This window comes from Podarcis liolepis (genome assembly GCF_965112155.1).
Source record: "Podarcis liolepis genome assembly, chromosome: 1".
NCBI lineage: Eukaryota > Metazoa > Chordata > Lepidosauria > Squamata > Lacertidae > Podarcis > Podarcis liolepis.
In genome coordinates, this window is record NC_139554.1 from 135323873 (window position 1) to 135606914 (window position 283042).

The 283042-nt window shown below is 43.4% G+C and overlaps 5 protein-coding genes and 4 long non-coding RNA genes across 22 annotated transcripts; 4 read left to right on the top strand and 5 right to left on the bottom strand.

The window, feature by feature from the left end:
- Positions 1–7936: 7936 nt before the first annotated feature.
- Positions 7937–11691, bottom strand: LOC310693549. Its single transcript, XR_014519232.1, has 2 exons — positions 11550–11691; positions 7937–10685 (listed from the first exon to the last, which is right to left on the bottom strand). It is a non-coding gene; the product is annotated as an uncharacterized lncRNA (long non-coding RNA).
- Positions 11692–15041: 3350 nt separating this feature from the next.
- On the bottom strand, positions 15042–50697 carry LOC310692680 (UDP-glucuronosyltransferase 1A6-like). 5 transcript variants are annotated; one of them, XM_083473809.1, is made up of 6 exons: positions 50587–50697; positions 48605–49707; positions 24296–24427; positions 20954–21041; positions 19195–19414; positions 15042–17649 (listed from the first exon to the last, which is right to left on the bottom strand). In XM_083473809.1, the coding sequence occupies exons 2-6, from the start codon at positions 49460–49462 to the stop codon at positions 17352–17354; spliced, it is 1596 nt and encodes a 531-aa protein (XP_083329935.1). In that variant the 5' UTR covers positions 49463–49707; positions 50587–50697; the 3' UTR covers positions 15042–17351. The 5 variants fall into 5 exon arrangements, with proteins under 5 accessions (XP_083329935.1, XP_083329932.1, XP_083329934.1 ...); XM_083473806.1 differs by lacking the exons at positions 48605–49707; positions 50587–50697 and adding an exon at positions 42157–43067; XM_083473808.1 differs by lacking the exons at positions 48605–49707; positions 50587–50697 and adding an exon at positions 32564–33662.
- Positions 50698–51790: 1093 nt separating this feature from the next.
- Positions 51791–55060, bottom strand: LOC310693125 (UDP-glucuronosyltransferase 1A6-like). 3 transcript variants are annotated; one of them, XM_083474855.1, is made up of 2 exons: positions 53555–55060; positions 51791–52089 (listed from the first exon to the last, which is right to left on the bottom strand). In XM_083474855.1, exons 1-2 carry the CDS (start codon positions 54410–54412, stop codon positions 51925–51927), a joined length of 1023 nt encoding a protein of 340 aa, XP_083330981.1. In that variant the 5' UTR covers positions 54413–55060; the 3' UTR covers positions 51791–51924. The 3 variants fall into 3 exon arrangements, with proteins under 3 accessions (XP_083330981.1, XP_083330983.1, XP_083330982.1); XM_083474857.1 differs by having other exon boundaries at positions 51983–52113; XM_083474856.1 differs by having other exon boundaries at positions 51985–52107.
- A 6353-nt stretch (positions 55061–61413) lies between these two features.
- Positions 61414–106136, top strand: USP40 (ubiquitin specific peptidase 40). 6 transcript variants are annotated; one of them, XR_014518578.1, is made up of 33 exons: positions 61414–61542; positions 63570–63785; positions 64667–64734; positions 65936–66049; positions 67289–67453; positions 68135–68281; positions 69553–69696; positions 70638–70766; positions 71408–71509; positions 72069–72176; positions 73670–73976; positions 74425–74506; positions 75118–75289; positions 75572–75656; positions 78296–78366; positions 79321–79640; positions 82869–82995; positions 84146–84203; positions 85593–85646; positions 88015–88103; positions 89783–89869; positions 91630–91666; positions 92515–92579; positions 94314–94388; positions 94766–94892; positions 95934–96028; positions 96122–96162; positions 97696–97814; positions 98332–98397; positions 98598–98808; positions 101308–101403; positions 102114–102205; positions 103427–106136. XR_014518578.1 is itself a non-coding variant. In XM_083472064.1 (33 exons), exons 3-33 carry the CDS (start codon positions 63590–63592, stop codon positions 103533–103535), a joined length of 3717 nt encoding a protein of 1238 aa, XP_083328190.1. In that variant the 5' UTR covers positions 61433–62271; positions 62489–63080; positions 63570–63589; the 3' UTR covers positions 103536–106136. The 6 variants fall into 6 exon arrangements, 5 of the variants coding, with proteins under 5 accessions (XP_083328188.1, XP_083328192.1, XP_083328191.1 ...); XM_083472064.1 differs by lacking the exon at positions 96122–96162 and adding an exon at positions 62489–63080 and having other exon boundaries at positions 61433–62271; XM_083472062.1 differs by lacking the exon at positions 96122–96162.
- On the bottom strand, positions 99385–101301 carry LOC310693665. Its single transcript, XR_014519292.1, has 2 exons — positions 100740–101301; positions 99385–100698 (listed from the first exon to the last, which is right to left on the bottom strand). It is a non-coding gene; the product is annotated as an uncharacterized lncRNA (long non-coding RNA).
- Positions 106137–113284: 7148 nt separating the features above from the next.
- LOC310693557 lies at positions 113285–122929 on the top strand. The gene is made up of 3 exons (XR_014519234.1): positions 113285–113869; positions 114118–115048; positions 122366–122929. It is a non-coding gene; the product is annotated as an uncharacterized lncRNA (long non-coding RNA).
- Positions 122930–134428: 11499 nt separating this feature from the next.
- TRAF3IP1 (TRAF3 interacting protein 1) lies at positions 134429–157475 on the top strand. Of its 3 annotated transcripts, XM_083473056.1 has the most exons (17): positions 134429–134758; positions 137094–137162; positions 137300–137461; positions 138587–138703; positions 138813–139295; positions 140258–140335; positions 141805–141880; positions 143266–143367; positions 144610–144684; positions 145311–145331; positions 145718–145811; positions 148107–148190; positions 150237–150354; positions 150955–150991; positions 151481–151554; positions 154025–154248; positions 157196–157475. In XM_083473056.1, the coding sequence occupies exons 1-17, from the start codon at positions 134444–134446 to the stop codon at positions 157353–157355; spliced, it is 2289 nt and encodes a 762-aa protein (XP_083329182.1). In that variant the 5' UTR covers positions 134429–134443; the 3' UTR covers positions 157356–157475. The 3 variants fall into 3 exon arrangements, with proteins under 3 accessions (XP_083329182.1, XP_083329183.1, XP_083329184.1); XM_083473057.1 differs by lacking the exon at positions 143266–143367; XM_083473058.1 differs by lacking the exons at positions 143266–143367; positions 145311–145331.
- A 7230-nt stretch (positions 157476–164705) lies between these two features.
- On the top strand, positions 164706–180383 carry ASB1 (ankyrin repeat and SOCS box containing 1). Its single transcript, XM_083474360.1, is given in 6 exon segments — positions 164706–164748; positions 164751–164879; positions 168611–168752; positions 169685–169987; positions 177195–177580; positions 179536–180383. Coding segments are annotated over 6 exon segments (1119 nt in total). The 5' UTR covers positions 164706–164720; the 3' UTR covers positions 179667–180383.
- On the bottom strand, positions 179965–184723 carry LOC310693573. The gene is made up of 2 exons (XR_014519245.1): positions 182109–184723; positions 179965–181998 (listed from the first exon to the last, which is right to left on the bottom strand). It is a non-coding gene; the product is annotated as an uncharacterized lncRNA (long non-coding RNA).
- Positions 184724–283042: the final 98319 nt, after the last annotated feature.

Below are 283042 nucleotides of genomic sequence, written 5' to 3' on the forward strand. Positions count from 1 at the left end.
TGAGAGGAGACTCATTCCATCTGCAGATGACACCAAACTGGGAGGGGTAGCCAGTGCCGCTGAAGACAGAATCTGAATTCAAGATGACCATGAGAGATTAGAGAACTGGGTCAAATCTAACAAAATGAATTTCAATATGGATAAATGTAAGGCAGATGGGGGACACCTGGCTTACTAGTACTACATATGAAAATGATCTATGGGTCTTAGTGGACCTGAAACTGAACATGAGTCAACAGTGTGATGCAGCAGCAAAAAAAGCTAATGCTTTCTAGGCTGCATCAACAGAAATCTAGCATCCAAATCAAGGGAAATAATAGTACCACTCTTTTCTGCCTTTGTCAGATCACACTTGGAGTACTGTATCCAGTTCTGGGTGCCTCAGTTTAAGGAGGATATTGACAACTGGAGCATGTGCAGAGGAAAGTGATCAAGATGATCAAGGGTCTGGAAACCAAGTCTTATGAGGAATGAAGGAGCTGGGTAAATTTAGCCTGGAAAAGGGGACTGAGAGGAGATATGATAGCCATCTTTAAATATCTTAAGGGCTGTCGCATGCTTGTTTTCACCTCCTCTGGAGGGTAGGACTTGAACCCATGGCTTCAAGTTACAAGAAAGGAGAGTCAGACTAAATATCAGGAAGAACTTTCTGACAGAGAGAGCTGATGGACAGTGGAACGATCACCCTTGAGAGGTGGTTGGAGGCTTTTAAGCAGAGGTTGAATAACTCTGTCATGAATGCTTCAGTTGAGATCCCTGAATTTCAGGAGGCTGTACTAGATGGCTGTTGGTGGACTGGGTGCCCTGTGGTTCACTCTAGGAGCAAAGAGACCTGGATTCAAATACCCACTCAGCCATGAAGGTTGTTGGTGATCTTTGATGAGTCACTCTATCTCCTCCCACAAGCTTGTTTTGAGGATAAAGTGGGCAAAGGGCACACTGGTCGGAATCTGCAGAAGTAGAAAATTAATTGAAAGCAGTTGTCATCTGTAGTGCACCAGGTGGCTCTCTGCTACAACCTACCTGCCACTTACAATGAGGATGGGCAACCTGTGGCCCTTCAGCAGAAGTGGGGCTCCCAAATCCCTTTAGCCCAGCCCACATGACCAGCAGTCAGCGATGATAAAAACTAGCCAACAACATAGGGAGGCACAAAACTTCCCATTCCCTAGCGGACTCACACAGTTCAATAAAACTGGTGTGTCTGTCCTATAGATGGTCTTGAACTCTGGCATGTTCATAATGCAGTTCCACAGGTGGGTATCTGTGTTGTGATGTGCCCAAGGGAACGGGGGCAATTGGCAGGCCCATCTGGTTCCAGCCCACCGGCTGGTTGCTGGTTAACTCCAGTCCTTGGTTCTGCATCAAAACTGCGACTCAGAGCTTCACAAGCCTTTCAGAAGCTGAGCATGCAAGTGAGCAGAGATAACAATCTCTTCCCGACGGAAGGGCTGACAGAGGCATATGTAAAGCATATTTACAAGCAGTTTATTCAGCATAGATCAAGACAAAGAAAACATGGCCGCTCTCCTTCATGTCGAAGAGCAAGAAGCATAAGGCAAAAGCTATACACAAACGGAAGTTCCCAGCAAGCTGTGCTGGAATGTAAACAGACATGTGACATACAACAACTCCACACATCTGTTTAGGTGAAACGGAACATCGATATCCTAGCAACCTGTACCTGTCTTTGTCTTGGGTTCAGCATTTCGCTTACAACTAACACCACCTCTGCTTCTGTTTCCCAACAAGGGAGCAGTCCTGACAGCAAGATAGCAGGTACAGGCAACTTCTGTAAGCAGAAAATAACATTCTACAGTCATGATCTTTTTTTTTAACGCCTGCCTTTTCTTGTTAGAATATAAGACCTGGACAATGCTTCAGGGGGCAGTATTAAACTACTGTGTCCGGTCATTGCAAGGAGGCTCTCTGCGCCCCATGTGTGCCCTGTGCCCCCTCCAAAACCACTCCAGAGTTTAGAGGGGACTTTGGGGAAACTGTGGGATGAGAGGGAGGAAGTCCTGTTGTGCAAATGAAAATCCTTGCAATGAAGGGTGCTATATTGTGCTACATTGGGTACCACCCACCATATTTTAGTTCCCAGGAAATCTCAAGGATAGTTATGGGGCTATCCAGTCCACATTATCATATGTGTAGACCTTTGTATTCTGAGCTGTTTGTTAGTGTACGTGCTGGAGATGTGTGTGAAAGCTGTCAGGGCTTTGTGGCTTATTTTCTGTATGCGGATAGCTTACTTATGAAAAATGATTAATTAGGGTTAGGAACTGAGTCCTGGATTACAACAAGAATCCATAAGCTTCTTTTGTAATGCATTGTATTGCATTGCAATCCTTTAATCCATAATTAAAATTAACAATTGGATATGTTGGACATAAACCACGAATCAAAATTAAGCCACATTATCCGTATTGCTCTAAAGATTTGCTCTTGGGGCTTTTATGCTGAAAGAATTATATTATTACCCTTTTCTGCTGGTATAGTCACTATGGCTTTTTCTCTTGCTCCACATGGACTTGAGCTGCTGCTTTCTGGAGGCGGCAGGAGGGGGAGGAGTTGTGAATGTGACCGTGTCACAGTGGCAAGTACCCAATCTGACTTGACAAGGCAATGCCCCCGGAAGGGGCAAGGGTAGCCAGTCCCTGCATTGCGCTGCCCTCACTCTGGGTGGGGAGGAACGGAAATGCAGCTACTCTTGTGCTGCTGTCACCTTCTAACTAAAACGGGTAAAACTTCACAGCTCTGTTTGAAGCCTTCCCTCAATGCTCGTTTCTTTAGCTGCCTGCAGCTCTGAGGGCCTGGCCTTGCTGACTGCAAATCATGGGTTCATCACATTTTCTTTAACCAAAATAACCGACTCCTTATTTGCTTTTAAGTCCAGCCAGTACACGTAGTTGTAGCATAAATGAAATGAGCATGCAAGAGTATTCCTTGGTTTGATGAGGGCTGGGTGTTTGTCCTTGGCATGAAAGCATGTGGCGTTCCATGGGAGCACCCACATTTTTAATCTGACACGCCAGAAGACTTAAGAGAGGCTGAGTTTGCATATAATGGAGCATTCCACTTGCCCCTGCTGTCTACAAGGAGGGTGGCAAATGTACTGGAAGGATGCAGCAAGGGGATGTAAATAGTTATGCATGTACACACTGAGAAACACACTGAAAAGGATGATGGAATAGAAGTTTCTATATTCATGGATTCTGTTAACAAAGAGAAATCAAATGAGCATGAGAAACTGAAAAACATGCTTTTTATGCTCTTGAGTTTTAATGTGCTCTCACTGTGTAGCCAATGGGACTGTAAACCTTTTCTCTGCACTTTCATGCTTGGCTGATTATTATGTTTTGCCCTTTGCTGGCATACAGTGTACCTTCCGTGGTCTTTAAAAATGCTATTATTTCCAATGAATCATCATACGTATTTCAGCCAAACTTCAAGGACCATTTAAAGCCATTTGATTTTATTGTATATTCAGAGCAGTAACTGAAGGGAAAATGCTGCAGTTAAGCTCACCTTGGAAGTACATATCCTCACTTTCCTCCTGTATTTTGAAACTAAAGTGTTCTTGTACTGTAATACTTCTATTTACCTTTTTTACTGAAAAAACCTGCATCTCGTTAAATGTTTCTTCCCCCACCAGAAAAGCAGATGATGAGCATTGAGCTCAGGACTTCCCTCCTATATCGCGCTGAAATCACCCTTATTAATTAATTAATTAATTTTGTATACCACCCTGTACCTGCCGGTCTCAGGGCAGCTCACAGGATAAAATCACAACATAAAAACACAAAATACACAATGAAAACAAAAACAACTCAATAACACCCCTCGACACATTTTAAAAGGGCATTGGATTTACCAGTCTGGTATTAGAAATGACAATGTAGAAAAGCCAGTAAGGGCACATTTCATCTCCCAGGACAATCTCTAATGAACCTTACGGTTGCTTTCATTGAACAAAGAATCAACTGAATTACAATGAATTGCATTCAAGAGGTTCAATGCTATCACTTGGGGACTAAATTCATATAACTGATTTCTATTGTGCTGCACTCAATTATTTACAATCCAAAAGGCCTTCTTTGAGGGCCTTTTGGGACCAATTCTGCTTCAGAACTCTTGCAGTGCATTTCCATGATTCACAGGAATCAACTGATGCTAGAATTGGAATATTAGGAGCAAGCTTTTAAAATCCATTGGATGTTATAGGTGCTGACGGAGCAAATTAACTTTGGATGTTTTCACAAAGGAAGCATTTGACCTGGATTTCTGAGGCCAGATAAAGTCAATGAACCAAGGCAAGCAAGGAAACTGAAGCAAATTCTTTTTGCATACCAGATGTCAGGACCTTATCAAGGTTGCTTAAAAGTCTGATAAGGGGTTTGAGAAGGATTTGGAAGGTACAGAAACAGGCTTAATGACTGCTCTTTACCTTCTGTCTGCAGTTTCATCTGTGTTTCTTGCTTTCTTGATAAGATCCTGGAGCTTATGAGAACCACGATAGTGTGCAGGTGGTTAGAGTCTGAAGACTTTCATCTGGGATAGTAAAATTCATTTATCTACCCAATGAGGTGATTTCAGGCAAATACTGCTTTTATAGATTCTGTTCTCTGTGGCTTCCAGCACAATGGTATTGTTATGCTGCTGCAGATTCATTGTGTTGGTGTATTGTTTCGTTCCTCCATTGGCACATGGGAAGTTGGCAGAGGTGACCCTATTTTGCCCATCCAGCACAAACACGAAGATAGACTTGTTCTTTAAGAACATCGAGGGAATCTGTGGTTGAGTGCCATTTGAACCCCACTTTTCAAACTCCAACATGATATTTACAGTAACTTGGAGGGGCAATACGCAACCTGATAGCTGCTCCAGTCACCAGTCATAAGCCCTTCTCCTTAGCAGTGGAGGAGCTCCATGCTCCAGCACCAGGGGTGGTGGTGGTGGAGAACAGGTGTGGGCTGGGCTGGCGCGCCACTTGCAGGGGCGTGGTGTGCGTCCTGGGGGTGTGGCATGCCGCCTGCAGGGGTGTGGTGTGTGTCCTGGTGCAGGGCATGCCACCTGCAGTGGCGTGGCGCCCAGCATGGGAGGGGGGGGCAGCCACGATGGCACCCCACCGGGATCGCGCTGCTGGGGGCGGTGTGCTACTCCCACACTCCTCTTCCTCCGCCAGTGCTCCTTAGTTCATAAGAACATCTAGTATCTTGGTTCTCAAACTCAATCTGTTCTGGAAGTCTGTTTGACTTCCAAAACGTTTGCAAACCAAGGCGCAGCTTCTGATTGGCTCATTGGCCCTGGAAACAATGCCGACAGCCGAAACGGACGTTCGGCTTCCAAAAATCGTTCACAAACCGGAACACTTACTTCCAGGTTTGTGGCATTCAGGAGCCAATTTGTTTGGGAGCCAAGTTGTTCGGGAACCAAGGTGTTCGGGAACCAACCACTAAGTGGAAATATTAAGTAGGTCCCTTAGAGTGGAAGGAGGGGCACAAGTGATTTGCTCAGCTAAAACAGTTTTTGATGCCTAGGGTGGGCAAGGTTAAGAAAGAATGAAAAGAGAGGAGAAATAGGGAAGGGCATAAACAAGGCACATAAACACACAAAACATTGCATCATGTTCAGTCACTTTCCAAGAAGAAGATTCACCTTTTAGAAGCAGGAGTCTCACAGGTTTCTGCCATGTTAACTCTTGAAAATATTCAGGAACCAGGAACCAGGACAGAAGTCTAGAGCAGGAGCCATGGGCAGCTGCCCAATCCCTGTGGATGAACCATAATCTCCTGATCCCCAGATTTAATTTTAATTATTTTTAGGAGTATTTCTAGCATTTCTAGAACCTGAGATATGAGGTGTCATTCTTCTCATTCCTTTGGGAGAAACTAGTCGGCTCCCACCTTCTTTTGTCACCCCCATGGGACAGTGGAGGGCAGAGGGGGGGTGGCTTCCTGGGACCTCCTGAGCAGGATGGAGGAGTCAAGGACCAGCTCTCTTTTCCTCCCCAATTGCTCCAGGGTGTGCCAAAGAACCGCCTGACGGGAAGCTGCTCTAACCAGGGATCAGTTGCAAGACAGGCAGGTTTGCTCAAGCAGAAAGCAGCTTCACAATCTTCCACAGTCTTTAGCATTTAATTGGCCTAGGAATCGTACCCCATATTCAGTATCTCTTTGCTGATAGTTAATTATGCATTTCCTGTAATTTTGTCCTGACCGTCCCTGCATACCAGCTGAGTCTCTGGGCAAAATAAATGAACCACAGAAGGTTGCTAGGCAACAGAACCTCAGGCTGAACCAGTGGATGTTAGTAGGTTTCTGCGTGCTCCGTCTCTGGCACCGAGGGAAATGTGAGAGGAAAACCACCATGCTGGCCACAGGCTTGGTCTAGTCCATCCCAGACCTTTTGCAGGACCACCCTGGCGCTCCTTTCTTTCCCCCACCCTCCATGAAGGATACGTTGTCATTTGCAGGACCTTTTTCACAGCCACCCCACCCACTTCAATCCCAGAAAGCTAGAAGGCAACAAAAGACCATCTCCCTGCTGCAAATGAGGCCCTCTGCCCCAATTACCAGATTTTTTTCAAGGAATCTGGGGACACTCTTCCCCCCTTTTAATTTCACGCTTTATTATTTTAGGAAAGGGTTGCTCAGAGTTCTTGACCTTTTTTAGGGGCGGGCCCCCAAAGTTGTTGGGCGCGCACCTCGACACAAGGCCATCTACAAACACACAAACACAAAAAGAGGTTGTTGGTGGTGGGGAGAGAGGTTGAGTAAAGGCCCTCGCTGGTCTTGGGAAACTGCGCATGAGAACACACATACAAGGCACCGGCTCCCGTAACCGGGAGACCGCTGGAGGGCGAGTGCAGTCTCTATGGAGATTTAACTGGTGGTGGTGGTGTCTCGTTACCAGAGGTGGACAAACAGCGGACTCGCACACAGCCCTCCTGAAATATACTCGGAGTCGAGAGTGGATTTCATGCTCTTTATTCAGCTCATAGTAGTGAGGAGGAATGGAAGTTTCCCCAGAACATCTGCTTTATATACATTATTTAGACAATGGGCCCCACGTGATTGGCTAATTCCGGGATTCTCCTGTAGGCCAATCAGGTTGCGGATTCACTTCCACCTGGAGCTGGATTGGGTGGCTCCTGTGGACCAATCAGACTGCTGCATTATGTATCCTATTGTTCTAGGGCCAATCAGACTGCTGCATTTGGATCCTATTCAACTCAGTACATAACACCTCCCCCCAAGAGAGGCTGCTGGTGCCGGAGGAGGAAGGCAGCGCAGCACCACCGGGGACAAGGGGCGCTGCAGCTCATTTCTATGCTTCTCCTCCTCCTCTTCTTCACCGCCTCAGAGCCTCCCTCGCCCCTCCCCCAACTCAGGCCCGCAGAGCCCGCAGCAGAAGTTCAGGGTGAGCCAGAAGGAAGCTCCCTGGCTTGCGCCTCGGTTTAAATAGCCCCCCCACCAGTGGACTGGTTGGCTGGAACTTTGACATGGCCAGGACCTCCGGTGCTGCTCTCTGCCATGGTGCCCACCATGTTGCCTCGCCAGAAGTCCCCAGGCATAAATCCGGGGACATTAATTAAAATCCAGGGACAGATATTGTCCGGGGACAGATTGGTGAATCCGGGGACTTATGGGGAAGGGTCTGCCACTCTGTGGTGGCACCTCTGCTTTACATGCAAAATGTTCAAGTTTCAAGCCTTGACCTCTCCGGCCAGGGCTGAGAAAAATTCCTTTACTCCTCTCTTCTTTAGTGACGGGTGAGGAGACCCGTGCTAAAACAGCAGGTCAAGGGGGCAGATTTTCTGAGCAAAATTCTCTCCCTGCTTTGTAATCTTATCACAGGTGTGTGGGGGGGGCTTCCTCTGCCACTGAGGGGGGTTGGTAGAAGATAAGCAAGAGATTCTCAGCATGCAGAATCCTTTCACAAACTTGCTGTTTATTCTAAATTACCAACACTTTCTTCATATTTTTTTTACAGGCTGCTATCTACATGATGAAATAATTTACCTGTGGCTATGTATTTATTTTTGTACACATACACTATTACATTTTTTTTTGTTTGTGCCATTTTAGCAGCATGGTTTTTTATAATCAGTCTTTAATTTGCACTAAAGTGTGTGTGAGTTTCTGCAATTGAAAAGGGGTTTCAGTGCAAGACTGTTGCTTTTTAAGCCATTTTTCCAGTCAACCTTTTAGTTAGTAACAAAAACAAAACAGTTTTAACCATACCTTTATTTTTTAAAGTATTAATTACACAAGAGTGCCTAAAAATGCTTTAGCACTAATTAAATTAGTGAGCTTTTAAAAATTGATCAAAAATGGATTTTTAAATTGGCATGTTCAGAATTGGGTATTTCCTTCCAACTCAACAAGAGTGATATGCCACAATCACCAGTGTGGACAGAATATGGAATGTGTGGAAGGTCAACTGCAGTGCCAGATGCAGTTTAGAGCAACAGAGCTGATTTGGGATACCAAGAGCCACCAGTCTGCACGTTCAGATAGTGAAAGCCTCCTCAGTGACATCCCACCTGGCAGCTCCTGAAGTTCCCACTTAGCTAGCTCAGTTCTGCTGCCTGCTGGGTCTAGGAATAGTGACTATGGGCCTCCCAATGCAGGCAGAGCTATGCCAACACACATCATTCTCACCCTGCTGAGGTTATTCTAGCATGTGCTAGAATAGAGAAAATTAGGTTTGCAGGTAGACACAGAAGGAAAACATTGGAAGACCCTCTTGTATCCTTCTGCTTCCCAATTCAAACATCTCACCTAAGAAAGTTGGGGCTCTCTGTGTTGCATTTCAGATCTGTAAGCATAAAATATGGTGGGAATCTGGAGAAAGTTGGCATTATTGATTATCCCAACCACTCTTTCAACCTAGGGCATTTCCAGACAACCTGTTTATTGAATATCCATCCTGATTTGTTTGCAGGGAGGCTAGATTATTTTTGTGTGGCTGGGATAGCCCAGTTAAATGGGCAGCATATAAACGTATTATTATTATTATTATTATTATTATTATTATTATTATTATTATTATTATTATTATTTTGTGAGGAGGTTCGGTGGTGCTAGATCAAGGCAAGTCATCCCAATCCTAGGTGTTCTCTAAGAGTACACCCTGATTACTCCATGGAGAAGGAGATGTCCTGAGTTCACACATGTCTAAAGGGGCACCTTATTATTTGCTATTACCACTCATGTTCCACTGCCAAATCTTGTCAGGTAAGTTTGGGGACTGAATGTCAGCCTTCAGGAGTATTAATAAAAAATTGATAAAGGAAGAATCAAGGATGTATGGTTCCAACACAGATAAGATGTATCTAAGGTATTCACCATCAAATGATACCCAGGGGTGGCCCATTCTGATTCGCCATCACAGGCACACACACACCTGCCCAAACCTTGCTTATTGTGGTTGCACCACTGCCGTGGCTTCCACAGAGCTCACAAGATCTTGGCAGAAACCACCATGCAGATCAGTGGTGGCCAGGCAGGCTGACCGTGGGATTCTGCCACTCCAGGGGGCTGCTTCAGTCTGCCTCCTGGGGGGGGGGCAGCCCTGGTGATACCAACATGTAGAAAGGTGCTACTTTGTGCACACAGAAAAACAGCCAATTTTTCTATCTTTATGAAAGGTTAAGGCTATGTGCAACTCTCTATTTTCTATCTCCATAAAGAGTAAATTCTGCTAAGGGGACATGAAGAATGGCCTACTCCTTGCCGGTTTCAAAAGAATGCCAGAAATGTTCCTATCTCCTGAGGAATGCTGGCGCTGGATGGAAGTCAAGATGTGTACATAGAATATGCTTTGATCTAAGTACAAAATATCTCCAGAGGTGCCCAAGGTCATTTTGCCAGTTCCCAAATCCAAAACTTATAACTATTTCCAACTTGCTCTTAACCGGTTTTCTACCCCTTCCGTCACGAGTGCTGTGCTCTAGGGAAAGATGTAGCGTATCAGTATTTTGACAAAGTCCACAGTCCCTGACCAGCCCTCGAGAACCAGAGAGCTTCTTGCCTTCACAAAGATAAAAGCTACCATGCAGAAACCGACTGACATCTGTGGCAGGTCTGGTTTAGATCTCAGAAGCAGCACTGTGACCTAGAAAAAGAGAAAAGTGATCTTTAAATACCTCTGCTGACTCACCAATCAGCACTGCACAACACAGATGTCACTGAGACAGAGGGCGGGTGTGAAAAATGCAAGCTATAATTCTTAGGGAAAGACTTCAAATGAAATGCCAATATTAATTTATTAGGACCAATTATCTTTACTCACTCCCCTCCAATTTATATAATGTGCATCTATGATATTGGCTGAATACAGTTGTAATGAATGTTTGGAGCAAATGTATCTTTCCCACTCACAATTTTTGTATTTTCAGTTGAGTATAACATTTGCAAATTCATTGCTAGGTTGCAGAGACCTTCCTGACAAATACTTCAAATCAAGCAGATAAGATCTATGAATTGCACCTGAGTTGAAGGTTGCTATTATATCACTTTTAGATGAAATCTGTGGGTGGGAAGACAGGAATATTTATCTTTTTTCTTCTTCATATTCTTCTCAAGACCGGATATCAGGGACTTCTGTTGTTGTGGAACTAGAAGCTGCTGCTGCTGCAATGCCAGCAATGTGTCAGATGTTTATCTGTGTCTCAGCTGTTACCAGGAAACAAAATGTTGACCAGAGAGTTTGGCAGGGATGAGAGAGAAAAGAAATCAAGTGACAACTGTTTGCTTTAAGGAAACTGGAATGTTCTCTGCAAAAAACCAAACCAAACAAAAGCCCTGGCAAAGTGAGGCAGGATCTGTTTCAGGTAAGAAGAAAGTAGTGGTGTGACTGGTGTTATTAACTCTTCTTATGCTGTAGATATACTTCTAGGATGACCAATTAGCCAGCAGCAGCTGGGTTAAAAGTTGGCAACCCTAGGCTATGTGCCACATAGCATCGTGTTTTTAATATTCAGTTGGGAGCCGCTCAGAGTGGCTGGGGAAACGTAGCCAGATGAGCGGGGTATGTATGTATAAATAAATAAAATTATTATTATTATTATTATTATTATTATTATTATTATTATTATTATTATTATTATTATTGGTTGAGTGGCCAACTCCCCACCCCTCGCTGACAGAATTCCTGTGTCTCTAACAGCAACATATTAGGCATCTTTTCAATGGGCACAACTGTTTATACAAAAAGAAATTCCTCAAAGCAACTTAATAATAAAGTAAAGTACAAAGAGGTAAGATAAGTTAAATTTAAATTTAAATTTAAAAAAAAGAAAAGAGCAACATACAAAGAAACCTCCTAAAAGATGGACTTAGTAGTGGTTGTGATCCTGGTCACTTCACTTGCCAAGCTCATTTACCCACCAACCCTCATCTTATCAACCCCCTTGCCCCTCCCTTTACACTTCACACCCCCAACACCCCCGACTTTGCCTACCTCTGCAGTTTGCTTGGACTGCTTGCCTACTAACCTGTCCACACCTCCCTCCTCAGCTTCCCCCCTCCTTGCCTCACCTGGGCCACCCACTTGCTGACCTGCCCATCTCCATCCTCTGGCTCTCTTCGCTCCTCGTCTCTCATGGTCCTGCATCTCCACCCTTTGGATCCCTCCTCCTAGCTTGACCCAGCTGACTGCTCAACAGCCCCGCTGCTCTTTCCACTGCAGGTCACAGTGCCCCCCTCTCTGCAGTTGCTGTCCCTGCTCACATTGCTCACCACACCCACTCTCCACCCCCTTGACAAACACTCTCCTCCCCCAACTCCTTCCAACCCCAGCCATCCCAGCCTATCTGCCACTCCCATCCCATCCCCAATTCCCATCTTCACATAGTTTGTCCCAAACTCCCCTCTCCCCATCCCCCCTCAGCTTGCTCTAATCCAGGGATCAGCAACCTTTTTCAGCCGTGGGCCGGTCCAGCGTCCCTCAGACCATGTGGCGGGCTGGACTATATTTTGGGGAAAAAATATGAACGAATTCCTATGCCCCACAAATAACCCAGAGATGCATTTTAAATAAAAGGACACATTCGACTCATGTAAAAACACGCTGATTCCTGGGCCATCTGCGGGCCGGATTGAGAAGGCGATTGTGCCGGATCCGGCCCTGGGCCTTAGTATGCCTACCCATGGCCTAGATGAACTCAATTGTGTTTTTACTATTGTGAACAAAAGCCGATTGCCATCCGTGACTTCTTTTCCTGACCTGTGGATGAAGCTGCATTCCTGAAAGTCCCTGGATGCTATGAATGCCAAAATTTGGGATTCCCTCCAAACCCGTGCCAATGTTTTGCAGCCATTTTGCAGCCCCCCGAAACAGAAATTGATCCACAAACCAGGGTTCGTAGTTAACACCCCAAAACCCAACAGCATCCAAATCACTTCAAACCAGGGCCAAAGTTTGGGAACAGTTTTGCCACAAAAACTCCACAATTTTCAGCCCCCCCAAGTGAGTAATTTAAACTGAAACTGAAGGTCATAGGTATCACCCCCAAACCCAATGTTGTCTGATTCACTCCAAGCTATTAGCCAGTAGTCCAATAGCAGTGTTTTTCAGCAAATACCCTAAGTTTGCAGAGCCCCACCAATTTTAGTAATTGATACTCAGACTTGAGGGTCATCAGTATCAAGCCAAAGCCCAACACTGTCTGGTTCTTGTAAAAACATGCTGACTCCCGGACCGCTTGTGGACCGGATTGGGAAGGCGATTGGGCCGTATCCGGACCATGGGCCTTAGGTTGCCTACCCCTGCGCCTAATCCCACGATCCACCGCTGCTCACTCTGCCTACTGATGCTGCCAGGCTGCCTGCTTTGCACAGTTGCTCTGCCTGCTATTGTCATGTTGCAGTTTGCATAGTCACCCATGGGAACGGCAACATGGTGACACCTTACATTTCTATGTATATAGAAAGTTGTAATTACACACACACACACACACACACACACACACACACACACACACACACACCTATATTTCTTAGTTCCCTATATATATATAAGGTACATGGAGACTAATAATAATAACTCTGGGCTGCTTCCAACAAAAGATTAAAAATACATTAAAGCAGTGGTGTGTAGAAGGTGACTGTGTTGCAATATGTTCCACAGGGCTCACACATATTTAACTTGAAAGGGAAATTTATTGCTGCAGCTTGCGAAGTTGCAGCCTATTGGTTACAAAATGTAGTCGTATGCTAGGCTTACGAAGGGCTCACATAGGTATGAATTTTGGTTTTTATTTTCTAAGCAAACATGAGAAGGGCCCTGATCCTCTCCCAGTCATTGCAAACAAATATTTTGAGTGAGTGGGGCAGGGTGATGGGGGGAACTCATACAAGTAACAAAACTCTGTGCCCTTCATAACTGATGCATGAGTCCAGGAAAGCTTTTGCAACAATAACACTCCATTGTGTTATCTTTCTTACTATTGAGATCTCAGAACAATTTTCTATGTCTATGTAGTCTGAACCACTGCAGAGTGAACTGGAAATTGAAAAGATTCTTTGACCTTTCCTAGGGTAGCAGAAGGCATTGTTTCACTGCTTCAGCTGGAAGTCAAATGGGATACTGAACCTGCACCAATTGTGCATAGATTAGCAATGTACGAGTTGGTTTACTTTGATGTGCTCTGTTTGGGAGATTTGATGTGCCCTGTTTGGGAGCTAGCCTAGACAGCTCAGTTGTGACATGCTGTGCAATTTTTAGCACATTTATCCACAGCAATCCTAACTGAGGTCAGTTTCAGACAGTCTGTTGACTGAGCATTCATCCTGATATGTTGTCTAACCTCCCTGCAAACACATCAAGCAATTGTCTCAAACTTTACAGTGCATTTTCCTGTCACTTTCCTTGCTACAAAAGTCTGGGGTTTTGTTTTGTTTTTTGTTAGAAGGTGGTTTGTAGCTCAAGAGCTCCAAATTCAATTGAACTGTGCAACCTCAATTTGCCAGTGTGATTGAATCCCACCCACAAAATAGGAACAGTCTCGAAGTACCATGGGTTACAGGGAGCTTACTCCCAAAGTAAAAACACAATTTACCAAAGCTGTTTTTAACCGAAAAGAAAACTAAGGGCCGTGTCAAACATGAAAATAATTTCACTACTTGGAAAGCAGGAAAAGGTGGGCAAACCACATGTAGTTCAGCACCTGTGATGATCAAGGCACATCAGTTTTGCTGTGTGTACACATGATATACATGTGCAGCTTGTATGCAGGCAGAGAAGAGACATATACCAATATTATGCATGGTGCATGGTATGTTCATGCTTTTCCCTACACCTAAGTATTTTGAGGAAGCACGGTTTGTTTTTAAAGCCACATTTTGCACAACTGGGAAAAGAAGTGTGCAACTGCATAGCTGAATTTTTTTTAAAAAATTACCTCTACCACCACCTACTGGACATAGTAAATAGTGTAGCATTATTCTTAACGAACGACAAATGCATCCACCAGAGCAACTTTTTCATTTTCCACATCTCTCTCTCTCTCTCTCTCTCTCTCTCTCTCTCTCACACACACACACACACACACACACAGAGTCTTGGTCCGTGGGAGTGATCCGGCCCATGGCCAGTAAACCTTGCTGACCCCTGGTCTAGCTCCTACAATTGAAGGGCAATCAATACCTTGTCCTTTTCAAGGGACTAGTAGTTAACTGCAGGAAATGGAGAATGACTGCTCATACTGGGGGAAGGGGCTATAATAATGGATTGGGGTGCATAGTATATAACCAAATAAAGAAAGGAAAAGGTAAACTTAGTAAATGTTCTTTTCCTGCAACAGATGAATTAGTGGAAGTAATAGCATTTGTGCTCCCTGCAACAACTGAAAAAGATACACATGCATTATAGAAGCTGTTCCTTTGGCAATCTGTGCTTCTATTTTGTTCTGACTGGATATCAGATCTGTCACTACCTATCCATACATGTTCCCAGTCACCATATTTCAAGCATTCAACATGAATGATCTGTCATGCACGCTTCAACTTAAGGAAAGAAGAACTACACAATATTATTTGAGATTTATTTGCAGAACAGCAGTCACAGAGATCAGCAGAGTTTAATTAATTAGCATGGCACAGTGATTTCAAATGGGGGAGAAACTCTCACTTTGAAGGTATGTTAAATACATACAGTTAGGAGACTGATTTATCTGAATAATACTTGCATTTGGTCATTTTTCTTCCAGCTGACCTAGCCAAGGTGCAACTGCTGGCCTAATTAGAGCTTCACCTGGCTTGCCAGTAGTATATATGAAAAGGATCTTGGGGTCTCAGTGGACCAGAAGCTGAACATGAGTCAACAGTGTGATACAGCAGGGAAAAAAGCTAGTGCCATTCAAGGCTGCATCAACAGAAGTATAGTGTTCAAATCAAGGGAAGTAAGAGTACCACTCTATTCTGCCTTGGTCAGACCACACCTGCGCCACAATTTAAGAAGGATGTTGACAAGCTGGAACATGTGCAGAGGAGGGGAACCAAGATGATCAAGGGTCTGGAAACCAAGCCTTATGAGAAATGGTTGAAGGATCTGGGTATGTTCAGCTTAGTAAAGAGGAGACTGAGAGGAGATATGATAGCCATCTTCAAATATCAAGAGCTGTCACATGGAAGATGGAGCAAGCTTGTTTTCTCCTGATCCAGAGAGTAGGACTCAAACCAATGGCTTCAGGACACAATAAAGGAGATTCCAACTAAACATCACAGATTCTTAGAGTTGGAAGGGACCCCAAGGGTAATCTAATCTAACCTCCTGCAATGCAAGAATCTCACAAAATTATTGTTCCAAGTTTCTGAATATCTGTCTCTGTCTCATAAGACTAGACATAATGGACACCTAATGAAGCCAAATATTGGAAGATTCAGGGCAGATAAAGTATTTGTTCACACAGCTCATAGTTAAACTATGGAATCCCCTCCCCCAAGAAGCAGTGCGGCCACCAACCTGGATGGCTTTAGAAGAGGATCAAACATGTTCATGGAGGAGGAGGAGGAGGAGGAGACTCCCAATGGGAGCCATAATGGCCCTGCTCTGTCTCCATGGGTGGAAGCTGTAATAATTCTGAATACCAGTTGCTGGAACCCACAGGAGGGGAGAGGGCTCTTGGGCTTGGGTCCTGGCTTGCCAGTTTCCCACAGGTATCCAAAGTGACCACCATGGAAACAGGGTGCTGGATTAAACGGACCACTGGCCTTCTGTTTCTGTGTACAGGAGGTTTCTGAAAAGGGCCCCTTATAGACAGCCAAACCGGCAGTATTAGTAAGGTGCTCACAAGGAGGTTCACTGTCTTCTTAATATTACAGGAGATGCTGTCACAACAACATTTCTGAAGTAGGAGGGGAAACAGGAGTTTGTTCTAATGTTCTAATTAACACTTGCAGCCAGCAAACATGGCTGCGCTGCCATTCCAAAGGGAGAGGGTCATCTGTGAAGGCATTTATGTTTTGAGAGTGCTTGGACTTGGATTGACTTTAGACACCAGTAACCCACTCAACTAACACGGGAACGGCTCATGTATGCCATTACTAGCCAACCTTCTCAGGTCCCCCAGCAAAGCAGGTTCCACCTTAAATATATTGCATATGCCTGTCCTCCTTCTCCTTATATTTAGTGGCATTATAAGGCCATACCTTGTTCTTCTCTTTCCAGGATGAGGGGGCAGGGGGTTCCTATGGAAGGCGGCATTCCCATAAGCAGCTTTTATCAACCCTGTGCAATGCGCTCCACTTGTCAGAGTCCACTCTCTCACTCAATTGTTAAAGGTAGCCCAGCTTCCTTTCTCTGCTATCTGAACATTTCCATTGTGTTTTCCATCTCTCTCTTCCTGTTAAAATAAACCTCCCTCAGAAACACTGGTGGCACCACTGACCCCATTTGTGGGCCTCGACCCATCAGTTCAAGATAAGTTATGCAAGCAATTGATTCCCCAACAGATCTATTGACTACAGAACTGTGGGATCTGTATGGAAGTTCACAGGTCCCCTGGCTATCAGATTGCTTGTTCATTGACTAAAATAGTTTGAATTCATATATAGGCATGGAAGTGACCTTGCAAATCATCATGTTTGTGTTTTTAAGAGCTCCTGCAAATTGGGAATGAGACTGAGGAAAGATGCTTTAAGACAGGGGTAGACAACATAGTGCCCACCAGATATTTTGTACCACAGCTCCTGTCATCTCTGACCATGCTAGCTAGGTCTGATGGGAGTTGTAATCCAAAACCTCTGGGGGGCATCATGTTGGTTACCTCTGCCTTCTGAACCCCAAGAGCAGGACCCAGTTTCTTCTGTTCCTCTTCATCTTACATGCTCCACCCCATTTCAGTGTGACTTTGATTTGCTTTTCTTGCTCATCCTTCCACTTTTACAGCAACACTTTCTGCAGCAAAACAGGCAGCACTTCAGTGAGATAAATAGGGCAAGGAGTACAACAGCCAGGAGGAAGGCAATGACGTCAAAAGAGTGATACTGGATCCAGTTGAGGTCATGTGCTGCCGGCCTCAAGTGGGGCGCCCCCTTGTGCTTCATCACAAACTCCACCCAATGCACCGCAAGGTCAAGAGGTTCAATGGGCCTGTCCAGGTGGAGAGCTGAGAGACGCTGGATGTTCTCTTTATACCTAAAAGAAAAGAACCTCTTTAGGAAATAAATATTACAGGGAAATAAAACACACAGCATAGAAGCAGATTTCCAAAGCATTTGAAATCCAAGTAGAGTTGATACTGTTCTGAGAGACTGGGGACATGGGATGCAAACCCCTCCCCTGTTCCTGTGTGTGCTGATGCACACACTTCGGGATACTCTCTATACAGCTTATGCAGGGTGACTGAGGCCAGAGTTCCAATGCTTTTAGTAGCTGAACCCTAATTTTTCTCTGGTGGATCTTTCACACAGCTGATCTGTCTCCTACGTGACAGCTGCTGCTAATCACAGGTCCTTGGAGATAAAAATGGAGAATGATGCAGTGTCCAGGAACTTCTGTGGGGCAACTGATGATGCTGGTGACCACCAGCAGGTGGCAGTTGGAGGAGGGATGATCTCAGTCAGTGTCTCTTAAACACAGAATGTGGCCGGCTGAGGGAAGCAGGAGCTGGTAGGTAGTCAAGAACAGGGCCACTTCCCAACGTGGAGGGAGATGCCCCCTGCCTTCACTGCTACTTCCTGACAGTTCCTGCAAGGCCGTCCTTTTCCATTCCCTTCAGTTGCCCCACAGTGACTGCGTAAACCACCCTACTGGAAGTAGGATTGTATGAATCAGCAGAGGGTATAATAGCAAACGGCAGATTTGCTGGCTACCCTTGGCAGAAACAGCATTGCCAAGGAGCAGAGATGGAATATTGTGCAGGACAGTGTTTTGTGACAGATGTGGAATGCGGAATGCTTTCCAGATCAACCTGTCTGTGAAGGAACCCCTGGAAACTCCTGTGCATTATGGAGGATTTTGGAGAATACTCCAGGGCACACTGGCGCGGCTTCTTGGCCCTCCCCCTGCCCCCACTTATTGTCCCCTTGGGGGAGCTAGCACTACGCATTAGAAGATACTCCAAACTCCCTTGCAGCTGCTCATTGTAGGGAAAGCTTTCTTTTACGGAACCTTGCCGTTACTTAACTTTTCTTTGATAATGCTCTGATTAGCTTCTGAAAATGCCATGGTCTGACAGAATACATTTTTGATACCACTACTGTAGAGGACCCAGAGTCCTGATAAAGAATCAAAGCAGTAAAAACAGAGGGGTTGTTAAGAAGAGACTTTCTTCTTCACCTGTCACCAGCAGCTGTGGAGCGACCCCCGCTGATTTCAATGACAAGCAGTGGCTCTGCCCCCTTGCAGGGCCCGAATCACCAAGCAACCACCGTGCTGCCCTCAAGCTCCCATCCCACCAGGAAGTCCACCCCCAGCAGCCACCCTTTAGACCCCCGTGGCATCCTACAACCCCCCCCACGCCCGGTGCAGAACGCTCCCCCCGTCCCTGCCTAGCTACACTCCTGGTCACCAGACATTATTTTATTTCCTCTGAATAACCAACAACTGCCAGTGAGAAAGACAACAATGCACTGAAGCAAAGAAGAAAGTAAATTTCCATGGTATACTTCCTTGAATATTCTGATTTTAAATGTACTTTGGGCCAACCCTAAAATGAGTTTTGTACCACTCATTACTCACTTTTTATCATAAATAACAGCCTTCAGTGCATCAGATAAATCCTTGGAAGTCATGTCCACTACATTCAGAGTCACTCCTGCTCCTCGAGATTCCATTCGCTTTGCATTGTCCATCTGATCTCCAAAAAGCGGCATCAGCACCATTGGTACTGCATTGCAGATTCCCTCATAGACCCCATGGGAGCCAGCATGAGTGATAAAGGCTCTGGCTTTTGGATGAGCTGTTGAGGAAAGAGCAGGAGGTGGAGAAATAACAACAGGTTTATCATTCTGCTAATGACAACGTATCTAGGCCAAGTTTTAAAATTACATTTTTATGGAAGCAGCCAATTGAAGTTCAAATTAAACAGCCATATGATTAAGCTGATCTCCTTGGACTGTTATGTACAGTCTAGCAAAATGTCTTTCAGAAGGATGGTACAGAACTGTGGGAGGAGAGAAGTGGCCCCCTTCTAGGCCATCTAGGCCAGGGGTGGGGACCCTCTGTCAGCCAAAGGGTCACATTCTTTCATGGACAGCCTTCTAGGACTCCAGACCAGTGATGGGTCCTGCCACTCTCCACCCAGGCAAGGAAGAGGTGCTATCACAGTTCAAGGGCACAGTCCAGGCAGGTAGGGTGCAGAGTAGGGCCAGTGAAGGATGTGGCCTGGGGGCATGGCCGGTGTTGAGTCCTGAAGGCCAGATAAAGAGACTTGGGTTCTCCATCCCTGATCCCTCAATTCAATACAAAGGGTGGAGACCCTTTGGCCTGAGAGCCAGAATTGACCCACCAGATTTGGCCTGTGAGGCTGTTTTCTTCAAACCACACCCACCTGCCCCATATTTGACACCACATGTAATGTTAGATGTGGGACACTGAACATCAAGTCCTGGGTTGTACCAGGAGTCCTGCAGGGAGTCCTGTCCTCTTGGGACCAAGCGTGCACCTGTAGAAAGCAGGATATCAGCTGCCTCCAGTATCCTGTCTAGTTTGGTGCTAAATTCCATTAAAGCCAATGGTACTTTGGTCAGTCATTGTTTTCCACAGAACTGAATGCAATTTTCACTCCAGCAAGTGGTTATGGGTAAGGATGAGCAAATCAGTCAGTTTTGGTTTCTCCCAGTTTCTCATCTTACCAGTCTTATGTTCAGTTCTCCATACTTCTACGCCAGTTTGCAATTATTATTATTATTATTATTATTAGTTACCACGAAAACTTGCCAGTTTTAGTGTGAATTTTTCCTAATATAATGGATTCCTGTAGGTTATTTTTACTACTTTCAGCATTTTTATGCATGCCTCACCATAGTATATACATTTTGTACATTACCTGCATTGCGGAATACAGAGCCGTGTGAATTTTGAAGGACGCCTGTGATTCAGTTCACAGATTGTTTTGGATAGTGCGAATGAAGTAAGCTTGCCTTTAAATGCGAACTGAATGAAATTTCCCCCTCACCCCTATTTCATGGCTCACATTTTGGCATCTGTGCCCACTGTCCTTTCAACTATTTCCTTAGTTTTTTATGCACACTATGAGCATAAAGCACCCGGCAGGGTTTTCTTTTCCTAGCCCAGCTTTTGCAGCCACAGGGCTTTGCTATGAGTGTACATGACCAAGAGCAATGTGGGAGCATGTCCGTCCAACATCACATTACTTTACACTTTGCTAAACAGTATTTAGATACACTCTCTCATGGTATTGCTAAGAGGCTAATGGCATTGAAGCAGCACTAAGGGCTGGTTATAGACAACAACAAAATTCCTGTCCCAGACATACCAAGCAGATCATTTTGTGGTAGCCACTTCACGAGCTTTGTGTTCTTTGCAAGATTTGGGGGTGTTTCTCCTGTATATCTCCATAGCACCTTCACAAGGAAGCAAACACATAGATTAGGAAATGTATCTTTTCACTTCACTTACAAAAACTTCAAATTGCACTTGAACAAGCACTCTCTCATATCTCTTACGTAGGGATTCTCTCATATCTCATATCTTCTCTTCAAAGAGCCCCATTAGTTGGAAAGGTGGGATATTGGTTAACAACAAATAAATAAGGTACTGCCTGTATATAAAAGAATGAAAGTGCACTTCTAGTTTTTACCCATACATAAGTTTAACTGAAGAATGAAATATCAATACTTCTTATTTTCCCCAGGGGTTGTGAATGCATATTTGTATCTTTTTATTTTGTGTGTGTTTAATTTTTATTTTTATGCAATTGTATTATGTCCTATTTATTTCTTTTTAAACATGTTATTGAATAATATGATTTCAATTAAATAAATAATAAATATTTTTAAAAGAATGGACTAAAATTAATACATTTTTAAAAGGTTATAGTCCTATTCTTTATCCAAAACTGAATAACATATATCAACTATCCTTAGAGCAGTACTATTCCCAATTTACTGATGGAGAATTCAGGTCTACTTAACACCCAGTGGCTTCACAGGCTGAGATACTAACAAGCCTTTTGCCCCTGCATGCAACCCCTTTGCTACTCCCTTCTTAGCACAAGAAATCAAGCCAAGATTAACCATGGTACCTTATTTCATCCAAACCAGGAAACTATGTGGACAGACCTTGGCTACAGAATGTAGTTAAGGAACAGAGACCTTAGCTACAATTCTCAGTTCAGATGACATTCTATGCCAAACCTTGGCTTAGCTGCCATGCCAAGCTCAGGTTAAAAAACCAAGGAGGAGAAAAGCATGTGTGAGTTCCTCTTTGAGAGCCATCACATAGTTTGCCTTGCCGTGACGTGTGAACCAGGCCAAAGAGTTAGCTAGGATTTCAATCCAGGTCTTGTGTCTAAATCCAACACATTTCAGTAGATAACAGAGGGAAGATAATTCATTGCGAATGCTTCGCCCTAAGTTAGGCAATTATAAACAGAAACAAAGAATATTGCGTACTCTCTGTGACTTTAAAAAAATGTAAAAGCTTACAAAAAACCAAAACACAAACCACTCTCAATAATTTATCTCATAAAATAGCATGTAATCATGACCATAAGTCTACAATGGTCTGAGTCTGCACGGGATCTCAGGCTAGGATAAAGTAATATGGAATTAGTGTCATGATTATCCAGACACTGAAAAATAATAAGAATTATTTCTTCACAATATTCAAAGGGAATACTTTCAAATATTTAAAAGCTTTCCTCACCAGACACCAAACAGGTTTAAGAATGTCCTGGAAGACAAACAGGTTTAAGAATGTCCTGGAAGACAGATTTAGAATGTGACATAACTGAATATACTTGGTTTACCATGGGGAAAAAGCTCCTTTTCATAATATATCAGCTGAATGTACTAGAAGACTCTTGTATATAAATTCATCAGCTTACCCAAGGTACAGGAGGGGATGTTCAGAAATTGGGTCATACATCCACCCATGGCGGGGTTGTGTTAGAGTGCAAGAATTTTCAGCAACAGCATTCAGAGAAATGGATAAGATCTTAAGCTGCCACATTATCCTAACATCTCAATTAATCCTTTTATTTTTACGCTTATATTTGAGGGTAATCAAAATTTGCACCATTTGCACAAAGTGCTGATAGTACAGCTGCTTATTGCCGCTAGAATGACCATCACAGTTTGGGGGGGAAATAGATGGGGCCAATCTTACCGTGTGATATTGCCCTGCTAGAAAAACTAACTAATAAGCTGAGAGTCCTTAGGGGCCAAAGAAAGAAGGAAGATTTTGTATTTGTTTAGTTTGACTTCATTTCAGTTGTAAGCAAAGAGAAACATGGCCAAGGACGCCCTCAGCCTAGAAATGAATATGGCTCAGTGACTCAGGGCATTTGAATACTTTAATCACTTTCCCTTGGTATAACAGGGTCTACGTTTTGTAACTTTCTCTTGTTTAACCATTATGTCTGTGCTATAAATAGCTCCAGTCACTACCTCCCACACATTCACTTACCTGTAGTTTATTTATTTTGGTTTTATTTTATGTCCGTTTTTGTCCAACAGTGATCTATGATTTTATAAAGAATTTATATATTTTCATCAGATCCTGTTTGGTAACACTGTATTTTGTAGAATTTTGTAAACCATTTCTTTCCTTTTCTTTTGAAACTTAACAAAAAATTATTTAAAAAATAAATAAATAATAATCCAGGCACTGACAGAGCCTATTTTTATATTACCACGGCAACATGGTTTCTTCCACACCACCGCGATGCCCTCCAGTTGTTCTGAACTACAGCTCCCATCTTCCCTGACCACTGGCCAGGCTGGCTGGGGCAGATGGGAGCTGTAGTCAAAGGCATCTGGAAGGCACCAGATTTAGGAAGTCTGAGAAAGGGCAACATGATGGAGGCCGCTAAAGCAGCGATTTCTTACTTCCAAGAAGGATGAGGCAAGTTTGGGAAATCCATTTATTATTGACTCCTTTCACTTCTTAGCAGGGAAGGAGCTGTATTCTCAGAGGAATGAGGAAAGAAGTCTCATGTTATGGTAGCAAAAAATGCAGAGGAGGCAAAATTTCACCAGTTTCTGGACTGGTAATTGATTAGCTGACATGGCTATACTACAATCTATCATCACTAAAACTTTTTCCAACAGATGTCTCTAGCCTCTGGATTTGAGGTGGTGTGCATGGATAATCTTTTAGCCCACCCTCCCCAACTTAAAGAAACAAGACCTAGTCCCTATGATCTGAAATTTAGTTGCAGAATGTTGGTTATGAAGATCAGCAGGGTTTTCTGCATTGTTCCACTTGCGGTTGCTGTACAATTAGGGGAACCTGCCGAGGGCTCAACTCTGGCAGCCTTATCTGGAATGCAGCCAAACGTGACAACTGTCAGGGAACTATTCACATCTTGTTCCCCTGTTGTCTTCTTGCAGCAATATCAGCTGTAGCTTTTGAGGAGGGTCTGAGCCAGCAGCTGGCATCTAAATTACCATGGCAATATTTCTAAAGAGCTGTATGTGAACAGCTTCCCGGTTCATGCTGTGTCAAGCTGCAAGATTGCTTGTTGGAGTGAGGCAAAGGGTTGTGTGTCAACTTCAGCTTGGGAGACACTTTTAAAGCAGACAGCAACACATGCAAAATGAACAAAAATATTTAACATCCTACGTGAATAGAGGTTACCATTTTTCCTTCTTACCGTCTGAGGTATTGTTCCAAACGCTTCAGCAATTTCCATAGCCTTTTTCATTGGAATTTCAGAAACCATTGAACCCAAGGAAAACACCACAATGCCATGTTCGCCAGAACTGTTTACTATGGCTTCAAATTCCTAGGCAAAACAAACAAAGAAACTTTTGGTCAGAATTCTGCGTCACGTGGGAATATTTTCATCTCTCCCCAAAAGCTAAATGAAAAAGTAACCTTTGCAGGGTAAGAGTGTGTGTGTGTGTGTGTGTGTGTGTGTGTGAGAGAGAGAGAGAGAGAGAGAGAGAGAGAGAGAGAGAGAGAACATTAGACCATTTCTAGGACCAGATCCGTCTGGGGTGGGGCAGCGTGGGGTCCAGAACAAATCCTTCTGTGTAGGCCCTCCTGTTGCCCCCATCTCTCCTCTGCCCCTCCCCAGCAGGGACTCTTCCTCTCCCCCCACTTACTTTTGCTGTTGTTGTTTTGCCACTACTGTAATAGTGGCAGCCTCTCCTCTTCCTCCTCCTCCTCCTCCTCTCTCCTCTGCCCTGGCTTACATTTTTCTTTTGCCCCTGAGAAGAATTGTCCTAGACCAGCCTAATGGTCTACCTGCCCTCACATTCAGTCTTAGACATTGGTCAGGATATTGAATTTCAGGAATCTCTGTAACAACATATCATATGCGTTCATTCATTTAGGATATTTCTAAATAGCTCTTCATCCCAGAAGTCATCACAGAGCAGGTTACAACAGAAAACACAAATGCAATAAGTACAGCAACCAATAAAAATAATAAATAATAAAGTTTTCCACATCAGCAAAGCAAGTTAGCAGGCTGACATAAATATGATATAATAAGGCGGTTCGCTAAGCTCAGCTAAGGTATTAGGCATTAGGATTTATAAGCCCAGGGCCTCTGTGCATATTATTTTAAATCTGCTGCTTGGTAATTGCATTGTGCCTCTTGATTCCAATATTAAGTCTCCCTTCCAAGTACTAACCAGGCCTGACCCTGCTTAGCTTCCGAGACCAGACAAGATCGGGCGTGTTCAGGGTAGTATGGCCGCAGACGTTCTGATATTATGTCAAAAGGGAGATGGCACCATGCTATTAACTTTTCCAGTCTACTGAAATATCTCAATCCTAATCCCTTTCTCATCCTCCATTTTTAAACTGAAGTTTTGAACCGTCTCAGTGAGGGGGAGTTGAGAGGTGGATTCCGACCTGAGTTAGTGGATTTTCCTTTGCACAGTTTATACCCCCAATGAAGACCATGTTGGGCATGATAGGCCTGGGATATTCAAAAACAAAGTCATAGCGCAGAAGCCAAATTGATGCTTGACTATAAAGGTCTGCTACTGTCACATCTTGGTGCAGGAATTCCTTGTTCAGTGTTCCATAGGGTGAATAAAGAAAATGGCATATCATGAATTCCAGCGAGCCGATTAAAAAATTCTTCACTCTCTGTTTAAAGTTCATGTGATCTGTATTGCCCGAGAAAAATTTTGGGACATAAGAATGTGGGTTTGGACACTGTGTTGCCGCAAAGTCTAAACCACATGGAATTCCCCGCAAGTAGTAAATAGAAGGAAGGGATAAATACTCAGCCAAGATCTGCCCACATGGAAACACTGGATCCATAACTACAATGTTGAATTTGGTTTCTTTAAGGTAAGAAATCAGCTCTTTGTTGTATAAAAGCTGCTTGCAATTATTATACAGAAGCATTGTAATATTTCTTATTCTTGAAAATGTCCCAGTCATTCTTTCCAGGAAAGGCTGACGTGCAAAAATCCTGTGACCAAGCTTTTGGAATTCTGCCTTCAAGTATTCCTTTGAGTAGGGCACGGCAAATGTTTTCAATGTATAATGTACAGATGACTTTATCCATAAATTCGTCTCAGGAGCAACGACAACTACTTGGTGTCCTCTCTGCTGAAGATGTTCCATAACTGGATGGATACTGAGCCAGTGACTGCCATCATGGGGTATTACCAACACCTTTCCTCCATCCGTAGGGCTCCAGAAAAAGAGAGTAAGCAAAACACAAATGCCTTGACGCATAGAAATCTTCTTGCTGGTTGCATTGTGGCATAATTCCAACCCAAAATGAAATGAATGTAAAAAAACCATTGCGAACAGCAGAGGAAACAAAGCCTCTTGTGAGCCTTTAGCCCTATCTTCTTCTGCAAATATTTATTTGCTGTGACACATTTATTAAGGCAGTGTGGAATGTCGAAATCTTGGTCAAAGGTCGGTTCTACAAACCAACCTGGATTGGGTGATAAGGAGTCTGCAGGCTAGCCTGTTGCATAAGCGTCTCTACTACCACATCTGTACTCAGCCAGTGACTTCCATCCTGTGGCATCACCAACAGCTTCCCACTTCCAGCACAACGCCACAAACAGAACCAAAAGGCAAGGCCAGCAGCTGCTGGATGAGACCTTGAATTCATCCTTCCTGTCATGGAATCAAGGAGCCCTGAACTTGCTATACGCTTTGTGAGCCTAATGTATGAAGGCAGATGTTGCAGAATAAAACACTGGAGCAGCCCACAGGATCACAGATTCTAAGCATCAAGTAAATGTTTAATTTGTTGCCTCTGCTGAACCTCTTGTCAGGACAAATAGCCCATACAGTGGTACCTCGGGTTAAGTACTTACATATTTTTTGCACCATAACACTCACTTTTTTCCTCCTAGAAAGTAAAGGGAAATGTCTGTGCGTGTTATGGAGCGAATGCCTGCGGGTGGCAGGGGGGATCTGCTGCAGTCGTGAGCAGAGGATCCATGGTTCCCCTTCCTTCCCTCCTCCGTGGTTACAAAGCATGGATCCACATGGATCCTCAGGATTTTTGCATTGAGCTACTCCAAATTCACTGTCAGATCACATGTCTGTGGCCACAGCATGAACCACAAAAATCATATATCCACTATTTCGTTTAGAATATTTTTTTTCTTGTTTTCCTCCTCTAAAAACTATGTGCGTGTTATGGTCTGGTGCGTGTTATAGAGCGAAAAATATGGTAATTTGTTCCGGAGGTCCGTTCTTAACCTGAAACTGTTCTTAACCTGAAGCACCACTGTAGCTAATGGGGCCTCTATTGAAGCACTATTTCTGGGTGAGTGGAGTCTGTAACCTGAAGCGTGTGTAACCCGAGGTACTACTGTATATCCAATTATAAGAGCAATGTCAACTGAGTTGATGTTTTAAATGGTTAAATGGCTCAGGACCACAGTACCTCAAGGACTGTCTATCTCAGTATGAACCGACTCAGATCCTGCAACCATCCTCTGAGGTCCTTCTTCGTGTGCCTCCTCCATGAGAGACCAGGAGGGTGGCAACATGAGAATGGGCCTTTTCTATAGTGGTTCCCTGTTTGTGGAATGTCATCTGGTGCCTTCATTATACATTTTTAGGTGCCAGGCAAAAACATTCTTTATCAACGAGGACTTGGGCTAATTAACAGTCTACGTCCTTTTGTGGAATCAGGGTTATTGGTTTGTTTGGGTTTTGTTCTTGTTTTGTTATGTATTTTGTGGTATTGTTCTGTATTTTTATGCTGTGAACCCCCATGAAGTCTTTAGAAGAAGGGTGGTATACACATTGAATAAATAAAATAAAACAAAATAAAATAAAATAAACCCCCAAAACTCTTTAGTCAGCAAATAAAACTATTATTTTTAAAAATCAAATACAGTACAGTGGTACCTCGGGTTACATACGCTTCAGGTTACATACACTTCAGGTTACAGACTCCACTAACCCAGAAATAGTGCTTCAGGTTAAGAACTTTGCTTCAGGATGAGAACAGAAATCACACAATGGCGGCGTGGCGGCAGCAGGAGGCCCCATTAGCTAAAGTGGTGCTTCAGGTTAAGAACAGTTTCAGGTTAAGAATGGACCTCTGGAACGAATTAAATACTTAACCCGAGGTACCACTGTACTCAAACTAAAAAAATACTAAGAATAAGCAGTACAATCCAGAGATCACTTGGGAAATACTCAAACAAAGGACTGCTCCACACAGGAGTTTATTGTCAATTTTCTGTTAGTCATGTGTATTAGTAGAGTTTTTTGCAATCTCCATTTGACATCATTCTGAGCAAAAAGCCAGCACCATCCCCCCAATTTCCATTTAATCTAGATTTCCCACTTCCTAAATAATTGGATAAGTAAAAATGACCAAGTACAAAACCACAGTTGCTGACGGCTTGGAAGCTCCTTACTGCACTTTGGGGGGGGGGGGTCACATGGGTGGTTTCCTTATCACTGCTCACCTGAACAATTCTTGGGTTTCAAATAATGATGACTACAGTTCTTGATTAGCAAAGATACAGTACCATACATACGTTTCTCCTCTTGCAGATTGGATGACCTTCCTCACTATCTGTTCAGTTGTATACAGTAAGCCCACAGTTTACGCAGGGGTTATGACTCTCAGAAAGAAAGAAAGAAAGAAAGAAAGAAAGAAAGAACCTGCATCACTGTAAGCAATGCTAGGCTAGCATTTCTGCTTCTACCTTTGCATCTAAGCAACAGCTCAAAACTCCTTCTAGCTATGTGGGGGACTGTTTCTCCTATCCAAACTCACTTTCTGTTTTTCTCACAACAGATTTCACAAACCCTCAGATTGCTGAAAGGCATTTTCAGCAGTTAGGTAGGTGATCAGTACAGCAAAGGACAGTACCATAGCTCAGGGGCAGAACAGATACCTGATGGTGAACATGTCTCCGGCTCAGTCCATGGCAGTTAGGGGGTAGAACTCACCTGTAAAAGTACCAGCCTAACCAGTTTCTTCCTTGGGCCTTTCAGGCGAATTCCCTTCCCCTGCAGGTCTGAAGCAACATGGACACTCAAGAAAGCACTAAAGCTAACAGGCTTTTCAGTTCTGAACAATTAATTGGAACAACAGAGTTTTTGGTGCATGAATGAACCGGAAACTGCCTTAGCTCTTCTCTAAAATTATTATTGCTGGAATCTACCACTTCATTTGCACTAAAGAGTTGGTGGTAATGGAAAAAAAGGCTTTGTTCCATCAATGGAGCAACTAGGATGTCTATGTCCTAACACTTAAGTAGATGCACAATAGGAAATATCATTCATGAAGGATAAGGCAAGTGCCAGAAGGTCACGAAAGGCGGCAAATAAACAACAATTTCACCATAAAGAATTGCAAACCTTGGATAATGGCTTCTTCTGGGCACAGTTAATCCCTCCAATGAAGACCATGTTGGGCATCACCGGTCTGGGGTAATCAACTGCAAAGTCTTGTCTAATTAGCCAAATGGATGCCTTACCAAAAAGTTCTAATAGTGTAATTTTCCTTTGCAGAAATTCAGTTGCCAGATGTTCATATTTTCCATAATATGAGTAACAATATAAAGAAGCTAACATCGACATTAAAACATTCTTCACACGCTCAGTAAACGTCATATGATCCGAGTTATTTGTATAAGCTTCTGGGATGTAAGAAATGGGGCTTGGGCACTGAGCAGCATGGAAGTGCAAGCTACATGGAAGTCCACGTAAGAAGTAGACTGTAGGCAAGGAAAGATATTCAGCAAGGATTGGAGCGCAAGGCAGCACAGGATCAGAAAACACAGCATCAAAGTCGCTCTGCTGGAGGAACTGGATGAGTTCTCTGTCGTATAAAAGATGCTGACAAGCAGTAACAAACATGGTAGTAACTTGAGATATGTTTATATACAACTGTACCATGTTCTCTAGGAAATTCAGATTCTTAAGAGCATTCTCAGTCATCAAACTCAGAAGTTCACTCATCTTCTCCTGGGTGTAAGGCATGGAATGTGTTCTTACAGTGAAATGCTCAGAAGACGTTTGCATGACCAAAGTGTTTTCTGGCATCACAACCACAACCTCATGTCCTTTTTGCGCAAGCATCTCAACTACCACTTGCATGCTCAGCCAGTGACTTCCATCTTGAGGCAACACCAACAGCTTCCCACTTTCGGCACAATGCCACAAAGAGAACCAAAAGGCAAGGCCAGCAACCAGTTGAGACCTTGAATTCAGCCTGGCCATCGTGGTATCAAGAAGTCCTGACTTCCTTACACGCTTTGTGCCTAATATATGAAAGCAGATGTTGCAAGTATAATGTTGGTGCAGCCAATGGACTCACTCATACTAAGCATCAAGTAAATGTTTAATGTGTGCCCTTCACTGATGCTACTTTTATCAGGACCAAAGGCTGTGCATGAAATAATATTGAACAGATAAGAACAGGGCCAACCAAGTTCATGTCATACGTTAACAACAACAAAAAAGAAAACTATTCAGCCGCAAGAGTTGTAGAAGATGATTTAGCACAATTATGTGGTGTGCTTCTGTAACCCTCAGATTTTAAAATGTTAACTAGAATAAGCAATGATGATCTACCAATCAATAGTTGGAACATGTCCAGACAAATAAAGGGCTTCTCCCCATGTCCGTTTACTGTGCCTTTGCTCTTAGTTATGTGAGCAAGGTTTTTCAATGTGTGCACATCATCCTTAACAAAATGGCAGCCCCAAATTCCTACACATTTAATCCAGATTTTCCCAATCCATGGATAATCCACCGAGGAAAAATGGCCCAGTACAAAAATGTAGTCACTGCTGACAGGGAAGCTTCTTTGATGGAATCTACACGCATATAAAAACTGTTCTGAAAATGCTTTTTGAAAAGTGTTTTTAAAAATATGTTGAATTTTCCATAAGGCTCACTATTGCCATCTAGTGTCACATTGTATATTACACTTAAAACACACGTAAATATTTTATTTGCAGCTGTATAGCTGAGTCTTTGGTGCACTTTATTTTTTGGGGAAAGTAGTTTGTCATGTACCCCTCTGGGTAGGAGGGGCTTTTATTTTCATACCCCTTACCTGTATATGCTGCTCAGCTGACTACAAACTAGCCATTTCGTTTCCAGTGACCAAAATGCTGCTGCACACTGAAGGCACAACAAAAACACACCTGAAGGCTATAACTACTGTAACAATATTCCACAACAACAACAAGAGCACGGAGGTCTTGTGCAGGCCTGCCCTGGCACAGGAAGCCAGTGTTAATTCTGTTTAAAAATATACACCATGTCTCTGCAAAAAGACAAGAAAAACACCCCACAAGCCTCTATTTTGCCCATCAGCAATTGGCTTGAACTGGTATTTATCTGCCCCCCCCCCCCAGTTTAGCCATCTGTCCCCACCCCCCTTTTGCAGCCACCACAAATCAAGAGCTCTGGGACTTTGCTGCCGCCACTCTCTGTTCCATCTCCATTCCGCTGAGCAGCAGCACTGCCACTGCTGGGAAGGCACTTCTCCCCCCCCCCCCAACACAACACACACTGCAAAATAAAAAAATTCCTTCCAGTAGCACCTCAGAGACCAACTAAGTTTGTTATTCGCATTCTGAACCAGGTAACTACAATATCACTAATTTCAAAAGTTATAGCAACCAGTTAGTAGACATGTTTGTTGAAAAAAGTTGGATTTTCAGATTGTCAATTTGATGTAATTGTTTAAGCTGGTCCTCTCTGTGATTTTTTTTTTAAATTGCTTTGATTTAAACCAGTCCCCTCTGCATTCAGGTCGGTAGTTCAAGTTTGTGAATAGCTATGTGAGAAGGAAGCAATCCTCCCCATCAAAAATATCCACCTATAAGCAATTGTCCTGAAGCAGAATATTTGGTTGATGAGTTCAAATAAATCTTTAATGCATGTCTTCCTGAGACTCCTGCCCAATTCTGTGGGTTTCCTGCAACATTTCCCTTTTGTATTCAAAAGGGATGCTTAATCCTCCACTGATTCAGCCTCCTAGAGCTCCTGCTCCCTGGCTTCAGGAGCGCCCCCTTGCCTCCCACATGGAGGGGGCCCAGTGTTTTGTGATGTCACGTCATGCCCCCCTCTGCGTGTCCCACAAGTGCTCGCCTGGAGGTGAAGAATAGAGGGCGCAGAGGGCAATCTTCACCCTCTGTGCGACCCACCCCCACCCAGCACTGTTTTGTCTAGAAAAAAAGAACTGCATAGGAATCTCGATTTACTGAGTCAGACCTCTGTTCTGTGTAGCTCAGTATATTCTGCATGGATTGGAAGCTGCTCTCCTGGGCTTCAGAAAGGGGTCTTTTCCTGCCCTACCTGGAAATGCCCCAGGGGACCTGGAATCTTCTGATGGAAAGCTCTACCACTGAGCTACAATAAATTGCTGTAGTTGACATACAGAAAGACAGAGGGCGTAACACCAATAAAATAACTACAAATGTCATGATAAAGTGTTACAAACCTTGGATAATGGCTTCTTCTGGGCACAATTAATCCCTCCAATAAAGACCATGTTGGGCATCACAGGTCTGGGGTAATCAAATGCAAAGTCATACCTCAACAACCAAAGGGACGCTTTACTAAAAAGTTCCAAGGTTGTAATCTTCCTCTGCAGAAACTCAGTAGCAAGCTGTTCATATTTTTCATAAAATAAGTAGCAAACTAAAGAATTGAACTGAGTCATTAAAAGATTCTTCACACGCTCAGTAAATGTCATATGATCCGAGTAAGTTGTAAAACCCTGTGGGATGTAAGAAATGGGGCTTGGGCACTGAGCAGCTTGGAAGTCCAAATGACATGGAAGTCCACGTAAGAAGTCGACTCTAGGCAAGGAAAGATATTCAGCAAGGATTGGAGCGCAAGGCAGCACAGGATCAGAAAACACAGCATCAAAGTTGCTCTGCCGGAGGAACTGGATGAGTTCTTTGTCGTATAAAAGATGCCGACAAGCAGAAACAAACATGGAAACACTATGAGATATATTTCTATAGAATTGAACAACCTTCTCCAGGAGGTGATCATTATTAAAAATATTCTCACCTATAGCCCTGTAAAATTCGTCCAACTGCTCCTGGGTGTAAGGCACGGAATGTGTTCTTACAGTGAAATGCTCAGAAGACGTTTGCATGACCAAAGTGTTTTCTGGCATCACAACCACAACCTCATGTCCTTTTTGCGCAAGCATCTCAACTACCACTTGCATGCTCAGCCAGTGACTTCCATCTTGAGGCAACACCAACAGCTTCCCACTTTCGGCACAATGCCACAAGGAGAACCAAAAGGCAAGGCCGGCAACCAGTTGAGACCTTGAATTCAGCCTGGCCATCGTGGTATCAAGGAGTCCTGACTTCCTTATACGCTTTGTGCCTAATATATGAAAGCAGATGTTGCAAGTATAACGTTGGTGCAGCCAATGGACTCACTCATACTAAGCATCAAGTAAATGTTTAATGTGTGCCCTTCACTGATGCTACTTTTATCAGGACCAAAGGCTGTGCATGAAATAACATTGAACAGATAAGAACAGGGCCAACCAAGTTCATGTCGTACGTTAACAGCAAGAGGTGCTGAAGATGATTTAGCACAATTATGTGGTGTGCTTCTGTAACCCTCAGATTTTAAAATGTTAACTAGAACAAGCAACACAGAACAAAAAGGGAAGGCCAGTGCCTCGTTGAGACCTTGAATTCATCGTTCCTGTCATGGTAACAAGAAGCCCTGACTTTGATATACTGTATGCCTAATGCACAAAATCAGATGTTGCTGAGTATAATATTGATGTAGCCCACAGCATCACTGATTCCAAGCATCAGGTAAATGTTTAATTAATGTCCTCCGCTGATCTTATGACCGGGGCTACATTCAAACTTACTAAATAGATAAGAATAGGGCCAAATGAGTTTATGTTGTACATTAACGAAACAAATCTCTTCAGTAGCAATATTTGCCTGCAGATGATTCAGCATAAGTTTGTAGTTTTATCCTGTAGCTCGCAGAGGTGAGGCAGTATAGTTACCATAATGTCATATATTGTACTCTTTTTTGTGAGCTTCCTATGGAGTATCAACTTTATTGGTGCTAGAAAGGGGACCTCCCTAAACCCGATAAATTAATAAATGGTAGAATTCTGATTATTTGGGATATGAAGGCAAAATACAAGCTGCAGAAGTATTCCTGGGCTAGCGTATGCAAAATAACCTGGCAATGTAGGGCCATTAAAAACAACACGGGGCCATTGGCAAGGCAAGAGTCCTTTCCCCTGCCCTGAGATGTGAACAGATATGGGGAGTTGGGGTTGGAAGGTTGACAGGGTAACTGGACGTCCAAGGAGCCAGCCTCTGCAGAGGATTGGGGGGCAATGTGACATTGTGCAATGTGCTGATGTCCCATGTGCAACACCATCGGAATATTGAGGGGGGCTGCCCCTCAAAAAAAAATTAAAAAATTCAGGGGGCCGAAACTGCCTTGGCCCCTAGAAGTTGGTGCCTGTGCTGGGTGTGATATCACAGAAGAGTTTGGGGCCTTTGGCACAAGGCTTGGAATAGCTGAGAACAAAGGACAGAACCATTTGGGCAGGCTGGCTGAAGGGAGGCTGGGAGAGAGGCCTTGGACTCCAGGGCTGCACTGCTGTGGGGAACAAGCCTCTTTTGACACAGCCATACGGTAAGATCTGGACTCCCTCCAGGCAGACTGAAGGTGTAAATAGGTGAATAAACCATATTTCTTAAAGCTACGACAGCCTGCGGTGTGTCTTCAATTCCCCAAAGGAGCACAGACCCTGGTTTAGGGCCAAGACCTCTGGAATCCTGTGCACGGCTCAGCTGGAATTGGGGTGGCCGGTAACAATATTAAAGAAAACATAATCTCTTGTACATATTTCTATGTAAAAGAGAGGACAAGTGGAGCCGGAATATCTTATTTCTGATATCAAGCATTACAGCTAGCAACTCATTATTGTGAGTTTCCTCATAGAGAGGAAAGGCAGAAATTAAAGGTATTATACCGCCTACCGCCATGACCACCCAGAGCGAGGCAGATTGCAGAGGCAGCAGCAGATAGACCCAGCATCAGCACCAGGAGTAGCCACTGCCAATTGCTGCATCATCCTCTCTTGTTACTTAAAAAAAATTCTTAGTCAGATGGCAGCAAGCCAGTGTAGCATATGGTAACAGACATTCATTTTAATATTTTTATTTTAAATATATATTGAGATGTATTCAATTCTCCCTCTGTTTGCTTCGTGCAATGAGTGTTTCCTCTGCTTCCCACATCCATCTCCAGAATATGCAACGGAGGGACTTCCAACCATCTGGAGTTTATTTTGAGGTTTTTTGGGGCGGGGGTGGGCTGGAAGGGAATAGGAAAGGACAGAGTTCCACTGCCTGCACAAAGTCCATTGCACTGGTGAAGCTTCAGCACTGGGTATCACCCACTATCCTTTTTTTACATGAAAATAGTGCTTAGCTCCAGACAAACATGTTTGGCATCAGTGGAGCAGAAACAAAAGCAAATCAGTTTGTCAAGGATCCCAACATATTGAGTAGAGTTGCTAGCTCCTTAATAACACTAGTCAAGGCACAGATCATATCATAATGCAGGTGACGGAGGTCCTGTAAAATTGCAGATATATAGTAATTTCATGAGAAAGTGTTTCAAACGTTGGATAATGCCTTCTATGTCCAGACTTTATCTCTCCAATTAAAACCATGTCTGAGGTAATCAAATGCAAATTCATACTTCAGCGACCAAAGAGATGTTTTACTTTAAAAAAATTCCAAGATTGTAATCTTCCTCTGCAGAGATTCAGAAGCAAGATACTCATATTTTACAAAAAAGTGCAAAATAAAGAATTTAACACCATCATTAAAATGTTTGTCACACGCTCAGTAAATGTCATATGATCTGAATAAGCTGTATAAGTTCCTTGATAAACTAACGGGAAGGATCCGAAACCGGCGGGACCAGAAGTTTACCAAGGACTGGAGTAAATTTACGGATTATTTGAGAAGTATTTGTGACGACCAGATGATGTTTGTAGGTTTGCAAGAAGTTCTGTGAGGAATAATATTAGAAATATTGCAAAAATGGAGAAGGAGACGTGATATGTTAAGAGATGTAAAGACAATAGTAAGTTAGGAAATGCATAAGAAGTGATTAAGACAGAGGATTATCAGAGGTGCTGATGGAAGTCCAATAAGAATGTATTTGTGATAAATTGTGTGGTATGTTTTATAATTTTGTATGTTAAAAACCAATAAAAATATTTTAAAAAATAAAATAAATAAAAAAGAATAAGCTGTGTAAGTTCCTGAGATATAAGGCAAGGGGCTTGGATTCTGGGCTGCTTCAGAATTCAAACCATATGGAAGTCTATGCAAGAAGTAGACTATAATCAAGGAAAGATATTCAGCCCAAGAAGCGTGGGATCCTAAGATATGGCATCAAAGTTGCTCTGCTAGCTCTCTGTCTTACAAGTAGAAGCAAACATGGAAATAATCTGAGATATGTTTTTAAATACTTGAACAACCTTTTCCAGAAGTGAGAATTATTTAAAACATTCTCACCTACTGCACAGTAAAATTCACCTAAGCAGGCAGAGGCAAGGTGTGTGCCCTGGGGGCATGACACGTTGCCCCCAGGGGCATGGTGCGCATCCCGGAGGTCTGGTATGCTGCCCGCGAGGGCATGGTGCACTGCTCGCAGGGGCGTGGCACATGTTCTGGGGGTGTGACACGCCACCTGGGGGGCGTGGCACCTGGTACACATGTGGGGATGTACGGCGCGTGTCCAGGGGGCGCTGCGATGGCACCCTACCGGAATAGTGGTGCCGGGGGCAGTCTGCTCCCTTTGCACTCCCGTTCCTCTGCCAGTGGCCCTGAACTCATCAAGTAAATGTTTAACGTGTTGACTCTGCTGAACCTATAGCCACCAGCATTAGACCATTATCTAATCATAAGAATTCCAGTTGAGTTATTTACATTAACGAAATCTTAAGTTACTACAGTTATAGAAGATGATTCATCACAGTTAAACACTTTGGTTTTGTAACAAGCGGAGGTCATAAAAGTTCATAACTACTTGCTGAAGATGTTAAAGGTTACTACATTCCAGCAAGATGAATATTTTGTTCTTTTTTTCTTTAAAGTTTATTAAATTTTCGCTCCTAAATTTTTCGTCATGTACATGGTGATGTCTAGGTGGTGCTTTTTATCACCACACACCTTCTGTGTGCTGCTCACCTAAATACAATCCAGCAACAACTCAACTCAAATGGTCTTAATTCGTCTATTGCAGGGGTCAGTAACCATTTTCAGCCATGGGCCACTCCACCATCCCTCAGACCATGTGGTGTGCCAGACTATAATGAACGAATAAAATAATGAACGAATTCCTATGCCCCACAAATAACCCAGATATGCATTTTAAATAAAAGCACACATTCTACTCATGTAAAAACATGTTGATTCTATATAGACCCCTATCTTTCCACAAGTGGAATTGCTCATACCTCTTCCAGTTTGAAGGCTGGATGATTCCAATATGGAAAGAGCAGAGAGGTGCCCTGGGCCAGAGAAGCTCTACACTTCCTCCACATTATCAATGCTCTCTTCAAAAAAAGATGAGATACATCCCTTAATTTAGGTCTAGATATACTAAGAAACAGCAGCACACATATTGAAGGACTAGAGGGAATTAATTCATAGGGTCTCTTTGACTATTCTAATTAGCTTCTTTAGATGAAAAGCCTCATGATAGTACTTCAGATCAGGCATTCTCAGTCCTTCCTTCATCCAAGGTCTATAGAGGGTCTTATTGGTCACATGACCACGCTTCCCCGGGCATGAAGTGATTTAATATCTCATCCGGGAGTACTCCCAAGATGGCGACGAAGTAAGACGCGCTTGCCAGAGCTCCCCCCCTTTCCAAGTTCCTGCTGTAAGTTACTCAGCTCCTATTTTTCTCTGGAAGTTGGCACAATAATGTTTTGATGATAATGCCGGGAATTCACCCTGTGGAAGCTTGCAAAGCCAGCGCCATAAATCTCCTTAATGAGCTTCACTAACAACCTGATTAGCTGTAACTTGGGCAGCCACCGGCTGTGCTTCCCTGGCCTTCCACCAGCTCTTGCTTAACCTTTGAAGGACTCTTAGGTAACCGAGCCGCTCAAGGGGTTTAGCATGACGAATCTAAAACGTGGCCGTACCTCTTCTGTGGAAGACCGTTCCTTTAATGCCTCAGAACCTATGTCTAAGGTCTCGAAGCCTACTGGGCCGGATTCACCACCTAAGATCTTAGAGCCTTCTATCTCATCATTGGAGGAGTTTTTCTGCAACCTTGTGCCTCCTTCACCTGTTACTTCCAAGCAGTTAGATTGCCTACATGATCCTGCAATGACTCCAAACAACCTTTTAAACACCTCCAAGCAGGTAGACTGTCCATATGATCCCACAACGACTTCTAATACTCCCTTGCCAGGAGACAAATCGCTGTTGGATATGACCTCCAGCCCAGATGGCCTCTCTCCCTACTCCGACCCTCATCGTAAATCTTTATGTGATATAGTGCGATCAGCGGAGCTGAGGACTTTGCAGAAATATTGCCTGCACTTGGCTGACGAAATAAAGGTGCTATCAGCTTCCATCAATATGTTAGAGGGAAAACTAAATGCCTTCACCAAAACCCCTGTTTCGATTTTGAATCCGCCATTAAAGCATCAGGGACCTGATAATCATGAGGCACAGAGCCTAAGTAGGGGGCAGCAGCTAGTAAACCTCCAACTCACCCCTAACAATATATGCTTGAACATCGCTCACTCCTGCTTCCCCTATTATGCCTGGAGAAATTGTAAAGCTGCTGTGATCTCATTGCGAAGGTTGACCAGGTCCTACTTGGCCCAGGGTGGTCTCCTATCATTAGAATGGCTGCCAGAGACTCCAAAATTTAAGCGCTTGTTGCTCAAGTTCGACTCGCCCAGGCTTCCTGCACTTTTGAGCAAACTTCGAAATCGTCTCAACTGGTTTGGAATCTTTCCACAAAGATGCTTCTTTAACAACTGTAGGGGCATTATTGGGAAAATCCCAAACTCAGCAAACTTGGTTAGCAGGCCTACAAGGAGGACTGAGGATCATGACCGGAATTCGCAGCAACGGACCCTTCCTATGAACCCCTCCCCACGATTTACTAGCCGACCATCCCACCGGCAAGAAGGGACTGCCTTAAGGGGTAGAGTTTTGATGGGTCCAGCGTTGGCCATTATAGATGCTTCTAAAGATAGGCAGACACAAGCCTATGTGGACCCCCCTGCAGCGATAACGATCTCCAATCCTCAACGCTCTGCGTTGATTGTATTAATACATAAGAAAGGTCCACGTACAGAGCCGAGCAACTTTAGGCCAATCAGCTTGCTAAATGTCATTGGGAAGATTTACTCGGGGTACCTGCTAAACAAACTATCGAAATGGATGGAGGACGACAATATCATTGCCGATGAACAGGCGGGTTTTCGCCCTGGAAGATCTACCACAAACCAAATATTAACCTTGAATCACCTGGCAGAAAAGTATGCTGGCAAAGCCCCAAAGGTTCTTCATGTGGCTTTTATTGATCTTAAGCAGGCATTTGATCGAATCTCTAGAAAGCAGCTATGGACAAAACTGGCTGCTACAAAGTTCGATCGTCGTCTCCTTCATCTGATTATCAGCCTCCATACAAACACCTTTCTGAGAATCAGGTTAGACAATAAAGGCCTAGTCTCCAACCCTGTTACCACCACTAGAGGGGTAAGACAGGATTGTCTATTGGCCCCAGCATTGTTTAATTTTTACATTAACTCACTGGTGACTCACATGGCCAATGATGCTTTCCACCCCCCCAAATTAGCAGGCCGATCTCTGAATGTTCTTCTGTATGCAGATGACGCCGCACTTCTTGCCAGATCCCCTATTGGACTGAGGAGAATGCTGCAAGCTCTACATGAATACTGTGATCAGCATGAGCTCCAACCCAACTATGCTAAGATCAAGATCATGGTCTTCTCTGCCTGACCGAGACTCCGTCGATGGTCGATGAACAGGATCCCCTTAGAGCAGGTTAACTGCTTTAAATATTTGGGACAAGTAATACGGTCAAATAGGTCTTTTCTGGCCCATAGAGACAATATAACAACTAAAGCATCTAAAGCAGCCATCCAGATTAGATCCCTATATGCTAAGAATCAGGCTCAATCAGAGAAGATAGCTTTGAGACTCTTTCAAATGAAAGTCCTCCCCCTTCTTTTGGTGGGCATCTCTTTAGGCTCCAGTAGGGTTTTTTTGAAATTGGATTCTATCCAAACGCGATTCCTTAGAGCCATCCTTAGGATTCCCCCCTCGGTAGCGGGTGCGGTTATGAGATTAGAGGTCGGCTGTCAAGCTATACGGCATGTGGCCTTGAAGACGAAGCTCTGGCTATGGCTCAAGCTTTGTTTTAAACCAGTGGGTATTGCCCCCTTGATATTGAGGGACGATTTCCAATCATCGTGGGAAAGGGAGGTCACTAACGAGGTTCAATCCAGCGGATTGTCTCACCTTTACTTTGAGTCTATGATGTACAATCAAGCTAGAGCTGTGATCTCCCGGAGACTGAGTGACATTGCCAGACAAGAGGACATAGCTCAGGTAAAACCAGGGATGTTCCTAGGGGACCAGATTTATCGGACCATACCAGCCCCCTACCTTGCAGAAATTCACTATGTGGAATACCGTAGACTTCTTACAGCGGCTAGATTAAATGTCCTTGACTCTGCGATATTGTGGGGAAGGTACAGGGGAGTACCATACGCCCAGAGAACCTGTCATTGTGCCATGGGTGTGGTTGAGTCCACCGAACACATTCTCTTGACTTGCCCTTCTTATGCAGAGCTTAGACAAAATTTTATAGACCCATGCCTATGTCAGTCTAGCTTCCTATCTGGAGAAAACCAGGTTTTACACTTGCTGAATAACGTCACTAGAGCTATACCTTCCTTGGTGGCCAAATTTCTTTTTTTAGCTTTTAAGCGTCGCAAGACTTTAATTGATTGTATTGATATGGGGCTATCTGTTTAGCCCATTTTAGTGTTGGCTAAGTTGTAAAATCTTCCTGGAGCTTTTAACTGTGTATTGACAAATGTACTTTTTTTCTGACTGACGGTCGAATAAAAGGTTGATGACCACGCTTCCCCAAGCGATAAATCCATTAAGCAACAGTTGCCATTTAACAAAGATATTTGAGGGGATAGTTACAGGGAGGGTTGGAAACAAAAATGGGAATCTTGGTAAAACAGAGGTCTTAATTGCTGCAATCCAGTCCAGGCAACTAAGCCTTAGGTGTTTCCAAGACTTCAGCTCGGCATCAATTGAATTATGCCATTTCCCCAAATTCCTTGGCCAAAGTTGCTTGAGATCGTTCATGATAATCATTGTTGCAATCTGGCTCATGAAGAAAATTGGAACATAATTTTTGAGCCATTCGTGACTTGATTGAGAATGAGAATACCGATATTGCTCGTGTTCCTGAAACCTGGGTGGATGAGCTGGGATGAGCTGTTCTGACTCAGCTGTGGCTGCCCGGAAACTAGACACAACATCAGCGCACGCTGCAGGCATGGATGGGGAAAGGGGGCTTGCTCTTGGCCTGGTGCCATTGTTCTCCTTTAGGCACCAGGGGAAATCTCATTCAGGCAGGCATTTTCAGTTCAGTTAATGAGGTGTTATTAGGAGAGTTCTTACCACTTATAGATATTTTGTATATTTTATAGACTATTTATAGATTATTTAGTGAACTCATTGCATGTTTTCTATTGAGTTTTTTGGGTTTTTTTGCTGGGATGGTGGTGGTTGGAATTAATATCAAACTGTACCACAAAAGAAAAAATAGCACTGGTTGCACCAAACTGGTGATTGACTAGAAAGTCTAAAAATCATGCTTCTACTCATAAAAGAAATTCTACAGAATTCAGAATCCTGTCATAATAAATTTAACAACAACAAAAATAAAATAATAATAAGAAGAAGAAGAAGAAGAAGCATTACCAACCTGAGATAACGGCTTCTTCCAAGCACAGTTTACCCCTCCAATTATAATCATATTTGGCATTAGTGGCCTTGGATATTCAGCCACAAAGTCCATTCTCATCAGCCAAACGGATCCATGGCTTAGAAGTTCTGTGAGACTCAGATCTCTCTGCAGAAACTCTGAAGCAAGACTTGCATAAGGAGAGTAGACAAAACTGCAGAGGAAGTATTCTGCCAGGTGGAACAGCATATTTTTCACCCGCTGGGCAAACGTCATATGATCTGAGTTTCCTGTCATACCTCTTGGGACATAAGAAGGAGGTCTCGGACACTGTGCAGCTTCAGAGTCAAAACCACATGGTATTCCTCGTAAGAAAAAGACAGAAGGGATGCCAAAGTAGTCAGCAACTATCTGGCCACAAGGCATCATAGGATCTGTAAAGAGAGCATCAAATTTGCTCTCATTGATATAGCTCATCAGTTCTTGGTTGTATAGTAAATGTGTGCAAGCAGCTAAGAACATAGCATTTGTCTGTTTCATTCTCTCAATTGCTCTAAAAAACCTGACCAAAAAAGGAAGCTCTTGAAAATTGTCATTTCCAAATTCTTTAATAGAGATATCCATTTCTTCTTGGGTGAAGGGCACGGGATAACTTTTCAAAGTATAAACATCATCTGACGCTTTTATGTGCATATTGATTTCAGGTGCAACGACGACTATCTCATGCCCATTCTTCTTGAGTTGGTTCAGGATGGACTGCATGCTGAGCCAGTGGCTTCCATCCATGGGTACCACCAGGAGTTTCCCACCAGAAACAAAACTCGAAGAATATAGAAGCAGCATGAGGATGGAAACGTATGCCTGGGAGCAGGCCATAGGAGCCATTTTTTGGTCTGTCTGCTTGCTGCTCTCTCAGAAAGTATCAGCTGTATGCTCCAAGCCAGCCCCTTATATACTGGAGTGCAAAGTCTGACCTTGTGTGCTCTCTTGAAGTAAACATTTAACTAAAAGCCAAGGCTTCTAGTTAAACATTTACTTTGGGAGGTGCTAAAGCTCATAAAAGGTACTACTGGAATTACACAAAATGTTTAGCCATCCTTCATTTTCTTGTTATTGCTTGCATTGTTACAGAGAATACTTTTGCAGTTGTTATGTTTGAAAACAATAAAAACTTCCCATTGTAATTATAATAAAAGAACTGAGCGAATGAGTAGTGGTTAGAGCCACTAAAGCTAAAGAACAGGCACAGAGTCAATGCATTATTTAATCCCATTCTTGCATCCATCAGATGCCATTGTCATAAATGATGTCAGCTGATGGGCAAGTACAGCTGGTGGGCGGCTGAGAGATTCAGGAAGGGGTTGCACTGAAATCCATGCTAAAATGAAGGGGGAATACCTGTTCTACCAGCTTCTGCAAGGTGTTTTAAGTCTCAACTTCAGGACTCAAAGCACCTTGCCCCTGGTGTCATATGATTTGGCCCACAGAGTCAACCCTGAGAAGGATCAGGCCAGTGGAAGCAAGATATTTCTCCAACCCTGCTAGGAATTTATCAGTGTGGTCTTGATAGTTCTTGTTCTTACATAATGAATCCTATTTATTCTTCAACTGAAAACATCATTGCTCTATAGGATTGTATTTGTGTGACACATTATTTAATTTAAATGTTCATATTAAATAAACTTTTTGCACAGTTTCATCACCACCTAATATAACACTGTGCTCTGCAGGAGTCTTTCAGCTGCTGAGCTGACTCATCATTATCTGAGCAGTGATAATGTGAGATTTTATCACCAACAGCCTCAGATTTACCCATAATTCCCCTTCCTACTCCTCACAAAGTCTGATACATTTCTTTTAATTGTGTGGTGCCAGGGGAGCATGCTTGGGATGCAGTTATGACAGCGACACCGCCATTGCCAGCCTTTTCACGAGCCATGCTGAGCTACATCTCTCTTCTCCCCATTTGCGCCTATCACTCCCCACTCGTGCTTTCCTGGCCAGCTGGCGGCCTGAGACCAGGGATGTGGGAGCTCCTGCTTTCACCCTGAGGAAGGGAATGCTGGACTTTTTTAAAGAACCCATTTATCTTAGCCAAATGGAGCTGTAACACAAACATCGGAGATATGTTAGTTGTGAGTTTGTGTGCTAGTAAGGAAAACAAGTAATAATTCAGGTTCTGTTGAATCAAAGTCAGGCAACACAGAGGTCAGATAAGGCCAAATTCAAAGAAAACATAGTATCAGCATCAAATTTTATTTCGGCCACAGACCAGCAAAGACAGCACCTTGGATAGCTCCATGGGACTCTCAGGGTGAGAGAGCGGCAAGATCCACAGGGGCAGCAGATTCAGTCTCCAGGAAATGCGTGGCTGGCTACTACTTGGAGGCAGGTACTTGGAGGCTGCCTCCTTGGCAGCCCACCCCCAGGCCACCTCCACAGAGGCCTCTCTGCAAAAAGGAGGCACTGCTCGTCTCCCACCCATAGCAAGAAAATGGTGAGGGTTGCCCTCTGGGGTCTCCTGGGTTCTGCACCCACCCAATGTGATGCAGAACAGCCCCCCCAACACAAAATAGTCTTTGATTCCCACTTCAACCATTGGGTAAGGTTGATTTGATTCCCCCCATCCCACTCTTGATGTAGATCTTTACTTCCTCCTTGTTCTCTACGAGGATCTTTATTACCCCTCTGTTCTTGATTTTCACTGGTGGATTGGGGGGGGGAGCCATTTTGTGGCTCACCTCAGGTGACAAAATGTCTTGGGCCAGCCCTGGCTCTAACTTACTTCAGGAGCAGCTGAGTGATGGCGCTGGGAAGACCACTGTTCGGCTGGGGCTTCCAGACTGGAGTCCAAGGATGGCAAAGTGGTCTGCTGGGGTTTCAAAGGTACTGGTAAAAAGGCTTCTCCTATACTGGAGTCTTCAGGACACAGGAAGGGCTTGCAGCCAGTTCAGATCCTCAAGCAGTGAGAGTGATGTTCTCACCTGATGAGGTTTTGCCTTTCCACCCCTCCCAATGAGACAAGAGGATCTGAAACCAAGCTTATTGTACAAAACACCAAAGAGAAATGTGCATGTAATTGCAAATGCAAACAGCCAATACTGTAACTTCGAGCCTTGGCAATGTTAACATAAATATGGGGCATATTGTAAATAAATGTATAGATTCTGAGGGAGGATGAGAATGGCTAAGACCAACATTTGTTCCACAGAGACCACTGACACTGAAGTGGAAGAGTTTTCTCAAGCAAAAGCTCCACTTTAACAAAAAGCGGATACTACACAAATATGCCTCCACAAGAACGGAACAATGGGAAGCCATATATATTTACAAAAGCACTGCCAAGATCTGTAGCCAGACTCTGCTGCCAGAATCTAGAGCATGGGCAGAGAACATTTTTTAAGTCACAGGTCACAATCCTTTCACAGGCAACTGCCGCATGCCAGTGGTGGGCAAGGCCAAAATCAAAATAAGTTCCAATTAACACATATTTATCCACACATACATGCTACTTTCAGAAAACCTTTACCCATCAGCATCCTCCCTGCCTCCCTTCCAATCACAGCAATTTAAAACTCCCTTCCACCTCACTTCTTCTTTGTTTATTTCTCTTTTCTTTCCCTTTCTCCCCCTGCAGTTAGTCTTTAAAAAAGGTCACATTTCCCCATTAGTCTAATTGTTCTGCAGGAAGGGTGTGATTTTGGAGGTAGCTGCCGCTGTCTCATAATCCTGTGCCTCATCCTGGCCCAGCAATTTGGGGGAAGTTCCCATGTACTGAGACTAATTGCCAAGTGGGGTGCAGTTAGGGGGAGATGGCAACAAATGAGGAGAAAGTTAAGGCTTTTCTCCCCAGCTGCAGAAAACGTGGCCAGTAGACTAGGAGAAAATGTCCCACCCACACTTCTTTGGCTTTCATGCTTCACTTTGCACTTGCTTACATTGAATGCCATCTCTTTTTGTTTTCATCACACTGAAGATTTTGTATCATCAGCAAACTTGCCTATTTCACGGCTCCTTCAATGACCCTCAAAGCACATGTTCTCGCACCTTGTGAGCTCTAAGTATGCACAGCATAAGCCAAGGGATATAGCCCCATTTGATTCTCCTGTATAGTAAGCCCACAACTTACTCACATTTAACTTGTGCGCATTCAGCTTTATGCACTTGGCAATGAATGAATGAATGAATGAATGAATGAATGAATGAATAGGGGGCAGAAAGGGGAGGCGTGTTCAGGAAAAAGTACTTTGGCAATACCACCTGCCATTGTATATTGACTATTCTTGGTTTTAGCTTTAGGCACTGTCAGGGAACTGACATCGGAGCGAGAGGTGAAGGGGAGGCTCCCAGATGATGCTGGCGAAGGACCCAGCAGCAGGGGGAGAAACAGCTCAGTGGAGGGGGAAGCCAATCAGCGCAACACCAGGGATAAAGGGGGGCAGACGGGGGAATTGGAGAGAGGGCTCCAGGACTCTTCACTGGACATCAGTGAGGAGAGCCCAGGTCCTCTGCTACCCACTCCTTCCCTGCGCAGAAGACTCCCGCGCAGTGAGAGAAGGCGGAGACTGGGTGTCAAACAACTTTTATGTTGGAAGAGGTTCAAGAAACGCCCACTGACGGATTCTGCCAGTGACTGAGGCAGCCACAATGAGAGGGGGCTGTGCAGTCAGAAAGGTTTAACAAGGCAAATTAACCGAGAAAGGCACCAGTTTACGCACGAGTAACTCATACCTATTACAGGCACAATCCCTGAAATGTACCCCTGTGTAAGCTGCAGGCCTACTGTATACTGATGTGCTGTGACTGGGTGCCAAGTTGCACAATATCCTATCATCCATCATAGTAACACATGCAGGAATGTACTGGCCGGTAGTGTGGGCTGTCACTCCTTATCAGGGCATTAAGTACTTGCTACCACAACTCTTTAGACCACAGCTTTCCTTATCCAGTATTGTGACGCGTTAGAGTCCACCTGATTCCTGAGTGATGTAACACGATTGGCCGGTCCATATTGGGAGCTGCAGGTCTGCAGTTAGGCTGCCAAAGTCTAAAATAAAAATGTGCCCCCATTTTCTGTTCCTTCTCACACTATCCCCTTGGTTCACAATTCTCTGTTTTATCTGGAAATGATCCCCGGCAAGAGCTAACAAGTTAGGACAGGCTGCATTTCTCAGTTCCAGTCAACACCCCCTACTGAAATGCAGAGGAGAAGGCCCCAGACCTTTTCTGCTGACTTGACAGCTGAACTTGGAAGAGCTAAAGTCATGTGTTCCCTGTTTGATAATTCAATCAAAACCACACTGTATCACTTATCAGTTGGCTACTGAAACCTCTGTGACCTCCCAATAAGGCTGCAAACACAATTAAAGCTCCCCTCACAAAGAATCCTGGGAACTGTAGTTTGTTAATCACAGAGCTACAGCTCCCAGCACACTTAATCAATCACAGTTTCAAGTTTTATTTTTCCAGGGGGGGTGGTGGTGGTGCTTGAAATGTACGCATCCATCTAGAGTCAAGCATTCCCTGTTGTCAAGGACATCTCATTAATTCTTTCCTTTTCTGCACCTTGATACTTCATTGCAAATGCATTTAGTTCGTTTGTTTTTTCTTTCTAAGACTATAACTGAGCTTAGACTTCTGAAACCAGTGTAATTTTAGGGGAGCAGTTAGTGGCGTAAACCCAGGCAGGCTGACGCTCTTGAGTCTCCTTGCTTTGAGCCCCATCCCTGTAGCTGCTCATCGTGTGATCCTTGCCCAGTAAAACATTGTGCTCAAGGAATGCCTTCCTTTTTAGATTCACCCAGGCACTCTTGTTCCCCCTCCATTTTGACATGTTTCTCATATAGTTTGTAAAGAAGGCCAGGAATATAACTGCACACATACCCATTTCTTCTATTTCTCTCTCCTCCTTCTCCCCAGCTTCTACTACACTGCTCTTTTTAATCTGATCCAGTTCTCTGTGGGGGTGTTGGTTTGTATCATACTCAAATAACACCTTTTTCATTCCCCGCACCCACCCTTAACCATCCATCCTGAATAACAGTGTAGCTTGCATGGGGCCTATTAAAGAGGTTGCAACTAACTTGTGACATAAAAATATAATAACAGTTAAAAGTCACAAATGAAATGGAAAACAGTAGATATAGTTTATACACTATCCCTCAATATCAACAAGCCCCAGAAATGCAATTTTGACAAACCCCTGCTGTAACAAGTCAATACGGCCATGTTTCTCAGATCAAATAATCACAGGACCAGGCAGTTTTCTTTAAGCAAAGGTTTATCTCCACAACTGCTGAGCTACAGCCACAAATGTCCCATCTCATGCCCCTACCAAACTTGTTTTCAAACAGGAGTACAGAAATCAACATCTCACTATGATAATTCATTCAAGTGTGGCTGTGTTCGTAGCAAAGAGCATGGTAGCAACACAGATCTAAGCTCAAAACCATTGATACATAGCACCTACCTGTGGCAGGATTTTGCCTTCTTCACAGTTGATTCCTCCAATGAAGACCATATTTGGCATCACAGGTCTGGGGTACTCAAATACAAAGTCATATCGTAAAAGCCAGACAGAGCCATTTCTGTAAAGTGTTGGTAAGTGAACGTCTCTCTGAAGGAGTTCTGAAGCAAGCTCTTGGTAAGAAATATACAGTCTCTTAAAAAGTGGCGTCTCTAAGAAGCTAATGAGCAGGTTCAACACTCGCTGGGCAAATGTCATGTGATCAGTGTGGCTGCTATAGCATCTTGGGACATAAGAAACTGGGTCAGGACATTTGCTGATAGCATTCTCTAAATTGCATGGGAATCCACGAAAGAAGTACACAGAAGGGATGGAGAGATGTTCAGCGAGGATGACTCCACATGGCAAAGCTGGATCTGTGAAAAGTGCATCAAACTGAGTCTCTTCCAGGTACTTCATGACTTCTCTGTTCCTCAGAAGGCTTTTGCAATTAATGAAAAACATCTCAACGAGATGCATTAAGCTCCTATATGCTCCCAAAATCATGGCAGGAAAAGAGACTTCATCAAAGGGCTGGTTGCCAAACGAACGGAAACGCTGGGAAAGATCATCTGCTGTATACGGCACAGCAAATATTTTCCTTGTGTAATACTTTGATTCTTTCATGAGCAGATTAACTTCTGGAGCCACCACCACTATCTCATGCCCTCTTTCACTGAGCTTCTCCACCACAGCACGCATGCTGAGCCAGTGGCTTCCATCCTGAGGTATCACTAGCAGCCTCTTTGCCTCTCCAAAGCAGATGAGAACAAAGACAAAACAGACAGCACTGCCATGAAAGCGAGGCACGGCGGAATCCATCTTCAATGACAGCCAACATTTGTTATGTAACGCTACCTTTTAAATCCTGAGCAGCGCCGTTAACCTTGGATTTACCTGCCCATAATGTTAATGATTGGTATAAAGCACAAGGTTGCTGATTAATGAGAGTCACTTCCCCCAGTGACACTGGTGAAATACTTGCACTGGATCAGTTAGAAATTTGGCCTGATTTTGTAGCTTGCACAAAATCCTCTTCAAACATGGGTGCCCAAGCATGTAATGCCCTAAGTGAGAATATTATGAAAATGATGTACAGGTGGTACATGACTCCAGTCAAGCTTGCAAAAATATATCACTTGCCCGATAATAAATGTTGGAAATGTAAAGAAATTGAAGGTACATTATTTCACCTTTGGTGGACGTGCCCAAGGATTAAGGCCTTCTGGGAAATGATATATAATGAACTGAAAAAGGTATTTAAATATACTTTCCCGAAGAAACCAGAGGCTTTCCTCCTGGGCATAGTTGGCCAATCAGTGTTAAAGAAGGATAGAACATTTTTTATGTATGCTACAGCAGCAGCAAGAATTCTCATCGCAAAGCATTGGAAGACACAAGACCTACCCACCTTGGAAGAATGGCAGATGCAACTAATAGACTATATGGAGATGGCGGAAATGACTGGCAGAATCTGAGACCAGGGAGAAGAGTTGGTGGAAGAAGATTGGAGGAAATTTAAAACTTATTTGCAGAAATGTTGTAAAAAATTTGAATGCTGATGACATTGAAATGAATTGAAGAGGTTCTAGCAACAAGGTAAAATGTAAGATGGGATTAATAAAAGATAAACTAATAGGACATGAATTTGCTGAACCAATTTCTAAAAGGGATACAAAAACGGGAGACGTGAGGAAGTCAGGAAAATAAGTTAATGAAAGATGAGAAACTAAGAAAGAGGGATTTTTGGTTTTTTTGTATATGTGGTTTTTTTCCCCTTTCTATTTTTGTGTTTAATGTCTGTATCTTTGTATTTTGTAACTTGTATTTTTTTTTTGTTCTATGTATTTTTCTAATTTTTTTTAAACTTTTCTATTGATAAAACTTAATAAAATATTATAAAAAAAAACCAAGCATGGGTGCCCAAAAGTGCTAAAATAATGTACCAGACATAGCTGGCTTCTTGTCTGGAAGTGACCTCCTTAATACAGGATGCACTTCTTCACATGTTTGTGGCGTGATCTGCTTGCTGTTGCAAATCAATCCCTGAGGGTCAAACTGCAGGCAGCACTACTCATACATATGCTTGCATCAGCTTGCTTTGTTTACCAAGTGATATTTGACAAGCGATATGCCACATGATGTCAGTTACGTGAATGATCAAACAGGAGTAATATGAACCAACTTTATTCAAACAAACTTGCTTTCAACTCCCCAACTTTCTCTATCCCGGGTCTGTTTCTGCTAACTCACTTCCTGGTAGCTGTTCCCCTATGTTTATCTCCCTGACTGCTGCCCTAAACCCTCATTACTTAGTTCCATTATGCACTTGGAAGCTTCAAATCTGGAGCAGAAAGCTGCTTTCTCCATGGAGTGAGAGGCAAGCTGTGGGTCATTTTGACTGGGAAAATGGCATGTTAGTATGGCCATGTTTTAACTCCAAGTAGCTGCATATGTATGGCTGCTTTGCACAAAAATCAAAAACCATTATGGAATTCTAACTGTCAGGTAATTTAACCTTAAGGCTGTACATTTCACTGTACTGGGCAGGGGTGGGAGAAAAGTGAGAATGAAATTTTGCCATCAGGACCTTGGAGCCTTTGCAAAGGAGCAGATGCCAGAGGAACTGGCCATTCAAAACAGTTTCTTGCCCCCCCCCCCACTTGATTTCATCTAATTCTGGGGAAAAAAGTCATAGCCTTAAAAAAAAAAAAAGAAGAAGGCCATAGTAAAGAGGAAAGTGAGATGCTTCAGTTTTCCCAAATCAAGAATCAGAATCTGACCCAAGCTGAACAACAGAACTTCTGAATTGGGTCAGTTCAAATTGGGTTATTTCAGAAGTACTGAATCAATCAGGGTCAAACTGAATAATAAACTCCTAATTTATTTATAAATTCAACAAAACTGGTTTAGGATATACCAACAATCCTCTATTATTTTTTAATTTATTAAATTTGTATACTGCTCTCAATCAGGGCGGTTCACAGCATTTACAAATGCAACAGTCATCTTTTGATGTCAGACCATGGATTACACTGGTTTTTAACCTGAATGTGAAATACAGTGGTACCTCGGGTTACATACACTTCAGGTTACATACGCTTCAGGTTACATACTCCACTAACCTAGAAATAGTGCTTCAGGTTAAGAACTTTGCTTCAGGATGAGAACAGAAATTGTGCAGCAGCAGTGTGGCAGCAGCAGGAGGCCCCATTAGCTAAAGTAGTGCTTCAGGTTAAGAACAGTTTCAGGTTAAGAACAGACCTCCGGAACGAATTAAGTACTTAACCCGAGGTACCACTGTAAAGGTTGTCTTCCTCAGTTAAAAATGCTGAAGTATGTGGTTTTCTTTTTTGTGCCCACAACTCCAGCCTAGGTAGAATAAGAAATCCATGTAGAATGAGAACGAAGCCCACCGAGTCATCAAGTCCAACTGCTGAACGCCTGACCTACAGTAGGAATCCAACCTATACCTTATCAAAGGAATAAGTACCACAAAGGAATACAGGGCATACAACTGGAATCATTTTAGCATTTTTAAGTCAATCGTATTTATTCATTTCACGTTTATTAGTTCAGAATGTCACTGCTGTTTAGATAGGCTGTATTTCCCCTGGGGCCAAAAACCCAGTTTGCACCCCCACCCACCCACCCAAGCATTTGTGTACACACACACACACACAGGCTGGGAGCCTCTGTGGTGCCCCTCTGGAGGCTTCACCTGGGGCAAAACACCTGTCTAACCCTGCTGCCCCCCCTCTAGCTATGGCACTGCTTTAGGTACCTTTAGCATTACCATGCTTATCACAAGAGATCAGGATAGGTGTGCTCCACCTACAAAAGCCTCAAGCCCCATTACCTAATTTAATTAAGACATTTATATTTGAGCACTTTGACTGTCATTGGAGAAAGGGAGCCAGAGGTAACTGCAAAGTGGATAGATCAAGTATTATATCCTCTGTCCGTAACAAAGGAAACTGGTCATTTAAAATGTGTGTTTGCAATGGAATTTGTATGTCATTATAATTTGTATCTTCTTCATGGGAACTCTGTAGACATATCTAACGGACATTAGACTTGCAGTTTATTAGGAATTCCAGATGTTTACCATTGCCAGAAACAGACTGGTAGCCAGTGGAGCTGCTGTAACAAGGGTCATATGCTCCTTACTACCAGCCCGTCAACAGTTTGTCTGCACCTCTTAGGGCCAGTTGAAGTTTCTGACTACATTTCAAAGGCAACCCCGCAGTAATCCACACAGGATGTAACTAAGATGTGTCATTGTGGCCAGATCAGACTACAGGAATGGGCACAGACTGTGCACAAATTTTAACTGTGCAAATTTCTGGCCACCACATGCTCAAGTCCAACCGGCTGCAACACATCCAACAAAACATACTCCAACAGCACAATACGTCTATTCAGAATAAGTCCCATTGACCTCTCCCAGCAATTACGCAGAAGACCCTAGCAACTCTGATATAGTTTCTATGCAGCCAGTCATCCATGCAACTATAAACCAGACTTTTACCTAGTTCACAAAGTGTAATCAGAACATTCTTTTATAATATACCCCTAGCATCCTATGTGTGTTTACCTGGAAGTAAGTTTCACTGAATTAAATGTAACTTGCTCTTGAGTCGGTGTGCATAAGACTGCAACATTAGTTTTGGAGCCATGTCTTAAATTCTATCACTTGGTGTATTCTGAACGATTTGATTTCATTTGCAATGTTATCTGGATGATGTTCCATTCATTATGGAAATAACGCAAATGTAACCCTCATGACTGACGTTCACAATGTGCAATTTATTATTCATATCCTTTATGTGTACTATTACATGCACAAGCACTTCTTACTTAAATGCAATTTTTATCCTTAAAGAATTTGTGAATAAAAAGTAATGGACGTACCTGTGGCAGGATTTTGCCTTCTTCACAATTTATCCCTCCAATGAAGACCATACCTGGCATCACAGGTCTGGGATACTCAAATACAAAGTCGTACCGTAAAAGCCAGATAGAGCTATTTCTGTAAAGTGTTGGTAAGTGAACATCTCTTTGTAGAAATTCTGAAGCTATATCTTCATACTTATTATACAGAGTTTTAAAAAGTGATGTTTCTACAGAATTGACAAACAGATTAATCACACGTTGGATGAAAGTCATTTGGTCCGTGTACCTGGTATAGCATCTTGGGATATAGGAAGTAGGGTTTGGAGATTTACAAATCGCATGCTCTAAACTGCATGGGAATCCACGAAAGAAGTATATGGAAGGGATGGAAAGATGTTCAGCGAGGATGACTCCACATGGCAAAGCTGGGTCTGTGAAAAGCGCATCAAACTGAGTCTCTTCCAGGTACTTGATGATTTCTTTGTTCCTCAGAAGGCTGTCACAGTTGTCGAAAAACATATTTATTATATACATGTTGTTCTGATATTCTTGAAGGATTGTGTAAGGAAAAGAAACCTTACGGAAAAGGTTGGAAGCAAACTTTCGAAATCCAGCATCAAGATCTGCCTTTTTGTACGGCACTGGGTAGGTTTTCTGTTTATAATGCTTCGATTCCTTTAAGAGCAAATTAATTTCTGGTGCCACCACTGTTACCTCATGACCCTTTTCACTGAGCTTCTTGACAACAGCATTCATGCTGAGCCAGTGGCTTCCATCTTGAGGTATCACCAGCAGCTTCCCAGCTTCAGTAAAGTTAATGATAGCAATCAGAAGCCATGCAGTCAAGTGGATAGGCCGATGGAAAAGATAAGCCATCTCTTCATCCAGAAAAAGTCTGTCAATAAGAGGAAACCCTTGTGTATTTCTGTATTGTGTACTTGTTTAGCGCAGGAATAAAAAACGAATCTTGCTTTAGTCTATAAGCCAGATATTCTACCCGTCTGCATTAATCATTAGTCCAACATGATCTGCTGAAAGTTCATGGCCATGAAAGCCCTCCTGTTTGCCCTGAAAATGAAGCACCATAAGCAATGGTGCAATGCTACAGCTCATTGATGAACTAACAAAAGGCCCTGACTAGGAAGGATCAGGAAAGGAAGCGATAGGCTAATCTGAAGCGCAAAGTAGTAAAAACAGGTTTTGTAACAGCTAGGGAAAGCTGCTGATAAGAGACATGACAGTTCAGAGACCAGATCAAAATGTGATTATAAACTGTGGTTTTGTGATAAGTCTGTAAAGGAAGGGGGGCTGGATGAGAGCCAACAACCTGAAGCTCAGTCTGGATAAGACTGAGGCACTGTTAGTGGGTGATTCCCTAAACCAGATGGATAGGAGGCTGCCTGCTATAGATGGGGTGCCTTCCATCAGCTTCAGCTGGTAGCCCAGCTGGGCCCCTATCTGGACAGAGACAGCCTAACTCCTGTCGTCTGTACTCTAGTTGGTGTCTTCTTCATTAGATTATTACATGTTCAGAAACTTCAGAATTTGGCAGCTAGGTTGCTCACCAGGGCAAGATGGCTTTAGCATATTACGCCAGTCCTGGTCCGGCTGCACTGGCTGCCAATTAGTTTCCAGGCATAATTCAAAGCACAGCTTTTGGCCTATAAAGCCTTAAACGGCTCAGGACTGCATTTCCTCAAGGACCACGTCTCCCCATATGAACCAACCCAGACCCTGAAATCCTCATTTGAGGCCCATTTTTGTGTGCCCCCTCCATGAGATTTGTGGAATCTTTAGGCACCAGGCGAAAACGCTACTCCTTAACCAGGCCTTTGGCTGCTTGACATTCTAGGCCCTTTTAAGTGTGGGGTGGGAGTTATTGGTTTGTTTTTCTTATGTATTTTATGCTCTCATTTTGTATTTCTATGTTCTGAATCGCCCTGTGATTGATAAAGGACGGTATACAAATTGAATAAATAATAATTAAAACATAGCTTATGATCACCAGTAGCAGAAACTGTGATTTTGAATGCGGGTTTAAACCATGTTTTGTGCTTACTTTGGTCGGGGGAAATATCAGAGTCATAGCTGTCAACTTTCAGATTTGAAAATAAGGGATCAGCAGCCTCACCTGTCCCGGAGACAGTCTACGGGATTTCTAACAATCCGGGATAGCAGCAGAAAACGGCGCTGAAATAAGGGAATTTCCCACAAAAAAGGGGAAGGTTGACAGCTATGATCAGAGTTGATAAGCCATAGTTCCGTCTGTTGGTCTGCCTCTGTGCTAAGAAACTGGAGTGTTGCACAGACAAAAAGCTGTTAACTATGGACATGCTCAGAGGTTAGCTTAAACTAACCTAAGTTCTGCTGTGAAATCAGCTCAGCCCAAGGGCCAAACTACACATGACAATGGGAGATTTGACACACTGGAGATGAGATGTGTGTGTGTAAAACCTAAGCTATACTTCTCAAAGTCTGGTAATCTAAACTGGATTTTGAGGGCTCAAGCCTCACTTCAGAGTACAGTGGTGCCCCGTAAGACAAATGCATCGCAAGACGGAAAACCCGCTAGACGAAAGGGTTTTCCGTTTTTGAGCTGCTTCGCAAGACGATTTTCCCTATGGGCTTGCTTTGCAAGACGAAAACGTCTTGCGAGTGTTCCGATTTTTTTCCGCTCCCCCCCTTTTTCTAAGCCGCTAAGCCGCTAATAGCCTTTTAGCCGCTAATCCGCTAAGCCTTTAATAGCCGCTAAGCCTTTAATAGCCGCTAAACCGCTAATAGCGCTAATCCGCTAAGCCGCTAATAGGGTTGCTTCGCAAGACGAAAAAACCGCTAGACGAAGAGACTCGCGGAACGGATTAATTTCGTCTTGCGAGGCACCACTGTAGTTGATTGGGCTTGGTGTGCTTATGTAAAAGGAAGTAGCTCCCCAGAATAAATTAGATTGCCAGTATGGAGCACCTACAGCTAACTTGTCACTGAATGTGTATGTGTTATATGAACAATGGAGGCAGCAGGGCACATAACCTCACGGGCTATATCTTTTTTCATGTGTAGTAAATACATGGAAGCAAAGCTTTAAAAGATCTATATAAAAGACTTTTAGTTAAGCAGTCTTCAATTTGAGTTAGTTAATGAAATTTCATGGAGTCTAGTGTGTTTTGTGTGCCATGAAAGTAGAGAGATTTCTGACTCCTGCCTTTTCGCTCTTAAAGTGGATCTTCTGCATGATATTAGAGGGGAACTACCTACCAATTATACTAGCTAATAGGGCTGTGCATAAATAATAAAATAAAGATATTCACCTTCGAACTCACTTTTGTTTGCTCAGATAACAGGTTGCCTCAGCATGATTTGACATTATGCGGTTTGCATCTGAGGTGAAATGTCACCTCATTTTCTGAAGCTCCTGATTACTTCCTCCTGGACTATAATTGGAAAATTAATAAATATTTATAAACTTACAACATTTCTGATAGAATTGGATGAAATTTGGAGCATAGTACCCATTCAGACAGAATGAAGCCTGTCAAATTTCATATTAATAGGTGGGTTTTTGTTGCTGTACAGGCCATCTTTAACATTTGTGTGTTACTTAAAGGGAAAAAGCAATTAATTTCTGTAACATTTTTATTTCTTGACAAAATTATTAGAAATAAATAGAAGTTTTTGTGCTGGGTTAGGTGCCTTTAACATTTTTAAAGGGAAGTGACTTTCCCCCCTGTCGTCAATATTATGTGACTGCTACATCAACATACAGTGTTTTAGGGTACACAATAAAAATTAAAAATAACCCTCCTCACTTCTAAGCCTGAAAGCTCCATCTACCTACTCTTCATGATAAAGGTGTGTTGGTCTAGATTTCTTAGCCAAGATGGCTGGCTCATCACTTTGGCTTTATTTCAAAGCAGGTTATTTTTGAGCTATTTCTAGTACGCTAGCAGGTGTCTTTCTCTCTTATGATCCCACTCTCTGCCCTTACCTGCCTGATAGGTCCAGAGGTACTGAACACAGGATTAATGCATTCATGCTTACCTCTGCATCAATTACTACAGGACAGTATTTTGTTTTTCCCATTACCATCATCTACTCCCTCTTTTCTGCATTTACTGTCCATGCACACAAGTAGTACAAGTGATACTTCCCAGTATATAAATGCAATCCTAGTCATTGCTTTCCAATGTCTTCTTTCCAAGTAAATATGCACAGGATTGGGCTGCCATGTTTTAAATACTGCCAAGGAGATAAAGAACAATACAACTTTCAGAAGACATCTGAAGGCAGCCCTGTGTTGGGAAGTTTTTAATGTTGGATGTTTTATTTTGTTTTATACATTCTGTAAGCCTCCCAGAGTGGGGAAACCACTCTTGGGCAGGATATTGTTGTTGTTGTTGTCTTTCTAATCCTGTCTGTCTTCTGTTGGCCAGCAATGATGAAGAGGACATGTCTTAAAAAGAAAGCAACTTAAAACAAACGGTGCATTAGGTAAGACTAAATTCTTGAAGTGACTATTTTGCAAAAGAAGCCAGCAGTTTTTGTATCTGATTAATTAATATCAATTGTTCGTACAAATGGGAGCACATGACTGGTCCGGAACGTTTTGCTGCCTGAATTGAAGGGCAAAATGGCACTCTCTTCATTCATGCTGCAGAATAGGCACAAAAGTTATAGTTCTTTTAAGGTGAGCATATTTCAAAGGAACGGTATAGATAAAAGGTCCAAGAGTCCTGTCCTCTATTTACCTCTGGCTGTACTAATATCTGACTAGCAATTAAACTTTGGTTAGATATCACATTGCTGCCTTGCATCAGGACTTTAGTATATATCTCCCTGAAATTGGATCAAATGTTAAAACAACAGACTTTGAACTGATTACCTCCCTATGGATAGGAAGAAATGCATTTAAAATTCAAGCTGATTGTGTTGATTCATGCTAGGTTAATCTGTTAACTCAATTTTATAGTGGCTGTTCTCAAGCTATATTAACTAGAACTTGTTCATTCATCATCCTGTTCTTTATTGTTTTAAACAGCTTTTGTAAAATGTGCTAAGGTACCTTCACCTCTAAACTGGGTAAACAAGCTAGCTCCAGAGCTATCTTTTATATACAACACCCCCCCAACTGGAGATTGTTAATCAGTAAGAAATTGTACCAGAGTTCTGAGAAAAATAAAAATAAAAAGTTGCTGAATATTTTATATACTGTATAGAAAAAGAGATGCCCAAGTCTCAATGCTATCTAGAAACAACGTGTTCTGATCTGAAAGTCCTGGATGACTTCACTGCCATGCAATAAGTACAGCCAAGAGCACCAAGTAGGGTGCCCCCCATCATATTTCCAATGAAGGGGCTAGGCCCTTTCAAATTTATGCGGTGAGAGAACAAGGCAGCATGCATGGGTACAGCCAGGGCTTTTGGGGGGGGGCCATAACTTGCCAGATCTCAGTTCCAGCACTTCTCAGCTGAGTGCCATTGCCATTATAATTACTTTACAGTAATTACTTTTTACATTTTTTTTATATTAAAGATGTCTCTTTTTTCAAGTTACATTTAGAACAAGGGTGAGTTCATGGTGAGTTCTGGCACCTCTTTTTCTAGAAAAATTGTTATGTACTGAAGTTCTCACCCTGGGCCAGCAGGGGGATACTGTAGATAGTTTTCACTCAGGTCCACATATGCAAATAAGGGATTGAAAGTGGCGTTCAGTGATTGGATAGTTACAGAAAGTGGTTACTGTTGCGTTGTAGTGGAGCTCTATATAAGCAGGCTGGCTGAACCCTTTAGTTCAGTTCTGTTCTGGCCTGTGAATAAACAAGAGCTGTTTGAAGAATCGCTGTGTCGTCTGATATGTTCACCCACAACTTAACAAAAATAGCATTGGATACAGCTATATGATCTAGTGTGTGTCTGAACAGCTTCACATGGAGTCTTTCACTTGTGCTCTAGCTTTATATCAAACATCACTCAAGCAGAATGTAAAATGCTGGTTTTAATTTGAAAGGGAAGAAACCGTATCCTACTATGACAACCTTGTAATGTAATCCACTACTAATACTGCGGGTAGGAGGTGGTCTGGGGTTAAGAGGGAGAGGTTTTCATCTACCCTGTAATGTGTTTCAGGGTTATTTTGTACCTTCAAACACACAGCTACACTTTCCCACAACAGAGTTGTCCTCCATTTACCCACTCATGGGAAACATGTGTGTGAGGTGTGGAGTAAGGTAACATGCAGTCTTGTACTGGCCAGTTCAAGGTAGCCTCTTCATGGATATTGAAGTGTCAGCCCCAGACCCATCTCCAACCTGCAGTATTTACATTACAAGGTAGTCAGAGTCTCTTTCAAAATAAAAGTACATTTTTTCATGTGCAAAAAGACATTAATTAGAAACAGCATTTTAAATACTGCTTCTTAGTCGAAACACTACCCCAAACTCTTTCTATAATGTTATGAGTTTGTGGGTTCTAGACTCCCCAAAATTCCTGGGTCCAAAAAATGTTAGAAGTTAATCAATGCTTGGAGTGTTAAAGACTGGCTGCTAGACACTGGATTTAGCAGTGTTCAAAGACAGCCCAAAACAGCTTCCCATGTGCAGAAAATCTCCTGAGGTGATGGGCCATTAAATAGAAGACAAAGAGAAGGTGAGGAGCCCTTAGGAAAGACAAAAAGAAGGGACTCTGGGCCAGATGACAAATGGGAACTAACTCAGAGTTAGTCTGAAAGACCAAGAACAGAGTTTGAAGCAGAATTAAGTTTAGGATTGGAGTTTGCAGGGTGTGACCTAGGGAAAAAATGCCACAAACTGGAGAGAGGGTCAGAGTCCTATTTTTGGAGCATGTTTGATTTCTGTTTGAACCCAGGGCTGCAGCTATGGGAGAATCAAGATCCTCTTGGAGTTGTCATGCTGTGAACCTCTCCATCATAGGCTCAGGTTGCATATATGTGTAAATAAACCATGAATCATGAAGACAACACATTTACCACTGTTTCATTCCCCCCAAAGAAACCTGGACTCTGGGTAAGCATGCCTGGAATCTTGCACGGCTTGGAAATTTGGGCTCTGTATAACAAGATGATATGGCATCTCTTTATTATTTACACAAGCAACCTCAACATTCTCAAGAATAATGTGTGTGTGTGTTTGTACACACACACACACACACATTTATTTTTCTGAATCTGGACTCTGACACTCAATCCATGGACAAATGTACTTATTTTAAATGCCTAGATATTTGTTTTGTTTTTCTGTTCTGTTTTTGATACTCTGTTCCAGCTGTTTTTCTAATTTTTAGATCCACTAATTTTTACAAACCAATAACATGCAAGTCTTGATAACCAATGCAGTAACTAAAGTTGTTCAGTAATAAAAGTAAAATATATCAGAGACAGCTAGTATCAATATAACATCCTTTGTCAGGTGAACATCATACATCCATTACAAATCTGTTCTCCCCCGCCCCCCACTTTATTTGCACCTCTACATACAAACACACACCATGTTTAGCTATACCTGGAATAGCTGGAGAAAAGAAAAATAACGAGCGAAACTGGGGGGGGGGGGGGCATTCTCACCCCACCAGAAGCCTGAACTAGCTTCGTGCCACATACTAATTTTTTTGCTTCTAGAAATTTATACACCGCTTGATTGTAAAAATAAAAAGCCTCAAAGCGGCTTGCAAAAAAGCAAAGCAAGGAAATCGAGAAAAATTCACAGCCATTCTTTGAAACACACAAAAGTTAAAATACTGAAACAGATGGAATTACGTGAACCGGCTAAGCACTTGGAAGAACTACAACTCCCACAAGCCATTGCGGCCAGCCGGCTGGGCGGCGCTCGGGCGAGAAGCCGGGGGGAGACTACAGTTCCCAGCAACCTCTGCAGGTCAGAGGAAGCCCAGCGGCCTTGGGGCGGCTTTCGGGCTTCTTCCTCGAGGCGCCGTCGGCTCCGCAGGCGAGAGGGAAGCGGCCGGGCTGGGCCGGTGGCGCTGCTGCTGCTGCTGCTGAGGTGCGCGACTGCTGCCCCCCCCTCAAGCGCCCCGTGGCTGCGGGCAGGGGGGAGCAGTGAAACGGCCTTTCGGAGGCTGGCGTTGCAGGCCTCGTCACGGGCCTAGTCCTCAGTGAGGTGCTTGCGCCGGGGGCCTGGGCGGTGTGTTGTTTGCCTGTCGCTTTTCACGTGACCGAGCATTCGCACGGAGAGGAAACGCGTCAGGGAGAAGAGTCCCGGCCGGATCCTTCCCGGCCCCTTTGACAACGGGGACTTGTTTGCTCCCACAGGCAGCCGCGAATCGGGGCCCTCGCGTCGCCTCTTGCGCTGCCCGGGGAGAGGAGGCCGCCTTCCTGGACCGTTTCTCCGTGGGAAGGCGCAGGGCGGAATGGTGGCAGCCCCCGCAGGGCAGGAGCGCGAGGGGGACCAGAGGCAGGTTTCTTCCCCAGTCTTTCTGGGCCTGATACTTGCACGGGGGCGCATGTTGCCCCTCTGAGTAACCCACCTGCTTTCCCCTCCACGCCGCAGAGGGCAGCTGGGCTGGGCCTTAGGCGGGTCCCGATGTGGGGCGTGGAGTGTTTTCACAGGCAGGTGCTGCCCTGGCTTCTCCTTTCCTTCTACCTAGTTGCCTCCCCCCTGCTTCTGTTTCCTGATGGAAATCTCCAAAACATGTCTTCTCCCACTTGGAGCTGCTTGAGTTGCTTCACAGTGTGGGTATAAAGGACTTTCCAGGTACAATGGACCAGAGGCGTAGTGTGGGTTGTCAGCACCCGGGGCAAGGCAAGTAATTTGCTCCCTCTAGAGTGAGTGAGCCAGGTAGGGGCAGAGAGCTGCAAGTGCGAGTGCCCCCCCCAGATGTTGCACCCAGTGCGGCCGGCCCCCCCCTGCACCCCCCACGCTACGTCACTGCAGTGGACGCTCGGGTTGCGACCGTGATCCAGGCGGGAGGCATGTTCGCAACCCACAGTGTTCACAACCCGCAGCGCCGCGTCTGTGCACATGCGGGTCGCAATTCAGTGCTTCTGCGCATAGCACAATTTTGCACATCTGCACATGTGTGCGCACCGGAAGTAACCCGTTTTGGTACTTCTGGGTTTGGCACGGTGTGCGACCCAAAAACGCGCAACCTGAAGCGTCTGTAACCCGAGGTATGACTGTACTTGATAACTCTGTCCTAAGTGGCATATGTAATGTCCTGACAATATATATGCTAGAGGAACCACAGCCGGCTCCCATAGTGGTTCCTCTCTCCTCCCCACAACTGCCACCAAGGGGGCAAATCTAAATAGCCACCATGTCCTGAGGGGGAATGAAAAAGATGCAGTAACAGCTTTTTCTAAACAAGTCAATCCCACCCTGCCATTTCTGTTATAACCTTTTTAAATCAATGCTTATCGTTGTAATCACTTTTTGAGGTCTGCCTGAAAAGAATATGAAATAAGTAAATAAAATAAATGGATTAGGATAAATCTGCACTTTAAGTAAAAATAGGTTGGTTAGTGGAGCAGTAAACTTCCTCTTGCCATATGTCAAGATATTACAGATCATCAGTTTACCAGGTATTTCCATATATGCCTTGATAAGTTACTGCTTAGTAAAAATACCAATACAGTGGTGCCCCGCAAGACGAATGCCTCGCAAGACGGAAAACCCGCTAGACGAAAGGGTTTTCCGTTTTGGAGGTGCTTCGCAAAATGAATTTCCTATGGGATTGCTTCGCAAGACGACAATGCCTTGCGAGTTCCTGCGGGGTTTTTTTCCTCCCCCCCCTTTTTCTAAGCCGCTAAGCCGCTTATCAGCTGATCCAATCAGCAGATAAGCCGCTAAAAGCAGCTAAAAGCCGCTAATAGCGCTAATCCGTCAATGGGCTTGCTTCGCAAGACGAAAAAACCGCTAGACGAAGAGAATCACAGAACGGATTCTTTTCGTCTTGCGAGGCACCACTGTACTTTAAAATATGGATATTTTTTCAGATAACACCAGTGTAACATAATTGATGAAAATAGAAAGTTCTGTAGTAAAAGATTATTTTATCTTCTTCTTTAAAGGTCTGTGTTATAATTTCACAATGTTTGGAAATTTATTTGATGAAGACTTCTCCTTTTTGTCAAACAATCAATGTGGGAAGCAAAAATCAAAACACAAAGATGCTGAGCAGCTTGTTCCTAGAGAAAGCACCAATTTAAGTGGAATAAAAAATCAGGGTGGAACCTGTTACCTTAATTCACTTCTTCAGACTCTACTATTCACACCAGAATTTAGAGGTACTGTACAGTATTTTAACATTTTAAAATAGCTTTTTCTGAAAGCCAGATTTTGTGTTATTTCACACAAAGTAGTTTACTTTACTTTTCTTACTATATAACCTAGGAATGAATGGGAAAAAAACTTCAAAAATGTATTTCTAAATGTTGTATTGGATTATAGACCAGAGTATCTAAGGATTGAGTAAAATGCACAATGAAAGATACAAAGGTTGAAAGTAACAAAAAGGCTTGTGTGGCATAATGAAAGTTAACAAATGTATACTCTGAAAAGTATATTTGGGTAAGAGTGTTGATATTTTTCCGGCATCAATTATTAGGCTAGTTGGCTAACTGTTGATCCAGAGCTGTAGCATAGACTTGTTTTATTCAGAATTGATTTGAGGTTTTGCCTGTTAATGTAAGTTGGTCATCACCACAGTGCCTGATTCTGAATCCGAATAATATTTCTGTTTCATGTCTGTTGTCTGTGTGCCTCAGACTTAGCTTTTCCTTATTAGATCATCTCATCTTTCTGTGGATGAATGGGCAGAGCTCGCTTGCTTCCCACTGTATTAAAATGGTCCTTTTTGTCTGCTTTCTTTGAACAGACATTAAACTCTGCAATCTCACTATTTTTTAAAAAAGCCAAATTGTGCAAGGACCAACACTGACAACTTCCTCAGAATAAATAAACCTTTTGTCCCATGGGGAATGGACAAAAGCAAAATGATCATGCTAGCTCGTGCCTATGGAAATTGTGATACAAACCCATTTGGAGGGCAAAGGAGAAAAATAAAGACTGATTTAGAAAGTTAACATTTCTATTTGCACACTTCTTTATAATTGTGGTGTTGGTAGGAGATTTGTTCTCATACTGGTATTTTTCATTTTTGTTGTAGAAGCACTGTTTTCTATAGGCCCTGAAGAACTTGGTTCTTTGGAAGACAACAGTAAGCCTGAATCAAAGGTATTCAATTCTATACTTCAATCAGCTCAGAGCCAGTGTGGTGTAGTGGCTAAGAGCGGTGGACTCGTAATCTGGGGAACTGGGTTCGCGTCTCCGCTCCTCCACATGCAGATGCTGTTAGTTATACCGTAGCCTGCAGAGGTTCATCTTGAAGCAACTTGGAGGAGGGCCTTCTTTGTTGTGGCTTCCAGGCTGTGGAGTGAGCTCCCCTCTGAAATAGTGCAGGTACCGTATTTTTCGCCCCATAGGACGCACTTTTTCCCCTCCAAAAATGAAGGGGAAATGTGTGTGCGTCCTATGGGGCGAATGCAGGCTTTCGCTGAAGCCTGGAGAGCGAGAGGCATTGGTGCACACTGACCCCTCTCGTTCTCCAGGCTTCAGGAAGCTATCCGCAAGCCTTGCAAGCCCGGTGGGAGTTCCCGCGGGCTCACAAGGCTTGTGGGCAGCAGCCTGCAGCCCCCGCGAGTGTCCGCAAGCCTTGCACGCCCGGCAGGAGGTCCCGCCGGGTGCGCGAGGCTTGGGGCGGCAGCCTGTCGCCCGAAGCACGGGGAGCCCTCCGGAGGGTGCCCCGTGCTTCGGGCAGGTGAGTGCAAGGCTTGGGGCGGCAGCCAGGGCGGGGGGGGGGGAATATATATATTTTTAATTCATTTCCCCCCAAAAAACCGAGGTGCGTCCTATGGGCCGGTGCACCCTATAGGACGAAAAATACGGTATCTACTGTGGTGAACTTCTAATGGGCTGCTTAAAATATATCCATTTACTCAATTTTTGCCTCATCTTTGATTACAGCTGGAAGATTTCTAGCTACTGTAAATGTGATGTTTTGTTTTTATTAGATTTTTTTATTGTACATTGAATTGTTTGGATTGAATTGTGTTTTTGTATACTGACTTGGTATTTAATGAAAGGCAGTACAGTAGTACCTTGGGTTACAAACACTTCGGGTTACAGACTCCGCTAACCCAGAAGTTGTACCTCAGGTTAAGAACTTTGCTTCAGGATGAGAACAAAAATCGCGCGCTGGCGGCAGCGGGAGGCCCCATTAGCCAAAATGGTACCTCAGGTTAAGAACGGACCTCCAGAATAAATTAAGTTCGTAACCAGAGGTACCACTGTATGTAATTTTTTTAATTTAATAAATATGTTCCTTGAAGGTTAATGGAAAGTCAGCTTCTTAAAGTTTATGATCATTTCTGTTTAGGTTCGAATAATCCCATTACAGCTCCAACGGTTGTTTGCCCAACTTCTGCTCCTAGATCAACATGCTGCATCTACAACAGACCTCACTGACAGCTTTGGATGGAATAGTAATGAGGTACAATATAGTATTCATTGATAGCATCGCTCGCCCTGAAGGTGGTTTTCCCTGTGTTTCCTTTTCCTCCAGAAAAAAAGGAAATAAAAACAGTATATTTTGTCAAACTACTTTTGTTCAGAGCTTCACTGAAGGTAAATATCCGTTTCCTTCATAAAGGAAGGGAATATGAATATTTATATGGTATCACTACATTTGCCAAATAATTTATTAATAATGTTGACAATTTTTAAAACCTTTAACATTTGTATGAAATTCCTCCGAAGTATTTTACTAGCCTGGCTGCCTATATTGTCAGCCATATATTAGCCTAGGGGAGGGATGGTCCACAGCTCTGCTTCTCGACCCACACCCCTATAATCCACCCCATTCATCATAGTCTCCTGACCCTCAGGAGAGGCTTGGGGTGGCAAGATACTGGGAAGGATCCAACCCTTTGAGGTGGTTCCTCCCTCCTTCCTGGTTAATATTTCATAGGTCTTCAAACTTTAATTTCATTGGTAGTTTATTAATTTTAATTGGTAGGCATACATGTTAAGGGCATAATTATTTTTGAAGATTCTTTCGTTTCAGGTATGTTTTTGTAATAGGAAATGAAAGGCAAAATATTAAAATTGTATAATTTCCCAACAATTAGGGGTAGTTCATGACATGTTTGCGCTCTTAAAATGCTTTCATATGTTGCTTTCAATATAGCTTCATCTCGCCTTTGGAACACATGAAAGATGCTCAGACAGTTAAAATGGGAATTGTGCTTTAGGCCACAGTTCCATTGCAGACCATACTCTAGCACAGGAATGGCTAATGTGATGTTCTCCAAATGTTACTAGATTTCACCTCTCATCAGCCCCAACCAGCAAGGCTAATGGCCAAAAGCCAGTGGGAATTGTAGTCTAGCAACACCTGCAAGTCACCACATTGGCTGTCCCTCCTCTAGTAGATATGAGGACATCCCATAATGGGAGTTCATGTTATATAGCTATCAGTTGGAAAGGCCACAAAGATTCCAATTTAGTGGGTGTCCCTGACACCAGAAGAACAAACTAAAATGACAGATAAGCAACCACAAAAAAGACACTGCTGGGTTAACATGACATCTGTTGAGCACTGCTGTGGCAAGAGCTTTAGGGACGTTGTAAATTAGGTTAATTTGCATAATTGGATCTTAATTGAAATGAAGAGGAAAACTCTTTTCAAGCAATGTCAGTTCTTTTTTTAAAATAATCTCTTATCTTGCAGGAAATGAGACAACATGATGTGCAGGAGTTAAATCGGATTCTATTCAGTGCTTTAGAAACCTCCCTTGTTGGGACCTCTGGTCATAATCTAATAAACCAGTTATACCATGGGACTGTTGTTAATCACATTGTCTGTAAAGAGTGCAAGAATGTCAGTGAGAGACAGGTAATTCCATGGGAAAGTTTCAGAACAGTATTCTGTGCGCTCTCTTGTGTTTCCAGTGACAAATTTTTAACCGGGAGTCCTCTGCAGCTTCACATTTAGCAATGCAGTCCCGCTAGAAATGTGCAGATCAAATTTTAGTCAAGTTAAAATTTCTCAATACAGCTATCTGTTGTTCAGAACTCGATGTGATTATTAGAATTAGTAATGTTTTAAAATAAACATTATGGTACAAATGTAATCTTAGAAACTAGTCCAGTTCTGAACCTTTGCCCAAAATTTCAAAGATCTTTGGGATTGCAATGCAAATCGCAATTGTATATTTTTAACTTTTGCTATGCATAATTGACACAGCTTTTGAGTCAAAATAACCATACAATAAGCCAAGGTATGAACAAGTCTTTCACCCCACACAGCCCTAGCAAGCAGAAAAACAGGAAAATTTCCATTTAACAGTAGTTTCCCATTTTATCGACACCAGGAAACTGGTTGCCATATTCAGAACAGGCCAGGATAGTAAATCAAGGTTTGAAGTTAGCTTGACTTGTTCTGAACCTGTTAACCATTGTTTCCTGGCATTGGTGGACTCGGGTTGTAGTTTTCTTATGAGCTATATAAATAAGTCCATAATGTCTTTAAAATACATTTTTAAAGGAGGGCTTTCCTCTCTGCTCGGCTTTGTAGGAGGATTTCTTGGACCTAACAGTTGCTGTCAAAGATGTATCTGGCTTGGAGGAAGCCTTGTGGAATATGTATGTGGAAGAAGAACATTTTGAGAAAGATAACTTGTATCGGTGTGGAGCATGCAATAAATTAGTTGAAGCCACAAAGGTAGTATTTTACAAGTATTGTTTACTCAGATGTTGAGTATATAACATCCTAAAATAAGGCTAATTATCTTCTGCGCAAAATTCATTTAATCCATTCATTGTGTCATGTGCTTGGATGGTTGCACTCTAGATGATGGAAACTTATTCTTGTTGTAATTGGGAGAAATGGCCAGTGAAATGTTTTGTAATCATATGCAGAGCTGTGGGAATTCTTCCAAGATGCTCAGGTCCCCCCTCTTCAAAATGGTGCCCTGGATGAATGTTAAGAGTTTTGCGTGACTTGGAAAATTTTGCTTCAGCAATAAGATTCGGTATATGGGAAATTAAGTTATAATTATGAAAAGACTAATGTTTAAAGTAATATTATATTTATTTTAAGGCAAAGTAATCTAACAACAAGTATCTTAAACATAAAATATAACTATTTGAAAGTACAAAGGAATGCATGAAACAAGGTAATAATTTGCTGATATCTTTATTGTAAAGAATGCAGGGTGAGGGAGATGTGGGGAAGTCCGGTTGGTTATGAAAAAATGTCTTGGAAAAATGGATCTCTTTCTTTTCTTTTCTTCTTACTGTTATCTCTTCATATATCTGACTTTATATTTGTATCTGAAAAAAGCAATAAAAATATTTATAAAAACAAAACAAAAAACAAAAAAAACAAAATGGTGCCCTGGATATGTTTTGGAGGGCTTCAGCTTGGGGAAGGCTGACATAGATCGTGGGAAGGGCAAGTATTCTATTGCATTTCTGAAAGTCCTACTTCCCTTGAAATTTAAAGGAGCTTCATGAAATAAATATATTGCAGAACTATGATCCTCCTGCAAATGTAGGGACTTGGTGCAGACCTGCTTTCAGTTCTTATTGTCGAATATGGATTACTAGAGTGTGAAAATATGAGATGATTTTAACTTTTCCAGAATGTTTAAAATATATTCTCTTGTTAAGTACTTTTAATGATTATGAATAAAATCTGTATGTTTTAATTTATATATATTTGCTTGTATAATCTTACCTTGCAAAATTAGGCTAAGCTGTCTTCTCTTTGGATCTCCCCCCCCCCCCCGTGTATTTTGTCTTATTCATGGACTATCATTATATTTGTAAAATTTACATTCCACCTTTCCACCCAATTGTACTAGTAGCAATAAGATACAAATAAAATAAAATGCATTAAAATGGGAATAAAATAAAATAAAAAATAGAAAAACATAGCTTTGGTCACCAAAATATGATCACTTTCCTAAAAACGTTTTACTTATTTTACAGTCTGCTAAACTACGCAAGTTGCCTCCGTTTCTCACAATCTCCCTCTTGAGATTTAACTTCAATTTCGAGAAGTGTGAACGATACAAGGAAATAAGCAGCTATGCATTTCCAATCCGGATAAACCTCAAGCCTTTTTGTGAGCAGGTTGAACTATTTTTATGTGTCTAAATTTTCATCACTTTGAATCATTAATGTTTTCTGCTGGGTGATTTGGGGGTAATTGCAGAAGCTGTGCTCTTGTTTACTGGTACAATCTTCACTTAATTCTATGTCCAGTTTCTTACTGTAAAGGTTAGAAGAGGTACATATCTTACTATAGTATCCCTTAAGGCTGCTTAGTCAAACATTTATTTATTGCACTTACACCCCACTCTTTTCTTTAAGGAGCTCAGGGTCTCATACATGGTTCACCGCATTTAATCCCTACCACAACTGTCTGAGGTAAAGGTAAAGGGATCCCTGACCATTAGGTCCAGTTGCGGACGACTCTGGGGTTGCAGCGCTCACCTCGCTTTATTGGCCGAGGGAGCTGGCGTCATGTGGCCAGCATGACTAAGCCGCTTCTGGCGAACCAGAGCAGCGCACGGAAACGCCGTTTACCTTCCCGCCAGAGTGGTACCTATTTATCTACTTGCACTTCGTGCTTATGAACTGCTAGGTGGGCAGGAGCTGGGACTGAGGAACGAGAGCTCATCCTGTCTCGGGGATCCGAACCGCCAACTTTCTGATCGGCAAGCCCTAGGCTCTGTGGTTTAACTCACAGTGCCACCCGCATCCCTGTCTGAGATATGTTAGGCAAAAAGACAGTGACTGTGCACAACCGTGCAGGAGTCTAACCTGGAGCAAGTAGGTTGTCCACACCATGGAGGAATGGATGAGAAGAGTTCCTGATGGTGGCTATTTATATTATAAATGTTCAAGTGCCCCAAAACACTCAGCTGTATCTCTCACATTGGAATATCCATGTAATGGCCTGTACTTTGATATTTCCAGTTCAATGCATTCTGTTTTTCTTGCTCTGTCTTTGATTGTTTTTACCTCAGTTGTGGAAATAGCTTTTGATTATTGTTGTCTTTTTTTTTAAGACTGAAGTGGATGATTTCAAATACATGTATGAGCTCTTTTCTGTTATAATACACAAAGGTGGCTGTTATGGAGGACATTATCATGTTTACATCAGAGATATTGATGAACTAGGAAATTGGCAGGTGCTAGTAAGTTGATTTCTATATGTGTATACTTTGCAAATAAAGAATTAAGGCATTTTTATATGAACACACACTGGAGTAAAGCATAAATCATCATTCCTCCAAGGAGCTGATGACCACATATATGGGAGTTATCCCATTGTATCTTCATGCCTAAGACTGTTAAATGCAGTTCCTGTCGCAGTGTATAGATGAGTTTCCCCTTTTTTATTTTCTCAGTTACTCTATATAAAGAGACGAGATCATATAAGTTTAGATTTGATTATTTACTTCCCTCCTAAAGCATCTTATGTGATTATTTAGATAAGTATAAATGATTTCTAGTATTTAAAGGTTCTGAGTTCTCTGTATCAGATTTTACATGATTTCAGGACCAAAACTTCATCTCTGAGGCAAGGAATCTCATATATGTTGCATTGTAGAGCACAATTTTACATGAAGGTTCAATAGTGAGAATTGGTATTGATATACATTAATAATACATTTAATAAAAAGCATGAAATATTGACAGTTGAGTACTACATGATAATCAGTGGAAGGCAGATAGACTTTTAAAAAATGCTAGCCTTCCTTTGGCATAACAGAATGCACAGCTCTGTCTTTCTAGTTCTTTTTTCTTTTTTGAAGTTATTTTTGATCTCTTGGAGGAGGAAAGCAACATGAATGATGAAGATAAGGATTTGAAAGATATTGAAAATGCAAAAGAGAAGGAAAATCCATTACGAATTTTAAGAAACATCTTATTGGAGGTAGGGTACGCCAGAATACCTTTCATGCTCCTTAATTATATTTAAGCTGATATGTATTTAAACTGTACATTTCAACACTGCTGTTTTAAGTTCAGCTCTGAGACTGAACATTTCAGATTTTTCTTTTTAAATATTGAAGTTCAAGATCTGCTGGAACTTTATGTGCGTTAAAATAATTTTCTTTTTGTGTGTAAAAAAAATATTCTGTGTTACACAAGTTAGCAAAACTGAGAAGCAAACACAAGATTTGTCTTTGAAACAATTTCCCACTTGTGTCCTTCAGCTGTTGACTCTTATACATGAACCAAGACAGTCATGGAGTCAGTAGTTGGTACATAAAGAGGAACTTTTTTAAAAGCCACTTTGGTGCTCACAGTTCAGAGGGTGTGTTAAAGGATCTGTTTGTGTTTGGGAGTGATTAGGTGAGCTGTATTATAATGGGGGAAGGGACCATGTTTGGAACCCGATTTGGCCCCTCTGTTAGCACTTGCCTGTCCCATTTTGAGTAATAATTAATTTTAGAGTCTGCAGATCAGTCAATAGTTATCTAATATTGTAGGAAGAGTCTAAGGAAATTGCTGTGGATCGGTTGGCACAGAAACTTTTGGAGAAAAAAAGTGTGTCCTGGAACAAGAAATACCGTAAACAGCATGGACCAATACGGAAGGTATTTGAAGATAATTCTGTTTTATCTCTGTTGGCTTTAATCCTTTTGCACTTTACATCTTACACAGTTCAACATAGAAAGTGATACTACCTGAGTTAGTGGTGATTTTCCTGTGGCATGAGTGGCCATCCTGTTGTTTTACACTTCCCAGCAGGTCTTGCTCCTACGGAGCAGTTGCCAGGACTGAAGGTCCCTGCCTTCCATCCTTTCTCAGGCTCCTCCTCTCCCAGATGTTTCCCAAGCACACTCAAATTGTGTCTGCACACCTCTGGTTTCTGTTCTGCTCTCCTCATTATTCTCTGTTCTTGAAGATCAGGGGGGAGGGGAGTTTGTTGCAGCGGGAAAGTCCCTGGATTCTTCAGCAGCCTCTTGACCCCGCAGCCTCGGTGTCAGCCTCAGTGTCTGGACTGCTCCCTGTCGCCGGCTCTTCCTGCTCACTGAACCCTGTTGCTCCTTCAGCATCCAGCCCCTCCTCCCAATCCTCTCCCTCTGACCTCTTCTCTGTGTCCCACTACCAATCCTCTGGCTCTGAGCTTTTGTACTTTGGGTTTTCCCTTGGTTCCCCAGCTGGTGCTTCCCACCACCCCTCTGTCTAGCCATTCCCTGACAAATAGTATGCCAGAAGCATTGATTTAGCTAAACACAGAGCTAAAATATTTGATTTTTATATAGGGTGGTGTGATTTTTACGTTGTGGTCAAACCAGGAGCATATGCTGCAACACTGAACAAAGATTGTTAGCTCTTAACTTTGTTACCTTTGTTCCTGTGAAGCTGTGATCTATTTTTATATTTTGTTTTTTCTTTAATGGTTGGTTGACCATATTGAGTATTTGATTGACTGATTCTATCAAAGCCTTTCCTCAGATTATGGAAAAGAGACCAAGTACAAACTAATATAACAATGAAGGGTACAGAAAATCTCCAAGTTTCCAATGGATCTTACATATGCTTCCCTACATATAAAGAGAAAAAATATATTAAACACATTTTCTTCCATTAGTAATGATAGGTAAATAAAAGTTGGGGAAGGCCAATATATGTTGAACAGCCCTTTTCTTTGCAGCTCATAAATCTTAGGAATTGTTGGGAAATGGAAATTTTGCCTTTGGTTTTGACTAACCAAAAGTTAGCATTAACATCCAAACATGAACAAACTAGTTAGGCATAACTATGATTTTTATTTTTATTTTTAAGCCAGCTTCAAATTTGGCTTATGATACTGACTTGTTTTAGTTACTTTAATCTGCAGCTAATTTTAGATATGGTTAAGGGTGTAACACCAAATACAGTAGCAGAAAACAGAAGAGTGAACTTCTGAAGATACAATGTGAGAGAATAGGTGGGAGCAGCTCAGGCAGCCAAATTCAGAAAAATACAGTTCATATCTGAAGGAAGTTAATTGATAGTAAGTATAATTAATTGATAGTTGTAACATTTTAAACTGGATTTTAATAAGACCTTTTTGTCACCCCCTTTCTCTTTTACCCTTTAGTTTTTGCAGAGTCATTATCCAACATTTCTTCTAAGTTCTGATGAAAGCAAAGTTAAGCTGAATGATCGTCATAAACTCCATTTTGGATCAACATCCCAAAGCATCCCTCAGAACCATGAGGTAAAGATGTCATCAGAAAAAGCAACAACAGGTTTACGGGAATATTCATCCGAATCCCATTGGTTTGATTTGAATGACTCCAAAGTCCAGCCAATCAGAGAGCAAGAGATTGAGAAACAGTTTCAGGGGAATGAGAGTGCCTACATGTTGTTCTATCGACAATCCCAAATGACAAGACCATCTGAAGGTACAAAAAGTATAGTGTGTGCTTTGTGTCTTCATATTGCTTTTGGTTATTTCCTCTTTATTAAACAGTCATGAAGTACCAGTTTGTATAAGGTTTAAAAAGACAAAATTTTAGAGACAAATGTTGAAATAACATAGATCAGAATGTTCCACTGACTTCAGTAGCAAAACTTGTTATTAAGTGTTGTGAGGATTGTAGTCTTACCAAAACAGTTGTTGTGTTCTGAGCAGTTAGCGTTGGGGATTTCCATGATCCTTCAGCATCTTTTTTGAGGAATGGAAGTTTTTGAGTGACATTCTCTTAGTTTGTAGTTTAATAAACTGTAAGCCAGAGGAAGAGTACCCTAGTGATGTAAAAAGGATATGCATGAAAATCCGAATTTCAGCACTTCCTAGCCCTTTTAATATGTGTTTTCAGTTATTCAATTAATTAGTTTATTTTGACACAGCTCGAGGAAATCCAAGATACCGGGTCCCCATCCATCTCTTGAATGAAATGGATGCCGCTAATATCAAACTGCAGAAGAAGAGGTACGTCAGCTCTGATGACAAACGTGTGGTGTGTAGTGCATGCAGGGCTTCTGATCAGGATTGCAAAGATCATACAATCATCTTGCAGTCTTGGAAGCTTTTTGTTCCGGTGCAGGCTTCTATGAACGGGAAGGCAAGGGAGGGGAGGGGAGGGGATAGTTGCAAAAACAAGCCACCCACAGCTTTCTTCTGCAAGCCCCCCACATCCCTTGCCACTTTCCATGTTGTTCCAGAATCTCCGCCAATGTTCTTGAGCAATTGGATATCTGTGCAGGGGCGCAGAAGGAATGGGGAATCAACCAAATTACCTTTCTCCATTGTAATCACAGAAGTCTTCACTGGATCAGAGAGCCTTCTCTGATCAGAGAATCAATTACACTTTTTGAAAATATTAAATTCCTTATAAAATTCCAGCACAGTGCAACATGCATAATTAGTAAAAAATAAATAAGACTTTTAGAATGATATTTTATGAAGTAAGATACAAATCAAACAACTTGTCTTTACTGTGGGAAGTTTCTGAAGGTATGATTTGTAAGAAAATTAAGATTTTTGTTCAATTGTGCTCAGATTTTCCACTGAACATGCTTTTCTGTTAATACTTTTTAAAGGGCAGAATATGACTTGGCAAACAACAATATTGATTTACATCTCCATATATTTTCTCACTATAAATTTTACAATGGAGCTCTGCACCCAGCAGTTTCTCAGAAGGAAAGTGTTCTAGATCTTACGATTGATAAGAGAAAAACACTGGGAGAACTTCAGCAATTGGTATTTCAGGTATTTGCTGTTATTCTATTTCCCCAAACTTTCACTGAGTTTAAGTTTCTTTAGTAATAATAGGCTTGTAGAACAAGCAAGATTGTTTGCCTACATACTTTGATATGTACTTTAGTAACTTGTAGAGTGGATTACTATAAAATGACCCTTATGTATTATAAATTATTTAGTACTATGGCATCCTTCAGGAGAGCCACAGCTACTTGTGTGAATTGTTTATAAACAACATGATTTACGTAGCCATATCTGCATTTCTGAAATATATTCACTTTTTGTGAATAGTTGTTGGAATTTTGGGAAGGAAACCTTGTTCTCAGCCTTGCAAAGCTTCTTCCAGCTGGACTGCATATATACCAAACACTTGAAGGTAAGATATCTTTAAAATTACATACATGTAATTGTAAAAACAATCCCCCACTCCAAATACTTTTAAGGAGATTATATGTATTTATTGGATTATGCTGGAGTGACCAGTTAATCCTTTCTTCAAAGATACGTATGCATCAAAAAGCATCTTGATTGCTATGGTAGACATCTTCGCTAATATCAGTTACCATAGAATTAAAATTTTATGTATGCCACATTTCTAATATGCACGATTACCTTCCTCTTTTAAACATGTCAGTGGGACACAGCATTGAGTCAATGAGGCATAGCAATAGTGGGGAACCTTTTTCAGCCCAGGTGTCAGTAGTGGGTATTTGTGCAAGAAGCCAAAAGTGGGTGGTGCAATGGACACGACTTACCTTTGATATAGTAGATTACATCCAAAAGTCAGAAGGTTTCTACACACACACAATCTCTGTTCCCCATCTGCAGAACAAGGATGCATTCCAGCTGTGGAAAAACAGCTTGAGGAAGGCAGTGTTGATGAGTGGTTTGGCCTGCCCTGGGGAGAGAGGGGGTGACCTATGAAGAGTCCCAAGGGCTGGAAAGAAAACTGAAGGGCAATAGCAGCTGGTCCATCAGGGCAAATGGGGCACTACTCAGCCAAACTCAGCCTGCCCTTAGTCAGCCCCCTCTCGCCTCCCCCCCATAACTGTCAACGTTTCCCTTTTTTAAAGGGAAATTCCCTTATTCCAAATAGGATTCCTTGCAAGAAAAGGGAAAAGTTGACAACTATGCTTCCTCCTTACTTACAACCAGCCCAAAGGATGGCACTGGCTCCTCCTTAGCCTCAGTGCTGCCTTCATAGAATTCAGCAGGGTATAAGAGGGGGACAAAGCCAGAAGTGGTTGGCTCTGGCTTAGCCTACTGTCTTCCTCCTTGCCTTCCACCTTACCCTGTTGCATCATGCTCCACAAAAGGCTGCATCTGGCCCCTGGGCTTGAGGCATAGGTATGTTGCCTTGTGTACATAAATAGCTGTTCCTGACCACGTGGTTGGATGTTTTTCTTTAAAATTATTTTGTGTTCCAAACGTCGTATCATAATGGGAGGGAGGGTGAGCTAAACTTACTCTCTCTGACTATTTTTCTATGTGCAATTATTAATCTGGAGGAACATTCAATCATGCGATTCCCTCACTTGGCAGTCTAAAATTTGCTTAGAATGGGGTTGGGAGAACTGAGTGACGGAAAAAGAGTCCCCAAAGGGAGATGCACTCATTTCATTGCATGGAGCCACGTGATCTACAGAAGGCTAAATTCATCCTGCTGCATCTAGCAATCGAGTTTGTGCAAAGATACAATGTGAGGGTACCCTTGTGATGTAGCTTTGCACCTATATGGTACAAGTAGATAAATGCTCACAAAGCTGTTTCTTCAAACTTCTTATGCCTGGCAGATTGGGGCTCCTATCTGCAGTGATTTCTGTGGGCATCCAGACTTAAAGAATATTCACATGAAGTAGAAGTCTCTGGAGAGGGGAAATTAGCTGATGAGCAAAGATCTGTTAGTAGAGAGGTGGTAGCTTTTATTAGTTTGTTGAGCCATGGGAGAAAGGTGGCATTCCTACTATTCAGACTGGTAAAATAATAAATTTTAACACAGACATTTCAGAAGCAAATTTAAATAATTTTTATATCACTGTACTTCACATTGGCAAAGACTTCTGGGCATAATGTTTCCTGGGCAGGTTAAGTGGTTACACTTGATGTAAGTGTTGCCACAAAGCTCTCTTACCCCAGTGCTGCATCTGTTGGACTGGACGAGGATCAGCTACATAGTTGCAGCTGGAAAGGCATACAAGCAATAGGTTTTTTTATATATGTGATCCTGTTGCAACCATCCAACAGTTTGACTTCATCCCCAAAGGCGCAGTTCTCCATACTGTCTCCTGAGACAGACGTATGTCAACAACAACATAAACATACATGAAACACATCAAGGAAATACATTTTTAAAGATTCTTGTGTGGTGCTAATGAAAAATACCGTAGATTTGTCCTTTGTCTTGTTTACTAATTTTGGATGGTCCTACTATTTCTTTCCTATGTGGCAGAAGTATTAGACTGGCAAAAAGATCCAAATTCTTTCACAATACAGTGGTGCCCCGCAAGACGAATGCCTCGCAAGACGAAAAACTCGCTAGACGAAAAAGTTTTCCGTTTTTTGAGTCGTTCCGCAAGACGAATTTCCCTATGGGCTTGCTTTGCAAGACGAAACGTCTTGCGAGTTTGTTTCCTTTTTCTTAAAGCCGCTAAGCCGCTAATAGCCGCTAAGCCACTAATAGCCGTGCTTCGCAAGACGAAAAAACCGCATGACGAAGAGACTCGCGGAACGGATTAATTTCGTCTTGAGAGGCACCACTGTAAATCAGAACAAGCCTAACTAAAGAATACAGATTAATTAACTTGATGCTGTAAATTGGCTTTTGGGCTGCATAGTTTGGGGGTTTCCTCCGTTTCAGAAGGAGAAAGCATTTAGCTAATAAAGTTACACTTTACAGTGAAATGAAGTCAAATGTTGTTGGAGATTCTTTAGACATAATTGGCTTATATAATTTTAAAGGGCCTTTTTACTTTTCAGTGTGTCTTTTTGGAGTTAAAAAACTATTTTGTTTGTCAGGGGATGATTCTACGTTGAGTGGCATTGGACTTTCTGATGGAGCCAATATATTCGTGTGGAATGGAAAAGAGGTACAAAACTATCTATTGTGAATGGGACAAACACATTTTGTTGTTTTTAAAGTTTATTTTCACTTTAAAGCTTATTATTTGTTGAATTGCATACCATATCTTAATTAATGGCTAGAGTCTGTTTATGCCTAGAAGAAACATTGGTTTCATTTCCTTGTGGCAGTATCTTGTTGTTCTGCTATCATTCTTGTGTCATTTGCTTTTCTTGTTAGGAGTTTGCATACCTGTGCCAACTGTGTGCATATTATTTCAATTTTCACAAAGCTTAAAAATTAAATGATCGCCACAATAGTTCTCTCCCCCCCCCCCACAATTTTACTATTGTATAGCTCACATTTTTTCTCAACTAGTGGCTAAATGGATTTTTTATGAACGTTCTGTGTTTTATTTTGATTTGTGGTTGAAAATGGACTTTGTTGTTGGGTGTTCATGCTATGCATTTTAAACATTTGTGGTGTGGTAATGTATTATGTTTTTACCTGCAAGTTACCTAGAGGCATTTCACCCCCTTCTGAATAGTTGCATATGAATGGATACTAACATCTATTTGAATGCTTTAGTTAAGATTCCTGCTTTGCAGGGGGTTGGACTAAATGACTCTTGGGGTCCTTTCCAACTCTACAATTTAATGATTCTAAGATCGGACTTGAATGATTTACTGCTTTGTATGTTTATGAACATTTAGTGATTTAATAAGAATACAGTAAAATTACCTGCCTTTGAAATCAATTAAATATTTCAACACAGAGGCTTGCCAACTCCCTGATTAAAGCCTTCCCATTTTATTACACCTTAACAAATTTTTGAATATTAATTCAGGATATTGCTCATAGTATACTGCTTGTGGCATACAAGGAAGATCATGGTTTTACAGAAACCTGCACTTGAAGCATTAACTAAATGTTCTCTCAGCTCATTATCTGTGCTCAAATAATTTCTACTTGGTTTCTATAGGTTGATGGAGTGGAAGTTCTGACTGGCATTGACCATGAACCTGTTCTTATAAACGTTCTTCGTTTAGCTGGACATAACGAAGGACGAGTGGGACAGCAATTTATGGAATCCCAGCATGTATTTCCATGTAGTTCGAACCTGAGAGCTATTTGTGATGCTTTAATGTCACCCGAAGGGATTGTCTTAAAGAACCATTCAGGGCCTGAGAAAGACTCTGAAAACTGGAAAGTCATTCCTGAAGAAGATATGAAACAGACGCTCAGAAATATTGGGCTCAGGAATGGAAGCTCAATCCTAGTTTTAGACAGCCATGACCAAAGGTAAATCTTGTGAATTGAATTGAGATTAAGTATTTATTCTCCTTTGATTTTTCATTGTGTAATTCAGTGGTGGAAAGCTATATGGCAAGCCAGTTAGGTGTTTGGTGATTTAAAAAAAACCCTCTAGGACCCATTCAATATTGAGGGCAGTTTATGAGGAAAGAATGGGAAATGGCCATCGCAGTGCCCACTCACACAGGTGGCTCTTGACTGTGATCCAAGTGAGACTCTGCAGAGGTCCTAATTTTCCCGTGAGGCAGTTTTCCCTAAGCCACACCCACCTGCCCTATATTTTACCTAATATGTAACATTAAGTGTGGGACAGGTGTTGATGTGACGGCAAAGAAACTTCCTATAGTTTCTTGGCAAACTGGGTTTGTTCTTGGTGCGTTTTAAATTTGGCCCCAAATGCAAGCCGTACTGGGACTGGTTCCACTTGGGAGCTCCTGATCAGAATTCCCAAGTGCAGCCAATCCCTGCCGGAAGGAAGGTTTGTAGGGATTTGTTGGTGAGACCTGCAATCCCTATTTTGATAGGGGATTGCAGCCTGTCTGGAGTTTAAGCCAGACTGCAAAGGAAGAAAGGAAAAAATTAGAGCGCACTTAAAGTGCCGTCCCAATACTTTCCTTTGAAGATTGGCCACCTGAAGCCATGGTGGCACCAGGTGATTGACAGGTAGGCACCCCACCCACCTGTCAAAGTGGCCCACAAGGGGTGGAGGAGCCTTACTTAATCCCGTTTAACCCTGAAGAGGCTATTAGGGTTGGGGGCTGTGCCTTGCATTGTACCCTGCATTGCATAAGAAGGCTTCAGCAGTGGGAGAGGACACTTTTTTCCTTTCTTGTTCTCTAGAAATGTCTTGCTCCATCCTGCTAAGGCTTTCAGGTTCAAGCTGACAGTGACAGGTTGTTTCAGGAGAGTGAGAAATGAAATATTTCAACCCTTTCTCCTCCCGCTCCCAGTTTTTTCTCACCTCCCCCTCCCCCTGTGTGCCCTGAAGAGTGCTGCAAGGCACCTATTCCAGGTAACCTGGGACCATGAACAGGAATTCTCCTACTAGTGGCTGTGACCGTAATGCTTTTCTTTTTTTTTTGCATATGCCACCACTTTATAAACATCTTTGATATAATTCAAGTGGGATTCTGTTGTCCTACTTCTACCACCACCTCTTTCCACTATCTCAAGGACTCACAGCTGGTAACAATGTTTTTACAACCAGAAGCATAAATATATTGAGCAAGGTCCATCAGTCTGTAGCTGCAGCCTGGTGTAAAGCTCAGTGGAGCCCCTTTTCTTTCCCTCCTCTCTTACACGATTTAGGGCAAAGAACATGTAGGCAAGAGATTTGTTCTCTATTTAAGAGTATTTGCTAAAAGTCATGCCAGCTGAGAAGTTTTATATGAAAAGGACTTATCACAGTAAATAATTCTGAATGTGACTGGGATGTGTATTTCAGAATCTGCTTTCCTTTTCAACATTTCCTTCTAATCCTTTTGTGCTGGAGCTCTTTTTCAAGATGCCTAAATTACACTGCTGCCTTTTCTGTCTCTTTCCAGAGATCCACTTCTGTGAGAGAACCTAAATTTAGTTTCATTCCCACATTTTATTACCTAAACCCACCAATATTGAGAGTTCTTGTATCATTTTGTATAGTTTCATTTCTTTTGATGTGGGAATGCATATTTCCAGTGTACTTTGTTAGAGATTCTGTGCTGGCCCCATCACATTAGTACCCATATACATGATGTCAGCAGGCTTTGACTGGATCTGGGTCCTGGATTATGTGCAGTCAAACTGGAATTTTAAGGCACCTGAAGGGTTTCTGTGGGAATAGGATTCATAGGACATACTTTAAGAAATATATGGGTGGATGTTCCAGTATAGGAAATTAACATATAGACAACGTTGAAGTGTTTTATCAGCTGTGGTCTGAGCTGGCCATAAAAATGCCAGCATTGCATCCTGAGGTATAGCGGTCCATCAGATTATCCAAAACTAGTGTTGTTAGTTACGCAGTTGGCTCAATCAGCAGCAAATATGGCTAAAAATCGCCACCAGAAGATTTAAACCATAGCTACCATGGATGGGTTCCAAAGCTTCTGCGGGTTCCCTCAAGGACTCTATGCCATATCAAAAACTGCTTTTGAAAGTCTCACTGATTTCAAAAGGTGATTGCTCTGCACCACACTTTTCAAGCAGTCAGAAGCCCCCAAACCCTTTGGACCCAGAATTCTAAGGGATCTGTAGCCCATGGGTTGAAAGGTTTGAACGGATTTGCACTAAATATATGTACCGTATTTTTCACCCTATAGGACGCACCGTCCCATAAGACGCACCTAGTTTTTTTGGGGGGAAATAAAGGGGAAAAAATTATTTCCCCCCAGGCGCGGGGCTGGGGCAGCCTGAGCTTCCCCCGATCCCAGCCCCCAAACAGGCAGCTCTCTGCAAGCCGTGGGAGCCCAGCGGTGGCTCCCGCTGCTTGCCGAGAGGTCCGCGAAGCCTGCACGCGCTGAGATCAGCGTGCGCAGGCTTCGGGATGCCGGCAACTCTCCCCAAGCAGCGGGAGCGTTCCCGCTGCTTGAGGAGAGATCCGCGAAGCCTGGAGAGCGAGAGGGGTCGGTGCGCACCTACCGCTCTCGCTCTCCAGGCTTCAGCGAAAGCCTGCATTCGCCCCATAGGACGCACCCACATTTCCCTTTCATTTTTGGAGGGGAAAAAGTGCGTCCTATAGGGCGAAAAATACGGTATGTGCAACTGCATTCATCTTGATATGCAGCTGGTTATCTTTTTCCTTTGGACTAAAATCTAGGTTGAAATCTGCTTGGAGCAGACATTAAGGCACTAAGATTATTTAACTTAGAAGTGTGCCATACATATTCATTGCAGTGTTTGAGTAATTAATAAATAACCAAAAGGGGAGAAGGATAAAGAACAAGAAATCTAGTAGGCACATGATACTGACTAAAATCAAATTTACCACCTGGTGTTGTGACTTCTGACACTTGCATGTCTAGTACTGCCCACTACAGTGTCTCCTTAATGACAATGGGGGACTGGGGTTGTGCTGTGACTGATATTTGCAATATTAGTTTATTACATAAGAATGAGACCCTACCTTGCTGGGTCATTTAGTTGCTTAGATTAGTACCATTGTTTAGAATTCATTTCCCTGCATTTTGTCTTACATGTGGTGCACAATTATGCATTCTAAGCATGTGTTGTTTGCAGCATGGTGAATGTGGCAGGCGGCAATTTGACTGCTTTTACGCATGATATCAGCTGGTTACAAGTAAAAAATTTCTGTAGATTGGAGGCTGAAGAGATACAAGTTAAAATTACTGCAACTATTGAAACAGTAAGTAAAGCAACTGTGATTGCACGGCTCTGAGAGATTTCATCTCCACTGATTCATTTCCTTCCATTCAATTCAGCTCATCTACTTTGTTTTGCTTTCCAAATTGTCCAAGTCCAGAAAGCTGTTTACCTTGTTACTTTTGCCTGCTTGTGTTTTAGATGCTTATAGGAAAGTAGGAAGATGTGCATATATTTGTAACACCCCTAGTGTCAGCTGTGAACGTGAGGACTGATTCACACATTGCTTTTTAAACTAGGGCACAGAAACACACGTTTAAAGTGCTAAACACATATGGTAGATATACATTTAAATAGCTTTGCTTGTCTTCAATAAATGGGTTGTACTCAGTACGGTGTTAAACAGATGGTACATCAGCACAAGAATTTCTCCTTGCACGGCAGGGCAGCCACCCCCTCTCCTCCCTGTGCACCCCCTAAATCTGCTGTGGGGTTTCCTCCACCCTCTGGAGCAGTTCAGGGGATGAGGCAGGGGCACACGCAAGGGAAGGAGGGGGAAACCACATTGTGCTGGCACTTTGTGCTGTTTAGTTTCATACAACCTGGTGTATTTATATATTTACTGTTTGTACTTGGGCACATATGTTTGGTATTTGCAGCTGACTCCTTGCATAATTCCAATACACGTGTTACTGGACATCTTGTCCTTTACCTGCATGCATCTTAAGAACACAAGTTGGGAAGTGTGATGTAGTCTATTACAAAAAAGGACTGAAATGCAATTAAAATACGTAAACAAGTTCCATATTACACACTTTTTGTGTCAAGGAAGTTAAAAATGTTTTAGTAATAGCTCACTAGGTTATGGAGAAACATAATTGATGCAAGTTGGGGAGATTCTTTTGCAAATAGCTGCATTTTTTGGCTCAATAATACATTTAAGTCTATATTCATAGTCAACATACCTGATTGACTTTTCTATATAAGGTTTTTCCTGTTCAGCTTATTCATCTGAAAATATACCAGGTTTTATAGGAGTAAAAGAAATGCAGTAAAATGAATTTTTTGGCTGCTAATAAAAATGTTTCAGCCATCAGCTGTTAAGGGGGTTAAGTACTAAAACATAAACATTTATGAAATCTGCATTCCTTTGCTGAATGACATTTGCATTTAATTAATGGTTTTTATTTTAGGTGATGGCAGACATCAGGATTAAAGCAATAGAAGAAATGCAGCTGGACAAGGAGCTAGGTAAAATAGTTTTGCAAAATTTAATTTTGTTCAGTTGGTTATTTCAGAGTAGGTGTTGAAGATATCAAGTGGTATCAGATCCAACAAAAGCTGCTACTGGAGGAATTTTCCTCCATTTCTTCCTTACCTCTGTGGCAGCTTTTAAGAGGCTATAGGCGGCTGCAGGAGGAAGGATGAGTAGGTGAAAACAGCTTCCATTCACCCTGAAGTGCATTTCCTCCAGCAGGAGCAACCTTGGGAGCAGAATTATATGCATGGGACATGTTAATCCAACCCATTTATTCTTTTGTTTAAATCGTAGATAAAAAAATAGGCATGTGGGTTTCTATCCGTTCTAACAGAAACTGCTAACAAAATGTATTTGTGTACATACAAAAGCTATCAAGGGAAGATGTTTGGTATGGACAGAAGAAATGGTAATTGCATATTATTATACAGGCATGAGAGCACCTGTGTGATTAAGGCAGAGGGATCAAGCACTTTCTACTACAGTAAGTCTACAACATACACAGGGGTTACATTCTGAAGATCACACCTAAAGCCAAAATCACATAGAGACAAAACTCATTAGATTCAGTGGCAGGTGGGATTGCCAAAGTCATCTTTCCCAGAACCCTGCCCCCTTTCCATTTATATTTTTGCCACAAACATAAAGCTGAATGTGCATGAGTTAAATGCACATAAGTTGTGAGCTTACTGTGTTTCAAAGACTGAACATTATAATCGTTCTAAAAATAAGACAATTTGCCCCAACCACACAGTTCATTTTCTGGAAATGTTTACACATGCCCTTGAACATCACATGTATCTATTTTTGTAAATGTTTCTAATCTCAAATTAATTTAATTTCATTGTTTGAAATTTGTTTCTCTATTTTGAAACACATATACTCTGGCTTGGAAGGGATAGCTCAGTCAGTAGAGCATGAGATTCTTAATCTGAAGGTTGTGGGTTTGAGCCCCACACTGGGCAAAAAGATTCCTACATTGCAAGTGGTTGGACTAGATAACCCTTGTGGTCCTTTCCAACTCTACAATTCTGTGATACTAAGACCCTGATGTTGGGAAAGATGGAGGGCACAAGGAGAAGGGGACGACAGGGGACGAGATGGTTGGGACAGTGTTCTCGAAGCTACCAGCATGCGTTTGACCAAACTGCAGGAGGCAGCGGAAGACAGGAGTGCCTGGCGTGCTCTGGTCCAGGGGGTCACAAAGAGGCTGACACGACTAAACAACAACAACAACATTTTGTTCTGCATTCGAACCTGGAGGAGCAATTGGCCATTCAATTAAATTGTCTTTCTATTAATGAGGTGAAGAAAAATTCAGGCAAATGAAACTTCATAGATTTGTATTGATTCCATCTTTATTCTCTTTTTTCATGCTGCAGTTAACAATAGCTGTCTCAGGCCCATTAGCAGAAATGGAAAACTTCTTTGTCCAGGTAAGCTCACATATCAGTCCTCCAAATACAGCTTAATGCAGCTGTATGTTTATGGTTGTGCTATCGTTTTTTTAAACAGAAGAAGTAGGGTTTGTGATCAGGCAACCATTTGTTTTGTCTATGTTATTTGCAGCTTTTTTTAATTAGACATCAGATTCAGCTATACAGCAGCAGATAAAAAGTTTAAAGCAGGGGCCAGCAAACTTTTTCATCCGGGGGCCGGTCCACTGCCCTTCAGACCTTGGGGGGGGGGCAGACTATATTTTGAAAAAAAATAATGAACGAATTCCTATGCCCCACAAATAACCCAGAGATGCATTTTAAATAAAAGGACACATTCTACTCATGTAAAAACATGCTGATTCCCAGACTGTCCGCGGGCCGGATTTAGAAGGTGATTGGGCCGGATCCGGCCTCCAGGCCTTAGTTTGCCTACCCATGGTTTAAAGTGTGTTTTGGGTGCAATATACAGTGTGACACTAGATGATGGTGGTAAGCCTTATGGAAAATTCAATGTACTTTTAAAAATGCTGTAAAAAAAGCATTTTCAGAACGGTTTATATGCAGGGACGCGGACTTATAAAAAATATTGGGGGGGCCCGGGAAAGCTCATGAATAATAAATAAGCTCATGAATATGCAAATAAAGTGGCGCCGCCTCCTCGTGAGCGAATAGGGGAGAGCGTGTTGCGCCTATTAATCAGCTCCGAAGGAAATTGGGTGGAGCTTTTGCTCGGGAGGGAGGGCAGGAGGCATGCAGCCCGACCCTGTGCATTTTGGGCTGGGGGAGGGGCGGCGATGGCGCTCTGCTGGAGGGGCGCCGGAGATTATTGGGGGGGCGGAGCCCCCCAAACGAATTTTTGAGGGGGCTTGGGCCCCCTCAAGCCCCATGGAGTCGGCGCCTATGTTTATATGTGTGTAGATTACACCTTATGGTTGCATTGCATATTATATCATAGAAATGTAAAGTTGGAAGGGACTCCAGGGGCCATCTAGGCCAACCCCTTTCACTTCCCTTCACTTTGCTAAGCTACATAGGCATTAGTTTATTCTTGTTGGTAAATAGGGGAAAAGGGTGTTTTGATTTTTAAACTTTTAACATTTGCAAGGGAATAAAGACTACCCACCCCCACATGGCACTGGGTAAGAAAGAGGGGATTAGTGTTGTTTTTTACTGAAGCCAGGAGGCTAAGCATGAGAACAGAAGCTGGGGGGTGGGGGGGAGAGAAGCAAGAATTGCAGAAGGTTTTAGCTGGAGGATCAGCATAAAGGGAATCTTTGAACTGTTGTGAATTGCTTTCACAGAAAGAGGAAATGAATTAAATCTGGAGAAAAGGATCAAAGGATTTGCCAACAACAATAAAACAATTGGAACTTTGCATTTGCATGTTACCAGGGGATTAAGTTATTTGAAAGAATAATTATTTTAAACTAACATCTATGTAGGTTGGCAAAGTGAAGAGTAGTTATATTGGATTTATCAAAAATACCTTATAGTCAAATAACAGTACAAGCACTAACTGAAATATGAACAGCCAATGGAAAAGAATGAAGGAAAAAATAATTAATGATAAAATGTTAAAGTATTTCGAGTAAAGGACTGGGAAGCAGAGGTTCCTGGGCGTATCAGTGCCAACTTTCATGGTGTTATTAGGTATCGTCAATAGCAGGCATGTCCAACAGGTAGATCGTGATCTACTGGTAGATCACTGGACATCTGCAATAGGTCACTGGTAGATCATTGGCTCCCCCCAAAGAAGCTGAACAATTGTGACTCCCCTAAAAACAGCTCAACATTTTACCTCCTCCCTGAACAAACTCAATAACTTTGACCCAACCCCTCCCCCATGGACCTTCTGACTGCCAGTTTTTAATTCTGTGAGTAGATCACAGTCTCTTGGGAAGTTGGCCCCTCCTGATCTATAGATAAGTTTCAAGGTGAGTTCCCTTCTTTTGTCTGAGATGGATTTAAAGGGAGGTTTAGACTACAGTTTGGTCCATTGGGTGGGGTCGTGCTAAACTCAGCGCCCTGCACCCCTGCCTCCGGTGAAGTTTTCCACTTCCATTGACCGCAGAAGCTGGCTGCAGAAGGCATCCACGGGCTCACATCGTCCCTCCCCTCCAAATTCGGGGGGGGGGGTTAGGAGGGGGGCCGGATAAGCCTCCTCTAGCCCCCCTCCCTCCCTCCCTCAGGCTTTGGAGAGCCTCAGGGAAACTACTTCCACGCTTGTGGCCAGAAACAGAAGTCTAAACCCAGACTTTCTAATTTGTATGAGGTGCAGTGCATTTTGGAGTTTCCTGATTAATTTGTACATTACTGCTTTAAAAAACAAAGCATTATTCTGTGTTCCTCTTTTGGGCTACTTAAGTGCCTGAGGATTATACTGTTAAAGAAGCAGAGCTGAAAATGGGGAGCCTTCTAGGACTGTGCTCTGGGAAAGCTCCAACAGCCACTGAGGTAAGGCAAACTGTATAAGAAGGTTTTACAAGGGCTTCTGGAAACATTTGTCACTATTTTTATTCTTGTCATTTTGTTGTTGGCACTGTTAGTGGCAGAATGAGATAAATGTACCTTTGGGTGAAGCCCACGCCTCGCTGAAGTTTAATCCGATGGTTTGTTCCCATGGATTCCTCCACTAAAATAAGCTGAGTGGAGGCAATTTTCTTTCATTTGCCCCTCCCAGATTCAGTTTCTCCACCACCTCCCATGCTGTTGTAGAGGGTCTCCAGCTCTCGGGAGCAGTTTTGCAGAGGGCTGCAGTGGGTAGGGAGAAAATCGCCTATCTTCCTCTTACATAAGCTTCTGTTGGATGAAAAGCAGTCATGCAAGCAGAATGGTAGTATTAGATTCCACCCACAGTGTGTTTAAGGCATGTCACTGCATTGTTCACAGCTAGTGTACTGAATATTAGTAGTTTCCTTTGAAATTCCACATAACAGTGTCTTGTTTATAAATTGTTTCCTTAAATCCCAGTGCTGGGTCAATCTTTTCTTAGCAATCAACAGAACCTTTGGTTTGTTTAGGTTCAGAAAAACTGTGATCTTATAAGGGGTAACAGTAATGTATTCAACCATTGCTCCCTAGTTATTGAACATAGAACTAAATGAAACTTACACTGTCAGGGTTCAAAATAGTAGCCTGAATGACTAGCATCAGCTCCCAATAGTGTCTGGAGGGGGAAAGTAACTCTTAACCTTCTGTTTAGATCCTTTAACTGAAGATACCAGAGAATGAACCTTAAATCTTGTATATGTGCTCTGCCATTAACTTATGCCCCTCCCAAACTAAAAATACAGTTGAAAAAAAGGAATTTACAGAGCAATCCTATTGAGTTGGGGAGAGGGAGGATCAGTGGTGGATGAGCAGTCATACACTAAGCTTTGGTGGGCTCAGGCTGGCAGGGTGGAAGGTAAGGGGAAGGCATATTTTCTTTTTGGTCCAGTGGGAGTGAAAACAAATGTACTTCTTCCAGCAGTGTGTTTGGCGTATGTGAGAGCTTTGGATCTAGTGGATTTGATCTAACCCTTGGGAATGCCTCCATTGTGCCCTCTGTGCTATTGGAGCATTAGTGACAGGGAAATACAGATGGTGGTCCGTCCCCCCCATACTGTCCGAGAGGGGGCTTACAAGGGCAGATCATCCAGTCTGGAGGTGGATCTCCTCTCCTCCCCTCCTCCACCACCTGTGGAGAGAGAGAGATCCACTAAATTCTGTAGCCCTTGGAACGCCATCCCAAAGAACATAGGATTGTGCACTTACACTTGTTTTCAGCCACATGCTTTCATTTTAAATTCAAAACACATTATGGATGCATACATTCAAATATTCATATTTCAGACATAGAAATATTTCCCCTCCCCCCAATCACCTATGATAAGCAACATTCTTCCCCAGAGGATTAAACAGGGGAGCTTTTGTTAATTGAAAGACTTGTTTTCTTACCGTTTTAGGTCATTGATATATCACTAAATGCCAAACTTTACAAAAATTACAAACTGATTTGATGACTTATTTTCATGGCTGCCATATTCCGTATTGGATTATGTGTCCATAAAATGCCTTAATCTTAAAATGTGAAGTATGCTAAGGTTAACTGTATATGGAGTAAGAAACCTGATTAATCATCTTTCTTCTAGCTTTTTCTGTATTATATTGTGGGCCATGAGCTTCAGTCTAGTCCAGAGATGGAGATAGTGGTGGAGGAGACTACAACTGTAAGAGAGGTAAATACAGGAGCTATAAATTCTGTGTAAACACATTGCTGCAAAGATATTTCAAAATTCTGGCTTGGCCACTTTGTACTCTAGTACTACCACTATAGCACTGTAGTGCTGTTGTAGACAGTGGCTCAGAATTGAATGTTCCTCTGGAGAAACCAATCTTAAAATGCAAAAATGAATTGGCTCTTTAGGTTTACATAATTTGATCAGTCTAATCAAAGATTAGCAAACAATGAGGCTATGAGCAAATGACATATCTATTTTGTTCTGTGTGGTGTAATAGGGAATGAAAAACAAAATCTTAAACATGGCCTTTTTAAGGTTGAAGTGGTAGTTTTTAATTTAAATTGTATGTTTGCTGTTAGACTTATGCAGACAATTAAGAATACATCTTCCCACAATACTGACCTAATTCCTGGTTTTAACATTTTATGTGTGTGTGTTTTTGTATGGTTCTATGTTCTGTTTCCTAGTTCTGCTGGATCTCTCAGTGGCCTTTGACACCATTGACCCTGACTTCCTTCTGGACTGTTTAAAGGGGCTCGGAGCTGGGGGCACTGTTATACAATTGTTCCGCTTCTTCCTCCTGTGCAGTGTCCAGAAAGTGGTGTTGGGGGATGAGTGTTCGGACCTCTGGGCTCTCACTTGTGGGGTGCCTCGGGGTTCCATCCTCTCCCCCATGCTTTTTAATATCTATATGAAGCCGCTGGGAGAGATCATCAGGGGGTTTGGGCTGGGTGTTCATCAGTATGCAGATAACACCCAGCTCTACCTCTCTTTTAAATGAGAACCAGTGAAGGTGGTGAATGTCCTGTGTGAGTGTCTGGAGGCGGTTGGAGGATGGATGACGGCTAACAGATTGAGGTTGAATCCTGACAAGACAAGTACTGTTTTTGGGCGATGGGGCGGGCAAGTGTGGAGGACTCCCTGGTCCTAAATGGGGTAACTGTGCCCCTGATGGGCCAGGTATGCAGCCTGAGAGTCATTTTGGACTCACAGCTGTCCATGTCAATTCTTTGTCCAGGGCAGCTGTCTACCCTCTCCATCTAGTACATAGGCTGAGACCCTACCTGCCCACGGACTGTCTTGCTTGGACTACTGCAATGCGCTCTACGTGGGGCTACCTTTGAAGGTGACCCGGAAACTACAATTAATGCAGAATGCGGCAACTAGACTGGTGACTGGGAGTGGCCGCTGAGACCATTTAACACTGGTCCTGAAAGACCTACATTGGCTCCCAGTACATTTCCGAGCACAATTCAAAGTGTTGGTGCTGGCCTTTAAACACCCTAAACGGCCTCAGCCCAGTATACCTGAAGGAGCGCCTCCACCCCCATCGTTCTGCCCAGACACTGAGGGCCAGCTCCAAGGGTCTTCTGGCAGTTCCCTCACTGTGAGAAGTAAGGTTACAGGGAACCAGGCAGAGGGCCTTCTCGGTAGTGGGACCTGCCCTGTGGAACAGCCTCCCATCAGATGTCAAGGAAATAGATAACTCTCTGACGTCAAACATTACAAACTTCCCTAAACAGGGCTGCCTTCAGATGTCTTCTAAATCTGAAGGCAGCCCTGTTTAGGGAAGTTTTTAATGTTTGATGTTTTATCAGGGGTTTTTAATAGTTGGGAGCTGCCCAGAGTGGCTGGGGAAATACTTAGTTTAGAAATATTTTTATAAATAAAATAAATGGTCATGATGTACCACAGTGAGTGCTGTTCATCAGTGTTTAAATTTTACTAACTTTGGTTATGGTGTATTTTTCTTTCAGTGTTTAAATTTAATGTTGAAGAAGTCTGGCTTAGCTGGTTAGTATAAATTTATTATAAATGTTATTATCTTTATTTTAGTTCTTTATTGTTATTAAATATTACTGTTGTGAAAATTTTGAAGCTGAAACAAGAATTGCACCATAAAGCGGTCTTTACAGTGGCAAAATATTGTTCGTGATTTTGGTGCGCTTTGGCAGGAATCTAAAAGTCACCTAGTCTAAGGAAAAATCCCCCACATCTAATTATTTGCTAAGTTGGTATAATTGAAATACAATATTCTCAAAATGGCATCTCTCTTGCTACACCACCTCAGACCTCTATATTGAGTGATAACCCCACGTTAGTCATACTCTGAGTAGATCAATTACATTCAATAGACTTAAGTACCTTAAGTGTTGATTATCAGCAGATGCTCTCTGAGTGTGGCTTATGAGGCAGTGCAAGCCCCAACTGGTGGGGTTTCACATAGCAGTAGCAGGGCCACCCCTACACCTGCAGTGCTGCTCTGTACAGCAACCAGGGATGAGAGGGGGGGGCAGGATTATCCAAGCTGGAATAGTGATGAGGTCTGCAGATGGCAGCTCAGACCTTCCCTGCCTCTGGGACACTGTTTTTATTCAGTGGGCAGAAGGGGAAGCTCTGCACATGACTCTGGAGCTACTCTGGTGGTGGCAGCCTGCAAGATGCCAGCCGAACAGAGCGAAAGGACATCTGCTCAATCTCAGTGCCCCCCAGCTCAGCCCAAGGAGGATTTGGAATGCTCTGCCCATTGTATGTGGCCCGCTGTATTTAATAAAATGGTAAATATGCAGGAACAATATTCGTGATGTGACTCTTGTTATTTTTAATGTTTCACTTTGAGGATTTCCTGGTTTCTTTTGCAGGGGACAGCTGGCACTTGAGAAAGATTGACTGGTGCTATGAAGCTGGGGATGCGTTAAGTGAGGAAGTAAAAAAGCTAATTTTTTACATTCATTTTTTACATTCATTTACATAAGTATTCCTTTTGATATTACTTCTATAGGACTTTGTAAATACTGTATAAAGGTTATAGCTCCTGTGAACATACTTGTTAGTCCAAAATACATGTGCAACTGTAGCCCCATTATTTAACCCATTACTACTTCAATACTTTTAGTGCCCTTTACAAATTGGAAATCAGTTATTTAAAAATGGCATCGATATTCTGCTCTAGGCAGATAGGGTATACTGCTTACATTCCCCTCCCTTCTTTTTCTTTATTTTTTCTTGTGTGAGCTTTGGTTAGGTGCACTCCTTTCTTTTGTACACAGGTGGGTAATACCGTTACTGGGACAACCAAAGGGTCACCAAAAACGTGGCAAACTTTCAGGCTTTCTAGAACTCTTTGTCAGGCAAAATATTACATAGAGCAGGATGTAGTGCAAGAAGGAAAACTGAAATGAAAAGAAAAGTAGGAAATGTAAGTTATATTTTGTAACCATGAAATCAGCAATTAGACTTGATTCCAAGATGGAAATTGCAGGTTAAGTTAGCCCCTCTCAAAAGTAATGAGTAGTATTAACCATTAAGTGATACTACCATATATGACTTCAATTGACTATTTTACCTAATACAGCAGGCTTCCTCAACCTCAGCCCTCCAGATGTTTTTGGCCTACAACTCCCATGATCCCTAGCTAGCAGGACCAGTGGTCAGGGATGATGGGAATTGTAGTCTCACAACATCTGGAGGGCCGAGGTTGAGGAAGCCTGTGATACGGCATCCAAAATCAATCCCTGGCTTTCCCAAGACAAAGGCTACAATGTTTCTCATTACTTCTGCCATCTTCTTACCCAGGAATCTGTGTATTTTCTTTAAGATGTGGGTCGGATCTGGAATACAAGTCAGACTGTGATTTCTCAGACCATGGGAAAGGGTTTATTCCCGAGCCATAGGACGGCTGTGTGGGACCTAGCCTGCAATTTCCATCATGGAACTGAGTACATGTTGACCTCACAGCAAGAGCATCTAGTCAGTGGGTGGGGAACAGAACCTGGCAGTGACCTGGATGCTCAGCTTTCTTACCTCCAGCAGGCCCACCTGTTAAGATACCAGACACCACCCTGAGTCAGGTGGCCCAGTCTACCTTTGCAATGCAGCTTGAGTTGTAGCCACTCTGTAAAGAGAAATCCTAGCCAATCCAAGCAGGACTTGAAGTCCCTGACAATCAGCTGATTGGCACTGACTTTGAAACCTCACTTTTGACAAGAATCAGCTCCACTCAGGATCTCGGATTGGAATTTCCTGAGAGGAACTAATCCCAGAGGGGTTTGCATTTGGTGCCCTTTTTTCTCATAGGTGTATTGTTCTAACCAAAGACTTGTAGCGATAGTATTAATAAAATAATACAGAAATTACACCTGTGATATAAGCCAACATCTATTTTGTAAGAGAGAGAAGATACCAGACACCCCAACAAGCACTATAAATGCGTGCCCCACTTCCCAAAGAACAATCAGGAACACATTTTAAGGGTCCCAGTTATTCCTTTGCAGCCATGTTGGTACACCTGAGTCGTTGGGGGGTGGGGGGGAGGCAGGCTTGGGGCAGAGGATTTCCCATTGCTGAAACAAACTTTGGAGGGTTTTCCCCCTTATGGATAAAACATTGCTATCTTCTGCGTTTTCTGTATTCTCTTACATGTTTACTTTTGATTCCTCAGGCTGCCACACTAAAGGAACTGAATATCTGCAGTGGGGATATACTGAATGTTGCTGAGGGGAAGCTTCCGCCAAAGGTGAAATAACATTTTTTGTATTAAAGTGTAGTATTTAGGAAGCTGGCCTTTCAGTTTCAGCATAGCAGTGACAACAGCATGCTGAAGTAATGTGATCAGTTTTCCCAGAGAAAACCTGGTAGTTAAATCTGAAAAAAATATGCTTATTTTCAATAAAGGCTGGGGGGGAGACGACTGTGTGCCATCCTAACGCTCCATCCATCAACCTGGGGCAGGGCATTGGGATTTATCTGCAAATCATAGACTACTGAGCACTCTGCATTGTTTTTGTTTAATCCTTTATTCAGAAGTATTACAATTAGTATCTGTTCTAAAGCCCACACTTTTTGTTTCTTTGTGGCAGTAAATTATAGAATGTTTTTCATTAATTCCCAAAGGGGTTCCTGAAAGTGTCTGTCTGGTGGTACAAAGCCTTCTCTCAGTCAAGGCACAAAAGGAACAGGCAAGACCAAGGAAACCCTGTCTGCAAAAAAATGGAAGCTCTGGAACTGTCCACATCTGGAGGTAAGTTATAAGTCCCCAAGCAATACACAGAAACAAACAAACAAAAACAAAAACTAAATATATTTTCAGCCCTGGAAGTAGCTATTTAGCCATCCCCGTATCACCATATCAGCAAGAGTTTGTATTTGAATTATTATTATTATTATTAATTATTTTTTGAAGTTCAGTGTAAATAATTTCTTGGACCAGACACTTGCTTAAAAAGAAAGGGGAAGCCCTTGTAAGCCAGTGAGATAGGGCTACAGTGGTGCCTCGCAAGACGAAATTAATTCGTTCCGCAAGTTTTTTCTTCTTGCGAGTTTTTCGTCTTGCGAAGCACGGTTTCCCATAGGAATGCATTGAAAATCAATTAATGCGTTCCTAGGGAAACCGCCTTCAGACCAGGTCCGGGGACAGTCTGTCCCCGGACCTCTTCTGAAGGCTGGGGGGGGGGGACAAGGGCTTTTCTTCCCACCCCCAGCATTTTAAAAAACCCCGGGACAGCGGAGGACTTCTCCGCTGTCCGGGGCGATTTAAAAGCCCCTGGGAAGGCAGGCAGGGGGGACAAAGACTTTCGCCCCCCGCCCGCCTTCAGAAGGTGTTCCCGCCCCGCCGCCTGGCTTCGGAGGCAGGTGTTCCCGCCCCGCCGCCCGGCTTCGGAGCATCGTTCCGAAGCCCGGCGGCGGCGGGAGGAGGCGTTCCCACCCCACCGCCCGGCTTCGGAGGAGGTCCGAGGACAGTGGGGAAGACGCGCTGCGCTTCCCCGCTGTCCCGGATATTTCCCTATGGGCTGTCGTCTTGCGAAACAAGCCCATAGGGAAATTCGTCTTGCGAAGCGCCTCCAAAACGGAAAACCCTTTCGTCTAGCGGGTTTTCCGTCTTGCGAGGCATTCGTCTTGCGAGGTACCACTGTATTTATTTCTCTTTTAATTAGGTGAGGGAGAGCACAGAGCTTGGAGCTCCATTTTAGTTTAGTATTGATAACACAATTCATGTTTTACTAATTGTGTAACTGAAGAACTCTAAATTTCATTAAACTCTGACTCTTGATGTTCTTTAAAGATACACCAACATTTCTACAAAGTGAAGTTGACCTATGTTATGTGGGTGATATAGAGATCTCAGGAGACGCTTTCCTGGAAGACCTAAAAATGCAGGTTAGATATTACATTTTGTTAAGCGAAGACAAATCTACTCATTAAGTAAGATCTATTAATATATATTTTTTATTTCCTTTCCTCTGTCTCCAGTATGTTCTGATATGGCATTTGCTTAGATGCCATTTTCAGTGGTAAGTACAACCAGGGACTTTTGAGACACTTCCTAATATCCACTTCTAGCAGTTTGTCATCTGTTTCATGTGTCCTTAGCTGCAAGACTCATGCGACACTTTCATCAGAATTGCAATTTCTGTATGTGAATGCAGAAGATGCAGTATCGCAGGAACCACTCTGCATTTTGACCCGAGTTCCTTTATTAATGGTTTTTGTGTATGTGTCCTTCGTGTGTGGGGTGTAAGAGGTTGGTGGTAATATTTGTGAAATTGTCAGTTTTAACTAACGGGAAACTTTTAGGTGAGGTGAAACATGAGCATAAACAGTTGCTTCATAATGAATCAGGCCATTGCTCCATCTAGTCCAGAACTGCCTTCTGCAACTGACAGCAGCTTTCTAAGATCTCAGACAGTGCTTTTCCTCAATTTTGCTATCTGAAACCCTTTTTAATAGGTTTAATCCTGGACACCTTCCCAAGGTCTTTTGCGGGCTCTACCACTAAGTTCCTGAACAGTAATCGAATTCTTAAAGGGGGCAAAACAAGACATACAACTTTCATTGAGATTTCACTGCATTGACAAGGAAAATTGACTGTAGCCCAGTTAAGACATGGTTTAATACAAACTATGTTTTAATATGAATGAGTTTTTCTCCAATCAAATCATAAATGTTAAAAAGTTCTGATCTTGGCTTATCACTATAAATTGTTTGGAGAACAGAAACCATAAGCCCCGTTTGGACAACAGATTCTGGCTTGTGGCATGGCAGGAGGGGCATTGCCCAAACCCCAGTTTGTGACTAGTTTCGTCCAAACAAACAAAGCCATGTTCAGATGAAACAAGCCATGAGCCAGTTTTAGGCAACACAACAAGTCAAGACTCCGGTTTCTTTTTCTGCAGTGTAGCAGGAGCAGGGGAGAAATGCTGTAGAAACTTTTGAGCAGCCTGCAATGGCCTGCTACTCATTTACATTAAACTACATATCATGTAATGTGACAGGTGAACCAGTCCTGTGTTACATCCCAGAGACAACAGTTGTTTGGTGAGACTAGTGTGGATTAGTAAAGGAGCCTCTATGAGAGCCTCTACACACAGATGATTGGGGGAGGGTTTTAGACTAGCACACCTTCCTCTGTCTTTCCTTGTAACTAGAATGTAACATGAAAGCCAGTTGTGTACCGAAGTTTCCATGCTCAAATAAGGATTGTTCCACCTGATTCTGGTGTTAAGCTTTATGCATAAAAATAGAGTGGGTATAAGTCTGAGATCTGCTCCCAGTAACACTGCATATAGAGGTTGCAGTGTGGGGAATTATCTTTTGAAGATTTTATGTGATGTAGATTTTAACAGAAAATTAAAAATTCCTAGGACCCTCTGCAACATTGCATTTCAATAATATTGGGGGAAATAGTAAAGTTATTAAAAGAAATGTGATGTGGTGGTTAAAAATTATGCTTACATTTGTAGTCCTGCAAGTTAGAAAATGACTAGTTTTCTGAGCTTAAACTAACATTTATTCTAAAATTGCTAGCAAAGTGCTTTTCTTTTCAGGTGATGACTTTGCCATTCTCTGAAGAGTTTAGTATTTCACTACCTGAGTTTCTCCGAGTTTGGACAATGGAAAATAAGTGCCCTTGCAGGCTTTTACGAAACAATAAGCAGCAACTCCAGTAGGTTTCTATGTATAACATTCAGTTAAATAAATGTTAATGCAATATATTTTTACCATTATTTTTAAGTATCACTGCAATCCTACACACTTAACTAAGAGTAAGTCGCTTTGAATTCGGTGGGATTATGATTCACATACTTTGAGGCTGAAATCCAGTTTCCTAAAAGAAAGTTTTCAGTGGGTTTTACTTTTCAGTAGGCAAATTGCTGTCCTGCAAGCATTCATTCAGTTGTTCTTTACTATCGTAAGCAATTAAAACACACTAAGCATCATTGATTGTGGCCTAGACCTCTTTTTGATTAATTCTTTTCAGGAAGGTAATCTGTTCTGTCTGTATAAATTAGGCAGAGGATTTCTAACTACCATGTGTATAATTGTTCTGGCAACAGTTAAATTGACAGTCTATGATATTTCAAAATCCAACTTCTAAATGTGGAACTTGTATTTTTAAAAAATTATTTATATCCTGCCTTTCCTATTCTGAATTTAAAATATTTACTATGTTTCTTTTTCAGTAAATTCAAACTAGGAAACAGAGTGGAAATTTGTATAGAGCCTTTACACAAGGAAGAGAATCTTGGGTAAGATATTCAGCCACAATTCATCAAAACAGGTTTTAGAAAACCTTGTAAAATATTTCTTTCAAATCCCAATTATTCTGAATTTTTCTTCTATAGTACTTTTTTTTAAAAAGAGTAGGGAATCTACGGATTCTCTGTGACATTAATGTAGACATATATTTTGAGAATGTTAATTGCATTGTGTATGTTTCTTATTACAGACCAAAGGATTTGCTTCTGCGAGTGCAGATGGGCATACCAGGGGAAAGAGATTATTACCATCCTGTGGATTTGGTATGGGATATCTCCAAAGAGTGTACAGCATGTGCATTGAGACAAATAATTGCTTCATACTACTCATTACCAGCGGAGCAAATTGAAATTGCTAAATATTCTCCTGAGAAGTTTGAATGGATACCAATATGTAGTTGGGTAAGCTAAGAGATGCCAGAGACATGGAGCAATATTGTCAACAAGTCTTTGAATTGACATTTCACATTATCTAAATAAAAGATCCTGTGTAACAATGACATTTAACACAGGAAGGGTTGAAAGAGAGAGAAACAGGATAAGTTCTTTTAATATTGTTCTTACCTGTTCTTTGTGCTGACTGACACTACTGTACTTACTTAAATGTAATGTGCCATCGAATTTAATGTGTACCCTAAATTTTGCAACGTAATTTGTCAAAAACAGGTGCACATTCTATTCTTTCTTCCATCTGATCCCTCTTCCCTTCTCTCTGGTTGGGAAGGGAAAAGAAGGAAGAAAAGGAAGAAGGAGAGCAGCTGCGATCTGGGCTGGAGAGGGAGAGATGAAGGGGGAGAGAAGAAGGAAGGGAGCAGAGTAGTGCAGTGTGTAAGGACTGCCACTACTGGGGTCAGGGAGCAGAGCACCAGGAAACGGCAAGCAAGGCACTCTAGGCACACACACTGGCAGACGCAGCCAGCTCCTCTTTGAATTGTTGTGTCATCCTCATCATGGTAATTAGTAGTAGTATAGGGGTTGTTTTCTTTTTTTAAGAAAGCAATAACGCACCAAAAAAGAGAGAGAAAAGATTCACAATGTAGGGGTAAAAAGTTAAGATTAGGTGATGGGAACAGTCAAGGAAAATTAACATACTGTATTTATTCGAATGTAATGTGCCATTGAATCTAATGCGCACCCTAATTTTCATAACGTAATTTGGCAAAAAAAGGGCGCCTTACATTCAAGTAAATATGGTAATTCACTGCCTTTTCTCTTTCCCTGCTTTACAGCTTTGGCACCACTTATTTTTTTTTTAAAAAAAAACAACAAAAAAAAACCCAGCTTTATTCTTGAGGTAATCTCATCCTGTCAGTGATAAGTGGGTGGCGCTGTGGTCTAAACCACTGAGTCTCTTGGGCTTGCCGATCAGAAAGTCGGCGGTTCGAATCCCCGTGACAGGGTGAGCTCCTGTTGCTCAGTTCCAGCTCCTGCCAACCTAGCAGTTCGAAAGCACGTCAAAGTGCAAGTACAGTGGTACCTTGGGTTAAGAACTTAATTCGTTCTGGAGGTCTGTTCTTAACCTGAAACTGTTCTTAACCTGAGGTACCACTTTAGCTAATGGGGCCTCCCGCTGCCGCCACACCGCCACCACATGATTTCTGTTCTCATCCTGAAGCAAAGTTCTTTACCCAAGGTACTATTTTTGGGTTAGCGGAGTCTGTAACCTGAAGCGTCTGTAACCCAAGGTACCACTGTAGATAAATAGGTACCGCTGCGGAGGGAAGGCAGCCGGCATTTTCATGCGCTCTGGTTTCCATCAAGGTGTTCCGTTGCACCAGAACTGGTTTAGTCATGCTGGCCACATGACCTGGAAAGCTGTCTGTGGACAAACGCCGGCTCCCTCGGCCTGAAAAGTGAGATGAGTGCCACACCCCATAGTCCCCTTTGACTGGACTTAATTGTCCAGGGGTCGTTTACCTTTTAGCTTACATTTTATTACATTTATGTTCTGCCCCTTTTCCAAGGAGCTTGAGGCAGAGAATGTGTTTTCATCTCAAAACAAAACTGTGCGGCAGGATAAAGACAGTGACTAGCCCAAGGTCAGCCTGTGAGCTTCAAGGCTAAATGGTATCTCCCTGAGTCTCATCAGTCCTAGTCTTAACAATCTAGCTGCTACACTACACTGGCTTTTAATGTGATGCTGTCATCATCATCCTCATGCAGCCAGTCATATTTGTGTATGTGCTAAGATTACAAGCCAAATGGGGAAAACCCCACTAAAATGGGAAGTGGCACATTTTACATGGGGGCAAAATGTATCTCCCCTCCCCCATTTGTATGTGTTAAAATTACCTCCCCCCCCCTCTCTCTCTCTCTCTCTCTCACACACACACACACACACACACAAGCGTGTGTGTGCTTAATATTTGAGACATGGAAAATGACAGTGGATGAGATCCAATGTGATGTGAATGGATTTCTGCTCATGAAGTGAGACTTGAGCTTCATCTCCTCTCCTCTGCTTCACCCCACATCCCCGAACCTGTTCCGGGGGGTTGGGCACCCCTCTGAAGCAGATTTTGGGGTGCCCAGTAGGCTGGAGGTGTGGAATAGAGAAACAAAATCCCATTGCACAAGGATTTTTGTTTTGCAAAATCTCAAGATGGAGAACGTAATCTATTTCTCGTGCTCCTAAGCAGGGAAGCATTTACACTTAGCAATAAATATTAATATTTATCCTCATAAGTTTATTGAGGACTTTTTTTTTTAGCAAATCCATATATCTTCACCCCTAATCAGTTTTTCTTTTTAAAATTTTAAATTACCTTTCAGTCGTAAAAACATGTTTTATTTTTTACCTGGGAATATAGGGAATATAAAATATTCTCACTCTCTGCACCAAAATCACAAGTAACCTCTGTTAGTTTATGATGCTTTTTACATGTTCTCATTTGCATTCAGACACAGCAAGTTTCAAAGCGAAAAAAGAAGAAGAAAGGTGACAGTTTACAATTAAGCCCCTACAACTTGAAGGATGGAGATATTATTGGTGTGAAGGTAAATAAACTGATTTATCAACAAAATTCCTCTCCTTAATTCCAAGTGATTTCTCCACCACCACCACTGCATCCCCAGATAACAGAGCCCACAAGTTTTAGCAGGTTTTCATGAACCACTGAAATAGGCTTCTCGGGGAGTACAAGTTGCTGCAGGCAAAGTTGGAAAAGATTCCACAATGTTAAATCTCCATACAATCCAGATTTAATAAGCTGTAAATTATACAATCTAGGTGAATGCATGCAGAAGTGTACAATGCTTTTGAGGCTCTAAATTATGTGCTTTTAAATTGTGTTTTGGTGTATCTTGCAGCCGTAGATAATGAGGCCAGTTCATTTATGGTAGCCTATCTTTTGTTCTACTTACGATTTGAGATTTTTCTTTTGGGAGATCTGGTTTTCCATCACTCCCCATTTCTGTCAGGGGCATTCCTATTCTGCTTATAACTTCTAGCTGTGTTAAGGGGTTTTGATCTGATAAAGCAGGATAGAAGTTTTATAAATAAGCTTTGTCCTCCTTTCCAACTGAGGAAAGTGCTTCGCAAGAATTTTATTTTGCATGAAGGTCATGTATTTCTACAAACACAAGAAAAAAGAATAGCAGTTTGATGTCATTAGTAAAAAATACCACTTGTAAAAATGTATCTGCCTTTATAAGGAGAGTACTATTAGGAATTGTTTTCACAATTTTTTCATTAATTTGCACAACAGAATCTCCTACTTGATGACAGTAAAGACTTCAGTACCATGAAAGATGACATTGGAAAACAAATGCAGAAGCAACTTGCTATGGAAAAAACAAGGTATATCTTAGTTTTTTATAGAATTTATACCATGCCTTTCTCTAGCAAGAAGCCCACATAAATTGTCTAAACATAGAAAGCTGTAAAATGAATCCAGTTGTGTCCTCAAATGTGGTGATTGGATTCTTTTATGTAGATTTGGAATTTGAATAGGCAATTGGAAAAGAGGCCTGTTAACAAAATGAAGAAGTCCTTGTTATATAGAAATGTTTCGCATTTCTGTTGAAAGGCCTCTGCACATACATCTGTTCTAGAACAATGTAACTCTGGTTGTTGTCTCACTCTTTCCAAAATATGTATTATTCCAGACAACAGCATGGTCTGGAAAAGATGTTAGGGTTACAAAGGATTATTGTAACGCATCTACTTGCTTGCATTGTTGGGCAGTGACCAGTTTGGCATCATGGAATATGCAGGGCTAGAAAACCACTCAGCTGCATTTCCATATGATGTTCAGTGAGTCAAATTAAAGATTTAATTACAACAAAGTATTATCTCAAAAGTTAGTAGGATGAATTATGATTTAGATTTTAATGCCATAAATTCAAGGGCTATTCAGTTGTACTTGTTTGCACGTTTGGTCTGCTGCAAGGTAATAAAATTGATTTTGAAAGAATGTGAATAATTGAAAAATGAAATTTTAAACCACCATATTATAGGATATGATCTAGTTAAAGTTAATCATAGCCACCATTAACTGAATGTGCTGGTCTATTTTTGTTTGAACTCTGGGTTTCTATGGCATCAACCGAAGAGCAGAACAGGCTGTTTTTATCCAACCCATTGATCTGTAGGGACCTTGCCTTTTTGGAAATGAACTCATTTATCCAGTATGATATGCTGGGATTCTGCCCAATTTCCTAATACAGGATTCAAGTTTATGTGTTTTACAGCACATTTAGGATACTAATTATATGCACTTCAGGGTTTGCATATTATAAATGTGCAATAAAGAAAAATCCTGCAAAAAGAATTTATTTGCAGTGGATTTCTATGATTCACCTCCCAGAGCAGTTCATCATTCCACATTTCTCCTCAGTAGAAATGCCCATCAAAATAGCCAGCAATTGCTGGGAGAGCTCAAGCTGTGGCCTGCCAGCCAGATCCTGCTACTCGCCCCTGCTTCAAGGAGCTTTGTGTTCCAGACTCAGGTCTGCCTGGCATATATTTCTAATACTTGATTGACTAACTTTAATAGTGTATCTGCTTTTTGTTTTCCAGTAGCCAGAAGCCTGACTGTGCGCAGAATGATCATTACTCTGGAAAAAAGATGGCTCAGATTCGTAAACCTGAAGCAGCACTCTCCATCAGTGTAGGGGTTTTCAGCTGACTCCCTGGGTCTGAACAAACCTTGTATCTTACTGAATAGAATGGAGTTGCCTCAGTTTGGCTAGCCAAGGAACAGTCTTCCTGGAGACAAGCACTCTATCCTATTGTGGAAAAGTGCTTTAATTCTATTATAGTTCAAGCACTTACTATCAGGGTGGGTATCTGCACTTTAATAATGAGAACATATACGAATATCTTAATCTTTCAGTGGTTGGTTGTAATAACCATGTGCTTTAATCTGATCCTATGCAGTATTATCACTGCAGTGATTGCTTTCCCCCTCATGGATTTATGTACGTGAAAATATTTATGAAAATGTAGCCTGAAAAGTTAACATGCGCAGTGAATTCAGAAGGAAACTTTTGCCACCCATGGGAGTGACTCTTCAGACAAAATATGAGAACTATTAGTTGAATTTAATGCACTCCCCTTTTCACATATTATGACTGGAAAATCTCTGAGCTGCAAAGCAGCCTATGGCAAAACAATTACGTGCTTAGAGAAATGCTAAATTTAAAATTTCAACACACACTTTTCTGTGCTGTAATTTGGACATTAACTCCAAACTTGATTAGCTACCAAGTAACTAGATCCAAGTTTATTTTGGGGGGATGCCAAAATTTACAGGGTTGGTCTAAAAAACAATATAACACGCAAAAAGAAATAGGTGTAGCCTATGGCTTGGATCCAAAGTTCCCACTGTTCAAGTGGAAGACCTGTGTGTGTGTGTGTGTGTGTGTGTGTGTGTGCGCGCGCGCGCGCTTGCATGCATGCATGCATGTGTGCACATATATGTATTGCATATCCCCCTGCCCCTTTGTTCTTGTTTACCATATATTTTGGCCTGGTTCAAAATACACCAGGCCAAACATCTCTCTATGCACATTGAGTGAAGTGAGATTATGTCTTTTTAACCCAACTCAGAAGGAATTCCTCTCCCACCTGATAACCACACGTGGGAGAAATGTTTGCCTATGGCTTAAATGCATACAGTGTAACATGGCATAATCTGGGACGTTCTTCTTCTTTCATACACCTTCCTGAAACATTGCCCACATATATCGACAGCTGCTATCCTAAAGGGTGGAATCGGTGTGTTGGGTGGACTGTGAGGACAATATACTCTTGCTCTTCTCCACGTATGAGAGAGAGAATGGAGGAAAATATGCTCTAAACCAGGCCTTTGTGGAAATAGATTTTTCTGCCAATATTCTGTGCAATCCTATATAAATAACACGGAGTTCAGAAATGTGGTGTACTACTGAAGTAAACAGAGATTTAAATAAATGGGGAAAGGGTACAAGTAAATATCAGGATGTTTGCTGACCTTTTTTGTATATCATTTCCTAAGAGGCACCCTGTATTTCTCATGTCAATGTATGTCTTTTGTTCATATAATTGCTGAAATGCCTGTTGGGAACCATATATCGTGAATGAACAGAATCCACCAGGATATAGGTGCATAGCATGTTTAACATTATAGAAACATTTCTCCAAGCGTCCCCCAGAATCATTTTTTAAATGATTTAGGAAAAAGCTAACTGTTCCAAAAAATGTTTTTGTCAATAGTCCTTCATAACTTATTTCCACAAGGTATTTGTCCCAATGCACACTGTACATTTTCACCCCACTATGAACTCTAGCAAACAATGGTCTAACCTTAAAAATTGGTATTTGAATACATATTTTGGAGAACAGGCCTGGGAAAGAAAGGCCACTGAGAGTGTAAATTGAAATTGAGATAGAGGTAACTGGGATTGGGCAGGAAGAGGCAGCTGTTTGTATAAGCAAACTTTGTTGTCATGGTTTCAGTTTACTGACTGATAGAACTATTAGCAAGTTATCCCTGTCCATTGGGTTTTCACATTTTGAAGACCATTTTGCTGTTTGCATTCTTAACTGAAATATAGATTTAAATTTATCACCTATCCAGACACTGTACTGACAGATGATTCTCCAGAACCAAGTATCTTAACTGACATAGTAAACGATCTAGTGTGTCGCAAGGCGGAAACACAAGTCATAGCATGCTGTATCAGAGGGTATAAATAAGTGTAATAAAGCTTGTACAATCACACCTGGGGGTGGGGAGGATCCTCCTTAATCCTTCATGGAGTGATCACTTGGGATTTGAGCAAATGCCGAATGTTCAGCATCTGTCCACCTGCTATGGAACAAAGAGGCACCCAAGATGTAGAAAAATTCTGCTAGTTGAGGAATCTGGGAATACTGCCTCATAAAGCAATCCCATGGGAGATTTTTTTAAAAAATTATGAAGTTATTTAATGAACATGAGACTCAGACACGTTTATATACAAAAAGGAACTATGTGCCTTTAATAAACTGTAATGCAGTAATGGCTGCAGGAAGCCAATACCAAGTTGCTTGTGAGGTTGGCTTGATTATTTTGTTATAAAATTATGGGACGTTCCACAATCGAACATTTTGTGAAAAGTGATACCTTTATAATGGAATGTCCAGGATTCCGCAGTTCTGGTTGTATTACAATGCAAGTAATTTTTTATAGTTAATTTTTAATAAGCCTGATTTTTCTTGTACTTGCAAAAGAAATAAAGAGCTTAAATGTTTTGTTTGTACTGTATTTATAATAAGGTATTTTATTTTTTATATTTTTAAATTGTTATGTCAAATCAAACACTACAAACAATAAACACAAATAAATATCAAAAACAAATATAGACAAAACCCCCTGACATACATTTACCGCAACTAATATTTCACCCACGTGACTTCCCTCTACCACAACTTTACATCCTTAAGCCGGTATTTTTTATTTTATTTTTATCATCATCATTCCCCAGCCAGCCACTCTGGGCAGCTTCCAGTACATATGAAAACATACTAAAACATACTAAAACATCAGACATATTTATCTCCTTGACATCTGATAGGAGGGCGTTCCACAGGGAGGGTGCCACTGCAGAGAAGGCCCTCTGCCTGATTCCCTGTAACCTCACTTCTCGCAGCGAGGGAACTGAATCCCAATTGGAAGGGATCTAAATGGTTCACATCCTCTAGGCTTGCCTGGAGTTGATCAGTAATCACATAATCGCCTTGCCCAGGAATGGAAGATTTGAGACTGGTCGATAGTCAGCCATAGTGGCCGGGTCCAAAGAGGGTTTTTTAAGAAGCAGTTTGATAACTGCTTCTTTAAGCGGGTCAGAAAAACTACCTCACAGACGGAAGGATTCACCACCCCACAGAGCCCTTTGCCCAACCCTGCCCAAGCCCCTTTTTATGAGCCAGGTGCTTTGTTTCAATAATAGATTAATAACTGCCTGTTTAGGTAAAGGTAAAGGGACCCCTGACCATTAGGTCCAGTCGTGACCGACTCTGGGGTTGCGGTGCTCATCTTGCTCTATAAGCCGAGGGAGCCGGCGTACAGCTTCCGGGTCATGTGGCCAGCATGACTGAGCCACTTCTGGCGAACCAGAGCAGCGTACGGAAACGCCGTTTACCTTCCCGCCAGAGCGGTATCTATTTATCTACTTGCACTTTGATGTGCTTTCGAACTGCTAGGTTGGCAGGAAACTGCCTTTTTAGGTTGAAACAATTTATTTGATAGTGAAGTATGTGCAAAAGAAACCATGAAAGGTTGGCAAAATCCAATTTTGAAGAAAATGTTAAAGTGCAAATGCACAATGTTAATATTACGTTGTGGTAAAGAGTATCCCAGCATCTCCTCGGAAGAGCCAGTGACTCGTGAAGAGTGGCTTCACACACTGTTCTAAAACAGAGGTGCTAACCCAACATTGCATGATAAACTGCTTTGTGGAATGGAAGGGGGTTTTAAAAGCAGCTTGATATGGCACATGGGTATGCTCAAAGATTATGAAAGCATGTTCAAAGAAAAGGAAAACATTCCAGTTAAGTTAGTGAAGACCCTCATAACCAAGAGCAGCCATGTTAAGTCAACGTTATTGCATCTATCTTGGGCTTCTGTAGAAATGTTTAGAATAACTGGTTCCTGCATTGCAGAGAGCTGGAGTAGATCAGCCCTTGAGCACTTCCAACTTTACAATTCTATGATGTACAGTTTTTGTACTGAACCTAAAAAATGGAGTGCACGCACATTGGCAACAGATTAGTACAGTCATACCTTGATTTTTGAACAGAGTGCATTCTGGAAGTCCGTTCCGACTTTCGAAACGTTCAGAAACCAAGGTGCAGGCGCACCAGAAACAATAGCGGAAGCTGCATTGGACATTCAGCTACCAAATTTTTTCCCGAAAACTGGAAAACTTCCAGGTTTCGATCGTTTGGGAGCCGAAACGTACGAGTACCAAGGCGTTCGACAACCAAGCTCTTTCTGCATCAACCAATAACATGGCCATCTTTTTACTTGGTTTCATTTCCACATACTCCAAAAGGTCAATTATTATTCTTGTAGATGACTTTTATATTCTTTTATATGTCCATCCGGTAAGAAGCCCGCCTGGTCTCTGCTGATTATTTTGTTTAGAATCTTTTTAAATCTATTAGCCATCACTCCAGCATAGATTTTATAGTCTGTATTCAACAGGGACATTGGTCTATAATTTTTCATGTCTGTCAACTCCACTCCCTGTTTCGGGATTTGAGTGATCAGTGCTTCTTTCCATGATTGTGGTATATCTTTCCCTCCCAGTATATTATTCATTATTCTTTGTAATAATATTAAGAAGAGTTTGGATTTGATATCCCGCTTTATCACTACCTGAAGGAGTCTCAAAGCGGCTAACATTCTCCTTTCCCTTCCTCCCCCACAACAAACACTCTGTGAGGTGAGTGGGGCTGAGAGACTTCAGAGAAGTGTGACTGGCTCAAGGTCACCCAGCAGCTGCAGGTGGAGGAGTTTAGGTTCACTGGATTACGAGACTACCGCTCTACTGGCTCTCATATAGGGAGGATTACTTCTTCCAGGTTCTTATAGTACATTAATGTGATTCTGTCAAGACCTGGCGATTTGCCACTCTTCATATTTTTTTTATTACTTGTGCTATTTCATCTATTTCTATATTGGAGTTTAGGGCCTCAACTTCTTCTTTTTCAATTCTTGGTAATTTATTCTGTTGTAAATACTCTTCCATTTTATTAACATCTAATTGTTCTTGTTTGTACAAATCTTTATAAAAGTTTAAGAATTTTATTTTTATTTTTACTGGGTCGGTTATTTCCTCCCCTTGGTCCAAAATTTTATTTATAATTTTATTTATTTATTTATTTATTTGCTTTTCCTTTATCATCCATGCTAACAACTTACCGGGCTTATTGGCGGACTCAAAATACTTTTGTTTTGCCCATTTAATTTTATTTTCTACTTCCTTATTTAATATACTAGAGATATGGGATTGCAATATCTTTATTTTTTGTACTATTTCAAGACTTTTTGGATTTTTGATCAACTCTTTTTCATTAATTCTTATCTGTTTAGTTAGCTCTTGGATATTATTGTCTTTTATCTTCTTCAGCCTAGCCATTTGTTGTATTCCAAGACCCCTCATGTACACTTTACTTGCATCCCAAACTATATTTATATCTGTATTTTGTTTCCCATTTATCTCGAAAAATTTCGCTAACTTGATAAATGGTAAATGGCGTTTCTGTGCGCTGCTCTGGTTTGCCAGAAGCGGCTTAGTCATGCTGGCCACATGACCAGGAAGCTGTACGCTGGCTCCTTCGGCCAATAAAGTGAGATGAGCGCCGCAACCCCAGAGTCGGCCATGACTGGACCTAATGGTCAGGGGTCCCTTTACCTTTTACCTTTTAACCGATATATATTTCTTAACAGATATGGTTAAAAATGTTCAGCAGAATTCACAATTATTCTTCACTAGTCTATTTTATGTCTTTTTAACTTGCAAATGGTGTCCTGCACAATACTTTCCACCAGGTATTGTGGTGCTGTTGTTGTTTTAAAAAAACAATTTTTATGGAGGCATCATGGTGGCTGCAACGGCACAAAACAGCTCCTGAAGCCAGCCAGAGTAAACGGCTCTGTCTGGCTGACTTCTGGGCTCCCAGGACTGCTGCCGCCAGCACCGCCAGCAGAGAGGAATCGGGGGTGCCTGGTCCGTCTATCAGAGGAGCCAAAACACCACCCCCCCATGACCTTGATTTTGGCACCTGGCCACCCACCCAACAGCTCAGAGGATCTCTCCCAGTCCCACCAGGAGATGCTGGGGACTGAACCTGATGCCTTCTGCATGCTAAGCAGTTGTTCTACCACTCAGCTATGGCCCTAGCTCACAATATTGCTGTCAGGATAAAATGGAGAAGCTGGAAGCTGAAGTGTGTATGCTCTGTGGAGGAAAGGTGGGATAAAAGTGTAAGAAGGAATAAAGTATGTAAACTAGCCTAGAAGTGAATCAACTACAGTATATTTTTAACTTACTCTCCGAATAATTTGTATATAAATTATAAAAGTGGTATATAAATTTTGTTAAATAAAAAAATGGGAAATGTTCAGACTTTCAAACAGTGTGTTATGCCTGAGCCTTCATTGCTGAAACTCCCAACAGCATTTTCGTGCTCACAAACACCTGATGAAGGAACCATTGTGACACAACCCATTCAAGCAGAGTTAAAAGGGGCAACAGGCTGTCAACAGTGGCAGTAGTTGGGAGCTCCCAGCTATTAAAAAGCCACAGGAAGTCTTTTCGTACTGCCTGAGGAATTAATCCCTTATTTAACGTTCAGAATTGCTGGATCGATTGAACAGGACTAGAGCTAACATTTGCTTGGATTTGGCGCCATCGATAGGGAACTGCCTGCTGTGTCCTCGGCTTTGAAGTCATCCTGGTCTTTGGGCCTCCAGCACCGTCTTCAGCATGTCCAATCCACCGAAGAGGCGTATGATAATGGTGTTCCACTGGATTAGGAAGAAGCCCCAGACAGAGAAGCCGTGCTCTAGCACCTCGGCCAGACCTTCTGCCTCTGTGCCGGCTTGCAACACTCCTCACATTTCGCCCTACTTCACGAGGAGCAAGGCACAACCCGCTCCGCTCAGGAGGTCCAGCAGGCGCAAGGTACCGCGATTGCCGAATCTCACCGACCCCAAGTTTTTAAGATCGGTCATTGGCAGCGTTGGCCGGAAGAGAGCCCGCAGGCGTGGCAAGCCAAAGAAGACTCCGAGACTTCTGGTTTAACCACGGACATTGTAGAAGCGCGGAAAAACGTCTCTGAGGCTTTCCAAGTGGCGCAGGGGCTCTGGGGGTGGCGCAAGGGCACTGTGCACCTCCAAACCTCAAGGGGATCATCTTTGGGGGACAGGGGCACCCAGCGACGCCACAGCTGCTCCCGTTTTCTCGGGGTTTTTTTTAAAGGCCTGAGAGCGGGACGGAGTGGCAGGCGTGAAAGGGAAAGCACCCCCACCCCCACGCTGTGCTGTCTCTAGAAATGTATAGAAATGAAGAGAAGATGTATATTAAGATGTATATTAAGAAAACCGCAACTGGGAAGGAAGGAAGTCGAGGCGTGATTTTACACAATGTAAATAAGATGATATTAAAAATGATTGTAAAGACTGTTTTATTTTGTTTGTGGGAAAATTCAATAAAAAGTATTATAAAAACACGAGACTAGGGAGAAGAGTCGGTGAAAGAAGACTGGAAGAAATTTAAAGACTATTTACAGAAACATTGTAAAATTAATGAATGTTAGAAGGATGTTGGATAGAAACTAAGCAGTTTCCAGCTGTAATGCTTTAAGAGATATGAAAAAAAAAAAAGGTTTCACAAATGGGTAAAAGTTTAATGGTAAGGATTTGCTAACTAACAAATCGAACTGGAATACAAAGAAGGGAGGTATGAGGAGGTCCGAGGAAATAAGTGTATGGAAGTTATGTTATTGAAAATTAATGTGTGTTTTTAACTGTTTCTTTATTTTGTATGTCTATTTTTCTTTTTTTCTGTTATATCTTAAAAACTTTCAATAAATCTTTTTAAAAAAACAAACAAAACAAAACAAAAGAAGACTCCAGCAGGAACAGGGAAAGGGGTGAGGGCTAGGCTAGAGTAAAGAAGGCTCCAAAGCTATTTGCGGGGTGGGATTGCTTTGGAAGATGCCTTCTCACAATCTCTACCCTTGAACGACGTAAGGACATAAGAAGTGCTTGCTGGATGAGGCCACATTGGCCTGTCTAGTCCAGCATCCTGTTCTCACAATGCCTAACCAGAGGCCTGTGGAAACAAGAGCATTCTGTATTCCTATACTTTCCATCAACTACTATTCACAAACGTTACTGCCACTGACTGTGGAGGTAGAGCATAGCCATTGTGCCTAGTGGCCATTGATAGCCTTCTCCTGCATAAAACCATCCAAGTTCAAATATATAAAAGGATGTCACATAGAGGAGGGAGAAAGGTTTTCTGCTGCTCCAGAGAAGCGGACACGGAGCAATGGATCCAAACTACAAGAAAGAAGATTCCACCTAAACATTAGGAAGAACTTCCTGACAGTAAGAGCTGTTCGACAGTGGAATTTGCTGCCAAGGAGTGTGGTGGAGTCTCCTACTTTGGAGGTCTTTAAGCAGAGGCTTGACAACCATATGTCAGGAGTGCTCTGATGGTGTTTCCTGCTTAGCAGGGGGTTGGACTCGATGGCCCTTGTGGTCTCTTCCAACTCTATGATTCTATGATTCTATGATTCTAAGTTGGTGGCCATCACAGCTTTCTGTGGGATTGAGCTTTCAGAGGGGTAGCTGAGCATGCCTGCTGCAGCAAAAACAGGAATTAGAAAGCACATTTCTCCCAAAGAAGTACTGGGAACTACAGTTTGTAAAGGGTCTGTAAAGTTTGCAGACCTGGCCACGCTTCGCAAGAGAGGTGTGTTGGTTCAAGGTGGCCACGCTGCCTGCAACTTGCACTCCTTCCTGACATGTCTTCCCCAAACCCCTTCTTCCAGAGGCTGTGCTGAAGATTTCCATCACGTGGAACACAAACTCGTGGAACTACCTGGAGGCTCAGGCAGTGGTGGAAACCCTCCTCAAGCATGAGACGGCAGAGAGCCTCTGCAATACGAAGGGATCAAAGCAGCTGTGGAGTCTCTCCTACCATACATGGCACTTCCAGAGGCTGGGCCGGTTACTGCAGGCCTCCATGTTCCTCGATTTCATGTGGTAAAACATGAAGCTGCCTGACGCCGCCAAGTGGGACGAGGAGATGGACACCTGATGAGCTTCGGGTGCCAGCGGCATGCGGGGCAGAAGAGCTGGACACTCCTGCCAAGTTGGCACTGCTCTCACCTGTGGAATATGTTGAATTGGTTTGTTAAAAAACTCCCACAAATGCACGTTTTTCATTTTGTAAAAATCTCCCGAGAGTGTCTTCCTACATAAATCCCTTCCCCATCTCTGTTAAAAATGAAATAAAATTATTTAGCATTTAAAAAAAACAATTTTTATTAATTATTCAGTTTATACATCTCAAAATAAACATTTTACATAATATGATGTAACAATTGACTTCCCTCCTTCCCCTTTCATAGTTCATTCTACTTATTAACATTCCTGCATATTTTACTATAGCAAATCTAATCATTTCTCCATTTGACATCCTTCAGATATTTACCATACTGTTGAATTTATCTACACACTACCAGCATTTTCAATTGTACAGAATTGTTTTCTAAATATTCAGTAAAATTTTTCCACTCCTCTTTGAATAAAGATTCTTCTTGCCCTCTTATTCTATGTTAAACCTGCTGCTTCTGCAAATTCTATCATCTTAAGTTGCCAGTCTTCCTTACTAGGGATCTCGCTCATTTTCCATCTTTGGGCTAGTGTGGAGGTGGGTGTATATGCATGCACTTTGTTTGATTAAAAAACCTCTCATCACTGCCTTACTGGCATCCCAAACCATATTTAGATCTGTTCCTTTATTAAGGTTGAGGTTGAAAAATTCTTGTAGGGAACATATTCCCTTATTAACAATTTCTATATGATGTAGTATCGCATCATTTAGCCTGCCATGGTCATAAGAATACCATTGTGATCTGATAACGTCCTTGGTTATATCTCAACCTTTTTTACTCTAGTTGTCAGGTCTTTCAAAGCCCATAACAAGTCTTTTCTACTTGAAGAATTGTTGCCTTTGAGGAAAAAAAGTGGATTCCCGGACCAGTGGGTGTCTGAGACACCAAAGATCAGTTAGATCCATGTTGGCCACCATGTTGAAGAAAGCATTAGGTAGTTTCCCTTCTTTAGAGTCTGATTTTTTTATAGATCAGTCTAAATCTAGGGACACCACACCATTAAAGTCACCCATCATTATTAATTTGCCATCAAATATCAAACAGTTTCTCTTCTATAGTTTTGAAGAATTAAGCTTTCTGCTTGTTAGGAGAATATACCATATTTTTCGCTCTATAAGACGCACCAGACCATAAGACGCACCTAGTTTTTGGAGGAGGAAAACAAGGGAAAAAATATTCTGAATCCCAGAAGCCAGAACAGCAAGAGGGATCGCTGCGCAGTGAAAGCAGCGATCCCTCTTGCTGTTCTGGCTTCTGGGATAGCTGCGCAGCCTGCATTCGCTCTCATAAGACGCACACACATTTCCCCTTTTTAGGAGGGAAAAAGTGAGTAGAGCAATAAATACGGTAATAGCCATGGTGGGCTCTGGTTGGAATTGGGATTCCTTCCTTTGGTTGGAATCCATCTGTCTTGGGAAACTAGAAGAGTGCACTTTTGGGGATGAAATCAAACTTTGAGATTTACAGCGTCGGCTGTGTCTCTAGAGACTGATATCACCCATCTCCCTTCTGCGCTATCTGAGTATAAGACAAGCCCCAATTTTGAACACTGTTTTCCAGTTAAAAAGCTAGTCTTCTACATGGAAAAGTATGGTATGTCTCTCCACACACACACACCCCATTCCCTTGACCCTCACAACTGTAGGCCAGACCAAGAAACAAAGCAAGTGGCGTCTAATTGCTCATCTAATTCCAGCACTCCAGCTCATTAACCCCTCATTGGCTGAATCTTCAGCAGGCAGCGCATTTCCATTAAACCAGCGCTTTTCAAACTGTGTGTCACAACACATTCGTGTGTCAGCCGCGGTGTGTAGGTATGCTGTACAAATGCTCCCCGCGCTCCTCTTGGGCTAGAAATTGAGGAGTCTCAGGCAATCTAAACTTCACTGAATTGCAGGTCCTGGCGCATGCACAATATGGTCAAAACACCTGTGATCCATTTAACCTGTTGGCTTATTCTCATGGGGCATCAGTGCTATTGTTATTTTTTAACACGCCCTTGCATGCCAGGGCTCTGTGACCCCCTCACCCCCAATAGAGGGGAACAACCAGGCAGGACAAGGAGTGTAAGTGAAGAGTGGGCCAAATAGGCCACACAATATTGATTACAGAAGTGAAGGTTTTGCCTTAGGTCGTTGGGCATAACATTTGAATTCCAGTCCGACTGCTGGATGTGTATTCTTGGCTAAACCCAATGGGGGGGGGTCCTATGACCCACATCAAATAGAGGTATCCCCTCCTCCCAAAGCGTCCCTGTTTTAGGTGTGCTATGGCTCTAGGCCCCGCCTGGGCTCCCAAAGAAGCTCACAGATCCCTTGAATGGGATCCCCTTAACCAAGGAGGGGCAGGCGGAGGGTACAAGCTGCCCTCCATTTAAGGCTGACCCAATGCCCAACCGCCTTACCAGTTTGCCAAGCAGAAAAACTCCTGGCGGGCCCCGACAACGTCCACGGCCAGGCCATGAACCAGCCAGGAGCCCATCGTGGAAGAAGGGAGAGGCCTGCGCAGGAGCCCGCCTTGCACAGGGGCTGCAGCCCACTCCGGGATTGGGACGGGGTGGGGAGCGGGGCCAGGTCACAGCGGCGCCTGCGCAGTGAGGGGGGCGAGCGGCTTCCCTGATGAGCTCCAGGGAACTTTAAGGGGTCTTGTGGGGCCAGGCCAGCTCCAGGATCTGACATCCTCTCAGGCAGTGGAGCCATCAGGGCAGGAATCTGGGGCAAATGTCCCTGGGCCCCACTTGGCACAATGACCAGAACCACCCCCCCCCAAGTTAACTAGGCTGGCGTACCACATTTTAGATTTAATTCTGAAAACTGAAAATTTTCACACTGAAAACAGTGTGTTATGCCTGAGCCTTCATTGCTGAAACTCCCAACAGCATTTTTGTGCTCACAAACACCTGATGAAGGAACCATTGTGACATAACCCATTCAAGCAGATATAAGGGGCAACAGGCTGTCAACAGTGGCAGTAGTTGGGAGCTCCCTGCTATTAAAAAGCCACAGGAAGTCTTTGCATACTGCCTGAGGAATTAATCCCTTATTTAACGTTCAGAATTGCTGGATCGATTGAACAGGACTGGAGCTAACATTTGCTTGGGTTTGGCACCATTGATAGGGAACTGCCTGCTGTGTCCTCGGCTTTGAAGTCACCCTGGTCCTTGGGCCTCCAGCACCACCTTCAGCATGTCCAGCCCATCGAAGAGGCGTATGATAATGGTGTTCCACTGGATTAGGAAGACGCCCCTGACACAGAAGCCGTGCTCTAGCACCTCGGCCAGACCTTCTGCCTCTGCACCGGCTTGCAACACTCCTCACATTTCGCCCTACTTCACGAGGAGCAAGGCACAACCCGCTCCGCTCAGGAGGTCCAGCAGGCGCAAGGTACCGCGATTGCCGAATCTCACTGACCCCAAGTTTTTAAGATCGGTCATTGGCAGTGTTGGCCGGAAGAGAGCCCGCAGGCGTGGCAAGCCAAAGAAGACTCCAGTGGGAACAGGAAAAGTGGAAGCGGCCTACTGGAGTCGCCATTGACATACACTCTCAGCCAGAGCCAGTTTGCCAAGCAGAAAAACTCCTGGCCGGCAAGGACAACGTCCACGGCCAGGCCAAGAACCAGCCAGCAGCCCATCTTGGAGGAAGGGAGATCGCCCTCCGGGGAGCGGGGCCAGGTGACAGCGGCGCCTGCGCAGTGAGGGGGCCCCGGGGGCTTCCCTGACGAGCTCGAGGGAGCTTACAGAGAAGAACAAGCTCAAAACACAAGAAGAAAACAATTCTTAAAATAATAAGAATTGAATATGGGTAGACTTTATAGGCTGCAAACCGCCCCGAGGCCTCCAGAAGAAGAGCTGTATATAATAAATAGTAATAACTTACATAAATAATTACAATAAAAACATAACGACTCTAGCAAAAAGTACGTTCCCTGTTTTGTTTTATATTTTTATCTGCCGCCCTTTTCCTTGACAGGAACTCAGCGCCCCAGCGCCTCCGGGGGAAGCGGTCCGGCGGCACAAAGATTCCTCCACCTTCCGGCCGGGCTCCCGGGGCCTCCCGACGTTACCTTTCCATGTCGCCCAATGCGGGCGCCGGATGCGGAGGGGCGGGGCAAGCAGGCCCCGCCCCATAGCGGCCTTCTGTTGCTAGGACCGCGGAGTCGGGTAGCAACGGCGAGTAGAGGCTGAAATCAAACTGTTTGAGATTTACAGCGTTGGCTGTGTCTCTAGAGACTGCTATGGAAGAGACCCCTGGGGCAGATGAAAGCTGAAAATGCACCATGGTTTTCTCTCTCTCCAGGCCTCCCAGCAGTCATTCTTCCTCTAGTCACTGCTGTGGATACATGACCTGACTATCTGTCTACAAGGGATTTCCACATGGCAGGGTTTATGTTGCAGACATCGTTGTAAGAGAGTTGGTCTGCCAGCGGGTCTGGTGCCTGAAGCCAGCTCCCCAAAGAGCAGATCCTTGGGGATCCTGCCGTCTTCCATGTTGTGGACATGATCAAGCCCGTGTAGATGTGTGAACATGCTGGGAATGTGGGCTTGTGAGAGCACATATTGGATATTCTGTCCTACCATGTGATGCCCCCAAAGTTGCTGATGCAGCACATGTGGAAGTCATGGAGGCGTTGCTCCTGGGGGTGTAAGTTGCCCACGACTCCCAAACTACGATTGTTACAAGGCATGTCCTCCTGAAATGCATGCATATTAAGAGCAAACAGAGTATGCCTTTTTCATTGCAGCCCTTATGGAAATGTATGCAGATTTAAAACTTCTAACCATTCAATGAAGATTTGAGTGACAGCCCTCCTTTTGTTTTCTGTACTCTGCTCATTAAGATGATGTTCCATTTTGAAGCTCTCTACATCTATGGTACAATTTTCTCACATAGAAGCAGGTCAGAGGATGACAAGAAAGGGAAGGTGGAAGAAGACAAGTTACAAAGCCGAAGCATCCAGTAGCAGAGAACAGTAGCTGAGAGTTATGTAGAAACGGGGGGGAAATCCTACCCATTCTTTCTTTTATTCTATTGACCGTATTTTTCCGTGTATGAGATGTCCCCATGTATAAGACACCCCCTATTTTGGGGGACTCCTATTTCAGACAATGGGGGGAGATGGTCCAGAGCTGTTGAGCGTTTTGGGAGGAGGGAATGCCCCAAATCACCCACCATAATGATAAACGCTGCCTATCGCACGCGTCACAAAAGCAGCAAACCGACGGCCCGATCGCCACCACTAGCCGGCAAGCGCACGCACAATAGACGCAGCGGAAGCCAATCAACAGCAGCCCTTGATGCATCCAAAAATCAACAATCCAATTGCTGCTGCAGCAGCCAATCCGACCAGCCATTGCCACAGCCACCAAACACCCACCCCATCGTGTAAATGTTTTATAGTCTAGATTTAATAAAGATATTGGCCTGTAGTTTTTTATAAATCTCAGATCTGTGCCTTGCTTTGGGATAAGAGTTATTAATGCTTCTGGCCACGAATTGGGTATTTCTCCTTTATCTAGAATTTCATTCATGACTGATTGTAATTTGGGTGTTATTATTTCCTCTAGTTTTTTATAGGATGTTACTGAGATTCCGTCTGGTCCCGGCGATTTCCCATCCTTCATATTTTTAATCACTTTTTTAATCTCTTCAAGTTCAGTATTGGAATTTCAATTTGCATATTCTTCTTCTATGTCTGGTAGTCTATTTTCTAATAGGTCTTTTCTCTTCTCCCTCACCAAGTAATGCATTGCGCAAAGTACCCTTGTCATGTCTCTGACTTTGACAAGGAAACACTGAAATTAAAGAAATACCCCCAAAGAAACAGGTAAGTACGGCAGTATTGCAAAGTCAGTATTATTTCCTTGAGATGGCCAGAAGACAATGCTGATGGACAAGTGCTGTTAATTATTCAGGGGTTGAAGCATGTTGTTGCAACACATTCGGGTGGGGTGGGGGACTGATGAACGGACAGAGCATCAGGAAGTGGTACAAACGGTGAGCAAAATTTGAAGACTTCTTGGCTGGGCAAAGAGAGCAAGTTAGCCACAGTGGGATCTGTTCACGAAATAGGTCTATCTGGGAAGGGTAAAATGCTGACTTGGCTCCCCCAACGCTCTGCCTTTAAGGGTTCTTGTGGGGCCAGGCCAGCTCCAGGATCTGACAGTCCTCTCAGGCAGTGGAGCCATCAGGGCAGGAATCTGGGGCAAGTGTCCATGGGCCCCACTTGGCACAATGACCAGAACACCCCCCCCAAGTTAAATAGGCTGGCATACCACATTTTAAATTTCATTCTGAAAAATTAGCTACGCCAGCTCTGTAATACTAGAGCAAAGATTATAATGCATATTGTTGTTGTAATTTTATAAATATTATAAAACACATTCCTGCAAGCCATGTAGTCTGGAATAAACTCAGTCACCTCTCCCATCATTAATTGTAGTCATAGGAGTTCCTACATGCAAATGGAGTTCATTAATAATAACTAATAACGACTTGGAAAAGAAGCTCCTGAAGCTTCGGAAAGACCAGAAAGGTTAGTTGGTATGCTGCAGGGACAACCTCTAAAGGTGTGTGCGTGTACTGAACTTAATTACCCAGCAGGTGCCCTTTCGCAAAGTCTTTTTTTGTTCTTTTGAACAACAGCCATGGGAAAGTTGCGAGTTTAAGAAGAAAGACGGGTGAGAGGAGAGGATGCTTGACCCTGCGCCCTCCTGGCATTTTTCTGATTCAAAACCTCCCACCAACTCCGCAGGCTGCTTTTCTACTGGGGTGGGGAGGGGTGTTGGATCTGCTCCCCGGCCTTGAAGAAAGGCGCAGGTCAGATGTGTGCCCAGACCTGGCCACGCTTCGCAAGAGAGGTGTGTTGGTTCAAGGTGGCCACGCTGCCTGCATCTTGCACTCCTTCCTGACGTGTCTTCCCCAAACCCCTTCTTCCAGAGGATGTGCTGAAGATGTCCATCACGTGGAACACAAACTCGTGGAACTACCTCGAGGCTCAGGCAGTGGTGGAAACCCTCCTCAAGCATGAGACGCCAGAGAGCCTCTTGCAATACGAAGGGATCAAAGCAGCTGTGGAGTCTCTCCTACCGTACACGGCACTTCCAGAGGCTGGGCCGGTTACTGCAGGCCTCCATGTTCCTCGATTTCATGTGGCAAAACATGAAGCTGCCTGACGCCGCCAAGTGGGACGAGGAGATGGACACCTGAAGAGCTTCGGGTGCCAGCGGCATGCAGGGCAGAAGAAGTGGACACTCCTGCCAAGTTGGCACTGCTCTCACCTGTGGAATATGTTGAATTGGTTTGTTAAAAAAACTCCCACAAATGCACGTTTTTCATTTTGTAAAGGTATAAATCTCCCGAGAGTGTCTTCCTACATAAATCCCTTCCCCATCCCTGTTAAAAATGAAATAAAGTTATTTAGCATTTTTTTTAAAGAGCAACAATTTTTATTAATTATTCAGTTTATACATCTCAAAATAAACATTTTACATAATATGATGTAACAATTGACTTCCCTCCTTCCCCTTTCATGGTTCATTCTACTTATCAACATTCCTGCATATTTTACTATAGCAAATCTAATCATTTCTCCATTTGACATCCTTCAAATATTTACCGTACTGTTGAATTTATCTAAACACTACCAGCGTTTTCAATTGTACACAATTGTTTTCTAAAAATTTTCGACTCCTCTTTGAATAAAGATTCTTCTTGACCTCTTATTCTATGTTAAACCTGCTGCTTCTGCAAATTCTCTCATCTTAAGTTGCCAGTCTTCCTTACTAGGGATCTCGCTCATTTTCCATCTTTGGGCTAGTGTGGAGGTGGGTGTATATGCATGCACTTTGTTTGATTAAAAAGCCTCTCATCACTGCCTTACTGGCATCCCAAACCATATTTAGATCTGCTGCTTTATTAAGGTTGAGGTGGAAAAATTCTTGGAGGGAACATATTCCCTTATTAACAATTTCTATATGATGTATTATCGCATCATTTAGCCTGCCATGGTCATAAGAATACCATTGTGATCTGATAACGTCCTTGGTTATATCTCAACCTTTTTTACTCTAGTTGTCAGGTCTTTCAAAGCCCATAACAAGTCTTTTCTACTTGAAGAATTGTTGCCTTTGAGGAAAAAAAGTGGATTCCCGGACCAGTGGGTGTCTGAGACACCAAAGATCAGTTAGATCCATGTTGGCCACCATGTTGAAGAAAGCATTAGGTAGTTTCCCTTCTTTAGAGTCTGATTTTTTTATAGATCAGTCTAAATCTAGGGACACCACACCATTAAAGTCACCCATCATTATTAATTTGCCATCAAATATCAAACAGTTTCTCTTCTATAGTTTTGAAGAATTAAGCTTTCTGCTTTTTAGGAGAATATACCACATTTTTCGCTCTATAAGACGCACCAGACCATAAGACGCACCTAGTTTTTGGAGGAGGAAAACAAGAAAAAAAATATTCTGAATCCCAGAAGCCAGAACAGCAAGAGGGATCGCTACGCAGGGAAAGCAGCGATCCCTCTTGCTGTTCTGGCTTCTGGGATAGCTGCGCAGTCTGCATTCACTCCATAAGACACACACACATTTCCCCTTACTTTTTAGGAGGGAAAAAGTGAGTAGAGCAAAAAAGACGGTAATAGCCATGGTGGGCTCTGGTTGGAATTGGGATTCCTTCCTTTGGTTGGAATCCATCTGTCTTGGGAAACTAGAAGAGTGCACTTTTGGGGATGAAATCAAACTTTGAGATTTACAGCATCGGCTGTGTCTCTAGAGACTGATATCACCCATCTCCCTTCTGCGCTATCTGAGTATAAGACAAGCCCCAATTTTGAACACTGTTTTCCAGTTAAAAAGCTAGTCTTCTACATGGAAAAGTATGGTATGTCTCTCTCCACACCCACACACCCCATTCCCTTGACCCTCACAACTGTAGGCCAGACCAAGAAACAAAGCAAGTGGCCACTAATTGCTCATCTAATTCCAGCACTCCAGCTCATTAACCCCTCATTTGCTGAATCTTCAGCAGGCAGCGCATTTCCACTAAACCAGCGCTTTTCAAACTGTGTGTCACAACACATTCATGTGTCAGCCGCGGTGTGTAGGTATGCTGTACAAATGCTCCCCGCGTTCCTCTTGGGGCTAGAAATTGAGGATTCTCAGGCAATCTAAATTTCACTGAATTGCAGGTCCTGGCGCATGCACAATATGGTCAAAACACGTGTGATCCATTTAACCTGTTGGCTAATTCTCATGGGGCAGCAGTGCTATTGTTATTTTTTAACACGCCCTTGCATGCCAGGGCTCTGTGACCCCCTCACCCCCAATAGAGGGGAACAACCAGGCAGGACAAGGAGTGTAAGTGAAGAGTGGGCCAAATAGGCCACAACTTTATTGATTACAGAAGTGAAGGTTTTGCCTTAGGTCGTTGGGCATAACATTTGAATTCCAGTCCGACTGCTGGATGTGTATTCTTGGGTAAACCCAACGGGGGGGTGGTGGTCCTATGACCCACATCAAATAGAGGTATCCCCTCCTCCTCCCAAAGCGTCCCTGTTTTAGGTGTGCTATGGCTCTAGGCCCCGCCTGGGCTCCCAAAGAAGCAACTGCTCACAGATCCCTTGAATGGGATCCCCTTAACCAAGGAGGGGCAGGCGGAGGCTACAACCTGCCCTCCATTTAAAGACTAAGGCTGACCCAATGCCCAACCGCCTTACCAGTTTGCCAAGCAGAAAAACTCCTGGCCGGCAAGGACAACGTCCACGGCCAGGCCATGAACCAGCCAGCAGCCCATCTTGGAAGAAGGGAGAGGCCTGCGCAGGAGCCCGCCTTGCACGGGGGCTGCAGCCCACTCCGGGATTGGGACGGGGTGGGGAGCGGGGCCAGGTCACAGCGGCGCCTGCGCAGTGAGGGGGCGAGCGGCTTCCCTGATGAGCTCCAGGGAACTTTAAGGGTACTTGTGGGGCCAGGCCAGCTCCAGGATCTGACGGTCCTCTCAGGCAGAGGAGCCATCAGGGCAGGAATCTGGGGCAAATGTCCCTGGGCCCCACTTGGCACAATGACCAGAAACACCCCCCCCCCCAAGTTAACTAGGCTGGCGGACCACATTTTAAATTTCATTCTGAAAACTCAGTAAGCTAAAGAATTTTCATTTTTAAAGGGGATGAGGAAGGGATGTATTTTTTAAAGGGGGTGAGGAAGGGATGTATGTAGGAAGACACTCTTGGGAAATTTCCCAATGCTCCAGATATTTTGGATGTGTTAGACTAGGACCTGCCAAAGCAGGGTACAAATCCCAACTCAGCCATGAAGTCCACTGGGTGACCTTGGGCCAGTTCCTCTCTTTCTCTCAGCCCAACACATGAAACCGGTCCATTCAGTTCCATATTGTCTACACCACCGGTCTTCAGCTGGTATGTTGGCACCCACTAACATGCTGCAGCCCGATCCAAGGTGGGTTGCAACCAGAGAGCTACCACCCTGCCAATATATGGGGAAAGATTAAGAAATGGGTCCCCAAATGCATGTATGATTAAAAGTAGGTCCTGGGTCCAGGAGATGCTGGGGACTGAACCTGATGCCTTCTGCATGCTAAGCAGTTGTTCTACCACTGAGCTATGGCCCTAGCTCACAATATTGCTGTCCGGATAAAATGGAGAAGGTGGAGGCTGAAGTGTGTATGCTCTGTGGAGGAAAGGTGGGATAGAAGTGTAAGGAGGAATAAAGTATGTAAACTAGCCCAGATGTGAATCAACTACAGTGTATTTTTAACTTACTCTCCGAATAATTTGTATGTAAATTATAAAAGTGGTATATAAATTTTGTTAAATAAAAAAATGGGAAATGTTCAGACTTTCAAACAGTGTATTATACCTGAGCCTTCATTGGTGAAACTCCCAACAGCATTTTCGTGCTCACAAACACCTGATGAAGGAACCATTGTGACATAACCCATTCAAGCAGAGTTAAAAGGGCAACAGGCTGTCAACAGTGGCAGTAGTTGGAAGCTCCCAGCTATTATAAAGCCACAGGAAGTCTTTTCGTACTGCCTGAGGAATTAATCCCTTATTTAACGTTCAGAATTGCTAGATCGATTGAACAGGACTAGAGCTAACATTTGCTTGGATTTGGCACCGTTGATAGGGAACTGCCTACTGCGTCCTTGGCTTTGAAGTCACCCTGGTCTTTGGGCCTCCAGCACCGTCTTCAGCATGTCCAACCCATCTAAGAGGCGTATGATAATGGTGTTCCACTGGATTAGGAAGACGCCCCAGACAGAGAAGCCGTGCTCTAGCACCATGGCCAGACCTTCTGCCTCTGCGCCGGCTTGCAACACTCCTCACATTTCGCCCTACTTCACGAGGAGCAAGGCACAACCCGCTCCGCTCAGGAGGTCCAGCAGGCGCAAGGTGCCGCGACTGCCGAATCTTACTGACCCCAAGTTTTTAAGATCGGTCATTGGCAGCGTTGGCCAGAAGAGAGCCCGCAGGCGTGGCAAGCCAAAGAAGACTCCAGCGGGAACAAGAAAAGGGGAAGCGGCCTACTGGAGTCGCCATTGACATACACTCCCAGCCAGAGCCAGTTTGCCAAGCAGAAAAACTCCTGGCCAGCCCCAAACAGGGCAAGGACAACGTCCACGGCCAGGCCAAGAACCAGCCAGCAGCCCATCTTGGAGGAAGGGAGATCGCCCTCCGGGGAGCGGGGCCAGGTGACAGCGGCGCCTGCGCAGTGAGGGGGCAAGCGGGCTTCCCTGACGAGCTCGAGGGGGCTTACAGAGAAAAACAAGCTCAAAACACAGGAGGAAAACAATTTTTAAAAGAATAAGAATTGAATATGGATAGACTTTATAGGCTGTGAACCGCCCCGAGGCCTCCAGAGGAAGAGCTGTATATAATAATTAGTAATAACATACATAAATAATTACAATAAAAACATAACGACTCTAGCAAAACGTTCCCTGTTTTGTTTTATATTTTTATCTGCCGCCCTTTTCCTTGACAGGAACTCAAAGTCAGCGCCTCAGGGCCTCCGGGGGAAGCGGTCCGGCGGCACAAAGATTCCTCCGCCTTCCGGCCGGGCTCCCGGGGCCTCCCGACGTCACCTTCGCGTGTCGCCCAATGCGGGCGCCGGATGCGGAGGGGCGGGGCAAGCAAGCCCCGCCCCGGAGCGGCCTTCTGTTGCTAGGGCCGCGGAGTTGGGTAGCAACGGCGAGGAGAGGCTGAAATCAAACTTTTTGAGATTTACAGCGTTGGCTGTGTCTCTAGAGACTGCTATGGAAGAGACAGCTGGGGCAGATGAAAGCTGAAAATGCACCATGGTTTTCTCTCTCTCCAGGCCTCCCAGCAGTCATTCTTCCTCTAGTCACTGCTGTGGATACATGACCTGACTATCTGTCTACAAGGGATTTCCACATGGCAGGGTTTATGTTGCTAGCCTTCATGTTACGTTTGCAGACATCGTTGTAAGAGAGTTGGTCTGCCAGCGGGTCTGGTGCCTGAAGCCAGCTCCCCAAAGAGCAGATCCTTGGGGATCCTGCCGTCTTCCATGTTGTGGACATGATCAAGCCCGTGTAGATGTGTGAACATGCTGGGAATGTGGGCTTGTGAGAGCACATATTGGATATTCTGTCCTACCATCTGATGCCCCCCAAAGTTCCTGATGCAGCACATGTGGAAGTCATGGAGGCCTTGCTCCTGGGGGTGTAAGTTGCCCACGAGTCCCAAACTACTATTTTTACAAGGCATGTCCTCCTGAAATGCATGCATATTTAGAGCAAACAGAGTATGCCTTTTTCATTGCAGCCCTTATGGAAATGTATGCAGATTTAAAACTTCTAACCATTCAATGAAGATTTGAGTGACAGCCCTCCTTTGGTTTTCTTTACTCTGCTCATTAAGATGATGTTCCATTTTGAAGCTCTCTACATCTATGGTACAATTTTCTCACATAGAAGCAGGTCAGAGGATGACAAGGAAGGGAAGGTGGAAGAAGACAAGTTACAAAGCAGAAGCATCCAGCAGCAGAGAACAGTAGCTGAGAGTTATGTAGAAACGGGTGGAAAATCCTACCCATTCTTTCTTTTATTCTATTGACCGTATTTTCCCGTGTATGAGATGCCCCCATGTATAAGACGCCCCCTATTTGGGGGGACTCCTATTTCAGACAATGGGGGGAGATGGCCCAGAGTTGTTGAGCATTTTGGGAGGAGGGAATGCCCAAAATCACCCACCATAATGATAAACGCTGCCTATTGCACGCGTCACAAAAGCAGCAAACCGACGGCCTGATCGCCACCAGTAGCCGACAAGCGCACGCACAATTGTTCTTTTGAACAACAGCCATGGGAAAGTTGCGAGTTTAAGAAGAAAGACGGGTGAGAGGAGAGGATGCTTGACCCTGCACCCTCCTGGCATTTTTCTGATTCAAAACCTCCCACCAACTCCGCAGGCTGCTTTTCTACTAGGTGGGGAGGGGTGTTGGATCTGCTCCCCTGCCTTGAAGAAAGGCGCAGGTCAGATGTGTGCCCAGACCTGGCCACGCTTCGCAAGAGAGGGGTGTTGGTTCAAGGTGGCCACGCTGCCTGCAACTTGCACTCCTTCCTGACATGTCTTCCCCAAACCCCTTCTTCCAGAGGCTGTGCTGAAGATTTCCATCACGTGGAACACAAACTCGTGGAAGTACCTCGAGGCTCAGGCAGTGGTGGAAACCCTCCTCAAGCATGAGACGCCAGAGAGCCTCTTGCAATACGAAGGGATCAAAGCAGCTGTGGAGTCTCTCCTACCATACACGGCACTTCCAGAGGCTGGGCCGGTTACTGCAGGCCTCCATGTTCCTCGATTTCATGTGGCAAAACATGAAGCTGCCTGACGCCGCCAAGTGGGACGAGGAGATGGACACCGGATGAGCTTCGGGTGCCAGCGGCATGCAGGGCAGAAGAAGTGGACACTCCTGCCAAGTTGGCACTGCTCTCACCTGTGGAATATGTTGAATTGGTTTGTTAAAAAAACTCCCACAAATGCACGCTTTTCATTTTGTAAAGGCATAAATCTCCCGAGAGTGTCTTCCTACATAAATCCCTTCCCCATCCCTGTTAAAAATGAAATAAAATTATTTAGCATTTAAAAAAAAAAACAATTTTTATTAATTATTCAGTTTATACATCTCAAAATAAACATTCTACATAATATGATGTAACAATTGGCTTCCCTCCTTCCCCTTTCATGGTTCATTCTACTTATCAACATTCCTGCATATTTTACTATAGCAAATCTAATCATTTCTCCATTTGACATCCTTCAAATATTTACCATACTGTTGAATTTATCTAAACACTACCAGCGTTTTCAATTGTACACAATTGTTTTCTAAATATTCAGTAAAATTTTTCCACTCCTCTTTGAATAAAGATTCTTCTTGCCCTCTTATTCTATGTTAGACCTGCTGCCCTTGAAGCTGTCCCAGAAACTCCAGCGGGTGCAGAATGCTGCAGCGAGGCTCCTCACGGGGTCTCTGCCATGGGAGCATCTTCACCCAGTGCTTTTCCAGCTGCACTGGCTCCCGGTGGAGTACAGGGTCAGGTTCAAGGTGCTGCTTTTGACCTTTAAAGCCCTTCACTGCCTAGGACCCTCGTACCTGCGGGACCACCTCTCCCGGTATGCCCCACGGAGGACCTTAAGGTCCATAAATAGCAACACCTTAGAGGTCCCGGGCCCTAAGGAAGTTAGATTGGCTTCAACCAGAGCCAGGGCCTTTTCAACACTGGCCCCGGCCTGGTGGAACGCTCTGCCTCATGAGACCAGGGTCCTGCGGGATCTGATTTCTTTCCGCAGGGCCTGTAAGACAGAGTTGTTCCGCCTGGCCTTTGACTTGGAGCCAATTTGATTCCCTCCCTCTCTTTCTTTTTTCTTTTCCTTCTCCTCCTGCGATGAGGCTACATTTTAATATTTTAATGTTTCAATATTTTAATGTTGTATTTTATTATTGCTGTTAAGTTGTAATCATTCATCTTGTTTTTATTATTGCTTGTAAGCCGCTCTGAGCCCGGCCTTGGCTGGGGAGGGCGGGGTATAAATAATAAATTATTATTATTATTATTATTATTATTATTATTATTATTATTATTATTATTCTGCAAATTCTATCATCTTAAGTTGCCAGTCTTCCTTACTAGGGATCTCGCTCATTTTCCATCTTTGGGCTAGTGTGGAGGTGGGTGTATATGCATGCAGTTTGTTTGATTAAAAAACCTCTCATCACTGCCTTACTGGCATCCCAAACCATATTTAGATCTGTTCCTTTATTAAGGTTGAGGTTGAAAAATTCTTGGAGGGAACATATTCCCTTATTAACAATTTCTATATGATGTAGTATCGCATCATTTAGCCTGCCATGGTCATAAGAACACCATTGTGATCTGATAACGTCCTTGGTTATATCTCAACCTTTTTTACTCTCGTTGTCAGGTCTTTCAAAGCCCATAACAAGTCTTTTCTACTTGAAGAATTGTTGCCTTTGAGGAAAAAAAGTGGATTCCCGGACCAGTGGGTGTCTGAGACACCAAAGATCAGTTAGATCCATGTTGGCCACCACGTTGAAGAAAGCATTAGGTAGTTTCCCTTCTTTAGAGTCTGATTTTTTTATAGATCAGTCTAAATCTAGGGACACCACACCATTAAAGTCACCCATCATTATTAATTTGCCATCAAATATCAAACAGTTTCTCTTCTATAGTTTTGAAGAATTAAGCTTTCTGCTTGTTAGGAGAATATACCATATTTTTCGCTCTATAAGACGCACCAGACCATAAGACGCACCTAGTTTTTGGAGGAGGAAAACAAGAAAAAAAATATTCTGAATCCCAGAAGCCAGAACAGCAAGAGGGATCGCTACACAGTGAAAGCAGCAATCCCTCTTGCTGTTCTGGCTTCTGGGATAGCTGCGCAGCCTGCATTCGCTCCATAAGACGCACACACATTTCCCCTTACTTTTTAGGAGGGAAAAAGTGAGTAGAGCAAAAAATACGGTAATAGCCATGGTGGGCTCTGGTTGGAATTGGGATTCCTTCCTTTGGTTGGAATCCATCTGTCTTGGGAAACTAGAAGAGTGCACTTTTGGGGATGAAATCAAACTTTGAGATTTACAGCGTCGGCTGTGTCTCTAGAGACTGATATCACCCATCTCCCTTCTGCGCTATCTGAGTATAAGACAAGCCCCAATTTTGAACACTGTTTTCCAGTTAAAAAGCTAGTCTTCTACATGGGAAAGTATGGTATGTCTCTCTCCACACACACACACACACACCCCATTCCCTTGACCCTCACAACTGTAGGCCAGACCAAGAAACAAAGCAAGTGGCCTCTAATTGCTCATCTAATTCCAGCACTCCAGCTCATTAACCCCTCATTGGCTGAATCTTCAGCAGGCAGCGCATTTCCATTAAACCAGTGCTTTTCAAACTGTGTGTCACAACACATTCATGTGTGTAGGTATGCTGTACACATGCTCCCCACGCTCCTCTTGGGGCTAGAAATTGAGGATTCTCAGGCAATCTAAACTTCACTGAATTGCAGGTCCTGGCGCATGCACAATATGGTCAAAACACCTGTGATCCATTTAACCTGTTGGCTAAATCTCATGGGGCAGCAGTGCTATTGTTATTTTTTAACACGCCCTTGCATGCCAGGGCTCAGTGACCCCCTCACCCCCAATAGAGGGGAACAACCAGGCAGGACAAGGAGTGTAAGTGAAGAGTGGGCCAAATAGGCCACAACTTTATTGATTACAGAAGTGAAGGTTTTGCCTTAGGTCGTTGGGCATAACATTTGAATTCCAGTCCGACTGCTGGATGTGTATTCCTGGGTAAACCCAAGGGGGGGGTGTCCTATGACCCACATCAAATAGAGGTATCCCCTCCTCCCAAAGCGTCCCTGTTTTAGGTGTGCTATGGCTCTAGGCCCCGCCTGGGCTCCCAAAGAAGCTCACAGATCCCTTGAATGGGATCCCCTTAACCAAGGAGGGGCAGGCGGAGGCTACAAGCTGCCCTCCATTTAAGGCTGACCCAATGCCCAACCGCCTTACCAGTTTGCCAAGCAGAAAAACTCCTGGCCGGCAAGGACAACGTCCACGGCCAGGCCATGAACCAGCCAGCAGCCCATCTTGGAAGAAGGGAGAGGCCTGCGCAGGAGCCCGCCTTGCACGGGGGCTGCAGCCCACTCCGGGATTGGGACGGGGCGGGGAGCGGGGCCAGGTCACAGCGGCGCCTGCGCAGTGAGGGGGCGAGCGGCTTCCCTGACGAGCTCCAGGGAACTTTAAGGGTTCTTGTGGGGCCAGGCCAGCTCCAGGATCTGACGATCCCCTCAGGCAGTGGAGCCATCAGGGCAGGAATCTGGGGCAAATGTCCCTGGGCCCCACTTGGCACAATGACCAGAACCCCCCCCCCCAAGTTAACTAGGCTAGCGTACCACATTTTAAATTTCATTCTGAAAACTGAAAATTTTCACACTGAAAACAGTGTGTTATGCCTGAGCCTTCATTGCTGAAACTCCCAACAGCATTTTTGTGCTCACAAACACCTGATGAAGGAACCATTGTGACATAACCCATTCAAGCAGATATAAGGGGCAACAGGCTGTCAACAGTGGCAGTAGTTGGGAGCTCCCTGCTATTAAAAAGCCACAGGAAGTCTTTTCGTACTGCCTGAGGAATTAATCCCTTATTTAACGTTCAGAATTGCTGGATCAATTGAACAGGACTGGAGCTAACATTTGCTTGGATTTGGCACCATTGATAGGGAACTGCCTGCTGCGTCCTCCGCTTTGAAGTCACCCTGGTCTTTGGGCCTCCAGCACCGTCTTCAGCATGTCCAACTCATCTAAGAGGCGTATGATAATGGTGTTCTACTGGGTTAGGATGAAGCCCCAGACAGAGAAGCCGTGCTCTACCACCTCAGCCAGACCTTCTGCCTCTGCGCCGGCTTGCAACACTCCTCACATTTCGCCCTACTTCACAAGGAGCAAGACACAACCCGCTCCGCTCAGGAGGTCCAGCAGGCGCAAGGTACCGCGACTGCCAAATGTCACCGACCCCAAGTTTTTAAGATCGGTCACTGGCAGCGTTGGTCGGAAGAGAGCCCGCAGGCGTGGCAAGCCAAAGAAGACTCCAGTGGGAACAGGAAAAGGGGTGAGGGCTACCCTTAACCAAGGAGGGGCCGGTGGACGCTACAACCTGCTCTCCATTTAAAGACTAAGGCTGACCCAATGCCCAACCGCCTTACCAAGTTCTGACAATTGCTACGGGTAGACGAAAGCCGCAGGGCCAGAGCCAGTTTGCCAAGCAGAAAAACTCCTGGCCAGCCCCAAACAGGGCAAGGACAACGTCCACGGCCAGGCCAAGAACCAGCCAGCAGCCCATCTTGAAGGAAGGGAGATCGCCCTCCGGGGAGCAGGGCCAGGTGACAGCGGCGCCTGCGCAGTGAGGGGACAAGCGGCCTTCCCTGACGAGCTCGAGGGAGCTTACAGAGAAAAACAAGCTCAAAACACAAGAAGAAAACAATTTTTAAAAGAATAAGAATTGAATATGGATAGACTTTATAGGCTGCGAACCGCCCCGAGGCCTCCAGAAGAAGAGCTGTATATAATAAATAGTAATAACATACATAAATAATTACAATCCTTTAAATATTTACCATACTGTTGAATTTATCTAAACACTACCAGCGTTTTCAATTGTACACAATTGTTTTCTAAATATTCAGTAAAATTTTTCCACTCCTTTTTGAATAAAGATTCAAAAATCATCTTAAGTTGCCAGTCTTCCTTACTAGGGATCTCACTCATTTCCCATCTTTGGGCTAGTGGAGGTGTGCTTCTGGGATAGCTGCGCAGCCTACATTTGCTCCATAAGATGCACACACATTTCCCCTTACTTTTTAGGAAGGAAAAAGTGAATCTTATAGAGCAAAAAAATACGGTAATAGCCATGGTGGGTTCTGTTTGGAATTGGGATTCCTTCCTTTGGTTGGAATCGATCTGTCTTGGGAAACTGGAAGAGTGCACTTTTGGGGATGAAATCAAACTGTTTGAGATTTACAGCGTTGGCTGTGTCTCTAGAGACTGCTATGGAAGAGACAGCTGGGGCAGATGAAAGCTGAAAATGCACCATGGTTTTCTCTCTCTCCAGGCCTCCCAGCAGTCATTCTTCCTCTAGTCACTGCTGTGGATACATGACCTGACTGTCTACAAGGGATTTCCACATGGCAGGGTTTATGTTGCTAGCCTTCATGTTACGTTTGCAGACATGGTTGTAAAAGAGTTGGTCTGCCAACGGGTTTGGTGCCTGAAGCCAGCTCCCCAAAGAGCAGATCCTTGGGGATCCTGCCATCTTCCAGGTTGTGGACATGATCAAGCCCGTGTAGATGTGTGAACATGCTGGGAATGTGGGCTTGTGAGAGCACATATTGGATATTCTGTCCTTTCTTTCCTGACATTCCACCAACTCCATTTGCGGAGGTATCCACCCAAAGCAGCGGATCCAGGGGACTTGGTTTCAACGCCACCTAGGGTCGTGCCACAGCCTCAGCAAAAATTGGGCGGCCCCCTGGACTTGGGTACCGGTCCCCAGCGCTCTGGCAGAGTTTCCAAGCACCCAACTTATTTAAAGGACTATGTTGTTGGACATGTAACACTGTTGGTCTAATGGAAGTAGGTGAAATGTAACCGATATGCTTTTGTGCGTAACTGAACCATTACGCACAGTGCTGTATATAAGGAAACCATTACGATTGTAACTAACACCTTATATCGGTGGGGAGGGGTGTTATGTACTGAAGTTCTCACCCTGGGCCAGCAGGGAGATACTGTAGATAGTTATGCAAATAAGGGCACCCACTAACATGCTGCAGCCCGATGCAAGGTGGGTTGCAACCAGAGAGCTACCACCCTGCCAATATATGGGGAAAGATTAAGAAATGGGTCCCCAAATGCATGTATGATTCAAAGAAGGTCTTGGGTCTTCAAAGGTTGAAGATACTTGGTTTGCACTGATTGGCAGCAGCCCTCCAAGATTTCAGGCAGGATCTCTCCCAGTCCCACCAGGAGATGCTGGGGACTGAACCTGATGCCTTCTGCATGCTAAGCAGTTGTTCTACCACTGAGCTATGGCCCTAGCACACAATATTGCTGTCCGGATAAAATGGAGAAGGTGGAGGCTGAAGTGTGTATGCTCTGTGGAGGAAAGGTGGGATAAAAGTGTAAGAAGGAATAAAGTATGTAAACTAGCCTAGAAGTGAATCAACTATAGTATATTTTTAACTTTCTCTCCGAATAATTTGTATATAAATTATAAAAGTGGTATATAAATTTTGTTAAATAAAAAAAGAGGAAATGTTCAGACTTTCAAACAGTGTGTTATGCCTGAGCCTTCATTGCTGAAACTCCCAACAGCATTTTCGTGCTCACAAACACCTGATGAAGGAACCATTGTGACATAACCCATTCAAGCAGATATAAGGGGCAACAGGCTGTCAACAGTGGCAGTAGTTGGGAGCTCCCAGCTATTAAAAAGCCACAGGAAGTCTTTTCGTACTGCCTGAGGAATTAATCCCTTATTTAACGTTCAGAATTGCTGGATCGATATAACAGGACTAGAGCTAACATTTGCTTGGATTTGGAACTGTTGATAGGGAACTGCCTGCTGTGTCCTCGGCTTTGAAGTCACCCTGGTCTTTGGGCTTCCAGCACCTTCTTCAGCATGTCCAACACATCTAAGAGGCGTATGATAATGGTGTTCTACTGGATTAGGAAGACGCCCCAGACAGAGAAGCCGTGCTCTACCACCTCGGCCAGACCTTCTGCCTCTGCACCGGCTTGCAACACTCCTCACATTTCGCCCTACTTCACGAGGAGCAAGGCACAACCCGCTCCGCTCAGGAGGTCCACCAGGCGCAAGGTGCCGCGATTGCCGAATCTCACCGACCCCAAGTTTTTAAGATCGGTCATTGGCAGCGTTGGCCGGAAGAGAGCCCGCAGGCGTGGCAAGCCAAAGAAGGCTCCAGTGGGAACAGGAAAAGTGGAAGCGGCCTACTGGAGTCGCCATTGACATACAATCTCAGCCAGAGCCAATTTTGCCAAGCAGAAAAACTCCTGGCCAGCCCCAAACAGGGCAAGGACAACGTCCACGGCCAGGCCAAGAACCAGCCAGCAGCCCATCTTGGAGGAAGGGAGATGGCCCTCCGGGGAGCGGGGCCAGGTGACAGCGGCGCCTGCGCAGTGAGGGGACAAGCGGCCTTCCCTGACGAGCTCGAGGGAGCTTACAGATAAAAACAAGCTCAAAACACAGGAAGAAAACAATTTTTAAAAGAATAAGAATTGAATATGGATAGACTTTATAGGCTGCGAACCGCCCCGAGGCCTTCAGAGGAAGAGCTGTATATAATAATTAGTAATAACTTACATAAATAATTACAATAAAAACATAACGACTCTAGCAAAAAGTATGTTCCCTGTTTTGTTTTATATTTTTATCTGCCGCCCTTTTCCTTGACAGGAACTCAAAGTCAGCGCCTCAGGGCCTCCGGGGGAAGCGGTCCGGCGGCACAAAGATTCCTCCGCCTTCCGGCCAGGCTCCCGGGGCCTCCCGACGTCACCTTCCCGCGTCGCCCAATGCGGGCGCCGGGTGCGGAGGGGCGGGGCAAGCAGGCCCCGCCCCGGAGCGGCCTTCTGTTGCTAGGGCCGCGGAGTCGGGTAGCAACGGCGAGGAGAGGCCGGAGGGCGCGCGCCCCGCGGAAGGAGCCGGCGAGCCAGCGCGGGTGGGCCGGGAGCGGCGTGCCGGGCCGGGCCGGGGCTGCGGGGGCCATGCAGGGCTCCATGGTCCGCCGCACGCAGGAGCTGCTGGGGCGCGTGATCCGGAAGCCGCCCCTCACGGAGCGCCTTCTCAGCAAGCCCCCCTTCCGATACCTGCACGACGTGATCGGGGAGGTCAGCCCGGGCTTCGAGGGGGGGGGGGCGCGGAACGGGAGGGGGGACCCGCCGAAAGGACGCGCCGCGCGGCTTGCGCTCCCCGGTTGCCAGGCAACGGGCGGGGAGGGAAGGGATGGGGCTTCCCCTCCCCCCGCGCCACCTCCAAGCGGTTTACAAAAGAGGAATTCTCGAAGGTTGACAGAGAAGAAGAATTCGCCTCGGCGGTCCTGGGCATCCCTTGCCTAGGCGAGAATGTTCTTGGCAGGGGGCGGAAAGAGCCAGCCAAGGCTGCCTCATGAGGCAGGGAGTTCCAGAGGCAGGCTCTGCCGGGCGCCTGCAGCAGGGGAGGGGTCCCAGTGGGCACGTGCCGGGTAAAGTAGCTTCGTAGGTGAACTGCTCCCAAGTCCCCCAGAAGCCCATCAGTTCACCATCCCCCAGCCACGCGCCCCCGGCCCCCATCACCCTTCCCAGTTGTAGAATTCTGCAAGGTCGCCCACTCCCTGTCTAGTTTCTGTGCAGCTGCCCCTTTTAGCAGACCACAGGTTCCAAGCCAATAAAAAGAGGCGCAGTATTATAAAACCTCAAAATTGTATAGCCTTTGATCTTTTTTTAAAAAATTAACAATCACCCGGATGAAAAGCCCTCCCATATACGCAGGCATATGAAGCCATCCTTTCAGGTGTTAGGCTTTTTAAATAAAAATAAAAATCTGATAGTAGCAGCCAGGGTTATCCCAGGTCTAGCAGGCTAGCATAGTAGGTGGAATGCTGTTCTTTTGATTTCCACATGCCACGAAAAAGCTTTACCTATGATTTTTTGTAGGTCAGCTTGCAGTTAAAGTTGCCTAGGCCACTATGGAGGGAGATAGGGGAGAGACCCTAGGGGCATTGAAGGTGGTGAAAGAATGGCACCCACCTGCTAGCCCTTCATTGCAGGTACAGTGGTACCTCGGGTTACAAACGCTTCGGGTTACAAACTCCACTAACCTGGAAGTAGTACCTTGGGTTGAGAACTTTGCCCCAGGATGGGAACGGAAATCGCGTGGCGGTGGCACGCCAACAGCGGGAGGCCCCATTAGCAAAAGTGTGCCTCAGGTTAAGAACGGTTTTGGGTTAAGAATGGACCTCCAGAACAAATTAAGTTCATAACCCAAGGTACCACTGTAGTCTTTTAACACTGAAAAAACTACCAGATTCATGGTATCATAATTTTCTCCGCAAAATAAATTAGATGTTAAATTCTTCACTTTGGCTTGTTCCCATACTGAAGATCTTCAGAAAGACATCTAAGTAGTTTTAAGCATTTACTGAAAGAGAAAGAGTCCAGTTTGCTGGTTAATTAGACTTATTTTTCTGTTGGCTTTTATATACTTTCACATTTTATTTTTATTACTGCCTGGCCTTTGTTAGTTACCAAATTCAGACTTTTCAGATTTTCTGTGTTAGATCTCCCTACCCTTGGTGGTGGTTCTCAAATAGTTTCCTAAGACTGTAAATGCTGACAACTTATTTGAGACTGTTCTATAATTCTCTATTTAGGAAGGCTTCAAAAATGGCATCTCTAGAAACACCATGCAGGTAGAAGCTGCACCTGCCCTTCGTTGCCATAGAGTCATATGACGTATCACACAGAGAATTTTGGAGCTCTTACATATTACCAGCCAACGATAACATAGCAACTGACCCATAAGAATCCCATGATCTACTGGTGGCTTCTGCCCTGACATTTGAGCAATACCTTCCTGGTCTTGTAGCATATTAAAAACTGGTTTACTCATGCTTTTGTTTTACTCATCCAATTTACTCTGTCAGTGCCTTAACTGCAAGTTGCATTTGAAATGGTAATGAAGAGAACTGTCTTCAAAACTAATTAGCACTGAAAAGTTACTCATTGTTTTGGAAGTTATCAATCATAATATTATCTGAACTGAAAATTCAAGCCCATCCAGAGACTCACAAGAATCCAAGTTCCTTTCACCTGCCCATCCCACCTGCACAGATACGTATGCATGTACTTATAATATTAGTTGCTAAAAGAATGCTTAATCTCTGTACAGATAACAGTTGTAACCGAAGAGTTGTTTTGTTATAAACTAAATGTAAGAATACCATAGAGCAGAATTTCTCCAGAGGCTGCCATGGACTGTCATGATCATCTCTACCATTATCTGTGCTCTAACAATTGTGTATGCTTTGGCACAACCCCCCACTCCTGATAGAATTCTAATATATGTGAAGTGTCATTGAAAAGTCATAAAATCTGTAAACATTAGAACCCCTATAGAAAATCAGACATCATAAATCAAACTGCCTGCCAAATCCAGAATCAAAACACATTCTTTTCTTTTATAAAGGTAATTAGATCAACTGGTTTCATGAAAGGACTGTACACAGAAGCAGAGATGAAATCTGATAATGTTAAGGTATGCAAAGCCTTTAATTGTTTCAACTTTTAAAATGAGAGTATAATACACATGCACACTAATCTGATTATATGCCAGGAAGATAACAGTTTATGCTGAAATCTGGATAATTTTATGTAACTGTGTTGCCCTACCAGGATAAAGATGCAAAAATCGGCTTCCTTCAGAAAGCAATTGATGTTGTCATCATGGTGACGGGGGAACCCTTGGCAGTGAAGCCTGCACGTATTGTTGCTGGGCATGAACCTGAAAGAACCAATGAACTACTCCAGGCAATTGCCAAATGCTGTCTTAATAAGGTAGGATCTCTACATGGAGCTTTATCCCTGGACTTAAATCTTACACAAAGTTTCCCTGCAAGCACCAGACTGAACTTGAGCTGGGGGGAAAGCGAGGTTGGGGAGTCACAAGGGAAAGGCACCTTGGGGACAGTTGCCGTGGAAAAGCGACATGCCTCTCTCACCACCACCACCACCACCAACTCAGTGCTTCCCTCTTGAAGTGCTTTCCTCCCAGTGCCCTTTGCAGTACTGTAGATACATAGCAACGAGGCATTTGTATACAAGAGTTGGCTAGTAACAGGTCTCATAACGAGTCTCCTGTTACTGAAGATCAGGCACTCATTAAGAATTCACTGTATAGTTAACTTACAGTACAATGGCATGCACTTCTACTCAAAAGGAAGTCTCTTGTGCTTAATAGGTATTGATACATTGCCTGAAACTGGTTTAAAGTGAAAATCGCGAGAGCAATTTCAGAATTTCCCATCAGGCAATCTATTGCGAATCCCTGCTTGCCCTGTTGGCAGCCAGTATTGCACACTTCAATCAGGCCTGATGCTCGCCCACTCTGTCCCTCCCTCCGCAGCCCAGCTGCCGGCCACGGTATCAGGGGCTAGCTTAGCTGGTGGGCAGGAGGCTCCCCCCCCCCCAAGTTGAGCAGTTCAATGAAGCTCTGATGCCCCTCGAGCTCGTGTGAGCCAGGGCGGTGTTGGAGCTTAGTAGGGCTGGGCAATGTAGTCTGGCTACTTCTTCCTCTAAAGTGGGGAGAAAGAAGCAGCTGAGAGACATTTAGCTGCTGATATATCACAATGTTGAAAGCCACGTATCGCCCAGCTCTAGTGCTTAATGGGGTTTACTTCCAGGTAAATGGGTGCAGGTTTAGACTCTGGTTTAAGAGCCTCTCCACTGGCAAAACTTGGAAGCTGGATGTCCACCTAACTGCACTGAATTCAGTGGAACATGCTCCTTAATAAGCATAATTAGGGTTGTTTCCCTAAAAGGAATTGTTCAAAAGTGAAAGGAATGATAACTAAGATTGTATACATATTTTTCTTTTAAGACAGAAAGAAATCAGCATTGTGTATAGGATAGAAATGACTATTGCCAAGATTATGCTCAGTTTAACAGGTTATCTCTTTGTAGCTATCCAGTGATGAAGCTGTTCAAAGAGTCCTTGCAGGGGAGAAAGCTGATATGAAAGGAGGGATATCATCTTCTAAAACCCAAAACAGAACAGAAGATCAAAGATCCCATAAAGAGGTGCTGTGAACAACTTTTGGGTTAAGGGGAGTATAAATAATTCTTGTTGCCTGAGCAACTAGAGAGAAGGCTGTGTTACAATTTAATAATTTTACATTTTATTATATAGGGAAGAGGTGACTCAGAAATAAAAGACCGAAACTCAATTCAAGACCAAAAACCCAAAGAAGAGATAAAAGAGGAAGGGAGCAGGCGAAAAGAAAGAGAAAGTGACAAACATAAGGATTATGAGAACCGGCACAAAAATATTGATAAAGACAATTTTAAAGAAGGTGAGAAACATGAAAGAGAGAGAAATAAGAATAGGTCAAGCAAACAGGGAAGAGAGTCAGAGAAAATCAGAGACAAAGAAAAAGGAGATGGGGAAGAAGAAAAAGAGGAGCACGATAAAGAAAGGGACAGAGAAAGGAAACAACATGAGGGTGGAAGAGAAAAAGACAGATTAAGAGAAAAAGACAAAGAGAGGGCCAAGGACAAGGAACATGAGAAGATCAGAGAAAGGGGAAAAGATCGAGAAAAAGATAAACGAAGGGAACGAGTGAAAGAGACGGAGCAGTCACGTGAGCAAGGAAAGGACAAGGCAGATAAAAAGGTAAACACATATATTTTTTTAAAAAAAGGCATAAAGTAGCCATTGACGAGAACTGTAATTAGCAGATCTGTTGAACAATCTTTATATGTTTTTCTTTCGGTTTTGCATATGAGACATCTGTGTGGAATAAGGCCTGCTTGTTATGAATACCTCGGGGGTAGGGTGGGTATCAAAATCCTGCACTGGGAAAAGCTAATGAATACAAATGTAACCTGGTTTGAGAGTGGCTAGTTAAACCAAAAGGCTACTGAGAAAAAAATAAGCTGTGGCTGCTTTCTCTTTGAAAACGCAAAAACTATTTATACAAGTTTGTCTGTAGCACTAATCAGAACGTGTGGCTCCCTTGTAAGACAAAGCTCAGGAAAAACATGGTTATCTTCATATTAGCAAAGCTAGAGATGGATTTTCAGAAATAAACCACAGGAAAATCTAGGGGCATGCTTCAGTTGCTGAACTGATTAAGGGAGTATTATGGTATATAGTCTGTTGGTTAATAGGGTGCCCACCCTGATTGTGGAAAAAGTGTATAAAATGTATATGAGAATAAAAGTGTATATGAGAATAGATGTGTTAAATGTGTTTGAGGAATGAAATCCGTGTTCCCAAATGCTTTTTACAATAATAGCCTAATACCTATGTCCAGTGAAGTAATGTGTGAAACAGTCCTGAACCCATCTTAGATGCTCCACCCACTTTTTCATCTGGCCCCACCCACCAGTGGCATGTAGCCCCAAAGGTTGCTCATGGGAGAATGTGACCTTCAGACTGAAAAAAGGTTCCCCACCTCTGGGCTAACAAACCATGGTGTAGCTCGCAGCAGCAGGAGGACCAAGGGAGCAGAGTAGCACACTCGGTCTCCTAAGAACCCTCATGTTCTCATTTGGCTTAGCATAATTTGCATAATTAGCATAATTAGCTCCTACTAACCATTGCAAAAGTTCAGTATAAATATTTTTCTGTAGCTTACAGGGTCAGAGGAGAATGTAACTAAAAAACCGTTGGAACGATCTGTAAAAGATAAAGCTGAGCCAGAGAAAGAAGTAAGTAATCAAGTATACACATTTTGCAAAGCAGTTCAAATGTTTCAATTCTGTACTTAGTACAAGTGAAAATCAGCTTGTGATTTCAAAATATCAAAGCCATTTAAAAACTTACTTATTTTATTAACATATTTGGTTTGACATTGCATGAACGAACCTTCTGGGTGATTTATCTGTATACAGCATTTATACCCCACTCCTCTGTCAAAAAGGCTCCCAGAGCAAACTACTGATCAGTAAAAAAAGACCATCCCTGCTCTTAGACCTGCAACTAAATGGCACAGTACCAAAGGGAGAAGAAGGGAAAAAACCAAACTCGGGCACCAGTTCTTATTTACAGAGTTCTTAGAACATTCAGCTGAGATGGGAGCTGTTCAGTGAGAGAGAGAGTGAAGAGAAACTGGTCTCTGGCCAGAGTAAACGAAGGGGTCCTGTTTGCCCTTTCCCCTCTGCCGCAGCCTGATGCAGTGGCTACTGCTGGGTGACACAGTTGATGGTTTGGCATGTGAACGAATCCAAAGGAAGATGCTTTACAGTCAGAAACCCTTGATGGGGGTGAGGTGTCCACTCAAGGGAAAAGGGAGCTTGCTTATTTAACTATTCCTATTTCTAATAGTCTTCCTGATTTTAATGATTCATGCTGTGGTCAGAGAAAAACATATTACAAAGAAATCACAACGTAACCTTTTTAGAATTGCGTTATTGGTTAAGTAAATCTGGTGCCTGTTCCATTTTTTTTTTTGTTAAATGTTAGCATTTTACTTCTGAAAAATGCTCTCAATGTTTTTTCATATTCCAAAATTGTGTGATGCATCTTCTCAAGTTTATGGGCTTCTGGGCTTGAATGAAATTTGTAGTGGAGATGAAATGTCACAAGGGATTCAGCTCCAGTTCATTGTTTGGTGCCTAGTTGAAGAGATGGGTAGGAAATGGGTTCTAGAGAAATTCCCACACTTACACTTTTACTGAGGTGACCAGAGGTAAAGACAAAAGTTTTAATAGTTACGTAAGAGAGGAAATTTCAGTGCCAAATAACAAGCGGTATCTGCCAAAACAGAACTGTTACAAATACAGATGCCTTGTGCTCCTTTCCCGCTATATCACTCCTGGGAGCTTCTCCTATTTATCTTCTTCTTCTTTAAGAAAAGTGTGTGTGTATAAATATAAAATATGCCATCTCTTTATCATCACCTCCTTCCTTACCAATAGGGAGGAGCAGCTGCTCTGGCCACAGTGTTTACACCAGTGCTCAAATTAATGGGGTTGGGGAATTTATGGAATCCACACACCCCAACCCCGCTTCCTCCCAAAAATAGTAGCAAAATGGATTGCCACAAAAGATAAAGGCACCAGGCTCCTTCAGCACTAGTGGTGAATCTTGCTTACTCTGAAAGTGTGGAAAACTTCAGTAGACTGAAAAATTGTGAGTTGTGCCTTTTTAAATTGCGTGCTTTGTATATCTTTTCAAGAGTGAAAACGCAGCAAGATTATCAAGGCAACATTCAACAAAGGGACCAAGACAACGAGCCAAACCTGTTGGTGAAGGTAGCCAAAACAAGTATTTTGTTTAATTCTTTCCTGAGAATTCCTGAATTTGTGGCACTTCATAATCTACGGTCCACGTAAGGCACAAAGGAAGCCACGGTTTCTCACTACATGAACAAGTGCTTCTCTTTTGTGTGCCAGAGGAGGCTGGAAGCTTCTGCTTTTAGTTTTTAACTAACTACAATTCTTTGTAACATGAATACAGATGTACCTTGGAAGTTGAACAGAATCTGTTCCGGAAGTCAGTTTGACTTCCAAAATGTTCAACTTCCAAGGCATGGCTTCCGATTGGCTGCAGGAAGTTCAGCTTCCAAAAGAACGTTTGAAAACTAGAACAATCACTTCCGTTTTTTTATCGTTTGGGAACCAAAACATTTGGCAACTAAGCTGTTCGAATTCCAAGGTACGACTGTAACTGTATCAGTCTGGTTTTGGAATCAAGTGTACCCTAAGAAAGCTGGAATTATAAAGTACTATAAAATAAAAAGCTATAAAAGTAAAGTACCTTTACGTTACAGAGAAGTCATTTGGGGTCAGTAGGACCCCGTGAGGTAAAGTACTTAAACATATAAGAAAGGGGTGTGAGATCTCACATATTTTAAAACACAAAACTGCATGTTGTTCAGTTAACATGTATATAACGTAATTAGAACAATTGCATAAACATAACAGTCTAATAATCACGAGGAGTTAATGATCCACAACAACAATAAGCTTCACAGAACGTGCAGCCATGGCCCACACTACTTAAGCAGCCTGCGTACAATTTCATTTTCACACCTGTATGAGTTGCATGGACAACATGAGTGCAAAGGAGATGCAAGGCCTTTCTCTTAGCCCCATCCCAGTCCTTATGCTGCTCTTGACAGCTGTTCTTGAGTTCAGCTGTAACCTCCACAGCAAGGAACTGCTACATGGGAGGCTTGCCATGTGATTTATGACCCTGGAAGATCAAGGTTCTTAATTGCAAGGGAAATCTACATGAACAGAAGGGACATGCATCACAGGGACATGTACTTTAAAGTAAGAAGTGGAAATTTGCAATCTTTTTTCTAGTATGTGAAAGAGAAGGGTAGGGGAGTAGGGAGCCGACTCATTCACATAGCAGGAAACTATGGTTTCCCCCTGTGTCTTTATCAGGTCTCTGCATATTTTAGTGTTTCTAAGGTTATAGTACGAGCTGCTGATGTTGTAGCAGGAGATATCTGTCAGTGTACAGTTTGATAGTTTGAAGAAGTAGTAGCACAGCCATTTGATAAATCGGCTAGGTAACATTGTGGTGAAGATCTTGATGAAGTGTCTGCATAACTCTGCCAAATCTAAACATGTCTAAATGATCCTAATAGCATATAGTACACATTTCTCTGTGAATTCTCTCATGTCAGGGCGAAAGGAAACTAGTAAAAGTGTATCTAGTGGTGCAATTGAAAGAGCAGCTAACATGTTAAAACAGAAAATTGAGCCAGTTATTACAGCACAAGAGCCAGGTAAGAAAAGGCAAAGCTGTCTTGCTTCGTCTTTGAGCACTAACTAGATGTCAGTTTTTTATAAGTGCTATAATTACAGCTTTTGTTTTACCACGTATCAAACCAACATACAGTGTGTTGATGAAGTGCTTTTGAATCCAAGAGAGCTGATGTACTTTAGTCACTAAGACACTGTGCTACAAATCAAAAAGTCCCTATTGCAAACCATGTGTCTATTTAGATCTCACTGGGTGAGTCTCATTCAGATTCAGTCACTTATCTTCAGTACAGGATGATAATACTGACGTGCCCTGCAATGTTGGAAAGTGCCACATGATAAGTATTATTACCAATCTTTAATGGCAAGAATTGCTAATACGTTTAGGGCAGGAGTTTGCCAACCTTGTAAGTGGCAAATCACTGGGGACTCCCCAAATGCTACTGCCTTCCGTAGCAGAGACATGATTGCTAAATGGAAAATTTGCCAGCTCCTTTCCTGAATATCCCAGTAAATTTTCTTCTCCTGCCTCTGATGAGAGGGAATTGGGAAGGGTATTCTGTCCTGAACTATCAGCCTAGAAACTGGAACTGTAGTTTTTGGGTTTCCAGAACTTTTGGCAAATATGTTTAGGAGAGTTTTTAGAGCAGTGTTTCCCAACCGGTGTTCCGCGGCACACGAGTGTGCCGTGAGACATCGGCTGGTGTGCCGCGAGATGCCTGGAGGGAGGCGGGCGAGTCGGGCGGCGAGAGGCGGGGCGGCGGCGGCGAGGAGAGGCCGCGCCTCCTGCTGCTGCCTGGCGCTCCTCCTCGCAGCCGGCAGCGCTGCCTGGGCGCCTCCGTGCGACTCTGCCTCGCTGGGTTTGGTCTCCCAGCAGAGACGGGTCACACGCGCACCTCCCTCCCTCCCTCAGCCTGCGCGGAGGGAGAGCCAGAGAGAGGCATCGCTCCTGCGCGGCGGGAGAGGGAGCAGCCGGAGCGATGCCCCAAACGAGCTGAATTCCGAGCGAGGGACTGAGGGGGGAGGGAAAAAACTTTTACTTTCGTGCGTCCCTCCCGGCGTGACGCTGCGCGCTGACGTCACGGGGCGGGGCTTTAATGGTGGTGTGCCGCGAGATTTTTTTTCAGTAGACAGGTGTGCCGCTGCCCAAAAACGTTTGGGAAACACTGTTTTAGAGGATGGAGGGTGAAAACCTGTATTGTCTCATGGCTTCCTACCACAAACTTTTATGCTAGGAATATTAATGGGAACTAATATCATTGCAGCTACACTTGCAGAGGAAAAACCGGCAACTGTTTTACATGGAAAAGCTGAGCCAGAAATTGCAGTAAAACAGAGAGGTAAGCAAAACAGTGGGCACTTTTCTGTGCTATCTTTGGAAGGTTATCTTTTCATAGCCATTGTTCCTTTGCACCGTAGAGCTTCATGTTTTGCTTTAACCTCTTTTTAAAAAATTCTCTTCCATGTCAACGCCTTCCAGGGTGTAACTTGAAGAGACTGATAGTTAAAGTATTAGCTTACCAGACATAATTATCACAATAGATTTGGAATTTTTTATTCCCCTGCCATATTTGTTGTAAAGAATAGACTCTTTTCAACATAGTTTTTTTCTCTGAAGAAGAAATAGAGACTGATAAGGTCGAAAGCAGCTATTACTAATTAATAGCTTGCTGCCTGGAGCAATTTTGCTGTTTTTTCCCCTAGGGTGAAAATATGGCATCCCAGGACAAACTGAGGGAAACATGTTGTGTTTGATGTGTGTTTGCATTTTCCTGCTCCACTCCCTGAATCGTACACCCTGACCTCACAGAATGTGAGTCTACCTTTCTAGTAGATGTACGGCAACAATCCAGTAATCAAGAAGAGTGTTTTGTGTTGCTGTCCTGCATACAAACAGTGGAGTGTCTAATCCAATTTTTAATTGTTCCTAAGCATGAGGAATAATTAGTATGTATTTATGTTGCAGGTGACTCATCCAGTGATGCAGGTAAAAATTATGCTGAATTTTAACACATAATCATTTAAAAAAAAATTTAAGAGAATTTTAACTATGGTGAAGTAGAGCTTGGAAAGAGACAGCTTTTTCATATTGGTATATGGCTATTAATCTAATGTTAATTTGTTTTTACATTGGAATACAATAAATGTCACATAAGCAGTAAAGGAGAAATAGATTGCCAATTGGCCTTTGTTTCATATGCAATACTGAATTTATCTCTGCAGCATAATAATGGCATCTGTGTGTGCTGGGAGGGGAAGTTCTGCTTATTTCAGTATTAGAAAAGAAATTATTATTATTTATTAAATTTATATATGTTACCAGCATTTGGTATTTATACAGTTTTCAAAATGACAGACTGTTTTGTTTCATAGAAGGAGATGTTTTGAACACTGCTGCCCCTGAAAAAATTGTTGTTTCTGAAAATAGTGAAATTACTAATGAGCTTCCTCCTCAAGTCACCCAAAGGTATGTCTGTATCTTCCCTTTTATTAAAGACTAAAAATTTGGGGTACAATCCAGTTTAAGTTATGCACTTAAATGCTACTTATTTCAGTTAGAAAGATTTGAACATTATTAATTCATTAATTTAAGTCAGTGGTGTGTAAACTTGCTTATTGTTTGGATTGTAACCCCATGAATTTAACCTGACAATGGCTTGATGACACATTAGATAGTAAATTGACCATAATCAGGAAATTCATCAAAGCCTATGAAATTGTAAAAGCTCTGATCAAACTGTAATACAGTGGTACCTCGGGATGCGAATGGGATCCGTTCCGGAGCCCTGTTTGCATCCCGAATGGACCGCAAGGCGCGTCTGCGCACGAGCGGGTCACATTTCGCTGCTTCCGTGCATGTGCGTGATGTCATTTTGAGCGCATGCGCGAGCAGCGAACCTCGGAAGTAACGCGCTCCGTTACTTCCGGGTTGCCATGGAGCGCAACTCGAATGCGCTGAACCCAAAGCACATTCAACTCGAGGTATGACTGTATTACTCAGTAAACTGTGATTTGCTAATTAAGAGGTAGCTAAGAGTTCCCGGCTTCCTTTCCCCCCTTCCCCCAAGAATAATTTCCCCCCTGCCCTTGTTGGCGCTAAACATGGTTTAGAATTGCAAGTGCACAAATGCTAGCCTGAGAATAATAGAACTGTAGAGTTGGAAGGGATCCCAAGAGCCCTTTAGCGTTGCTAACCTTGGTTGTTGTTAATCATAAACAACAATTTGAACCCATGGTTTGAATTCTTCCGAATTTTAGATTGTAGTTACAAGAAAACCAATTTAGGAGTAAACTGTGGTTAGTGTCATGTGTATATGTTCATAAAGTGTCAATAGGACCAATAGCACACAACAATGGAAATTTGCTCTGGAGTGGGAATGTATGTCTCCAAAACTCCTAATTTACAAACAATGGTTTTCAAGGAATCAATGTAACACCTGCACAGGACCACGATGTTGCTGAAATATGACTTACTCCTAAGTGTTGTTTTCTACTGTTTTATCTTTAAAGTTTGTGGCACTTATTCTAATATGCATTATTATGCCTGAATAGAAACAACAAAGAGTAAAATTAACTGTAATACAGTGGTGCCCCGCAAGACGAATGCCTCGCAAGACGGAAAACCCGCTAGACGAAAGGGTTTTCCGTTTTTGAGCTGCTTCGCAAAACGAATTTCCTATGGGCTTGCTTCGCAAAACGAAAATGTCTTGCGAGTTCCTGCGGGGTTTTTCCCCTCCCCCCCCCTTTTCCCCAAGCCGCTTAACAGCTGGTCCGCTAAGCCGCTTATCAGCTGGTCCGCTAAGCCGCTTATCAGCTGATCCGCTAAGCCGCTTATCAGCTGGTCCGCTAAGCCGCTTATCAGCTGGTCCGCTAAGCCGCTAATAGCGCTAAGCCGCTAATGGGCTTGCTTCGCAAGACGAAAAAACCGCAAGACGAAGAGACTCGCGGAACAGATTCTTTTCGTCTTGCGAGGCACCACTGTACATAAATTTCAGATTAGAAACATTTGAGCTCTTACCTCTTTAGATGTAATCCAATTTAAAAGGTCGTCTTCCCCAATATAGCAGTACCTTCTGGCATGGCGTCCTTTGTTGTAGTGAACAGGAGAGCCTGTGTCCAAATCAGGGCACAAGGGCAACTGTCCTTCAGAGACTTACTCTTCCTTCTCTGCATGTGGGCCTAGAACATACCCATTGGACCTTGTAGCCGTTGATTTCTCCATTGATTGCTTTATCCTCCCTAAGTCTGTTTCATTCTCTTTAGAAGCCGTCCAATTTCATGGCCATAACTACTACTTGGGGAAAATGTTGATTTGCATTATTAATATTAAGCTTATTAAATTATGCGAGTTGCATTCAGCAGGAAAAGATCGGCCTCGGGTTAATTTGTTATATCCCTTCAGTCATCTATGTACAGCATTGTACAGCCAATCAGCATTGTTCAATCAAAATGAAATATATTTCAATTCCGTTGATTTCAGTAGAAGTGAAATATGTGTTTTACTGTTTGGCATTGAAATCAGGGTACTGTTCTGTACTTTGGCTGGATTTTGGGGGGAAGGGGGGGTCTGGCTTTGAATCTCCTTGTGTTCTGATTAGAATACAATGAATTAAGAATTAAACAATTCTTTAATTGCATTGTATATTCTTTATTAATGAAGGCACGCCAGTGCTTGATAAGATTTTTGCAAATTGCTCAAAATAAGTGGTTTCACACACTAATTTGTGTTAAGAAAGGAAATGCTCGCTACCTCCCTTTACAGAAGACTTCCACGACCTAGCAGTGCAAGGCCAGCTCCGCCCCGGATAAAACGCCAAGAAAGTGCAGAGGTTTTAGCACCAGAGAGGTCAGGAAATATTTTATATTTCTGCTGAAGTATTGTTCTATAGTTTGTTTTGTTATCAAGTGTGTGTTAAACTTTCTAGGCCTTTAGAAGACTAGAAAATTGTCCTCGACACAATTTTTCCTATTGATGTGGTATATTCATAAATGCAGAAATGTGATAGTTACAGCAAATTAGACTGCAGTCCTACAGCATCCATGATGATGGCATACTCTTGAGTCTCTCCTGTTTCTGCACTAGAATGTTGAGAAACATAAGTGTTTCTAAGCTCAGAGAAGAAAACCTTTATTTTGTTTACAATACAGTGGTGCCTCGCAAGACGAAATTAATTCGTTCCGCAAGTTTCTTCTTCTTGCGAGTTTTTCGTCTTGCGATGCACGGTTTCCCATAGGAATGCATTGAAAATCAATTAATGCGTTCCTAGGGAAACAGACTTCAGACCAGGTCCGGGGACAGTCTGTCCCCCGACCTCTTCTGAAGGCTGGGGGGGGGGGGACAAGGGCTTTTCTTCCCACCCCCAGCATTTTAAAAAACCCCGGGACAGCGGAGGGCTTCTCCGCTGTCCGGGGCGATCTTAAAATGCTGGCGGGCGGCATTTTAAAATCGCCCCGGGACAGCGGAGGACTTCTCCGCTGTCCGGGGCGATTTAAAGGCCCCTGGGAAGGCAGGCAGGGGGGACAAAGACTTTTGCCCCCCGCCAGCCTTCAGAAGAGGTCCTGGACCTCTTCTGAAGGCTGGCGGGGGCGAAAGTCTTTGCTCCCCCCGCCTGCCTTCAAAAGCTGTCCGGCCAAGGCTTCGCGGACCTCTGCCGGCATGCCGAAGCCTGCGCGCGCTGACATTAGCGCGCCCAGGCTTCGCGGAGCGCTCCGCCAGCAGCGGCAGCGCTGCCGCTGCTGGCGGAGACCTGCCCACATGCAGAAGCCTGCGCGCGCTGACATTAGCGCGCCCAGGCTTCGCGGAGCGCTCCGCCAGCAGCGGCAGCGCTGCCGCTGCTGGCGGAGACTTGCCCGCATGCCGAAGCCTGCGCGCGCTGACATTAGCGCACCCAGGCTTCGCGGAGCGCTCCGCCAGCAGCGGCAGCGCTGCCGCTGCTGGCGGAGACTTGCCGGCATGCCTCTCCTGCCTTCAAAAGCCGTCCGGGATAGCGGGAAGCGCTTCCCTGCTATCGCGGACTGCTTTTAAAATGCTGGCGCTGGGGAGCAAAGCCTTTCGGCCCCGCCAGCCTTCCTGGACCTCTTCTGAAGGCGGGGGGGGGGGAAGGCTTTGCTCCCCACCGCTAGCATTTAAAAGAGGTCCCCGGAGATTTCCCTATGGGCTTTCGTCTTGCGAAGCAAGCTCATAGGGAAATTCGTTTTGCGAAGCGCCTCCAAAACGGAAAACCCTTTCGTCTAGCGGGTTTTCCGTCTTGCGAGGCGTTCGTCTTGCGGGGTACCACTGTATTGTCAATAGTTTTCATTTTCATATTTTTCCACATTTTTTGGGAAGTGGCCATACGATAATGTAGACTTTTCTCTGTGTGTCCCCCACCTTCCCCAGCTTTCTGCCCTGACTAGCATCAGATGAGCAGGGCTTTGGGTTTTGCAGTTCTTGTGCCACAGATTATTTTACAACCACACACAACTGCTCTGCTCATAAATCAGTGGAACTTTAAAAATTGTAATACTAAACTGTACAAATTTATGATCTGGTAAGTTAAAAATAATACATCTTGTGTTCTTAAAGTATGTACAGGTTGGATCCAGTTTTGAGTTACGCTTTAGTCACATTAGAATAAATGAGACTTAAGTTAAACGTTACCTACTGGTCCCATAGTTTTCAGTGTGGATCCAACTAAAAGTAAATGTTGTGTACATTTCAGTTCCACCCCTCACCCAGCTTGCCATCTTTATGGGAGTAAATAGCTTGAAAATTCCCAAAACCTTTTTATCTTTAGACACCTTTAGAATACACCTTTTTCTTTTAAAGAAAGGATTCTACAGTATTTTCTGCCTTGAATGATCACTTGTAACGCCATGCCTGAAGTATAGTCCTGATCTTCCTTTCTTTTAGAAATGGCAGTGCCAAAATAGTGACAAATGTCATTATAGACAAAGAGGAGGAAGAAGATGACGATCAGTTCGTTGTGGAGTCAGCACTGCATCTGCCTGAAATGGCAGAAATGGCAACGGTCGGTTAATACATTTTCTCATACAGATGTGAACCAAGCATTAACTTTGTGTTGTCTGCTGCTTCCTTTTGTCTCTTTCTGAATAGAGTTCCAGTGGTATGCTTTATGCTTGATATTGAAGCACGATGAATGGAAGTGAGTCTAAGCTGGAAGCACCCTCCAGCCCCATTAGGAAGTTTGTGTTGTCATAGTGTATGATTAAGGAGAGGAACAGTGAATTAACAGTTACAGGCAGCCTAGAAGCCTAAAGCCCTTGCTTCCATTTCATAATTTTGCCAGAGTATGAGGTGCTCCTGATTACCTTAGAATGGCTGCTGTGGCACAAATCCCATTGATAGTCAAACCACATGTCATCTTGATTGGTCCATGCTCTAAATTGTACAATTGAGCTCCCTTTTTATTTTACAGGGACGGATGATAGAATTGTAAAATACAGTTCTCAAGTTGGCAGATCAGTGGGTGTTTTTGGTGGTAAGGTGGCGGGGAGGCAGTCGCTATTCTTAGAACAGAGAGAAAATGAACGGTCAGCTCTCAAGTATTATTGTCTCCTTACTTGTCTAGTTTTGATTTATTAACTTCCCTTTGATTTCTATTGTTCAGGAGGCAACAGTAGAGTTGGAAGAAGATGAGAAGCATGGCAAGTCTTTTTATTTTCTTAAGGTTTTTCTTTACTTGCTTGTTTGTGATTAAGTCCCTCATAATTTGTCACTTCCAATATCCTTGGTCTTCCTTTCAAGATTCAATACGTATGCAGTCCAATTCATGCTTTCTTGTCAACTGTTTGCTTTGACTTGAGATAACTTCAAAATCCCTTTCCATCCTTTTTGTTCCTTGTTCTTAATGAAACTTGGCACAAGTACAATGATTTTGACACTTGTCAGGTCTTTGATAGATCCAATGTTTGTAATCCAATTAAAAATATGATGCCTTCTCTTGCTGACTTTTATTATACCTTAGTGGCTGTAAGTACATTATAGGAGTTTCAGAAAGAATGTTTCATTTCAATGTTCTATACAGAAGAAACTAGTTGGGTGTATGAACCAAAACTGAGCCACTATAAGCACTTTTTTTGCCTTTTTAGAGAGGTCTTTTGCAGTTAAGAACTATAATTTTTTATCTTCAACAGGTGGGCTTGTTAAAAGAATATTGGAAACAAAGAAAGATTATGAATTGTCCCAGTTGCCAAAATCTGCTGAGAAGGTAATCATGCAATGAACCTCAAAGAATTGAGTGTTCTTAGATGCTTATTCTTCAGTGTTTTCATTCCAACCTCTTTTTCAACGTTGCATTGCTCTGTATCCTACAAAGTTAAACTAATGTTTCCAAAGAAGGAACATTTTTAGTAACCTCTTATAAAATAAAAACACCTAGCACACACCGTCACGCTTTATGAAGCACGTATGTTAAAGGCTGTCTGGTTCAATAAAACCAGGAGCACTTTACTTCCCTCATCACTCCAGCAAACCTCTAGCACAAGTCATGTGTGCATCTGCTATGCTCTTGGAAGAATCTGCCCATTATCCTGTGCTTCCTAACAACAGACTTGTTGATCCTGCGATAAGAAGATCATAAGAAACCCCATCAGCGGTGTTGGGTTAATGGCAGTGTGGGCTAGGCTGCACTGCTGATCTCTTTTCCCAGCATCGCATGTTGCTGCTGTGTTGCAGAGAAGGGGAGAGACGAGGCCGCAGAGAGCTCGGCACAGCAGCAGGGGTGTCAGATTGGCTCTGTTGCTGTGCCACTGCTAAGCTCCCTACTGCCTTGTCCCTCCCTCCCGGTAACTGGCAGCAGTGTACAGTGTTGAGAAGCCTGATCAGCAGCTCCTGTTGGTTGCTACTGTTTGATAGCCAAACAACCATTGCTGTCATCAGGTGACAAAGTGACTTCAATATTCTTGGTTGAGTTTTGGTTATTCGTAACTCTGCTGCTGAACATGCTGTGGCCTCAAGTTACAAACCTTCATATTGACCCAAATGAATCCATCCTAACCCACAAGGCAGGTCCCAAACACAGCAAGTCATACTGGGAGAGAACCAATCATGGTTCTTTTGGACACAATCCTTTCCTCAGGCAGGTCCAAGAGAACTAGCCTCAAAAGCACAGCTCCATCTTCACTCCATACGCAGACATATACCTTCTGTTGCAGGCTGCATCGTACTTATGGCCCACAATCTGTTACTTTTTACCCACATTCATTATATCTTTATTATTTGTTGAAATGTGTACATAAGCACAGTCGTACCTTGGATCCCAAACGCCTTGCGACTTGAACGTTTTGGCTCCCGAATGCCGCACACCCGGAAGTGAGTGTTCTGGTTTGCTAACGTTCTTTGGAAGCCGAAGGTCCGACGCAGCTTCTGCGGCTTCCGATTGCGTGCAAGGAGCTCCTGCAGCCAATCAGAAGCCGTGCCTTGGTTGTCAAACGTTTTTGGAAGTTGAACAGACTTCCGGAACGGATTCCATTCGACAACCAAGGTACGACTGTACATCATTGTTGCATCACTGAATCTCCTTGTGTGCTGGTGTGGATAGATTTTGGATAGATTTTCCCCAGGATTTTGACCTGGATGGATGGATGGATGAGAGGAGTAGTTTATGCCGTCCTTAACTCCTTGAAGAAAGAATGGCATAAGAATCTATTATTATTATTATTATTATTATTATTATTATTATTATTATTATTATATGTATATGCCATCCATCTGACTGGGTTGCCACAGCCACTGTGTAGCTTCCAACAAAATATTCAAACACAAAAAACCTCAATCCTTAAAAGCTTCCCTGTACAGGGCTGCCTTCAGATATCTTCTAAAAGTCAGATAGATTTTAATTTTCTTAACAGCTGATGGGAGGGCATTTCACAGGACGGGCACCACTGCTGAGAAGGCCCTCTACCTGTTTCCCTGTAGCTTCGCTTCTCACAGTGGGGGAACCGCCAGAAGGCCCTCGGAGCTGGACCTCAGTGTCTGGGCTGAATGATGGGAGTGGAGACGCTCCTTCAGGTATACTGGGCTGAGGCCGTTTAGGGCTTGAAAGGTCAGCACCAACACTTTTAATTGCACTCAGAAACTTACTGGGAGCCAGTGTAGATCCTTTGAGACCGGTGTTAATATGGTCCTGGCAGATCATAATGATTTCCTGTAATGGTAGTAGTAGCTAGTGCTACTGAGGAAAAACCTGTTGCACCCCTCTTACAGCTTTGTCATGTCCAGAGCAGGAAGTTCTCTGCTTGGAGAACTTAGTTGGTGGAGATCGCATGTAAGGTGTTTAGTCATATAGTAAGAGAGGCAGTGAACATTACATCCTAAGCCAAACAAGTCAAAAGCAGGATCTTAAATCGGCCTTGAATGTTAATGGGCATACAGTAATGCAAATAATGTAGTTTTGGCTGTGTGTCCTTTTGCATCTCTCTGCTTTAACAGAAAGTGTGCTATCTTTGAGATCATTCTTGACCATTGCACTATTTTCCAATGGCAGAATTGGGCTAAGGTGAGTGATCTTTAATTATTAATTAGTATTGGTTTCATTGATGTGCCTCAGAACACACCTATTTTCTATTTTTATGTTTTGGTTTTCAAATCTATCCCATATATTTAATTCACCCCTTAAACAACAATCCCGTTCCTTCACTATTTGTCTATTTGTGTGTGTGTGTGTTTTTAACAATTAGGAAAAACCACTTTTGTCAGAAGCAGCAAGGAGAAAAGAGAAAGATCTAGTAGCAAAGGAAATAGAGAAGTTCCGTGGATCCATTCAGGCCCTTTGTCGGAGCGCTCTCCCCCTTGGGAAAATCATGGACTATATTCAGGAAGATGTGGATGCCATGAAGAATGAACTCCAGATGTGGCAGAATGAAAATAAACAACTTGAAGAGGCCCTACAGAAAGAACAAAGGTGAGACTATTTGAGAAATTGCACGGTTGCTGCGCAATTGGTTAATCCAAAACATAGAGTTTTGTGATGCTAATCAGGTCTGGGAGGGCCAAGCTGAGGGAGAAGGTGGGGCAAGAAAGGTGTATCCCAGCAGTGAAGGCTTCTACTGCAGTAAAATATAATGGGCGGAGTTAGAAGAATCCCACAAACTTAAACGGTGTGAGCTAAGTCTATTGTCATGGTAGTAGAAGCAAATGCACAGGTGCTGTTGCCTCTGGGGTCATGTCACCGTATTAAGCGAAAGGCAAGTGGGCAACTCAGCAGCCTAACACAAGGCTTCCCACCACTTACGTGTTGACTGGCACCCAGCTGACCAGTCAGCCAAGCTCTAGCTCCAAGGAGGTTGGGCAGGGAGGTTTAAGGAGTACAGCAGCACTGCCTGCCCTCTGCTCAAACCAACCTCCCCTGAAAGTTGTGAGCCAAGGAGCTTCCTAGCTGCTGCCTCCACTGGGAATTGTGAGGAAGGTCCTTCCACCTGTCCTGTGCACGAAGAGGACGTTTGTTTGATTATATATATTTGCCAAGTCATCTCACGCAGTGATCCTCTAAGTAACATACAATATAAACATTGGAACATACAAAATGCAAACAATTCAGAATTGGGTGATTGCACTCAATCAACAATAAAGGACAAGTTATCTGCTCTGGCACAATCATATAAAAATGAAAACCCCTAAAACTTATTTCCAGCAGATTAGAAACTAAAATTGGAGATGCTGAAATAACATTAAATTGTTAACAGGCCTGGGAGCATAAGAAGGCCACTGCCTGGTGCTGAAAAGACATTAAAACAGGTGTTAGGCACATCTCTTTAAGGAGAGGTTTCCAAATACAGGGAAGGGGCCACCACGAAGAAGGCCCTCTCTTTGCCACCTTCCCTGCTTTAGTATGAGATGACATTCATAGGAGAGCCTCTATAGATCCTATGAGAAAAGGTCTTCCATTAGATGCTGGGGGCCCAAGTGGTGTGGAGGTTTAGAAGGTAAAGCCAGCACTTTGAATTGGTCATGGAAATAAATTGGAAGTCACTGGAAGAAGGAAAGGATGTAATATACTCAAAACACTTGTCCCAGTTAGCAATCTTATCACCATATTCTCCACTAGCTAGAGTTTCTAAGCTGTTGTTGTTGGCAACCCTGTGAACAGTACATTGCAGTTGTCCAAATGGAACGTTACTGCTGAAAGATGGACTGGAAACTTTATATATAAATAAATTCCAGTAGGTGGGCCATAAAGCAGTCAGCGAGCTAGCCCTAGGCATAGGTGGGTGAGCAGAAACCTGTCAGGATTTGGGGGGCTAAGACTGAAAATGCTTACCAATCTTCCTAATCTAGCATTTGTAGCTAGAGAACTACCCAAATAGAACAGAGGAAAGGTAGCTATGTCAGTCACCAAACTATACTTCTCTTTCTCTGCCTCCCGCCTCCTCTCTGCCTAGCACGTTCCCTTTATTGCATTCTTAACAAAACTCTGACCAACAAACTTTGGAAGCCCTCCTGAGGCTGCAAAACAGTTCCAAAGCCTCAGAGACAGTTATCACCTTGGACTGTTTGATATCTAAAGCAGTCTTAGATTCTGAGGTGATCTGAATATCTCCAAGATGGGGGTCCTTGACTCCGCATTCCATGGGAATACCCAGCCCCCTTCAAAGGAATTCAGGGTGTTAGCATATGTGGATGATCTTGTTTTATCTGCAGGACAGTCCTTTAATTAGAGATTGTGACTTAACTAAATGCTATTCATAGCAAGAGTATTAAAGCCCCCAGTACTACTCCCCCCACCCTTTTCGCAATGCAACACTGACTCTTCCCACTGGTATTAATGACAGTGGGTAGTACAAAGAAAGTTATGCGGCTGTTTCTCACCCCTGCTAAGTTATATAAAAACACTGTCTTTATGATTAGTATCTGCCTATGATGAGGTGTAAGATAAGGCTTAAGATAGCTATCATTCCTACTCATATCAACTTTGTCAGGCAGATCCCAACTGTTCTTGTTTTCCCGAATAGTAAACAGAGTAAGATGCTTGCCTAAAAGCAATTGAGGGTTTCCCCCCTTTGAACTGGGATTTGAGTGTAGAACTCTCAGAGCTCATTCCAACCTCCTGCTTGACTTCCTCTTCCCCTACCCACTACAGTGGTACCTCGGGTTAAGTACTTAATTCGTTCCAGAGGTCCGTTCTTAACCTGAAACAGTTCTTAACCTGAAGCACCACTTTAGCTAATGGGGCCTCCTGTTGCCACCGCGCCGCCGGAGCACAATTTCTGTTCTCATCCTGAAGCAAAGTTCTTAACCTGAAGCACTATTTCTGGGTTAGTCTGTAACCTGAAGTGTATGTAACCCGAGGTACCACTGTACAGTGGTGCCCCGCAAGTTGAATGCCTCGCAAGACGGAAAACTCGCTAGACGAAAGAGTTTTCCGTTTTGGAGGTGCTTCGCAAAACGAATCTCCTATGGGCTTGCTTCGCAAGACGACAATGTCTTGCGAGTTCCTGCTGGTTCCCCCCCCTTTTTCTAAGCCGCTAAGCCGCTTATCAGCTGATCCGATCAGCAGATAAGCCGCTAAAGCCGCTAATAGCGCTAAGCCGCTTATCAGCTGATCCGATCAGCAGATAAGCCGCTAAAAGCCTCTAAAAGCCGCTAATAGCGCTAATCCGCTAATCCTTCAATGGGCTTGCTTCGCAAGACGAAAAAAACCGCTAGACGAAGAGAATCACAGAACGGATTCTTTTCGTCTTGCGAGGCACCACTGTATAGGCAAACATTAGAGTGTTTGTTTGTTTGTTTGTTTGTAGTATGTACTTTTAGTTTCTCCCCTTACATTTGCTCTCTTTGCTTCAGATGTGTTTGTCTAACCGTAATGGATTTCACAAGAATTTTTGTGTAAGTTCCGTGTTTTGTCTCAACAGTATTACAGACAGTGTTGTGGAACCATTGAAAGTAGAACTTGCGGAGCTGGATCAGTTGATCAAAGACGAACAAGATAAGATTTGTGCTAAAATGGCCAATGTTTTAAAGAATGATGAAAAAATTCAGAAGATGGTTCATAACATCAACTCAAGGAGGTGAACAATGGAACACGCGAGCTGGAATGGATTTTCTTCTAAATAGAAGAAATAAATCTTTGTGTTGAAAGAAATCTGTTGCATACAGCAGCAAATACAGTTTCAAATAAACTTATTCACGTGATGGTATATGGCCTCGGGAGATTTATATTGTGTAGGTGAAATTTGCCATTTATTCAATGTTTGTAAAAAGCTTTAAAAAACAGTCAATGCAAAACATTCGCTATATTTAACCTATATTGTGATAGGTTTTCTATTGTCAGCAGAGCTCACTTTCCTGGATTATTTAATAACAATATACTCTGATCAGGTTTTGTACCCTTCATGTCTGGTATATGTGTGGCATTTTGAGCAATATATAAATATATTGTATGAAATTTTGGGTGTAGCTTGAATTTACTGTTGGAGTAGCTTGAAATATGACCTTTTGTTGGCAAACCCTTTAAGAAGAATTATTTAAAAATTCATGCAGATCAAGAAGCAAAATTGGGTTTATCTGTCTTTCCTTAAGTCATACAAATAAGAAAGATAACAAAATAAGTTTATCTGAACATGTTAATTATACTTGCCTTTATGTAGTTACGTACCTTTCCTCCAACTAAATGGCCAGTCATGTATGTTTTTACTTTAAATCATTCAGAGAGAATTTGAGCAGGGGGTGTATGCATTTTTGCATGGAGGGGTTTTTTTTGGGGGGGGGTTCCAATTTTTTTTTTGAAGAGTACCTGCAATACTTGCACTTGGAGACCCCATAAATCTTGGATGGTCTTGGTAATCAGCCATATTTGTGGCTTCTCGCCTTGCCTAACGGAGTACTGCCTGATGTCATACTGAGTTGTGGAGATGTTCTTAAGTGCCTCTCATTGCAAAGTCAAAAAGAATGCAGCTCTGGAATAGGCCTGAAACTTAACTATTGCATTGCATTTCCAGGGTGCTAGGAACTCCTTCAAGGCATATTGAAGCAACAAATCCCAGCTCTTCTCCCAACACTTGGGACAAAAGAATCCCTGCTGCTGTGCTCTGCTTCTGGGGGTGTCCCAAGCACCTTGGAAGCAAGCACAATACATAGAAGCCTATCCCTCCTCCTGATTTCTTAGTTCAGGAAAGGGATAGTGTGTTTGTGCAGATCTTCTGGAGCATTTGAGTCTTTCTGAAGTGTAGCCCAGCTCCTTCATGGTAATGATTTCCCAGCTTCAAGGGTTGGGACTTGTTCACGTTGCATTGCACTTGCAGAGTGCTTAGAGTGCCTTAGAAACAGCACAACTGCATGAATTTCCCATCCCACTTTACTAGAAGGACACCTGAGACTTGTCATGCTTGGCAAAAGCGGGTAAGGACACACCATGCTGTGTGCGTTTGTGGTCTTGCTTATTGATGTCCCTGTGTCATATAAACACAGACTACATATAATATGAATCTCTTGAAGCTACACCATTATTTAAGTGAATGTGATTCAAGTTTCCATTCCCCACCCCCTCCACCCCCGGTGGATTGGATTTGAGAAATCTCATGGTCTCTTCGTTTGCATATCTACCATCTCTCCATTTTCTCATAAAATTATATTTCTTATGGGTTAAGTATGGCTTACTGGATGTTGCACAGGAGAAACGTAATGTGGGATATGGTTTGAAACCTTGTGCTTATTGACTGAGAAGTCTCAGAAATGTTTAAGGCTTGGAGAAAAATGCCGTGTTGCAATAGTTTAGCAAGCTATTTAATAAATTGTGTGCACTTTATCAGTCTGACACCCTGATCAAAACATTTGGAAGTAATGACATTTACTTCTAATAAATAACACAGCTTAGGATAACAGTCTAAGCCCTTACAGAGGAGTGTATATGATTTGTTTGCTGTCTAGTAGAGTTTTTGACTGAATGGTTCCCGCTGCCTTTATAAAGAAGCCATCCCAAAATTGCTACAACAAATGTTTTTGCATATATTTCAAAGTAACTACAGAGCCTTAGTATATGGTATGATTGTAATATTTGGAAAGGGATATTAGAAGTTAATTTGGGGGAAATGTCTTAAAAAGCATCAGCAGAAGTGCTGAACTGTTTTCAGCTGCAGTCTTTTCAAAATGCATGTAATTGTATATAGGACTGAATTCAGCATTGAAAAAATCCCATCACATTTAAGTGTGGATCTGTATATATGGTTAAAACTGTTTGTGTTAGAAGAATCCAGCATTTTCTGTATGTGAGTAAAAATGTACAGCCGAAAATATAATTTGTATTATAAATTTTATTTTCTTTTTATATATAATAATTAAATGACATATTTTTTCTATGAATAGTGGTGTTTGGATTGTAGTTATTTTTGAAAGCCAATAAAATGAGAAAGAAGACTGTTTATAGAAACAAAGTATATACACAAAGTATCAAATGTGGTGACAATATTAATAATGCAACAAAACAACAACACCACAAACTGGCTTATAAGTATAAAACCAAATTTACTAGAATAATAACTAGAATAGAGATAGACTAGTAACTGTTCAAGCAAGAAACATACTTTTTTTGCCATGTGCAAAAAAAGCCTGGAGATACTGTAAACATGGAGTGGATAAATGTACAACTGTATCGTAACAAGTTACATGTGCAATAAATGTTATACAGTGGTACCTCGGGTTAAGAACTTAATTTGTTCTGGAGGTCTGTTCTTAACCTGAAACTGTTCTTAACCTGAAGCACCACTTTAGCTAATGGGGCCTCCTGCTGCTGCCGCGCCGCCAGAGCACAATTTCTGTTCTCATCCTGAAGCAAAGTTCTTAACCCAAGGTGCTATTTCTGGGTTAGCGGAGTCTGTAACCTGAAGCGTATGTAACCTGAAGCATATGTAACCCGAGGTACCACTGTACAGACTGGATAAATGAACTGTTCAACAAGTAGCATAAGTCCAATCACAGAACGGCAACCCCGTGCTGCCACAATGGCAAGAGTAGCACACTGGAGAATATGAAAAAGTTTTTCAAAGATTGAACTGGATGAGATGTTCTTCAATAGGTCTTGAGTTGGAAACACAAAGCAAGTGGGCAAAAGGAGACCTGTTCTCAGGATATATTACAGGTTTCGCTGCACGCTGTGCCTGTGAATACTTGCTTTATCCTGAGCCAGTTTTGTATGACTGGCCTTTCGGACTGATGAAGCGTGCAGCCCTTGAATGGTTACAAGTCTATCTCTATTCTGGTTATTCTAGTAAATTTGGTTTTATACTTATAAGCCAGTTTGTGGTGGTGTCGTTTTGTTGCATGTTATATAAACAGTCCATGGTGACTGCTGGGGCACTTGCTCCCTGCTGCAAGGTCTTTTCCACCTGGCCTGGAGGGCAAGGCCCAGACTCCAGCTCCTGGGGGCACTCCTCCATCTAAACCGAATGCTGGCCAGTCAGCTTCCTGCATTTATAAATGTGGGGCTTCAATGACACCACACACATGCAGCGGGGTTTTTTTTTGGGGGGGGGTGTCCAGGGGGCATGATCCTACCCTCTCTCTCTCTGTGTGTGAATGGTGTGAGGTCTTCTCAACATCGCTCACACCTCCAACTGAGGCATCTGTTCAAGATCTGTATTATGAGGCATCTGATCAAGTTCTGCATTTTAAAATGAGCTTAAAAAATATATTTGTAAATGTTTTGTATCTCTCATGCCAGGCAGGAAACCAGCTGGGTGCTTTGGCAGATGTTTATCTTCCTAAACAGGGCCCCACTGATCTATAAGCAGGAGACGAGCGCCTCAGGGTTGTAAAAGGAAATTACAGGCTGGGAGCAAAAGGTCACACTGACCATACAAATTACAGAATACAATCAAGCTGCAAAAACCCAAATTAAGAGTTGGTAAATAGTAAGTTTTATTGTTTAACAGAAGACTCGAGTCATATTTTCATAAGGTTAAAGGGCAAATGGGAACAGCAGCTGGCTGGGGAAACTGAAGAGGCTTCTCTTTGAAAAGGCCTTTCCTTCTAAAAATCTATGTTATGTATGAAATATATTGGCTTTAATGTAATTATGCAAAGGATTTAGAAAGTAAGAAATGTTAGATTCTTATGTTAGATTCTTATTTCATTGATGGTGTGTGAGAAGGTGAACCCAAGATCTCTGTTTAAGATAAAAATTAAAAACCATGCACCATCTGTTTTAGCCATCTGTTTTGGAGTGAATAGGGTAATAGGGCAGGAGGGGCAAAAGGTGATCTGGTAATTAAGGTGCCTGGTCGAGGCAAATGTAAGATATATGGCTACTTGTTTGCCATTTATAGATAGAAGGAAATATAGCTCTTTGTCTCCCATAAAAGGTAATAGGAAATAGGTGTATCTTTTATGATTGGTTCTAGCAAACAGCCAATAGGAATTTCGACCAGGCTGATTGGACAGAGGCAGCCAAAGGAGGAGCAAGGGGGCTGGGCTGAGGAAATATAAGTGCTGGCCATCAGGGCTGGAGTGGGCAGAGCTTTGGTATCCATATACCACTGTGTCTCTCATTTATTTATCTGACAAATAAATTATTAATTTCTCTATTGCTGCGTTGAATATTTCATTCCAGCTAAGCGTTAACCACAAGCAGGGTGCTACACAACCAGACATTACCAAGCTATTTGGGCCAATGACACATTTACAAGCCAAATAAACTCATGAGCACCTCGTGTGCTGCAACTAAGCACACATGGCAAGTGTGGTGTAGTGGTCAGAATGTTGGCCTGAGACCTGATAGACCCGGGTTCAAATCCCCGCTGAGCCGCGAAGTTCATTACGTGACCTGGGGCAGTCACTGTCTCTCAACCTACCATATACCTTGCAGGAGAAAGCGGAAAGAGGAGAACCATATGTGCCACTTTGAGCTCCTTGGAGGAAAGCTGGGATATATTTATTCCTATTTATGGAAAAACTTGAGGTGGTCATCGCACAGCCCTGACTGGAGGATCTGTAATGTCGCATCACAATCGACGCAACAACTGAAGGGGGAATTGCCATTTTAAACCAGAAGCAGTTTGACCGCTAGAATGAATGAGGTGACGTTGAGAGGAGGAAAATGGCAGTTTAAAACAAGATTTGTATCTAGTGAGAAGGAAGTTTGGGAAACACTCTGTTGTGTTAGCCTTTTGGTGTGAGCTTCTGTGTTGAATCCATCTCTGCTCTTTCTCTTTGTTCAAACTGGTTGGTTTTTCAGGGGGCATAACTGAGCCTGGTCTAAATTTGAAATGGAATCATCCCACCACTTTTTATGCCCAACTTTTCTTTCACACAAAAGCTGAACAGCTGTTCTGAAGAGAAGAGAAAAGTAAAAGCAAAGCAAGCATTCTCCTACACAAACACACAGAGACAGAAAAAAGCAAGCAGGCCGTCTGCCACACCTGAACAATGCCTGTTCCCCGTCTAAAACAGCCCTCTAGATTTTCCAGATGTTGTTGATGGGCTTGTGGAATGGACCAGCAACCATAGTGAAAGCAAACATTGACAAGAAGCTGTGGATAATGCTGTGTTTACTTTCTCTAAAGTTCTGTGTATTTTGTACAAAACAACAGGTAACAAAAACTTAAGACACGCTTACAGAATTATAAGCTGTGCATATCTGAAGAAGTGTGCATGCACACGAAAGCTCATACCAAGAACTAACTTAGTTGGTCTTTAAGGTGCTACTGGAAGGAATTTTTTTATTTAGCTTATAGAATTGTTAGTCTATTTTTTTAAAAAAAATCTAATATAAATGTTTCAGTGCTACAAAAACATGCAGATTTCTCTTCCGTTTGTCTGGTTTATTTTTTACACAGCATTTTAGTTGTTGGAAGTTTATCATAATTTATTATTTATTACACAGAGCTCTCCAAACAACTTACAACACATTTATTATATTTTGAAAGCATGGCTTGAGGTAATAAGACCCCATATGTATACAGATTTCCTACTGTGCAGGAAAGTATAACCAAAGTTCCCACTTTTTTTCTTAAAAATTATAGACTCCTTTTCATCCATCAGATTGCACAGCAGTGTTTGATAATAAAAATACAATACAGTCAAAACAATATATTCATCTGCTGGCAGAAGGACAGCAAAGAGGGTGGCAGCCAGTCTTGCTTCTCCAGGGTAGGAGTTCCAGAGTCTGGGATCCGCCACCTTCAAATACCGTATTTTCGCTCTATAAGACGCACCAGACCACAAGACGCACCTAGTTTTTGGAGAAGGAAAACAAGAAAAAAAATATATATTCTGAATCTCAGAAGCCAGAACAGCAAGAGGGATCGTTGCGCAGTGAAAGCAGCAATCCCTCTTGCTGTTCTGGCTACTGGGATAGCTGCGCAGCCTGCATTCGCTCCATAAGACGCACATACATTTCCCCTTACTTTTTAGGAGGGAAAAAGTGAGTCTTCTAGAGCAAAAAATACGGTACCTTAAAGGGCTGTCAGGTTTGTTAACCCTGTTGTTTGACAGAGACAGATACACACACACACAGCGCAACTGGCCTTCTGCCAGAGGTGTGCTGCTTCTGAACATGAATGTTCCATTTAGCTACTGCAACCAATTGCCTTCAATCGGCTTCACCTTCACAAATTTGTCAAATCCCCATTAGAACCATTTAACTGTGTAGTCATCACCACATCAGGTGCGAGTGAACTCCATGCATATTGACTGTGTTTCTTTTTACCTGTCCTGAATCAGGAGTGCCAACTTTGCCCTGCGACTGTGGGTGCCATGACACGTGAGTGGCCCTGGCACCAAAATCTGTGGGTGCCCAGCCCCTTCACGGGCAAATTTGTGGGTGCTTGGGCACGCAGGGTTCCTGGCAGCTGGCACCTCTGTCCTGAATCTACCGCCCATCAATCTCACTGGCTTTCTAGTGTTCTGAAAGAGAAATGATTCTGTATTCACGTTATTAATGTTTGTTTTATAAAAGTTATACACTGCTTGATTGTAAAACAAAAGAAAACTTCAAAGCGGTCCCCCCCCAAAAAAGATAAAACAATAAAATTGTCAGAAATTTACAAGCAAACACAGGAGCTAAAATAGACTGACATTCACACCAGCTTTCTAATCATCTGGGCAAGCCTGTCTAAACAGGAATGTGTTTTTAAGCAGGCGCCTCTGGAAAGAGCGCAGCGAGGACATCTGCCTGGTGTCACGAGGCAGGGAGTTCCGCAGGGCAGGCGCAGCCCCGCCAAAAGGCAGAGTTCTTACAACTTGACCGGCCTCTATCCTGTCTCCTCTCGGGCATCTTTTGAAAACGGAAACCTATCGAGCCCCCAAACGCTTTAGCCTTTCATGCTCCGGCCCCAGGCGAAACCCAGAGGGGAAAGACTTCCGCGAACCACCTTAACTCCCGCGAACTCCCGCGAACCACCTTAAGCCGCAGCGGGAAGCCCTGGCGTGGCGGCCTCTCCGCCAATGGGGCGCGAGCGAAGGCGGCGCCGGGAGCAGCAGCCGGAGAGGCCGGCCAGGCCGCGCTCCCTGCGGGGCTGATGGCCGAGGCGAGGCCGGCGGGCGAGGCCGAGGGGAGCCCCGAAGCCCCAGGGGCTCCTCCGGGGGCCGCGCGGGGCCAGGCAGGTAACGTGCGGGCGCCGGGGGGATCTGACACGCGAAAAAGAGTCAGACGCGTGTCTGTGTGTTTGTGTGAATGTGTTCATTCGTGTCAGCTGCTGACATTCAGGCTTCTTTCCAGTAAGTGGTGCATATTTATTCCGATGTTGAATTTTCCACCCGAGTATCTCTCAGGCACCTGGACTTGGAAAAGGCTGAACAAACTAAACCCGACAGGTTTCTGCTTCAATTGACCAGGATCCTCAAGACACTTAAGCGGCTCCCTGCGCATTCGAGGCGCATCCAGTGCACATCTTGCTCCCATTTACAACCTGTTGCTTCTGATCCCTCGCGCTTCTCTTTCGAGGCTCAGCGAGGGAGGGATGGTTTGCGCGTGGTTTGTAGCGGTTATTCACTGATCGTGGAAAATAGCCTCTCTAATATAACTAGTTAGCTTTTTTATCCTCGCCATGATCTACTGGACGGGATTTGATAAAAGTAAGCAGGTTGTATGCAAAAGCCAGTACTTTTTTGTTTTTTGAAGCGCACTGCTGGGGACTGTGGTCACTTTTGGGGGCTGGGACATCAAGTGACCTGTATTCCTAGCTCAGCTGCCAGATGAATCTGGGGGAAATGTTGCTCCGTGTCCCCTGCTATTTGTTTCGGTAAAATAGATATAAAGGTGGTGCCATGGGCGTAGCCAGGAGGGCAGGCTCCCTGCCCCAATCAATCAAAATTAATAAAAATCAATATAAATCCAAGGTTCTGTTCCCCGCTAAGAAAAATCCTGGCTACGCCCATTGGTGGTGCTTTGATTTTCTACAAACATTGAGTGCTGAATGCATATACCAGCAATACAGAAGCCCTTGCCTCTCCTTCTTGGGTTTTACACTCATTGCAATAGTGTTCAGTGTGGTGGAAAGAAAAGATACAAATTTAATAAATTAACTAAGCACAGTTCTTTAATATTCAAAGGGTAAATTGGGAGACATAGTAGTGTGAGTACAGAATCTGCTTCCTCACGCAGTCACCCAAATACAGGAAGCAAGGAATGTCCGATGAGCGTTTGTGTGTGGAAATGCTTCAAACAGGCTTTGCTGTGTATATCTGGGGCTTTGCTGAGATTAACTTTCATGAGCAAATTTAAAGCACTTTACTGTCTTGAACATCTACAGATATTTTCCTTTTTTGAAAAAGGCATCAGCCACTCTCTATAACACCAGCAAAACACACACACACACACACACACACACACACGAGAGAGAGAGAGAGAGAGAGAGAGAGAGAGAGAGAGAATTGTATTATTAGTAGGATATGTTACAGAATACCTTCAGAATATTTAACAGGCAAATATCTCTGAATCTTACACATGCAATTATAATTTAATTTCACCTAATCAGATCACAGTGACTTGTTTGGGGAAGAAATGTAATTGTCTGCTAATGGATTCCCAGGCCGCACAGTTGTTCTCAGTCATTCTAGCAAATGGGTTTGGAGATTGTGGCTTTTAATGCAGCAAGCAATTATTCTTAATTCATGTTTGCTTTACTTCCTGGGATTCCCATAAAATGTTAATAACAGATTTCATCACAGGTTCTTATACATAGTTACTAAACTAACTTTTCATGTTGTTTTCTAGATGATGTGGTGATAGATAAGTCTTTGTATTGCAGTCTGTATGAGTTTGAAGCCCCAACCTGGAGGAAAATACTCCAAACATAGGTTTACAATCTCAGTGAGAGAATTAGGACTCGATTGCTGATGTGTACCGTATTTTTCGCCCTATAGGACGCACCTAGTTTTTTGGGGGGGAAATCAAGGGAAAATTTTTTATTCCCCCCCCCCAGGTTTGCGCAGCCATCCCCAAGCTAGAAGAGGGAGACGGAGCGCTCCGTCTCCCTCTTCTGCCTTCACGGACAGCCTCCCTAGCCTCTGTGGGGCAGCGCACTGTGCTGCCCTGCAGAGGCTTTGCGCAACCATCCCCAAGCTAGAAGAGGGAGACGGAGCGCTCCGTCTCCCTCTTCTGCCTTCAGGGGCAGCTTGCCCCGCTGTCCCCCGAGTTTGTGAGGCTGGCGGGGGGAGAAGCAAGCTTGCTTCTCCCCCCCGCAGCCTGCAGATCAGGTCGGGGAATAGCGGGGTGGCGGCGCTCCGCCTCCCCGCTATCCCCCGAGCTTGTGGGGCTGGCGGGGGGGGGGGAGAAGCAAGCTTGCTTCTCCCCCCCCCCCCGCCAGCCTCCAGATCAGGTCGGGGAATAGTGGGGTGGCGGCGCTGCACCTCCCCGCTGTCCCCCGAGCTTTTGGGCTGCAGGCTGCTGCCCGCAAGCCTTGCGAGCCCGCGGGACATCCCGCCGGGCTTGCAACACTTGCGGATAGCTTCCTGAAGCCTGGAGAGCGAGAGGGGTCGGTGCGCACCGACCCCTCTCGCTCTCCAGGCTTCAGCGAAAGCCTGCATTCTCCCCATAGGACGCACACACATTTCCCCTTCATTTTTGGAGGGGGAAAAGTGCGTCCTATAGGGCGAAAAATACGGTAATTATGTTAGTTTCCCTGTTTTCTCTAGGTAGTTGCCAATATAATTCAACTGAAAATTGGTTTTGTTGAACCTGTTTATTTGTATCTTGATCCTGTAGGGAAGGAGTGCCAGATGATTATGTTCATTTACTTTTGTTCTGAAGCTCCAAGCTAGGTAACAACTCTAAACATCACAAAGCACTTTGTATGTTACAAGTGTCTTTTGTCTGCATTGTGCTGGGTCACATCTCAAGGAGTCCTTGAGCAAAGGAGACTGCTCAGAATATATCTAGGGACATTTTGCCTCATGCCTATTTGGCTGGGTATAATGGAGGAGCCATATTATGAAACATGTTAGGCAACTTTACAAATCTTTGACATTTTTAAATGTGACGGTAAGTGGCTCGAACACCTGTTCGCTGCATGCAAAGGCATTTGTTTTCAGGACATATTGGATGATTGTAAACAATAATTATTTGGACGTTTGGAGACAGTAGGATAGTGCTATGTCCCACAATGGTCTCTTGTCAAGTAGGTTTTGCTGACGTTTTAGCTATTTTCTTCCCAACCTATAAAACCTATGAAAGAACATCTTCTACTTGAGGGCAAAATAGTCCTGCCACATGACCTTCAAATATCTGGAAAAAGCAACAATCAGTCTGTACAGGGTCTCAAAGAGGTTGAAAATATCTCAGGCCCCGCCTGACCCTCTCTGATGCAGGGCTTCTCCACACTTACCGTATTTTTTGCACCATAACACTCACTTTTTTCCTCCTAAAAAGTAAGGGAAAATGTCTGTGCGTGTTATGGAGGGAATGCCTATGGGTGGCATGCCTACGGATTTTCCTCCTCTAAAAACTACGTGCGTGTTATGGTCGGGTGCGTGTTATAGAGCGAAAAATACGGTACCTCTCTTCTGTGCTTTCCAGGCATGGTCTGTGCTTTAAAGCTCTGTGTCTTTACCGCTGAATCAGAGCAAACAGCAATTCACAGAAAACCTGAATTGCCATTGGTTGCGCTTCAGCTTTAAAGAGTGGGTTTTTACAGAGAATGTTTTGGGGTGAAAGAAAGAGCTGTTGGATATGGAGCTTTAAAGCACAGACCTGAGCAAAAGGTAACTGTGGTTAAGGCCTCTCTTGTGGCCCTGCTTCTTTCTCATCCGCAGTGGGTTACTCAGTGACCATAGCAGAACCTCCTGGCCAGGGCTGAGTTTTATGACCTAAAGCAGCAACAATCTCTCCAGCACAGGTCGCAATCTGAAGGAGTGGCTGAAGGAACAATTCTGTGACCACCCCATCGAGCACTGTGAGGACACTCGACTGCATGACGCCGCTTATGTGGGAGACTTGCAAACCATTAAAAACCTGTTGGAGGAAGAGAGCTTCCAAAGGTAGCTCTCAATTTTACTGAAATGGAGCATGGATTCTCATGTGATAAATCAAACACTTTAGCCCTGAGTACATTTTAGCCTCATGCAAATAGTCACTGAGGAGCACTGAGGGTTCAAAGGGATGTATGAAGATAGGGATCTCCTACGGATCCTCCTCCTGGGCTCTGTATGTTCCAGGTTCCATCTGCACATTTATTCCATCTATCAGATCTGTACTGTCCATTTTTGTAGAGTTCAGATTATGGGTAGCCTTCCTTATGAATTATTCAGGCGTACGTAATTCTGGGTGTATGTATCTAAGCTGGGGTTGCATATACCGTATTTTCGCTCTATAAGATGCACCAGACCATAAGACGCAGCTAGTTTTTGGAGGAGGAAAACAAGAAAAGAAATATTCTGAATTTCAGAAGCCAGAACAACAAGAGGTATCGCTGTGCAGCGAAAGCAGCGATCCCTCTTGCTGTTCTGGCTTCTGGGATAGCAGCACAGCCTGCACTCGCTCCATAAGACGCACACACATTTCCCCATACTTTTTAGGAGGGAAAAAGTGAGTCTTCTAGAGCAAAAAATACGGTAGGTTTGGGTGTGCATGTGTGCAGTCAGTGACAGACTGTTTGCATCAAATGGATACTGGGTGGGGCTGATTGGAATCGTTGTCCAAAACAACTGAAGAGTGGCAGGTTAGCAAAGGCTGCATGTGATTGTGCCTTATACATCTATTTAGACGTGATTTTATTCCCACGCTGTCAGAAAATTGTTGTTATGGATAACATAGGACATCCAGGGAAAGAATCCAGAGAGAGAAAAGTTGGTGTTTGTTCTTAATTTTTGCCCCACACTTGCTGAGAACAGGGCATGCTCACAGGGGGAAGCAAGGCAAGATCCAGACACGCTCATGGATTACTTAGTTGTGCTCCTTTTGCTTTCTTCAGCCGCATCAATGAGAAATCCGTGTGGTGTTGTGGTTGGCTGCCTTGTACGCCGCTGCGGATTGCTGCCACGGCAGGACATGGAAACTGTGTGGATTTCCTGATTCAGAAAGGGGCAGAGATTGATCTTGTGGACGTGAAAGGGCAAACTGCCCTGTACGTAGCTGTTGTGAATGGGCATCTGGAATGCGCACAGATCCTTCTGCAAGCCGGAGCTGACCCCAATGGGAGCCGTCACCACCGCAGCACCCCCGTGTATCATGCTGCCCGGGTAGGCAGCACTGACATCCTGAGAGAGCTGATCAGGTAAGTACAGAGTGATTTTGCTTCATCTTTGCCCAGGAGCCAATTGCCGGTCAGCCAAAGAGGGTACGTTTGCTACGGAAAGGATTCTCAGTTGTCCAATTCCAACAGGCAGCAGTTGTCAGTGAGAGAAGATAGGCAGAGTTGGGAGAGGGTCCTCAGAAAATGGAAAGACTTGGGAATTCCATTTTTAGGGTAGGAGAAATTCAGAATCCTTTCAAATATCTACACTTCTTCTTTTTCTTCTCTGCAAAATTTAATGTGTTACCATTCTGACAAAAACGTGCTCAAGAAGGCACACTTTTATTCTTCCCTTCCTGGCCATTCTGAGAATAAGAACATATATGAGTTATTCACACAGCAGCTGCAACATCCCATGCTGATGGCTGGCATGTGGAACAGGGATTGCAGGTCAAAGACCTTCATGTCCCCTCTAGAAGGTCTGGCTTTCCATCTTCTGTCTTGCCAAAGTTAAACATTTAAAGTCCCATTTTGACCCCACCTCTCCACCCTCAAGGCAGCTGGTAATGAACAAGTCATAAAAACATAAAAAATGGTTAAAAATATGTCTCACCACTACAATGAAATTGTAGCCAGCAGAATTCAAAGAGAGAAGCAACAAAGCCAGAAACAATCCCTGGTATGAGAACCAGACAGATTACAGCCTTCACCAATAACACATTGCCTTAACCTGGGGTCTGAAGGCAGATAAAGAGTTGGCATTCTAGGGCAAATACGTCCAGAGCCAAACAAACAGACAAATAACCCCTGGGATTGCCACCTAGTGTGTACTCAAGAGCCACTCACACCACCAGTCCCAAGTCTCTAATAGGTGTGCCTTCCAATAAACTTGTTGAAGGGTGGGAGATAAATACCTACAATAGATAAGATAGATACACATTCTTAAACACCCATTAATTAAAGACCACTTTACTTAGTTAGGTGTACACATAAAATTTTCTGTATACAGACCTGGAAAGCTGATGTTTGAAGTGCCGCAGTGGAGGCAGCTGAGCCATTCAGTTCTGTGAGCCAAACCACATGTGATGGTGACAGACCCACATGTCAGAACCACATCCAAGGTTTCTTGCATCTCCATGATCTGTGGATCAACAGCCCCTTTGGTGTAAGGTGATGGTGTGCAGATTTATACTTCTGCTGCAAGGACTCTTGGCCAGCAATATTAAATGTAGACTTTGGAAAGTTTTCAAGTTTAAAATTAACTGACCCTGGCCAATATCTTCTCATTAAATAATTTCTCTATCATGATGACTATGCTAATACCAGATTGTCAAGTTGAAATACAGCTATTAATCAGTTTAAATTGCTTTGTGGAAAGCTTAAAATATCAGTTATGCCACTCATACTACAGAAAATGCACTCGTCCAGTAAAATACAGATACATACATATGCCCAGCTGCTAAAGCAAGCAAACAAAATTCCACATCCAGTCTAGCTTGACCCTAAGAATTATGACCTAAGCAAATATACTTTTTTGGGGGGGAGGGACTGTCCTATGTTAGAACATCTCTCAAATACATTTTTGACCTGGGTACGTGATAAATCATCCATCTGACACATGCCCTAGTTTAGCAATGCATGCAGCTACACTGAAAGCACACCTGTGTCCCCATTTCCAATTCACAGAGTATGTGGTTTATCTGAGATGGCTTTTCATGTGTCTGTGCGGATTGCAATACAACTTTCCAGGTGCATGTCAGATTCGTCTCCTGACAGCCATTCAGAAGCAGGGACACCATTTTTTTATTTGGGGTGCTGAGAAATAAGGTTCACAGCAAGATTCAGTAGGCCATTCTTGGATATTTTCAAAATTAAATTGCAAAACAAAAACAGTTGGAGCTGAAAAACCAGGTTGAGCAGAAAGCAAATAGCCACTGCCACTGTTTTGCAATTACTTGGGCAAGTGTTGCTCAAACTGATAAGTTCTACAGCAGTTCTTATCTTTCAAACACTCTTTCAAACACTCAGAAAACATCTTAAAGATTTAGCTTCACTTTTCAGCCTTTTCATGGGCAACACTCTGGCATGAGAGGCCATGGATGCTTTAGCTAAGATTCCAGCATTGCATAGGTTTGGACTTGATGACTGGGGTCCCAATCCAGTTCTAGGATTCTATCAGGTAGAGCAGCCTTTTCATGAGTAGGAGGATCTTTCCTCATCATGTGAAAGGGTTCTAGAGAATTCCCTCTCCTGAAAGGCCAAATCAGAAAACAAAAACTGTAAGCAGACCATGTGCCACCCCATGATTTTATGTAGCCTGACTAGTCTCTGAGCCTGCAGATAGTGCTGACTGACTTCACAGGGAATTGTCTGCGTTCTTCAAAGTGGTATTTTCCAGCTTCACAATGACTAGTAAGTTCTACATACAGACATAGCCAGGACTTTCCCCCACAAACCTGGCACAGAATAATATCACCCTTTCCTTATTAACCAGGGAGTGGAGGTAGAATGGAAATATATAATTAGGAAAGCAGAACCTCATTCTTAGACTGTTTGGATGGGAAGGTAAAGTTATTCCAAAGTCATATAATTACTCCATAGGGACATTTGGAGACTCCGCTTAGAGTGGAATCCCCTTCCTGGTTACAGCAGAGCCAAACACAACTGCTCTGCTTCTGGTGACTTTTGCCTTGGCAAGAGCAACTAGTCTGCAGGATTTACATTTCAAACAAACATGTTGCTCTCAGTGATAGCTTTGAAATCTGTCTAGCAATAAACAGAAAACGAATACGTGGCCATTTATTTGACGAGCTGCCATTTCCCGCCTTCCCTGTTTGCTGCTGCTGTCCATGCTTTTCTACTCTGCCGGCCGTTATTATCACAAAAGGTTGGTTTCCTGAAGGTGTGTGCATCTTTGTGTCTGTCAATAGTGAAAGTCATAGGAGGAGATCTCTAGAAGGCAATAAGTTCGGAAATGCTGTTGGTGTTTGTGTGAGCTGACAGCACTGGAACAGTCACATTAAAGGGCCAAAGAGGCAGGACAAGTGGTAAGCGACCAAAAGTGGGGCTACCTCAGTGGCACCCCCAATTCCCCCCCTCTCCCCCTTGAGTTGGTATGGGATAGAGGAGGAAGATCAGCACAGTAATACTACTACTTCATATTAATAGAGTACTTCTAATATTCAAAGTACTTAATATGCATGATCTAAAACAGTCCTCTAGTGTTGTTATTATTATTTGCATACAGCAGGTAGGGGGACTGAAGGCAAAAGGCAGAGAGGCTTGCCTAAAACCATCTTGTGAGTTCATGGCTGTAGTAAGAATTGCACCAGCCATCTCACAGCCCAGTCTCTTAGCCATTGCTCACTTCTAGTTAGGGAAGACGTGTGAGTCCAGCCCAAAGAATCTAGCCAAGGCCTATTGCAGCTCCCGCTGCTGAAAGCTGAGCTGCTCATGTGCTTTGCCTTTTTTATTGACTTAGCAATGACTGCCTTGTGGGAATTCTATGGTTGTGGTCAATATTCAGATATCAGAAGGTAAAGTTAGTGTGTACACTGCAGCCACCAATTTTCCATTTCAACACAGCATCAGCTTGACCACTGCACTCATTTCCAACAAGGCCAGGGAAGGTGTAATATGCCTTTTAACACAGCCTCTTTCCTGAATACTGAGACACTGCATGACTGCAAATTTGTTTTAGGTTGACCCCTGGCCCACACCTATTTTTGGGATTGGGAAGGAATAATAATAATAATAATAATAATAATAATAATAATAATAATAATAATAATTTTATTATTTATACCTTGCCCATCTGACTGGGTTGCCCAGGAAGGATTCAAAATACAGTGATACCTCGGGTTACAGATGCATCAGGTTACAGACACTTCAGGTTACAGACTCCACTAACCCAGAAATAGTACCTCTGTTTAAGAACTTTGCTTCAGGATGAAAACAGAAATTGTGCAGCGGCGGCACAGCGGCAGCGGGAGGCCCCATTAGCTAAAGTGGTGCTTCAGGTTGAGAACAGTTTCAGATTAAGAACGGACCTCTGGAACGAATTAAGTTCTTAATGTGAGGTACCACTGTACATTACAGGGCAGAATCACAAACCTCATGATCTTATCAGTAATAAATGCTGGAGGATTTTGTCAACACTTAACCTAAATTCTTCCGAAATCTCCCTTAAGTTATGGATATGGCATACTATGGCCTGCACTGAGGGGGGTGATCCATGTACTTAACTGAGGCAGGAGATCGGCTGGAATACCTGTAGTAACTTCTGGTTCTGTGCTTCTGCAGTCCAACAGGACTGGCTCTTTTAAGGAATCTGTGTCCCCTCATCCCTCTCCTCTATTGGGCCACATTTTAGACAACCTTTGCTTCCCAAAACAGTCAGGATAGCATATGTGATTCTTCATTTTAGTCGGGGAGAGCTCAGTCCGGGCTTTCCCCCAGTTTTCCCCCAGAGGGCGGCACAATTCTTTCGCACCAGCACATCTCTGGAGTCTTGGCTTTCATAGTTTACATTCTGAATATTGCTAAACACTCTCTGTTTCCATCTTGCCATGTGAAAGCTATCCTAGCAACTAGCAAGCTGGCTACTTGGCAGATATATATTCTTGTCTGTAACCACATGCGGTGAAAGGCAGATTTAATTGGCACTACCTTTAGAGAGGGATTTAACAAAGCCTCTTTGCCTCACCCTGATGCTCATGCGAATTTGTAGCTTCTGAAACTGAAGAGGGAGAGACAGGATTTGTCAGTGCAGTGAGAGGCAAAGAGGGCAAGGTGGCCAGACGGCTAAAGAAAAACCCAGCCTGAACAGGGAGCCAGTATAGCAACCGAGAGCAACATTTGATGATGCAGTTATAGCCAGAGAATGGTAGAACTGTAGAGTAGGAAGGGACTCCAAGGGTCCTCTAGTCCACTCCCTGCAGTGCAGGAATCTCAGCCAAAGCATCCCTGACAGATGGCCATCCAACCTCTGCTTAAAAACCTCCAAGGAAGGAGAGGAAGGAAGGAGATCTCCAAGGAAGGAGAGTCCACCACCTCTCGTGGGAGTCCGTTCCATTGCCAAACAGCTCTTACTGTCTGAAAGTTCTTCCTGATGTTTCAGTAACTTGAATCCAATGGTTCAGTTCCTACTCTCCTGTGCAGAAGAAAATAAGCTTGCTCATCCTCCATGTGACAGACCTTGAGATATTTGAAGACGGCTATCATATCTCCTCAGTCTCCTTTTTTGCAGGCTAGACATACCCAGCTTCTTCAACAGTTCCTCATCAGATTTGGTTGGCAGAGCCTTGATCACCTTGGTCACCCTCCTCTGGTCAATATTCTCCTTAAATTGGGGTAACCAGAACTGGATATAGTATTCCAGGTGTGTTCTGACCAAGGCAGAGTAAAATAAGACTATTACTTCCCTTGATCAGTATCTATGCTATTGTTGATGTAACCTAAAATAACATTAGCTTTTTCTTTTGTTGTTGTTGTTGTTGTTGCTGCATCACACTAACTCATATTAAGCTTGTGTTCTGCTAAGACCTCCTTTTCACATGTACTACTGACTGGGTATCCCCCATCGTATATTGGTACAGCTGGTTCTAAGTGTAGAACTTGTTGTTTGTCCCTATTTTTTTAGCTTGGGTCCAGTTCTCCAATCTGTTAAGGTCACTTTGAATTCTGATTCTGTCTTCTACTGAATTAGCTACCCTTCCCAGTTTGGTGTCATCTGCAAATTTGATGAACACCCCCACAATTCCTTCATCCAAGTCGTTTATAAAGACGTTGAACAACAACAGGCCCAGAACAGAACCCTGAGGAACCTTTAAGGAGCGCTCCTTGGGATCAGTCAGTCAACCAGTTACAAATTCACCTAACAGTTACCTTATTCAACCCACATTTTACCAGCTTCTTCACAAGAATATCATGAAGAACTTTGTCAAAAGCCTTACTGAAATCAAGACGCACTATGTCCACAGCATTCCCCTGACCCACCAAGCTTCTAACTCTATTGTTTTTTTAAAAAAAGATTTGTATGGCATAACTTATTTTTGAGAAACCCATGCTGGGTCTTTGTAACCACAGCATGCATTTCTGAGTGCTAACATACTAAATGTTTAATTATCTTTTCTAGGACCTTTCCAGGTATTGATGTCAAGCTCACTGGTTGGTAGCTACCTGGATCTTCTCTTCCCCTCCCTTTAGAAGATGGGGACAGCATGTGCCCACCTGCAGTCTGCAGGGACCTCACCTGTTCTCCAAGAATTCTCAAAGATTATAGACAGAAGCTCTGAGATTACATCCTCAAACTTCTTTAGTACCCTTCAGTGAAGCTCCTCAGGCCCTGCAGATTTAAGTTCATTTAAAGTAGCTGGGTGTTCCCTTACTACCCTTTTCCGATCTGGGCTGCAGCTCCCTCCTTACATCATTTATTCTGTTATCACCAGGCTGGGCATCGCTTTCCTTTTGGGTGAAGACAGAGGCAAAGTAGGCCTTCACTCTGCCACCCAGTAGCATTTCTCCGTCTTCTCCACGCAGAGGACCTACTACTTGCTTGACTCTCATCTCTTACTTCGGACATAGCCAAAGAAACTTTTATTATTATTTTTAACCTCTCTTGCAAGCCTGAGCTCGTTTTGAGCTTTGACCCACCTGACCTTCCCTGGGCAGCTGTGCTACTTGTGTATAATACTCCTCCTTTGTGATTTCCCCTTTCTTCCATTTCTTCTCCAAGCTCCTTATGCAGCCGCACCAGTTTCTTTAGTGCCTCATGCTTTTCTTTCTTGTTGGAATTGTCTTTATCTGTTGTCTGAGGATTGCACCTCTTATGTTTTTATTGCATTTATATCCTACCTTTTTCTCCAAGGAGCTCAAGGTGGAGTTCTTGGTTTTCCTCCTCCTCCTTTAATCCCCACAGCAACCCAGTGAGGCAGGTGAAGCTGAACCAGTAAGCTCCATATCCAAGTGGGGATTTGAACCTTGACTCCCCAGGACCGAGGCTGACATTGAAATCACTGCACCCCACTGGCTCTCACCTAATGCTAGAGGTACATAATCTGGTGGAGGACGACCACCTCCCGCTCGACTTCACAAGGTTTTATTCCTATCCCGCTTGGTCCAAGGCACATAAAGTCCAACAGGGCAGGATTTTGCAGCTTGCCTAGCCACCATCTCGCCGCCACAAAAGAGCTTAGTGAAGGCAGGGTTGCCAAAGTCTTTCCCAATGAATTTCATTTTCTTTCCTCAGGTATGGCGCTGACGTGGATGTAAATCACCATTTGATCTCGGGGACCCCCAACCCATCTTCCCGGCCGCTCACCTCCCTGGTGGTCTGCCCGTTGTACATTAGCGCAGCCTATCACAACCTGCCGTGCTTCCGTCTGATTCTGCAAGCGGGAGCCAACCCAGATTTTAACTCCTGTGGCCCCGTCAACATCCAGGGCTTCTCCAGGGGCTCTGCGGTGTGTGTCATGGATGCAGTCTTGAGACATGGGTGTGACGTGGCTTTTGTCAACCTCTTGATTGACTTCGGTGCCAACTTGAATCTGGTGAAATGGGAGACTCTGGGAGAAGGAGCTACAGGAAGGATCAAGGTGAACCCAGAAGCCTTGCAAGTGTTCAAAGAAGCCAGGAGTGAGTGGGAAAAGTTATTTTGGCATTCATTTTCTATCCCTGCAAAAGGAGTGCGTAGTGAACTGAAAGTACCTCTATTAGGGTTGTCAGATGGTTTGAATTTTCATTGGGGATTTTTTTAACTGATGAAAATGGGGAAATGTTTTTAATACATGACATGGAAATTTAATAGTATCTGAATATGATTTTCATTTAAATAATTACAGTAATTTATATAGAATTTTCCATATGAATTTCAAAAGCAGCACACAAACAAAAAGCTAATAAAACACCCATAAAATAAAATAATTTAACTAAAACAGGAAAAACAAAAAAGAAACACAGCTACAATCCACATTAGAGCCAGAACAATTAATGAATTCCTTTTCAAAGGCCAACTCAGACAGAAATCTTTTTGCCTATTTTCAGCAAGTTAGCAGGGGGGAAGCTGTAGGAATCTTGTTGTGACCCACAGTACTGGGGTCCCTACAAGGAAGCCCTACTCCTTGTGAACAAGGTTTTAGAGGTTTTACTATGGTCAATTGGTGTATAAAGTTTGTTTACTGTAAACAAACAAATAAATCTAGGCTCCTCATAAGATGGAATTCAGAGGAGGAGCTCATCAGTGCTGCAGAGGTGGGCGTGGCAGGGACAGTGCTATTTTTCTATTAAAAGAAGTGCCAGAACCCACCGTGAACACCTCCCTCACTCTCTTAGAATGGCCATAGCGCCCAGCTGAGAGGGGCCAGAACTGAGCTCTGGTGAGTTCCGGCTGAAAAAAAGCTCTGCGCATGGAAGTCATGCAGGAGGCGATGTTCCCTGAGATAATAAGGATTAAATAATCATCATAAATCATCTGTTTATACCCTGCTCTTCTACTAAAAGTAGAAGAGTGCAGAATACCACATAACAATAAAACCATATAATATTAAATTTGATAGGATGTACAGATACAACTACAATAAAACCTGTTTTAGTCTTTACAAGTAAGAACCAGCCCTTTGAGTTGGGCCTGGGAACAGACAGCTTTCCGTGTCATGTGGCCCGCAGGACTAAACCGCTTCTGGTGCAATGGGACACCGTGACAGAGACCAGAGTGCACGGAAACACTGTTTACCTTCCCACCACAGCGATACCTATTTATCTACTTGCACTGGTGTGCTTTTGAGCTGCTAGGTTGGCAGGAGCTGGGACAGAGCAACAGGAGCTCACCCCATTGTGCGGATTCAAACTGCCAACCTTCTGATTGGCAAGCTCAAGAGGCTCGGTGGTTTAGACCACAGCGCTACCTGCTCCTTTAGGGTGCCTGCCTAATATCAATGGGTAGGGAGTTCCAGCTGTAGGTACTGCTCCACTGAATGATCAATTCCTTGCAAGTCCAGAACAAACCTTATGAAGTATGTGTAAAAGTGCCAGTTCTTCAGATCAAAGCAGTTGTGTAGGCACATACAAAGTAAGGCAATCCTTCAAGTAAACTTGAGCCTAAGCTACTGAGGACTTTTTATATACTAATAGCACCACCTTGAATATGGCCTGGTAACAAATTGGCAGCTAGTGCAGATTTGTGAGCAGCAGTGATATCCAACCAGCTCCTTCCTGCAGAGTCGCTGCTTAGTTCCTACTCTCCCTGCTTATGGCTTTTCCACACTTCCACTTGTCTCGTGCCTAGAAAGCAGGGGACTGAGCGTTTGCTACTCCACTTTCTGGGAAAACCCACTCTTTAGTGCTGAATCGGAGCAATTTGCGGGAAGCCCGATTGACATTCTCTCCAGTTCAGCCCTGCAGAGTGGGTTTTCCCTGGGTGAAAGCGATGAGCCCTAAGTTCTGCTTAGAGCTGGGTCACCTCTCACTTCTGCATGCAGCCTAAAGGTATTAACTAGGCATAGGTGTTTGTGGGACTAGGAGTTGTGGGTCTGCTGTGGTATTCAGTTGTTTCTTTTTCTCTCCTTGTCTCTTTCTCGTGTGTTGCGTTACAGGCTGCCCTAGGAGTCTGATGTCTTTGTGCCGCGTGGCAGTACGAAGGACACTCGGGAAACGTCGTCTGCACCTGATCCATGCTCTTCCAGTGCCAGACCAAATCATAATTTTTTTACTCCATAAACAGTAGTAAGGTCTCCTTGGATGTTTTAGAGGACAATTCCCTTCCTCCATTGTTTCCTCCCCCCCCTTTAATGAGGATTTTGCTTTTTTAAGAGTGAGCAATTGAAAACAGGAAGAACTGTTTGTGTTTGTTTAATGCTATGAAATTATTTTCATGATATTATTTCTGTTAATTATTCTATATACTTTGGGTTTTAGCAAAGCTGCTTCCTGGTGAATTTGATCTGATGTGTTACAGTGCTTCACGTATCATGAAAAAGATAGGACATGGTCCTATAGCTTTAGTGCAGACAGTATTTGCCTTTAGTGGTGTGGATGTGTTTATTTAAAGCATGTGCTGTTATTCCAGAAACAGCTCAAGGTATTTATTTAGCAGCCATTGTGGCAAGGCTGTGCCTCCGGGCTGCCACAGACACCTCACCCTTCTCCATCCTGGGATGAGGCAGCATCTCAGCCAGAGGGAGGCCAGGTGAGCAGTGCTGCTCTTCTGAGGGCTCAGGATGAGTTCTGCAGTCATAGGCAGCAGAAAGTAGTTCAGGGTCGCAATCTACATGGTTTTGGTTCCAAGACTTACCTCATCCCTCGCCATACTGCCAACTCCAACAACCTACATATTCCCAGTCGTGCCTTCCCAATACAAATTACATATATGTTTTGAAATGCACTCATCTGATTTTTTCATGCTATTCAAATAATCACCAGTAAATTATTGTTGCTGTCTTGATGATTAGCTGTTGTGGAATTTATTCCAGTTTCTTTTCAGCACAGTGTAAAGTATACTAAAAATCTTGTCCATCAGTAGCATGAGGGAACCACAGTTCTGAAGCATTTTATCTTGTGTGTATGTGTTTAAGAAATCATGTTGGCTTCAAAAAATCTTCAAGGTAAGGCGAATGCAGCATTTTCTGATGTCCAAAATATGTACCTTTGGCTCCTAATGCTATTCGTATTTATTATTCACAAAGCACCTGCATTTTTCTATGTGCTGTAAAAATATTTAAAATATTGGTTGTATCCAATGTAGTGCAAGTAGAGTTCCTCCTACAGCAGGACTCCAAGCCTTTGGAGCAGATTTTGAGGATGCACAGAGTGGACGCACAGGGTGCAGGAATCATAGAAGAGCTGGAAGGAATCTCAGCCAAAGCATCCGTGACAGGTGCCACCCAACATTTGCTTAAAAACCTCCAAGGAAGGAGAGTCTTTCACCACCCAAGGGAGTCTGTTCCACTGTTGAACAGCTCTTCTCGTTGGAAAGTTCTTCCTGATGTTGAGTCTGACTCTACTTTCTTGTAACTTGAAGCCATGGGTTCGAGTCCTGCCCTCCAGAGCAGGAGAAAACAAGCCTGCTCTGTCTTTCATGTGATAGCCCTTGAGATATTTGAAGATGGCTGGAAGGGAGAGTCTTGTTGTGCATACAGAAGGCGCTTCCACCGGCGCCCTCTTACTGCTGGATACAACCATAGTCCATGACCACAGGTTTACAATCTACCACCAGACTTTTTCTCAGTTAACAGGACTTGAGTCTGATCAGCTGCATTGATCACTGCCATTGCACAAAGAGAAAAGTGAAGGCTCACAGGGAGGGTCGAAATCATTGTTTTGCTTATATAGTCAGAGATATCGCAAACCCAGTGTGTAAACAGAAATTGTACATGCAAATAAATATGTGTGGGCCGGACTGGGATCATGCTTGCAGAAGGAGCTGCATAAATAGGTTTTCTATGCAGGACCTGTACCCTCCCTTTTTGCAGAGCCAAAGTTGCATGTGAGAATCCTACATGTGCTGTGCATTGGGTATAGGCCCCTATGCAAATGAGGTCTTGAACGTGGGCTGATGAATGCTATCCTGGGTCTCCCTCCATGCAGTCCTCTACACTGGATGGCCATCAGCCTGGGGCTTCAGAGTTTGTGGATTCAGTGTGCTGCTGTTGTGAATCAATGCTTTCTAAAAACCACTATAAGGGAATCCCAGGACATTTTACCCACACATCCCATTCTTCACAATCTCCGACTGTTTTCAGGCTATTGTCTTTATCTTCAGTGTCTGTGACTCATCAGAGCTAATATTAATATTTTGTTGGAAGCTACCTAGAGGGTAACCCAGCCAGATGGGCGGGGCAATAATAATAATAATAATAATAATAATAATAATAATAATAATAATAATAATAATAATAATTTATTCAGGATCATTCTTGACAATATTAAACCTGGTATAATTAAAACTCCAAACTGCAGTGGCGGAGGGTTCTTTTCTCTCCTTTCACTCCCATTCAGCATTGAAATGAAACTTTCTGAACTTTCTATGAGCTCATTCATTTAAGAATCTTAAAACAAATCTATTGAACACTGTCAATAGAATCATAGAATCATAGAGTTGGAAGAGACCACAAGGGCCATCGAGTCCAACCCCCTGCCAAGCAGGAAACACCATCAGAGCACTCCTGACATATGGTTGTCTGTAACAAATCCATTTACTAATTGTACTATTAGGGTATAGAAAATCTGGCAACCTAAACTTACACCTATTATTTCATTAATCCCAATATCACACCACCCAGTAAAGGGAGAGATAAGCAATTTGAACATTAGAAATCCATAGGATTATATACATAATGAGATTTGTATAGCAATAATCAACCTATATCTATTAACCAAATAAAAATACCTTTGTCAAATCTTAACAGTAACTGAATCTATTTTAAAACAACATGTAAAACCACAAGCTCTGAAACCCTTAACACAATTAGAAAATTTATTAAATGTAGAGGGGCAAAAGGATTAGATGCTAAATTGTACTCTATATTGCTCAATGTAACTTACGGATCTATGGAACCCCTTTTAAAAATGGGGAAATTATTGCACAGATGGTAACGCACCCCTTTGGAAATGTCAAAAAAAATATTCTACATCACCTAATTGTTGGAGGGGTTTCAATAAACTTGGTACGTACTATCTTTTATGGTGGGAATGTTAGTTGGTGCGAGATTTTTGGAATTTAATTTTGACAAAGATGATAAGTTTCATACCCACCAACATTTCTTTGATGAAAATAGGGCTATCTCTTTCTATACCAGGAAGCTTCTCCCGTGTTTGATCTCCCGCACACATAGACGTCATAGACACATCTACATGGGTCACTTGGAGCCAATTACAGCCTCTCCACTGAACCTACCTTGCAGAATTGTTGCAAAGAAAAAATGTGCGAGGAAAGGGATCGTGTACAACAATGAAATAAACTTGTAGCTGTAAGCTGCTTTGAGTCCCTGACAGGGAAAAAGGTGGGAAATGGTTGTTGTTGTTAGTAGTAATAGTAGTAGTAGTAGTAGTAACAGTAGTAATGATCAGGAACATACCAGACAGTAAATCCTATTGAACTCAGTGGGACTTAGCTCTGAGTAGACACGCTTTGGATTGCAGTGTGACGCTGCCCAGTCTTGACCCAGGTACCTGGGTTTCAGCGCCATTGAATATAGCAGGACTTACTTGTGAGTAGACAGTAGAAGGCTCAACTTACAATAAAGAAATCAAGGCTCCCTGCGTTTCCTAAAAATGGCTGATTGTGAAAGCATTGCAATTAAAGAATTTAAAGTGGATTGGTGAACTTTTCCTTCAAAATCATAGAAAGGGCATTGCTTGCTAGATTCACCTTTTCTTTCACTTCGTGCAACGATCTTATTTTCGGTATAAACAGGACTCTGTTTTTTTGCAGCTACCACCCCCACCCCCACTTGTTCTCTGAGACATGGAGGTGAGGAAAAGGGAAAAGCGGGATATTCCAGGATCAATTCAGAAACCGGGATGATTTCTGTAATTCCAGGACTGTCCCTAGAAAACTGGGACACTTGAAGGGAATGAAATACTACTAAGGAAACTATTGTTTGTTGTCCAAAATTAATATTACTGGACATTTTTTATGATACCAATAGAATTAGTCTTCTATATGATACAGGCAGCACAAACGGGAAGTGCAACTCAATGCAAAACAGCCCAAAATCTTACACTGAACGCTTGGTACCGCTCACTCTGGAATATAGCTGTAATGGAGAAAATAATGTATAATTTGAGATTTCAGCATGGACTAGAACCTCCAGACAGTTTTAATATGATTTGGCATTACTTTATGACATATACAGCAAAACCTTCATTTTCAAAAACCTGGCAAATCTGGAATTATACTTGATGATCTGATAGTCTTTACTTGGACTTTAAGTCATGTGCAACTATTCATTCTGCATGCCTATTTTATAGTTTTGGTTTCCATTTTTGTCTTTATCATTCTGCTTACCTTTACTGGTCAGGCAGCATTGCATGGCAAGGCCTCTCTCCCCACCCTGAGCTGGCAAGGGATGGGGATTTCCCCCAGGCCCAGCACAACTGGGCTTTGTGCTGGCCTGGGAAGTGGATCAAAGGCTGCTGGCTGACTGGCCAATGGCAGGCAAGCCTCTCCGCTGGCTCCATCCCTGGGGCAGCTTGGACTGGGCACTCATCCCCCACTCCAGTCCACCTCAGGAACACTGCTGGCGCCCAGCTCCTCCCTTGGTTGCTTGTGGGATCTCACTGTTGATCATTGCTGGACCTGGTCTTGGGTGGAGGGGAGACTGCAGCCTCTGCCTCTCCAGTCCTAAGGGGATCCAGAAGTAGTTGCTTCTGTCCAGAATCCCACGCGGGGGCCATAGTGCTCCTCAGGGCGGCAACCCTTGGCCTCAGGTTGACCCCTAACAGGCAAGCTGGAGGTCATGTGGCCGTACCCAGTGCCTTTCCAAAGACCATTACTGTACATCTGTCATCAATAAAGTTGTGGCCTGATTTGACCCAATAGCTATGTTGTCCTGTGTATTGCTTGGGTGGAAGTCATGGGTGAGGGGAGGCAACTTGTTCATGAAATTGTTATCTGTTTTCGTACATTATAAAATGAAATAATAATAATATACTTTGCAAAACAACAACAACAACAAACCCCCCAATACTGGCTTATTCTAAAGGGTTGTTGAAAGAATAGAAAGGTTATAACATGCCCTTTATTCATTATCAAGGGGTGTGTGAATGCTGAGCTCTAGTCTTATTTTAACTATGCATGTAATCCAGGCCTTGTTTTTGCTGGACCTGGGATTTTCTGCATGTGCCTCTTTTTGTTTCCAAGCATCAAAAATCTTTTGCCACAGCATTTTACCAGAGATATTGGGAACCATGAGGGCCAGAAACTTATTTCAGTTTGAGATTCTTGCAGCAGTGGAGCTTATTGCTCCTTGACCATCACCACTTAACTTTTCATGGGTTTTGGCCGGCTTGCAGAGCCTCCCTCCCTCCCCCCCACTGGTTTCCTTTGGGACCCAGTTGCTTTTATTTTCATCCTGTGAACCTGGCTCAACATCAAGCAGTGTGATTGCACTGTAGGAAAGTTGTGCCCTCTGGTTTTTGAATTATAAATGGAAAAGCCATACTGTTTTTGGAATAAACAGCACTAGTCATTAGAAGGTCTGGCAAGTTACTATTGCATTACAACAGAATGAGGAATTATTTTAGTGGAGAAAAGCCCCCAGAAGCAGACAGTCAATTGTCACCTTTTCCAGGGTGGAAATCTTTTATTTTCTTTGTTAATGCCATACAGACCATAAATTAGAATTCCAGGTGAAAGGTAAGGCTACATTTCAAAGGCAATTAGTGGAAGTCTTGTGAGTGCTGCCCTGAGACGTTACTGACAGCTCTTCCTCATCAGATGGAGTAAATTGGAAGCCTTCTGAAAGCCTCTCCTAGCACTGATGCTCAATTTCATGCGCATCAAATAAAGATTTTCCTGAAACAACAGTGGCCACATTCCCACAACTAGCTAACCATTTCAGTACAACTTCAATGCACTCCTAAATTATTTTCTCACTGAGGATCAGTTCTGACAAAACACTGATGGTCAATGTGCTCAAATAAATGACTCGGAGGGAACCCTTCTCAGACCAACAGCCTACTTGTATGAGTTGGATAATGTCAGCCAAGTTGCCATTTTTCCAGTTCACGGGAAAAGAACGGGCAATCTTTTTTTGTGGTATTTGTTGCCAGATTACCACCACATAAAAATAAAACTCAAATAAATTGAATGAGTAATCTATAATTGCAAGTATTCCAAAAAGAAACAATTATTTTACGTTGTAATATACAGTTACTGACTCACATTTGTGTGCATGAAAAAGTTAATCTGAACCCTGAGCAAAAGTTGCCAGAGTGGGCATGTCGTCGCAACCTATGCTCCACCCACATCCCAGTCTCTTTTTACATGCATCATTTTATTTGTATTGCCGCCTTTCCACAGTTCAAACCATGCTTAAGGCGGCTTACAACATGGAGTCATAGAACTGTAGAGATGGAAGGGACCCAAGGCTCATCTAGTCCACCCCCTGCAATGCAGGAATCTGAACTCAAGCAGCCATGACAGATGGCCACCCAACCTCTGCTTAAAAACCTCCATGGAAGGAGAGTCCGCCACCTCCTAGTTAGTTTCCAAGCACACTTCAAAGTGTTGGTGCTGACCTCTAAAGCCCTAAACGGCCTCAAAGGCCCAGTATACCCGAAGGAGCGTCTCCACCCCCATCGTTCAGCCTGGACACTGAGGTCCAGCTCCGAGGGCCTTCTGGCGGTTCCCTCATTACGAGAAGTGAGGTTACAGGGAAGCAGGCAGAGGGTCTTCTCGGTAGTGGCGCCCGCCCTGTGGAACACCCTCCCATCAAATGTCAAGGGAATAAACAACTATCTGACTTTTAGAAAACATCTGAAGGCAGCCCTGTTTAGGGAAGTTTTTAATGTTTAATGCTGTATTGTGTTTTTAATATTCTGTTGGGAGCTGCCCAGAGTGGCTGGGGAAACCAGGAGTATAAATAAAATAAAATTAATAATAATAATAATCCCAAGGGAGTCCATTCCACTGTATGAATATACCATAAGCATAAATGCCACCAGCAAACATTAACTTACTAGACTGCCAAACACAAATTGGCCCAGGTGCCAATACTTATTAGTATACAAGATGTTTTTAACTGTGACACAACCTCTTCCTTGGAAGCAAGACCTTGATGGGCCAGTTGGGGTGGTGTGCCAGGGGTGCAGGAACTCACAATGAAAGCCTCCCTCATTCTCTTAGAATGGCAAGGGTGCCCACCTGAGAGGGGCTGAAACTGAGTTCTGGTGAGTTCCAACTGAAAAAAAGCCCAGCCTGGCATGGAGGGAAGTACAGTGGTGCCCTGCAAGACGAATGCCTCGCAAGACGAAAAACTTGCTAGACGAAAGGGTTTTTCGGTTTTGCGTTGCTTCGCTAGACGAATTTCCCTATGGGCTTGCTTCGCAAGACGAAAACGTCTTGCACTTTTTTTTAAAAGCCGCTTGAAGAGGCGCAGTTGCGACGGACTGTGCTTCGCAAGACAAAAAACATCGCAAGACGAAAAGACTGGCGGAACGAATTCTTTTCGTCTTGCGAGGCACCACTGTAGTTATTCAGCAGGATAATGAGGCTTTGAGAGTACAGATGCCGGAAGTCCCAAATCAGGAGGTTCTGTCTCAAGAGATCCTGATCTGATGGGCTCAATCTGTGGGTCAGGCATGGTCCAATCCTGAGGCTTCTCCCTCTGCCTCCAGTACTAGTGGTCTGAGGGATCCAGCTGACCCCTCCTCATTTTAGCTTGAGTCACAGCACAGGCTTCTGGTGGTGGGGATATCTCAGAAGACCGAGATATAAGAGGAGCATGAGAAGCGCTTGGGGTTCTCAACCCTTCTAGCAACTTCCACTGGTGTTTGGAGAACTCAGTCTCATTCTACCTGGAAATCCAGATAGCTTCATGAAGCCTCTCTTTCGGTCCGTCCATCGTTCATGTGATGTTTCATGCACATGACTGGACATAGTGAGGAAGACAAGGAGGCAAAGTCTTCATAGGTTTCACAGTTAGAATCATAGAATAGAATCATAGAATCATAGAGTTGGAAGAGACCACAAGGGCCATCGAGTCCAACCCCCTGCCAAGCAGGAAACACCATCAGAGCATTCCTGACATATGGTTGTCAAGCCTCTGCTTAAAGACCTCCAAGGTAGGAGACTCCACCACACTCCTTGGCAGCAAATTCCACTGTCAAACAGCTCTTACTGTCAGGAAGTTCTTCCTAATGTTTAGGTGGAATCTTCTTTCTTGTAGTTTGGATCCATTGCTCCATGTCCGCTTCTCTGGAGCAGCAGAAAACAACCTTTCTCCCTCCTCTATGTGACATCCTTTTATATATTTGAACATGGCTATCATATCACCCCTTAACCTCCTCTTCTCCAGGCTAAACATGCCCAGCTCCCTTAGCCGTTCCTCATAAGGCATCGTTTCCAGGCCTTGGACCATTTTGGTTGCCCTCCTCTGGACACGTTCCAGTTTGTCAATGTCCTTCTTGAATTGTGGTGCCCAGAACTGGACACAGTACTCCAGGTGAGGTCTGACCAGAGCAGAATACAGTGGCACTATTACTTCCCTTGATCTAGATGCTATACTCCTATTGATGCAGCCCAGAATTGCACTGGCTTTTTTAGCTGCCGCGTCACACTGTTGGCTCATGTCAAGTTTGTGGTCAACCAAGACTCCTAGATCCTTTTCACATGTACTGCTATTATTGAGGTTTTACTTCTGTTAGTTCAATTTATCTCCTGAAAGTTTCACATCTTTTAATTTCTCACTGATTTTTCAGTGAGAGAGTAAATTTAGTTGCACTGTTAATGCTTTTGATTTCACTTGTTTCCAGCAATTACGTGCAATGATTTTTAAAAATGTTTTAATTTCTGAAAGTGAATTTTGCCTCATTATTTGTATATGCATAATATGCAAGATTCTTTCATTTCAAATCTCATTTGAAGCAGGGCTTGCTCTCTATTCTGTCCATTTGCTTCAATACTACACTCCTCCTTATGCATTACTAAAACTCTGTTTTCTATTTTTTCTTCATCAGTTTTGGCCGTTTCCACATCATCTCCTCTCCTGAATCCACCTTATGGAGACAGTTTTCACCACCAACAGCTAAGAGAGATCTATAATGCTGAAGTGCCTCCTGTCAGAGACCCCAACCACTGAAAAATTACCATGCATGTTGGAAGTAGATGTGCTGATGGGACTACGTGCTGACATGGGGCCACCCTTGCCAAGGCCCTTTCTTGTCACCACCTGTGTAGAGCAGCCACAATGCAGATTTGGATAACATGGGACAAGAAAGGCTTCTGAACTGTTTGGAAGAACCATAGGATCTCCCTCTGCTAGTGGAAGAGACTCCTTGGTAGATGGCAGTAGCCTGCCGCCCTTGCCCCGCTTAGTCCTCTGTGTCTGGGTTGGTCTTCCTGCCATAGGACCTGGCCTTTTAGGCAGCTCCTGAAGGCAAGGCGAAAAGGGGCCTGGCTTCCACCTTGCAGTGAAGCTCCCCACCCTGAGGAAAACAGAAATACACCCAGTTTATTTATTTGCTTAAATAAATTTTACACAAGAGAGATAATTCAGCCTTGCTAGCACTGAATTACTCAGCTGAGCCAACCAAGGCTAAATTCTGCTGACGGGCTGAGCAAGAAAGACAAGGGCAGATGAGAACTGTTTTAGCTGCTAGATACAGTTTTTCTGAGTTCCTTGCTGGTTAGAAGAAGCACAAGTCAAGGTCTGTGTCTGACACTGTGCAAGGATGCTTTGAGTCAGGAACAGGGGTTGGGGGGGGGTTATCCTGCTTTCTTTCATTTTTTTTGCCATATGTATGCCCCTCACCCCTGAGCCCACAAACACCTAAATAAAAGTACCACATGGTGTCCTGAGTCGTTCTGCTTCCTCTGTCGGCCAACACCAGTCAGCATTGGAAGTCTGGACTGCAGAACCTGTGGACTGTGGCGTGCAGTGAAAGGCTAGCGGAGCTGTGCTTGGAAGCCCATCTCATCTTGGCGAAAACTGTAGAAGCCCCCTGATTTGAGAGGTACCAGGTTAGGCAGCATAAGTTGGATGAGGCAGCAGGGAGGAAAAAAACTTTCAGATGCATTGGGGTCCTCACACTGGTGCAAGTGTTACTGAATTGACATTTACACTGGTGCGAGGGCCAAGGGAGTGTCCTGCCAGTTTTTGTATAATAGATGAGAATAACTGGCCCCTGTGGAGAAAACGGCCACTGATGCAGGACAATAGCATGGAGCAAAACATGCTTTGAGTTCATTTGGTCTGCTTCTTAGTGTGGAGTGTCTGATGGAGAATTTGGGCAGTTGGGAAATTTGCTATTTAAAAAAACTCCCTATAAAAAGGTAATTGTTAAAATTAATGTACATGTCTCTAGCTGCTTCTGCCCTGGTGCCCTCTCTCTCCTCTTGCCTTCCCTGGCCCATGCCAAGCCACTACAGCTTCCCCTTCTTTTGGGTGCAGATCTTTTGGATTCTGTTATTTCCCAGAGCTTTGTATGTTGTGTCGGCTGCAGTGTGCAGGTGTGTCACAGAAACACTCCTCCCAGGGCTCGAAAGGAGTTAGTTTAACCTCCGGTTTGCTTTGTTGTTGTTTAGTCGTTTAGTCATGTCAGCCTCTTTGTGACCCCCTGGACCAGAGCATGCCAGGCACTCCTGTCTTCCACTGTCTCCAGCAGTTTGGTCAAACTCATGCTGGTAGCTTCAAGAACACTGTCCCACCATCTCGTCCTCTGCCGGTTTGCTAGTAAAACTGAATTACTGTATCATGAAATGATGCACGTCTAAAAAGTGTGTCCCAACACGAAAAATTTGGAAAGCTCTGTTCTTTCCTTTTCAAAGAATTAATCTGTGTAATGCAGCTGCAATTGTTCTTTTATAGAGGTGTTAGGTCTTGGAAAGTTCAAATGGTGCTGATAAGGGGGCCAAATTGAACCGCCTGAGAGGAGAGGTGTTTTCCTTTTTTAATAGCACCGGTCTCTCTCCACATCATGTGCAGCAGCAGGGCTGGAGTTTTATAGGCCTTTATACTAACTAGAGAATTGGGTGTTTTATAATGCATTTGCTTATCCCAGGTTGCGGTAACTGTTCCCCAGCTGCCCTTTGCTTAAGAGAGTGTGTACTTACCCACCTGTCCAGTCATCTCAGCTAAAAGAACAAAAAAACTAAACAGGTTTGGTGCTCGGCTTGGTTGCTGAATGGAACATCTAAATGCAGCATGTGGACAAAATGTTGACAGGGTGGAAGACACTTTAGATTTGTTTTCTAAATACTAGATGGCTCTGATGGCCAAAGGAAGCAAGAAGACGCAGGAGGCCACTCAACAAACCTCCTGTTGTTTTAGATTTAACATAAAAGCAGCTGTGGGACCCCTAAATCAGAGCAGGGGAGCAATGCTGAGAAAAGGGTGGCTTAACTCTTTCATCTCCACACCACTGCCCCAGTCTTAACCACCACTACCCCGGCTGCTATTATCCCACATAGGGCTTGCTCCAGCTTTCTGGGGGTCCTTGGGCAAAGACCATCAGTTGATCTCCTGGCCCTTCCCTCAAACCACACACCTCCCCATTTGCTCTACTCCTTTAAGCAAAATGAAATTTTGCCCAATATGGCAACTTCTCTGTGTAAAGAAAACCATTCCTCATAAAGCTTGGTTTCCAGACCCTTGATCACCTTGGTAACCTTCCTCTGCACACGTTTCAGCTTGTCAACATTCTTCTTAAATTGCAGTGCCCAGAATTGGGTACAGTATTCCAGATGTGGTCTGACCAAGGCAGAATAGAGTGGGACTATTACTTCCCCTAATCTGAACACTATATTTCTGTTCATGCAGCCTAGAATAGTATTAAAAGGTAAAGGGACCCCTGACAATTAAGTCCAGTCACAAACGTCTCTGGGGTTGCGGCGCTCATCTCGCTTTACAGGCTGAGGGAGCCGGCGTTTGTCCGCTTCCACAGACAGTTTTTCAGGGTCATGTGGCCAGCATGACTAAGCCGCTTCTGGCGAAACCAGAGCAGTGTACAGAAATGCCATTTACCTTCCTGCCAGAGAGGTACCTGTTTATCTTGCATTGTGTGCTTTCGAACTGCTAGGTTGGCAGGAGCAGGGACCGTACAACGGGAGCTCACCCCGTCACGGGAATTCAAACCGCCAACCTTTTGATCGGCAAGCCCAAGCGGCACACTGGTTTAACCCACAACACCACCCGTGTCCCTAGAATAGTATTACCTTAGCTTATTTTGCTGCTGCATCACACTGTTGACTCATGTTAAGCTTGTGGTCCACTAAGACTCCCTAGATCCTTTTCACATGTACTGCTAGTAAGACAGGTGTCCCCCATACTATATTTGTGCATCTGGTTCTTCCTGCCTAAGTGCAGAACCTTACATTTGTCCCTATTGAAATTCATTTTGTTAGCTTGCACCCAATTCTACAATCTGTTAAGGTCATTTTGAATTCCAATTCTGTCTTCTGCAGCATTAGCTACCCCTCCCAGTTTGGTGTCATCTGCAAACCTGATGAGCATCCCCTCAATTCCTTCATCTAAGTTGTTTATGAAAATGTTGAAGAACAACGGGCCCAGGAAAGACCATTGCAGCACCCCACTTGGCATTAGGGCGTACTATTTGGTTTCAGTCAGTCAACCTTGACAAACCCACATTTTACCAGCTTCCTCACAGGAGTATCATGGGGGACATCTGAAAAACGTCATGTTGTACTCACATACAACTAAACCAGTTAGTTTGCTTCTCCTGAATTGCCATAGCAAGGCTGTGGATAAATCTCATAAGCACTAAAGCAGAATATGGGATGGGAAAATGTGCCTGTCTTTGTGGAAAGGGCTGGCAAGGGATGTCCTTCCCAAATCCTGCCTGAAGAATTCCCCCTCCTCTCTCCCTTCACAGCCCAGCAAAGAGAATGATTCCTATTCCAGGCTTTCAGGCTTCCACGCTAATTTAACCTGAAACATTTCCTGCTTTGTGAGAGGGAAGCAGGGGCGAACGCTGCCTATTTGAAAGGGGAACTGAAAAGAATATCAGCAATTTTATGGCTGCTCTGTTTCTTGGCAGCACATGGGGGGACAGCCTCCCTGCCCCCAAGGGGAGAAGGTGGAACAATGCAAACATTGGCTCAGGGTTAGTTTGTTTTTATTGCAAGTTTGTCCTCACGGTGTTTCTTTCCCATATTAATTTTATTAATATTCATGCATTCATTCTCAGGCCATTGTTTCTACGCGACACAGCTCCCTCTCATGAAGCCTGAACCACAACAATGTCAAGGCATCTGAAGACAACAGCCATCTTCATGAGGGCCATCCAACCCTTGCTTAAAAACTTCCAATGAAGCTGAGTCCACAACTTCCCAAGGGAGTCTTTTCCACTGTCAAACAACACTTACTGTCAGCACGTTATTCCTGAAGTTTAGTTGGAATCTCCTTTCTTTTAACTTGAATCCATTGGTTCAGTTCCTACTCCCCTGTGCAGGAAAAAATAAGCTTGCGTCATCTTACCCTTTAGATATTTGGAGATGGCTCTCCTATCTCCCCTCAGTCTCCTCTTTTCCAGGCCAAACATACCCAGCTCCTTCAACCGTTTCCCAAACCCTTGATCATCTAGATTGCCCTCCTCTGCACATGTTCCAGCTTGTCAACAACCTTCTTAAATCGTAGTGCCCAGAATTGGTCACAGTATTCCAGGTGTGGTCTGACCAAGGCAGAATAGAGCGGTGCTATTACTTTCCTTGATTGGGACTCTATACTTCTGTCAATGCAGCTGAAAATAGCATTAGCTTTTTTTGCTGCTGCTGTTGTCTCATGTTATTTTTATTTTTAAATAAATTTTATTAATTTCAATTGCTAAAATCCAGTAACAGCCATATTTTATTAGTATCAAATTATAATTCATACCCAAATATATATCAGTTATAAGCCAATTATACAATTTGTGTGATTTCCCGTGTGCTGGGTTTTGGGGTACAAAGTTCTTATTTCTTTCTGCTTCCAAAATCTTGATTAATCCAATTACATTCAGTCCTGATCTTAGTCTCTTATCAATAGCTGCAGAGTTCTTGACTTCCATTCATATTAACACATTTAATAAATTTTATTTCCACAGAAGGAGTTCTATATCCTGTAATTTCCCTGTGTGTGAGAAGTCCCCCCCCCCCCCAATTTGTTTCTTCAGTTTTCCTGTTCTGATCATGTCCTATGCAGCTTCTCTACTCCTGCTTTTTCACTCTTTCTCTTCCTCTGTTTCCATTTAATTTCAGCTGTGTCACACGCCATCTTGGTTTGTTTGAGTATAGATAAGAAGTAATCTGGTGTCCACGCCATAGCTCCGGGCGATTCTCCAGTTTCTCCTCCTCCTCCAACCTTTAAATCACTAACGATCTAGTGTCCTGCCAGAGCTATGGCCAATCTTCTAAGCCCATAGTCCAAATTGCAATAAGTGGAAGTTCAGTGCTTTAAATCATTTCAATGTTCTCACACAGTTCTATTTTCATATTAATTCATAAATATAATCTTGTTCTCTTTTTCTCCTCTTGCTTTTTAGCAGTTTGTTGGCATTCAGGGGGAGGTTTGCCGAATCATTTAAGTAGCAAACATGGGATATATAAAGAAAGGGTAAAGGTTCCCCTCCCTGCTCACATACCATATTTTTCTATGAAGGAAATCATCTTTCCAGTTCGAAACGTTGCAACTCAGTAGCTGATTCACTTGGCAGTTTATAATCTTGTCCCATCCACCCTGCACATGTATGTAAATTAGAGCCAGTTTCATCCTAATAAACAGAAGAGCCTCTGCATCTTAATGGCTGCGTTGGGAGGGTTACCGATAGGCGAAGTGCTTTGGCACCCAGTGTCTTCCTGCCTTGCGCATTCCAGGTATCAAGATGATCTGTGGATGAAGCTTACTCCCCCAGGCCCTAGGGGGAACTTGCAAAGAGAACTACCCTCAAATCATACTTGTTTATCTTCACTAACGATCTCCGCTAATGTGGGAGAGGCACCCATTAAGGCAGGAAGCACTGGAAGTCTGTTGTCTCATGTTAAGCTTGTGGTCTACTAAGACCCCTAGATCATGGGCAGGCAAACTAAGGCCCAGGGGCCAGATCTGGCCCAATCGCCTTCTCAATCCAGCCCGCGGATGGTCCGGGAATCAGCATGTTTTTCTATGAGTAGAATGTGCCCTTTTATTTAAAATGCATCTCTGGATTATTTGTGGGGCATAGGAATTCATTCACCCCCCCCAAATAGTCTGGTCCCCCACAAAGTCTGAGGGACAGTGGACCGGCCCCCTGCTGAAAAAGTTTGCTGACCCCTACCCTAGATCCTTTTCACAAGCCTATATTGGTGCAACTGGCTCTTCCTGCCTAAGCGCAGAACCTTACATTTGTCCCTATAGAAATACATTTTGTTAGTTTGGGCCCAGTCCTGTTAAGGTCATATTGAATACCAATTCTCTCTCCTTCCCGCACTTCTGCAGAATGCGCCTTCCTCCACTACCCACTACTGGGCACAGGTCTCCCCTTCCATCCCCCACCCCACCCTTCCTGGGGGGGGGCGTGTGTTGGCTGCCCAAGGGAGGAAGGGCAGTAACAACTTGCAGAAAATATTGTGGAGCCCCAGCCTCCCTAAATATTTTATTAGGGGGCGAAGGGACTAGGGCCCCATAGAGCTGGTGCCTGTGCCTAGGAAAGTGCCCAACAGAGAGCAGGCAGTAGAGATGAGGATAGTTAGAGGGCTGGGTGAGTTTTCTGCTTGACCAGAGCTCAGAAACAAAATACTACAAACACCCTGTTTTATGCTTGGCTTGTCCTCCTGGTTTGTTTGAAGAGAAATCTCACTTCAGGCTAAGCCAGCATCTGGTTTGTTTCCTTCTGGTGCTGGGAGGAGGGGGCAAGTGCAATGTGAGCAGTGCTGTGCACTAGCTCATTCCTAGCAAACCATAGGCCGTTTAACCATGTTGTTGTTGTTTCATCGTTTAGTCGTGTCCAACTCTTCTTGACCCACTGGACCAGAGCACGCCAGGCATTCCTGTCTTCCACTGCCTCTCGCAGTTTGGTCAGACTCATGCTGGTAGCTTTGAGAACACTGTCCCACCATCTCGTCCTCTGTCGTCCCCTTCTCCTTGTGCCCTCCATCTTTCCCAACCTCAGGGTCTTTTCCAGGGAATCTTTTCTTCTCATGAGGTGGTCAAAGTATTCGAGCCTCAGCTTCAGGATCTGTCCTTCCAGTGAGCACTCAGGGCTGATTTCCTTCAGAATGGATAGGTTTCATCTTCTTGCAGTCCATGGGACTCTCAAGAATCTCCTCCAGCACCCTAATTCAAAAGCATCAATTCTTTGGCGATCAGCCTTCTTTATGGTCCAGTTCTCACTTCCATACATCACTACTGGGAAAACCATGGCTTTAACTATACCAGGAGTCTGCAACCTTTAAGACAAAAAGAGCCACTTGGACCCGTTTCCGAAGAAAAAAACACCTGGGAGCTGCAAAACCATTGCGACATTTAAAGCATGCGCGCCGCTGCCCTCCGATCTGACGGTGGGAAGGTGACATCGGAACGGTGCGTGACTAACGCACGCACTGCCCCCATGCGACGTCACAGCCAGTACAGCGCCCGCCACAGTGGGGAGTGTCGGGGCGCACAATGCGCCTCCTCCCCTCGCTAGGATCCGCGGCAAAGGTGTAAAAGAGCCACTTGTGGCTCCGGAGCCGCGGGTTGCAAACCCCTGAACTATACGGACCTTTATTGGCAAGGTGATGTCTCTGCTTTTTAAGATGCTGTCTATGTTGAACCAAACCACTAGCTGAAAAAAAACAACAGTGCATATTTCCGGGAGCCAAAAGGAGTGCAACTTGAATGCTGGCAAAATGCAATGAATTCACATTGGAAGAATAGTTTAACAAGCAGACATCTGATTTCCATGTAACAAATCTGTGCAATTATAGGATCATGATGCAAATGATGATGATGACTATGATGTGATTGTCTGGAAGGTCCTTAGCAACTGCTGCAAATATTGAAAAGGTGAGAAAAAAACAACAACCTTTGTAAGCTGGGGCTTCTGGATTCATTGCAGATGAAGTTGGGCTCTGGTTATGCATGGCTGAAAACCAGCCACTTTACTTCACAGCACCTAGGAGGCATTTTGTTGCCTCACCCCCCACAGCTACTGTCACAGATGAGGAAGATCAAAGCCTGTGTTGAAAATAGTAGAATGAAGGGAGGGGGCTGGTATTGTACATCTGGAAGCCAGAAGGAGCTCTAAGCAATCCAGGGAAGGAAGCTGGAAATGGCTGCCTAGTCTGCTAAAAAACAACAACAACACCGTGTCCTGCTGCGTGGCACTGGTCTGTATTCTATCTTTGCTTCTTTGCATAAATGATAACTTTAGAAAGCATGTAGAAACAGAACAGGGCTGCAAGTTGGATTCCATGGAACCAGAGTTCTCAAAGTATGACCTAGAGGGTACCTGCTGGGGCGCAGGGGGGACAGGACCCAAACTTGAGCAAGGGCCTCTTTGTCCCATCTCCCCAATCTCTCAGTCACAAACTGTGCCACAAGTGGCAGGCAGCAATCCATGGTGGCCCTTTGGGATCTCCTGTTCAGAAAAGATAACACCTATTCAGAGTCTCCTTTTATCATGTCAAAGAGAGCAAAGTAAACAGTACCAGATATTGATTGCATTACGATCTACAAGGTTTAACAAGATATAATATCTACTATGACAATCACCCTCCTGTCTGCATGGATATCACTGCCTTCACTTGGACAGAATATGTATTACAGTGGTACCTCGGACCCTGTTAACGAACTATTCAGTTTACAAACTCCACACACACACACACACACACACACACACACAAAAATAGTGTTCTGGTTTGCGAACTTTACCTCTCTATGAATGGAAGCCGAACGGTGGAAGGGCACCGGCAGCGAGAGGCCTCATTACGGAAAGCGCACCTTGGTTTAAGAACGGATTTGATTTAAGAACGGACATCAGGAATGGATTAAGTTCGTAAACCGAGGTACCACTGTACTTGTTTTGTTCTGGGGGTTTTATTATGAGCATATTAAAATTCTCCTTTCTCTTAGGGATTGCCCAACTGAGGAATACTGGCTTACCTTTTAGGGCTGCTTTTAAGGATTACAACAAGATTTCAGTATGTCAGAAAGCAACACTATTAAGTCCCATGTTTGTGTAAAGTGAAGCTTTGCTCCAAATACTACAATTTTTTATTTGCAAAATACATTTGGGGAGCATAATTTTTTTAGCTCCTGGGGAAGAAATGGTCACTTTTTATCAATTTTTGGAAAATTGGCCCATTGTTTGAAAATTTGACCAGTGAGACATGCTGAGTATTGCTTCTAAAATGTTGTATGACATCCATTTGCTTATCTTGCTGTTTTTTGTAAGACATGTTAGAAGCTTTACAGTATATCTGAATAAATCAAATTAAAAATCTTTTCATTTGTGCCATTCTTCTGTTTTCAAAATAAAGCTATCTGACTAGCTTGAGGCCTTGCAGGCAGGTGAGAGGGGGGCGGAAGGGAGGAAGGCAGGGCAGACCAAGCGCTCCATAATTTAAAGCATCTTTAGCCAAGTGGTTCAGTGAAAAGGATGTGGCTAAAACAAACTCTTTAAAAAGAATGCAGAAAGGGATCAAAGTGTGTATACAAATTTATTCCTTGTGCCAGAGAAGGCATTTCTTCTCTCATGTCAAAAAATGGTGATGGTTTGACCTGTGATGAAAAATTAATAAATATCCACAATAAATAAACACACTGCATGCTTTTTGACATAAGCATCTGAGCAAGGCTGCTGTAAATCTTGAATTTTTATTTTAATCTGACAGCACACTTGATCTTGCACTGAATGTAGTATTACTAGTCTCAGATCAATAGATAAAATGCCTACAGTAACCTAACTGGTATACAACTCATGAAACTTGAGTTTTTTGAGTGGTTTAGGGTTGGCATCGTGCCTTTTACAGCTGTGCAGGAGCCATAAATTCAACAGGTTAAGCCTTTTCTAATATGGAAATACATTTATGGGGAAAGCTTTCTGTCATTCAGACTTGCAGGTCCAGGCATCGTGCTCCCCAGTCCCCAACCCCAGAGAATTAAAAGACCACTGAGATTGGTTTGGATCAAAGCAGGTCACAACTTTATTGAATACAGATGAAAGAGGTTTGGCTTGGGCAGGGGGCAATTAAACACTTCCAGCCCAACTGCCGGAAGTGACGCATAGGTAAATCTGGGCAGGGGGTCCTAAGATTTGCATCAAATAGGGTGACCCCCACAGGGACCGCCGTCTGGGGGAGTGTCATTGGCCCTGGCCCCTGGCTGGGTGTGAGGACATGGCGACTCCCCCCGGATCCCATTAACAGGATACCCCAGCGCTTCCTCCCCTCCAGCCAAGGCATGAACCAAGGGTGGGGGTGGGGAACCCCACAAAGGAGAAGCAGGTGGGCCCCCAGGTGTGGGCTGTTGAAAGGGCCTGGGAGAAGACCCCATGGAAGCCTCCTCATTCTGTTGACTTGGCTTCCTTGCCCAGCCCATGTCTGAGCCTGCACCCCATTTGTCAATCCTGGGTGCAGGCTAGGATCCTGCTCCTGTTGGCAGTGGGGGCTCATGCCCCATATCAAGATAGGAAGCCGATGCTGCCATTCCCTCCCTGGGGCCTTGGGGGAGCATCTGCCGCCCCAAAAGAGGGTGAGCGAGATTTGACATCTTTCCGCAGGGCCTGCAAGACGGAGCTGTTCCACCTGGCCTTCGGTTTGGACTCACTCTGACCCCTTATATGGGATTTGGTATATAAATTTTCCCTTGGCTTTTTTGCTGGCCCATGTAGGACCAGCATGGATAGCTGGCTTGGGTGAATATCTGATGTTTCCTCCCATTATGGTCTTGATTTATGGGCTACTACTAAAATGAGGCTGCATTTTATGCTGTATTTAAATTAACTGTGTGTCCCCCCCATTATGTTTTATTGTAATTTATATTTGGTTTTAGCTGCCCTGAGCCCAGCCCTAGCTGGGGAGGGTGGGGTATAAATAAAAATTTATTATTATTTATTATTACTTATTACTTATGTGTGGCCACTGAATTTATTTTAGCCTCCCACAATAGAGGGCAGAAATGTGTACAGTATATACATAATGCAGTGCTTTTTTCCTGGGGGTGCGCAGGGGTACACATACCCTTAAACATTTTGTGAATCTAAGTTTGGCCTCATTGAGGGGCAGTATTTCAATATGAATAGGAAAATGAGAGCGCCCCTAAACATTTGTTTAGAAAAAAAAGCACTGGTACAATGCTTATGCAAATTCTATGCAAATATGTGCCCTCTCTTGCGAGTGGAGTAGGTGGGGGGCACAATCCACATACAGTGTGGATGGTGCACTGTCCAGAAAAGCCTGTTGGCAGCCCTGAACATCTCCATCTTTGAGGTCCACTGAGCAGGGAAATGTCCTTCCTTTTAACCTGAATAGTAATTGGTCATCACTTTCATTTCAACAGCGGTATGATATCTATGTAAGGGGGGGGGAAACCAAATTATGAGAGGGTCCCCTTCATATGTACTGGTTATACTGGTTTATTTGAAGAACTTACTTAAGTTTATTTTACTGTTAGGAAAAGCTGCCAGCATTTATGTCAACAGAATTATTGAGTTAATCATGAGATTTATTTATGTTGGTCCTGAAAGACAGTTCCATCTGGGAAGGAGATCAGTCACAGAATATACTTGGATATGTTTTAACCCCAACTGCTCAGGCACTGCTTGAGGAAGCAGCAGAGGACCTCTGCCCTGCCACATCCCTCAGTCTAGCTCACCAGTCTGTCCCAGCTATCTCTGCCCACCTGCCAACCATCCCATTGTTTCATCGGTTTATGGTTTTTACCATTACCGTGATGAATGGGTTAATTAGCGTCTATTGCCTATTTGGGGAAATGGTTTGTCTGTTTGTTTTCTATAGGTTTAGTCACCTCTTGAGATATCACCATCACAAAACTTGGGTTCCCATTTTGAGAGAGGCGGTCTTTGTTGATGTTTGAAACAAGAGGGTTGACTGAAACATCACTTTGGTGGAATTATGTCGATTTTGGGAGAAGGATTGTCCGCCTCTTGAGATATCATTGCCAAACTCAGTATGAGGGTTCCCAAGTTGGGGTTGAGGGTCTGTGTTGACATTTGGGTGCCAGGTGTCACTTTGAATCAAGACAGTGGGCCAAAACTTGACATCGGCAGCATGACTTCACTTGCTCTTTTGGCATGGATCCTACCACTTCTTAGTATGTTGCAAAAATCAACATGATGATTCCTGGGGTGGGGAGCCATTTTGATTCAAGATGGCAGACCAAACTATGACTGTGGCGTGACTTCGCCCATTTTTTGGCATAGATTTAGCCAACTCTCAATATATCATTGTCAAACTTGGCACAAGAGTTCCCAAGGTGGGAGCAGCAGTTTTCATTGACGTTTGAATCCTGGGCTTCGTTTTGAATCAAGAAGGTGGAACAAAATGTCACTTAGGACTGACTTCACCTAGATCCAAACTCACAAATTTAAAAATCACAATAGCTTTTGGTTTCTAAAAATACTAGGGCAGTTCTGGGCTCTCTCTGCTAGTATTACTATAGATTAGAATTATCAGTAGATTGGAGATAAGACTTAAAGATCAAGGAGGGGGATCTGTCTGCTCTTTGAGAACGAAATGCATGATTTCCACACACCCTGGCACTACCTTTTAATATTATGTTCAGTTGCTGAGATGCTTGCACTATTGTATGTGGTGGTACCATTAGTGTGGGTGAAGAAATCACATGAAGGCTGTTTATATGAGAGGGAGAGATATGATAGCCATGTTCAAATATATAAAAGGATGTCACATAGAGGAGGGAGAAAGGTTGTTTTCTGCTGCTCCAGAGAAGCGGACACGGAGCAATGGATCCAAACTACAAGAAAGAAGATTCCACCTAAACATTAGGAAGAACTCCTGACAGTAAGAGCTGTTTGACAGTGGAATTTGCTGCCAAGGAGTGTGGTGGAGTCTCCTACTTTGGAGGTCTTTAAGCAGAGGCTTGACAACCATATGTCAGGAGTGCTCTGATGGTGTTTCCTGCTTGGCAGGGGGTTGGACTCGATGGCCCTTGTGGTCTCTTCCAACTCTATGATTCTATGAGAGAGGGGAGGCAGATTCATTTTTCCCACCCAATTTCTTCTACTTCTTGGTAGGGGAGCCTTAAGGAGTCTAACAAGTAGAGTTCCTAGGTGGCAAGCCTGCCGCGCTCCGCAGGGAGTGTAACATGTAGCCTGGATCTCAGAGATCATTAGTCCTCACAGAATTACAGTTCCTAAGGTTTCTTTGGGGACATGAGAGTTTGCAGTGTGGCTGAAGAATGTGTTTAGAGTAGCCATACCTTCCTCCCAGCAGAGGTTACCCCCCAAAATTCTTCAAATATAACATAGCCTTCTTGAGAATTATTGGCCTGAACAGCTGTCTCCACTATATGGAAGTATCCATAGGTAAACTGGCTATCAGGGGAATTCTCTGTCTGGGCATCAAATGTCTATTAGCCTTCTTGTTCCTTGTTTGGCAGTACTGCATTTTGGCTCCAACTTTGCGGTTCCACAGTTCGAACTCAAACATGTTCAGACATGGGGGAAATGTCATTGTCTTCATTATATTGGTAGGGAACAAAAGTCTCATGGAGTAACAAGAGAGGTATATAATTCGGACAAAAAAACTGGTTTCCAGGTGGAAAAATCAAAGTTAGAAACAGAATTGTTAGAACCCAATGTAAAGACACTTTCGAGAATGTATAATCTGCTGTTGAAATGGAATACTGAGGAAGAAACAGTAAAATCGGCAATGATAAAATGGGCACAAGACATAGGCCATAACATTATGTTTGCTGACTGGGAGAAGTTGTGGACCACCAGGATTAAATTTACGGCATGTAATGCCTTAAGAGAGAATATTATGAAAATGATGTATAGGTGGTACATGACCCCAGTCAAGCTTGCAAAAATCTATCATTTGCCCGATAACAAATGTTGGAAATGCAAAGAGATTGAAGGTACATTCTTTCACCTTTGGTGGACGTGCCCAAGGATCAAGGCCTTCTGGGAAATGATATATAATGAACTAAAAAAGGTATTTAAATATACTTTCCCGAAGAAACCAGAGGCCTTCCTCCTGGGCATAGTGGACCAATCGGTGTTAAAGAAGGATAGAACCTTTTTTATGTATGCTACAGCAGCAGCAAGAATTCTCATCGCAAAGCATTGGAAGACACAAGAACTACCCACCTTGGAAGATTGGCAGATGCAACTAATAGACTATATGGAGATGGCGGAAATGACTGGCAGAATCCGAGACCAGGGAGAGGAGTCAGTGGAGGAAGATTGGAATAAATTTAAAATTTATTTGCAGAAATATTGTAAATTTTTTGAATGTTGAGGACATTGAAATGAATTGCAGGGGCTTTAGCAACAAAGTAAAATGTAAGATTGGATTAATAACAGATAAATTAATAGGATATGAATTTGCTGAATTAATTTCTAAAAGTGATACAAGAACGGGAGACGTGAGGAAGTCGGGAAAATAAGTTAATTGAAGATGAGAAATTAAGAAAGAGGGAATTTTTGTTTTTTGTTATTATATGTGTGTTTATCTCTTTTTTCTTTTTCTTTTGATGTGTTCAATGTTTGTATTTTTGTATTGTATTGTTTTTTGTGATTTTGTATTTTCTTTGTCTTGGTATATTTTCTTGAATGCTTTTCTATTGTGAAAACTTAATAAAATATTTATAAAAACTAATAATAAAAAGAAACGTCTCATGGAACCTGGAACAAGGCTAATCTCTTGAAGCCAACTTGGATGCTGCACTGAAATAATCAGACCAAGTAAATTCTGAACAAAGGTAGAAATATATTTATTTGCACCAGCTACCAGCCTCTACAGTGTGTATACAAAGTGCAAATGTAAGTAATATTACCAAATCAAATTAAAATTCATGCCATGTAAAACTCAGAGAGGATCATCACCCTTATCTCAGTGGTACCCTGCTAGACATTTTGTGGTCTTGGCTGCCACCAGCTTAACTTGATTGGAAAGGAGAAACAAAATAATAATAATCAGAAGCAATGGCTGTGTGTACACTTCCATTTACTCAGCACCCAGTGTGCTTCCACTACTAGTTTGTGATGTGCACATGATGTGAACCACAATCCATGTACCCATACTATCATTTCTTATGAAATACTGTGGGGTGTTTTACAGGAAAATTGTTCTGATGTTCAAAATCAAACAGGTATTTCCTCCACAGGACTTTTGCTTTACTGAGGCCTAAACATAGTAACTGCTGTGGTGAAAAGCCAAGAAAGCATAATCTTAAACGAATGGCTTTCATCCAACTGTTTTCATTCAAATTAAGCAGAACTAAGGCAACCAAGCCAGTAGGAGCTAAATTCAACGGAGGCAAACAGTTAAATGTCCTGACCCAGACATGTGTAAAAATGGAGGGGAGACTGACTCTGAATCACAAAGCAGCATTAGAAACACGTTCTAGTACAGAGAAAAAAATGTCTAAGGGATTTAAGATTGCACAATCTTTAGTGGGCTTAAATTGGCATCAGCCCAATTTTGAATTTCATAAAACAATTAAGCTAAGGCTTTAGCTCTAACATTTTCACACACAGCAGGTATAAAAATTATGAAGAAACATGCTTTGAGTTTCCTAATTTGCACAACTCTTTCTACCACGTATTCTTTTTCAGCTGATCATGTTCTAGACCAGAGTCAACCTTTTGACTAACGACATTCTTTCGCGGCTCCCCTGAGCCTCAGAAGCCCAGTTATGTCACCCCTTGCCGACAGAGCCTTTACAAACACCCTCCCTGGGGGAGTGTTCCCTCAGCCTCCTCTCCTATCTCCTTGGCAGCACCTTACTCACCTTGCGAAGCAGCAGTGGCAGCAGCGGGTACCCCCGGGACAGCCTGGCGGAAAGGCCACCCTTCGGCACCAGACACTCTGCACAGGCGCAGGCACTGCACACAGCAAGCACAAGAAAGGCCCGTGTGGCCCCTGCCTGGCCTCCCACTTCCCAACAGCGAGGGCTGGCAGGCAGGCTGGCTGGGTTCCTTCACCTACTTGCTTGCTTACTCCAAGCACCCTCGGGCCAGCGCCAGAGGCACCATTCGCCTGGGGAGCTTGTAGCCAGGGCTGCTGCAACAAACAGACGCAAACAGAAGCCTTTGGGAGGCAGAGACGCAAAAGGGCATCAGAGGAGGGAGGGAAGGGAAAAGGGGCAGAGGCCAGTGTTGCCCGTGGCACCCCTGACTATCATTCAAGGCACCCCAGCTGCCATGGCACACTGGTTGAAAGCCACTCTTTTAGACTATTGAAAAGTGATACCCAAATATTTTAAAACTCTTACTTATCCAATGAGCTGTTTACCCAAACACCATTTTGCATCATTTAGAGAATAGTATTACCTGGCTATAATTCACCATAAGGTGATTTCTTTATTTTTACAAAATTCCCCCAGCAATGTTCTCAAATCCACTTTTGTCTTGGATGTCATCTGTATACAATAAAACAGATACAGGACTTAGGGACATGATCATTTGGAGATGACAAAAACATCTGTGAGCTCATACAATTTCGCTTGTCCTGTGCCCAGAAACTGTGGGTCTGAGAGGTTTTCCACTCGCCCCCTGCTTTCCTGGCATGGGTCCAAGTCGTTTTCCATTTGGGAGAAAGCAATGTGACAAGTGGAAGTGTGGATGAGCCCCATGGCAAGAGTGGGAAACCTCCACTGCACTTGCCAGTCTTTCCCTTATGGCCCACAAAATTGGGCAAGCCCACCCACCCTACAGGTAAGGCTGGGGCTTGCCCCCTGGCTTGAGGATTTTTTATCTAACCAGGACTATTTTTCTAGAAAAGAGGTGCTGGAACTCACCATGAACGCCTCCCTCATTCTCTTAGAATGGCAATGGCGCCCACCTGAGAGGGGCTGGAACCCACCTGAGAGGTACAGGAACAGAGTTCTTGTGAGTTCCCCCTGAAAAAAACTGTGCCAATACCTATTAGTACTAATTTTCTTCTGTCAAATATCTGAGGCCATTTGCTTCCATGTCATGACAAAAGCGGAGGGGTGGGCAAAGTCGTGCTCACCTTGGAGTCTATTTCATTACGGTGATTTTCTGTTCAGGCAGGTGCCCACAAGAAGGGGCCAAACTAGATGGGCAAGAATTGCATGAATATCTACACTTGTTGTGTAAATAACAGCTGTGGGGAGTCTGGACTGCTGGGGTGGCGATGAGAAGTATAACTCTTTCTCTTTCTGCCATGCTCTGGCAAAAAAGTTGCAGCTCCCTGAAGCTGCTGTTCACATTTAAAGGGAAGCCACACTTGGCAGCAATAGTGGCTTCCTTGGGAGAGCAAGTGGAGAGATTCTTTTAGGCACAGTGGAGAGAGAGAGAGAGAGAGAGAGAGAGAGAGAGAGAGAGAGAAAGAAAGAAAGAAAGAAAGAAAGAAAGAAAGAAAGAAAGAAAGAAAGAAAGAAAGAAAGAAAGAAAGAAAGAAAGAAAGAAAGAAAGATTTCTCATCTTTCTCATGCCTACTGTTTCCAAAACAAAAATCATGCACATTAATTGCGAAAATGTCTAGTTTGGCCCTGAAATAAATATGCACAACGACATTGTAGAGGAGCACTTTGTAAGGTGTGAGCTGTTTCAGAGAAGTATCCCAAGGAGCTGCTCTTCAGTTCCCTGTAAGTGGCGGCACATGAGGTCAAAGTGCCTTTACTTCAATTTTCAATCTTCTCTCCTGCCTCCCCAAACCAGCCACTGAGCTCCTTACTGAGCCTCTTTTTGTGCACACAAAAGACATGTTGAACTCATTTAAAATGGGCTCAGAGTACAAACATGAATGCAACCCATCTGAACTCACCGAAGTTTGAGCCTGCAACCTGGTTTCCCTGGTTTCCTTTCTTTTCTGGTAAATTACAATGGCATGGCAACACAAACATTTGCTTCCATCTAGCAAACAGATTTAAATGAATCATAAAACAATTATTACCACCATTACACAAAGTCTTTGTGACTTTTTAAAAAAAAAATCCTATGATAATTGCACAATGGTCCAGTTCCCCTAATGAGATTAACAGGCAACATGGATGCCTCAGGGCAAAGTGTTGTTGTTGTTATTGTTATTGTTATTGTTATTGTTATTGTTATTGATGATGCTGATGCTGCTCTTGTGTGGTGGCAGCAGTCAAGACCAGGAGGGCAGCGTCCTTAAAGTTATTCAGATTTGATCCCCAATTTTCCCTTTATAATATGGAATCAGTGCTGACAAATGTAAAATTCTTCCATTTTTATGTGTTAGCCGAGTGTCTTGTTGCATCATTGGACATATTTTTAGATGCCATAACATTGTCCAGCTAACATAACTTGTTTCATTGGATTCAGAACTCTACAGTATAGTCACATCAAAGTGTACCCGGTTTGTTGGTCTTTGATCCTCATAATGGAAATAGTGGTTTCAGAAGTCCAATCCAGGATGTTTCACAAGATTCACTTTTTCAAGTCTGCTCCATATTGATGCCTGACCATGGGACGGAGTCACCCTTGGTCATCCTGATGGATGACTTTTATGGAGAGCCAGACAGGGGGATGCAGTCTTGCTCCTGCTTCTCAATCTTTCTGCAGCTTTTGATACCACTTGACCACAGAATCTTCTTGGACCAGCTCCATGGAATGGCAGTGGGGGCCCTGTGTTACACTGGTTCCAGTCCCACTTGCAGGACTGAGTAGCACTGGGAGAGAGATTTTCAGCCCCCTGGCAGTAACACAGGGCACTTTTTAAAATCCTCCATGTTATTTAGTATCCATATGAAGCTGCTGGAGTGGTCTTTAGGAGTGTTTAAAATCACAAAATAAGTAGCAAAGTAAAGCATGGAAATATAGGCTGTTAGACCTTTAAAATACAATCTTCCAATTTTCTTCCCAAGTTTCCCACTTCCCCTGGTGTAGAAAAAGACCACATGTTTGGTAAATTAAATATGGTTTATTTACAAACTCTCCCAATGTCAGATTCATGTGCTTTTCCATACAGCATTCAGAAAAAGTTGTGTAGGCAGCAAAACTTGGCTTAATTACAATGGTGAAAGTTCCTAAATTATTTGGATAGGAACTCAAGAGAGTCTTGTTAGAGCCAATGGGAAGGAGGGATTATTTGATATTTTCATAGACTCATAGAACTGTAGAGTTGGAAGGGACTCCAAGGGTCATCTAGTCCAACCCCCTGCAGTGCAGGAATAAGTATTTTCTGATAAGTACTTACATTGCTGTTTTGCCGCTTTTGATCCTCCATCTCAAGGGCAACTATGTTGATGATAAAGAGAATTAATGGCGGCTGCACTCGCTGGGGGCAGATTGAATGTGGGGAATGTGTTGACTTTGAGTGAGTTCATCTAATAGCACCCAGAATTACAAGCATGTGAACTGTGGCAGATTTGCAAAAAGTACTTGATGGGCAGAGAAAACAATCATGAATAAAATGCAGAAGATAATAATGAGCAAATCTCTGAATAAAGGGAAGGCTGGTGAAGAAGAGCAGCCCCTGAGAAACAAATATTGGAGATGATTTATTAGACCAGGAAGAAGGTCTCACAGAGTTCTCTGAAGAGTCACAGCCATGCCTAGAGGATGGCTCAGTGCCACTGGCAGTTCAATCTGGAATTATTTTAGAAGAAAAAGCGACTAAGCTTCCCGCAGTTGCAGGAATGCTGGAGGGAGACAATCAATGTAATGATGGAGCCAGGATGTTTAGAGCCAAGATGTTGAGGAAGGAGATGGAATTAATGGAATGGGGACTCTGTGTACAATCTGAAATTATCTCAGAAGAAATGGCCATGCCCCCCATAATACCGTTGAAAAGAGAATGTAAATTCAGAAAGTGGAAGATTAAGCTTTCTAATTGACAAGGATGGAAGGTCAAGGTAACAGGAAGCATAGAGTGTGAATGAATGTCTACATAACTTGTAATTAACAATGGATATTGTCCTATTATATAAACACAGCAAAGAAATTCATGAGAAAGTTGTGAGGCTGGATTGGGGGAAGTTCAAGGCTGAATTTTATATTTAATAATAATTGAAGAACCTCTCTTTTATTCTTTTATTCTTCCAGCTCTTTTTCTTTTCTCCCCTTCTTTCTGTCTTTTTTATTATTTTCTGTTTAGAAATAGTTTGCTTTTTATTGTATTGTGAAAAGTCTTAATAAAACTTTATTAAAAAATGAAAACTGGAAAACTGAAATGGGGGGTGGCTTGTTAGAGCCCTGTGGTCTGAGCTTGGAGCAGCCATCTCACACCTCTTGACAAGCTGAGCTTCTCTGGTAGGCCCTAAGTCCACTTACCCTTCTTGGTACAGTGGCGTTGCAGGCTGGTACAGCAAAAACCTTGATTACCGTCCTCCCCAAATGAGGGGAAGTGACCAAGCTAAGCTTCATAGGACAGCTTACTCTATGTCATTAACCCCTCCATGCATCAATTAGACTTAAGCACGTTGCTTTTATGAGGCTGATGATTGCACAGTCACCATGTAGAGCCTCTGCTCAGAGGTCTGCACTGCCTGCCAATCTCCTGCAGGGCCAAATTCATGGTCTTACAATTGGCATTGTCAGTATTTTCACTGCCACTATTGCGGAGGGTCACGTGATCGGATGATTCCATTTCTTATCACTGTGTGTGTGCGCGCGGAGGTCAGGTTGACAAACTTCTGCTCTTTGTTCTCTCTCCACATAGAGAGGATGTGTGAGGAGTCGCTCACACAGCATGCTGTGTTTCTTTTGCTTTCTTTGCTGTAAATAATAAAATGCTTGATGCCACAATTCCTACACAATTTTGCTTTTGCTTATTCTGCTGACACGTCTTATACGGATGTGCACATGTCTTACGGATGTGTGCCGATGCTTTATACGCGACTCCGCCAAGGGATCATCCTGGGAGGCATATGGTTCTTAATGTCTTGGGACCAGCTTATTTGAGGAATCAACCACTCAATGGGCAGAACTGGCACTTTTGCACTTTAGTTGTTCTGCAGTTGTAAGAAAATTTGCATTCTACTCCTTTTGGCACCAGCTTAAAAACTTTTCGTAAGGCAAACCAATTTAAAGATGAAGGTAGTTCACATGTCTTTTTAGCTTACTGCTCTTTTTAATTATATTTGGAATGTTTCTAATACCTGTTTTTAAGTGTATGTCATTGGTAATTTTAATGTTTTATTATTTTTGTAAACCACTTATCACATGCAAGCAGTATATATATATATATAAAATGATACACACTGCGCCTTGAAATTGTGGCTGCATGCAGAAGCATACATTTTAACCCTTGTTTCCCTCCTAAAGAATTATTGGAACAGTAGTTTGTTAAGGGTGCTGGAAATTTTAGCTCTGTGGTCCCCAGGATTCTTCAGGGCTGGGAATGTGCTTTGAATGTATGGTGTCTATGCAGCCCATGAACTGAGACCTTATTACCGTAAGTCCACTTAACCTTCTTGGTACAGTGGCGTTGCAGGCTGGTAACACCTCCTTCCACTGCAGTTGCCAGGGTCTGCCTGGCTGGTGAGGGGGCTTTTTGCTCTCCTCTCTGGCTGAGAAAATTGATCCAAGCCTGCCTGCAAGATTGACCAATGGCAGGCAGGCTTGGAGGCTGGGCCCTGATTGGGGGTGGGCATGACGGAGCAGGTAGACTTCCCTCAGGTCTGCTCCCAGGGTATTTAAGAGGACCATCTTGGACCATCTTGGATGGAGAGGAGGTTGCAGTCCCTGCCTGCCTCTCCAGAGGTAGGTTATCCCGCTAAAGGGACCCAGGAGTCCATACACCCAGGTAGGGATGGGGGCCTCAGCATTCCTGCCGCGATCCCCCCATTTATAGGAATCTTCCGCTGCCGGGTTGACCCTTGGTGTCACTTTTGGCAAGTCAGCCAGAGGTTCACGGTTGCCCAAGGCCTATGCCCAACCACTTTCATCTGTAAATCAATTCCAGATGTGTTGTGTCCATTATCCATGTTCAGTCAGGGGAGGTGGGGAGGGCAGAGTCTGGGCATGCAAGTTTTCCCATAATTAGATTTCATGGTTTCCTCTTCAGCTCTAGAAGGCCAGTTCCCTATGGAAACTGATGGCATTTTGGGGGTAATGTTTATTTAGAACAATATGGGTTGAGCAGGTAGCAACCAAGTAGGCAGTCAGGCAGTCATATGCCATTCCCAAATCACCATCACCCCAAAGCAACTGGCCCAACATCAAAGTGGGGGAAATCAAGGATGTTCAGGGAATCTAGATCTAGAATCTTTTATTGTAACCTTTCACCATTCAGCAGGTATTTTAGTTTCATAAATCTGTGGCAGTGATGGGTCATGGTGCTGAGGACCAGCTCAGGAGATTTTCCTTGCACAGCCAATAGTTGCTGCCCCCTGTCCTGTCCGCTGCTTTGCTGGAGAAAGAAAGTGCAGCAAGCAGGTCATACGAAGTAAAAGAGAAACAGTAAAATTGATTGATTCTGTGCATTATAGAAAACGAAATAGATGCAATGGTGTGTTGTTCTTTTCAAAAGAGAGACATTTTTAAAAATGCACAGTGTAATGGAGAGGTCAAACAAGCAACAGAAACACGCGTTTCCCCAGTGACTCACAAAAGAGCATTGATCTCATTGTAGTGGCAAGAAGTTCCTACTAAAATAATGTGACCTTTGCATAATAAAACCTCAAAGAGAGGTGGGGTGTGTGTGTTTTCCTTCAATTTGGCCAGTTTGGCTCAGGTTTACCAAAGGCTTGGTAAGAGACTGTTCTATTGCTGCTGACTCTGAGCCAGGCTTTAAGCAACCTTCCCAGAACGACATGCTGGCTATGAACCAAGCTGAGTTCAGCTCCGCAGATTCATTACTTTGATCTGGAAAATAGCCAGACTCTCATAATCTGGATTAGCAATATTTGTGTTTTAGTTAAGGGTGGGGAAGAAATGCTGCTCCAGAGTTTCTGGGTCAATTTCTGTTTCTTATTTGAAGACCTGCAGTTATATTGTCACGTATCTGCATTTTGATTATGGTCTTAACAACTATATGGTGCCAGCAAATTGTTTCAGGAAAGATTGGGTAGCTCTCTTGCCCAGGGGCCAGGGGTCCTCCTGCATTTTAGTAGGAATGCTAACAGAACCACCCACCTCAGTTGGACTCAGATTGTCAGGTTCCACTTTACTAGATAGATAGGTTTGTTTCCCCCAGAAGTATATTATTTAGAGAATTTTGCAAACTGGGAGAGGAGGAACTCGTGATCCCCATTCAGTTTTTTAAAGCCGGTTATAAACATACCAAAATGCATAAAAAATATTTTCCCAACCGAAGGCATCTGAAATCATTTTTGTTGCAGAATTGCGCAGCTGCTGGTTTGTTTGTTTTTTATCTATTAAAGTTATTATTTATTTATTTATTTATTCATTCATTCATTCAACTTATACACCCAGAGGTCTCAGGGCTGTTCACAACAAGATCACAACATATAAAATCAAACCGAAAGCAGTAACCCAACCCACCCACCCACCCAAAGCCACATTCGTAAAGGGTGTTGGATGTCAGTAAGAACAACCAAAGACTTGGTTAAAAAGGAACATTTTTGCCATGCGCCTAAAGGTGTATAATGAAGGCACCAGGCGAACTTCCCTGGGGAGAGCGTTGCACAAACAGGGAACCACTACAGAAAAGACCCATTCTCGTGTTGCCACCCTCCAGAGCTCTCGAGGAGGAAGCACACGAAGGAGGACCTCAGAAGATATGCTAAACATTTGTTACTGTAGTCAAGGCCCTTAACCCAATGAGGCCGCTTTGAGTATGACTTAGTTGGATGTTCCTCACTGTGTGGCATAAGTTTTCATAGGCTTCTGAAGCCCACAGGCAAGGTGGGCTTCACAGCAGTGGTTTTGCTGTGGGTACCCGTCACAGCAAAGCTCATGCCAGCATATGTTTATTAGTTTTTAAGGTTCCACAAGACTCTGCTGCTTCTATGGAGTCAGTGCAGATTCTACTGCACACACTTGAGTTATTTTCGGGGTAAACACAACTGACCAGTTACATGTTGAATCAGCTTCAGCCATACACATCTCAAAACAGTATAGCCCAATATGTAAACTTGGAACATACCAAGAGACTGCCTTCTTCTTTATTTCCCATTTTGATCTGCCATGTAGACCCAAAGTGCTCTGGATATTTTTTTAACCTTGTGGGGCAGAGTCATTTTGCTTGGCCAGGTATTAAAGAGCTAATCTCTCGGACATTCATCAAAAGTGATGTAGAGCATCTTCCAGAGGGGCTCCCATCTAAAAAAAAATTGGGCCTGAGCTTTGGTGACTGAGGCCTGGTAAATGGGGATGGGTAAACTACTGGGGTTTGTTGGTTTAATGTGATTTTAACTGGATATTTTAATTGTGTGGCACTAAAATTGTGCGGGAGAGGCTGGAAAAAAATGGGATATAATGTGTGCAATAACCTTGTAAGTTACATTTTACAAATATAGTTTACACTGTATGAATCTAGCTTCATCTGAGACTATGATGAGAGCCAAAACAGGCCTCCAATTCGTCTGACTGTTGGTGCTTTCTGCATTAAAGATACCATCTCTCATTCCATGTATTATTTTCTCAGATTCAGTGTTACGAAGAGGCAATCCATTTATTCTTCAAAAGTGCCTGCTAAAAAAGAAAACTTGCGTGCTTAAAAAAATCTGGGACAGTTCTTGGCTGAAGCAAGAAAAAAAAATCTTAGAATGATTTCATAATCTGAAAAACGTGGCTGGAAAACAAATGTTTATTCCAAATGTACTAATGCCACAGTAATTAATAATTGTTTAATATTAACAACATTGCTGTTGAATCAAAGAAAATACATTGGCGATAGTTGCAAGAAAAACTGACTACAAAAATGCAGATTCCCTCAAATATATACAGGTCGCTTCCAACTCCCCCCTGCCCTCTGCCCCTTTTCTAAAAATATCCTTAGTAATAACCTACTTCTAATACAAGGCAGTTTGTTAGTTACAATGAATGCTGGAAATTTAGTGAATGTCAACATTTGCATGTGCATATTTTGAATCACAGCTGAACAGGGGCGCAAACTTGAATAAAATATTGGCAAGGTAAAATATTGGCATAATTGATCACACAAAACAGCCAACGAACACCATTTGAATAGCAATGCCTATCAGCTTGGGAGGGGGAACGCCCTCTCAGATATTTCTTTGGAAGGGGGCTGAGCCCCCAGGATAAGGTTACCAGATTTTTTTGAATGAATCTGGGGACACTTTTCAACTTCAGTGGATTCTGTATGGGGACTGATTGAGGCAGCCATCTTAATTCATGGGGGGGGGGGGGAATCCAAAAGTAACAGTCGGGCAATACCTTTATCAGGACCAACGTAAAAAGCCACAAAACAGTGAGCAAGCTTCGACATTCCCCAGTGCTCAATTTTGGCTGAGGGGGGGGGGGGGGTTGAAGGAAAGAGGGAATCCGGTATGTCACAGAAAAAAATGTGCAGGTGTTTAATTTCCTCCAACAGTGACATGAAAGAATAGGTTTCCAGGCATCTATATTTATCTTTCTGGATGGGGTGGAATCACAAGATATACCTGGCAATTACGACCAGAAGACAACTACATATGGAGGGGTTGGTTTTTTAAAAAATGAAACGACTCTTCCACATGGCTGTTATCAAAACATTACAAAGTCTCATCTCACTGCTGCTGTGGAGTAGAAGGCTCGGGTTCTAATTTGAGTCTCTTTTTAGAAAGCCAGGCAAATGGCAGGGGAGGCTGGCTCTTTAAATATTTTATTTTTATATTATCAATATTTTTATATTATCAATATTTTTTAAAAAATCTTAATTCAAACATGTCAATCAATAAAAAGCTGCTTGAAACACTATTATATGAATGCTTTTAATCGCCAGTTTAATCCTCCAACCTTCCCTTGAACACTGACTTAATTTTTCTTAAACATCCATGCCAGTTCCTCTCTGATTTTGCATCTTGTTGTGAAGCATTGCTACAATCATACTCTCACTCACATAGATGCAACACACACAAAAGCAAAAGGAACAGAAAGAAAGAATGAAAAGGCGGGAAGGAGGAGGGAGTGAAACAAACACTACCAGGCGGCCCTCTTCTTTGTTGTTTAGTCGTTTTGTAGCACCCTGCTTGTGGTTAACGCTTAGCTGGAATGAAATATTCAACGCAGCAATAGAGAATTTAAAATAATTATTTATTTGTCAGACAAATAAATGAGAGGCACAGTGGTATATGGTTACCAAGCTCTGGCCTGGCCTCCTGCCATTATGGCCAGCACTTATATTCCCTTAATCCAGCCCCCTTTGCTCCTCCTTGGGCTGCCTCTGTCCAATCAGCCTGGTTGGATTTCCTATTGGCTGATTGCTATAACCAATCACAAAAAGATACACCCATATCCTTCTGTCCTTATAAGGAACACAAACAGCTATATATTGTTACATCTATAAATGACAAATAAGTAGTAATATATCTTACATGTGTCTCAACAAGGAATCTTAATTACCAGCTCACCTCTTGCCCTCCCTGCCCTATTGCCTTCTAAAACAAATGGTTAATCTTAAATTTTTATCTTAAACATATGTCAAGGATCTTGAGTTTCACATCAACATTGAAAGATATCCTTCATTTGAAGGTTTCTAAACAAATGTCTGGCAGCTAATATATCAGGACAGCATTTGATGGCGTCTTCTTGTCTGGCAAGAGGCTGGACTGGTGGCTGACTTAATTTCAAGATAAATACAACTCTTCTAGCATTTGTTAAATCCTTTGCATAATTACATTTAAGCCAACATATTTAATACACAACACAGATAGCCTCTTAAAAGGAATAAGGCCTTTTTAAAGTAGAGAGAGAAAGAAAGAAAAGGACTCAGTTTAAAACAGTTTCAAAAGAAGGCTCTTCAGTTCACATCCCCCCCCTTTAGCAAGCTGCTTTTCCCATTATCTGTTTAAGGAAGAAACAGCTTTAAAAAGACTTCCCAGCTAGATGCTTTAAAAAGACTTCCCAGCTAGATGTTTTAAAAAGACTTCCCAGCTAGATGTTTTTTCTCCCATTTACCTCTAGCCTTAGAAAATACAGCTCAAGGTTTTAAGAGAGGCCCATGGTATCATTTTACTATTTGCCCATTCCTAATTATATTTATCTCTGCCTTTGTTATCTTCTGTAACATGTAGGGTCAATGTCCTGCTTTTAGTCTGTAATTTCAGCTTTTATGACTTTGAGAATTGTTTTCTGCTATCAATCAAAAAGGGGGCCCCTTGTCTTAGGAGAATGGCCAAGGTTTTCTCTGCCTGGCATTGAAACATTTGAAAATCTTTTAGGCTCTCTCTAATATACAAGTCCTGATCAAACATTAATAAAATGCAGGCTTATGCCTGATGCCTCATTCCCCCCTTTCAAGCTCAAGGACCTTCGTCCCAAGTGTCCTTGATAGCTTGACCTTCATCATATTCCTGAGGTAAAGCTCTGTATAGGGCCATGATATGAGGTAGAGTTTCATTTGAAACCATCTTGCTAATTGTACTTCTAAAACATGAAATGATACATGGCATCATACATAAAACCATTACCACTACTGTCAAGAAAAACAAGCAAGACAATAGTATCCCTTTGAGTCCTGTGACATTAGGTAACCAATTGGTGAGCCATCCCATATCCCATCCTTCCCATGTTTGTACTGGGACATGTGCTATATTCTCCATCTTTGTGGCCAACACACGGATTGCCTCACCATTATCTGAAATGTTAAAGCAACAGGCATTCCCTGTCAAGTTCAAGACTCCACATAGGCCTCCCTGCTTGGCAAGTACATAATCCATTCCCATTTTCAGCTGCAAAATGGCGGCTCTACTTTCATCCAATTGTTGTGCAATAAGTCTCAAACTCCGGGCCGTTGCATTGGTTACAAGTTCCACTACTGCTTGCAATCGAATTATTCTGTTTAGATTATAAATAGGATCCCGTGCCCCTTGTATGAGCTCACCAGGATTCCAGGAGGCAGGATCATAATAGGCTATAATGCGCTCTGGTGGCCAATCATCAGTACCGCTCCAACTTTGGGTACTTCCTCCTGCTATATGAGAAATATCAGCGTTTCTTCGTGTACGCTTGGGCAAATTAGTAGGCATAATCCACATTGGTGGTAATACCCATCCCAGGAAACAAGTCCCACTCCATTTGGAGGGGAGTTTCTTGTATGCCCATTCTCCACATATCCACCACAACCATCGTGTCTGAGGTCTTTGGTACGTGGAGTACAGAAGGCGAAATAGCAAAAGAGGTAGAGAGTTCACAGTGCAGTATGTTAGATTGCCTTTTTCTGTCACAGTTATGTTCCATACCACTTTCCATGCATGAATAAAAGGAGGTGCACAGGGCAAGGCATCCCGAGTTCGATAGGTAGTATCGTGTGCCCAGGTATTCTTAATATTATCCCAAGTATAGTGACAATGAGAAGAGCCTATCATGGTAGAATCAGCTGCATCTGATGATTTATGTACACAGAATTCCCCTTGTACAGGTATAACTCGTAATGGTTTAGTTGAGTTCCATCCGGGGAAATTCTGTACTTCTGTCTGGTGTGGTATTTCGCTTACCATACCAATGGCATCTAATGGTATCGGTAATAAGGGCATACCTCCCTCTGAATCATCTGGCCCGAGAGAGCAAACAAGGCAATTGGTCCTATTTGCAACATTGGCTACCATTTCAGCTAAACCTACCCACATATTGTGGTCATGGTGGAATCCATATTTAGTCAATTTGGCCAGATTCAAGGACCCTTCCCCTTCCCAAGGGATCAGGATTAATAATAGAATCATGTTGATATCTAGCATATGCATTCCTTCCACAAAAGATTACCTTATAGTGATAGCAAATAAATATTAGTCCCAATATAATTCCCCCAGTGACAGAAGTGGGGAACCACCAAGACCAAAACATATATCCCGAGGATCCCCAATGAGTAATATCTCTGATAATTGTTCCACAAGGGGGTGGGCAGTCAATTAATTGTATAAGAGAATCTTTCCTTTCACAATCGCTGGTTCAGATGCTCCTCAAGCTTCAGGCGTGCGCAGGTCAGCCAGCTTCCAGGTTGTGGCTGCAGCAGGCCGGTCGTCTAATGTTGCCCGTGACCTAGCCCGTTCCCGGTAGGGCTAGATACAGGGGTTTTTGGAGAGAGTCAGTTTAAGAGGATTAGAGGGGTCACCTTTGCACGTCCAACTGCCTTCGGACTTCTTCAAACGGGAGTGATGAATCCAGGGGGTCACCTCAGCTACCTTCACCGCTGTTGGAGTAGAGAGCAAGACGGTGTAAGGTCCACGCCACTTAGGTGCAAGTGGATCACGTTTCCACTCTTTCACCCATACGCTATCGCCAGCCTGGAACTGATGAATCGGCTCGGCAATGCTGCACGGCGTGCGCTCGAGGACCCACCTGTTAAGAGAAACAAAAACACGGGAGAGAGATTGCACTTGTCCCTGTGTCACATGGTCTCCTATTTGTTTAAGATCAGCTGGAATATCCTGAACAAAGGAGGGCGGTCTCCCATACAGGAGCTCAAAAGGTGACAACTTAAGTCTTTTTGTGGGTGCACACCGAACACGAAACAGTGTTATGGGTAACACATCTACCCATCCCAATCCCGTTTCCTGGGTTAATTTTGCCAATTGGGTTTTCAGAGTCCGATTCATTCTTTCAGTTTTCCCTGAACTCTGAGGCCTATAGGCTGCATGCAGTCTCCATTTCACTTGTAGGACTCGACATACTTCTTGTACTACTTGATCAATGAACGCTGGCCCATTGTCACTTCCAATGCATCTAGGTAATCCAAACCTCGGGATCAATTCAGTGAGGAGTCTCTTAGTTACCTCTCGTGCCTTTTCAGTTCGGGTGGGAAAAGCTTCAACCCATCCGGTAAGAGTATCTACAAACACAAGGAGATACTTGAATCCCTTAGAAGGGACCAGCTCTGTGAAGTCCACAATTAGGCTTTCCATGGGGACATATCCCACATGTTGGATTCCAGGAGGTTGTACCGGTCCCTGCCTGGGATTGTTTTTAGCACAAAGAACACATTTCTGTGAAATGCAAGTTGCTAATTGTGATAGGTTAATAATATACAACTTCCGACTGAGACTTTCTCTGGTTGCAGTACCGCCAAGGTGAGTAGATTCATGATAATTTCTTACAATTGTGCCTGCTAGATGATGAGGTACATAAATCCTATTGTCTGGCAGGATCATCCAACCGTCCTTCACAACTGCTCCTTCCTGTTCAGCCCACTTCCTCTCTTCTGGGGTATAGTGAGGTTTAACTTCTTCTGGAGCTACCTCTGGTATGAGGGCTGCTATAAATCCTCCCACAGGCTTTTGGGCTGCCTCTCGGGCTGCTTTGTCAGCAGCATGATTTCCTCTGGTTATTGGATCCCTTCCTCGTCCATGACCTTTGCAGTGCATTACAGCAATCTGTTCTGGAGCCCATACTGCTTCTAACAGGATTTCTACTTCAGGTCCATATTTCAAGGCCTTCCCGTGGGCTCCTATTAGACCTCTTTCTTTCCATAGAGCACCATGTGCATGCAGGGTTAAGAAGGCATATTTAGAATCAGTATAGATGTTTGCCTTACATCCGGCTGCCAATTGCAGAGCTCTAGTTAAACCTATAAGTTCAGCTTTTTGTGCTGAGGTGCCAGCAGGCAAAGCTTCAGCTTCCACAACTTCCTCATTGGTGACCACAGCATATCCTGCTCGTCTGGCACCTTCATGCAGGTAACTGCTACCATCAGTATAATATACAACATCTGGATTTTTCAATGGTTCATCTTTCAGATCGGGTCTACTGGAATAAACTTCATCCATTATTTGGAGACAATCATGTGATTCTTCATCATCTACCTCTGGTAGGGGCAGCAAAGTCGCTGGATTGAGCATATTCACTACTCGTAGATGAATCCTGGGATTTTCACACAATAGGCCTTGGTACCTAGCCATCCTTGGGTTCGTTAGCCAATAACTACCCTTATATTCCATGAGTGTCAGAACAGCATGAGGTACATTCACATACATCGTCTGGCCGAAGGTAAATTTATCAGCTTCTTTGACAAGGCTTGCAGTGGCCGCTACTGCCCTTAGGCATGGAGGCCATCCTTTTGCTACTGAGTCCAATTGTTTTGACAAATAAGCTACTGGACGGTTCCAACTTCCTAATCTCTGGGTCAGGACTGCCGCTGCAATCCCATTCTGTTCATGTACATACAGCTGAAAGGGTTTTTCCGAATTAGGCAGTCCAAGGGCTGGGGCCTCCATAAGTCGTTGTTTGATAACTAAAAAGGCTTGTTGCTGCTCAGGTCCCCATACGAATGGGTCCTTTTCTGCACCTCGAGTGCTTTCATGTAAGGGCTTGGCCAGACTGCTGAAATCAGGTATCCATAGTCTACAAAACCCTGCTGTTCCCAGGAATCCTCTGAGTTGTTTCCTTGTGGTAGGTTCCTTGATAAGGCAAATAGCTTCTTTCCTCTCTGGCCTCAATGCTCGTTGTTGGTGTGAGATGTCAAAGCCCAAATATTTGACCTTTTCTAAACATAACTGTGCCTTTTTCTGGGAAACTCGGTAGCCAGCTTGCCAGAGCAAGTGGAGCAGTTCCTCTGTACCTTCTTTACAGGTATCAAAATCCTTTGCTGCTAGTATAAGGTCATCTACATATTGCAGAACCACCTTTTCTCCAGGTATTGAGGGGTAACTTGTTAGATCCTTCGCCAAGGCAGTGCCAAATAAAGTTGGGGAATTTTTGAATCCCTGGGGCAATCTCGTCCAAGTTAGCTGGCCTTTTGTTCCTGTTAAAGGGTCTTCCCACTGGAAGGCAAATATAGGTTGGCTCTGTGGTGCCAGCCGGCAACAGAAGAATGCATCTTTCAAGTCCAATACAGTAAAAAATGTTGCTTCTGGTGGGATCAAACTCAGCAGGGTGTATGGGTTTGGTACATTTGGGTGCAAGGTCTCGATAGCCTGGTTTACGAGCCTCAAGTCCTGCACTGGCCTGTATTCATCTGTCCCAGGTTTTCGAACAGGCAAAAGGGGTGTGTTCCATTCTGATTGGCAGGGCTTAAGCAGACCATATTTTAATAGGCGGTCCAAATGTTTCTGGATGCCCTCTGCTGCTCGCCGGGGTAAAGGATATTGCTTTACAGATACAGGGGTAGCCATAGGTTTTAAGGTTACTACAATTGGAGCTATATTCTTGGCCATTCCTGGTGGGCTATTTTCGGCCCATACTCCTGGTGGCACCTGTAGAGTTCGGAGGAGCTTGTTTAACTCTGTATCCAATGTGGGTTGGACTTGCAGGGCTGACATTAGGCGCCATGATTGTTCCTTAGGTACGGAGAGGGAAATTATTCCTGCTGCCTTTGATGGCAGTTTCATTTCTGGACCTCGAGGAGTGAAGGTGATTTGGGCCTGCAATTTGGACAGCATATCTCTACCTAAGAGAGGTATTGGACACTCAGGTATATACAAAAACTGATGGGTTAAACGATGTCCCCCAATCTGGCATTCCAAAGGTTGGAGGAAAGACCTCTTAGCTGACTGACCAGTGGCACTTTTAATGACTACACTTTTGGATGCCTTTTTCTGCAATAGTTCTGGGAGTACTGAGTATTCAGCCCCAGTATCAATCATAAAGTCTATTAAATGGCTTCCTAATTGGATCGTGACCGTGGGCTCCTGGAAGCCTAACTTTATGGAGTCCGGTCTTTCCTAGTCTTGGGTAAAATCCTCCTCTGCCAGTCCAATGACATTGTCCCTACTCCGTCCTTGTCCAGGTCTCTGATATCTTCCATCTCGAATCATTCCCCGTCCCCGTCCCTGGTTTCTTGGGCCGGAGCCTGGGCCTGGGCCTGGGCCTGGGCGTACTTCTTCCAACCTCAGGGGTTCAGGACACTCCCGCTTCCAATGACCCTCCTTCTTGCAATTTGCACATTGATTCCTTCCCAGTGGTGGATTCCTTCCCCGCCCTCTTCCTCCATTTAAGGGGCGGTAGTCTTGCTTCACTGCTGTGGCTAGCATTACCATCTTTTCCTTCTGCCACTTCTTCTTCTCTTGTTTCTCAGCCTCATCCCTATTCCGATAAACTCGGCGTGCAATGGCCATAATTTGGCTCATCAGCATCCCTTCCCATCCTTCTGATTTCTGAATTTTCTTACGAATGTCAGAAGCGCACTGGGCCACAAATGTAGCAGTAATCATTCTGCTGTTTTCAGGGGCTTCAGGGTCAAAAGGAGTCCATATACGATAGGCTTCTTGCAGCCTCTCTAAAAAGTCTCCTGGACTCTCATTTGGTTTCTGTTCTACTTCTGAGACTTTAGACATATTAGTGGGCTTCTGGCATGCCCTGCGGATACCTTGCACAAGCGTCTGGCGGTAGGTGGTAAGTCTGGCCAGGTGAATTACATTGTTTGGATCCCAATTAGGATCTTCCAAGGGAAAGTTGTCTTGGAGATGACGGTCAATATTAAAAATATTTCCCACTCTGGCCTGCTCACGCAAATATATCTGTGCCTTTTCAATTATGTCTCTCCTTTCCTCAGTGGTGAACAGAGTATTCAGGAGCTGGCGGCAATCTGTCCAAGTAGGACTATGAGTATTTATTATTGAAGTCACCAAGTCCATCATAGCCTGAGGTTTTTCTGCAAAAGATGGGGTGTGTGTTTTCCAATTCATCAGATCCGTAGTTGTGAATGGAATATATTGCAGAGTCGACGTTCGAGGTGGCCTTGGTCCAGGTAGCCCGTTAACCAGCACAGGCTCCTCAAGTGCATCAAATACTCTTCTGAGAGGGGCTACTACGTGATCTTTCTCTTCGCTTTGCTCTAGGGGCCTCAAATCATAGGGGATGGTATTTGTCCCAAGGCGTTCTTTTAGCAGCTTTATACGCCTGGCTGTATTGCTTGCTGACCGATTAAGGTCTCCCTGTAACTTCTGTAATAATTCTCTAGGACTTGGATGTACAGGAGTTTGGGGTAGGCAATCAGTTGTTTCACTAAAAGAGACTGTAGATGGAGTTCTACTGGGACTCACAGATGGAATAACCACTTCTGCTTGGGCTTTATTATAGGCCTCCAATGCCTCCTGAAGATATTTATCATAATCTATCAAGGAATCAAGTTCTGTGACTCCAGCCCCATTATTCATTCCACTTTCTTGCCTTGGGGTTACAACTGGTGGAGTGTTTGGATTAGGCTCCCTTCGATGTGGAGCATAGGGTGGAGGTGGAAGCAGCTCTTCCTCTGGTCCCTCAAAAATGGGTTTGAGTTTATTTGGCAAAATTCCTTTCCTGGCTTCGGCTTTTACAGCCAATAATTTGCATCGTTGGACTTTGCATTCCCTTATCCATGGAGGATTTTTATTTAATGTGCTCAGCCAGGAATCTATATATGAAAATTGTTCTGGGCACCCTCCAATTTCTTTGGCGATGTTAGACCAAAGTTTGCTTACTAAATTTATATCAAAGGTTCCTTGAGATGGCCATTCAGTATTTTCTTTTGGCCACTCTAGTTCACATAACGTTCTCAAGCGTTCTGGCGTCATTTTGACTCCATATGCCCCTGAGAAGGCTTTCTTAAAATTATTTAACATACATTCAAGAGGTGTATTTTCCCCTTTTGAACCCCCAACTCCCATTGTATGGCCCTGTGAAGTATCCACTCAGTCACTCACACACACGCTTCGTGGGGTTTCTTGCCCAGATGGAGTCGCCTCACTGGGAACCGAAGTACTACCCACTCCACACTCAGGTCAGCTACAGATTGCTCTGTACTTTCTCACACATACAATGCGCTGGATACTTCACCACACACTACCTCCCAACTTTCCCTTTTCCCCCACCAGACCACCATCTGATATACCCAACCACCTAGCGTACTCAGTTCCCACTTACTGAGACGCAGAAGTTTGATCAAGACTTCTCTTCCTCCCAATTAATTGGAGGGCCAAAAATCCCTTTGTGCACTTACCCCTGGTTGGTTCCGTTTCCCCCCGGTCCGCCGCCGCCAGTGAGCAGGGTATCAGACAGACGAGACTTCTGCGTTCCCCCTGGAAAAATTTACCAGTGCGCGCTTGGGTAAGCAGTTTAGAGATCCTCTCTCTTGTACCCTGCTCAGTAGAGCGAAGGGGCTGCGTTCCAGCAGACCACTTATCCGAGTCACAGGGCACCATAAAATGTAGCACCCTGCTTGTGGTTAACGCTTAGCTGGAATGAAATATTCAACGCAGCAATAGAGAATTTAAAATAATTATTTATTTGTCAGACAAATAAATGAGAGGCACAGTGGTATATGGTTACCAAGCTCTGGCCTGGCCTCCTGCCATTATGGCCAGCACTTATATTCCCTTAATCCAGCCCCCTTTGCTCCTCCTTGGGCTGCCTCTGTCCAATCAGCCTGGTTGGATTTCCTATTGGCTGATTGCTATAACCAATCACAAAAAGATACACCCATATCCTTCTGTCCTTATAAGGAACACAAACAGCTATATATTGTTACATCTATAAATGACAAATAAGTAGTAATATATCTTACATGTGTCTCAACAAGGAATCTTAATTACCAGCTCACCTCTTGCCCTCCCTGCCCTATTGCCTTCTAAAACAAATGGTTAATCTTAAATTTTTATCTTAAACATATGTCAAGGATCTTGAGTTTCACATCAACATTGAAAGATATCCTTCATTTGAAGGTTTCTAAACAAATGTCTGGCAGCTAATATATCAGGACAGCATTTGATGGCGTCTTCTTGTCTGGCAAGAGGCTGGACTGGTGGCTGACTTAATTTCAAGATAAATACAACTCTTCTAGCATTTGTTAAATCCTTTGCATAATTACATTTAAGCCAACATATTTAATACACAACACAGATAGCCTCTTAAAAGGAATAAGGCCTTTTTAAAGTAGAGAGAGAAAGAAAGAAAAGGACTCAGTTTAAAACAGTTTCAAAAGAAGGCTCTTCAGTTCACATCCCCCCCCTTTAGCAAGCTGCTTTTCCCATTATCTGTTTAAGGAAGAAACAGCTTTAAAAAGACTTCCCAGCTAGATGCTTTAAAAAGACTTCCCAGCTAGATGTTTTAAAAAGACTTCCCAGCTAGATGTTTTTTCTCCCATTTACCTCTAGCCTTAGAAAATACAGCTCAAGGTTTTAAGAGAGGCCCATGGTATCATTTTACTATTTGCCCATTCCTAATTATATTTATCTCTGCCTTTGTTATCTTCTGTAACATGTAGGGTCAATGTCCTGCTTTTAGTCTGTAATTTCAGCTTTTATGACTTTGAGAATTGTTTTCTGCTATCAATCAAAAAGGGGGCCCCTTGTCTTAGGAGAATGGCCAAGGTTTTCTCTGCCTGGCATTGAAACATTTGAAAATCTTTTAGGCTCTCTCTAATATACAAGTCCTGATCAAACATTAATAAAATGCAGGCTTATGCCTGATGCCTCAGTTTAGTCGTGTCCGACTCTTCGTGACCCCCTGGACCAGAGCATGCCAGGCACTCCTGTCTTCCACTGCCTCCCGCAGTTTGGTCAGACTCATGTTCGTAGCTTCGAGAACACTGTCCCAACCATCTCATCCTCTGTCGTCCCCCTCTCCTTGAGCCCTCCATCTTTCCCAACATCAGGGCCTTTTCCAGGGAGTCTTCTCTTCTCATGAGATGGCCAAAGTATTGGAGTCTCAGCTTCACAATCTGTCCTTCCAGTGGAGAGGTTTGATCTTCTTGCAGTCCATGGGACTCTCAAGAGTCTCCTCCAGCACCATAATTCAAAAGCATCAATTCTTCGGCGATTCTTTACACTGCTTTGCATTCATAACATTTCTCACAAAGCTCTTGCACAGTTAGGCTGGCCATGCAAACTGCCGGCTTACCCAAAGAAGGCCTTGGTCACATCCCTTCAGGGTTCAAGTATGCAGTCTAGTATCCTTAGGAGAAAGGGAGGGGTTTTTAGGATGAATGAGTGTTATAACACAGAATCATAGAGTTGGAAGGGACCCTGAGGATCATCTAGTCCAACTTAAATATCCAGCTGTCCCATACAGGGATCAAACTTGCAACCTGGACATTATCAGCATCACAATCTAACCAACTGAGGTGTCCTTAGGGCAGTGTTTCCCAACCTTGGGGCTCCAGCTGTTTTTGGACTACAACTCCCATCATCCCTAGGTAGCAAGACCAGTGGCCATGGATGATGGGAATTGTAGTCTGAAAACAGCTGGAGACCAGATGTTGGGAAACACTGCCTTAGGGTATTTATTCCTTTGCACAATTTTTTATATCCTATAAGTTACTGTCTATTTGCTATTTTGTTTACTTTGCCCAGTTTGTAGTTGAAAGGACATGACCCTTGTGAGAAATGACTAACTGGTTATCTTGTATATTTCCTGAATGATGACCTTACTTTGAAGGAAGATTCCATAGTATGTAGAAAACTCCATTCTTTCCTACCAGAGATGATAATTAAAGTTTTCTGGCATCCCAACATTAGTGTGCTGATCATTAATTACTAGGATGTCAGGTCACATTTTAAGATAAGTGATAGTACCAGCATCAACATAGTTCTTTGAGAGTTATATTTATATCAAATTATGGACGCGGGTGGCACTGTGGGTAAAACCTCAGTGCCTAGGACTTGCTAATCGTAAGGTCGGCGGTTCGAATCCCCGCGGCGGGGTGAGCTCCCGTCATTCAGTCCCAGCTCCTGCCCACCTAGCAGTTCGAAAGCATGTCAAAGTGCAAGTAGATAAATAGGTACCGCTTTATAGCGGGAAGGTAAACAGCGTGTCCGTGTGCTGCGCTGGTGCCAGCTTGCCAGCTGCAGCTTCATCACGCTGGCCACGTGACCCGGAAGTGTCTTTGGATGGCGCCGGCTCCCGGCCTCTTGAGCGAGATGAGCGTGCAACCCTAGAGTCGGACACGACTGGCCCGGATGGGCAAGGGTACCTTTACCTTTTATGCCATCTTGACTCATGTCATGATTTACAGGAATAAACCATATAAAAAGTTCAGATTGGCACACACCATTAGGGTTAGGGTGCTGGACCTGGGAGACTAAACTCCAAATCCCTACTCAACTATGAAGCACACTGGGTAACCTTAGGCCAGGGACTGTCTCTTAGCCTAACCTGCCTTTATTTGTAATAAAAATATAAATATACATACCCAATTACCATATTTTTCGTCCTATAGGGCGCACCGGCCCATAGGACGCACCTCGTTTTTTGGGGGGGAAATGAATAAAAAAAAATTATTTCCCCCCCCCCTCCGCCCTGGCTGCCGCCCCAAGCCTTGCGCTCACCTGCCCGAAGCACGGGGCACCCTCCGGAGGGCTCCCCGTGCTTCGGGCAACAGGCTGCCGCCCCAAGCCTCTCGCACCCGGCGAGACCTCCTGCCGGGAGCGCAAGGCTTGCGGACACTCGCGGGGGCTGCAGGCTGCTGCCCGCAAGCCTTGTGAGCCCGCGGGAACTCCCACTGGGCTTGCAAGGCTTACGGATAGCTTCCTGAAGCCTGGAGAGCGAGAGGGGTCAGTGCGCACCGATGCCCCTCGCTCTCCAGGCTTCAGCGAAAGCCTGCATTCGCCCCATAGGACGCACACACATTTCCCCTTCATTTTTGGAGGGGAAAAAGTGCGTCCTATGGGGCGAAAAATACGGTACATATTTTTAAAAGATTTTTATATACAGTGGTACCTTGGTTTACAACCACAATCCGTTCCGGAGGTCCGTTTGTAAAACAAAACAGGTTGTAACCCAAGGCGCGCTTTCGCCAATGGGGCCTCCCAAAAAAATTTTTTTCGTAACCCCCCCCCCAAAAAAAGGGTTGTAATCCAAAAAAAAAGGTTGCAAACTGGGACATGCACTTCCGGGTTTGATGTGTTTGTAATCCAAAACGTATGCAAACCAAGGTACCACTGTACTGCTAAATCACAAAACATATCAAAGCAGTTTACAACATTAAAATGTTAAAAACTATACAACCAAAGCGTAAAATTTTAAAAACAAATTACATCGTGTACTGTATTTACACTTTTATGTCTTCCTCTGCAAATACATTAATTTTCTTAGTAGTTCAGTCCGTGCATTTATAGAGAATAAAGCACATAACATACATTTCTTGTGCATACAGGCAGTGGCCATTTTGTGTGGCAGTTCCTTTCTTGGTGCCTGCACCTCTCAGTGGAATGTGCATAAGCGCCCCCCCTCCTCCCCATTGCACCCCTGTTCTGCCCTCTTCTGGGTCCAAAAGGACCCACACGTCGGAGACTGCGCATCAGTTGGACACACTTACAATGGTTGCCACCTGTATACATTTTTATATTCTTTGAGTGATGTGGTAAGAACCAAACAGGATATTATGACTATTATCTTAGGAAATACAAAAAATCTGCATCTGAAAATTCCATAATTACTATTTGACTAAACAGAATCAAATAATGGAAAGTTCATGAAATATTTCTTTGCTCTCCTTTTTTCATTTAAAGTAGTGGGCTTGTATGCTTTTAATAAAACTCTATTTTATCTCTCAGAAGAACTTCAAATAATTTTTACTATAATCAAAAGAATGCAGAGAATTGTAAAAGTTTATAGAATTGTTTTCCCCCCTTCTGATTGGGCCGTGCATCATAAAATCCAGTCTGATGTACTATATTTTATAGGCATACAAAGCAGGGATTTCCCACATTTACATTGGCTGTTAATGTTGTAATGATGCTGACAAATGAAATACAGATGGAGGGCTCAATTTGCAATTTAACGCAAAGCCTGGATATATAAGAATGCTGTCATTTTATGTGAGTATATTTAAATTATCCTAAGTAAAAAGATTAAGGAACATCGCAGCGTGGCAAAAACTGCATTGGGTGGAAACACTGTCTTTGATGTGTCTCTCATGTACTGAGTGGGGTGTGTGTGCGCGCGTTTTATTTGTAGTGCAGCTTCATTTTTATTTTATATCTCCCCTCTAATTATGGAATTTCTCATTAAAATAAGAAGAACCACATCTAGCCAAATGTCCTGCATGTGTTTTCGCTTTCTGAAACCAATGCAAACGATATTTCCTTCCCCTTTGCAAAAATGGTGGTATAAAGTCATGCTAACCTTCATGCTTACTATAGCACCAGCAACGATGGCATCATAGGCCTCAACCCAGGTCATGTTAGTTACATTTAAGACATGGGACAAGTTGATTGTGACAAACTTGCTCCATTGGTTTCAGTGGGAATCAGTGGCAATTGTAGCTGGATCAGGGCCACCGGATTGAAAAGAGAATCATTGGTCATCTATTCCCTCTGCCTACAAAAGCAGGACTGCCCAGGACTGAAGCGATCTTTTCTCATCATCCACTCTCCAGATATTAAATGATTTCACCCTTCATTTGGGCAACTTGTTTTATTTCCCTAGAGCTTTTCACAGCCACATACTTTCTCACTAACATTTTAGATTTCTTCTGCTCTGCCTTAATTATTAGACCACACACAAAGCCACCACAGCAAAGTGGAGGTGGTATCTTAATAGCAGCAGAGCCTGGTGGCTAAGGGAGCTGGGCATGTTTAGCCTGGAGAAGAGGAGGTTAAGGGGTGATATGATAGCCATGTTCAAATATATAAAAGGATGTCACATAGAGGAGGGAGAAAGGTTGTTTTCTGCTGCTCCAAAGAAGCGGACACGGAGCAATGGATCCAAACTACGAGAAAGAAGATTCCACCTAAACATTAGGAAGAACTTCCTGACAGTAAGAGCTGTTTGACAGTGGGATTTGCTGCCAAGGAGTGTGGTGGAGTCTCCTACTTTGGAGGTCTTTAAGCAGAGGCTTGACAACCATCTGTCAGGAGTGCTCTGATGGTGTTTCCTGCTTGGCAGGGGGTTGGACTCGATGGCCCTTGTGGTCTCTTCCAACTCTAGGATTCTATGATTCTATGACTTCAATTCTTGAACAATATGTCTGATATATCAGCACAATGGAATATAGCTGAGAGGAGTGGCTGTACCTGCCTATCCCTGCTGCAGTTGTGGCCATATGGGAAAGGAGCAAGAAACTTCATAGCAGGAACCCTTTGCAGAATCATCTCAGACTGAGAGCCAATGTGGTCCAGGGGTTGAAGTGTTGGACTAGGAGCTGGGAGGCCAGGTTTGAACCCCCTCAGCCACGGAGCTCGCTGGGTGACCTTGGGCTCTCAGCCCAACCTACCTCACAGGGTGGTTGTGGGGATTAATTGAGGAGGGGGAGAACTATGTCTGCCACCTGGAGCTCCTTGGAGGAGAAGGTGGGATATAAATGCAACAAATAATAAAATAAATAAGAAATGTTGATATGCCCCCAATTGTATACTAAGTGCTTTCCTGCAGCTAAAATATAAACAAGGCCTAGCCTGCAGGCATGTGCATAACTTTAGTGCATATTTGTTTGGATTTTATTTCCAGTAAATAATGGGGTTGTGTTTATATTTGCTGAATACTTTGGAGAACACGTTTTGCTTAGATGCTCAAATGTTTAAGAGGGAATATTGCAAATTTGGTATAATCTGTTTCATTTTCCAGGGCATTTTCTTATTGGAGTCATTTTTCCCCCAGTTGTACATTCAACATAGCTAAAAACAGACCTGCTCAGATTATTTACAAAAACTCTTTAGATGCCAAAATGCTCTGAACAATCATTTCCTTTCAGTTTACAGGAACATTCAAAGTGCTCTGAAGCATATTTTCAGTGTAACTCATCACTTTGAAGATTTGTCCAAGCTTTTGTTCATTTCTTGACAGGAAGTTGTTTTCCATTGCTCAAATCTAAAAGGGGAGCTTTGTAGCTCAACAGTATTCTTCAAAAGATGACATGCAATCTAGGCTCATGCATTCTCATCCACCAGAGCTTTTAAAATTATTATTTAGTGACAGAAGCATTGATCTTGCCTTATTTCAATTGACTTATTTCTGATTTTTGAAACATCCAATAAGATATGGATTCATATCCTCAAAGTGCATTGATGGTATATAAGCCATCACATCCTGGAGCGTCAGAGTCCATGTGGGACTGAACTGTCCCCAGAGGACACAGCAGCCAACCCCCTCCATATACTTGAGAACCACCACGGGTTATCTTTTGGTTTTTGTGTAGACTTAGATACTTAGATACTTTTGTGTAAACTTAGATACTTAGAGACTCTAAGAGAATGTGATGAAAATGATATATAGATGGTACGTAACACCAGTAAAATTAGCAAAAATGTATAAAGTAAGTAATAAGTGTTGGAAGTGTAAAGAAAAAGAGGGAACATTTTATCATATGTGGTGGGAGTGTAAAAAGGTGAAATGCTTCTGGGAAATGATATATAATGAGTTTAAAAAAATGTTGAAATATACATTTGTTAAGAAACCAGAAGCATTTCTATTAGGAATAAGAGGAAATGAAATTAACATGAAGGAACGGAAGTTGTTTTTGTATGCAGTAACAGCAGCAAGAATATTATTGGCCCAAAAACGGAAACAAGAAGAGTTACCTACGATTGAAGAGTGGAGAATGAAATTAACGGACTACGCAGAACTTGATAAATTAACAGGAAGGATCCGGAACCGATCAGACCAGAAATTCACTGAAGACTGGATTAAATTTACAGAATATATGAAAAGTATATGTGATGATCAGACGTTTGTAAGCTTTCAGGAAGCTCTGTGAAAATCAACAGTAGAAATATTGTATAAAAATAAAGGTAGACTATGACATTATTACAGTGCAGTATTAATGAGGGAATGTGAATGAAGTGATTAAAACGGAAAATTATCAGACGAGTTGATGGAAGTCCAAAAAGATGAAGTTGGTGATAAATTGGATGTTTTGTTTTTATAATTTTATATTGGAAAATCAATAATATATATATATATATATATATATATATATTAAAAAAGATACTTAGAGACTCAGGCAGAAGTTGAGCAAGAAAGATTTATTGTATAGAACAAGTTGGCAAAACAAAAGATGTGTCAGGAGATAAAGTTCTTCCAGGAAACAGTTAACGTATTAATAATTATACTAAATGTAGTGGATGCTTCTAAACAAGGTAGCTGTGGGTCCCTACAGTAGTAAAGATTCAGCTTCTTTTTAACTTTAGTTGCCTATATTCAGATATTATCCTTCAGTTAGATGCTACAAGTTTCTAGGCAAGATGGTAAATGCTCCTCGTATTTCCAGTTATTTCACTTCCTTTCTTTAGCTTAATTGCATAGGTGTTGCAGCTTAATATTTTGGTTCTTAAACCCAGTGCTGCTTTCTGTCAGTTTCCCAACATTCTGTCAATCACACTCTTGAGGTGCTTCAAGCAGCAGAGCGGATTCAGGGGTTCCCCACGCACCCCTTTTGCCTGGTTTCTAGCAAGTCTTCTCTTTCTAGCAGATCTCTCCTCCCCTGCCTGAAATGAGACCCAATGAGACTTTTCCCTCACAGCTTCTACTTCTCCTGGCTCAAATTCAGCCCTCCAGCCAACTCCTGCCTGAATACTCTCAGAAGAAACTCAACACTGTCTTTCTACCTAAGCTCAGAGGCTCCTTTCTCTAGCTATATATATTTTCCTCAGCCTGTTACACAAAGATCAGAACAAATTCCCTCCCCTTCCTCCTCAAACTGTCTTGCTCTCTCAGAAACGGCTCCTTTTATTCTCCCTCCCCAAATGCTGGCTCCGCCCCCTCTGGCTGGCTGTCTTGGTGGCCAGTCAGAGAGAGGGTCCAGCCCTCTGGTGGGATTCTGAGGGACTGCATCACCAGATCTGATGGGGAAACAGGGAAAACCCGCCATAAATAATTAGATTGTTATAAGAACAGAAAGAAATCCCTATGGAAAGCCACGTTTTATAATTTCCTGCTCTCTGGCGCCATCTGGTGTTGCATGTTTATAGCGCACTCAAATGGCTGTTTCTTTATTAATGTAGCTGAGTCCCTAGCCTGGCTCTGCTGTCCATCACAGCCTCATGGAGGAGGAGGAGGAACTGATTGAGGGGCAACAGACCAGAAGAACTGGCAGCACCAGTGAGGTCAAGTTCCAGCTCTGAAAGTGGGGAAGAGGAGGAGGATGGTGAGCAGGATGAGCAACCCACCTTTTTGGCGCACTGAAGCACAAGAAGGAAATCATTTCCCAGCATGACCCCTGCGTGGAAGGCAGGCTGAAGAGCCAGTGTGCACTTGCCGGCAGGGTGCAGCTGGACAGAGAGATGTTTGACCAGATGAAGAGGCAAATGCGCCAGCCACCCACCACCAAGTTCCTCCGCAAATCACCACCACCACCAGCAAGTGCATCTGACCCACAGCCAAGCACATCAGGGTCCTGGTCTACCCACCTTGTCATTCTTTCCACATCAGGAGTATAGCATCTAGATCAAGGGAAGTAATAGTGCCACTGTATTCTGCTCTGGTCAGACCTCACCTGGAGTACTGTGTCCAGTTCTGGGCACCACAGTTCAAGAAGGACACTGACAAATTGGAACGTGTCCAAAGGAGGGCAACCAAAATGGTCAAAGGCCTGGAAACGATGCCTTATGAGGAACGGCTGAGGGAGCTGGGCATGTTTAGCCTGGAGAAGAGGAGGTTAAGGGGTGATATGATAGCCATGTTCAAATATATAAAAGGATGTCACATAGAGGAGGGAGAAAGGTTGTTTTCTGCTGCTCCAGAGAAGCGGACACGGAGCAATGGATCCAAACTACAAGAAAGAAGATTCCATCTAAACATTAGGAAGAACTTCCTGACAGTAAGAGCTGTTTGACAGTGGAATTTGCTGCCAAGGAGTGTGGTGGAGTCTCCTACTTTGGAGGTCTTTAAGCAGAGGCTTGACAACCATATGTCAGGAGTGCTCTGATGGTGTTTCCTGCTTGGCAGGGGGTTGGACTCGATGGCCCTTGTGGTCTCTTCCAACTCTAGGATTCTATGATTCTATGATTCCTCCTCCAGCGATGAGGAAGACTGAGAGCCACCATTGCCACCATTCATATCTCTCTGGGAAACTGCTGCTGGCTTTTTAAAGGGTTTCCCAAGGGTTTCCTGAGGTTTAGAGGGTGTTTACAGGCTTCTTTGATGGTGTTGCCCACTAGTGCACACGGTGCCTCAGAACGCAACCCCCGTGTAAATTGGGAGGTGCCAGTATATAAATATCATTGCATTGCTTGTTATATAAATTAACTTGTTGCAGTATAAAATACACTTTAAATTGTGGTTATTGTAAGTTTTATTTACAGTATTCAGTTAAATGGACTCCTCTTTCCTCCCCAAAAAACATCCTTCCATTGTCTTCCTTCCTTTTCCCCTTGCATAATGTGTTACTTTTGCTGTTAACTCAAATTCACTGATTTTATCAGTTCATTAATTTACCTGTAATCCCCATTTCCTTGTATATAATATACATGCTGCTTTCAATGTATACCAAAAAAATGCTCTTTTTTCACTTAACTGTCTAAATAATTAATTAAGAAGTTTATTTTATTCTATTCCCTCACAATTTTTACTATTGAAATTTTGCTTCCCGCCCCCAATATTTATTTGCAATTTTTGGCCTTTCATTCCTGTAATTGGATACTTTTTATTTTATAGATTACCTTTGGTGTTATATACTACCTCGTCACTGTTTTAAAACAGTTTTCGCTTGTGATAATATTCAAATAGAACCTGTGTGTCTTTCCCCACAACTTTTCACATACTGTGGTATCGTCCCTATTTCTGGCTCCCATTTTATTGACTAAATATTTGTACTGGGTAGGAATTCTTCTATTCATTAAGCCCCCAACTTAAGCACATTTAATTTGTGCACATTCAACTTTATGCACGTGGCAAAAAATGAAAAATAAAAAGGGGACAGAAAGGGGGTGGTCATCTAGGGAAAAAGACTTTGGCAATCCCACCTGCCCTTGCACCCAGTGTGTTTTGACTATATGTGATTTTGGCTTTAGGCGCAATCTCCAGGACATAACCCACACCTAAGTTGGGAGCTTACTGTACTGCCTTGGAAGGGACCTAGCACACGGTTAAGAGCCCAAATAAGGTGTTCTGCTTGAACAGAACTTCACTGAGGAAATTTTGATGACCACTCAACATCTTTTAGCCTATCTACCTTGCAGGGTTGGTGTGATGATTACAAAATGCATATTGCTTTAAGTTTGTGATATGCTGCTCTGGGTTTGTAGATTCTAAGTTTTGTTTGGTCATAGGCATGCAAAATGGGCTAACAGATCCTGCCCCCAGCACCCAAGTCTGCGTTCACAATGATCTATGTGAGACTGGATCTCTATGCATGCCAGCCAAATGGGTGATCAGCCAAATAGGAGAAAGGCAGTTAGCTTTGAAAGGGCTAATTGGCAGGGAAAGGAGGTCTAAATCCAGTCTCTCCCTTCTCCTCCTGCCTTGAACAGATGATCAGTACCCCTATGCCAAAAAAGGCACCTTACATTTACCACATCCCATCTGTAAAAATGAAAATGATCATGAATCCCCCCCCCCTTGGTTCCATTGGCTCATGGTTTTGGTGAATTCCCTTAAAAGAGAACACAGACTTTGTGGATCATATTGATGATGCTTTTGGAAGAGAAATCAATCAGCCTTTAGGTTATTCGGGTGAATAGGTGGTTCTGTGCTACAAATATTGCAGTAAGGATTGATTTCAGCAGTGATCTTGTTCTCGTTGGTGAAGACGATGGCAGCCCACTTCTGCTCAGCTGGTAAAAGCATCATCTAAATACCATCTGCTCCCTCAGCTAGGAGGCTCAAGGGAAATAATGGAAACTGAAAACAAAGCTGAGTGTGATACGAAGAGCCTAGAGGCAACTTTCATCATGCTACGCATCATAAGATGTTGAAAATTGCCTCTAGGCTCCTCACGTCACATGTGGCTATTTGGAAGCTGGGAGATTCTCTGCTTTTAGTTAACAACCTAACTTTGAATTGTGTAACTGTTCTGCATTTCAAAAGCATAAACAATTCTTGGCAACTATTACGGTGTCATCTTTTATAAGTTTGTGACCTACATTCAACTTTACTGCTGGGTTTTTTTGGGGGGGGGGCGGTACTACTGGATCTGGCCCCTAGCATGGTAGGATGCCATGACTGGAATGTTGGAACTTTATTCTGTAATTGCCATTCTTGTCCCTAATGTACCTAGCAGTGGGGATGGTGACAGGAAATTCTCACTTTGGGCACAGAGTTACCTCCTCTCCTTTTCCTTGGTCTCTGAAAGGAAAAGCAAAATATGACCAAAATATGGGTTAGCCATTAATCCACCGAGTTTCAGAAATGCAGGCCCCACGGATACAACCCTTCAGAAGCACCATAAACAGACAGTGAACTACAAACGGAACAAAACGAAAATTGTTCATTGCAATTGATGTAAATCGGCAATCAAACTTCTTTTGGGTCCAATAAAGAGAAGTTCCAGAGGCACTCTGTTATTTCTACACTCTCTGAATGAGAGACCCTTAAAAGTTAAAATCCAGTAGAGTTACCGCTATTGAAAGATCATCCCTCATCTGAAGTTAAAATGTTTGTTGTTAACTTTTTAACCTGTTGCAGCCTAAGTCCACTCCCCTCCCTCAGTGGGCACTGTTGCAGCCAGGCCCTGGGCCACATGGGTGATCTGGCAGGTGGCAGGCTGGATCAACCAGCTGCTGCCTAACTGGCCCTTGCCAGCAGACTTGGGTCGGGCATTCCCCTGTAGCGGGCCCAACCAGCCAGTCAGGATGCTAGGGCTTGCTCCCAGGGGTCACTAAATCGCAGCCTGGCCAGAGCTCCATCGTGCTTTTGGCCAGATCTTCTGCCCTCCCTTCCTTTACCTGTTGCTTTCTTGTGCTATGACCTGGCTATGGACCAAGTTGCCCACCATATTCGGGACCAGGCAGGATTTTTTCCATTTGGCAAATAGGCACTAGCCATTTGGTTTTTGCCTACCTTGTAGCAATTGTCACAACTTTGTAAGGCGGTTAGGCATTGGGTGAGCCTAGATCTTAGCTGGAGGGGAGGTTGTAGCCTCCGCCTGCCCCTCCTTTGGAAAAGGGTATCCTGTTAGAAGGATCTGGGAGGAGTGGCTTCTGTCTGACACCCAGGCAGGGGCTAAGGCCAGACCACTCCTCCAACAGGAACCCCACGGGGGTACCCTTATTTGATGTACCATGTTTTTTCATGTATAAGATGCCCAAATGTATAAGACAACCCCTATTTTTTAAACCAAAAATTAAGAAATCAATATTTTAAACATCAAACAGAACAACTTTGATATTTTATTAAATATTCAAAGCACTGGCACTGGCGTAGCAACCCCTGCCTTCTAATAACATTGTTTTAAACAAGGAAACATCCCCTCCCCCCCCCCTGGAAAATATGGTAAGTCACAGGGCATCCCCCATGGGTGTGGTTGACCTTCACAGAGGGGCTGGAGTGGAATAACAATGGCTTGACCCAATGCCTACACCAACCCATTCTCTACTGTAACCAACAAAGTTGTGGCCTTATTCAAGCCCAAACCCAAAATTCTGCTGTCCCGTGTGGTTATTCATTTCCCTAGGGAACTGTGGGGGTCACAAGGTCTTGGCACACAAATGGATTAAGGTCCACATCAAACCCTCCTCCTGCTCCTTGAGGGAGAACTTGCACACCTGGGCTGCACACTCCCCCCCCCTCTGTTCAGACGAGTTACCAATAAAAGACACCACACCATCCAAATGGGATCAAATCAGGCCACAACTTTATTGACTACAGATTGGCATAGGCAACGGGTAACCATTTATTTCTGGCCCACCTGCCAGAAATATCATCAAGGGTCAAGCCAGCAGCAGGGATTCCCAGCACTTACATCAAATGGGGGGATCCCCGCAGGGATCGCCCCCTAGAGGAGCACTGAGGCCCAAGCCCCCATCTGGGCATATGGACAGAAGCAACTCCTCCCAGGATCCCTTTAACTGAATACCCTATATCTGGAGGGAAAGGCGAGGGTACAACCCCCTCTCCATCCAAAACTAAGGTTACCCAATGCCTAAACCACCCAAGTTGTGATGACTGTTATGAGGTAGCAATCTTAACCTTAACCAAAACAAGGGTTCTGTTCTTGGGACCATGGAAGGACCAAGAGGAAGGTGGTACTGGGCCTGAGGGAAAGAGAACAGGAAGTGGGCAAGATCCGAAGGCTGAGGGTTTAGGCCTTCAGAGTGTAGGTGGGGCAGAACAGGGTAAAACGTTCTTCACATACCCTGCCAAAAAGAAGCCCTCATATAGTTGCCACAGAGAGAAAGGTTAGCCTACGCTTTTCTTTGGCATGCTGGTTTTTGTGTGGAGGAGACAGAGCCATCTCCAACAACTACAGCTGCTGGGCTATTTGAATCCTTTTGTCCCCGTTGGACAATAAATGTTCTCTTTTCACAAATCTGGGCACTGTCATCTCTCAGGAAATGGCTGAGCTGCTGGGGTCAGCTGTAATGTTACAGGAATTTTAACACTATATAAAAGAAAGTATTTTGTCAATCTTATAAAGTGACATGAAATGAAAGGCATGCCCATGGAATTCAACAGTCCAGCAGGTAGTGGCTGACATTATCACTTGCCTCGTTAATGGAATACGGGAACATAACACTCAAAGGTCACACAGTCAAGATGTCATCCCTTTTTAAATGCTCCATAATTATTTAGGCCAAGATCCTGAAAATAGTGTCTCAACTCTTACATTTGAATATTGACAGCTGGCACTCCTACCCCAAGTGACTAAAATGAGGTGCAAGTGATATGGTGACTGACAGAGCTGGGACTTTCAGACTGGGTAAAAGTATATGGAGAGGTCATCCCCTACTTGAGAGTTGACTGTGACTGATATATCTTGAAAAATCTTCTCTGTAGCTATTGCACACTATTTTTGAAAGCCTCCCCTGATGGCACTGCTATTCCTCTCCTGAGCTGACACTTCAAAGGCTTTGAGATTTTCAGCCATTTCCCCTCTGCCCTTTCTTAGTCAGTCAGGTGCAACTGCTATAAAGAAAGAGAAGGGGCGGGAGGGAGGGAAATAGAAGAATATGGCTGGCCCCATGATCAGAGACATCTGCTGCCTGACTTACTTAGGACATGATGCAGCCACACAGTTCCTTTTTATTGCAAACATTCCTCATGAGTTAGCACAATTTTATTTTCTTCCTCCAGACTTCAGATGCCCCACAGGAATCTCATAATACCAAGGGGATTGGCTCTGCCTTTGCGATTGACTCCCATACTATTTCGGATCTCTGTCCACTTTACCTATGTGTAAAGACAGCCAGTTGGGACAGAGTGAGTGGCCTAATTCCATTCCATTTCAAGTATTTCAGGTGTTCAGTCGTAGGTCCATTCTGCCTGGTTTTGGGTTTTTTAAAAAAATTGTTTCGAAATAACTCAGGAAAAGGTTACATTTAAATTGTAATTTTGTACTCACATTTTACACAAAAGAAGAACTTTACATGTAAAATAGGATTTTTTCCAGTGTTTTTCAATGCATTTCCCCATAAAATAGACAGGAAGACCATATGGTAACTGCCCCAATAAAACTGTAAAATAGGTGTTTTGTATGCATTCTTATGTACAATACTATTTTTGTGTGCACTGAAACTGAAATTCCCAAATCTGGATAACTGTGTAAGCTGACTAGGAGTTGCATTCTGTCAGGGATTGGTCTGAAGACAAGGACTGGGAATGCGTTCTATGGCAGACCAGCTTTTCTCCGATGGAGAGCTGGAGGGGGGAGAGTCGCCCCCCTTGTCCACAGCGTCTTCAGAAGGAGAGAGAGAGAGAGAGAGAGAGAGAGAGAGAGAGAGAGAGAGAGAGAAGCCGAACAGCTTAGGGAGGAGTTACCCAGTTTCAAGATAATGACAACAGAACCAGAAAGGAGAGAGCAGCTAGTTGAGACATCTCTTCCTGTTGGCGCCCAAAATGCTGTGGAAGCTTGAAGGAGGATTAGACTAGCCAACTGCCCTCCTTGCGTAGAGCTGTGTATTTGTGCTTGCAGCATGATGCTGTAACAGAAGGGCTATAAATCTATCAACTGCTCGTTAATTCTTATCTGTGAAGTTACCAAAGGGAGGGGAGGACTCTCCATGCATGACACATTCCAATCCATAAACAAATTCAGGATCAGGTTGATCTGCTGTGAAAAGCAGGCTGAACTACTGTATTTTTCGCTCTATAACACGCACCCGACCATAACACGCACGTAGGTTTTAGAGGAGGAAAATCCGTAGGCATGCCACCTGTAGGCATTCCCTCCATAACATGCACAGACATTTCCCCTTACTTTCTAGGAGGAAAAAAGTGAGTGTTATGGTGCAAAAAATACGGTATTTCATCTAGTTCTGATAGTGCAGAATTCAGCGGCCAGGCTACTCACCAGAGCAAGACAGTTTGAGGATATTACACTTGGTCAAACTGCAGTGGCTACCAATTAGTTGCTGTTGGGCAACTTCAAGATCCCGGCTTGGATTTGGATTTGATATCCCGCTTTATCACTACCCCAAGAAGTCTCAAAGGGGCTAACAATCTCATTTCCCTTCCTCCCCCACAACAAACACTCTATGAGGTGAGTGAGGCTGAGAGACTTCAGAGAAGTGTGACTGGCCCAAGGTCACCCAGCCGCTGCATGTGGAGGAGTCGGGAATCAAACCCGGTTCACCAGATTACGAGTCCACCGCTCTTAACCACTACGCCACACTGCTGCTCTCCCATCTTCCAGTTCTTTATCTTAGCACCAGATATGGACCAGAGGTTTCTGCAAATACTTGTTGAAATAGAGAACTGTCCTCTGAAACCTATTCAAATAGAGGGCTGTCTTCTTTGATGTCGGACACATGGCCACCTGTCTCCAGGAAAAGGTTTGATGAGAAATTTGCCATTTACTTTGCCCTGAGGCACTCTGGCACTCCAAATAGACAAGGGTTAACCCCTGTGCCCTAATCACATCCACTAAGCTCCACCCCTGCCCTATCAGGCTCCACCCCTGACCGGCCAGGCAGCCGCCTTGACCACAGTACATTCCCTGTCAGCTTGCTATCCTTCTTTTATAAGGAACTCAAGGAAAAAAGGAGAGGAGAATAAGACCGTTTACATGTCATTCTCCTGCCCCAGGGCTTTTGTGAATGAGATCATGGGGGAAATGTTTCAAAAGGGCCGTTCTTTGTACTGTGCGGGGACACAGGAAAATGCTTTAAAAGGCATGTCTGAAAAACACAGGGCTATGGTTTTCTGTTGATGTAAATCAACATTTATTTCATTGCAGTCATTTTGACACTCACTAGCTAAGGAGTTACCCCAAATGCTTCCTGTGCTCTGTGGTTATGCTTTATGCTTTAAACCGTTTTCAGCTGTGGTTTATAGGAAAGAAATAATTAAATGCAGCCCATCACAGTAAGACTCCATTTCCGTCACTCTTGAAGTCAGAACATTTCTTACTTTTATGCTTTGGTTTATTTCTGTGATACCACCTGGGTAATTTCAACTGGATTAATTAACATTTTTGACAGGACTTTAGATGTGGAAAGAGGAGGGAGGAATAACCTCCCTGTCTTGTTAGCGTCTGCTTGCTATAATGATGTCTAGAACCACAAGCCTGAGCTCTAGTCCCTGCAGTGATCTCTCCGAAAATGTAGCCTTGTTGCTTCTTGCCATTGCCAGCGGAAATGTGGCACGTACCACACACAGTTGACTGGGTGACAAAGGATATATTCAAGTTGCAGAATGGGGTACCAGGCTCTTCTTCAAATACATCTTCATCTATGAATTATGCCAACAGGGTTTCCTTTTTTATTCTGTGCTGATGAATAAAGGATTAGGATATGTACTACTATGGCCTTCCCAAATGTGTTTTCCTTGAGATGTTGCTGGAGAAGAGGAGGTTAAGGGGTGATATGATAGCCATGGTCAAATATATAAAAGGATGTCACATAGAGGAGGGAGAAAGGTTGTTTTCTGCTGCTCCAGAGAAGCGGACACGGAGCAATGGATCCAAACTACAAGAAAGAAGATTCCACCTAAACATGAGGAAGAACTTCCTGACAGTAAGAGCTGTTTGACAGTGGAATTTGCTGCCAAGGAGTGTGGTGGAGTCTCCTACTTTGGAGGTCTTTAAGCAGAGGCTTGACAACCATATGTCAGGAGTGCTCTGATGGTGTTTCCTGCTTGGCAGGCGGTTGGACTCGATGGCCCTTGTGGTCTCTTCCAACTCTATGATTCTATGACTACAATTCCTATCATTCCTGACCACCAGCCACATTGGCTGGACTGAAGCTGGAGTCCTACAGCATCTGGAGTAAACTGGGTTGGGAAAGACTGGCCTAATATTTATCGGATCATCACCAGCCACAACATTATCACAGCTTTACTGAGATGCTACACTAGAGCATAAATTCAGGATCTGACCAGTTGGCAACTGCAGTCACTTATTGTCCATTTGTATTAGGAATGCATGAAACAGGCCCCTCTATTTCTGCTGTGTTCTCCTTTTCCATCCATCGTTTTGGATGCCTGTTGACGAGGTGCAGGTGCAGAATCTTGCTCAACTTTCTCAAGCAGGCAAGAACCTACAAGGGAAATGGTTGTCCATGCAGACTAGTTTCATCAATAACCCATCCAAGAAATTTTGAAGTGAATTGTTTACAAAGAGGTATTTAGAATATGATTTGAATACTCATATTTAGTGAAATATACTCAGAGTCGCAAAGTGATTTCATGCTCTTTATTCAGCTCATAGTGGTGAGGAGGAATGAATGAAAGTCCCCTCAAAGTATCTGCTTTATATACATTATTTACACAATGGGCTGCACATGATTGGTTAATTCTGGAATTCTACTGTAAGCCAATCAGGTTGTGGATTCACTTATATCTGGAGCATGATTGGGTGGTTCCTGCCAACCAATCATACTGCTGCATTGTTCTTGGACCAATCAGACTGCTGCAATTTGGATCCTATTGTTCTAGGACCAATCAGACTGCTGCAGTTTGGATCCTATTCAACTCAGTACATAACATTTAGAAATGTGGACGTGAGGCTGGTTTGCACGTGCAGCCACAGGTACTCACGACAAGATTGTTCATGTGTGCTTGTGACCATATGGGGTAGTCATAGTTGGAAGTAACAGTAATATTTCTTATTTATTCAGCACCTGAAGATCCACTAAGCACCAGATAAGCTTGCAGTCTAATGACTGGAGATACCTACATGGAATTGCCACGTTTACGCCAGGTTCAAGGACAATCATGTGGAGGGAATTCAGCCCTTCCCCTGCCTGAACTGGCCCAGAGCATCCCTACGGCTTCAAGTGGGCTGCACACAATTCAAAGCCCGAGGGACTGTTTGGCTGAAGAGCAGAGGGGGCGGGGAATGCTTCAAATAAGTAAGCAAAAAAGCTAATTGGGTGATGAGCCATCAGGTGCTGTATATTTCATTGACTCTACAAATCCAATATAACTGGGAGCTCCCTGTTCCAACAATCTTTCAAGATCTCCAAACTGAATTTATTCAAATCAAGGATAGGTCTACTTTCATCCATTTTATAACTTGCTTGACCTTCCTTCAGGGGTTGTTGTAAAGCTGGTGCTGCAAAAGGAGAAAACAGACAGATCCACCAGTGAATCAAACTGGAACCATATGGAAGGAACATATTAGTGAAAAATCCAGCATTAACCTCACTCCTGCCTGGAATGAGCCGTCCCTTCATTTCTCTTTGTATTCCCCCCATATGGCTTATTTCATCAGGGATTTCTTTCAGATGCACAAACTAAAAACTGTTGCATGTCACTCAGAAGTGAAATGTAAAAAAAAAATACATATTAACACAAATATTTAGTCTGTTTACTAATAATTGCTGATTTTTCTCCTCTGTCTCTGAAGCTTCTTCCTGTCCCCCCATCCAACTTCCCCAAGACTCTGCCCACTTTCCTCCAGGGAGCACAGCGCACAATTTTGGTGCCAAGTGAAATACACAGAATCAGCCCACAAATTTCCTTACATATTTAGTATATTTACACCCCACCTCTGAAAAGCTATTGCCCAGCTAAAAACTACTATTTATTCCTTTGCTATGAAGATCAAAAATTAAACAAATAGAGAAACTAAAACAAATTTTAAAAATCCTGACATCCACCTTGGTGGGCTCCTCCAAGGTCATAGGCATTCGCATTTGCCCAACCCTGCCAGGGACTGACCCTAATCCTGACTAATGGATTGATGGGTGTCTAATGGACAAAAGGAAATGCTAAAGAGTTGGCTTTATTTGAATTTCCTACAAGAACTGCTACAGTTCTTTTTGTGAAGTTATTTTTCTGGAAAACAGATGTGAGCATGCTACAAGTTTTTAGAGGATTTGTCATTTGAGACATAAATATGGGAGCTCTGGATGTAGAAATCCCGGGTTCAATCCTTTAAGCTAAATGACAAGATTTCTAGGGTGGTGGCTGTTAACAGATTCATGTCCTTAGGGGAGGCGGGGAGAGAGAGAGTGGCTTAAAAAATTGTGCTATGTTTCCAAAACCATCAAACATTTTGCAGAAGACTGTACACATGTTACTTTTTATTCTGCCTCAGCTGTGCTCCCACCACTGGTTTTTTTAATCTGTGTTCACATGATGTACTGGCAATCAAGAAGCAGCCTGTACTTTCATGCATTTTACCCATGCCTGCCCATTCTGCTGCCCACTGCCAAAGTCTCACTTAGCAGGGTCACGTGGCAGCTTCCAGTGAGATTGTGCCTAACTCTCCCAAGATCTCCTTGGAAGCAGTTGCAGCCGCGCAACCCTGGTGGAAGAGGCAGGCTTCTTCACCTCATGTGTGTCCTGGCCCTGCTTTTACTCCATGTCAGCTTGAAGCCAAATTTGGAATGGCAGCTGTAGTCCATTCAGAGTTAAGCCCAGGTTTCCTAAGGGCATGTCTGGCGTGGGTGTTCACCATGGAAGACCAGCCCACTTCCCACAGAACCTCCATGTGTCCTATTTTCCAGGGACAAGCCCGGATTTACAGAAGCCAAATTGGTTTCTGATTTGATCCCATAATGTCCTGCTTTTCCTTAGGATGTCCCTATTTTCATGGAGAAATGTTGGAGGGTGTGGAGTTATGCAACCCACTAGCCAAGGAGATAAGCAGCTACACAACCTTTAGAAGACATCTGGACGCAGCCCTGTATAGGGAAGTTTTTAAATGTTTCATGTTTTATTATGTTTTTATACATGTTGGAAACCGCCCATAGTGGCTGGGGCAACAAAGTCAGATGGGCAGGGTATAAATATTATTATTATTGAATAGGTTGTCCCTATTTTCATTGGAGAAATGTTGGAGGGTATGTTCCCACCTGCTCTCTGCCTGCCACCTATGTCAAAGCGGTGCCAAAGAGGAGATCTTTGCACAACCTCCTCATTTCACAACCATCACTAGAAAGTTGTGGATTTTGCTAGCAGCTCCAACACTAAATTTAGCTGTGTCTTTATATATGCATAAGCTGTAAGTACCCAAGAAGCTCAGCCTCCACAGGAGAAATGGCAAAACTCCTGGGACCTGAATGAGGTGAACCCAAGCAAGCTGGACAATTCAAGAAATTCCCGCTTGGAGCACTTCTTTACACTTTCTTTTTAATTCCTCCAGGCACTTTCTGTCAACTTCTTTCTCTTCCTTTTTTAAAAAACGCCTTACACTTTATGGCCTCCCTTCCATCTGCTTCTTATTATCACCTCCAGTTCTAATCCCCTCCTTAGCTGTTCACATAATCACCCATTTATTTGAAAACCTGTGTTTGCACCCTTTGATCCAGGGGTTGCCTTTGACTCTCTAGTACTCTCCAGTCCCTTCTTATCCAGCAACTCTTAGCCTGGGTCTTCCTTGTCTGCCTCCCATTGTATCCCATAGGCTATTATTGCTCTGTGGCATCACTCCCAAGCCCACTGTACTATCTATGAATGTATGAGAAGAGAGGAATGCACCTATCTCCTGCTTCCTGCAGAATATAACTGAAACTGTTTTGCTACTTCTGTTTCCTCCCTCAATATGGCATGAACATACCTAGCAAATGAAGAACTGTGCACTGGACTGATACACACAGTCACTTTTGTTTCCTCTGTAGTACAGATCTGGTGAATAGAAATCTTTTTTTACAGTTTGATTTTCCTACACACACCCTTTCAGTTATAGCCAGCTATTGACTTTTGATTGTTTTTGGCTTTTAAAGGATTACAGGTTATGGGCATGGATGGTCCAACCTTTTTCTTCGTCATTTTAAAAAAGTGTTTGCATTTGCACATGTGGTGGTGGAATAATCAACAGCAGCAGAGATGACTTGCTGCTAGAAGGTCTTCAGCTTGGCATCAGAAGGACATAAGATTTGGCTTCAGGTGAGCCTTCCTGAAGAAGACTTGAAGGAGGACCTCTGATGACAATCTTAGCATTTGGAAAGACTAGTTGAGGTTCTTTAGATCATTGGATCCTGAGCCATTTAGGGCTTTAAAGGTACCATATTTTTCTCTCTATAACACGCACCAGACCATAACACGCACATAGTTTTTAGAGGAGGAAAACAAGAAAAAAAAATTCTAAATGAAATAGTGGATATATGATTTTTGTGGTTCATGCTGTGGCCACAGACATGTGATCTGACAGTGAGTTTGGAGAAGCCCAATGCAAAAATCCTGAGGATCCATGTGGATCCATGCTTTGTAACCACGGAGGAGGGAAGGAAGGGGAACCATGGATCCTCTGCTCACGACTGCAGCAGATCCCCCCCTGCCACCCGCAGGCATTCGCTCCATAACACGCACAGACATTTCCCCTTACTTTCTAGGAGGAAAAAAGTGAGTGTTATGGTGCAAAAAATACGGTAAGTTCCAACACGTTGCATTGTGCTCTGAAACAGACTGGCAGGTCTTTAACCACTGGTAAGAGTACCAAATTCTGCTTTTGTTTTTTGCCTTGAACATTTTCACTCCTGGCAAAAGAGGCATTCTTTTTTGTGAAGAGGAACAGGACCTTGCAAAGAAGGTTTCTGCTTATGCTGATGCAGACGCGCCATGTTTTTTCTTTCTTCCTGCGCTCCTCCCAGCGGTCATTCCTCCTCTGGTGACTTCTACAGATGCGCAACCTGACTGCCTGGCTCCAGGCGATGCTGTCGCCTGCAAGGAAGAGCGCATAGGGAGAGAAACCAGGGTCCCACAACTTTTCTCCCAGTAGAGAAGCAACTGTGACAGCAGGGACCCTCCTGAACCAAACGAAGACATTTTTCCATTTAGTTAGGCAAAACTAGCTAAATCACAAAATGCTTATAGGCAATACAGTACAATAATGATTTCTGTTAGAAACAGAGTAGCAATTTTGCTTTTAACAAAGAGCACCATGGAAGCACCAGGAGTGATGGCCGCAAAGAGAGTAGATGGAAAAGAACAAAAGAAGACATTAAGAAGTGGAGATTAAGGCGTGAGCCAACTGCTGCTGAAGAGCCATAACCATCCTACAAAATAAAGGAAATTTTCCAATTTCAATTGCTTTTGAACTGATTTATTTATAAACGCAGAAGTGGCATCTGGAAGTGTTTTGCTGCAGTGCAAGCAGTGTGCTTTCGCTTAGTTTTTCAACCTTGTAGGCCCATCATTTTCTCCTATTGTTGTGGTATCTGTAGAGTATTTTTAGAAAATTGGAACAATCTCTGCTATCCCAAGAGCAGGAAACTCTGTTCCTCTGATCTGAGAGAAAGCTATTGAAAGAGACCGACAAGCAGGGAGAAATTATCTTTCTACATTCCTTTTTTCCAGGCAACATTTCATGTTTTTTTACTGCCATGAGGAAGCCTTCAGAGACACAGCTTCGAGTTTGCGAACTGGTAGTCTTCGGAATAGATTCAGTAAGGAACGTTGTGCAAATTCAAAACCTTTGCACTGACTTTCATAGAAACAGTGGATAGTTTACAAACGTTAACATTATGATTTCATTCCCATATATATCTATGCACGTATGTTTTATGTCTCAATCGATCCCATTGATTTGACATGGTAGCTGGTTGTCTTCAGGGCAGCATATTATGCACCCAAAGGGAAGGCACAGAACCAAGTTACCTGGCATGGAAAGTGTGTCGGGGGGGGGGGGGGGGAGAATGGCAGAAGCCTCAACCCCCACAGGCAACTGCGTGGAAAAGAGCAGAGATTTTGTGGAACACACATGAGTGCACACAAGCCAAGTGGCAACAATCCAGCCCACCCATGTATGTCATTACAAACCATGGCCATGTGCAGAACACATGCACAGCAATGTGGGCCATGATCATGACAGGCTAAAATAAATCAAAGTTCCTATTCGTGATGTGTCAGAAGGCTTTTTTTCTGCATTAGAAACTGGAGAGACCAAACTGGAGAGACACTTTCATTTGATTGCCTTTCTTGGAACATCTAAAACGGCAACAACCAGCCGCTGTTTTTCTTCCTTTTCTGTTAAGCTCTGTTTTCCTTCTATGGGTATGTTTCATTACTTGAAATTAAAAATCAAATTTTAAAAAACCCCATAAAAAGCTATGAAGAATAGAAATGTTCTCACTGCTTCCCTAAAGACCATTAGGGGTGTGGTTGGTCCTTTGGGAAAGACTTCCATACCTGGGGCTACCACAGAAAAAGCCCTGTCTCACATTCCCATTAACTGAGCTTTGTAGTGCGCCATATAACAGGGGTGTCTGTTATAGTTCTTTAGCCTGCAGTTTTACACATAGACTTACCCAAGAGTAAGTTTCACTGAAGTTAATGGGATACACTTCTGAGGAGACGGGTTGTTTTGCCTATGTGAGGTAAAAAGAAGAGAATGACATTGGGTTGTATCCAAACACTTAATAGAACTGAGCAGTATGAGAAAAGCAAGATTGTTTTAATTTTTCTTTTTCCCTCAGTTCAGTTCATAAAGCTCTCTGGTGTTCTGTAGTGCTCCCAGTGTTGATAGCTGTACTCCATTTCACCCTCTCCTCTTGAGTGCTGTCTTCCTGGTCCCTCTAGTGAATTCTGGTGCTGGAGGAGACTCTTGAGAGTCCCATGGACTACAAGAAGATCAAACCTCTCCATTCTGAAGGAAATCAGCCCTGAGTGCTCACTGGAAGGACAGATCCAGAAGCTGAGACTCCAATACTTTGGCCACCTCATGAGAAGAGAAGACTCCCTGGAAAAGACCCTCATGTTGGGAAAGATGGAGGGCACAAGGAGAAGGGGACGACAGAGGACGAGATGGTTGGATAGTGTTGTTGAAGCTACCAGCATGAGTTTGACCAAACTGCGGAAGGCAGTGGAAGACAGGAGTGCCTGGCGTGCTCTGGTCCAGGGGGTCACGAAGAGTCGGACATGACTAAACGACTAAACAACAACTAGAGAAGGCCCCTCTAACTCTCTAAAATAAACACAAAGTTAAAGAGTTTTTAATGCATTCACTAAACTATGCATCTTATCTTATGTTCTATGTTCACAGCCTATTGTGTGTACAGTGCGATGTAAATAAATGTGATAGATTTTTGTTTTTTGAAAAAATGAGAATCAAATCTGTAAGTTGACTTTAGAAATATTAATCCTAACAGCTGCATCAGCTGAAATACAGCCACAGAACTGAGAGTGGAGCTGCATGCAGGTACCTTGGAAGGTGGTGGAGGTTTCTAAGCAAAGGTTGGATGGCCATTTGTCATGGATTCCTGCATTGCAGGGGGTGGACTAGATGACCCTTGGGTCTCTTCCATCTCTATAACCCTAGGCTTCTATGAACACTTGACTGCCACTAAACATTGTAGTCCTTTTTTCTCCTTTTTCTACCTATATTTGGTTAGATTAGCTGTATGTGGAGAAGGAGTGTATGGGATGTTTGGGGGGGGGGGAAGCTCTGGTGGAGGCCACACCATGCTCCTTCTGGGGTAGTTTGTTCACCTTTAGTCCCCACCATGTACTCAGCTCTCACCTGTGGCTCCTAGAACCTATCAGTATGCGCCAGTGACCACACCCTGGGAACGGCTTCAACTCTCTGGCCAAACCAGGTGATGGTAGCTGACGGGTTTCAAAGCCTTGGTGAGTTAGAGACTTCCCCTGCATGTGAAGACAGGCTCTGGCAGATTAAGTGGACAAAACCAACAGTGCGTCCAATGGTCAAGAAGGTGGTTTCTGCTCATGCTGTAGGTGGAAATAAGGGGCAGGTGGGGCTTGTCAACCTGGGAAGGTAACCCACCCAGGGGAAGGAAAACTCTGATCTTGTATCTCTGCTGCCTCGCAGGGTATCTTTGGGAGAAGAGACGGCTAAGGAGTAAACTACAAAATCTGGAGCAGAGTCCCTAAGACAGTTGCATGGCACCTTGTACTCCTCTTTCCGGCAACTCCTTTTTTTTTTTATAAAATTTTTATTGGTTTTACAACATTTTTAAGAAAAACAAACAAACACTAAAAAAGACAAACATACACGTATAATTTCAAACATATTTTCATAAACCTCTTTTCTTGGACTTCCCCATACCCCCCCTCTCTGCATCCCAATGTCCATAATTCAACTAGCAACTCCCAATTGTTACTTTCCAATCTCTATCATCTTAGTCCTCTTTTATAGTCTAACCTTATATCCCTGTACCCTTTTGCTTCTGGAAACCACAACATTTTAGCATTCATTAAGTTTATAGTAGTCCTTAAGGTAGCTTTTAAATTTTTTCCACTCCTCTTCCACCGTCTCTTTTCGTTGGTCACGGATTCTGCCTGTCATCTCGGCCAATGTCTTATAGTCCATCACTTTCATCTGCCATTCTTCCACAGTGGGTAAATCTTGTGTCTTCCAATACTTTGCGATGAGTATTCTTGCTGCTGTTGTGGCGTACATAAAAAAAGTTCTATCTTTCTTTGTCATCAATTGGCCGACAATGCCCAAGAGAAAGGCCTCTGGTTTTTTAGGAAAGGTACATTTAAGTACCTTTTTCATTTCATTGTAGATCATTTCCCAGAAGGCCTTAATCTTCGGGCATGTCCACCAAAGGTGATAAAAGGTACCTTCAGTCTCTTTACACTTCCAACATTTATTATCGGGCAAATGATAGATTTTTGCCAGCTTGACTGGGGTCATGTACCACCTGTATACCATTTTCATAATGTTTTCCTTTAAGACATTACATGCCGTAAATTTAATACCGGTGTTCCATAACCATTCCCAGTCAGCTGACATAATGTTATGTCCAACATCCTGAGCCCACTTAATCATAGCCGATTTAACTGTTTCATCCTGTGTGTTCCATTTCAACAGCAAGTTGTACATTCTAGATAAATTCTTAGTATTGGGTTCTAACAGTTCGGTTTCTAATTTTGATTTTTCCACCTGGAAACCGATTTTCCTGTCCTGTTTAAAAAATTCCATTATTTGACGATATTGGAACCAATTTTCTACTTTATGCTTCAATTTCTCCTGACTTTGTAGTTTGAACTTATCTCCATCCTGTTCTAAAATTTCCCAATACTTCGGCCATCCGACCTCCATATTGAGTTTCTTCACTGCTTTAGCCTCCACTGGTGAGACCCATCTAGGGGTTTTGTTTTCCAATAGATCTTTATATCTTATCTTTCCGGCAACTCCTGAAGCCAAGCTGGTGCCAAACCTATTGCTCTGCTTTCTTTTGGACCCCATTAGTGAGGGAGCCCAGGACACACACTGCCCAGGCTTGCGACCCAAGGAGGTCACTACTGCTAACGGTTTGACTTCAATTCCAGAGGCACACTCCGTTGTCTCTCAAGACAGATGGATGCCAACAACAACAATGTAGAGAAGGGATGTGCTGCTGCATGTGTCATGCCACCCTTATGCATACAGAATAATGCCCTTATCTTTCTCTAGATCTCACCCTAGGAGAAGCTAATCTGGGAGTGAAAATGGCATGGAGGATGTCAGAAGAACCTATTGGCATGGCTTTCACATTTCTCCAGAGTTTTTCAGGAAAGCATTGATAAGTCTATACAAACAGGCAGTTACTAGTGCTGACTAATGCATAATGTCTTACTTTTCTGTTGCCAGGAAATGTTACGGCTTTGAACATTCATTGCAAAGTGTATTTTGGAAGGATTTCCATTAGCCGTCTCTTATGTTAGAAATTGAAACAGACCCATGCTGGGGAAAAGATCTAGTCTTGTAATCCTTACACCTTGAACATTTAGAGTGAGCAAATCATATTCATATTGTCCTGTTCTTTTCTTGAAAAGTCATTTTGAAAATGTTTTGCTACTCTGTTCTTAGAAATCATAAACATAACTGTGCAGGAGGAATGCTGTAAATGTAATACACAAGGCTTCAGCTGACCAGCATTCCATGACTTCAGGATAAAGAAGAAACTGGGAGGGAAAGAACACCTCTGAGAAGTGCAAGAATTTTTAAAGAAGGTTTTTAAAGATCCTGGTAAAAATCAAGATTTCCCCTTTCTCCAGATGTTCTTCGTCCTTATGCTGACGCCTCTCGCTTAGTTTTAGGCATGATGTTGCATTGATTCTGAAGAGGTTCATGGGACCCCAAATCCGCTGTTCTTCATCTGGGGGCAGAAAAAGGGGAGAAGGCAAAGAAACAAACATCTGGAGAGCAGAGCTGCCAAGTGTGTGTGTTTTCACTGTTTTCCAGCTTTCCAATTCTTTGTTTTCTGCATTTGACACATGCACAAAGAGCTGCAGGGCAAAGATTGCAATCAGTGCAGAGTGTGATCTACTACTTCATTACTCTGAATATACATCAGTTAAGACCAAGCTAATGTTGAGTCCCTTGTCCACAGACTTGCTCTGTTCTTTTGTCCAATGCTGAGGTAATTGTGAGCATTGGCACTCACTTTCCCGGGAAGTGGATGGGGGCTGAAGTTTGTTAACAGCAGTGCTCATGTCATGGACATCTGCCAAACCGTGTACTTCTCATTTTTAATAAAGTGTAGTGGTTGGAAAATAACTTTATGGATGCTCTGCTCAGCATATCAGAGCACCAGATGGTCTTGCACCAACAAGAATAACAGAGTGTTAGTAAGCAAACACTGGTGAAAGGGAATAGAAACCTGAAATAGAAATCTTTCTGGAAAGATTAGGAACACCCTCGTTGGTTGGTTTTGTCACAGGAACATTGAAAGTGTGTGAGAGGGGTGCATTTAATGGAGTAGACATTAGAGAGGCAAACAGATCTGAAAATCTCTGTAACAGCTACTACACAAGCTATTCAGCCCAAGTTCAGTTTACGCCTATTGTGAGGAGTGTTTTGATTATTCCCTTGATTTTCCCATCTTCCATCTGGGAAACTCTAATTATGAGTGTCTGACTGCAGGAACTCTGGAGGGACAAATTCCAAATGTTTAAGAGGGGGAAATCTGTCACTATTAGTTCACAAGGGAGGAGGAATAATAATAATAATAATAATAATAATAATAATAATAATAATAATAATAATATAGTAATGGCATAAGGACATAATTGAAGGGCATAATAGTCAGAGTTTGGCCATTGCCAAACAGTTATTGGATATGCCACACACACTCATTGTTCAGTACAGCTTATTCCCAAATATGCCAAGAATTGCAGCCAAGAATTGCCTATACAGTGGTACCTCTGGTTAAGAACTTAATTCGTTCTGGAGGTCCGTTCTTAACCTGAAACTGTTCTTAACCTGAGGTACCACTTTAGCTAATGGGGCCTCCCGCTGCCACCACTGTGTGATTTCTGTTCTCATCCTAAAGCAAAGTTCTTAACCCGAGGTACTATTTCTGGATTAGCGGAGTCTGTAACCTGAAGCGTCTGTAACCCAAGGTACCATTGTATGGCAGTTTCTCCTACTCTTGGTTCAGTGCTTTAGCATGAGGGAAAAGTGAAATATGGAAGCCCTGGGGAAAAGCAAGTACTATATAGAAAAGGAAGGAAGGAAGGAAGGAAGGAAGGAAGGAAGGAAGGAAGGAAGGAAGGAAGGAAGGAAGGAAGGAGTATAGAAACACATCAATGTCACAGTGTTCTGGGTTGCTTGGAGAACAATATGGTTCACTATCAGCCATACCTTGTATGTAGACAAGAGAAAGACCACCACACAGAGAATAAACTCATGGTGTATGCAGCTGGCTGGCATCAAGGATGGAGAACTCCTGGCCCTCTGAATGTTATTGGAGCCCAGCCAGCATGGGCAGCAGGCAGGAATGGTGGCAGTTGTAAGGTTCCCCGTGTCTGGCCTGCATGAATGGCTCCAATTCCCTTCTCTCAAGAGGCTCAAGTGCAGTGGGGCTTAGGTGGTCCTGGACTAGAAATACTGACGAAGATTGTAGATAAAAGGCTTTCAACGTGATTTTTCATATTCTTTTTATTAAAAGCTGGCACTCTTACCCTTAAACCAACTCATTCATAGCTGAAGAGAATTGCAAAAATTGCAAGCTCCTAAGCAGAGACATCACCTTGCCAACAAAGGTCCATATAGTTAAAGCCATGGTTTTCCCAGTAGTGCTGTATGGAAGTGAGAGCTGGACCATAAAGAAGGCTGATCGCCGAAGAATTGATGCTTTTGAATTATGTTTCTGGAGGAGACTCTTGAGAGTCCCATGGACTGCAAGAAGATGTAACCTATCCATTCTTAAGGAAATTAGCCCTGAGTGCTTACTGGAAGGACAGATCGTGAAGCTGAGGCTCCAATACTTTGGCCACCTCATGAGAAGAGAAGACTCCCTGGAAAAGACCCTGATGTTGGGAAAGATGGAGGGCACAAGGAGAAGGGGACGACAGAGGACGAGATGGTTGGACAGTGTTCTCGAAGCTCCCAGCATGAGTTTGACCAAACTGCGGGAGGCAGTGGAAGACAGGAGTGCCTGGCGTGCTCTGGTCCATGGGGTCACAAAGAGTCGGCCACAACTAAATGACTAAACAACAACAAGTACTATGTGCTGATTTAGAACTCTGGGGAGCAGGGAGCGATTTCCCTTGTTTCCAGAGGAAGCTTGTGCAGTAAGTCATGCACCCTGAGCCTGGACTGTGGCCTAGTTCTCACTAAGGTGCTATACTTTATGGCTGAATGTAACAAGTCAGATCACTGACTGTTCCTCCATACAGCCCCAAAGTCCCTACACAACAGAAAACTCACATGCCTGGTAAACACTCCTTCTCAATGTCTAGTTCACATCCACCCACCCCTATGGCAGGAGTTTATCAATAAAGGGCGTCTGAAGTGTTCTGGTATAGGTTTTCTGCTGTAATGAGAACTAGGTCTAAAAGAAGCTGTCCAAGGAAAATAAGATAAGAATAGACCGAGCAATTGGGAAAGCCGCATGTCAGAGACAAAGGAGCAGCTGGTGAAATGAGTAATACCAGGCCATATTCTCTCCCTTTCCCCAACTATCTTTTCCTGCCTGTGATATTTTCAAAACAATTGTTCTTGTTTTATAGTGTGAACATGTGCTGTGTTTTTTCCATAAAGCTGCAAACAAGTGTCAATCACATAGATATCACCCTGTAAATCTGCTTTAAGAACTTGGTTTTGAAATCTAGGGCCCCAGGGCAGGTTTATGAGATACTCTGCAGGTGCAGGATAAAGAAGGGAGCAAGGAACAGGGTCGAGAACACAAGTCATAAAATGAAGTGCTTTTGACTTTCAGTTTGAGGCTTTCATAAGTTCATATTATTTAGGTTAAAAAAGAGGAATGCAGTTTTCTAGCATAGGTATGAGTCTACTAGGCATGTGCAACTTGAAGTAGGCTGTGATCTATGATCCAATATAAAAACTGGCAGTGATCTACCACCCAGGGATGGGTCCAGGGAGGGCAGGTGCTGGCTGCTTCCCCTGAGGGGGCAGGGATGGGGGCAGGGTGGGTGGGTGTGCACTGCTTGCTTCCCCCAACACCGGCCTCTTCCCCCGACATGGCAGGGGTGGGGGGTGCAGGGTGGGTGGGCGTCGATGGGGCAGGCCTGGGAGCACGCACAACATCAAAACAGCCCCTCCCAATGTCTCCAGTGGTTGGTGGGTGGCGATCAACCAGCATTCATCGCAGGATCTACTTGTCGATCGCGATTGACGCATTGGACACGTACTATAGACTCTACAGTAACATTCAGGTGAGGTTGCAGGGTGTGTAGAGCAAAAGGCAATTAATTTTAATCTATATACTCCAGGTTATGATGTGTGTGTGTGTGTGTGTGTGTGTGTAAGTTCAAAAGCATGTCAAGTGCAAGTAGATAAATAGGTACCGGCGGGAAGGTAAACAGCGTTTCCGTGTGCTGCGCTGGTTCGCCAGAAGCGGCTTAGTCATGCTGGCCACATGACCTGGAAGCTGTACGCCGGCTCCCTCGGCCAGTAAAGCGAGATGAGCGCCACAACCCCAGAGTCGTCCACGACTGGACCTAACCGTCAGGGATACCTTTACCTTTATGATGAGTAAAGTTTGTCTTGAGAAGAATTCCAGTGTTCCAGACTCATTTCTTCACGGAAGTTTAATTTTATAATTTTATATGGTGGTCTTTTCCAGTATTTAATGCTGTTATGATTGAATTTGCAAGACTGAGGGACCTACCTGTGTCACTTAGCTTTTTCAATTGGACATGTATTTGTAGCGTGATGAATGCACCTCTGAGTCTAAATCGATTCGTGGTGTGTGGCCTTGGAAAACCCCAGTATCCCAAGATGCAATGCCATGCATTTGAACTTATGGAATACAGTGAAGCACTTCGGGCAATATTCAGATGTCTAGGTATTTCTCGTCTTTGTTCAAGACCTCCAGGTGCAAAGGATATGACTGCTGTGTCAAATGAATGCTCAGCTGCCGGCTGGAACACAAAGCACTGATAAATGTTACCTTCTTTTGCCACTCAGGGTTTCCACTCTTTTCTGAACACTTATTGTAGGAGAAATGTGGTTGTCAGCATGAGTAGGAGCTGACAGAGCCAACATTTTGCATTCCCTCGATTTCTGGCTTGGTACTGGCATTTGCTGATAATCAAATTCTGCAGTACAATTATAACATAACCTGTTTTACATATAATTATAGTGCGATCATATTTTAGAACAGCAGACCTCTTCCAAAAAGAAATATGGGCCTCATCTGCAGTGGAGTGTAATGAGCATTCGAAGGGACTTTTATCTCTTCCTCGTTTTCCTTTTAGGTGTCCATAATCGAAGCAGGCAGACCTCACTCTCCCCTCAGATTTTCCTGATCCATGGATAATCCAGTGAAATTGCATGTTAGCAGACTGTGGATGTACATTGTGTGGGTGGGCTTTTTATTTTTAACTTGTGAGGTGACATTTTTGCTGGGTGCTGTCTATCGCCAAAGCTCCACCTCCATTTTGTTGACTTCAGCCCAAGTGAAGAGCTGCAACTTGTCTCTTTCTACCAGTTGTTGCCGAGGGCATTTGTGGACTCATTTTTTACGCAGCTCTTTTGTGTAGAACTGCTCCTGCAAAAAAATGACTGTATTAAAAACAAAAGCAAAATACTGCCCTTGCAGGTTCAAGGGTGGGAAGGAAAATGGGGAGGAAAGAAAGCAGTATTTCATGTCAACCACCCAGAGATATTATGATAAAGGGCGATATATAAGGTAATGGGCCCTTTATATGTCCAGCTGTCCTTCGTCAACAACAAATTGTTGCTGTTTTTTGTGTTGAATATATGCTATATGGTAATTTATGGACCTAATAGGTATCTGTCTTATCTGTCTTTGTAAAGAAGCTATCTAATTTTGGTAATTTGCTAAGCTCTTCTTCAGCTTTCTGTTCTCCTTCCTCTTTTGAGCTCTAATTTTGTAACTTCTGGTTGACATTTTAGAAACCGTAAGTAAAATATTTAATATAATATTTATATATGGTATTATAGTAGCAAGTGGGGGTAACAGGGAACTGTACTAGTAAATAATAATATAAGCCTACTAAATAATAAAGATGAATATTTTTCTAAAGTAATTTTATAATGGGATCAAAATAAATAAAATATGTATTACAGTGGTACCTCGGGTTACATACGCTTCAGGTTACATACGCTTCAGGTTACAGACTCCGCTAAACCAGAAATATTGCTTCAGGTTAAGAACTTTGCTTGAGGATGAGAACAGAAATTGTGCTCCGGCGGTGTGGCAGCAGCAGGAGGCTCCATTAGCTAAAGTGGTGCTTCAGGTTAAGAACAGTTTCAGGTTAAGTACAGACCTCTGGAACGAATTAAGTACTTAACCCGAGGTACCACTGTACATGAAATCAATCAGTAGGCATAAGACTCATACCCTTAGTCTATGCTGCCTGATCGCCAGTCTACAAGCACTCTTTAGTATTAGATAACAGGTACAACAGCTTGACCTACATTCAACTGTGCTGCACTGCAGTCTGCAGCTGCCTGCTACATGTTGCCACGCCACCAGTCCATGTCGGCACTCTATATATAGAAATGAGCAAAGCAGTGATATTTTAGGGAGCAGGCTAGCAGGCGGGGCCCATGACTTACATCATAGGAGCCAACACAACACAAAACACTGTTGCTGTATCTAGGTTTTATTTCATTTGTTTTTTTCTCTTATATTTTGGAAATGTAGATCCAGTGTTTTTTCCCCTTTAAATTTTTTTTTGGGGGGGGCTCCAAGAGAGTGGGGCCCAGAGCTCTAGCTTATTTAGCTTATACGTAAATCCGGCACTGTGGTGGATGAAGGTGCACATGGAAACAGTGACACATATATGTATTAATGCTCTAGTGTGGACACATCCATAGTCTAGAATGCTGTGATTCTAGGAGATTCTGCTTCTCACACTAGATCAGCCATGAACCTGCTGACTCGCTTTGAACTGTTTGTTATTTGCGTGGACAGGCGGAGTCCCCAGATCCCGAGCGGTCCCCCCCCCCCCCGTCATGTGGAATAACAACTCAAGACAACGTGCTATGGGATTGAATTGGCCACAACTTTATTAAATTTCAAATGTGGGTAGACCTTGGCTCAGGCAGTGGGCATTATCCCTTCCCAGTCCCCAGCCGGGGACCTAGGGAGCATCAGGGTTATCCAGTGTGTGGGGGGGGGGATGGGCCGGCTCTGGAGAACATATGTTCAAGCAGAGATGGCCGCCCCCATTACGCTGCCGCCGCAGGGGAGAGCAATGACGACCTTTCGGCTTACGGTCAAAGCCTCCCTTCAGAAACCCCTTTAACGGGGAACCCTGGTATCGCCGCTGCAAAGAGGAAGATGGGCTAAAGGCTTCCGCCCAAGGCCTGATACCGCCAAAGATGTGATGTTTTGCTACGGGAAAGGCGAAACCTGCCAATGCAGGGAAATTCCTTTCCGGCCCTTTAACAGCGACCTTAACGTAGCAGTGCCCGCATACCTGTGAAGAAAAGTTAACCTGCAAAACCTGTGAAGATAAATAAGACATTAACTGAGGGTGGATAGGGTGGGAGAAGCTCTGGAGCCAAGTGAGGATTCCCAGGTAAGATCCTCCCTCTATTGTGTGGGCAGGTAATCCCTCCCCTACCTGGCCTGGTCTCCTTGGCAACGCTTCCCCCAGGTGGGATTGGACAACTGACTGAGGTAGGCGAAGACCTCCAGGTATCCCACCTGAGGGAAGGCAAAGCCCAGCCTATGCTGATGGAGCCACTCCAGATCCAGGGGCTGCGCGCATCCATGCAAAGGGCGCCCCCCGTTTTATGCGGGGAGCGGTAATTGCAAACCTCTCTTCTCAAACTGCCTAAGTAATGACAGTGACCTGCCTCATATGGTTGTGGCGTTACCAAGTAAGATGAAATGTAGCTATCTGGTCAGACCACCAAACCAGGGCAAGCTGTGGATTTAAGCATATAATGAAATGGAACATTTGATGTTCTCAATGCTATTTTCTTTCTGCAGGTGAATGAACTTACTACATCTTCTAAGGATGGTATTACTGAGAAGATCATAGATACATACTATATACCATGAGATAGTAGGTTTACATTAACCTTCCCAAATGGCTAAATAATCAAGCACTTGGTGAGAGCATGGTTTAGGAATGGATTCCTGCCCAGAAAAACAAGCAAATTGTTTCCCTAAATTAGCACTGCTGATTCAGGCAACTCTTTCTACTGAGCTCAGTGAAATGACACACAGAATGTATGTATGAGCAAAACATTCCTAGGAGAACTGAATTAAATTAGGTAATATTTCTTTAGAAGAGCTTTCAGTGTCTTTGTCATTAAATCACAAAAACTACCAACTAGCAAGGTTCCCAGCACCTAAATCACCCACCCCAAAGAGATTTTTTTGCAGTTCCTTCAGAGGAAAACTGTTCCATTGTCCAATTTTGTGCTCACATGATGATTTTCCTGACAACCCTCCTGAATCTGCTCCATTGTAATTTCAAACTGAAAAATCAAACAACAGGTAATGTATAATAAAAAGAAGAAAACTATAGATATAGCTAGGTAGATATATCTATAGGATCCACCAGTCAATTAAGAATGTAAGAATATGTATTAAATCTTACGTTTTTTCTGCAAGTGATCATGTTAGATTTGGTTTTGCCTTCTTTATTCTTTACTGCATCTGAAAAAACAACATTTGGTAAATGAGCAAAAGCAATAACTGAGTAAAAATAGATTCCTGGCAAATAAATTACTTTTCTTTTCTTTTTTTGAAAATTTTTTATTGGTTTTTCACAATTTATATAAACACGAAACAATACAAACAAACAAACACATAAACAAACATGTATAATTTCAGATCCTTTTTTCTTAAACCTTACTTCAGCGACTTCCCCGTACCTTCCCTTTCTGCATCCCAGTTTCCAAATTTGTTTCAACAAATCCTCACCCTTAAATTTATCTAATTTTCACCTTGTTCTTTTCTTTTACTTAATCTTAATAATGGAGGTTTATAAACAGGACAGGAAAATTGGCCTCCAGGTGGAGAAATCAAAACTAGAAACAGAACTGTTAGAACCCAATGCTAAGAATTTGTCAAGAATGTATAACTTGTTGCTGAAATGGAATACACAAGATGAAACAGTTAAATCAGCTATGATTAAGTGGGCACAGGACATTGGTCATAACATTATGTTTGCTGACTGGGAACAGTTGTGGACCACCGGTATAAAATTTACGGCATGTAATGCCTTAAGAGAGAATATTATGAAAATGATCTATAGGTGATACATGACCCCAGTCAAGCTAGCAAAAATCTACCACTTGCCTGATAATAAGTGTTGGAAATGTAAAGAAACTGAAGGTACTTTTTATCACCTTTGGTGGACGTGCCCGAAGATTAAGGCTTTCTGGGAAATGATATATAATGAAATGAAAAAGGTACTTAAATGTACTTTCCTTAAGAAACCAGAGACCTTTCTCTTGGGCATTGTCGGCCAACTGGTGCCAAAGAAAGACAGAATTTTTTTTATGTATGCTACAACAGCAGCAAGAATACTCATCGCAAAGTATTGGAAGACACAAGATCTACCCACTCTGGAAGAATGGCAGATGAAGGTGATAGACTACATGGGACTGGCTGAAATGACTGGCAGAATCCGTGACCAGGGGAAAGAGACGGCGGATGAAGACTGGAAGAAATTTAAAATTTATTTTAAGAAACATTGTAAAATTAATGAATGCTAAAATGTTGAGGTTTTAGAAATATGGGGATTACGGCTGTAGAAGATCAAATAAATTACTTTTCATAGTTATTTTGATCTGTTCTCTAATACATCAAGTTGTAATAACAAGATGTAGTACTGGTATAAAAATTATTTTATTAAATATATAATTATATTACAACCGATTGCATGGTACCTTTCTATACTGATAGGTACAGTGCTTTTTTCTGGAGATACACAGGGGTACACACACCCCTAAACATTTTGTGAATCTCTGTACTTTTGTCCATTTACTGTATTTATTTTTCCTGATTTGAACTATAAAATGGTGATTTTTTTCAGTCAAAATGAGAGTACACCTAAACATTTTTTAAAGAAAAAAACCACTGGATGTAGATACCGTATTTTTCGCCCTATAGGACGCACTTTTTCCCCTCCAAAAATGAAGGGGAAATCTGTGTGCATCCTATGGGGTGAATGCAGGCTTTCGCTGAAGCTTGGAGAGCGAGAGGGGTCAGTGCGCACCGACCCCTCTCGCTCTCCAGGCTTGAGGAAGCTATCAGCAAGCCTGGGGAGCCCATGGGAGTTCCCGCAGGGCTCCCTAGGCTGTGGATAGCAGCCTGCCACCCGGCGCGCGAGGCGCCCTGAAGCAGAGCGCCCCGCGCTTCAGGCAGACATCGGGCAGCCCCACAAGCTCGGGGGCAGCGGGGAGGCGCAGCGCCGCCATCCCACTGTTCCCCGACCTGGCTTGGAGGCTGGCGCTGGGGAGGAGCGCAGTTCTCCCCAGCGCCAGCCCCACAAGCTTGGGGGACAGTGGGGAGGCGGAGCGCCGCCATCCCGCTGTTCCCCGACCTGGTTTGGATTCCCTGACCTGGTTTTGGGGGGAAAATAAAGGGAATTTTTTTCCCCTTTATTTCCCCCCCAAAAAACTAGGTGCATCCTATGGGTCGGTGCGTCCTATGGGGCGAAAAATATGGTATATGCCGTGGTGGAGGAAATTGCTCGGGCACCCGGAGCGGCAAACATGATGTGCACCAGGAGGCGTGCCGTTCTTCCTGGGGGTGCCATCGGTGGCGCCCAATTCTCCCAGGGGTACCAGTGCTGCCCGCTGATCACACAAATACGCCTGGTGTGCGGTGCTGCCTGCCAGGGATGCATGCTCCGCCCACTGGGGGGTGCATCCCTGGCAGCCAGCGCTGCCCGCCAGGCATGTTTGCACGATCAGCAGGCGGATATTTGCTGCAACGATTGCGCCAATCACGAAAATCTGCCCGCCGGGGATGCGAGCGCCGCCACACCAATCCACCCGGGGGGATTTTGTCACCCCCCGGCATGACACCCAGGGTGGACCACACCCCCCACACCCTTCTTGCGACACCCCTGGATATATGAAGCATCAGTAACAGCTAAGCACTCAGCCTGAAGGCTCTATAAAGCACAATTGTCCTAACATGCCATCTAATCATAAAATGAAAGTCACACAAACCTCCTCCAGAAGACAGCTCCGTTAGCATTATCTCCAAGAAGCCCCTGCCTTGTGTAAATTCCCACAGCATATCAGATGGTGGAGGTACATGAAGTAGGGTCTCTAGTGGTGATAACCAGCTGTGAGTTAGTAGAGTCTATGCAAGAAGGTGCTCCTAAAATTTTCCTGTTACAGATCAAATTACCTACTCACAAATATTTTTTTTAATGTCGTTGTAGAAAATAATGTATCCTCTAAATATCAAATATTATGTCTAATTTGAGGTGGATCATTGTTTTAAAAAACAAAACAGTTCCTGCTGCAGGCTGGTCTTTTTCATACAGCCGTGCCTTTAAATTAAGGCGAGTCCTTGGGTGTCATATAGACTGAAGAATGACTTCAGTAGGCGCCTTGGGTGTCTCTTGCTGGCCATCCCTCTCCGTCTAGAAGCTCTTATTCTCTTTAGCACTTCTCCTACTTCACTGCTGGGCACTTCAGTTTTCCTTGAACGTAATAGAAGAACTGGGAGAAACTGGGTGACTCTTTATGTTCCAGTTGCCCAGCTCCCTTCCAGCACCCCTTGCTTCTGTTGGAGGCCGTATTCTGAACTGTTTTTAAAGGCAGTCCCATATAAGGGGCATTGCAGTAGCCTAGTCTCTCTGTAACGAGTGCAGGGGAAGTTGACAACAGTAGACTGGCAAGGAAAAGAGACTTGTTTGGAAACAGAGGTAGGCCTTCTTCGGATAACCTTTAGAGGAGTCAGGAGTAGGGAAGCTTTGGCCCTTCAGGTATTTCTAAACTGCAATACCCATCAGCTCTAGCAAGCATGACCAATGACCAAGAATGATGGGAGATCAGCAACCTCTGGGGGGTCAACTCACCTTAAGACTTTACAAACTTTAAAGCCAATAGAAGGAACCATGGTTAGGATGCAGATCAACATGGCTCTTTTTATATATAGGCTTTGTTCTCTGTGCAGGGATGTAGCATTCCAAATATGGCTTGTTCTTTTTATCCACAACCCACTTAACCTTAAACAGTGGCCTATTTTGACTTAATTAGATATTAACAATTTCTGTGCTAACGTATCTGTACTTTATACTATCTAGACTAGATCAGTGGATATTGTGATAAAATCTGCTACTTCAGTTCAGAATTCCAGACTTTTAGAAAATGTAATGTAATTTTTTAAAACATAGACTAAAATAAAACCGTATTGGTTTAACTAGCTATTATGAGACTGCAACAGTATCAGATATTTGTATTCCAGTTCAACACAGCAGGTCTGCATTGATCCTTCTTCCCACTCACTTCACTTGTTCCTTATTTAAAAATAAAAATCAGAGGATCCAAGTGGTCTTGTTTCATCAAAGGGGCAGGCATCATATGTTTCTGACACCATTATAATGGGATAAATTCTGTTCTTTTTCAATCAGCTGCACAACATTTTGTTAACCTCTTTAAAAGGATAAAAAGAAGCACTTTATTCTCTTTCTACAAAAACAAGTGTTTTTAGAGTATGTTCCACAAATAGGAGGCAAAGAGTAAGGTGAATGATCTTGCAGAGAAACTTGGGAATGACATCAATGGGTTTTCAATCTGGAAGTCAATAGAAAGTAGTTGTTTGTTATCACAGGACAGCCAAGAGCAGTTTCTTTTGAAGGTTTCATGTATTTAAAGCTTCAATTCCATCTAGCTCTGGATTAAAATTTTATAGGTGTTTGCAGCAATAACAAGCTGATGTTATTCTGATTCTTGAGATTTTGTCAAGCCAAGAGTTAGACCACCAGATAATTTTTCCTAGTTTTCACCTGCAATCAGTTTGTTAGTTTTCAACTGGATTAAGTACAATTCAAAGGCAAACAGGATGGAATTGTCTTGTTTTAATTTTGAAGAAGATTCAGTATCAGATTTTCAATTCTGGGTCAATGTGGATTCTACTGATCAACTCTCCTCTCAGCCAGATCATTTTCTGCTTGACCGTTCTACTCCAACAGGTGAAGGCTCTTCTTGGCCACCTTTTTCTTGTCAGTCATGGTTTCCTGATGTGCAGATACCACTCCCAGACCCAGGTGGGCAGATTCGGCAGTTTGAGGCTGGTGCTGAATTGGACAGCTCCTTGTTGGTTCAATCTGATGATAGTGACCTGCCGTTTAAATATCACCGATTCATTCCTGCTCACCCTTACAAGACGCAGAGACACGCTGCCAACATTAGGGAGAGGAAAAGGATGCTCAGCATCAACTCTGCTTTTGATGAACTTAGAGGCCATGTCCCAACCTTCCCTTATGAAAAGCGTCTCTCCAAAATTGACACTCTCAGACTGGCCATAGCATACATCGCATTGCTTAGTGATATCCTGACTTCAGGATCTGACCCCAAATCCTATGTGCAGAAATGTATGAAAAACGGATATAAAGGCCATCAGAATGCAATCTGGAACACAAGTGGTAAGTGTACAGAATTTGCTTTGTTTCATTTTAAAATTTTGTTTCTTTTTTTTTCTTTTTTCTAATACTATATTAAAATCTGGCTTTCATTGCAAAAAAATGAAACCAGTAAAACAATAGTATCTAAACCAAACTGAAATGACATAGTATTCTCCCTTGTTCACAGACTGGTCAGGTCTGAAAGGATAGTCAATCTTTTTTGTGATTCATGCTCGGTGTAAATAGTTTGGGGGCCATTTTAGACAGGTCCCTTTAAAAATATTATATTGCTTAATATGTCCTTGTGCTTTAACATTTTCTAGATCTTGCTTATTTGGTAACTATTCAGTTTGCAATATAGCAAAGTAAACCTGTAAATCATGGGCTTCCCTGACTGAATAATTGTTTCCTACTCTTACACTGGTCACTAAAGCACGGAGACCTTTTATCTGTTTTGTAACCGCATAAGCCTATAAAAAAGAAAAACAAACAAACCCAGATCAACAACAATAACTTAAGAAAACCACTAGAAACAGTGAAAGTCATAGAAATGTGCTGAAGTTTAAATCAATAAAAGCAAATGGCCACAATTCAACCAGTACCCTGAATTTAATTATATAATTATTTATTATACATCTATATAATAAATGTGGAAATGAAATGGTAACTAGCTGGCTAGACAGGTGGATAAAATTTTATGTGTAATGAATCAGGATGTCTGACATAGTTTATTCAAATATGTAGCTGGACAAATTTTGGGCAGTGGGGGAAAACTGTGCAGAGTGCAGTGGTAATCAAACCCTTGAGCATATGCAGCTTAATAAGAAGCTAGGTTTTTTCGTTAAAAGAAATGGATGAAAGGGGAAAAGATAAAAAATGAATAGGAAAAAAACTGAATAAAGTTTTCTTTAGATTTACATAAGCTTACACGAAGAATATATAAGAGCCACCTTCTACTCATCAATTCATTACCTCTTCCTTCCTCTCTGTTTTTTACTTTTGTTTTCCTTTCCTTCCCCCCCCCCCATCTGCCCTTTCTATTTTTCTGTGGGGAGCGTTGTTGGTTGTCCATTTGTCTAGCCTGTAACAGACTTTAACATTGCAGGTTCAAATTATGCCTTTATAAAATTAGTAGGTGACCCTATGGATACTATGGGAAGAATAATAGACATTTACTCAACAGGAGCTCTTGTAATGGTGACATTTTGAAAACTAAGTAAGTGCTATATAAAATTGTCTTCATCAACAACAATTCTTCTCTGATGTCCTTTCTGCGTTATGAGATTGCTTGTTGTTGTTTAGTCGTTTAGTCGTGTCCGACTCTTCGTGACTCCATGGACCAGAGCACGCCAGGCACTTATATGCCTGTTGTCTTTGTCCATGGAGTTTTCTTGGCAGGGATACTGGAGTGGCTTGCCAGTTCCTCCTCATGAGATTGCTATTCAAGGCAAAACTTAACCTATCCATACTGTTGATGCTAAATGAATATTAAATTAAATATATTAAAGTGTTGGTGGCAGTGTGAGCTTGCTTTGGAAAGGAGTGTGCTAAGTTCTGAGAATGACTATAAACTACTCAAATATTACAATTATGGATATGATGGAGCAAAGCCAAGTGACTATAAGATCAAATGGTTTTTACTGAAGAGTCTAGCATATGCTTAGATCCTTCCGAGCAAAAACAGACTTTAAAGGCAACAAAACTGCACAAACACAGGCTGTTTAAATCCAAATTCTGTGCAGGAGTACAGGCATTGTGCATTAACTGTGGTTAATTTATGCCTGATATTAACCACTTATCATCACTGTTTGCATTTATTAATAACAATGCTTAGGTTCTATGTCACATTTTTTAATGTTAACTTCACATATGTTATCTCACCATTCCGGGGTGGGTGAGGAGAGATAAAGTGTTCCTAAAATCAACCGATTCTCTCATTGAGGATCTTCCTTCTTGATGGCTCAGCTGCAACACCAGCTTTCCTAGCCGTTCCTTTATTGATATCAGTCAGTCAGTATGTAAAAAGCAAACTCTCACTGAAAAGAGGGAAACAGACCTGAAATGTTCAGTCTCTGTGCAAATCAAAATAGCCCCTCCTGACCAAACTGTCACTAACACACTGAGTTGCTTAATTAAAAGGAAAGCGTACTGCACATTAATTAAGTCTTTTAATTCAATTAGTTCCAACAAACATATGGTAGCACTGGGGAAAGTAATTGTGAGATAACAATTTAACACATTCCTGTCTTTATAAATTAAAATACCTTGTCCAGAAGTGCACGTGTTTTCATTGCACTCTTAGCTAACTGTTTTGCTCAAGAGGGGCATAAATAATGGAATTACTTTTTTCAAAGAGATGGAAGTATGACTTGCTAACTTCTTGTGCACATTTGAGTCATTGTGCATCTTCTTCACTAGATTTACTATTTCCCCCCTCTCTCTACAGATTTGACAGCCCGCTTGTCCTGGATAAAATGGGATTAAAAGATGCTGCTTGACACCAGCCGTTAAGTTCTCACCGCAGCAAACATAAGCTATTACATTGAAATGAAATAACAACAATAAACACATACTCAAGATTGATTTGAAGACCCAGTTTCTATTAAAATCCACTGGAATTAGACATCAAGATTAGACAACAACCAGTGCTTTCATTAGTGATAATACACATGTACACCAAGTTTTCTTTTAAAAAAGAAACACTTAGAATGTTGCAAAATCTTGACTCATTCTTTTTTATATAGAATCTTAGACTTGGAAGGGGACCAAGGGTCATCTAGCCCAGTGTTTCCCAACCTTTTTTGGGCAAAGGCACACTTGTTTCATGAAAAAAATCTCGAGGCACACCACCATTACAGCCCCGTGACGTCAGCGCGCAGCGTCACGCCGGGAGGGACATGAATTGCTAGCAAATTACATAATCACCTCCTTGAGGGCTGGCTCATCTTCTCCGAAGGCAGAACCCCATTAATTAACAGCACAGACTCACACCATAGCCAAGATGAGGGGGGAAAACCTCAGTCATGCACAGTCATGCACATGTGGGGGCTAAATGAGGACGAAGACCGGGCAGAGAGCAGGGTTCAAATCACCCCACCTGGCCAGGACAATCCCTGGGTGCTCCCTTGGGCCACTCGCCTGACCCACCTCGCAGGGCTGTTGTTGCGAGGATAACACGGGGAGAACCACGCACGCCCCCGGGAGCTCCTTGGAGGAGAAAGCGGGCGATGAATGCAATGCACGAAATATATGAGAGGCGACCAGGTTTTGCAGGTGAGGGCCCCCCGCCAGCCTCCGCTTCCAACACCCGGCGCAACGACGCCGAAGTTTCCCCCCGGGCTCAGCTCGGGGAGCAGCGCTGCTCCCCCTGGCTCCCCTTCGCCCTCCCGGCTCTCTCTGCCGCCCACTGGGGACCCCCCTCACCTGCCAAGTCCGGAGTGCCGGTGGAAGTTGCATGCATGCATGCAGGGCGCCGCGTTGCCATTGCATTGCACTGCACTCCATGCAACGCCTGCACGCATGCATTGCCTTGCACGCCCGCCAAGGGGTCTCCCCGCGGTCCGATGCGTCCCCTCCGGCGCAGATACAGCATTGCAAAAATAAAAAAACCCCGACGCAGCCCTACCTGGGGGGCAGCCTCCGCCTCCGCCGCTCCGCCTCCGCGGGGATCCCCGGGCTCCATCCTGCCACCCGATCTCCGCGGGGGCGCAGGCAGGCTGCACGGGGTCTGCGCGGAAGAGCCCCTGCCCGCCCGGTCGCCGCCGCTGCGCTCATTCCATGGCCGGGAGAAGAGCGCTTCAAACAAAACGCCCGGCCCGCCAGGCCATGCTGGGAAACGTAGTTCGCGCACCCTGCGCGGGCGCGGAGCCCAAGGGCGAGGGGACTACGGATCCCGGCAGCCCCCGCGCCGGGGACGGAGGGGGAGAGGCCGGGCGCAGGGATGGAGGGACGGGTGGGCGAGTGAGTGAGTGAGTGGCAGCCGCCAAGCCTTGGCCGAGAGCCAGGAAGGGCCTCCCCGGAGGAGGAGGAGGAGGAGGGAGGCGCAGAGCGGGAGGGAGGGAGGGAACCCCAGGGGTCATCTAGTGACGGCGCCCCAATCGAAAATTTGACTTTTTTAAAAATATAAAAATCTTTCGAATTTTTTAATTTTTCCCGCGGCACACCTGGCAACATCTCGCGGCACACTAGTGTGCCGCGGAACAGTGGTTGGGAAACACTGATCTAGCCCAACCCCCTGGAATGCAGGAATATCGGCTAAAGCATCCATGACAGACGGCCATCCAACTTCTGCTTAAAAACCTCCAAGGAAGGAGAGTCCACCATCTCCTGAGGGAGATTGTTCCACTGTCAAACAGCTCTTGCTGTCAAAAGGTTTTCCTGTATCTCCTTTCTTGTAACTTGAAGCCATTGGTTTGAGTCCTACCTACCAGAGCAGACGAAAACAAGCTGGCTCCATCTTCCATGTGTCAACCCTTGAGATATTTGAAGATGGCTCTCATATCTCCTCTCAGTCTCCTCTTTTCCAGGCTAAACATACCCAGCTCCTTCAACCGTTCCTCATCAGGCTTGGTTTCTAGTCCCTTGATCATCTTGGTCGCCCTCCTCTGCACACCTTCCAGCTTGTCAACATCCTTTTTAAATTGTGGGGCCCAAAATTGGACACTATATTCCATGTGTGGATGTGTGACCAAGGCAGAACAGAGTGGTGGTGGTACTACTGCTTCCCTTGATCTGGACACTAGACTTCTGTTGATGCAGCCTAGAATACAATTCACTTTTTTGCTGCTGCATCACCCCTAGATCCTTTTCACATGTACTGCTAGTAAGCCAGGTGTTCCCCATCCTATATTTCTGCATCTGGTTCTTTCTGCCCAAGTGCAGAACCTTACATTTATCCTACTGAAATTCATTTTGTTAGCTTTCACCCAGTTCTCCAATCTGTTACGGTCATTTTGAATTTTGATTCTGTCTTCTGCAGCATTAGCAAAGCCACTTCCGGCTTGCCCAGGAGGTGGGGTTGCGGGCTTCACGCCCACCCCACGTGAGCGGGGGCTGGTCGCAGCCACCGCGAGAGCAGGGGAATCCCGGCCGGGCCTGCCCCCCCCCAGCCGGCCAATCAGCCGGCTGGGGGGGGCATGGCCTGTCCTATTTAGGGCCGGCGCAGAAGGGACTCGCCCTCTTTTCGCCGGCTAGCCCTCACGTTTTTCCCACCCTCCCTCCCTCCCTTTAAGTGGGCTTTAGGTAGGTCTTTGACTTTGCTATGGACTTCGGTCTGTCGCCGCAAGGGGCATGGTAGGAATTTTTCCCAATTGGCGATTTCTAGCCTTTTGGTTTTTCGCCTACCTCGTAGCAACTCGTCACAACTTCTCGGCATTGGCGGTAGGCATTAGTAAGAAGGGGTTAAGAGGATGTGGGGGGGGGAGGAACGCCATCACCTCCCCCCAGTGAGCGAAGGGTGGTCCGTTAAAGGACTCCGGGGGGCGTGGCCCTGTCCGAAGCCTATGGAGGTGAGGGCCAAAGGCACGCCCCCGAGCGGTGACCCGGGGGAGCTCCTAGTCAACGTGCCTCGGCAGGAGACTCCCCCGATATAGTGTTAACCCTTCCCCGTGTCTCCAGCAAATGGGCTGGAGCCGGATAGTCGTTAGGACCAATGCCTAAGCCAATGCCTCTCATTCCTGAATTCAATAAAGTTGTGGCCTAATTCGCCCAATTAACCTTATATTGTGGTGTCTCGTGTCTTTATTTATCCTGGTGGGGGGCGGGAACTCGCCACGCAACCCCTCCCACTTTCATGTCATCTGCAGATTTGATGTTCATCTCCTCAATTCCTTAATCCTAGTCATTAATTCTATTTTAAAAGATTGTTGCAAAATCTTCTAAAGTATATAGTTAACTGAAATAGGTTTTGCAGCATAGGCCAATTGGCTGTTCCTCAATTTGTGGGCTCTTTGTTTTGGAGGAGGGAGCTCTTCCATGAAATTACATGAAGTAGGAATTAATTAACACACGATAGTTGAAAAAGTACCCCATCTTTGATGGTATAAATATTCACATATCAGAGCAAGACTGTAAAAAATCATGGATTACGTGGTGTAAAATGAGTTACATGATCCTTCAAGCATGCTGTGTAAAGAACTTGACTGTATTTTCAGAGCATGATAGACGTGCTGAGATTAGATACAAACCTGTTGCAGCTTCATTAAGAAAAATTTTGATAGCATCCAATTCTGACATTTAAGAGCATTTAAAGAGCTCTGCCAGATCAATCAAGGTCTCCACTCCAGCAACCCTGTTCTCAAGGGTGACCGACCAGATGCTTATGAGCAGCCCAAGCACAGGACGTGAAGGCAAAAACTCTCCCCTGTTGTTTGTCCAGCAACAACTGGTATTCAAATGCACTGCTTCAGAGCACAGAGGTGGTTCCATATTCCTGGGATAATTTGATATTTATTTGGGCAATTTCATTTTCATAGCTAAACTTGATATTACATGATAAACTGCCATGCAGCTTTTTTCCTTATGGATTTATAGCTTACTTCTATGAGAAACAGTCTTGTTCAAAGTGATAAAATAGTAACACTAATAGAATTCAGAAAGACTTTATTATGTACAGTACTGAAATAACTATGCAAATTTAGCTGCTTAGCACTGCCCTCTAGTGGCAGATCGTGCAAGCTTTTGCCTTTGGGTTGGGAACAAAACAAGCCAATTAAGGCTGCAATTCTGTACACACTTACCTGGGAGAAAATGAAAGCTAACATTTAAAAACAAATAAAAGCAATGCAAGAATAACATGGGGAGGTAAAACTAATATCAGCAGCGGCTTAAGAACCCAGGAAAACAAAAGGGATTTGCCTGGAGATGAAAATAGATAGATGTAGCCTTCCTGCGTGTCTCCCTGGGCAGTGTAATAACACCAGGTGTAAACCACTGAGCCACTTGGGCTTGCCGATCGGCGGTTCAAATCCCCACAACAGGGTGAGCTCCCACTGCTCTGTCCAACTTCTTCCAACCTAGCAGTTCAAAACACACCAGTGCAAGTAGATAAATAAGTACCACTTCATTTCCGTGCGCTCTGGCACTCGTCACGGTGTCCCGTTGCACCAGAAGAAGCTTAGTCCTGCTGGCCACATGACCTGGACAAACTGTCTGTGGACAAACACCTGCTCCCTCAGCCTGAAAAGCGTGATGATCGCCACACCCCATAGACGCCTTTAACTGGACTTTACATTTTACCTATAACACTGGAAAGCAGCCCTAAAGACCTTATCCCACATATAGCGACCTCATCTGTACCTTGCCTTGGACAGCAGGGGCGCCAGAGGAGGACCTCCAAAGATGACATTAGTGCATGTAAGAGCATGGACAGGTTTGTGTGTTCCATGGAGCTTCTTGCTATGAAAATAGCCAACCAAATAGCCTGGCTGACTTGTTAGGCTAACATCACCCGACTAACCAGAGGTGGAAGGATACCATTAGAGCTGAAGCCAAAATGTGCGGGTGAGGGAGGTGATGCTGCAGTTCCATGTTAGCAGACCCCGTCTTATTTTTCTCAAGAGCACCTTTATCGCTAGACAGCTCACTGGCTCTGGGACCTGATCAACAATTGTTATACTGCATTTAATGGGCTCCGAGGACAGTTGCCATGCTGGCTGGTCAGATGCAAAAGAGGTCAAGGCTTCTGCACCAGTAATTGTGCAAAAGAAGGGATTTCAGAAGATGCAGCCTGTCATGCAAGTTGAAAATGCTATTCTGCACAACTATTAAAGATGCGCTCTTTTGCATCTGACCACTCTAAAGCCAAAGTACTCATCTCTGTTTCACACACACACACGCAAACATGGTACCCATCTTTTGTTGACAACGCTTTAAATTATTTTAATTACTTTGAGGAAAACAAGCACATAATGTATTCTTAAAATCTACTGCTCCCCACCATTTAGACATAAATGCAGCCAAGATCATGCCATTGCTTCTTGCAAGCACTTACTGAAAGAGGAACTTAACACAGCCTTCTAGTGTAGTTTATTCTGCACGCTTACAGGTTCTTGGGAGGGGGCAGTGCTGGGTGAGAGCGCATAAGACAGGCCAGAGCTATGGCTGGAGCTCATTTGGATTCTCAGTCAAAGATTCTCTAAACCGCTCAGATTGCAGTAAAGGTCAGTCTACTTCAATTGCCCCCGCAGACCTCTGCTCAGGCTAAATTTGGCACTCAGCAGCATGCAGAAGACGCACTCCACGGACTTGAATGGAGGCTAACTGCGCTTTTTAATATTATAAAATGCACTTGAAGTAAGAGCAGGGACTCCTGCCTTTAACAGCTGCAGGCACACACCAGAGACACACAGCAACACTTTGATGTGCGCCTCCATTTGTGTACACAGCCAAGTGTCAGATCTGAGTGCTGCGACGCGCCGTACCTTTATTATGTGGCATTTTGAATTGGGAGCTTTTTCTTATGGGCAAACATAGCTGAGTTTGGTTTTTATGGAGCTTGTGTGTGTGACCAACCCCAGCATACAAAAATTGAGTTTTTGGTCTTAGGGAAAGAGCAAGAGCTGATAATGATGAACAAAACATTCCTCCTTTTCCTGGTTTCCAGTTCCTCTGCTAAAGGAACACACATCCAGTAGATCCAATATTCCTAGATTCATCCAGTGCTTCCTAAAACAAATGTATTTTGAAAAGACCTTCAATTACCACACATTCACTAGAATTCTTTGAAAATCTCTTAATTGACTGGGTCCTTGTGATCAGACCCAGCTGTAACTACATTGGCTCTTCACCAAAGATGTTCTCACACAGCAACTGGCTGTGAACTTGCTACAATGGACTAAGTTTCAGCATCAACTTCTCTAATAAAATTGTTGGCTCGGGGGGGGGGGGGACTGGACATAAACCCAATTCAAATGTCACAAGCCAGGTGTGCTTCCAAAGCAGACATACTTTCCTGGTTTGTTTCAGATGGGCATGCTCAGATTTTGCACATGCCCTCAGAGCTGTGGGAACAATTTATACATGAGGGGAAGCCTTGGGACTTGTGGGACTGTGAATGCATGTGTTGATCCACTACTTATTTTATGCACGTTTACGTATTAAGCCAAGTCTCCATGATCAGAAGGTGTATTATTATCTCAGTAGGGCTTTAAAAATATTTACATTTGCCTTAAAGATATAGACGTTTGATTGAAGGATAAATAATATGTAGCTTATGTTCATCTCAATTATAACATGATCCATAACTGGAGATCAGACATAATTTACAAGAGAAACACCATTATAGAAGGAAAATCCTTTCCTAGATCCATTGTCTTGTGGTTACAATGAAGCACGCTGATATTTTCCCATCAGTATAATATCATGAAGTATACAATATTGGTATTATAACCATGTTATGCCAGCATTACATATGTTTAGGCTCGGGATGCAGATCACCATAACCACATACAAACTTTCTCCTTCACAGACAAAAAAGAAAGCACTGCCCTAAGGAAAGCTACCCAAATAGAGTCAATGACAGACAAAACAAAGATTTTGTCTGAGATCCGGTTTGTTTACAGCTTTTTGCGGGGAGGACTTTATTTCTGCTTTGTGGCTCTTGGTGGTTCTGAGCTCCTCCCTTTTTTAATTTTTAAAAGTAGTATTTTTAAACCATGTACTTTTAACATATCCACCCCAATAACACTAAAAGAACACATAAAATTCTAAATACATACACTATAAAGTGTACATTAATAACACCAACTGTAGTAAATATATACAACTAATAAATTCATCCATGAGCAAGACTATGGCTGGCAGCAAAACCCTATGTATGCTTACTCAGAAGTAAATCTCACTGCGTTCAGTGGGACTTACTCCAAGGTAAGTGGGTATAAGATTGCAATCAAGTAGATGTATAGCACTGCACTGCTAATCTGAATTCAACAAGTATTCATTTCAGTTAACCAAAAAGCATATTTATTAATATTTTGATTAAACCAATAGGTTATAGTGTTATATGGCCCCATTTGTCCTTCATGAAATCTCACCAGAGATGTAAGTTTAAACCTATATAATTTCATTTGAAAAATTGTTTGGATTCATTAGGAGGAAAACACCTGCCTTTGAAAGAATACAGGGGTGTTTATTTTTCAAGTCAATTGATTTTTATATTGTTTTATCCATTGGCATTTACAGAAATTTACGGCAAATGCTAACAAGTACAGACCAACAGGACTTGGAACTTTAAATAATAGGGTATACTATAAAGTATGAAATATGGGGTTTTATTTTAAAAGAAAAGAAACATAGACAAACTTTAGAATCACAGTGCTTACGATGAAGCCATGCCTCTGAATTTTGTGCAAAGTGGCGCTGTGGGTTAAACCACAGAGCCTAGGACTTGTCGATCAGAAGGTTGGCGGTTCGAATCCCCGCAATGGGGTGCGCTCCCATTGCTCGGTCCCTGCTCCTGCCAACCTAGCAGTTCAAAAGCACATCAAAGTGCAAGTAGATAAATAGGTACCGCTCCGGCGGGAAGGTAAACGGCGTTTCCGTGCGCTGCTCTGGTTTCCCAGAAGTGGCTTAGTCCTGCTGGCCACACGACCCGGAAGCTGTACGCCGGCTTCATTGGCCAATAAAGCGAGATGAGCACCGCAACCCCAGAGTCGGTCACGACTGGACCTAATGGTCAGGGGTCCCTTTACCTTTACCTTACTCATAACTCACCCTGATCCAGAACGGGGGGTGTCAGTGTGCACAAATGATGCAAATGTCAGCATCTGTACAGATGCAGAGACAGGTGGGACTGCTCATCTGGGAGCCCCCTGAACTGGCACATTGTTTATTATTGTTGTTGTTGTTGTTGTTGTTGTTGTTGTTGTTGTTGTTGTATTATTATTAATATATACTGTCACAGAAATGTGGTAAAATATAAAACCATCCCCAGCACTGTCCTGTGAATCAAAACAACTTACAAGCACGCATGCATGCAATAACACTCTTAATATAGCTAATTTTTAATTATTCCTTATATTCATTTCAGCCTTCACTCCCAGCATTTGCATTTAATGTTAAGACTTAACCCTTCACTAAAGGAAGTAAAAATAAATGAAAGTGTCCCTGAGAACTTGTAATGTTCTCCTCCCTCAGGAACTAGGTAGAAAGTCTTCAGGATGACACAAGCTATTGCGTCTCTTCTTTCTAGATAGCAAACACTGTTTAAGCTACAAACATTTGTCTTTCCACAGAAGGACTATAGCCAGCCTTCTGCATAAATCCTAGGAAACTAAGTTTGGTGGGATTTACTTCCAGGGAAACAGGCACAGGCTTCTCCAATTCCTTGTCAGGCTTCAAAGAAATGAACAGAAAATCAGTTTCCGCATAACCAACTAGAATCCTATTGCCACATGCACAAGCAGTTTATTTTCCACAAGCAGCGACCTTTTAAAACTTATCTTGCCCTGTACACTTTATGCAGCCGGCCATGCTCACAATCGTAGTTGCTAATTGTGAATTTCTTATCCTGGATGTTTTTAAGTATGATGTGAGTAACAGCAGGGCTTTCCCCCCAGCTGGAACTCACAGGAACTCAGTTCCGGCCCCTCTCAAGGCGGGTGCCATTGCCATCATAAGAGAACAAGGGAGGCGTTCATGGTGAGTTCTGGCACCTCTGATCGTGTGCTAGTGGGAATCTTAGGTGGGCAGTTTGAAACACTACCACTTTGCAAGAAGGGAGGATTACCAGTGTGACCCTTATTATTTTTAACCAGAAATGTTGCTTCTTGTTCTAAAAACATGCTGTCGTTCTTCAGATGGAATCTATTGCTTCTTACAGAGAATTTAATAATATAAAATTCTAATTTTATTATTTATACCCCACCCATCTGGCTGGGTTTCCCCAGCCACTCTGAGCAGCTTCCAGTATTTGTACAGCTTTGGGTATGGGCTTCTTCCACAGCCCTAGTATGGATCCTTTTTGAACACCATTGCAGTGGCAGAGCGAAGGCTAATTTCTGGTGTGAAAAGTGGTTCCATTGTAAGAGCAGGATTGGACCTCTTTCTCATGTGCCATCATGGGAGAAGTGGCAGCCTCTCTTCTTTATGACCTTCAGAACATGAACAAAGTTGCTGCTGAGCTTTTCCTATTTTGCCTCTAAAATCCTACACCGTTTTCAGTATTTAAGTCTTTTGTTTGCCTTTTGTCTTTCACTGTTTTTATAGGACAAAGGGCAGGATATAAATGCATAAATCAAACTAAGCAAGCCTCAGATAAAATGGTCACATGCCTGGTGGTGTCCATGTTTCTGGGAGGTGAAATGAGGGAAAGGAAGGGTTCTCCCCTTAAGGGCATGGGGCAAAGTGCCTGTTCTGTCGCCACGTCACAGTGCCCACTTGCACAATGGCAAAAAGAGGAAATACATCACACACACAAAACATAGATTTACATAAAATGTGTGCATGTGTGTGCAAGTTTACATATAATTACTATAATTCAGACAATGCAATCTATCTCACTATAGTGAGGAAGCCTGGTGGGCTCCGTTTCTGCTGAGTCTGTTCTGCCCAAGGGCTGTTGATGGGCAGCTTCAAGGCCCTGCTGCCCTTCCTTCTTATGGCTCTGTATTTTAAAACAAAACTTGGACTAGAGAGCCCTTCAAACAGAGGCCTGTCCCCTAAAAAGTAAGGCATTTGGCCACTTTGCTTCATCACCTTCTTTGTCTTTCTCCTCCTACCTCTCATTGCTCCAGATTTGCACTTATCCCAGGGAAGGAGGGAGGGAAACCTGCAAAATCAGTCTTTTCATCCCAGCTGGTTCTGTGGCAGTGGGTCCAGTTGGGTGATTCATCAGGCCTGCCAGCTGCCAGTCAGAGTGCCACTCACTGTCCCTGATTTTGCCTGGTCCTTGCTCGTGAGTTGCTGGCCTCAGAGCGGCTTGCTTTGCCCACAGACACTGCCAACTTAAACTCCCCTTCTCCATGGGCCCTGTGCACTTTGCATTTAAGCACCGGCTAATGTATCCCTGTCTATTACATTGTGCCATCACTCCCCAATATTAGTAGATGAATAGGACACACAAAGAGAACATCATTGTAGGAACAGAATCACCAGGCTCTCACTGTTTCTTCTTCTTTGACTTCAAGTGTGCAAGTGTGGCTGGCAAAATGGAAGATAATGTGAAACACTTGCTAACAGTATGCATGATTGCAGTACAGAAAACCACTATGCCGCTTGGTGTGCAGATGTTGAAGTACAAATGAAAAAAGCAAGTTTCTATTTCTGTATTTAATTAACTCTTAATTGTGCCACCAACAGTGTTCAAAACAACTATTTTATATGAATTGTAGGAATGCTGCACTCAGATTGGCTGCAGAGATTGTGAATCTACATAATTATCTTTACACACACACACACACACACACACACACACACTTCACCAGCAAAACTATTATGGTGAAGCACACAATTAAAAATAAATCCATATAAAAAAAATCAAGGATTTAGGAAGGACTATTAAACAGGAACATACTCTTTAGATTAAATTTTTGCCTATTTGAACCCACTGGATGCCTTTCCAGAAAGATCAAGGCATTTTGGTTGGACCCGTATAGCTGTGCATTTCCCTTTTCTGGCACAGGAAAGCAATGGGACTGTAATATGACCAAGCTGCTCTAATTTAATTCTTCCGCCAGCAGTGCACCAGCTGATCATGAGAATGAAGAAGGTAGGGATTTCAGGAAGCAGCCTGCCACTCTCCTCTATAGGACCTCTCATAGAATCATAGAGTTGGAAGAGACCACAAGGGCCATCGAGTCCAACCCCCTGCCAAGCAGGAAACACCATCAGAGCACTCCTGACATATGGTTGTCAAGCCTCTGCTTAAAGACCTCCAAAGTAGGAGACTCCACCACACTCCTGGGCAGCAAATTCCACTGTCAAACAGCTCTTACTGTCAGGAAGTTCTTCCTAATGTTTAGGTGGAATCTTCTTTCTTGTAGTTTGGCTCCATTGCTCCGTGTCTGCTTCTCTGGAGCAGCAGAAAACAACCTTTCTCCCTCCTCTATGTGACATCCTTTTATATATTTGAACATGGCTATCATATCACCCCTTAACCTCCTCTTCTCCGGGCTAAACATGCCCAGCTCCCTTAGCCGTTCCTCATAAGGCATCGTTTCCAGGCCGTTGACCATTTTGGTTGCCCTCCTCTGGACACGTTCCAGTTTGTCAGTGTCCTTCTTGAATTGTGGTGCCCAGAACTGGACACAGTACTCCAGGTGAGGTCTGACCAGAGCAGAATACAGTGGCACTATTACTTCCCTTGATCTAGATGCTATACTCCTATTGATGAGGCCCAGAATTGCATTGGCTTTTTTAGCTGCCGCGTCACACTGTTGGCTCATGTCAAGTTTGTGGTCAACCACGACTCCTAGATCCTTTTCACATGTACTGCTCTCAAGCCAGGTGTCACCCATCTTGTATTTGTGCCTCTCATTTTTTTTGCCCAAGTGCAATACTTTACATTTCTCCCTGTTAAAGTTCATCTTGTTTGTTTTGGCCCAGTTTTCTAATCTGTCAAGGTCGTTTTGAAGTGTGATCCTGTCCTCTGGGGTGTTAGCCACCCCTCCCAGTTTGGTGTCATCTGCAAATTTGATCAGGATGCCCTTGAGTCCATCATCCAAGTCGTTGATAAAGATGTTGAATAAGACCGGGCCCAAGACAGAACCCTGTGGCACCCCACTAGTCACTCTTCTCCAGGATGAAGAGGAACCATTGATGAGCACCCTTTGGGTTCGGTCAGTCAGCCAGTTACAAATCCACTGAGTGGTAGCATAGTCAAGACCGCATTTTACCAGCTTCTTTACAAGAATATCATGGGGCACCTTGTCAAATGCCTTACTGAAATCAAGGTAGGCTATATCCACTGAGTTCCCTTCATCTACCAGGCTTGTAATTCTGTCAAAAAACGAGATCAGGTTAGTCTGACATGACTTATTTTTCAGCACAGTTGCCTGACACCCCAATCTCTGAGCAAGGCAGGATTCCAGGGGTTCCAGGCCCAGGTTCATATTTCCTTTCGGAAAGGAGGCACAGCAGAGACTGTGGTGTCTGTATAACATATGGTTTCATTCCAGATAAATACAACCTGAGCCAACGATGGAGGGGCTCACAGCATCAGCACTCCAAAAGGGTCTCACCAGGAGGCTAGCCTGGTTATTCCAAGCATTAGAACCCTTTATTAGAATTTAACACTTGCTGGATCCAGCAATTAGAAGGGTCTCGGCAGACACCCCCCCAACTCCTAACAGTACTTTTGCTGTTGCCCCACTTCTTTGCCCACTAATTTCTCCCTCTCCCAGATGCAGACATCAGCCCACTTGAAAGAGGCAAAGTCACCTTGTGATAAGGTTACTACTACAATTTCTCCACAATTTTCTTTTGTGAAAACATATTAACTTGCAAAATAGATATCACAATAAAACCTTGGTTCTTGCCTTTTTTTGTAGACCATTCAAATGAATTCTAAAATATATTAGCAAGTAGCCAAATTTGCATAGCTTCTCAGTACCACTCAATAGGTTTGCACAAAAATAACCACAAAACTTCTTATCAGGAGTTTTAACTGGATGTTTGGAAAAGTACCGTAAGTCTTCTTTTTCACAGACAACAAGCAGGCAAGAAGCTTTACCTTCCCTGTTCTTCAGTCAAATCAGACAGGCACAGCCATGTCTTAATTCATCAAAAGGTAATGGCTTTTCAATAAAGGAAAGCACATTGACCAGAGGTCTGGGGGGAGGCAGGCAAAATAAAGATTCCCATAGCTCACATCGCGGTCCTGAGCCAATGACAGTCTCTGTGGCAAATGGTTTTTGAGAGGGAATGCTGGCATGTGGAATTTTGGAAACTGGTCTTTCTCTCTCCCTTTCTGTCTCTGTTTCTTCCAAGCCAAAAATAACTCCTATTACCTTTATTGCTTTTGCAGAAAACCTGCCCTGAAATTATATGTCTGTTTCTGTAAAAAGGAGAACGCAGTGCAAGTGCTCATGTTTGCAGCAGATTCCAGAAAATCCCTTTGTAGCAGTTTCCCCTATATATTTCCTGGAGTTTTTATTCTAAGCAAACATGCAAGCAAGGTTTTGCACCTTATTGAATAACTTCTTTGGTGGATGGTGGGAAGGAGGCTCCATTTCAATGGTGCAACGCTTTATTTGTTTGTTTAAAATTTAATATCCTGTTTAACTTGTCCTATTTGGCTCTCAAACTGACTCTGCTATCAGAAGCTAAAAAAAGAGAACAACTTTATAATAACAGAATCTGTAAGGAAAAAACCATGAGAAGCTGGAGTGAAGCCCCACCCACCACGAAGAGAGGGAAAGGGCCACAGATTTCTGAAAAGCTGGGAGATAATCTGCCAAACAGGCCTCTCAATGGAGGAAGTTTCCCGGAGACGGGAAAAGCTCTAGATCTCCTTGCAACAGTCCACACCGTCAGCAGTGATGGCATGGATACAATCTTCAAAAGGAAAAGGAAACAAAAGGGGGGGTTGGCTTAAAGATTGAACAGTTACGAAAACATTGAATGGGGCATTTATGTGACAAGTAGAGGTGAGGGAGACATTTGATTCAGTCTATATTTAAAGGCAAACGAAACTAATTTGTGCTGTTTTAAAACCAGATGGTAACCGAAAGACAATCAGCCTGTTTGTAATGTGTACAAAAATGCAAACACCAGTGTAAAATGTGCATATAAATGCATATATTAGTAGATAAACTCCAATGCAACATTGCACTGCGCTAATGAAGGGGGTGTGGTAGCTTCTCATTTTTCTTGTTTATTATCTTAATTATTCATAGAAAATCTTTAATAAAAAGAGTTTAAAATGCATATTGTTGTTGCTGGCATCCATCTGTCTCGGGAGACAATGAAGGAGTGTGCCTTTGTGGGGTGAACTCAAACTGTTGGAGAGTTACAGTGTCTGCTGTGGCTGTAGAGACCGATACGGGAGAGGCATGTTCTGTTGCAGCCAGGGCAGAGGAAGGCATCTGGTTGTGCTGCTGCAGATCAAGCGTAGTGTTTCTTCTCTCTGCACAGAGAGAAAATTCATATATTGCGCAAAATTACATACAAAAATTGACATAAAGTAGGAGAAATTCACACTAAAATTCTGGGGAAATTTCATGAGGGCATTTAATAATAATAATAATAATAATAATAATAATAATAATAATAATTGCAAACTAATGTGGAAATGTGGTGAACAGATTGGAAAAATGAGAAACAGAGAAAGTGAAATTGACATATTAGCCCATCTTTAGTAAGAAGTTTGCAGCTTCAAAGTTGCCCCCTTTGGCTTCAGGTGGAAATTGAAACCTGTAAACCCCACAGGTGCTGTAAGAGCCTCTCCTGCATCACTGCAAAGGCCAGTTTTGCAGTTTTCATTACAAGAGGCGAATGTGTGAGATGAACCATGGATCTGTGGCTGAGGTGCAGCAAGAAGCACAGACTTCCTGCCTTACGGATCACACAACGTGCGCTCCCAGGAGCAAGATGCTTAGAGTACTTGAGAACTTAGTCATCACCAGAGGTGAAATGTTATAGCTGATGGATTGGCAAAATGCCTTAAATATCATCCAATTTAATTGATAACAAATTCTCTCTCTCTCTCTCTCTTTCTCTGGGGTAAGGAAGGAAAATAATTAACTACGATGGGATAAGAAGGAAACAAACTACAATAGCCAGACAGGCTGCAGAGGAAGATATAGAAATTTCAATCAATAGGAAACCTTTGATTTTGAGCTGAGTGACATACTTATGCTTAATGCTTCACACACTCACTAATGACACGTTTCTGCCAAACTTAGCACAATTTCAACATTCCTTTATAGCTGTCTTTCTCTAACTTGGGTTCCCAGGTGTTCTTGAACT

Bases quoted from the DNA above. Each gene is read 5' to 3' on its own strand.
- LOC310692680 (XM_083473810.1), bottom strand. From the start codon at position 26,415: ATGGTTTTTTTACATTCATTTCATTTTGGGTTGGAATTATGCCACAAT. The intron at 19,415-20,953 runs GTATGTCTGGGA...TTTCCTCAACAG, and splicing joins ACCACAAAATGATCTGCTTG to CTCATCCAAAAGCCAGAGCC. The intron at 17,650-19,194 runs GTGAGTAATGAG...CTTTTCTTTTAG, and splicing joins GCTGTTATTTATGATAAAAA to GTATAAAGAGAACATCCAGC.
- LOC310693125 (XM_083474855.1), bottom strand. From the start codon at position 54,412: ATGGCTTATCTTTTCCATCGGCCTATCCACTTGACTGCATGGCTTCTG. The intron at 52,090-53,554 runs GTACGTCCATTA...TTCCTACTGTAG, and splicing joins AAGGCAAAATCCTGCCACAG to GTCAGGCGTTCAGCAGTTGG.
- USP40 (XM_083472062.1), top strand. From the start codon at position 63,590: ATGTTTGGAAATTTATTTGATGAAGACTTCTCCTTTTTGTCAAACAAT. The intron at 75,657-78,295 runs GTAAGATATCTT...TTTGTTTGTCAG, and splicing joins TATATACCAAACACTTGAAG to GGGATGATTCTACGTTGAGT. The intron at 92,580-94,313 runs GTAAAAAAGCTA...TTGATTCCTCAG, and splicing joins GGGATGCGTTAAGTGAGGAA to GCTGCCACACTAAAGGAACT.
- TRAF3IP1 (XM_083473056.1), top strand. From the start codon at position 134,444: ATGCGGGCGCCGGGTGCGGAGGGGCGGGGCAAGCAGGCCCCGCCCCGG. The intron at 145,332-145,717 runs GTAAAAATTATG...TTTGTTTCATAG, and splicing joins TGACTCATCCAGTGATGCAG to AAGGAGATGTTTTGAACACT. The intron at 148,191-150,236 runs GTCAGGAAATAT...CCTTTCTTTTAG, and splicing joins GAGGTTTTAGCACCAGAGAG to AAATGGCAGTGCCAAAATAG.